General features: G+C 31.9%; 3 protein-coding genes across 3 annotated transcripts; all 3 read left to right on the top strand.

The window, feature by feature from the left end:
- Positions 1 to 6,869: 6,869 nt before the first annotated feature.
- LOC118180594 (uncharacterized) lies at positions 6,870 to 12,645 on the top strand. Its single transcript, XM_035349668.2, has 2 exons — positions 6,870 to 7,076; positions 9,250 to 12,645. Exons 1-2 carry the CDS (start codon positions 6,921 to 6,923, stop codon positions 11,926 to 11,928), a joined length of 2,835 nt encoding a protein of 944 aa, XP_035205559.2. The 5' UTR covers positions 6,870 to 6,920; the 3' UTR covers positions 11,929 to 12,645.
- Positions 12,646 to 36,289: 23,644 nt separating this feature from the next.
- Positions 36,290 to 87,198, top strand: LOC146999054 (transport and Golgi organization 2 homolog). Its single transcript, XM_085813401.1, has 8 exons — positions 36,290 to 36,350; positions 36,535 to 36,676; positions 54,823 to 54,948; positions 62,396 to 62,510; positions 62,587 to 62,657; positions 73,836 to 73,995; positions 81,770 to 81,880; positions 81,963 to 87,198. Exons 2-8 carry the CDS (start codon positions 36,535 to 36,537, stop codon positions 82,090 to 82,092), a joined length of 855 nt encoding a protein of 284 aa, XP_085669527.1. The 5' UTR covers positions 36,290 to 36,350; the 3' UTR covers positions 82,093 to 87,198.
- A 17,931-nt stretch (positions 87,199 to 105,129) lies between these two features.
- l(3)80Fj (lethal (3) 80Fj) lies at positions 105,130 to 265,389 on the top strand. The gene is made up of 54 exons (XM_085813394.1): positions 105,130 to 105,185; positions 105,299 to 105,389; positions 107,249 to 107,441; positions 109,441 to 109,546; positions 116,158 to 116,256; positions 119,764 to 119,898; positions 129,701 to 129,769; positions 129,918 to 130,026; positions 130,109 to 130,183; positions 130,293 to 130,421; positions 133,522 to 133,674; positions 134,658 to 134,755; positions 134,859 to 134,934; positions 136,656 to 136,808; positions 140,873 to 140,959; positions 141,081 to 141,147; positions 147,671 to 147,836; positions 150,942 to 151,110; positions 151,254 to 151,390; positions 153,526 to 153,704; positions 155,305 to 155,398; positions 155,487 to 155,609; positions 156,474 to 156,672; positions 166,169 to 166,500; positions 172,526 to 172,606; positions 179,349 to 179,492; positions 180,938 to 181,065; positions 186,022 to 186,211; positions 194,287 to 194,523; positions 197,822 to 198,016; positions 199,788 to 200,034; positions 207,132 to 207,253; positions 212,708 to 212,822; positions 222,126 to 222,305; positions 224,921 to 225,141; positions 225,971 to 226,039; positions 228,066 to 228,204; positions 231,751 to 231,947; positions 235,600 to 235,789; positions 238,241 to 238,311; positions 238,444 to 238,659; positions 242,473 to 242,675; positions 244,274 to 244,397; positions 244,476 to 244,568; positions 245,051 to 245,194; positions 245,343 to 245,612; positions 246,569 to 246,682; positions 246,800 to 247,030; positions 247,207 to 247,400; positions 255,384 to 255,595; positions 257,205 to 257,353; positions 260,322 to 260,426; positions 262,473 to 262,685; positions 265,141 to 265,389. The coding sequence occupies exons 1-54, from the start codon at positions 105,171 to 105,173 to the stop codon at positions 265,267 to 265,269; spliced, it is 7,977 nt and encodes a 2,658-aa protein (XP_085669520.1). The 5' UTR covers positions 105,130 to 105,170; the 3' UTR covers positions 265,270 to 265,389.
- Positions 265,390 to 266,511: the final 1,122 nt, after the last annotated feature.

Raw genomic sequence — 266,511 nt, 5'->3', positions numbered from 1 at the left:
TATTTCAACAACATAGGCCAAAAATTTATTTGATCTGCGCCCGTGAGTCCGTCGGCAGCGTCGTAAAGCGTAATTTGAGTAACAAAAAGATCATTCTTTTGTATTTGGTGGGATTGCCGTGGTATTAATCACAAATAGTATATGGAAAAAGGTAAAACCCTTGACAGTAAAGGATACAACGAGATGCTAGTGCATGTTGACGCTGCTATCAAGGAAAAGAGTCGAATTGAGTTCCGGCGCAGAAAGGTAACGTTCCATCAAGATAATACCATACGTGTCTGCATTCACCGGCTGGCCTCTGTACGGACTCGAAAGGGATTTTTCACCACACCCACCATATAACTCCGACATCGCACGTTCGGACTTCTACCTTTTTTTCACACTTGCAGCTACATCTTGCTGGTCCTATCTTCACTTCTGCACAAGACGTCCGAAATGAGGTTGACCTGTGTTTGGACTCGGGCCACCAAGTTTCCGGGCCGAAGGTTTTGAAAAACTACCAAAAAATTGGCAGAAAAGCATAGATTTTTGGTAGTGATTACTACCCGCACTAAAGGTACTGACTGCTTTTTTTTTTTTTTTTTTTTTTTCTTAACTTTATGAAGAACGCTTGTGCTTAAAATTTTCGTTACAACCATTAAATTCTGTAATTTATGAATTCCTTCCCACTTCTCATGTATTTATCAACTGTACTTTATGAACCTGATATTCCTACAATTATCAGCTGTACTTTATAAATCTGATATGTAGAAACGCAATTTGATTTTATACATTTCAGTATCAAGTGAAATTTTTAAACTAATCGTTCATTATAACACTTTATGTTGTTTTCATTCAAAGCTGAACTCAGATAATGTGCCGAGGTTGAACTACCAGTAATAGGCGACTTTAGCTCTCGCCCGCTAGAATTTAGAGAGGAACTGAGTGCTAGAATTGGGTTAGGCTCTTTGAATATAGCAAAGCCACGAGGTGGCAGATAGCAGATGCCTTCGTGGAGGAAGTTTCTGAAGGCTTAGTTTAGTTTATAGCAAAGCTCCCCATACACGTTACACACGGGAAAGATTATGAAAACGCCCAAGTAGCCAGCCCGTTCACCTTGATTCGAACCCAGGTCGGAACTACCAGTGTTCAGCGATTTAACCGCTCGGGCGCGGGTAAGCCTAATTGCTGAAGGAAACTGGCTCGTATTCATATTGCACAACAGGAAAACAAACCATGCAGCCAGCTGGTTCGCCTGGGATCGAACCGAAACCAGGTCTAACTTCCAGTAATCAATATTCTTAACCATTCAGCCACTGGCGGCGCGTGGCAGAAGTAAGAGCCACAGATATTGTATTGAGCAGCAAAAACCTCTAATACTGGCCCTGGTTACTAGAAGGATTATATATTAGTAATCATCCAATCTACAGCAATGAAATTTCGGAGCATAATTGTTAAATACGACACTCCGCTAAACGTTTTTCGTTTTTAGTAGCGCAGAATGATAAAGATTTAATGAGAATATAGCAAAGCATCTTTTTAGAAACGCTGTTATAATTTTGCTATTTTATTTTTTTATAGTAGATCAATGAAAAAGGCAGGCTGCTAAATACGGTAACAGCACATTGCTCTGTTTCATATATAGCGAATCCGCTTTGAAATGAGGCACGAAGCAGTAAAGTAGCTGAACACCAGTAGCTCGGTCCGACTGGCTGCGCTTTCGTGGTTTTACCCTGTGTAACGTGTATAGGAGTCAATTCCCCTTAGAAAATCTTCCACGAAGGCATCCTTTCCCTTAGGCAGATAGATCGTACCGGTGTTTATGTTATCAACAGTACTGGTTATTTTCAAAAATGATCATCCTAGAAAGGTGATTGCCAAAAAGTATTCACTTCGCTTATTTATACGTTATGCATGAATATACTCTTTTTAGTCAATCTAACATAAATTACTAATGCTCAAAACAAATTCAATTTTCAATATTCTGTTTCCTATTTGTTCCTGTTCAATGAAACAAATTCATACACAGCAAATCCAAATGCATCGCTACAGGTAGATGATAAACCAGCTCAGTACGTAATTACAGTTGCATCCGGAAAAGAGTACATATACATATAAATATATAATATATATATATATACGATATACAACGATATACAATATATATATATATAAATATTATCGTTTTTTAGGATGTATCTATAATATGTATCATTTTACTTTACTAAAATATAATATTCAATTTTGTAATTTAGGAATTTCTTCCCCCTTATCATGTATTATCAACTTGTACATTATCAGCTTCAATTATCAGCTGTATTTTATAAACCTGAAACATAGAAACGCAATTTGATTTTATGCATTTCAGTATCAAGTGAAATCTTGAAACTGATTGTTCATTATAAAACTTTATGTAGTTTTTATTCAAAGCGGATCTCAGATAATGTGCCGCAAATTTTTTCCACACTAAGTTTTTTGTGCAAATAATACGTCCTGCTAGTGTTTTTGTAATAAAATGCATGTTATTAATTGATTTCGAATTTTCGTTGCATCTTGATATTGCTGCAAAGCTATTCAATCAAGAATGGTATCTTTTACTACGTTTATGTGTATGGATACATAGACCATTTCTCCGTGTACTAGAAAAATTTCATAATGATTTATCCACTTTTGAAGTAAAAAAATAATAGTTAGGAGTGTTATACGATTTTATAATACAAGTAAAAAATATATATAAAGCTCTGGAAAGTGCTAACACATATTTATGGAATATTATGGATGGTAATTTATGAAATATTATGGATGGATGAGTAAATGAAATATTATGTGCATGCTATATATGTATACACATATCATCAAGTATAAAATCATTTATATATAATTTTTATGTCGCGATGAAATTACCGAAATGCTTAAAAATCTAGTATTTTTAAAAACTGTTTACTTCCGCAGAATAACGGCAAATTATGAAACATTACGCAACATTGAAAAGCGTGATGAACAAATTTTTCGAAAAGAAATAGCGACTGCTGCACGTATCTCACAGATATCTTTCATTCAACACAAAAGTGAAAAAGTTCTATTCCTGTTCAAAACATACCCTGCAGTCTGAGTCACAGACGGAAGAAATGACAGCAGGTCTTTTGTTCAACTGAGGGGAAGTGTTTTATGGCTTACTCACTTTCCCGCCAAACGAGTACAGTGGAAGGGAAGCTTCGTTGCCATAGTAACCAGGCTATAGGTAGTCTTACAGATTTGAGTCTTTATCGCTCAACGTTTGTAGCGCCATCTGTTATTAAAAATCGACATGAGAAAGGGGTATTAAACGCTCTTAAGCATTTTTGTTGTGATAATAATAAATTTTTGTTCATTTTTCATCGGACTTGTGTATTCATTTCGTAACGAACCCGTACGCACGCAACAATATGCTTTTACGGATATAATCTGAAATCCTATGATCAGGGTTCGATGTTTCTCTTCCTTCTCCTTCATTTATATTAGCTTTTACTGCCCCATCATGTATGATCTTAGTATGTTTTTTAACTTTTTGTGTGCGGAGTTCCTTTTTGCATAATGTCCGTACGCGCGCTGTTGGAGCTTTGTTTATATTTCCTCATGCCTTCCACTTGATAGAGACCACAGTTCATTGAACTTCAGTACTTTATGCAAGAAAGAGAACAGGAGAATTTATTTATCCTTGAAATTAGGAATGCGTACGAAGATGAAGTGAATTTTTCTGTTGCTTATTCATTTATTTTTGTTATAAATTTCAGTACATAGATTTAGAAATTTTATCTCCCACACAAAAATGATTGCTTGTTCTGTAAATATGAGTACCTTTCTAAAGCTTAACTTGAGTATTCAGGATTTTTTGCATACAAAAAGCTGGGATTTTGTTTACTTTTCTCCCTGCTGGGTAATTGTTGAAGTCTTACGAGGATGTGTTTCAGCTGGGGTTTCTTGGTTATTTCGAGAGTGGATCGTTGTGGTTAGAAAGATACCGTTATTTAGGTCTACATGATTATTTCGTAACGCTGGCGATTTACTCGAAATATTTAGTACTTTTATCTGCAGCTTCACTGTGCGTTGTAACTTACCGCTGTTTGCTTTTTAAGCAGTTGTGTATGGATATTTCTCTTACTCTCTTTTTTTTCCCCCCTGATGATGTCTCGAATTGTGTGTGGATATCTACTTTTGGCTGCTTCTGTGTTCCAAAATATGTATGAAAATCTATTTTTGTCTGATGTTCTTGTTGTGGAACAGTGTTTGATACACCTGGGTGCCTAGGCTGACGCTTTACCCCAAATCGAACATAGTTGAAAGTTTCGAAATATTTTAGAAAGTAACTTATTTGAGATATAATAAGTTTTTTTAATTTAAATTTTGAAGAGGTTCACGCCCCATAAATTCAAGCCTAAAAGCTGTCTAACTGAATCTATGTTATCAAGGTAATTTTGAATCAATAGGTCTCAAATGGTGAACAAATACCTACAATACGCACAAGATATAAATATAAATATGCATAAATAAAAACAAAAGAATACCGAATAATATTACAAAGTAAATATAAAAATCAGACTTCCAAGTGTTACGAATTTGGTATTTAAAAAGCTAATGTTAGTTCAATTATAAATTAAATGGTTTTATTTCCCGCGCAGTGCAGCGCGTGACGAATATTAAAAGAAAGCTAAGCCGGAAAATTGAAAATACAAGAGCGCGTGCATTAAAGCATTTAATAAATATCTCTTTTTGATTTCGAGAAAGTACTAGAAAATCCTTTTTTTGAAGCACTTGCACCACAGCAGAAGAATGATGTGTTATTTTTTAAACACTGAAAAAACAAATTTGATGATTCACTTCTTTCACATTATCTTGGATTTATCACAAAACGATGATTTGAAGAGCTGAATTAAATTTTCCATTGAGGTTTCAGGCTGCAGGAAACTATCCTGCCGGCTTAATTGTCATAATAAGAGCAAAACAAGGAAAAGCCGGAGCAGAACACTGTAGATGCGTGATTAGACCCATACTGAAGAAGAATTTGATTGCGTAGTATGCTAGTAATGCTAACTTGGTAATATCTAAAGAACTTGGCAGTCGAGGCAGTTTTAATTCCATTTTTATTTGCAACTGATATTTGTGGCCACAATCACTTGGCACTCTAGTCGTGCCTTTCCACAGAAGCAGTCCCTATATACAAAATTTCAACGTTCTAGAGCTACTCCTTTTTGAGTTATGCGAGATACATACGTACATACAGATACATACGAAAAAATCTCTTTTGAATCCATTTTTTACACATGGCACGCAAAAACACCTTTAAAATAGCGTTCGATAGCGGTCAAAATGTATATTTTCGTTGGAATATGATACCAGAAAATTTTCGCGATTACAATACCTCCTTTACTTCATACAAACAAGTAAAAATTGCTGAAAAAACAGTCTCATCCTTTTGGTCATCGAATGAACGACAAAGTACCATAGTTAACTTTTAAATAAAAGTTTGAATGTGAAGTTTTTCACTTCTCTCTCTCTCTTTTTTCCTCAACCTTAAGAAAATTCAGCTTCGTACAATAATTGTTAAAATAATAATATAGATATAACAGGATTTATATTTTTTTAAGTCGCATGCGCATTCGACTATAGGGACTCACTTAAGTTATTGATCCTGCTGCTCTTTATACTAGACACTAAATTGTCACTATACTATAGGTCTACCATAATTTCAATGAAAGAAATTGAAATTTTGCTAACAACTATAGGTAAATATTGTACTTATATAATGAAACGGAATATGTATACACGTCACCAAAAATATGGGATAGTTCTGTAATTTCAATTCTACCTATCCGATTAACGAAACTGGCGTTTTTCATGTCTCGAAAGCGCGACTTACGGTATACGGTATATTCCGGCGTATAATGTGCACTTATAATATAAAACTACACTTTTTAATTTTTAAGCATATTCGCCGTATCACGCGCCCCCCCCCTTTTCTTACCAAAGAAACCTGAAAGATGACATTGTGCAGTATTCTTATCTTTTAAAGTCATTCATTAGAAGATTTTTCCCAGGCTTTCGAAAAATGGTATACCGAAATGATAAGTGATATGGGGAATGCTTAACTCTTTCAGGACGAGCGTCCCATATACGCATTCCCTAAGAACGTCTCTTACAGCCGGGCGTGCCATCCACGCATCAGTAAAGATCGCATTCAGAGGACGGGTGATGCGTATACGCATTTTAAGGTGGAACGTTTTTCTGAAGGCCACTAGATGGCATCCTGTGTCATCTTTTGAAATGAACACAGTTTTAGGTTCCTGACCTTGAGTTTGATATATTCTGCTTGCCTTTGGTATTTTACTCATCAGCTGTTCGAGGGTGGAGGGGCGGATGGAAAGCGTAAACAGAGGTGGGCTCTTTAAATCGCTGCGTGCTAATAAAAACATTCTCGTATCTGATTTAGGCTTAATCCTAGTATCCGGTGCATATGGGATTTGGCTACTTTTGGCGACTTTATGATGAGCAGTAAAAACGAAACATATACGATGAGTAGTAAACGGGTCATTCAAAGAATGTATATAGTTATACATAGTTATATAGTATGTACTATGTAGTGATAGTGTATAATATATACATAGACGTTCTTTGGGTCATTTTTGGTGTTGGCGATAATTTTCAAAATCGCGCCAAGGCTGCACCGTTTACTAGGATTTTACCCTGATTTATATCCAATTCCTTTTTTTATTCTATTTTTTCCTCTGCTATGTCAGTACCTCCTATATACGAAGCCAAGCCTCTAGGGTTGCTTGAACGGTCTGACGTCATCTAAGTCGTCATTCCTACCATCTTCCTCGTGGCAAAGAATGAAAGAATATACTTCGGTGTAGTGTGCTCTAATAGAACATTTTTCATTTAAATTACTTTATTTATTTTTTATTATGCCACATAAATGCTGTGTTGCAACATGCAAAGGAAATTATAAGAATGGCCCGAAGGTGGCTGTATTTAGTTTTCCTACGGAAGAACAACTGAGAAAACAATGGATTTGGAACTGCAAACGAAAAGATGGATTCAAGCCTACGAAACATTCAAAGGTAAGCATGCATTTCATTTTTAAATTAGAAAATTCCTGAAAGATTAATGTCATTGAAAGAAACATGACTTGAAAATGCGAAAACAAAAAATTCTCAATGCAAGGGAAATAATTTACTAAAGTTCCATTGCATTCAACCATAGAAAATAAAACGAAGTTTTAATTACTTTCTATACAAGCATAGTTATATATTTATTTACTAGGCAGAAATTTCTCTTATCCCATTATGAATGAGTATTATTAATGAATTCTTTCAGTAATTTATATTTTCGGCGTCGGGATCTTTATAACACGCGCATTGATTTGGGATTGATTAATCTTTCAGGAATTTATGTTATACAGAGCTTATACTGAATTTTAAAGTGATTATAAAATGGACCCTTTTCTCAATAACTAGTCAATAGAAAATCCACCAACCTTATAAAGTTCATATTATAACTTTAAGTAGATAAATATAAAATGCTTCAAGTCGTAATTTTAAAGCCGTTAATTTAAAGTTGTTTTAGATATAAGTATTTAACTGTTTGGGTATACTATTTCTTTTGATTTAGATAAGTCTCGTTCCACCTATTTTATTTTTATTTTTTTTTTTTTCTTTTTAAAACTGAATGTATGCAATGCCCCTTTATTATATGCTAGGAGCATTTGAGAATGCATTTTGCTCGTAACTCATGTGAACAGGAAATTAATGCTAATTATGCAATGTTCTAAACTTTATTAATTCTAAAATCCTTAAAAAAATTATGAAATATATGTAAAAGAAAACAATCGTATAAATGGACTAGTTTTGACAGTAATTATTTTAATTTCTGGAATAAGTTACAAGGTGTTTAAATTAAACTGTCTTGTTCAAATAATATTGCCTAAGATTGTAAGCTTACTAGTTTTCATTACATGTAAGCATAAATCCTAATTAGCCTATTAAATTTTTTCATGCACACACACATCTATAAAAGTACGAGTTTCTTATGCCAATAACACCTACCTTGTTACAGTGGTTCACTTGCTACTGGCAGTAAGTTCTTGTGGGCTTGAAATTTACATTAATTTCTTATCTAAAAACACTTATATAAGGGGTTTTGTTTATTTATACTTGTTGCAGTGGAATATGAAAATGTTTCATTGTATTAATAAGTTATATAACTTTTAAAATTTTTGAAAAAGTTAAGAAAATTATATGGAAAATAAGCAATCTAGTGAGCCTTCCACAGTAATATAATGTCAAACACGATTGATGAATGTGAATATTTCACTCCAAAATTACATAAGAATAGCCTAAAATATTTAATTACTGCAAATAAACTGTTAAATATACAAATTCTTGTTTTTTTCTTTGTGTATCATATTTTAGCACTTATACATGTTTTCAATAATTCAAGAAAAATGAATTTTTTTAATGACTAATGATGTTTTATGCTCTTAAATGTAAACATTCATAGGCACACAAGTAAATTTGTACTTCTGGTTGTGAACATATCATTTGTAAAAATGTTTAGAAAAAGAGCCAGTAACTTTATATTTGAATGGTACGAATGAATGTGGTTAATCTTATTCTTATCCATCAACTGATGGTTAATCTTATTCTTTTTATAACTGTATTATCACCATTTTGAATGTAATTCCATAACCAAGTGTTGTTTTCAAATAACTGAAGAAAGAAATATTTAGGATGTAGCAATTATATATACATGAGCAATTGTATGTTACCTGAGGATGTATCAATTAAATATTACTTATGTTATATGCATTTGACATATGACAACAAACATGTGCTAATTATTTGCACTTTTCAAAACTTTATGACAGCATCCATGGCTCTTTTTAGCCCAAAAGAGTTAATAGTTTTGTTTTAAGATTTTGCATTATTCACTCTAAATGGCTGCATCACTTTTTTGCGTTGTGCACTTTAAATGGCTATATCTCTTCAAATTGTTACCATCCAAACATTATCGCCCTGTATTATTTTTAAAGAAATTAAATGATGAACGTTTTCCACAACGGTAACCCTTCCCTTAAGCAGATAGCTCTTGAGTGCTTTGCCATGATTAAATAAAAATACAATAAAACCCTTATTAGACTGTGCATGTATTTAAAGGATGGCGAATGCTTACGATTTTATAATTTTTTAACCTTTTGATACATGTTTATTTATTTGTTCTTTTTCATATTAAAAGGTGTGTGAACTTCACTTCAAGCAAGAGGATGTTCTGAGGCAAACTGAATTCTTTGATGAGAAAACTGGAAAGAAGATCATTATACCATTGTCATATCCTCGTTTAAAGAATGGTGCAATTCCAAGTCTGTTTCCTGATGGTCCGAGTCATCTTAGTTCCAGTGTTTCATCAAGGGAATCACCAGAGCATAAAAGACTCAAAAGAGAACAAGATGCACTCGAAAAAGCCTTAGCCTGTAGCTTAGCTGAAAAGGAAGAGTATGAACGAAAACAAATGTTTTATAATTTAGATGAACTAAAAATTTGTTTTAATACTGTGAATTTACCAGATAACTGGATAGTTATACACAGGCCTATACATACTATGATTCTTAATATTTCTAATGACAATCATCCAAGAATTCTAAAATCATTATTGATTGATTGTAATTTGAATATATCTGTAGCAATTAGAAATATACCTATTAAATCACTGAAGCAATATGTAATCCCATCAAAAATTAACAACCTTAAAGATCTTTTAAGTATTTTAGAGAAATTAGACCTATTTGCCTCAAATGATTCGTCTGAAGACAGTATTCAAAATTATTTACAAATTGTAAATGAATTAATGACAATTTTAAAAGAGAAAATTCCACATAAAAACAATGAAATAAATTTTCTCGTTGAGCAACTATCAAACTTGAATTCAGAAAAACAACAATATAGGTATTCTGCAGACTTTCTAATATTTTCCACTTTACTTCACACAATTTCACCACATGCATATAATTTTATTCGAAATTCAGAAAATATTATTATGCCTCATCCACGGACCATTCAGAAAATTTTTTCAGATTTTAATATATATCCAATAAATGAACAATACAACCAAAAGTTCCTAAGCTACATAAAATTTAAATTTCAAGAACTATCAGAAAAAGATCTGCTTGTTATTTTAATGATTGATGAAATTCATCTAAATCAAGCATTTGATTATAAAGGTGGTAATTTGTGTGGAATGGCATATAATTGCAAAAATGCTGCATCTAGTGCATATGTTTTCATGATTCACAGCCTATTATCTGTTTATAAGGATGTTGTACATATTTTGCCGGTGAAAACACTTAGTGCGGATAATTTGTATATTTATATTAAAAAAATTGTGGGATTAGAAAATATTGGGTTTAAAATTATTGCTATTGTCACTGACAATAATTCGATTAATAAAAAGGCTATGTCTCTGTTTTCCGAACCACCTAAAGTTAGTATTGTTTATCAAAACCCTGTTGACAAATCTAGGCCAATGTTTTTTATTATTGATACAGTGCATATTTTAAAATGCATTAGAAATAACTGGATAAATCAAAAAAATAATAATCAGAGTATGTTTTTCCCAAGTTTTGATGATGCTTCACATATTGAAACTGCATCTTTTTCTTGTATTAAAAAATTACATGAATCTGAAACTGGTAAGTTATTAAAGTATGCTTATGGTCTGACAATAAAAGCTCTATATCCAACTAACTTAGAAAAACAAAGTGTAAAGCTTGCATTGCAGATTTTTAATGATAATGTTGTTGAAGCATTATTTTCTTTTGGGCAGCAGAAAGAAATAATAAATTTCCAAGAAACTGGAAACTTTATTAAAATAATAAACACATGGTGGTCAATTGTAAATGTGAAATCTATTTTTAAAGGGGTTCATAAAAATAATGTATTTGAAACACCTTTCACTGTGGCAGAAAATGATGAAAAATATGTTTTTATGAATAACTTTTTGAATTGGCTAGATAGTTGGAAAAATTTGAATTTAACCTCTGGTTGCCTAACCAAAGAAACTCACTTTGCAGTATACCATACAACGTATGCTTTAATTGAGATATCAAGGTATTGTATAAATGAGTTGGGTTTTAAATACCTTTTACTTGGAAAAATACAAACAGATATGTTAGAGGCTAGATTTGGTAAGTACAGGCAACTGGCTGGAGCTCACCATAATATTTCTATCAGACAGGTTTATGAAATAGAGGGTAAATTAAGACTTCAGAGTACATTACCAACCCTAATAAATTCTTCAAAATTTGTAAATATTCCTCTTCATGTATCTGATTTTAAAGACACTGAAGAACAAACTTTTGATGACACTGATGTACAAACATTCATAGATGAAATAACAGTTGAAGATAGTGATATACACAACATAAAATTGGATGTACCTATTTTGACTTATATAGCTGGATATTGCTGTTATAGTATGCTAAAAAAGTTAAAATGTGATGTATGTAAATCCAATATTACTATTGATAAGGAGTTAGCTTTAGAAAACGATGAAAATATTCATTCATGGATTAAGGTTTTTGATAGAGGTCTTATGTATCCTCATCCTGATATTTTACATGCTGTTATATACAATTTTATTGTTGTTAAGAAACTTATTTCAGATGAATATGAGCAAAAATTTTTATTTTCGGCAAATCCACGAGTTACAGTGTGTAAAATTACTCTAAATTTACTTCATGAAAATTTTTTTTTAGAGTTGAATGACTGTCCTAAACTTCATGACCCTCAAATTATTTTGAAAAACATCATACAAGCATCAACGAATATTTTTCTAAATAATTTCTGCAAAAAGTTGAATGATAATCTTTTAAGTAACAATTTAAATAAGCAACGGAAATTGAAAACATTAAAAAAATAATTTATGCATACAGCAGAAATGACATATACTATGTTTATAAGTTAGTAAACTTTATAAAATAAGATAGTGACACTAATCTATTGTTTCTTATTATCTTCAGACTTAATTTGTAATTCATTTTATCTAAATGAATATTTTTTGCAGAATGTAGATAGTATGTTAAATAAAAAAATAGTGCTTTTTCTATTTGTGTTGTGAAATCTTTACCAACTCTTTCAAAATGCATGCACACACACACACAAAAAAAAAAGCATTTGTAATAGATAACTAATTATGACAGTAAAGTGCTAAAGTTGTTAAGTCTCTTATATAATATCATTTTGTGCAAAATAGGTGTATTTATTGTAAACTAGAGAAATATTGATTTTTGAAGATAAAATACTTTGCCAATTAATATTACTATTGTTTAGATTTTGAAATCAGTATCTTGCAATTTTTTAATATTATTTTAATTGAAGCAGACATGTTTATTACATTAATTTTACACTGTAAGAAGAAAATAAATACAATTTGTTTTTACCTACAATTCCATATGAGTCATTTTTATAGATATTCATGCATTTTTATGGAGGAAATTCACTGTATTCTTATACAATATTTTCATTGTAATACATGCTAAATTCTGTCAAAACTAAAATTAAATACTTTGGAATTAAAATTTCTAATGATGTGGTTGTACATATACAGGGGAAAACTTATCAAAAATAAATTGAGTAAAAAAATATTTTTAATCCTTCCCAGCTGTAAGGCAGTTATACTAAACTATTTTGATATTAAAAAGACTTAACTGTAATAAAAAATAAGTAGCATCAAGTTACATAAATAAATAGTCATCCCACCCTTTTTCCCACTGTAGTATGCAATGCCATTTCCTATTACTTCCAGTTATAAATTTACTGGTACAAAAAATTCAGGCCAAAAAAAATAAATAAATAAAATCCTTCTTATATGTTTTGCATCCTAATTGTGTTGCTTTCCTTTAATAAAAATCTGAATTATTTTGAAAATTTTAAATCTTACTTTACATCTTAACAATCAGGCTATATTTATTTTCATTTCTAATAGGAAAATACATAAAACTTGTTATTCTTTCAATTCTAAGAATTGAGGACATTTGATCTATTTAGATGTTTTAAAAGTTCCTACTGATTACCCTGATAAAAATTCCAGTAAATACATATATAAACTTCATATTTATCATTTGCTAAAAAATTCTCAAATAAGTTACAATGAAATGCTTTCAGGAACAAAAATTTACAAGTTACAAAAAAAATATATATGCACATAATTAGACAAAAGGGGTGTTACAAACATTTAACAATAAGAATGAAACATAAGAATTTTGAATTCCTAGCAAGTGTCAAGTTTGTTGAATTTTTACAATTTTTCTTTTTTTTATTATTGGGGAAGATGCAGTTATGTATTCTCAAATAATGATCTAATTTAAAATGCCTAAATATATGAAATGTTTTGCTACCGTATTTTAAAACTACCAATGAATAAATATTGATAGATGCTAAAAAATAGTATTTTTCAAATTATTCTCCAGGTTTCTCATCTGTTAAGAAATTCAGTCCCACACTGAAGTGAAAAAAAAGCGGAAAATGACTAAACAATTATGTGTAAATTTGTATTTATGAGAAACAGAAAATGCCGTTAAAAATTGATTAAAATTAATTTAAGGATTTTTAGTGTTAATCAATTGTAAACTTGCTTAATTATGCGTTATCCTCTTTGTTAAGGAAGAAAATATTTAATAAAATATATATTCTTCAGAAAGCAAACCAGCATCAGCCAGATATTCAGTATATATTTATTACTACTAATCTGAAGTATGTTGAATTAATTTCTTTACTATACTGTTATTATTTTAAGCATAAAAATATATAAGGAAAGTAAGGTTAGGTATTTGAAATTAGAAAATGCAGTCGATGAAATCAAATCGGAATATATATATTTGCACACACACACACATATATATATATATTTAAAACCAAACGATATAGTAAGCCTTATGCAAGGAAATAAAAACTACTTTTCATTTTCTCTCCTCTTAAAGGAATAACAGCGATAAGTGGTTTCATGTGGCAACCATGCTTTCTGTACATAAGGACGACTTTAGTGACGTAGTGTGCGGCGTGCCGTGGCTTCGTTTATAGGAGGTACTGGCTATGTACGGTGTTTTAGGGTTACTGTGCGGAGTTTTTTTTTTTTTTTTTTTTTTTACGTTTTGCATTGCGTTCAGATATATTTCTGTTCCTTCTTTTTTTTATTTAAGAAAGCCTCACCTCCAGTCTATTATGGCGGGAAGGCGCTATTTATCAGAGGAAGAATACCCTAGTATGGTTAGTGAACAATTTACTAACGCAAATGAGAGTACTGATTCATTTTCTAAAGAGTTAAAAAGTGATACTTTTTCTAAGAGTTACAAAGTGATACTTCTCTGTGCTTCGAGATTTACCACACTCGTTTTCATTTTAAATTTTGTTACTTCTTACTGTAAATAGTCTTTATTGTGTTCTTTTTATTAATTTTAAACTTTATTAATGGATTTTATCAATTAAAACTTTGGAATAATATGAATAGCGCTTCCGAAAATTATTTTAGAAGATAAGCAATTTTTTAAGTATATTTTTATGTAAAATAAAGAAAAAATGTTTTAAGGGCTAATTTTAACGTGTATAAGAGCTCAAGTAATAATCTAAAATGATACCAAAAATTACGATGCTAGAAGCGAAACTTTTGTTTTTCTGATTTTTGTTATAAAATTAGGCTTAGTGATGCAAAACCTCCGTCTTGGACGGTGACTGCCTTCGATTCTCTTCCGTCTGCACTAGGGTTTTAAACAAAGTTGCGCCGTCGCGAAAAGGTTAAGGAAGTAAATAAGTTATTCTAGGATTTCAAGAAAGGGGGTACATAATTTGGCATACGAATGTATACTTCCGAATGAATTAAGGGAATTAAGAACCAGATTTTTTTTCCTCTTACTGTATTCATTTGAAGCCATGATTTTGAAGTGAACATCGAAGGCTTTAGTAAAGAGCGGTATTTTAGCGGAAATACAATTAATTTAGTGTTCCTTTTACTAGTAAATATGGCTCCTGCCAAACGAAACAAACGTAGTGCTGGTATCAAATTCAGAGTCATTCAGTTTGGGAAAGAAAATGGAAATCGTGCGGCAACAAGGATGTTAGGGGTTGGTGAAAGTTCCATGCCTGCGTAGAAGAGAAATCAAATAAAGTTAATTAATACGCTAAAGAATAAATGCGCAAAGGAATAGTGAAATGGTCTATTCTAGAAAAAAGAATATTGCGGACTTGGTCCTAGAAACTCGGTAAAATCGCCAGAAACAGCATTTAGGTACATGCGGAAATCTAATTTTTGTATGCTCATCTTTTCCTTATTTTTAAATCTATCATTGTTTATTCTCCCATCAATAAAATTCCGGAATATAAATACCCCAGGGATTCCTTGCCAGTGTGGTTTAATTTACATTGGCCAAACTAAGAGAGCCTTAAAATTTCGCGTCAAGGAACATGAGGCATATGTTAGAAAAAAGGAAACACAGAAGTCTTCTGTTGCGCAACCTTGTTGGTCCGAAAATCACACTTTCAATTTTTCTGCTGCCAAAATTATTCAAAAAACATCTTCCATTGGAGAACTGGATTTTCTAGAGGCATTTCACATTCATAAAAATCTTTCTGTTCTAGCTAACGATCCTAATTCCAATTCAAATTTGCCTTCGGCCTTTAAAGAAATTATGTTTTAGTTCTGGTTTCACCAACAGAGGGTGCCACTTGCTTATTCTTGTCCAGGCTTTCTTATCTTATCTAATCATTTTTTCCTATCTTGTTCATTTGCGGCTTTGCAGCTGAGGATGGTGTTTCGGTAAAACCATCGAAACTAGTCCTGTGGAAATTTTATAAATATAACGCTGATTTTTGTTGTTTGTCTTCTGAATTAGTATTTATTCGGCGTGTTATTGTGTCTTAACTATCATTTTTATTTAAATTTTGATCTCACTTTTTGTACTAAAAGTGCGCGTTAGGTGCCGGAATATATGGTATATTAAATTTATGTATAGAGTTGTTCTAACAGGTATTTTGATATAAATCGGACTTTTTCTGAAATAACATATCGACTTTTCTCTATATTTTGATTCTATGACTCAAGTTATGCCAAAGGGCCAAGTTTTGTAAAAGTCGTATGAGTAGTTTTAAAAAAATTAGGCTCTCGAAATTTTAGCTCCTCAGTGTTAATTGAAATTGGTATTTATTTATTAATATCTCTTTTCTTATTAAACTTATTTGATTCCTTCTTTCACAATATGAAATTTAGTTCCAATCCAAAACCATTTGTAGATATTTTTTATTTATTTTCAAAATTTATATTTTCAGTCATTTTAATAAATTTTTCGAAAACCTTTTTGAATTATGACCTATAAAAGTTTACCATCACCTTAAAGCACATATATTTCTAGGCATACCTATAAAAAATTAGATTTTTACTTCCTTGTACGAAGTAAAAAGGAAGTATTGTAATCGCGAAAAGCTTCAGGCAGCATATTTCAACGAAAATATCCACTTTGACCGCTTTCGAATGCAATTTAACGATGTTTTTGCGTGATATCTGTACGTAAGCACAGATTAAAAGACTCTTTTCCTCCAAAAAAATCTAAAAAACTGCTTTAAAATGAATTCTGAAGAGAATTTTTCGTGGCGTCTGTACGAACGTATGTACGTACGTACGCACGTACGTACGTACGTATCTCGCATAACTCAAAAACGAGTAGCCTCAGAACGTTGAAATTTTGTATATAAGACTACTATAACATGCAGATGCGCACCTCGTAATTTGGTTTCAAGCGGCCGCGCCAAACGTATATAAATATTTTTATAAATATATCCACTCTGTTACTCGGCTCAGTAATCTCAGTTTCTTTACTCTTATATGTTTGTAAATTGTACATTTTTTTTTTAAATGATTGAATTATGTTGTTTTTATCTTCCGGTTAAGGATTTTATGCCTTTAGTAAATCTGTATGCAATATTTTTAGATTTATCAACAATTTTAAAATTGTTTAAGTGCCGCTAAGCCTAATTTGATGGCGGCCATTGCTCTTGTTTACATTTGAAACAGCTGAGTAGCGGATTTGTTGCCAATCTAGAGAAACTTAGCTTCGCAACAACAAAGATAACGCCTTCATTTATTATTTAAATCATGTTTAATCCTTTCTGGAATTTTTTCGAGGAAATAAGCGTTTAAGATTTACTTCGTAATTTTTAATACAGATATTTTGAGTTTTTATGTATTTTTGCCTTGTCGCGAAGTGAAAACTGAATTAATTGAATGAGAAATACTCAATCGTCTGTGAAAAACTGTTTCTTTTTTGTTTTGTTTGCTTAATTTCTTTTATACATAGTTCTAGCTTTATTATAGTATTTGAATAGAACATGTGGCAAGTATTAGATAATTCTTTAAATTATATAAATTTTGTGCATTCTGAGTTATAATATGAACGAAATATAATACTGTTAAGTAAACCTAGCGCCAGAGTGTCGTTATGGTAAACAAAGTGAATTTTAAAGAATGCATTTATTCTATTGTGGTTTATGCGCTGTCGGCGAAGTAGGTTTAATTCAACCTAACAAGTTTAAATGAAATGCAAGAAAAAATGGGTATAATTTAATTTTCCTTACAAGGAAGTCATGTGGTGTATACATCAGATTTTTTATTCATAATTTCCCAAAATATACATGAATTTATATATGGATACGTTTCGAAATTCGGCGTACGTATAAGCGGGAATAACGGCAATTGTCGTTTACTTACTTTGTTAAAATTATTTGAAAGAATAAACGAAACAGCTTTTTTCCCCGCTCAGGCAGAATGAGAAAAGAGGAAGGAAAATAGGTTACCATAAATTAAAAATTTTGCCAAGTGAATTATTCGTACCACGAACTGAAAAAAGTGCGCCGAGGTAAGTTTTTAAATTATCGCAAAGTTTCTCACCAAATTATATGAAATTTAATGTTTAGACATAATTTTAGTCGTAGAATTGAAATATGGAAAAAAATAGTGTTACATTTCAGGAAAAAAATTCCGGTTTAATGTCAAAATACCTGTCATGGTCAAACGGACTGTCAGTTCTCTACTTCAGAAGTTAACATGTCATTAAAAAATTTCAAAAAGAACAAATCACCTGGGCTACACTCTCTTTTCAATGAAATTGCAGTGGATAGCACTTTTTGATTTCTTTGTTTTGATTTCTGTCTTGCAGTATGGAAAGAAAATGAAGTTTACAACAGTTCTTATTTTTCTGGATTTCAAAGGGGCTTTTGATAATGCTTGGTGGCCATCTATCTTAAAAATTCTAAAAGCTGCTGGTATACCACATAATATCTATAACCTGCTTAAAAGCTTCTTGAATGGGAGGACCGCTGAGCTTCAGCTTGGGACAGAAACTAAGGTTTATTTTCTAGAAACAGGCTGTCCTCAAGGTTCTGTGTCCAGACCTATTCCTTGGAACATAATAATAAATGATCTTTTAAGTCATCTCAATGGTTGTTTAAAAATTGCTTTTTCAGACGACTTATTCTTAATTTTCTACTGAAAGACTTTGAATAACATTCTTTTGAGAGTACAAGAAGTGCTAGATTTTGTCTCGCTTTGGGCGATTTCTCATAAACTCACTTCCAATCCTTCAAAAAGCAAAGCTATGATTGTTCCTAGAAAGTTTAATGAACAAAATATTACTCCTTTGATTTTCAATGATTCTTCTTTGAAATTTATAGAAAATGTTAAGTATCTTGGTGGTTTTCTTGACCCAAAATTAACATCGAAAAAGGAACCTTAATTAATTTCTGCTAAATGTGAAAAAATTATTAATGGCTTTCACCGAATCGCCAAAACTACTTTTGGAGTAAGCTACGATGTTAAGAAACTGATGTATAAGCAGTGTATTGTACCTTTCATTTCGTACGGCTGTCTTACTTAGGGACATGTTCTTACAAAGAAGGTTAACAAAAGAAATTTCTCGTTCTTTATCAGAAGTCGAGTAAAAAGATGTTTCTACATCTTGACACTCGAGAATAAAATACGATCTGTGTGTGAGAAAGATTCAACGCAGAATTCTTCGTATTATTAGTGGTTATAGAACCTTAAGCTATGAGGCTACTTTTGTTCTTGCAGGAGTTCCGCCTATTGATTTTGAAACTGAATATAAGTATAATATTTTCGAGACACTGGCAACCGATTGCATAAATGGAATTGTCCCCTTCCCTGATCTTCCTCATCGAGCTCTTCCTCATATGGTTATCTTTACAATGGCAAAATGAACAAGGTTGGCCTTTCATTTATTCTTTTTGAAAGCCATTCCGAGGTTTGTTACCACACTGTATACGGAATAAATGCACAGTTCTTCAAGTAGCACAATTCTCCCGTCTGCTGTCGAGTGGAAAAAGAATCCCGACTGGTTTTCCGACATCGATCTCGACCGATGTTCAGACTAGACTCCTACAACAAAACGGGCGTTGCGATTTTTAAGCATTTTTCTCGATCTTTCATCGATTGTTAATCGAAACTGTGGTACTTATTAAAAAAAACGAAATATACAAAATATTTTGCTTGAAACGCTCTGCTATTTGAAAAAAAAAAAAAAAATTGTTCCCACCTAAATTAGAACCCAAGTTGCGTTTGGGTATCCCAAGCAATATTGAGGGTTTCTCTGCACCTTTTGAGACCTAGAATGCTTCTCAAAAAACGGTTTGCAACGTCAAGTTTCACGTAAAATCCACTATCATTTTAAAAACGGTCATGTTCTATTTATTTGCACGTGTGCTCTCGCTCGTAATGTTAAACGTATGCCAACTTTGATCGAAGATGTCTTCGGATCAGTTTCACCTAGAAATATTATTGAGTTGCTGAAATTATGGTCAGGAGGTGTCTTTATTATTTTTTTCCCTCGATCTTTGACCCAAATTACCTATCAACTATGATACTTATTAAAAATCGAAAATATATGAAATATTTGGCTTGAGGGGCACTATGATTCCATAAAAATCTTTTCATCCTGTGTTATATGCATCTGAGAAACCTCTCCTAGTGTAAAATCCATGTTAACTTTGATCGAACGTCTCTCGAGATCTGTTGCACCTACACTAAAATTTTCTACTCAGGAGAGCTTTCATTTGCCGCAAGAAGGATTTTCTTCACCCAGGTCTTTTTGAATTTTTTTATGTTTTCTATGTGAAGGTAGAGGGCCGTTTAATTGATGTGTTAACACCAGTAGAGTTGGTGTAGATTCGAAGTTGGTATATGTAAGATCAGTAAATTTTTAGACAGACAGAAAAAGTAGACAGATGTCTTGTTTTGCACCCGCTAAGTCTTTCTGCACCGATGGGCGAAAAGTCAAGCATAGGTGCGAAGGAAAGGTATATAGAAAGAGGGGCAATTTCGTATTTGAGGAGAGTAAAAAGGAACTTCGTACATCTTGTACGAGTTCAAAAGGCCAGAAAGAAAATATGGGACAAAATAAAATTTAAAATAAATGGCCCAAAAATAATAGAGGAAAAAAAAAAGGGCCTATAGAAAGAAAAGGAAAAGAAGTAGAAAATATCCTAAAATACGATTGTGTCCATGAGTGTAGTTAAAAGGAGAAGAAACTGTCTTCATTTACAATAAATAGTGTCTCACAGGTGTGTGTGTGTAGTGAGTATGTTTGGTAATGGTGAATAGATGTGTTACTGGGGAAAAAACAAATATTGACGGTGTTAAAATGCTTCGTATTAAGGTATTTAGCATGGAATATAAAGTAATATGTATGCTTGCATCCTGAGATATCAACAAAGGTCATCAAACAAAAGTATATATTAATTTAACCAAAGTAACTTATGCTACTTTCATTCTCATTATTTTCATGTACGAGGGCTATCCAGAAAGTAGATTACGTTTTGGAATAAAAAAATAAACAAAGTATAGGAAACAAATTTTATTATATACAGATGAAAGCCACACTCAAATACTACTTTTCTACATAGTCACCATACAAATTAAGGCATTTATCGTAGCGATGTACGAGCTTGGAAATTCCTTCGTCGAAAAATTCGGCCGCCTGCGCCTTCAACCACTTCGTTACCTCTTCTTGCAGCTGTGCGTCGTCATCAAAACGCTGCATAGCCAGCCACTTCTTCATTGCTGGGAATAGGTGGAAGTCGCTCGGTGCCAGGTCGGGACTGTACGGCGGATGAGGAAACAACTCCCACTTAAAAGATTCAAGAACTTTACGAGTGACATTTGCCGTGTGGGGCCGGGCGTTGTCGTGAATCAACAAGATCTTAGAGCTCAACATTCCTCTGCGCTTGTTTTGAATTGCTCTTCTGAGTTTTTGGAGAGTTTGGCAATACCTTTGAGAGTTTATTGTAGTGCCTCTTTCCAGGAAGTCCACCAAAATTACACCTTTTCTGTCCCAAAAAACAGTCGCCATCATCTTCCTTGCCGACATTGTTTGCATGCATTTCTTGGGTTCTTGGGGAGAACTTGTGTGCCCCCACTGCATTGATTGCAATTTCGTTTCACAGTTCACATGTTTCACCCATGTTTCGTCACCAGTAACGATGCGATCGAGTAAAGAGTCACCATCCTTATGGTAAGCGTCCAAAAAGTTCAACGCTGCAGCCATTCGCTGATTTTTGTGGTCCTCTGTCAAGATTTTTGGAATCCATCTTGCACAAAACTTGTGGTAACCAAGCTTTTCGCTGATGATTTCGTGCAACAAACTTCGCGAAATTTGTGGAAAACTCAAAGAAAGTTCCGTTATTGTGAAATTTCGATTTTCACGGACTTTAGCATCGACTTTTTCGAGAAGTTCGGCGGTCACTATGCTGGGTCTCCCACTTCGATCTTCGTCGTGAACATTGGTTCGGCCATTTTGAAATCTTATGACCCACTGACGCACTCCACCTTCAGTGATAATGTTGTCCCCATACACTTCACGAAGCTGCCGATAGATTTCTATCGGTTTACAGTTTTTTTGCAGTCAGAAACCTTATTACTGAGCGCACCTCGCGGGATTTTCAATTAACGCAGACATTTCAAACCGTCACAGTATCTGAACGGAGCACAGCACGAACCTCTCACTAGCACGGCTAGATGCAGACTGAGCTGCGCAACGCTCTGACCCCAAGATGGCCGCGCTAGCCCCGCCCCTAGCGGACACAGACGGAAACGTAATCTACTTCCTGGATGGCCCTCGTATTTTTCAAAAAACAGCAGCAGACTAACAACATAGAACCATATACAATACAAGACCACAACCGCACATACCAAATATATATATATATATATGTGTGTGTGTGTAAATTACTTAGTATATGTATTAAAAACACAAATTAAACAGTATTTATTAATTTAACTATCATAATTTATTACAAGATTAATTATTTTACTATCATAATTTATTACTAGTTAATTAATGTTAGTATAACACAATGAGGCACACTGTTATTTATATAAGCTCATAGTTCTAAGAATTCATTTAAGGCGGTGATGAATAAACCATCCCTTACATATGGACATTTAACAGATAGCAAAGAACAGTATGAGAAAAAATCGGTGAGGTATAATATTATTTAAAGGCGAAACTATATTCAAGCGATCTAAAAAGAAAACAGAATCCAGAAGATCCGAGAGGGAAATAGCGCGATGCCCAAATTTTCCCTCTCATTCCCAAATTTTCCCTCTCTCGAGATTCCTTAACCCATTAACGGTTTCACCCGGATTTTCTCGTTCTTTTATGCAGGTCTCTTAACGGTTCGTTACGGATTATTGTTAGTTTAAATGTACCCTCGAAAACGGACAGTCCCGTGTTTTTGTATTATCGAAAAAACACGTCAAAAAGGACTAGCCCGTATTTTTGTATGTCTTCCAACCCCCAATGCCTAAGGGGACAAGGGTCCATGCAATCCTGACGACAATGGGTAATGGCTGTCATTAGCGTGGGGAGAAATCTCCTTGATGTTTTGGGATAAAGGCCTTACACTGACTCTAAGGAAACAAATTTATTACCAGTTACAAAGTGGATGCATATATAAAGGGATTTAAGAATTTCCGTTTTAGAGCAGTTATTGAATAAAAAATAGAATTTTTTACAAAATGAACGTTTACCTATAAGAGCATTAATGAATTAAAACGAGAAAAATAAAAGTAATAAATGCAAACATAAAAATCTGAGAATGCAAATCTTTCAGATTTTACATTACGCCCAAAGGGCGTTTTTTAACGGTTTGTGGGTTACCTTTATTTTTAAATATCATGTTCTTCGCACTTAAACCATAAAACTTCAGTTAAACATCAATACCGCAAAATAAATTTTAAATGAGCATATCTTTAGAATTTACAATACACAGTCTCGCCCGTTGAAGATAATTTTTTATATTATTATTTTCATACAGTGTTGCCTTTGCTCGCTTTAAAATCGTTGAGTTTCTTAATAAAAAATTCATTGAAGTTTTACGAAATAGGAAACATATAATAAAACAAATTCCAAATCTCGGCTTCGAGATGCCCATATTCGGGTGGAAATGTATGTTATTTAAAATTGGATGGGTCTAGGTACCGTTGTTTTATCACAATGCGAGAAACATACATATATTTATGCAGATTATTCATTATTTAATTTCAAGGCAGATAGCCCTCGAGTGCTCTGCCGTAATCTAATAAACCAAAACCATTATTTAATTTCTTTAAATATAATACAGGGCTGTAATATGTGGTAGCAACAGTTTGAAAAGTGAACTGACATAGTTTTCAACGGAAAATGAAAAAATGAAGTTAATAGACCTTCTCGGCTAACGCCCTTTGTTTTAAAAATAATGTATCGTGTAATTTAATGGGAATACGAGATTAAATAATTCTCTTTAAAAAATTCTTCTACAAATTTATATCACGAATAATAAAAACGTGAGGCTGTCTTGATAAATTTATAAATATTATACATCTGACAATGCGATTCAATTATTTGATTTCGTAATTTATGAGCCTATGATTCTTCTTATAAAACTGTACAGGAATTTAGCAAAGAAGCTATTAAGTAATCTCTTATTACCATTAATCTATGCGATAAATTATTATTATTATTATTATTATTATTATTACTTTTGGTTCAGTCTTTTACTTCCAAGTATCCTTTTACCTCAAATAATCGAAAAAATATATAAATTTAAAACAAAATTCGCCCCCAAATCAGAAATTAGGTTACAAATTTCATGCAAATTTTATTTCAAAAGCTATTTTACGCTCTGTAAAATGATGCAAACTTAAAAATTTAAGATTTTTAGTTTATTCATAAATGGAAATATGCGCAAAAAATTTCTTCGACATTAAATTTTAAAAACTCTAAATCAAATTATTATCATCCGTAAACGTAATTGTACAAAATCTGAATTCAATAGCTTATCGATAAGCAGTTCAAAAATCGACGACGAGCTTTTGATTAAACACCGTGAATGAACTGAATACAATTTTTGGAACAGCTCTATTTTTAAGCACTTTGGAAAGATCGGTAAGTTGTTGATATAGCATAACCGTTATTTTTATAACATTCTTGGCATTATGAAACGTGTAAGTGACATTCATAAGCGATTCCCGACAGTTTTGTTCATTTGTCAAAGTGGCTGCTTTTGAAAATATTGTGAAGCTCACTCGATGTGCTCCACTATCTATGATACTCATTAAAGATATTTAATAATGTTTTATTTCTATACAGAAATAAAAATAAATTAAGAGGTCAAATATTTAATTATTTGAGTTATATAACTACTTATACTGTCTCAAGAAATTTTGAGTCATTTTGTAAAAATAATCTTTTCTTTAAAATTCCTTTTTCCCCCCTACCCACTATGCTTCATGACTTTATTACTATTCTGATGAATGGAAGGTTTTTAGAGACATTACATTTTTTTTAACAGCAAGAGACATGAAAAATGAGCAATGCCTTACCCGGGACGCGAACCACAGACTTCTCGAATGCGCGCCGAGCGTACTGAGACCACGAAGGCATGCTAAAAGGGCGGGAGAAAATACCGTATATACTCCCCCTTTTAAAGGGCGACTGGGGATTAGGGGACCGAATCGCCAAATCCTTGCGGCGGAGAATCATCATCCACCACCTTTTTTGGTTTGGGTGCCACTATAGAAACATTAGGTTATTTCGAAGCAGGACATGTGAAATAGGAGCAATGCCTTCGCCGGCACTCGAACCACCAACCTCTCGAATACACGCCGTGCTGCTGACCATTACACCACGAAGGTATGCTAAGAAAGCGGGAGAAAATACCTTATAGGTTACAAAAGTTGAGTACGTAGTCACAAATCTAACTAATAAATGCTCTACAAATACAACTTTTCATATTTTAGCAGAATTTTTTGGAAACGTATTTATATAGATTGTTTTAGAAATCGACACAGTTTGATGCCAGTTTAGAGGAGGGGTTGTTTATGAGCGTATTAAAAATGCTTTTCCCACTCAAAATGTTAACTACTTTAAAATAATAATTCATAATCGCACTGAATCTGATGTTTACAATTATTTCCCCTGAGATTTCTTTAAAAAGAAAGAATTACAATTGTGTTTAATGCAGAAAATTTAATGGAATTGGCATCTGCGCAAGAGGACGGAAACTATCAGGGAGGACTTTCTAAGGAAACTAGATTTCCTTCACATTGAACGTAGAAAACTTTCACCGAACAAGCGTGTTCACCAGGATTTGAACTTATGTAGGATTACCAGTACTCAGCGGTTTTAGCGCTTGGCCACCGCAGGCCGATTAAAAATCTTGTTTAGAAACCTTTAATCTTGATTTAGTGTGACAGGTGCCGTAGTTTGAAGGTAAGGATTACTTGTATACAGCAAAACACACGAGGACTATCTGCTTTTAAGGAAAGAGATGCCTTCGTAGAGGACTTTTTAACGAGAAAACTCTCATATTCATGTTATATATAGGGAAAAACATGGAAAAATACCATTTAACCATCGTATTCGTTCGTCAGGGTGTAAATCGAACTACCAGTATTTACCGGCCACTACTATGGCCGTAGTTGAATAGGGGAAATAACTGTTGGATTGTAAGGCATCTAAATTAAGAAATAAAAAAAAAAAAAAATCACTTCTGAGGTAATCTTAAACCCAAATTAAGTTTTTTATTATAATTATGAAAGAGTTCAACTCATTTGTTAATTTTCAGATCGTTAAAATTAGTGTGGCTTTAATGAATGATTATTTAGACCTGTTACAGGAAACAAATACATCAAAAGTTTCCTTTAAAATATCAGGAATTATTGAAAAATCTTCTGTAATTTATAAACGAGAAAACGTATTTATCCAGATTTTACATGTATGAAAAAATAATGAATTTTGATCTTCCCTAGTAGAGACATTTGTAATTATATTCCTAGTTCCAAATTCAAAGTGAGAAATCTAGGTGCCTGAAGCCAGAGAACACTCGATTCTTCTTGGCTTCTATTTTCAGCGACGAAATAGATCAACTGCATGGAATTTTTATGATTTTTCTCAACATGTAAACTAAATGCGTGTAAGTGTTTCTTAGAAAGCTCGTCGGAAGTAGAATACCTTTATCTTGGTAGATAGATATCGTGTGCTTTAGTAAATTTAGCAAATCTAAACACAGAGCCGACAGTACTATGTTTGAGGCCTTTCTCTAACATAGTCGAATAGTGTATCGAATAGTCGAACAATGAAATCACCCTACATCGCCCTCTTTTACTTACTTTTATACTTTTATCTCAATATTATATATTGCATCCACAAAAATGTCTCTAAATTAATGTTATTTGGATTCGAAAACCATTTTATGCTTAAATACATCTTTCCAGATGTTTCTCTTTTACTCACTGAGAGTCAATGCTTCTTGAAGATGTCAATTCATGAATGAAAAATTATTTCTTGCTTTTCCGGTTTCCCCTAACCGTTCCAACAAAGGCCGAACCTTTGGGCAAAAACAGCCCTCCTATGATGTTAATTCCTCAGTAAAAGAGAAAGCACTGAACGGGGTAAAGTAGTAGAAATCTTGACTTTCCTTTTCACTCAAAATTCAAGTATTCCCAAAATCTACTATAAAAGATATACTCCCTAAGGTATAAAATTTTTGTGTAATGAAATTATAAAATGCAATATATATATATATATATATATATGCATTATAATATATATATATGCTAAAATATGAATGCATATATATATATATATCATTGATTATATATATATATATATATATATATCATTGATGACATATATATATCAATTAAACCTTTAGACACACTCACACACATACATAATCAGATATATTACATATATAGAATCACATAGTATCAGTAGGTGAAAGAAGAAAATAAATCCTACTGGTGAAAGATTGCTGAAGAAATTCAAAGCATAATGAAAGTTTCTTTTATCTTGGAATCAAAGAACTTTTTTATCGCTTTAGTTTTTGGGAGACTATTAGATTAAAATGTAATAAATAAATAAGTATATGGAAGAAAAATAAATCTTTAAAGGAAGAAAAAGGAAAAATAGAACCAAACAATCAAATCATTTTCAGCATTAAAACCAATTTTAAGTGTGACAGTATATTTTCCTGCCGATACGAAAACTTAAGAAAATAGACAGAAATCTGCATTGTTTCACCTATCAATATACGACAAATGGAATAACGATACAAGAAAAAGTAAATTTGAAAAATTTGCGAAAGCGGAATAATTTCGAATGCTGCACAAATAGAAAGATACCATGCAGATACATTGGATTTTTTTCGAAGCAAGAAATGCGAAAATTCAGCAGTGCCCTCTTTGTGCTTCTAATAAGGAGGTCTTCCAAATTCTGGCTGGAAGGACTTCCATTTATAACAAGATAGTGAGAATGGCATAATTCCTTATTATTTGTTTTCATTTAAAGGGCGAGAGAGAAGAAGCACGAGGCACTGTCGGAATAATTCATGTGTTAACGAATTATCGTCTGACATGTTTTCGTTGGGGTGCCATTGAAGAGACATAGCGTTTTTATGAGAAAAAAAAAAAAAAAAAACACGAAAAATCCGTTATCCTATCAGCGGAATACGAACCACAGGCATTCCGACTGATAGTCCGATCTACTATCACTTACACCCCGAGTTAAAATTCTAGCTGGAAGAAGCTCCATTGAGCAATTTCCAGCTCAAAGAAGAATGAGATAATTTCTCATAATCAATACGGATATATAACTGATGATTCTAAAATTCTATTATCATTAAGACTGGAAAAAATACACGATTTAATTCATTTTCATACATTTTTAAAAGAAGTTAAATTTTTCAGAGAGATACTATAAAATATTTATTAGAATGTCAAATTTAAGCATTTCAATTATTTATATAATAAAGGATAAATTTTATATTTATATAATAAAGAAAAATCTTTAATAATATCACTCTGATTTTAGTGGAGATATTTTAAGAAATAAATAAGTGAAAGCTGGAGGAAGAAAAACTATTTCAAGTTATATGTTTATCTTAAAAGTAACGAGAGAAAAACTATGTTAAAAGAAAAGGCACGCATATCGAAATTGTTTCCTGTACTGCTGACAAATTGTTATATGGCATGCATACTATAATGTTCATGAATAATTGATTGCTACTAGATTAATACAGGCATAGCATATTTCTAGGGACTGATTTGCTGTAATTTCCAATTTGATTTTTGCATACTTTTATATTTAGGACACTAATTACATCACACTGAAGATTACTCAATGCAATAATTCCATTGCAGTTTTATAGAAAATTATAAAATTTTCAGTTTCAATAAACAAATATATAATATTTCGATGACTCAGCAGGTAACATAATTTATTATCTTTCAAGTTTTTTTCTAAAACACCTCGGCAGATATAGAATCAGCCGCAGACTGTACTAACTTTAAAAAGCGGCAGTATCTGAGTGTTCACATTTCTGTTTATAACTGCAATAAGAACAAGTATAAGTTTGAAAAGTTTACCAATGGCTATATGGATAAAAGAGATGATCATAAGTATTTTGACCTGGTTTTGGTTTCTGGTCAATACGCTGGCTGTAGGGAAGATTTCGTGATTTTTTCCATGTGAACTAGTTTTCTTTATAAATTCCTCGAAGTCTTTCGTTAAGTACATACAAAGTTGCTACATTAAACATTAGTAAGTGCTTACATAGGTAAACATTTTAAAAGCGACTAGCGTAAAGAAAGATTATTTAAATTATGTTTTTTAAAATGCAAATTCAGAACACTGAAAACCAAACAGTAAACATTATAAGACTAATTTAATAATCTTTGGTTTGGTTTACTTGAAAACTTTACTTAAAAAACGTTGAAATTTACAATGTTTACAACAAACTATTATTCTGCCATATTCATCGATTGCGTTAATCAAAATCTAAAATTATTTAACGTAAAATGTAATTATCCGAAAATTATGTAAAATGAGAATTTTTTCCCACTATATCTGTAGTTTACAATGGCTAGAAAAAAAGATAGCTCTAGATAATGAGTATTTCTAGAATGAAAAAACTCTATTGACTAGAAATAGTCTTTCGAGACCTTAGTGTCAGTTAGCCTGCGGAGGTCAGGTTCCCTTCCAAAAAAAAGTAAAACTGTTTAAAATGCATATAGTTTAACGCTTCCTGTTTTATTTGGAATAACATTTCAAAAATAAAACTCGTGTTGGTTACGAACCAAGCAATTCTTAACGGGATAAAAAGTCGTACTGTGATAATGCTAGGATCATGCATTCAGTTTTCGTCGTTTTAATAAAATCCATTATGATACTTATGCTGGTAATTATAAACTGCATTTACGGATACAGAAGTATGATTAATACACTAATATCACAGAATATAAGCTTTTTATGCTCTGACAAGTTTTGTCAAGATACCAATTTTTAGTTCATATACAAGTCGTAAATTCCCTAGCCAGATTCCTTTTTTATATAAATATATGCATAGAGGAGAAAATGGAACAGTTAATTATATTTTTTATTCTTTTTCAAAATTTAATTCTTTTAGATATAATTTTTAACGATAAACGATATTCTGCTAAGTTATAATACAAAAATTATTACTAATAATAATTTATATCCTAATATTTATATCCTAATTTAATAATATTTATATCACTCAAAACAGAATTGGAAAACTCATTCAAATCATATTTAATCAAAACATTTTACGAAGTTATGGGAAAAAGGAATTTTGGGGTTTGTTTGATTTTTAACGGTGAATTCAATCATTAAAACATTTTTACCGTGTTTCCTCATTCATAAAACATTAGCAAAATAATTTACTAAATAATTCTTAGATGTAATAGTATCCTTGTTTATCTTGTTATATGACTAAAAATAAATAAAAAAGCGGCTGGTATTCAATATTATTTTATTTAATTACAAATACTTGGCTATTGGTACTCAAGACATAGTCTTTCCATATTATCACTTTTCTATTAGGCCTTGAAATTATGTTAACGACCTAATAGAATTCGGAAAATCCTATGATTGCATAAAACTGCGGGAGGTGTTAATAATGACAAATTTTAAATGAAAATAGAAATTTATTTAAATAAATTTATTTAAATTCTATTTGTGAGTGTCTGCTTTATGCATTTAATGTATCAAATGCAGAAAAGTGAGAAAAATCCATCCAACACAGAGAAATAATTCTTTCTAGTCTGTGGTAAGATTGTATCAAATTCATTTAAACTTCCGTTTAAATTCGAAATGCGATCTCTCAAATCAACGAAGGAATACATTTTTGGCTTTAAATTCTACATTAGTAGCAACTGTATAATAGCTAAACTTACCAGAATATTTGTAGAAAACCGCCAAAATTCTAGAAATTGCTATAAAATCCCGAAAAATATTAGGAAGATTATGCTTGCCAATTCCACGCTGAAAAGACGAAGATGAGCTCGACAGTAAACGAACAACTTGTGGAAAAAATTCAACGCTAAAATATAAATGCATATGCGAAATTTTCCAAAAATTTCTGATAAATATTGTACTCTCATCGTAAATATGTATGGACTTATAATGGGATGAAAACTGAGTCGGTAAAAGAATGGATTAAAATTTAATTTCCCAAAATAAATTGGTTTACTAAAACTAAATAAAATAGATAAGTAAATAGTAAAAAAATTGTGTAACAAAATAAATAATGATCTTTCTTAAAATACTGCCCAATAAAACATGTCGAATAATTGAATGTTCACAAGCTTGGAAGCTAAAATTCTAAAAAGATTTCGGAAAATTCGGCAGTCACATGTTAAAAGAAACAAGTCTATTTGCTACTAGTACAAAGAAAGAGGAGGGAGACGAAACTAAACGGAACAACTAGTGCAGACTGCGGTGGAAGTACTCGGTTTCAAGATTCATAAGATATCACAACTAAAAAGATGGAAGACAAAAATGCCGATGCCTCTATTCTACGTCCAGATCTACAATAGCCTTAAAGCAGAAGAAATTTACAATATCACAGAGCTCCTTGGAACTGAAGTTGCCATGGAGCACTTTAAAGGACAGAAAGGCCCTTCACAGTGCTGGCGCTGTCAAGGGTTCTTTCACTCATCAGAAGTGTGTACTCTCCCTAGAAAATGTGTGAAGTGTGCAGGTCCACACCAAGCAAAAGACTGTCCGAAACCTTTTGAAGCACCCAACAAATGTGCAAACTGCGCAGGAAACCATGCAGCAAACTGGCGTTCCTGCCCAAGATTTCCAGGCTCCAAAAACAGATCAAATTCGAAACCGAGCACCAAACCCAGTCTGACCGCTGAAAAAACCAACGCAGACAAAATTAATATCCAAAACAACACACAATTCCCAACACTGTCGGCTGCACCTACACCCAGTGCGAATAATATTCGCCCTGGAGTTTCTTTCTCCGCAGCACTTACTGGTATGCAACAAGCTGCACCCCAAATTATTCCAAATTTATCGGTCCCCTTAGGAGCTAATTCGACGCTAAATTGCACCGAAATCCTTTTGGCAATCATTCAAATTTCAAACCAGCCTGGTATTGACCAGAGCAGACTTCTTTTGGCATTCAAAAACGCCTTACCGCAGCTCAGAGTGGCTCCATCTGGTGCTGACGCGGCTTACTACATCTTTGAGAGTTATATTACTCTCCAATTCTCTGATATCCCCAGACAGTAAAATTCAATACCTTGAAAGGATTGAAAAACTTAAAACTATGCACTTGGAATGCAAATGGCATTCTATCCAAATTCCATGAGTTTCGAGACTATGTGGAAGAGAAGGATTTTGACATTATTTTTGTCCAAGAGACCAAACTCCAGCCAGGGAGAGCTCCCAAGCTTGCAAATTATGCATTATATAAAAATGACAGACAAGCTTCTAATACTCGTGATGTCTATCATGGTGGCACATGTGTCTATATTAAAAATTCAATACCACACAAAAGAATTGACACTCCGAGTATGAGTAAACTCGAGGCAACAATCATCGAAATTTTCATTCAAAATTCGCCCTCCCTTGTAATGATCTCTGCCTATCTTCCACCAGGTGGAAATTTACCTGTGGTTGATTTTAACAAATTGCTCACCTTTTCCAACAATCTAATCATAGCTGGTGATTTAAATTGTCACCACCAGCATTGGCGTTGCCATAGATCAAACCCTGCTGGTCGTGGCCTTCTAAAATGGGCTCAGTGCGCCCAAGTTAAAATTATTGCGCCGGATTCCCCTACTAGATATGGTTCACGGGGTGCCCCTTCATTCATCGATTTGGCACTTTTTCGAAACATCCCCTTTGGATATCACGTGACTGTGGAAAACTGTTTATCCTCAGATCACAACCCCGTAATCATAGACCTTAACTGCACTATCTTTAATCAAAATTCTCCGGCACTCGTCTCTACAAACTGGGACAATTTTAGTTTCAAACTTAAAAGTAAAAGTTTGCCCTCCCTTGAAATTAAATCCAGCCATGATATAGACTCGGCAGTTGATCACTTAACGACCATTTTAACAGATACTTATAAGGAAGTATCAAAACCCACCCTCAGACCCAATTTTCGTAAATTACCTCAAGAAATTAAACTCAAAATTAAAGAAAAGAATAAAGTACGGAGACTTTGGCAAAGAAATAGAAATCCTGGATTAAAAATTCAACTCCGTGCTCTCCAAAATGAGATCAAGGCATCATGTGACCATTTCTTCCAATCACAGTACACGAATTACATTCAGTCCCTAACGACCAATGATAACAGTCTTTGGCGCGCATCAGCCCGCCTACGCAAACACAAATCTAACATTCCGTCCTTAGCTAAGGACGCAGTGGTGGCTCACACAGGCGCTGAGAAATCCGAATTAATTGCGGATTCTCTTCAAACTCAATTTACACCACATAATGAAGGAATTTTTGCGAACAGCGCAAGTTCTTTCCCACAAGATGTTGAACGTTTCCTCTCCTCGCCTTTTGCGAGAGAAATACAATACACATCCATGAGCGAGGTAAGTGAATACATTACCAAGCTCAAACCCAAAAAAGCCCCTGGTATGGACTCTATTTCTAATCGTATGATTAAAAATTTACCCACCCACTATCTATTTTTCTTAGTAATGCTTATAAATTTTATGATACAGCATTGCTATTTTCCTCAAAGCTGGAAACAAGCACTTATTGTGCCTATTCCAAAACCAGGCCAAAGCCTTTCTAACCCTCAAAATTATAGACCTATCAGCCTCCTATCCTCGTTATCCAAGATATACGAGTTTACTTAAACGCCTGAATGATTTTCTCCGAAATCACAACGTTCTGATTGATGAACAATTTGGATTTCGAGCAAAACACTGCACCACGCACCAGCTGCTGAGGACAGTGGAGTTCATTCACGAAGGGTTTCGTAACAAAATGCTTACTGGCGCTTTATTTCTTGACATAGCCAAAGCATTTGATAGGACTTGGCATATAGGAATTATTATCAAGCTCATACGACTTGACGTTTCGGCCCATTTAATTCATATAATTAATTCGTACCTCACTAATAGATCTTTTTCTGTACGAGTTAATTCTATCATTTCGACACCCCGTCCTATACTAAGCGGCGTCCCCCAAGGGTCACTTTTAGGCCCAATTTTGTTCAACATTTTCATAAATGACATACCAAAATCACCAAGTATCACTCTTGCACTTTATGCAGATGATACGGCCATCCTAGCTCAACACAAACGCCTGGAAAACTTAGTCCAAAACATTCAGAGTTATCTCTCTAGCCTTGAGCACTGGCTCATCACTTGGAAAATAAAAATTAATGTTGCCAAATGTGCTGCTATGATATTCAAACGTAGCCCCCTCCCGTACCCTTCCATTAATATTAAATTCTTTGACGACTATGTTCCCTGGTCAAACTCTTACAAGTACCTAGGAGTTGTACTTGATTCAAAATTAACCTGGCGCCTTCACATTGAAAATGTTCTCAACAAAGCAAAAGGTGCCAGAGCCCAACTTTACCCATTTTTAGCTCGAAAGAGCAATCTGTCAATTAAAAACAAAATCCTTCTCTATACTTCCATAATAAGACCTGTCTTTATGTATGCATGTACAATCTGGGGTACTGCTGCAAAAGCTCATGTGAAAAAACTTCAATCTTTTCAAAGTAAAACCTTACGTATGGCCCTAAACGCAGCTTGGTACGTCCGTACAGATGTGATTCATTCGGACCTTAACATTAAACCTGTTGATTACCTTATCAAAAAACATAGTCAAAATTTATTCCTCAAAATTGAACAGATTGATAACCGAGCACTTCAGCAGATGCCAGCCTACGATCCTGCTATTCGCAGCTCACAGAAGAGACCAAGAGCCGTGATTGGCCGAGAGTTCGGCATCTACCCTCCATCTAAAAGGGCAAGACACGCCCTCTCTACATCAGTACCAGCTCCCGCGCCATGAAGGAAGGAAGTCTCTTCAGCGAGCTGCCATATAATTGCTTATTACCATCTTTACCTGCAACCAAGATCTTCAAGCAAAGTTATCAATCTGTTCGCATAGAATCACATCTCCCGCAGATTTTTAAAATCTGCCCATGAATATTTTCAACGCGTTCATATTTATTATTTGCACTATCCTACACAAGCCACATGCCAATGAGCCTCTTAATCTTAAAATCTTTCCTCTCCGCTTTCTGCTTTAGTGTTGTATTGTGTACAAAAATTTATAAAAACCAAAAAAAAGTATAAAATATTAAATACAAAAAAATTATAAAACCTAAAAGCTTATAAAAAATATTATGATTATTAAGTTTTTATTATCTCATCTCTATCCCTAAACTTTCTTGAGCCAGTGGCTCCCTCTAGTGTGCATCAAGTAACTCACTTATGCAAAATTTTTTCCCATTTCTGCTCGCTTTTATTAATTCTGATGAGGAGGTAAATGGTTTTGAACCATAGGAACTCCGTAATTTTCAAATCATTGGCATTGGCACGGAACAACTACTTCTTGGCATTCAATAGCGGGGAGGCAATTTTATGGCTTATCCATCACACTAAGGGGAAGCAAACATACTGCCTTAGGCTGGGCCATCTTAGAGAGATTTCAGAAAACGAAAGCGATTTTTTTTGGAGGGGTTTGTTGTCTGACAACGCGACCGTTTTCGAAGCATTTCGTTCCGAGAGGCGGGCTCGTTGATGGGTTTAGGGCTTTGTAAGTGTTGACATACGTGAACTGATAACTTTGGCGTCTGTTTGGAGTTGATATTACAAAGGAAGCCACAAGCAATGGCAATTTCAAGTATTTTTTAATGCTTTAAACTCATGAAAAATTAAGATTTATTGATTTAAAGGCACTTATTTATAGAAATTTGATTTAGTTTAGATGAAAGAAAAGTACTTATCTTAAAATTCCAGGCTTTTGGAGTATATCTTTACATTGTCCGCTGTTTTATTCTCGTCAACATCGGAGTCGAAATTCATTGGAATGATATAGGTGTTGTAGAAAAAAAAAAAAAAAAAAAAAAAAAAAAAAACATTTTTCAAAGAAATTTAATTGATAATCACCAAGAGGAAAGGAAATTTTTGCACTTTTTTACGGAGAGCAGCGATCGTGCTACCGCTTGCCTCGGTGATCGCCAATCAGTGTCAAACGCCATCTACAATAACAAAATCGTTTGTCAGTAAATTTTTAGGATATTTTAGAAACCTTGAGATGTGTGCGGTTATTTCTTGCATTATTTGATTTCGAAATGGCAACCGATCTTGAACCTGATTTAAAAGCAGACCAGATTGCAGTTTGATGTGTTTATCGCTCATCACGTGACATTGGTCACACCCCCTGCATCTGCTATCCTGTCTCCACGAGATGAGTTTGATGTGTGCTTACGTTTCATCAAAAAGGAAATGTGAAGTGTCGATTTTTTTCATGTGTTAATAGTTTGGGTTTTGATATTACTAATATACTACTTATTGAATATTATACATGATGTTATGTTTTATCATTACACAAGATTTTATTGAATCTTGAAGTTACATTGAATCTTACATTTTTGTCGAAATCACTTCTTTATTCGAAATATTGTTTTGCAGATGTGTTTGCTGCTCTTTTCCATTAACCCTGATGCTAAAGATGATGAATTTTATTTAATATTGGTTAATGTGCGAGATGAAACATACAATCGCCCTACAAAACTTGCTGAATTTTGGACTGCATATCCAGATGTCATAGGTGGTATGTATAGGGATAAAATACGCGTTAATTGTATCACTCAAAATTGCTTACACATCAAGTAAGATAGTTTGTTTAATGTTAATTCTTAATATTTGTAATTTTAAAACTTAACCAAATAGGAGATGAGAGTTTATTAATTTTTCTAAAACTTGCTGACTATACTTTATCTGATAAATATGAAGATTATTCTCTATGATAAGTTATAATGAAACTATAATCTAATGAACTTTAATCTGTTTTCTATATTATATGCATCACAATGTTTTTTTTATTTTATTCTGTAATTAAAACTGAAGTAGAAGAATGTTTGAAAATGAAATGAGAATTTGATAATACTAAATGTAATTTAATCTAAAATGTGTAATACAGAGAATTTTTTTAGGTCGTTTAATTGATGTTTAAAGTATAAAGACTATTTGGTTGATCTTTACATTATGGTAACTTGGCGTTTTTTTGGCGAAAATTTGGCGACCAATTCTCCTACAGCAACCCTCTATTTTTTTTTCCCGCCGCCATTTTGTCTTCATGAAGTAAAGACATGTTTCTTTTCTTTTTATCTACTGAACACTTCTTCCAACAATCTACTAGCCGAATTACACTTATGCTAGAAATTTTATCTAACAAAACTGCTTAATCATGACAAATATTCACTGCAAAATTGGAAAAAGTGCACAATACCATACTCCTTACTCGTTTTTCAAAATAACACATACACATAAACCATGTACCCGCCGACTTATTTTTACTTAAAAAAAATCCCAGAATTGCACAAAAATGGCATTGCGCACACTCTTCACTATATCCATGTACACTGTTTTTTTCTCATAAATTAGAAAATTTCACGAAAATACATGACAATTTTCTCAATCTTTAAACCCGGTAAAAAGAACATATATGAAATTACCTGATCGCGAAAAAGTATTTACCCTTTCCAAATATGAACATTTCCTTATATAAAATAAATAAAATATCCAAAAACTTTTACCTCTAAATCATCTATTACATTATACACGTCACCAACGAATTCATACCGCAAGCATTACAAATACTTAGTATCAAATATTTAAATTATTTCCATGCACGTTTACTTCAACTTAAACGTGTACCAAATTCCTACAAACATAAAATTCACAAAATAACTATCATTTAATTAAAATATCACTAAACCATGTACACGCCGACTTATTTTTACTTAAAAAAACATCCCAGAATTGCACAAAAATGGCATTGCGCACACTCTTCACTATATCCATGTACACTGCTTTTTTCTCATATATTAGAAAAATTTCACGAAAATACATGACAATTTTCTCAATCTTTAAACCCGGTAAAAAGAACATATATGAAATTACCTGATCGCGAAAAAGTATTTACCCTTTCCAAATATGAACATTTCCTTATATAAAATAAATAAAATATCCAAAAACTTTTACCTCTAAATCATCTATTACATTATACACGTCACCAACGAATTCATACCGCAAGCATTACAAATACTTAGTATCAAATATTTAAATTATTTCCATGCACGTTTACTTCAACTTAAACGTGTACCAAATTCCTACAAACATAAAATTCACAAAATAACTATCATTTAATTAAAATATCACTAAACCATGTACACGCCGACTTATTTTTACTTAAAAAAACATCCCAGGATTGCACAAAAATGGCATTGCGCACACTCTTCACTATATCCATGTACACTGCTTTTTTCTCATATATTAGAAAAATTTCACGAAAATACATGACAATTTTCTCAATCTTTAAACCCGGTAAAAAGAACATATATGAAATTACCTGATCGCGAAAAAGTATTTACCCTTTCCAAATATGAACATTTCCTTATATAAAATAAATAAAATATCCAAAAACTTTTACCTCTAAATCATCTATTACATTATACACGTCACCAACGAATTCATACCGCAAGCATTACAAATACTTAGTATCAAATATTTAAATTATTTCCATGCACGTTTACTTCAACTTAAACGTGTACCAAATTCCTACAAACATAAAATTCACAAAATAACTATCATTTAATTAAAATATCACTAAACCATGTACACGCCGACTTATTTTTACTTAAAAAAACATCCCAGAATTGCACAAAAATGGCATTGCGCACACTCTTCACTATATCCATGTACACTGCTTTTTTCTCATATATTAGAAAAATTTCACGAAAATACATGACATTTTTCTCAATCTTTAAACCCGGTAAGAAGAACATATATGAAATTACCTGATCGCGAAAAAGTAATGAACATTTCCACATATAAAATAAATAAAATATCCAAAAACCTTTACCTCTAAATCATCTATTACATTATACACGTCACCAACGAATTCATACCGCAACCATTACAAATACTTAGTGTCAGATATTTAAATTATTTGCATGCACGGGTTGATCTTTACATTATGGTAAATTGGCGTTTTTTTGGCGAAAATTTGGCGACCAGCTCTCCTACAGCAACCCTCTATTTTTTTTTTCCCACCGCCATTGTGTCTTCACGAAGTAAAGACATGTTTCTTTTCTTTTTATCTACTGAACACTTCTTCCAACAATCTACTAGTCGAATTACACTTATGCTAGAAATTTTATCTAACAAAACTGCTAAATCATGACAAATATTCTCTGCAAAATTGGGAAAAGTTCACAATACCATACTCCTTACGCGTTTTTCAAAATAACACATACACATAAACCATGTACACGCAGACTTATTTTTACTTAAAAAAATCCCAGAATTACACAAAAATGGCATTGTGCACACTCTTCACTATATCCATGTACACTGCTTTTTTCTCATAAATTAGAAAAATTTCACGAAAATACATGACAATTTTCTGAATCTTTAAACCCGGTAAAAAGAACATATATGAAATTACCTGATCGCGAAAAAGTATATACCCTTTCCAAATTTGAACATTTCGACATATAAAATAAATAAAATATCCAAAAACTTTTACCTCTAAATCATCTATTATATTATACACGTCACCAACGAATTCATACCGCAAGCATTAGTAATACTTAGTGTCAAATATGTAAATTGTTTCCATGCACGTTTACTTCAACTTAAACGTATACCAAATTCCTGCAAACATAAAATTCACAAAATAACTATCATTTAATTAAAATATCACTAAACCATGTACACGCCGACTTATTTTTACTTAAAAAAACATCCCAGGATTGCACAAAAATGGCATTGCGCACACTCTTCACTATATCCATGTACACTGCTTTTTTCTCATATATTAGAAAAATTTCACGAAAATACATGACAATTTTCTGAATCTTTAAACCCGGTAAAAAGAACATATATGAAATTACCTGATCGCGAAAAAGTATATACCCTTTCCAAATTTGAACATTTCGACATATAAAATAAATAAAATATCCAAAAACTTTTACCTCTAAATCATCTATTATATTATACACGTCACCAACGAATTCATACCGCAAGCATTACAAATACTTAGTATCAAATATTTAAATTATTTCCATGCACGTTTACTTCAACTTAAACGTGTACCAAATTCCTACAAACATAAAATTCACAAAATAACTATCATTTAATTAAAATATCACTAAACCATGTACACGCCGACTTATTTTTACTTAAAAAAACATCCCAGAATTGCACAAAAATGGCATTGCGCACACTCTTCACTATATCCATGTACACTGCTTTTTTCTCATATATTAGAAAAATTTCACGAAAATACATGACATTTTTCTCAATCTTTAAACCCGGTAAGAAGAATATATATGAAATTACCTGATCGCGAAAAAGTAATGAACATTTCCACATATAAAATAAATAAAATATCCAAAAACCTTTACCTCTAAATCATCTATTACATTATACACGTCACCAACGAATTCATACCGCAACCATTACAAATACTTAGTGTCAGATATTTAAATTATTTGCATGCACGGGTTGATCTTTACATTATGGTAAATTGGCGTTTTTTTGGCGAAAATTTGGCGACCAGCTCTCCTACAGCAACCCTCTATTTTTTTTTTCCCACCGCCATTGTGTCTTCACGAAGTAAAGACATGTTTCTTTTCTTTTTATCTACTGAACACTTCTTCCAACAATCTACTAGTCGAATTACACTTATGCTAGAAATTTTATCTAACAAAACTGCTAAATCATGACAAATATTCTCTGCAAAATTGGGAAAAGTTCACAATACCATACTCCTTACGCGTTTTTCAAAATAACACATACACATAAACCATGTACACGCAGACTTATTTTTACTTAAAAAAATCCCAGAATTACACAAAAATGGCATTGCGCACACTCTTCACTATATCCATGTACACTGCTTTTTTCTCATAAATTAGAAACATTTCACGAAAATGCATAACAATTTTCTGAATCTTTAAACCCGGTAAAAAGAGCATATATGAAATTACCTGATCGCGAAAAAGTATATACCCTTTCCAAATATGAACATTTCCCCGTATAAAATAAATAAAATATCCAAAAACTTTTACCTCTACATTATCTATTATATTACAAACGTGTCTAACTAATTCATACCGTAAACATTACAAATGGTTACAAATACTCAGTGTCAAATATTTAAATTATTTCCATGCACGTTTACGCAAATTACTTTACTTCCACCTTACATTTAGAACAATGCATAAAAATAATATCCTCAAGTAATTAAAAATACTAACTTACCAATTCTTCTTCACAATCTTGATTACGTGTCTGATAAACTTTTCTTATTTCTGTTTCAGGATCTTTAAAATCATACTTATAGTTCACACCAAGGTACCAGTAAAATAGATAACTTAATAAAACATCTTTACTTCTATCTCGCACAACCTTAAGGGGACAGTACACCTTTAAAATTTTCAAAAATTCGATTTTTTAATTTTCTGATATTTTTATAGCCCAATCATTTCTGAGTAATTTGACGCAATTGTTTTTTTCATACGTTCATTAGTTTGCGAGATATTGAAAATAATGTAAATATCGAAGCAGCTGTTTTTCTTACACCCGCAATGATCGTGGCAGCTGCTGTAGTGTTTGTTTATAGTTTTAAAGGGCCTCAGTTTGGATTTCGTGTGCTGAAAGCCAGCCATTGCTATTTTTAAATAAAAATATGCCAGTGGAAGAAGACGAGATGAAACGTTACTTCTACTTTAATTTTGTTTTGATACGTTATCGCTTGCTTATCACGTTGTAGTAGAAAATGAGAGCTAAGTTTAAGAACTGTGATTTCGTTTGAAGTTTGTTGCCTTGTTTATAAGATTTTACCGTGGTTTATTGTGTGTATTTACTGATTATATTAACTAAATAGTACGCTTTAAATACTCTTTACAAGTACTTTATTAATTTAGTTATGAATATGGATTGTGAAACTCCTAAACGTTCTTCTGGCAAGCGTCAGAAGAAGCGAAAGTTTCATGGTAATCGTTTCACAACACCAGACAAGCAAAGCATTTTTGTGAGTGCTTCAGCAAGAAAACTTAATTCTAGTTGTTTTGAAAACGTAATTGTTGATTCTAAATTTAAAGGATATAGAATTTTGGATATAGAAATTTTATTCAGTAATATTTCCAAGTATCTGTGTTGTAAACAATGTGGATCAGATGTACAAGTGTGCGAAAACAACACTAATGGATTATCTTCAAAATTTTTTCTGCTTTGCGATACTTGTGGTGAACTGACTTCTTTTTATTCTTCGTCTATGATGGGTGACAAGAAAAACATTCCAGAAATTAATGAAAGATTTATGTATGGAATGAGATGTATTAGTCAAGGTCTTGCAGGTATGCGCACATTTTGTGGTGTAATGGACTTACCACCACCTATCCAAAAATCTGCATATTGTAGAAAATTAAGAAAAATGCTGTCGACAACTTCAAAAATTGCTGAAATGTCTATGTCGTATGCTGTGAAACAAGAAATTGAAGCAACTGGCTGCTCAGACCTCACAGTTAGTGGGGATGGATCATGGAAAACGCGCGGCCATTCATCACGCGTGGGATTTGTGAGTGTAATTGGTGCAGAAACTGGTAAAATTTTAGACATTGAGGTACTTTCATCATACTGTAAAGGTTGTGAATCTTGGAAAGGGCCAAAGTATGGAGCACAATATCTTTTATGGAAAGCAAATCATGAACAAAAATGTATAAAAAATCACGAAGGATCTGCAGGTAAGATGGAAGTTGATGGAATATGTAAAATATTCAATCGTTCAAAGCACAGTGTCCAATATGTCAGCTATATTGGGGATGGTGATACGAAAACATTTTCTGAATTGCAGAAAAATCATAACTATGGAAGTGATATTGTGTTGAAAAAAATCGAATGTGTTGGTCATGTACAGAAACGAATGGGTAATAGGTTGCGACAATTAAAAATCAATATGAGAGGAAAACAGTTGGCTGATCATAAGCCACTAAGTGGAAAAGGTCGATTAACAGATAAAGTTATAGATCAAATCACAACGTACTATGGTAATGCTATTAGGAGCAACAAGGGATCATGCATGGATATGCGTAAAGCTGTGTGGGCTATATTCTATCATAAACGTTCTACCGATGATGAACCTCTTCACGAATTTTGTCCACAAAGTGAGAATTCATGGTGTGCGTTCCAAAGAGCAAAAGCTGCTGGTTCTGAGAAAGGATTCCAACACAAGAACAGCATGCCAGCTGCAGTGATGGACTGTATAAAACCTATATTTAAAGATCTTTCAGATCCCAAACTTTTGAAACGTTGCCTTGGGGCAAAAACACAAAACTCCAATGAATCATTTAATTCCCTTGTGTGGAAACTATGCCCCAAAACAAGCGGATCGAGTAAACTTATCGCACAGCTTGCTGCATATGAAGCAATTATATCATTCAATGATGGGAGAATAGGTCGACTTGAATGTATAAAAAGAATGGGCTTTCGTGTAGGACAGTATGCAATTGAATCAGCAAAAAAAGCTGATAAAAGTCGAATTTTTGATGCAGAAATTAGTAGTTCAGCTATGAGTTTAGAAAGTCGCAGAGCAAAACGCATGGCAAACTCTGTAAAATTTGAAACTCAGAAAGAAATAGAGGGCATTCTATATGAAGCTGGAAAATTTTAAAGCTGCTTTATATTTTCTTTAATAAATTAAAATATTCTATAATACTTGTGTTATATAGATCTCTATTATATAGACTATGATCAACTTTTAACTATCACTTAAATTTTCTTCTTTTATTTAAGTGAATTTGCAAATTTTGTATTTTTTTAAAGAATTTAGCTTTTTTTCGAAGATATTTGTGCCACGTAAGTATACATAAGAAGTCATATTTTTGTCATTTTTTGATGTTTCATTCCAAAATTTATTAATACACTGGCAAATAGTCATAGTTACATGTATAAAATGTATTTTTTTATGAAAGTTCAAAATAGATTACTTTATTCATAAATTTATACTTTAATTGCATTTATCTCAAAACGCTGTTTTTACAACTTGCGCGCAGGATATTTCCAAAACTATTTAAGTAACTCTTTTGCAAATTTGTAAACACTTAACAACAATTATGATTACCCTTGTGTTCTACTGACATTGATATACATTGTAAATTAACACTTTTATGACCATCTTAAAAGCAAAAATTATGCAAAATTAATTTTTATATATATATTGTAATATTTAAGAATAAAAATTTTAAAATAATAAATATATAATAGAACAAAATTAGAAACTAAATCTTTTCTTTAATTTAGCATTAAATTTCTTACTAAAAAATAAATATAAAATTAAATATCTGGCGCGCAGTGAAAAGTTGAATTTTCGAAAAATGAAAACATAATTTTATTTAAGATAATTTTTAAGTATCTAAATATTAAATTTTCTTCATTAATTATTTTTTTATTTTATTATAAATAATGTATCTACATACTCTGAAAGTTTTATGCATATAACTGGAATAGTTGTTTTTTAAAAAAATGAGAAACATTGGTCAAATTTTGAACATTTTCGGATTGTTAAAGGTGTACTGTCCCCTTAAAGAAACACTTATTACTACCCCTTTTAATTCCACTAAATACCCATTTTGGATTCACTTTAGTTAGGGCCATGGAATCCAAAAATTAACGAACACTGTTTCACACAACACAGAATAAAGCCAAATACAAAATTTCCAGATTGTTTCCCGATTTCCCCCCTTTTCCGATTAAAGAACCGTAATTCGTCCATTAATATCACATGACATATCCCATGATCTCTCATTTCCCTCACACAAAATAATGCGTAATCGGAACTGAGTACTGCTCACATTATTACCAAAGTCCCATGCAGTAACATTTATCGCCTCCAAAATGTCGCCAAACTACCAGTTACCATATTCTAAAGATCAGCCGGAATTTCTTTGAAAAACTTTTTCTTGCTAGCACACAGAGTTAATATTTTTTCCTACTTTTCTTATTTTTAATTTCCCATTGTAGAAATTCCAGTGAGAATTACTATAAACATTCATCTACCTTCATCAAGGGCCACAATTCTGCACCGAGCCACATGCCTGAGCAAAAGCTGCTGAATATTAAGATTTTTGTTGTTGTTGCCTGTGCTCACTTGTCTGATGTAGTCAGCCCAAGCCCACAAAATTCCTCATGGCAATGAGCACCAGAATACACCTACTGTTGGCAATAGCCTTGAGCACCATTCAGGTGACAGTGTGATTTAGCTCAGTTCCGCCTCAAATCGGGCTTTGTTAGTGAAATTGTTTTAGCAAAACAGTAATTTCACAATAGTTGCTCTACTGAAATTTCACACCTTGAAGGGGACTCTAATGATTGTTAATAACCTTAGGAAAATGATAACGAAATTTGAAAAAAGAGGATTGTTTTCTGTTTGTCCTGGGTGAGGAAGAAAACCTGCTTCTGCAGAAGCAGTACAAGAGGTTGCACTTCAGGCCATAGAGGACACAGCTTGAAAATTTCAGTATAGCACAAGTGTCTGGCATGTAACAAAGGTGCTGGATAGATCACATTCTGTCTGTAAAATCTTGTGGAATATCCTCCGATATTACCCTTATAAACTTGACTAATGCAGCGGTTGCTTCCATGTCATTTTGACACTCGACTCTGGCTCTCACTTCAGTTTCTTGCTTGCTTTGAGGTTCATTCAGAATGGCTTTTGAATATCCTCTGGACAGACAAAGCACATTTTCATTTGGATGGTGCAATAAATACTCACAACTGCCGAATTTGGGAATCGGAAAATCCATGCCCTGTCTTAAAGGTTTTGTTTTGTATTCACAAAAGTGACAGTATGGTGTGGATTTTCTACGTCATTTATTCTCAGCCCATACTTCTTCGAGAAGTTAAGTTCTGCAGGCCCAGTGACATGCTCGATCATCGGGCAGCGATATGCATCGCTATTAGAGAGCGAAAGTATTCTGTCCCTGTAAGCACGTCAATGACTTGCACACATAATCTTTATGCAACGTGGAGTTCCTCCATACATTGCACAGTATGTTACAAATGTTCTTAAATGTCATTTTACAGAACAACGTGTCATTAGCCAGTATTTTTGTAGTATAAGGCCTCCCTGATCCCCAGACCTGAATCCATGCAATTTTTATATTTGATGATATTTGAAACATGTAGTAAATCGTGACAATCCAAGAACTTTACCTGATCTAAAAGTCAGTATTTGACACTACGTACTGAACATTTCCCAGCGCACACTTTGGTCAAACGTGGAACATGCCATTTTGTGATTTCAAATGGTAGCAAAAAATGATAGCCGTCATGTGGACCATGTTTTTTGTAACAAAATTTGTAAAATTATAAAACTATATTAAAGATGTGGCTAAATGTGTAATTTATTAATATAATGGCCTTTAGTGACGCTATTTGTAACTAATCTTTTTTTTTTTTTTTTTTTTTTTTCCTGAAAGAAATTTTTATCCCTTTGTTATGTCCACCATAAAATTTCACAATTTCCTGACCATTGGTTTCATTTGTAGGCAGCTTGAAATAGGACTTTTTAATTATAGACGTCCTGTATTATATATATGTACACTGCGAAAAAAAATGGGACAGTTGTATATGTCCCGTTCTACTGTGCCGATTGATGAAATTCAAATTGCGTTCTTCATGTCTCGAAAGCGTGACTTACGGTATATATTAGATTTATATATAGCATCATTCTAACATAGGTATTTATATACAAAATCGAACGTTTTTTTAAATAAGATGCCATTTTTTCCATATTTTGATTTTATTACTCAAATTATGCCAGACTACCAAGTTTTGTAAAATTCGCATGAGTAGTTTTTAAAAAATTAGCTCTCAAAATTTTAGCTCCTCAATATTAATTGAATTTGGGGTTAATCTTTGGATTATGGTAACTCGGCGAAAATTTGGCGACCAACCCTGCTACAGCAACCTGCTAGTTTTTGTTTGGATGCCATTTTGTTTTCACGAAGTAAAGGCTTTTTTTTTTTTTTTTTTTTTTTTTTAACTCAACATTTCCAACAATCTGCTAGCCGAATTACACTTATGCTAGAACTTTTATGGAATAAAAGTGCTTAATCATGATGAAGACTAGGTGGGAAATTGAGACAAAGTGCAGAATCGCCCACTGCTTGCCGCGTTTTTACGAATTGCACATACACGGTATCATCCATGTACACGTCGATCTATTTTCACTTAAAAAAACATCCCAGAATTGCATAAAAATGTCATTGCGCACACTCTTGACTATATCCATGTACACTGCTAAAGTCCTAGCCAGCAACCTTTATCGCCTTACCAAAATGTCTCCAAACTACCTGTTACCATATTCCAAAGATTAACCGAATTTGGTATATATTTATTAATATCTCATTTTTATTAAACTTTTTTTATTCTTCCATACACATTTCGAAATTTAGGTTCATTCCAAATAAAATTCACCCATTTTTTATGATTTAATTTTAAAATTTGTATTTTAAAATATTTTTTATAAATTTTTGAATTATAACCTATAAAATTTTGAGTAGAGTAGACTTTAAGGGTACCCCTTGTATTATGGCGAAGTTGTTGTTTGATTTATCGCCAAGTTGTTGTTTAATTTATGTTACCCTGAGTAGTTGAATGTTATGGAAACCCTATCGGGATGTAATCGGGTGCATGATTCTGGGAAATTTTCAATCATGGAATGTTTTGTAAGCGTTTTTGTGGTGTGTGTTGGTTTGATTCTTTAGACGGTAGAATGGCCGAATATAGTGAGATTAATTTGATGTTTGTGTATGATTTGGAGCGAAAGGGGAAAAGAGCTTTAATTGACTGGTGTGTAAATGAAGGTTTACTTAGTAGCCATTATAACTGTCCTATATGTAGGAAGTATATGCGTTTAGTCGAACGTAAAAACCGTTTAGATGGATTTGAATGGGTTTGTAGGAAGAAAGGTTCAGATGGTCACTATGCGAAGTGTTAGATCAGAAAGAGTACCTGGTTTGAATAAAGTAATTTGAATATGATTGATATTTTGATTTTTAAGTGGCTCTGGGTGTACGAAGCGAACTCGAAAATCATGGCAAGTGAATATTTGCTTTTGGTAGTGCTTAAATGTATAACATGTTTTTCCTTTTTTATGTTATTTTATTGTTTGGTTTAAAATTTATTTTATTGAGATTATGTATTTTTTGTTTGCCTATATTGTAGAATTTGGTGCTTCTTAGACTTTTTAAGTGAAAATATATCGATGTGTACATGGACAACGTAAAGGGACTGCGCAATGCAAGTTTGTGCAATTCTGGAATTTTTTTTTTTTAAGTGAAAATAGGTTGACGTGTACATGGATAAAGTGAAAGGAGTGCGCAATGCCATTTTTGTGCAATTCAGGAATTTTTTTTTTAAGTGAAAATAAGTCGATGTGTTACATAGATACTGAGTTTGTGCAATTGTTTGTCTTGTAATTTTGGCTTTGTGTAGCCGCTTCGCAAAGCCAAAATAACTAGTCAAAGAATTGCACAAAATCGGTATCTATGTACCGCCAAATTTTGCCAAGGGGTACCCTAAACTATACTTTTACCAAAATTTTTATCATCATCTTAAAGTAGGTGTACTTTTAAGCATACCTGCAAAAAATTTTTATTCAAAATTTTCTAAGATATACACGAATTTACATATTTGTGCGGTTTGAAATTTGGCATCTTTTTCTGAGCGATAATAACAGCAAATGTGGGTTATGTATTTTTTTATAGTGAATTGCCACTGCTATATTTAACCTTAAATTTCAAATAAATTTTTAGACAGAATTAATTATATGAATTTTTTAACCTTTCTAAATTTATGATGCGTAATAAATATTTATTAATACTATATGAAAAACTGTTTTTTAAATTACAGATGATATTATTGAAATTTTTAGCTTTTTTAAAATTTCCTTCTTTTTTCCTCTTTTTTTACTTCACTTCATTTAAATTGAATTGTCTGAAACTGACAAAAGTTTGTTTGATGTCTATTTTCACAAGGTTGTGTCTATTTTCACAAGCAAACAAGACGTTGACACTTTGATTCATGTCCTAGCTTTAAAAAAAAAAAAAAAAAAAAAAAAAAAAACATATATATAAACATAAATTTTTGCATTAATCCTCTTAGAAAGAATGTTTTAAGTAGTAATTTTCTCTCGTGTTGTAGATTATATAAAAAGCATCTTCTTTGATATAGAATTTTTAGGCTTAAAAACTCTAAGTAATATGATCAAGATTTTTTGCACCCGATATAAGAATCGGGTCACACGGTGATATAGGTTAGTGCTGCTGGAGAGGTTTATTTTTTTTTTTTTTTCATTTAACAAAAACCTTTTAATTCAAATATTTATCCTTTGAACATTGCTTTAAACTTTACTTATAGTTAAAATGTCTAGAAGCTGTCTTCAGCTGAAACTCATTTAATGCTACTGATATTTTTTAAAAAATTGACAAGAATGCAAACTTTATGGAAGTGTAACTATCTAAAAATCTTAATTTTCTTGTGTCAGCGCTGAAAACAAATGTAGAAGGAAATTAGGGAGAAACAAAAATTTAAAGGGGAATCCACTTCAGGGAAGTCGTGTGTTAAAGAGAAAACACTTGGACATGTACACCACCAAATAGCAGCAACTAATTTTGTGCTAACGAAAAAGACAAATATGATATCATTGCAGATTAAAGTGAAGAGCAACTGGTTTTCAACTATATGGTTGTTTAAATTTAAATTACTTCGTAGAACATAATATTGTGTCATAAACAGAACATCGCACATCACAGGATTTCTCAGTTGAATTATTTAAAGGTTATCCTGTGACATATATAGATATCAGCTAAAGACGTTTTCCTGATGAAACCAGTCTTTCCTTTCATCTGATGCCTTCAAAATGCTTAGCCTGTAAAGACTGATAAAGGCTCTGACTAAATACTGATGAAATGGATTGATTAAGATTATTAAGTTACGACAAAGTCGGGCTATCTACTTTAAAGGAGGGATGCATTCGTGAAGAACTTTCTAAGCAAAACCAGCTTGTATACACGTTACACATGAGAAAACCATGAAAACGCCCATGCAACCAGCCCGTTCTCCGGGATCCGAACCCCGGAGCGAACTACAGTATTCACCACTCGGCCAAATGTGGGGCCTTTTGAAATGGAAGGTGATAAATTTATTTCAAATTAATGTTAGAAATACCAAGATGTTTTGAAAAGTTGGATGCTTTTTAATATATTTGCAGAGTGCCTGAAAAAAAAAAAGAGCAAGCCATTAAGAAGAAAAAAAAAATTTTGCATAAAATTTAGTATTTTTTTAATTTTATGATATTTAATTCTTGCAATTTCAAAAATAAAATATTTGACTAAAATATGAATAACATTTTAAGAAATTAAATATAGGATGATAAAATTGTGTAAAACAATGGGCACACTGATCAAACTGTTTAAAGTTGTGTGTATGCAAGTCATTCTAAATTAAAATGTCGGATATATATCTCTCTTATTTATATATCTTTTCTGAAAAGGACATTGAAAGGTGTGTTAACTGTGCTTTATGGTATTTTCTCTTTTAATATATGCAGTTTTCAAACGCATCGTAGTCTGAGTCACAAAGTATTCTTTCGAAAGAAACGCAATTCAAATAAATAAAATAAAATTCTAGAAAATTTATATTAATAAATATATTTAAAATGCTCATTTCGAATGAATAAATGGAAAATTTTTAAATAATTATCTGAAAAGAATCAACACAAACAAATAAAAAATAAAAATAGTCTAAAAATTTAAAAATTACCTAAAATAATAATTACAAGGGCAATCCCAAAAAAAAAAGGTCTCCTATTTTTTCGGGACGTAGAGAAATTTTTAATACGGTTGTTGGCAACACTATTGTGAGTGGTGCCTTCTCCGCTACCACATAAGCACGCAGGCGCTTCGCTCGGATGCTCAGTCTTGGCTTGGCAGCCATTCGAAGTGGAGCTCCCGATAAACGTTACCGCCAAGTGCGAAATGCGCTCAGTTATTCGATTTTTGAACGCAAAAGGCGTTAAACCGGGTGAAATTCACCGCCTATTGACGGAAGTGTATGGACAGTCATGCATGGATGTCAAAAACGTTCACAAGTAGTGTAGAGAGTTTACAGCCGGTCGTACTGAAATTCATGACGAAGAAAGGAGCGGGAGGCCATCAATTGCCGACGAGACAGTCGCGAAAGTTGAGGAACTCATGCGTAAAGATCGGAGGATCACTCTGGATGCTCTCTGCATTTTAGTTCCTGAAGTTTCCAGAAGAAGGTTCAACGCTTCCTGAAGGGCATGGCAGCAAGCTGGTATGACATGGGAATTATAAAACTGCCACAGCGCCTACAAAAATGCATCGACCGAAATGGCGATTATGTTGAAAAATAAAGCATTCTTCAATCTTTAAAGTGATGTAGCAATTATAGAAAATAAACAGTTCTTTGTATATCTAAAAATATAGGAGACCTTTTTTTGGGGATTGCCCTCGTATGACCCAAAAAAATTATAAAGAAAATTTTTTGAAAAAAAAAATAAGGAACTACTCTGATATGCGTCCTCAAGTCGCCAACTCCACGCTGCCATATTATTATCTAAATTTTTTGTCTACATTTCGAACCTTATACCTAAAATGTCTCCAAAAATGCCGTTTTTGCACATGCAAAAACCATGTTTTGAACACACAATTTAAGCTACAAATCCGAAAGAAAAACAAAAAATTTAGATAGCAAAAACGTAAAGTTTCTAACCCAAAACATTTGACTAGAATTCATGTGCACAGCGATATGTTTTAACTTCAAAAAACATCTACGAATGGCACAATCTAGGCAACGAACGAATCTACGAACTACACACACCTCGCTTTAATAAATTAACATAACAACAATAAATTTCAAAGAATACCATGTACACAGCGATATGTTTTAACTTCAAAAAACAGCTACAAATTGCAAAATCTAGGCAACAAACGAATCTACAAGCTACACACACCTCGCTTTAATAAATTAACATAACAACAATAAATTGCAAAGAATACCATGTACACAGCATTCTGTTTCAACTTTAAAAAACATCTACCAATTGCACAATCTAGACACTACGCACTAATCAACAAAATAAACTAAAATAAATTTTAAATAATTTTAAAAAACAACAATAATGACAGAAATTCCTACTAAAAAAACAATGAACATAACATTCTACAAAATAAGAACAAGGATAAAATAAAATGCACTTACCATGAATTAATGCTTTTTCGAACAGCAGAAATACCAATTTCATACCGCCACGTAATCACGTATTTATATGACAGCCAGACACACTATCCAGAAAATTCATACTATGGTTTACAAATAAGTAAAATCACAAATCCCTATTTCTATCATGCACAGCCACTGAAAATAATCTACCAGACCCTCTTTCCACACCTTCAAATACCCACTGTCCCTCAACAGGATGACCACGATATTTCCTTTTGCCAAACTTCAATGAAACAACTTCCAACATTTTATCTTTTCCCCCTATCTTCTCAGACACAGAGCATGACGCAAACCAACGAGCTCCAGCAAAAAATTTTTCAACGTCGACAGGGTTGCCATGCAACACGCAATCGCGCCTAAAACCAGCGCAGAAGACATATCGCCACATTTGGTGAAATTAGGGCGTATATCGGAGTTGTACCAAAAATAAATGATGCACCTTTTATTTAAACTATGCAGTTTGAATGGGTAAATAAAAATTTTGAAAACAGTTATTGGAAAGAAACCATGTAACTTAAACAATTAAAATTTCAAAAAATATATATTTAAAATAATAACATAAAAATACAACATAAAGAACATTATTTGAAAGAAAGAACGTTGTAACTTTTTTTCCTCTCACGCACAATGTAAAAAGGAAAAGGAAAATAGGTTGCCATATATTAAAAAGTGAACTAATCTTGGTGCAAACCGAAAAAAAGCACCCATATAAAATTTTGAATCTATCCATAAATTTCTCACCAAGTTTTACAAAATTTAATATTTAGACATAATTTGAGTCATAGAACCGAAATATGTAAAAAAATTGGTATGTTATTTCAGAAAAAGTCGGATTTTGTGTCAAAATACCTATGTTAGAATAGTGCCATATATAAATCTAATATATATCCTAAGTTGCGCTTCCGAGTCATAAAAACGCAATTTGAATTTTGTCAATCGGCCCAGTAGAACGGGAGATATAGAACTGTCCCATTTTTTTTTTCGCAGTGTACATGTATACACTGACTACCAATAAGTATTTGGACACCTATGCAAATGACGATATCTGCGATCCTAAGGTACGTCACGGACTACGCCGGTATATATCGTGTAGGAAACAGCATCGGCTCTCCTCTCTGATTTCGAGAAAGGTATAATTATCGGGTATCACAAATGCGGCCGATCCTTAAGGGACATATCTAGCGATCTGAAGTACTCAAAATCGACAGTGGCCTACGTGATTAAGAAGTGAAAGGTGAACGGTGATTGTCGAAATGTGCCCCGAGTCGGCAGACCAACGAAAGTGGGAGATAGAGACTGACGAGTGCTGTCCAGAGAAATTCGGAAGAACCGCACCCAACCGATGGCCCCCATCTGCGAGAAGTTTCAACAGGCATCCGGGAGTATTGTTTCAATGAATACCATCTGTAAAGAAGCACATCTGCTTGGTTTTCATGGTCGTGCTGCTGCCCATAAGCCTTTGATCACAAAGTCCGACCGCGCTGCTCGTTTAATGTGGTGCAAAGCACATCAAAATTGGACCGTAGATCAGTAGAAACGGGTTCTTTGGAGTGACGAATCAAGGTTCACCCTTTACCGTTCAGATGGCAGGGTCTGGGTCTGGCATCTAGCTGGAGAACGTCTCCTGCCCGAATGCATTGTGCCAACAGTCAAGTTCGGCGGAGGTGGAATTATGGTCTGGAGGTGTTTCTCCTGGTATGGGCTAGGACCCTTGGTCCCTATTCATGGTAAGCTCAACTCCGATGCCTACTGCACTATTTTGGATGACAATGTGCTTCCTACGTTGTGGCAGTTTTACGGGTTGGACCCCTGTTACTTTCAGGACGACAATGCCAGTTGTCATGTTTCGACGTTAACCAAGGCTTGGTATGGTGCCAATGGAGTTCATCGAATGGACTGGTCTGCCCAGAGTCCATACCTGAACCCTATCGAGAACCTCTGGAACGAGTTGCATCGCCGAATTCAGGGGTGCACTACCCGTAGAAAATCGGTGAAGGAACTTCTCTGTCTTCTCCAAGCAGAGTGGAAGAAAATACCACTAGCTGTCATACAAAGACTTGTGTAAAGTATGCCCCTGAGGGTCTACGCTGTAATTACCTCTCGTGGAGGCTCTACCAACTATTGATTTTGAATAAAGTTAGTTTTTCTTTTCTATCACAGGTGTCCAAATACTTATTGGTAGTCAGTGTATGTGTGTATACTCGCACAAATTTATATATGCATATAAATGCATTTCTGAATATGTTTGATGTTTATATTTATTTTTGCATTATTCCTCCGTTCCCTTATCTATATCTTTGTGATTCTGTTTCCTTTTGCTTATTTTAAACAAATGATGCATGAAACGAAGTTTTTTAGAATTTTTCCCTTGATGTATTATAGGTATGGATGTAAAACCTGGAAAAGAAGGTGGTACATGGCTTGCTATGAAGAAAAATGGAAAGATTGGTGCATTATTGAATATCGTGCAGCCTGATAATGAAATACTCCCTGATAAGAAAGGCAAAGGTAAAATCAAAATATTTGTTCTGAATTCTCATTTCTTGAAATATCAAAGGAGAGAAAATTACAGTGTATTAATCTGTTTATTTCATCATAACTATTGTATTCTTTAATACCATAATAGTCAATTATGAATCCTGCTATTGTATTCCTTAATACCATAATAATCAATTATGAATCCTGCTGTAAGTTTTTAGTTATTAGAGAAAACAAATGCTTATGTAATTGAAACTAAGGAAATGTGCATTGCAAGTGAATGTGTGAAAGTACAATATTTTTTCCCCAGTAGTTTAGACTATCTAAAATTTAGTAACATTCTTCATATTTCAGTTTATTGAATGTATTTCTTAGTAAAATGTCAAAGTAAATGAATATTTAAAACTAAAGTTATAAAAAGTAAAATGAGTCATCTTGTAAATTAGTCTCTAAATCTGAACTGGCATTAGGACTTCATTGATGATCATGGCATTCACTTGTGTGTCTCTAAATTTCTGAAACATTTCTGCTGAAGCCACATGGGCTGAGAGTGACAACTGGTGAAGAGTGCGTCTCTTTATTTTAATAAATGTTTATGGGATGCCTTTGTTATTTTTGTTTCTTATTGAATGAAATTTTTGCACAGTATGAATGGCTAGCAATGTTTGCTATCTTATCTTAGGGCCTATGTTCTAGAAGACTGAATGTTTGTAAGTGTGTAGTTTCTTTGCAGTATGGAGGCATTTAAAATACATGGCAAATGAAAGTCCTCTAGAGTTTGGTGGTAAGGGATGGGAGGATCCTTGGATCCATCTCTCAGATTCTCCTTGAAAATTGGGATAAAACTAGGCAAAAGTTGACTGTTACCTATAAGGTGCCCAAAGCCTCTGCCACTGACAGATGCATACTGTGCTGCACTGTATTATAACTCTGTTTTATTCTCTTCCTATATCTTTTCCTTGATTTAATTCAGTGCTGTTATATATATTGTATGTTTATGAAATTTATTGAATAACCGGTTACTCAATAAATAATTGTAAGGTTGAGTTTTTATATCAATTTATGACATACAGCAGACAATCAATCTGAAATATTCAATTATCCACTCACTATGTAATGTGTTACTGAGCCTTGAATCAAGAAATCCCAAAATATTGTGGGTTTTTTTTTTTTTTTTTTTTTTTTTTTTTTCCACCACTGTCTTTCAGGGAATGTTTTTCTTCATCGACCACCTTACATTTTTCTCTGTAGTAAACAGCATACAGTGTCATTGTGATACAAATAACTGCATGTAATAACTTTGAGATAACAATTAGATTAAGAATATGAAGAAACGTTTTGATAAAAATGGTTTATTAACTTTATATTTAATTACTTTTTACATTATTAATGTTTTTAATTTACAAATTAGAACAGGTTTTCAGAAACAAAATTGAAAATTGTAATTGAGCAAAAGTTCAATTTTAATCAATCTGAAATAAACGGACATTCAATCTGAAATATTCAATGATCCACTCAGTATGTAATGTGTTACTGAGCCTTGAATCAAGGAATCCCATTTTTTTTTTTTTTTTTTTTTTTTTTTTTTTTGTTTTTGTTTTTGTTTTTCTCACCACTGCCTTTTAAAGGAATGTTTTTCTTCATCGACCACCTTACATTTTTCTCTGTAGTATACAGCTTACAGTGTCATTGTGATACAAATAACTGCATGTAATAACTTGGAGATAACAATTAGATTAAGAATATGAAGAAACGTTTTGATAAAAATGGTTTATTAACTTTATATGTAATTACTTTTTACGTTATTAATGTTTTTAATTTACAAATTAGAACAGGTTTTCAGAAACGAAATTGAAAATTGTAATTGAGCAAAAGTTCAATTTTAATCATTGTGATGGCTGTACTTGACATGTTGATACAATTCTTTTAATATTCAGCATAAAACTACTTGACTTAATTCTTAAATCTCTTTGTTCAAAAAATATTCAACCTGTTTCTTGTCTTCTGTAGTAAATTATTGATTTCTACTAGGGAAGAAGAGGGGAACGCCAGTAATGCTCTTTGGTAATAACTTATATTTTGGGATATTTCTTCTGGATGACTGAATTCCAAAAATTAGCATACACATATGTTTTGAATAGGATATCTTCCTTCAATGTAATCAGGTCTTTATACATCATAATTTCAAGATCAAATATAATGCAGTTAGCAGTTCTAGACATGCTGGCACATCCAAATTTTCAATGTCTTGGAAGCCAGCATTAAAATATTTTAAATTTTTCAAGCAACTTTATACATATTACAGTAAACCTTTGCTGAATGTGGATTTGTGGAAAGCAATTTCACTTATATGCATAATCTTAATTGTTTCTATTTAACTAGAACTTGGTAGACTTCATTCATTAATGAATGAAGTCTACCAAGTTCATTTTACCAAGTTCATGCAAATTAGCATTCCTTCATCAACACTGAATGCTTGCTTGTATGAGCTCTTGCAAGAAGTTATGAACAATTTTAAAGGATTTTCATCGATTGAAAGTAAAGCCAAGAAACATATGAATTTCAAATGCAGTTAGCAGTGAAGGAATTTTAAGATGAAGAATTTGATGATCTCATAAACAAGCCAAAAATGAAAGCAGTGATAATAAAGAAGATAAAGTGCCTCTCAGACTTAGAAAAAGTTAGATTAATTGTTTAAAAAAAAAAAGAAAAGAAAACAGGAATTTTCCAATTTTGCAATCATCATCTGCATAAATGAAAAAGCAAGAGGACATTTGAGCATTAGATAACTTTCTGTTACCATGAAACTTTGAGAGATGCTTTAATCACTCCCCGCCCCCACCCCCCCAAAAAGTCCTTTCAATAAACATATGTTTTATTTTTTTCTTTTAAATGCAAACATTATGCATATTTTCTTAATCTGAATTAGGGTTTAACACAATTTTTTTTCCATAGAAAATTTAACTTGCACACGGAACACGATTATGCCATACATGAAATGTGTTAATGACATAATCCTCACATTCGGCAAGGATTTACTATATACCTTCTGAGGACAACTGGTGAAGAAGTTTTGTATTCTTGTGTTTTATTTTTAATGCAGCATTTTTTACATAAAATATAATTATTTAGATGAGAGTATTATTGAATTAAAAAATAAATAATTTTTGCATTTTTTATCCCTTATATATATATTTTATATGATTTCTTCTTTACTACATGGTATAGCTTCATATCTGGAAGCAATTAATTATCAATTTTACAATATTAATTATTTTTTGTAATCAATGGAATATTTATTTTGCCAATGAATTGTCTATGCACATTTGGCTGTGGACCCCCAGTCAACCCGTTGGTCATCTTTGACCCCTAGAGGGTCCATAATGACTGTTGGGAGCCCTTGTGCTAAATGTTTGACTTGTGTTATAAGAACTGTCACACATTCTGATATAGAGCGAGATTCCGAATTCCAGCATATCTCGATCTGGCAGTCTGTGGGCCACAAGTGCTTGTTGAAGTCTGCCCTTGTGTCCTTGTAGATTTTCAAAGAGTTAAAAAACAAAAATTTAAATTAACGTCATATACTACACTATAACTGAAAATCTCATGGTTTGGAAATTAGACATGGAAATCATGTATCACATAATTAAGGTAAAATAACATGCCGAACAAATATTAATTTAGAAGTCAAACAACAAAAGAGTCTCATCTCAACACACCAAAAGACACACTCTTGTTTGAGGAGATTTTAAAAATTCTCTTGTCACTCCTTTCTTTCCATAAGTTAGCTATAAAATTGCATGCATTTTACAGAAATTAAACTTTAATGTCATTTATTCTCCTATTAATAAATTCTCAAGTTCCATACTTAAGGACCCCATTCCGGATAGGAATTCCTGGGGTATTTACATGATTCCTTGTCAGTGTGGTTTAATTAACTTGGTCAAACTAAGAGAGCCTTAAAATTTCACATTAAGGGACATGAGATATGTGTCTGGAAAAAGGAAACGCAGAAGTCCTCTGTTGGCCAGCATTGTTGGTCCAAAAATCACACTTTCCATTTTTCTGCAGCCTGAATTATTCAAAAAACATCTTCCATTGGTGAATTAGATCTTCTAGAGGCATTCACATAAAAAAAATAACTTTCTGTTCTAGTTAACGACTCTTAATTCCAATCCATCTTTACCTTCAGCCTTGAAGGAAATTATGTGTTAGTTTTATTGTTTCATCAATAGATGTTGCCAGTAGCTTACCTCCTGTCCAGCTATTTTTATTTTGTCTCTTTCATTTGCACTTTGGCAGCTGAGGATGTTGGTTCAGTAAAACCATTGAAACTAGTCCTGTGAAAATTTGCAAATATAACTCTGATTTTTGTTGTTTGTCTTCTAAATTAACATCTTTCACTTTTTCTCTCAAGAGTAATGGTTTATGAAATTATCGATTATCAAGCCCCTGTTGATTCTCACCATCCTTTCATTTTATATTTATCATCAAATGTTTTGCAACCAATCATCATTAACTCATAAGAAATTATATGTATAGTTAATTCATTATCTGTCTGTTAGTCCAATAGATGCATAAGAGTTTGAAATCCTTCCTATGTGATAGGCATTAATAGTCTCTGTAACACAGTACCCAATGTTCATAATGTAAAGCTGGCTTCAAATTGGATTCAATCAAACTGGATTGGATCTTAAAGGAACATAAAGATACCCTTCATTTAGGCAGTGCTAATAGCTCGTAACCTTTGTATGATTATGATATTAATATTTCTTTGTGATATTAACTAAATATTTAGCTAATATTTTAGTGATATTTGTGTGATTAACTAAATATTTAGCTGTTCAGAGGAAAAAATACTTTTCATAAACATGACGAGAGTTATTTGGAATTTGGATTTATTTGGTATGGCAATGAGAGATAACCCTCTGCATAATTTTTTTATTAAAATTGGTTCAAAAACTGTGTATTTTTAATTGCATATTTCAAATCTGAATATATTTTAGAGTTAAAATATATGAAATTTTCTTCTATAAGAGTTTTCTTTTTTCGATATAGAGTTAGACCATAAATAAATAAATTTTTTCGACAACCTTCAAATTGAGGAATAATCATATAAAAACAAAATTTTGGAAATTAATCTTGGTTAAATTATGGTTTATTTTATGAAATACAAAGGTAAAATTTATATACTGATGAAAATATGCAAAATACTTACAAAACATTTATTAGGAATGAAGTTTAGTATCATAAACCTCAAATGAAGGCTTGAGGCAACAAACAGTACACTGTCTACAAGGTTCTTGACGAGATTTGGGGGTATATATAACTAGCAAAATATTAAGCAGGTAGTCTCATGGGATTGAGAGTTGAACTACATGTGTCTTTTATCTTTGAAAAGAGCTCGCAAAATTTTTCAAAACATGCTTGTGTATTTTGCAGAAATATGGACAATTAATGCCATCTGTTAACCCAGACTTAAATAAATAATTAAATATCACAGAAAAGCCGAAATGAAACCACGAATGGGAAAGGAGCGGGTTGAACAGTTAAATAGATTGGAAAAATGCAGCTCTGTGGAAATTGCGGGTTGCGTAAATTTTGCTCCTTCTAGGTTGACAATTTGAAATTATGGATAAAATTTAACTGCTGAAGATTGTGTTTTAAAAATGTACCTACTAAATAAAAATATGATTTTAACACAAATTTAGTTCTAAAAGATAGATGTAATTACAGCTAATTGAAATCAGTGCATAGTTTTATGTTCTTCTTCCAGCAAAATAAAGTCATTTTGATGCACATTGCATTTAATAAAAGTTATATAATAACAAAGCAATACATTGTGTGATGGATATTAAAGGAAGTAATAACATGTACGGTGTAAAATTTATCAAGTTACTGTGCAAAAAAACTATTTAATATGATTTATTTCAAAATGTTGCTCATCTTAGTTTCTTCTAAATTGCACTAGCATCAGGATAATATGATTTTAATGGTATGTAGGATAATTTTGAACTGAAAGCACGAGGTAGTATAGTTTCTCAGTTGTGCTATCTTATATAACATACCAAATTCATGTTAAGCAAAGGTTTTCTGCAACCGCATTTGTTTTACCGTTCTTAAAAATTGGTAAATGATTAACTCGGTTTATGCATATTTAAGTGTTGTTGCAATTAATTATTAGTTCAAAATTAATCATTTATGAAAAAAATTGGATACATTTAACCATTATGATCACGAAACAGTTATGTGAGGTAAGTCTTGAAGGCTTTATCATTGTGTGGTTTTCTGTATTCGAGTAGCCTAGACTCACCCATACCCGTGCCAGATTCTTTTTTAAGTTCTGGACCCATACAATCTATAAGCTCATGCATTTCATAGTGACCATCCTTTCTGTTTAATATTCACCTTCATTTTTCTTTTTGGACTCTTTTACTGGCTTCTTTTTAGTTATTTCTTCAAGAATGTCTTTGCCTGGTAAAATCAAATGGCCTTCATTGTTCTTGTCTTTTTCCACCCATATATTTAAATTTTCTTCACTTGAGCTTTCAAACCTTGAACACCAGCAAAAATTTGATGAGGCCTAAAACTGTTACTTTAAAAACTGAGCTTACATTTTCCAAAAACTGAAATTCTGTTTCTTTACAATATCAAGGTTTTCTCAAGGGATAAATTAGCATTAAATGCTTAACTTCATTCCATGTTGTACTAGAGGATTTTTTAAAATTATTTATTATAATTTTCACTGTTTCATTGTTAGTAGTTTAATAACTTCAAGGTAAAACATTTTGCTTTTTATAATCCTTTGATGAATGAAGATATTTAAAGTATTCTCCTGTATAGTTTTATTTCATAATTCATTGTTTCTAGATTTAAAATAATGAGGTTACTTGTCTTTTATAATAAAATAAGCGTTTTCTTCTAAATAATAAGACACTAAAAAAACTGGCTTGAAAAAGTTAGAGATTAGTGATTTTTAGATTTAGTTTGTCATCACCATTTCAATTAAGTGATGTTTGAAGAAGCAGGATTTGGTTAGCATAGTGACTTTTAGACAGTTTTCATCACCATTTCAATAAAGTGTTGTTGGATGAAGCAGAATTTAGTTATCATAGCATAGATTTGCATAGCAGTTTCTTTTTTTTTTTTTTTTTTTTTTTTTTCTATGGGGGGATAGCTAAAGGTATCTGTGATGAATTAAATTGCTACACTTTCAAAAATATGCTGTTACAGACTTCCATATTTCTTAACATGAACTGTTTTGTAATTTATTTAAAATGTATATTTTGCAGTCACATGGCAGCATAGGATATTAACCTTTTTATTATTATTATTTCATTTTTAAGAACTTATTAAAGTAGAATACTTAAATATTTTAAAGTACATTTATTTTATTATAATGGTATGCTTTTGTCCTTATAAACAATTGTTTTTGTTAAAATGAAATCTGTAATTTAATTTGAAATTTACTTTGTAGGTTTTTTAGCTGTTGATTATGTAGTTGGTCAGAAAGAATGCTTTAGTTACTTACATGATATAAGTTTGGAGAAAGAAAACTATAATGGATTTTTATTAGTCTTAATGGATCTTAGGTAAATTAAAAAAGAAACTTTTTATTATTTGTATAAGTCATTTGACAAAATTTTGATTTGCTATTTATTTTTATAGTTGTTTCAAAACTCCACAAATAGCATATTTTACCAATGCATTGTCACAACCACCTGTTACTATCGGACCAGGTATCTATGATTGTGCATATATATATATAATTTATAAAAGATTTCTGTTATTAACTTGATTACTTAAGATTGTTCTGTCTGCTAGCACTGTATTCAGTTAACCAGATTTCTTTTATGAGAAATGAAATTAATGTATTGAATGTAGCTTATGTTAGGAAGTTTTGAAAGATTGCCTGAAAACACCTATTAGACTGAGAGAACTCAACTTTGTGAACTTGTGAAGTGTCAAAAATGTATTAATGAGCTTTTTATTCAACACTTATTGACTGCAAGTTCATTAACTGCTTTTGTTTCTATTATTTTTTCTTTTATTTTTAGCCGTTTAATTCTTTACCAGCTAATATTTCCAATCGGAAACGAGAAAAAAATATCTAAATTAATTATTCTTCGTATTTAAAACTCATTTATTTTTTTTAATTATTGTCTGCGTGAATAGAAGGAAATATAACATATTATTATTAAGTGTAAATAGATAGTTATTGATGTTTTTATTTCCTTTATTTTTTATTTTGAAACCACATAATTAATTAAGGTAATCAATTAAAAATTCAAAATAGTTATTTAGTAAAAACTTAAATTTTCTATCAATCATACTTATGATTGTACGATAGGAAAAAAATTATTAGTCATTAAATGTGTGTCAGCTGGATGCAAAGGCTCCCAAATGTAAATATAACAAAAAAATTTTTCTTCCTTATTAAAGCAGCCAATACTTAAGCATTTAATGATATTCAAAAGTTGCATATTGCAAATATGGTAAATAAATTTCCTAATTTTACAATTAGCTGCAGAAGCATCTTTAATAAAGAAGTATCCCAAAACATATATTAAGAAATTTTTATGATAGTTATATATATATTTTTTTGCTAGATGATAGTGCAACAAACAATGTAAAAGTATTTAAAAAAACCTAATTATAATCAAATTCTTCAGGCTTCCTGACTTTTTTTTTTTTCAATTAAGTGGCATGAATAAAAAAAATGTATTTTTGTTGCTTAAGAAAAATTTTAATAATGATATGCATATTTTTATAATCAAGAGTAAATCTTCTCTTTTAGTGAATAAAACTTAGTTGGCTATTTCTATTACTAACTCCTTTCTTCTAGTAATTTAGCTACTTTTGTAACTAGATTAGGTATTTAATTTAGCTTGACTAACTTTGACTTAATGAAAAGTCTAGAATGAAAAGTCTAGAATTTGCCTTTTTCTCATTTATTACTTGCATTATATTTTAATGAATGATATAGTAATATTTCTGGTATTTATTCTTTCGCTGATGACCTTTGATTGCATTTGTTTCTGTCATTGTGCTTGTAGATAATTTTCATGTTTATATTTATCCTTAACTTTTAATTTTGGATATTTTTTGCTGCAAATTGTTTCTTTTCAGTTCCAATACATTCATTTCCTTTGTCATTATAATACAGTGAATTCTCTGTAAGTTGTTTACCAGTGTTTCCAAAGTTTGTTTATCTGTGGAGATAATCATCTTAGAGAAGTGATATTTAATACTAATGTTTATATGTGTTTTCAGAAATATTGCTGAATTTCAGAGGGTTCACTGTGTATGTGTGTGTGTATCAGGTCATTAGAGAAGTTCTGTATTTTTTTTTTTTTTAATCAAAGCGCATTTTCGTATAATTATTTTGTTACTGCTGATACAGAGTGACCTTTATTGAAGTGGTTGTTTCAATACTGTTTTTTCTATCCCATTGTATAATTCAAGCATATGACAGTAAAAAGTCAATACCAGCCAGAAACAAGCCAGTAAATGGCTGAAATTTTGTTTCAGTGGAGTGCTAAGAATGGAGAATCCAAAAGTTGATTTTTGTCATATTATGTTCTGTAAAATTTGTGCTATATATATGGAACAAATGTTGTATTTGGACTTGTGGAATTGGTCTAAAAATTTCGGACCACTTTGGGGATAGAAACAACAACAAAAATGTTGCTTCTAATGAGGCAGTTTAAAGGTAGTTTAAAAAGTTTAAGCATGGAAATGTCAGCCTCAATGATGCTTGCTTTGGACAACCATCCTCTGTAAGTAAGGATATATTATAAGAAGCTCTCACTGAAAATCCAAGTTATGCAGTTCAGGAACTACAAGACAGAATAAATATTCCAAACAGTGTAGTACATGTTCAAACTTGAAGAAGATTGTTTATGCGAGCTGCTACGTTGTATGGATACCCCTTACTTTAACAGATCATTGATATACTTGTTCATGTTTTGGTATATGATTCTGTGCTGAAAAAAATTAGAAGTGGATACTAGACAATAATATTACAAAAAAAAAAAAAAAAGAGTATGATGTAAGCCAAAAGAATCTCAAATCAGACAATAAATTTGGAAAAATAATGTTTCCACATGGCAGTTTTAAATGCAGAAATTGAAGCTAAGCACCCTGAACTGAACAATCTTTGCGCTGTTGTTTTCTATCATGAGAGTGCTCGGCTCCATATTTTGATGAACATCAGACAAAAGCTTTTAAGGGAATCTTATGTTAATTAACCAGTTATTTTGATTCCAGCCTTTACTATAACTTCTTCTTTTCATATTCCTTGCCAGAATGCAAATTAGTAGTGAGCATTTAAGCTGAGGTTTTTTTAGATTTGAAATAGAAAGTGTTTCTGGCATTGTATGTGCATTACACGGTTAGCTTCCTTCCAGGGCTAATAGTTAAAATTATCTGACATTGCACCCTCTCGCTGCTGATATTATAATTCTGATACTCTGAAAGACTTTGGTGAACTAGCATATGTTAAAAATATATGTAAATGTGCCAGTCCCAATATTTACTTTATGAGAATTGGCAACAACAGTTTTTGTTACCATTCTATCCCTGTCTGGTGTGCATAGCTGTGGTTGCTTGTTCCCATGTAACCTGATATTCCCAATATATTTTTATTCGCTCGACCTGGACTATGTCATTTCTTTAACCCACGACTAATCTCGATTTTTATCACGTTATCAGCACGAAAAGCTCAAAAGGAAATGCCATTATGATCCAGGATTGAAGATCGCACGGAAGCCTAACCACGTTGTGAATCTGAAGTGAGCTGGATAACCATCCTTTAACGAAGTAAATAAAAATTGTTTTGGTTAATTTAGTTCGATATATTTACTTAAAAAATGACATCTGAAGATTATAAAATGCCGAAACTAAACGGCGATAATTATCACACATGGTGTATACGTTCGCGTGCCGTGCTGGTGCAGAAGAGATGTTGGGAAGCAGTGGAACCCGGATATGGAATTGAAATGAATGAAGCGGAGAGGAAAAAGAATGACGAAGCTCTTAGCCTATTATTCCTCATAGTTGAAGATACATTTCTAGATGATATCGGAGATTGTATTAGAGCCAGAGACGCCTGGAACTGTTTAAAAGAAATGCATACAAAATTCGGTTTGCTTCACGTACTGCAGCTTATGAGAGAATTTTTTAACATAAATATGAAGCCAAATGAGTCTGTCCAATCCTATCTAGCAAGATTAATGGACTTACATAGAAAATTAGCTAATGGTGGATATGCATTCACAGATAGAGAAGTGGCCCTAGTGATGCTGTTGGGACTGCCTAGAAGTTATGAATCGCTTATCCTAAGTTTGGAAAAAGATGAAGCAAATCTGACAACTACAATTGTGAAACCAAGGCTACTCGTAGAAGAGAAACGTATAGTCAGAAATGAGAGTTCAGCCAAAGTGTATCATGAAGAACAAGCTCTTCACACTAAAAGTTTTGCCACTAACCAGAAGAAGCCTGCATTTGGAAAACCCATGAAGAAGTATGCAGCTAAAAGGCCAAATGAAGAAGAAACTAACAGGGGAAGAAATACTAAATGCTTCAGCTGTGGCCAGTGGGGGCACATATCTAAAAATTGTGAAGAGGCCAAATATCAGAAACAAAACAGCGCCAAAACGGCAGTTGACCTCAAGATAAACATTGCACTTCTGGCAAATGAAGAAAAATCAAGAAAAAGTAATCTGTGGATTTTAGACAGCGGAGCTACAGAACACATGACCTCTGATAAAAGAAAATTCTCAGTCCTTAAGAAGTACACATCTGAAGTTGAAGTTGCTAATTCAGAAAGAATAAAGGTCACTGGAATTGGAAATATTTCATTTTCTGTTGGAGAAGAAGACGGAGAAAAAAACATCACTATTGAAAATGTCCTATATGTTCCAGAACTAGGAGGAAATCTATTATCCATTGGTAGAATTGAAGAAAGAGGCTTAAAAGTAGAATTTGCTGAAGGAAAAGCCAAAGTGATTGATAAGAATGGAGATACTCTTTTATCTGGTGAGAAAAAAGGAAGACTATACATAATCGAAGAAAAGATGGCAACTGCCTACGCTACGAAAACTGAAAGTGCCGACTTGCTGCATCGTAGACTTGGTCATCCACATTCTTGTACAACAAACAATATTGTCCCCATCGACAGAAACCTGAAAGCAACGGTATTAGCAAATGAACCTTGCCAAGTTTTGTATTCAGGGAAAAATGAAAAGGAAGAAATTTCCAAAAGCCGCTAGTACAAAAGCTAAAGACATCCTAGAAGTTATACATTCAGATGTTGTTGGCAAAATTTCTCCCCCTTCCTTTGGAGGCTCAAATTACTTTGTGACTTTCACGGATGAATTTTCTCACTATACCACGGCATTCCCTATGAAAGCCAAAAGTGACGTACTAGAAAAATTTGAGGAGTACCATTGCATGGTAGAAAATCTTCAAAACAGAAAAATCAAATTCTTGAGAAGTGACAATGGTGGGGAATATATAAGTGGAAAGTTTGACAAGTACCTTGCTGCGCATGGGATCCAAAGACAACTAACTGTACCTGACACGCCTCAACAAAATGGTCTGGCTGAAAGACTGAACCAAACATTGATAAACACGAGATGCTTGCTTATTGAGTCCGGAGCAGATCACAGGTTTTGGGCTGAAGCAATGGCCACTGCGGCCTATCTCCACAACAAGCGGCCATCTATGGCAATTGATGGCGATATTCCGGAGGAACGATGGTCAGGGTATGGAAGCAAAACAGACCACCTCAAGAGTTTTTGGATGCAGAGCCTGGAGCCTTCGCTCACACTCAAGAGGAAGCAAGCTTGATCCTAAAGCTACAGAATGTGTTTTTGTGGGATATCCTAAAGGAGTTAAAGGCTACAAATTGTATGATCTGAAGAAGAAACAATTTTTCGTCAGCAGAGATGTCATTTTTGAAGAAAATATTTTCCCTTTAAAACTGAGCAAGTGTGACAATCCTGAAGAAGAAGCTACCCTTAAAATTCAAGACTTTGAATCAGAATATCCTTTGGACCTACCTGAAACAGAAGCACGTGACTCATCTCTAGATTATATAACTCCTGATGTAAATAACTTGGATGAAACCGAATGTCCCAATACAGATCCAATTTACCGAAATTCCGAGAGATGTCCAGATATACAGCTTGAAAATACTCCAGATTACAAAGATGAAGGCCAATCAGTTGCTCAAATACAAGACGTTGCTAATAACCTAGACCCTGAAATCGAAGTAGCAGCCAGAAATCCTACCCGTGGAAGTGAGAGAGGTGAAAAAAGAAAAACCAAAATTCCTAAACGTTTCGAAGACTTCTATCTGTACGATGCCCAAGAGATACAACAATCTGAAGAAAAGGACCCAGTAACCCTAAAAGATGTCCTGAAATCACCCGAAGCTGACATGTGGTTAAAAGCCATGGAGGAAGAAATTCAGAACCTCACTCAAGGTCAAACCTGGGAACTAACTACAAAACCACCAGGAGCTAAGGTAATACCATCCAGATGGTTGTTTCGTAAGAAAAAAGACGAGATTGGGAACCGAGCAAAGTTCAAAGCCAGATTGGTAGCAAAAGGCTATCTGCAAATGCCTGGAGTGGACTTTCAAGACACCTTTTCACCAGTCATCAAACTCAAATCTGTAAGATTATTGCTTGCCGTAGCTGCAGAGAAAAACCTAGAAGTTCACCAAATGGATGTAACAGCTGCATACCTTAATGGAATCCTAGAAGAGGACATATATATGGCACAGCCAGAAGGCTGCATTGAGAAAGGGAAAGAACACCTTGTCTGCCACCTGAAGAAAAGCATCTATGGTCTTCGACAATCAGGACGTGCATAGAATACTTGCTTGAATGACTTCCTGATCCAGTATGGATTGAAAAGATCAAATGCAGAACCTTGTATTTACTTTTGTCATGAGAAGAACATCATAATTGGAGTTTATGTTGATGACCTCCTGATAGTTGGAAACATGCCAGAGATAAATAAATTCAAGGAAGGCATTAAGAAAAGGTTCAGTGTCAAGGACCTAGGTCCTGCAAGCCAGATCTTATCCATGCGAATACGCAAAGAAGATAATGGGTCATACACACTAGATCATATCGTTTATGCATCAGAAATCTTAGAAACATTTAAAATGACTGAAGCAAAATGTGCATCCACACCACTGGACCCCAGCATAAAATATAAAAATGTAGATGAACAGCAGTGGGAAGAAATCAAAGAAAACAGCAAGGGAATCCCTTATAGACAAGCTATAGGAAGTCTTCTATATTTGACTTGTGGTACTCGCCCAGACATGGCTTATTCTTCCACTTATATGAGCCAGTTCAATGAAAAACACACGGAAGAACATTGGAGAGGTGTGAAGCACATTCTAAGATACCTAAAGGGAACACGACACAGAAAGTTAAGATTCCAGAAGACAGGTGAGCCACTTCAAGTCTACTCAGATGCTGACTGGGGAGGTGACAGAACTGACCGTAAATCTTATAGTGGTTATATAATGCTACTCGCAGGTGCTCCAATCTCATGGTCGAGCAAGAAGCAATCCACAACAGCTTTATCGACGACAGAAGCAGAGTATGTGGCAATGTGTCACACTGCCAAGGAAATCCTATGGATTAAAAATTTGATCAAGGAAATCTGTAGTGAATTAGCTGCTTCACCTCAAAAAGTGCTAGTCGACAACCAGGGAGCAATCTTCTTAGCAAAGAACCATGCATGGAGGTAGGAAAGGGAGGAGGGGCCATTCCGCGCTAGAAGTGAAGCACTGCTTTGGAGCTTGGGTCACCAGACGGGGTGTTTTTTGTTTACATTCAGAAGCTCGCTTGACAAAATTCTGATAGTATTTCGACACACGACAGTTCCATAGAAATCGAAAAAGGGACACTTTCGCATGAAAGAAACATTCATAGTGGGATGGATAATAGCAATTTGTATAGTTTACTGACATTTACGCAAAAATCACATCTTGGTTATTTTTCGATAACTAACAACAGCGATTTTGATTATGAATTTGTTTTATAAAATTCTAAGCTGTTGCACTACAAAAATATAGATTTTAAGAAAATTGCTAAAAGAGATCTGCCAAAATTTATTTTCTAGAAGATTTGAAAAGTTTGAAACTTGATGGCTAAATGTAAATATAAAATTATGTATGTTAAAATATTTGTAATTAGGCACATAGGTCAGATTAAGTTTTTAAATAGAGTAACGCATGCAAGGGCTATCTGCCTAAAGAGAGAGATGCCATCGTGGGGGAATTTTGAAGAAAAACTGACCTTTGAGTGGGTATTAAAAATAATACTTATAATTTTCATTCAAATTATATTCATATATATTTTTTATGTAAAACTTTCAGGTGTATGCTAAATTAGTGTAAAGTACTTTACACGAAAAATATAGTGAATGCACAGAAATTAAAGATTTGCACATGCTGGAAATGATAAATAGAAAATATGTATGGGTATTTATGCATGTGCTTGCAAAAAGCATGTATCTGCCTTTGACAAAATACTTAAATATTCATTAAATTATTTATAAATGTATTTGAAATGAAGAATTTATTCATTTATAAACAACTGTGATAGTACTGTGAAGAAATCTAATGATTAAATGTATCTAATTTATAATGATTATAAATGTTATCTAAATATATAATAACCTTAATATTGAATTGTAAACATAAATTGAAATCCTGTTGACAAATAAGTTATAAAACTATTTAAGCAAGAATTGTTCGTATTGGAAAGCAATCTGTTAAAAGGTATTGTAAAGCAAATGCTATGAGATGCGCACTTAAGAACGTAATAAAGAGTTTTGGAATATGTATTGTTGAAATGAAGGGTAAAAAGAAAAAAATCTGATAAGTATAATTAAAAGAATTATTCCCTTTACATTTTATAATATCTCAGTTACAAGTTTTAAATAATACTTAAAAAAAAAAAAAAAAAACTTATTTTATTCCCTTTCAGAAATGTTCAGAGAAAGTCAAATACTATTTTCCTAATAATTCTCTAATTTAAAATGAACCGAATAGAGCATCAATTATAAATTGACTTACATTTTTCGATTTAAAAGAAGCCAAAAAATCATGTCATATTAAGGAAAGTATTTTAGGAAGAAGCTCTAAATAGAAAAGAAATAATGCATAATTTTAATATTAATAATACAATAAACTTTGATCTTAATTTTTGCACCTTAACCGAATAAAATCGAACTACCTTAACTTTTTTTTTCTAATGTAATTAACGAAAACTTGTGAAAATATTTCATTCAAATTAAACCATTCTGAGAAAAGTATAGCATTTAATTCCGTTCAGAATGAAATGTTGTTTAAAAATATGTTGTTTTCACATACTTAGGACTCTGAAGTGTTGTAGAAAAAGAAAATATATACATTTATATGTATATTTGCGACGTAATTACAAAATATTTACACCCGAACGCGTCAAATCCCATAGAACTCAATGGTAAATGACCCAATGTTTTGGTCACCACGTAGGGATCGCCGGTGCTTCAGAGCAGGGTACGGAGAAACTTGTTTAGGGTGACTCCTTCTTACTTCCTACCTCCATGGAACCATGTTACTTCTGAAAGAAGTAAGCACATTGATATTAAATTTCATTTGAGAGACCTAGTGAAGGAAAATGTGATTATATTTGATCATGTGCGATCCAGCGGCAATCTCGCTGATCTCCTAACTAAGCAGACCTCAAAAAAACTTTTACGTGACATGAACTATGCCGGGACTTGTACGTAAAAATGATCTCCTTTGAAGTTTACGACTGATAGTGTCTGTGTAGAGACTTGACTTAAAATTTCAGAAAGAAGCCTAGATACAAATTTTTCTTAATTGCTTTTATGTAAACATTGTGTTTCCTAGTATAACTTAATATGTGTTCATTTAATGATGTAATTCGTAAGTAGAAGTCAATAGTGTTTAAGCATGTAATAGCAGCTACATTGTTTTTCTGTAAATGTGTACAACCACAGCATGATAAATTTTTGTGGAAGTATATAAGTATCTTGCAAATAGTGTGACTGGCAAGGGGACGTGTTAAAAATATATGTAAATGTGCCAGTCCCAATATTTACTTTATGAGAATTGGCAACAACAGTTTTTGTTACCATTCTATCCCTGTCTGGTGTGCATAGCTGTGGTTGCTTGTTCCCATGTAACCTGATATTCCCAATATATTTTTATTCGCTCGACCTGGACTATGTCATTTCTTTAACCCACGACTAATCTCGATTTTTATCAGCATATAGTGTAATAATTAATTGTGTAGTCTTTGGCTACTGTTCAATGTTTAAGTTAAATTGAACCATTCCATTTATTTTGCATCACCACAAATTATGGTCATTATAGACAAGAGTGTGCACTTATGTTCCGAAAATAGCTCTACCAAATCAAGTGTAACCCATAACTTATTAAGTATAGCTCATATACCTTGTATCACCCCTTCTTATAGTAACTTTGCCCTCTCGTACTTCCATCTCTTCAGGTCGCTTCAATATTCTTCAAATGACTTAAAATTACTCTATGGAAACTGCCAAACAGCACGTTAATAACTTCTTTATGAATAAACTAATGATGTTTTTAAAAAAGGAATTTTTGAGCTGCTTGAGAGATGGCAAAATGTAATGGAATAAAATGGGCATATGTATATTCAAGGAAAGTATGTTATGTTTTTGTACAGCTTCATTTGTATTTATCATCAAAAACTTCAGAACTTTTCGGATGATTCTGTATATGTATGAGTTCAGACCAAACCTACTTTAATTATGTTTAGTTTAATTCTTATTTTCATTGGTTTTATCAGAGTGGATTTCTTTTATTTAATTGTAACATTTTATAAAAGTTAATGATTTCCAAAACCATAGAAATCTTTCAAAACTTGCTAAAATACATGCTGTTCTCCATTTTTATTATTTTGAACTTTTAATTATAAATCATACATTAATCATACTTATCCAGAATCATAATCATTTATTTATTATCAATTATATGTTTATAGAATTGTAAATTACAATTTAAAAGTTTAAATTGTCAAATTTAAAGTGTTGCAGAAATTTATGATGAGCTGGAAGCAGATTCAGAACTTTCAAAAGGAAAGATAAATTGGAGGATTAGATGTGAAATTCACTTCTGGTTAAGCAGATGAAGACTTGCAATGTATAAAAAATACTTGATGATGTTTGACATAGGGGAACTATTTATAATGCTTTCATTAATGCTTATAAATCAATGACCAGCACTACCATGAAATTTGCAATGAAAAAGGCTTTATTAATTTTTATAATTATATTTTTATTGCATGTTATATGCTTCAAATATAGGTCGGTGAGTTCAAACAAAATATTTATAGCAGGGATTCTTAATATTTCTTGTCCCATGTACCCTTTTCACCATTCCTAGGCGATCATTCCCCCGCCATTCTTTCGAGAACTTGAAAAATATGTATACTTTTTTTTATTTTAAATTATTTTTAAATCATTTTTAGTGTTTCATAAATTAAACAGGCAAAAGTATAAAATATGTTGGTAAATATCAAAACCTGGGAAAAGTAGTTTTTTTATTTGGAAACTAAAACTTAATATTAGCATGTAAAGGCTGACACCACATTTCCCTCTGAAACTATATGAAATTCTCCTTGGGGGGGGGGATTCTTCCCTGATTGAGAACTCCAGATTTATAGCATAACATATAACAAGTTTAAAACTAAATTAAAATGATTTCTGAACCAGTAATCCTAACTTAATGATAAATTTTAGTTGTATCTTCATTGTCATGAAACCAAAGTTCAACTGTGTATATACTAATGTGTGATTGAATATAAAGAATAAAATTTTGTGTTTGTGTATTAAAGGAATTCATGCATTTGGTAATAGTATTACTCCTGAAACACCTTGGCCTAAAGTGACTAAAGCAAAAGAAAAGTTCACAGAAGTTGTAAAGAAAAATCCGTCTGTTGCAACTAAGGATGTTCTAGTAGACGAACTATTTGCTTTGCTTCGCGATCGCTCATGGTAAGTATATAATTTCTACTGTTCTTCTTGCTTTGATTTAAAATGCTTGACATGAGTGTATTTAATGAAAAAAGAAATGTGATTGCTCTTTGATGTTAATGAAATAATCCTTTTAACATAATTTTTCAGGTCTTTTTATAAAACTTCTGAATAATTTAAAAGGCAATGCAAAAGTTTTAAGACAAGTTAAAAATTAATTATTTCACAAAATTATAGCTAATTTTATTTGCAATTGAGTTAGTTTACTGGCATTTTTATTTTGCCATACAATTAGCTGTAAATTTTAATGATTGAGGAAGATATAAACTATCTTATTAGTTAGATATAAATTAGCTTTATTAATTTTTAATAATCATTATTTTAGCTTTTTATCTTAATACGTCCCTGATTTAACAGTAGTAAATCAGTGTAAAGTGTGAAAGCATGTGTCTTTTTTTTTATTATTTAATTAGTACTTTATACAAGAATATAGCAAGCAATAAAGAGGAACTCGGTGTAATGTGATGGTTTATGTGTATTAATTTATTTTTTATGTCTATTTAATGTTTACTCTTTTTTTTTAACTAATGTAATTCTCATCATATTCTTACTTATGACAATCAAATGTCATATATCTTTCTAATATTTCCCTTACTAAATTCTCTTTGCCTCATGAAATCATATTTTTGTTTCAGTATAAATTATTTTAGGTAATATAAGTTACATTTCTAATGCTCAATAAGTTTATGGAACTCAAATAGTTTGAATTATGGTATACTTTAACTATTGGTAACCTAAATAGATGAAACAAATGAACTGGACATTTGTTTGCTTGTTATATAGGTTGCCATTATATTTCAATGTAAGGCCTGTAATGTAAACTATTGCCAAGTGTTGGCCAAGTATGCCAACTATTCAAAGAATTTTGGCTATTTTAATTCTGGCACCTTTCAATAAATTAGCCTAAATCATATTGTTTTGTGCTAGATATGTCGTTTTGTTTCCAATGTAAAACTCGGAATAGAAAATAGATATTGCATAGCAAATAAATGTTATGAAACTTTCTGTATTTAAATGCATTCTGCGTGTATGTGATGTACAACTATCAAAAAGTATCGCGCAGTATATAGAGGCATATCAAATTTGTATGTTTTTGGTGTGTTTTGTCTTGAGCCAGTAACACTAATAATGTGATATTTACGAAATATGCATATTGCACTACAAAAATGACATCTTCTATTATTTTGTTCTGGATTACTGTAAAACCTGTAAGAGTTCTTTCTTTTGCTGTGGGTATGGTAATATTAGCTTGTAACTCTGTTTGAAATTTGTGGCCTTATTATTGCAGACTTCCTGGTCTATGAAGGTGCGGGAAATTTATCCTAGATCATAAAGCAGTGCTGTTTCATACTTGCATTTGCAAGTGGAGGTTAAGGCGTAGCATAAAATTAGTTATTTAGCAGTTATAAGCTAATCCGTGCTTTTCTTTCTTTTTTATATTTTTATAAGGTGTTTGTTTACATTACAGGCCTATTGTCACCTTTTTAATTAATTGGCTATAATATTCCAATTTAAACTTATTAAATTAGTATAAAATACGAAGAAATGCCTTTTTATTAAATTAATATCTCACAAGATAAAATGTACCAATAAATAGGAATTCTTTAATAAACTTAATTTGCTAGAAATCTTGCTAAAATTAGAAAATATTGGCAAGTGGAAGGTTAGATATACTACATTAACATACTTCGGTTTTATATGAAAGATAGTATGCCTGCGTCAAATTTTTAAGTAAAAAAAAAGTCATATTTAGATTGATATTGATTTTATAGAAAAGCTATCGATTTTGGGGAAGACAGGAAAATATATTTTTGCTCCTTGAAAAGTGTCTCCGCCATTTCTGCCTTGAAACTGATGGAGATTTTCTGTAAAATCAACATGAATTGAATTTTGCCCAATTTTTATAATATTGTTTAATGTACCTTTTTCAAAGGGCTTTTGTATTTGTGTTTATATTTAGAAGATTAATGTAGCTGGACCTCCATTACATAGTTTCAATATGTTAAATTTATCTTAGTCATTATTATATATAGTCAAAAGTCGTTAATCCGGACTCGTCGGGACTTCGGTGATTCCGGATTATCGATTTTTCCGATTTATAGATCATCAGTTTAAATCTCGTAAGATAGCATGCAGAATGTTGTATCATAAATTATAATACGACGTTTAGCTTAAGAGAGCTTCTCCTGACGCATGCGCCGTTCGCGTTTATCCGCGCGGTGATGAATGATGACGTAACTGTTTATTATGTATGTATGTATATGTATACCATTCTTACTTCTTCGCCTTTTTTTTTTCTCTGCTGTACGCAACTATGTTTAAGTTAATTTCTGTCATTAAAAATGTTCATTGATATTACAATCTATTTAGGCTTATTTATTTCTTCAATGGTTATGGGCCCAGGAACGTTTCAACTGTGCCTAATTAGCAAAATACTTATTTTAAAATGAACATTTTGAAGTTTTCGAGCATTGAACTCTTAAGCCTAATTCAGTGCAAGAACTGTTACGTCTAAACAACGGTAAGAACTGATCAGCGTTCAGTTAAGCCTATTTTTATAGCGCTCAATCTTGTTTTCTTGGCTGTGAGAGACTGTATTACATTATGTCGCATTTGACTACTATAGAAAAGCTCGGAAAAGATAATTTTGACAGTTGGAAATTACAAATAGAAGCAGTATTGATTAAAAACGACCATTGGGATTATGTGACCGGTAAAGCGCTAAAACCTGCTGAAGGAACCCAGGACGAAAAGAAATGGCTCCAAGCTGATCAAAAAGCTCGCGCAGATATAATTCTTGCTATTAATCCTAGTGAACTGTGTCATATAAAGCATTGTGTGACATCAAATGCTGTGTGGAATAAACTCAAAGCCGTATATGAATCGAAAGGACCTGCGAAGAAGGCTACATTATTAAAACAGCTTTTATTTAGAAAAATGGTGAAAACCGAAACGATGTCTGAACATTTGAATAATTTCTTCGAAATAGTTGATAAGCTTAAACAAATGGAAATTGACATAGCTGATGATTTATTATCGATTCTTCTGCTCTATAGTATTCCAAAAAAATTTTGAAAATTTTAGATGCGCCATCGAATCAAGAGATCAGTTACCTAGTCTCGAATCTTTGAAAATCAAAATGTTAGAAGAATGGGAAGCAAGAAAAGGGAAAACGTCTCAAGATTCACAGAATGCATACTATACTGATTATAAAAGAAGAAATCAAGAACAGAAGAAAAATGAAAAATGGAAGGTAAATTCAAACAAAAATTTTCCAGCTGAAAGAAATTTTCAAAATTTGAAATGTAATTACTGCTCGAAAATTGGGCACAAGGCATCTAAATGCAGAAAGAAAATAGCTGATAGAAAATATGCACAATCAAGGTTCTATGATGGCTTCTAATTATGAAGAGCAGATTAATTTAGCAGTAAACAATGCTTATCAGAAGACCTCCTCATGGTGCTTAGATAGTGGCTGTACATCTCACATGTGCAATGACAGAAGGTTATTTTCAGAATTTCACCCTCGAACGAATTCAACCATAAAGTTAGCAGTTAACAAAACAGCAAAAATTACAGGAATTGGAACTGTCCTTATCCACAGTACCTAACGGAAATAAGACAAACTTACGCTCAAAAATGTTTTATGTGTTCCGGAATTAAAATGTAATTTGCTGTCAACATCTAAAGCTACTGCAAATAATCGTTCAGTAATTTTTACAGAACAACATGCTAGAATAATAGAACCAAATGGATCTATACTAGTGCAGGCTATTCGTCATGGTGATCTTTATTATATACATCCAAGCACTGACATAGCTGCAATAGCACAGGTAAGTGATTTTGTAAAGTGGCATCTTAAATTAGGTCATTTAAATGAGTCTGATTTGAAAAGACTTAAGTCTGATAACATGGTTAGAAATTTAAATTTTAATAACACTGAATCTCTAAAAGATTGCAAAGTCTGTATCCGAGGTAAACAAACTGTGCAACCTTTTCAAAAAGAATCAAAATTTCAAAGTGATGAATTACTGAACTTAATTCACTCAGATTTGTGTGGACCTATGAGAGTCCCATCCCATGCTGGTTCGCGTTATTTTGTTACTTTCATAGACGACAAATCGCGTTATGTCGAAGTCAGTTTTCTTAAAACTAAAGATGAAGTAAAAAATGCATTCATTAAATACAAAGCTGCGGTTGAAAATTGTCTAGGAAAGAAAATAAAAATCCTTCGGATTGATAACGGTCTCGAATATCTCGGAGAAGAATTTAATAAATATATTCAAGAATGCGAGATTAAACGAGAATTCTCTGCACCAATGACTCCTCAACAGAATTCGAGAGCTGAACGCATGAACCGCACTTTAACTGAAATGGCCAGATGTTTGTTACTACAAAGTAATCTTCCCCAATCCTTTTGGGCTGAAGCCTTGAACTGTGCTGTTTATATTCATAATCGCTGCCCAAATCGAAGCCTGGGAATAAACAAAACACCTTATGAGTTATTTTTTGGCATCAAGCCAACTGTATCTCACTTCAAAGTATTCGGACAAAAATGTTTTGTACTTAATAAAAGGTCTAAAGGGAAATTCGATCCTCGATCAGAAGAACATATATTTGTAGGATACTCAAATGAATCGAAAGCATACAGGCTGTGGAATAAAAATTCCAGAAAAATCGTTATAAGCCAAGATGTTAGATTCATTGATGAATTTGAAAACTGTACTAATTATGATAAAGATTTAGAAGTTTTATTTCTCGAAAATATTCCTGATAAAAAGAAGGAAGAACCTCTGAATGTAAATCAAATACCGGCTGATGAAATAACAGAAGACCCCTCAAATATGGCAGAAGCATCTGCTGAATCATCTGATAATGAAGATTCTGATTCCGAAGCACTACCTGAAATGCAGATTAAAAGGGGGGCAGGTCGTCCAAAGAAAGTCAAGACTGGGAAGCCAGGAAGACCAAAAAAGGAGTACCACAATATAAACATAGAAAAGGAAGAAGCACAAATTGCTGAAGAAGATACAAATCCGACATTAGAAGAAGCATTAAATGGAAGTTATGCTGAAGAATGGCATAAGGCTATGCAAAGTGAGTATGAAGCACTTGTTAAAAACAGAGCATGGAAATTAGTAAAGCGACCACACAACAAAAAGGTAATAGGATGTCGCTGGGTTCTTAGAACGAAATATAATGCAGATGGAACAGTTCAAAAGAGAAAAGCTCGATTGGTTGCTAGAGGATTTGCACAGGAACCTGGAATTGATTTTAATGAAACCTTTGCTCCAGTAGCCAGAGCAAGTTCTATAAAAACTGTGATTGCTTACAGTGCTGAACAAGACCTTATGTTATATCAACTAGATTTTGTTATGGCTTATGTTAACGGAGATTTAAAAGAAGAAATTTTCATGGAACAAGCTAAAGGTTTTGAAGACCAAAATAATCCTGATTATGTTTATGCTTTGCAAAAGTCTCTTTATGGTTTGAAACAAAGTGGAAGACAGTGGTATGAAAAATTAGACAAAAAACTCAAAAACTTTGGATTACAACCATTACAATCAGATAAGTGTGTATACAGGATGAAAACATCTCAAGGTGAGTTAATTCTAATTTTATATGTTGATGACTTAATAATAGCAAGAAATAGCTGTGATTTATATGCTGAACTTAAAGGTTATCTTTCTAAAGAATTTCATGTTAAAGATTTAGGCAAACTTCATTATTGTCTTGGAATAGAATTTAATCAAGATGTAAATAATAATTCTATTAGTTTATCTCAGCAGAAATATGTTGATAATATTCTACGAAGGTTTAATATGCAAGATGCAAAACCAGTAGCAACTCCTTTAGATCCTAGTGTAAAATTAAGTAAAGAAATGTGTCCTTCTGAAACTGAAAAGGAAGAAATGAACAATGTACCTTATCGCCGTCTAATTGGTTCGCTTATGTATCTTTCTGTGTTTACTAGGCCGGATATTACATATGCCGTCAGTCACCTGAGCCAATTTAATAACAATCCTGGAAAATTACACTGGTTGGCTGCAAAGCGCGTTCTTCGATACTTAAAAGGAACTAAAAATTATTGTTTAAAATTTCGAAAGACTGTTAAAGCACTTATTGGATATACCGATGCCGACTGCGCGTCTGATGTTAATACTAGAAAATCGTATACAGGTTACCTATTCAAGCTAGCTGGAAATCCGATAACATGGGAATCACGAAAGCAATAAACTGTTGCATTATCAAGTACTGAAGGAGAGTACATCAGTCTTTCAGAAAGTGCCAAAGAAGCAGTTTATTTACGTCGTTTTCTTAAAGAATTAAATTTTACTGCTGATTATCCAACCATTATATATTGTGATAATCAAGGTGCACAAAAGCTTATGAAAAATGCTGTTTATCACTCACGCACTAAACACATAGATATTAGACATCATTTCATTCGTGAAATTTATGAAAGAAATGAAATAGATGTTAAATATGTGCCAACAGAGAAAATGCCTGCTGATGTACTGACAAAAACATTGACTGCTTCGAAACATTCTAAGTGCTGTAAATTAATTGGAATAACTGTAAATGATTAATGTTTATTTTTTTTTTTAGCTGCCAAACGTCAAAAGGGGGATTGTTGTATCATAAATTAGAATACGACGTTTAGCTTAAGAGAGCTTCTCCTGACGCATGCGCCGTTCACGTTTATCCGTGCGGTGATGAATGATGACGTAACTGTTTATTACGTATGTATGTATATGTATACCATTCTTACTTCTTCGCCTTTTTTTTTTTCTCTGCTGTACGCAACTATGTTTAAGTTAATTTCTGTCATTAAAAATGTTCATTGATATTACAATCTATTTAGGCTTATTTATTTCTTCACAGAAATTCTAAAATTAAAAACATGAAACCGTAATTTATGAAATAAAGAACAAATATGATCTAAAGGGTATCAAAATTTACAAAAAAAAAAAGCTTAATATTTATTTGTTTACTTCATTAAACATTTCTTTCAATGTAAGTTATTTAATTTGCTTCGTTTTATACGATAATACTTTCTCTTTAATTCTATAAACAGGCATAATTTCTTGTTCAGGTACAAAGTTCCGCTGTTCAAGTCCCGCAATTGCTGTGCCGAGAATACCGACTAACTTGTCAATCGAAATTTTTTCGTTTTCACTAGCCTCTCTGTCACCTTCTTCATGTCTTTATCCATTTTTTGCAGCAATTCCACTTTTTGTTTGATGGACATCAATACATACTTTCGTTTTGTAGATCCTTTGGGAGCTCCAGCATCGAAAATTGTATTTGACATAATCGAAAGTTCAAGTTTACTTTTATAACATTGCTCTTACAGTCTGCAAAAAATAATAAGCCGCATCCAATTCGAAGATTAAGGAACAACGCAATCATCAACATTAACTGAAATAGATCATTTTAGCTTATACCGTCCGTTATACATTAAACGCGCACGCGAAAATGTATTCTGCACTTGTGCACACGCATCTGCGCAGTCGTAAAGGTCTTATGCGCACGCGTAAACGCCTATGCGCATGTGTCAACGCAGCACATGCACAGAAAGTTTTTAGCTTTGAGGTCCGGATTATAGATCATTCCGAATTACGGGTGTCCGAATTAATGACTTTTGACTGTAATAGTTTTTTATATTTACATTTAATTACTATCCATGTACTGTAATATGCAGTATTTATCTAATGGGTCTGATATTTATTAGCTGCGGCCTTGATGAAAATATGAAAAAGCAAGGAAAAGGTAAAACATCTATGTTTCTGGACAAACTTAGTGCTATATTTGTCAACATTCCTGAAACAAATTGTGGTAGTAGGTAAGTATATTTTGAAGTCTATTGTTTCGTGATTCACTTTTCTAAAGAAATGTCCTTTTAAAATTATTTATTTTCCTTTTAGAAGTCATACTGTGATCATAGTTGATGGATCCAAAAATGTTGATTATTTTGAACGCAGTCGAAATGAGAAGTTACCACCAGAAATTGATGAAGAATGGATTTTAAGTCATTATAATTTCAAATTATCGTAATCACATATACTTAATATACCACCTGTCAAGAGACATAGAATTAATTTTTCTACAGCTCGGCTTAGTTATAAAAGTGAGATTAAGTATGTGATAAAAAAATAATGAGTGATTTAAAAAAGTGAGTTTATGTGTGTGATAAAATAAGTGAGATTAAGTAAGTGATGGAAAAAAGGTGATTAAATAAGTGATAAAAGAAAGTGAGATTGAATAAGTCGTAAAAAAAGTGAGATTAAATGATGTATCCGAGTGAAAATTTAGTTTTCAAATTTTACTGAAAATATCTTTGTGCAAATATATTTATTCATTTATTTGTCACTGTTATTTAAATATTTTAATTTTTGATGTATTCTACATTTCTTGTAAGGATTTTTACCCTTGCATATTGCTAAGTTTTTATTAGTTTCTCTACAAATATGCACAAGGGTCAGAATTTGATGAAATATTCGGGTTTTCATCCGCAGAGAACCCGTTGTCGCTGTTCCATTTTTACTCGCCAAGCTCGCGTTTCATCGACACTGAGGCGAGCCGTAAACGTGATTTTTAGTGCATGTAAATTCTAGTTAGCAGACTAAACAATATATTAAGCATATGGTAGTAAAAATTCACAGATAATAAGCATGTAGATGTAAAACTAACAGGTTAAACGTGATATACGGAAATAAATTGGTATTAAATTTAAACAGAAATTAATTATTAAATTATTAACTTTTGTTATGAATTTTGCTGATTATGATACTTCTCATTTTAACCTATGCCATTTGACATAAAATCAACCTGCTACTTACTAAACCGCTAGCCTGACCAAGTATGTGACATTATGAGACATAAAAAAAAAAGTTACATAAAGTTAGTAAAATGTAAATGTCACTTCTTTCAAATATGCCCAACTATTATAAGTGTAAAATATTTAATGCTACTTGATCAATTACTTAAAGTTTATTTCATTTTCAAACTTATTAATAATTATGTTAATTCATGTTTAGTAGTAATACATACTACTTATGGATCTATTTTATTTTTAGGATGGTATTACAAATGTGAAATGCAGGCATCGCTAATATTTTTAATTGAATTTATTCAGTTCGCGTTTACTCATAGGTCCTGAATTTTTTTTCATTAATGGTCCTTAATTTCTGTGTGCAGAAATGTGTATGAACTCTGATTAACAGTTTTCAGTTTTTTTTTTTTTTTTTAAGTTACTTGCATGCAGGTTAAAGCAATTTACATTGAAACAAATACCCATCCTTTTCATAATTTATTTCACAATACTAATAACCTTCAACAGTAATCAAATTTTCTTCAGTAGCATTGTTAATAAAACTTGAACATTACACATTTCATTACTTTTCAAGAGTCATTTGAACTATATTCCTTACACCAGCAGTGGTTTGCTAATTTTGATGACCATGGGAATACATCAAACTATTCTGTCACAGATAATCAGTAATAAATAGTATTCATTATTAAAATTTAATAATCTATGTCACACCTGCCATCATCTGAAAGGTTATTGTAAGAAAAGCATTAACAATATATTGTTACAATTTTACGCCATAAAAATTGATTTATTATCATAATTTTAGGTGACAATAAACAATAATAAAAGTAAAAGCATTACTTAATTATTTAAAACGCACATTTTTGCGGAGTACGAAAACGAATTATTTGAGCGTTTCGAACCTCATGGTTCTGCGTGCGTACAGCTGTTAATAATTAAGAACACAACGTGAACAGCCGTGTTACAAATTAGCATTCACCCCTCCCGCTTTATTTTCTTCCTTTCATCCCGAACCGAGAACCGGGATCTACGAAAATATTTCTATCTATTCGTTGTTAAAAAATTAAGAAAAAAAGTAATAAATAAAAGAAGAATAATAGAAATCTGCAAATGCGAAGAACCACAGTGATAACGAAACAAAATGGACGCAAGATGAATGGTTGCAACAAGCGAATAGGTTGAATCCGCTGGGTTACCAGATTTTAACTATTATTGCCAAATTTGGCAATGTTTACATTCACCGGGTTCTCTCCGGAAGTGCTTCCAAATATTCAGATAGTTTTGTTTAAATCTGAAGTATTTACATTTTTATTATATTTTATTTGAATATGAACTTTTTTTCTTCAATAAGTACCCAGAGTGCAGTATTTGTTACATATGTAGCCTATTGCATTTATTCAGTAAGTAATTATCTCTTTAAAAATTAAATAGAATAATTGTTAATAATTTTATCTTAAGATACTGATAATTATGGCTTTTATTTAATTATCAGTAAATGGTTAATATTTACTTTCATTTAAATGTAATGTTTTTTATATTATAAAAAGCTCTTCAGGGTCTTTCAAATAAAACTGAATGTTTGTTATATTTAATGAGTCAGAAGCACAAAATATTCAAGTCTAAAGATTATTTCTGATCGTTTTGGAATAGGTTATAACTACAGTCATGCAGTGAAAATACCAAAAGTTCAAGGCAAAGCAGGATTCTGCTGCTGTGGTGCTTCTGTTGCTATAATCTACTAGCTGTCTTGATTGTCATAGCTTAGTTGGAAATCTTTAGTGGGAAGGATAGTTGTTATCTATCCCTTGTACTAAAGAAAGAAAATATGTGAGGAATAATTACTTATATACCCCCCCAAAATAAAAAAATTAGACTTTCCCTTATCCGTTTTGTATACAGCTTTACCTATTTGTCCTCGAAGGATTATTTTATTATCTTCATATATGCTCGTAACAAACACATTAGTAAACTTGTTTGCTCTCAAAACACAATGATTTGAATGAAGCTAAGCAATGCACAGAACTCCACCTAAATGAATTAGCTCATTCAAGTTGCTTGTTACGCTTTCGTTAGTCAATCTACCAGCTCAAAATAGAATATGCTTTCTCTTGTTTAAATTTCAGTTCAAATGAAAAGAGGGCAAAATTTTGATATTGCTTATCATACGAGTGAAATATATAAAAGAGTGCGATCACAGATTTACAAAAATCCAGAATCATTATTCTTTGCGTCTGCAGTCCACAGGTTAAACTTGTTTACAATACATGTAACTGAATGCTGCTCAGAAGGGATTACTAAATCTTTTGGATAATTTTACAAAAATTATTTAACTCACATAGTAACAGCCCATAACAATGAGAAGTATTAAAGAAAATCATTTAAATTTCTGAGTACTTGTCTGCAGGAGTGCGACATTTTTACAAAATATTCCTAGAATAATAGATAGAGATAATAGATCAAGATTACGTTTAAATTTGACTTGGAAAACATGTGAAGAATTAAACAGCTTTATATGGATGCATTCAAATGTATTTTGATACTGATTAAATAATGTTGACTAATATTAATTGCAGACTTTTACAACATGATACTATATATAACTCTTATACAAGTGTACTACTGCAACATTGCCAAGCTACTATTGATATAACATTCCATAGTCTGTGTGGTCTTACGCATACAAAAAATAAATTCCTGAGATTTGATAATTAGCAAACATTAACTGATTCTGAAAATTAGGACATAATTCCAGAATTTGCATCAAATGCATAAAAAAGACAAAGAAAATAAAAACTTTCAGGCAAATCAAGTAGCTATGATTCTTTTTAGAACTGAGAACCAAAAGGTATTCCATTGTAAAGTGTTTAATAATACATAGATATTATACTAGATGATACAGAAATACTATTTAGCACTGCAAAAGATAAGAATTTAAAATTTAATATTTGTTGGGCATTTATGAACAAATCTTACATAGTGATTAAAACTGAGATGAATAAATTGCTAGTGGAATATCAAAAAGATACTAATCTAAACATATAAAAAAAATGTCCATCGTGTAAAGTTACATACTTGGATAACATAGGCCAGTGGTCTCAAGCTCATTTCCCGGCCAAATGCACAATCTGAAAGAACTGATAGACCAAAATATTTTTCTTTTAAACAAAATGAAGAATTTTATAAGCAAAAGTAAAATATCTTAAATAAATTTTAAATTTCATTTACTAAATTCTTATTAAAATATATATTAGTTATAATAATATCGCAAAAAGAAAAATATTCAAATTTATATTTATTTTCTCTCTGAAATCTAAAATTAAAGTTAAAATAAAATAAGATATTTTTATTGGTTACATTGTGTAAGGTAAACATTAAATTCTTACACTTGTATTTCTTTCAAATGATTCTAATGTATTTAATTAGTCATTGAATAATTTAGTTTAAACTAAAAATAAGCAAATAAGGAAAACTTTTCAAGTTTTTAGAGAAAATTTACCAAATGGGATGAAACTTGAGGATAACTGATAACAGCATATTATCTTATTAAATTTTTCTTTGACGCATAATTTTTTTTTAAATAACCATCAACTTTTTTAACTTTAGATATGGAGGAGTTTCTACCCTTTCTTATTAATTTGTGGAAAAAAAACATTTATATGTAATATATATTCCCAAACAAAGAGATTATTCTTAGTGCAAAAATTTGTAAGAGCTTATTTATTTTTTGACAAGTGTGAATAAAAGTTAATAAAATCTGTATCTTCAAATCTTGCAGAAAAAAATTATGTCACATTGTAAATTAATTTGTGCCATTTTTGGTGCATTATTTATATTCGCTTTTAATGAAAGCATTTTTAAAAAATTTAAATAGGATAAATAAAAGTTTAAATAGTTCAAGTTTAATGAAAATAAAATTTGGACTTCAAATAACTAAAATCTTGAAACCTTTGAACTAGATTTATATCTCATTGTAAATTAATTAACAATGGCTGAAGAATGTTTGAAATTGTGAATTTATTTGTTAGTTCTAAAGCTTGGAAAATTTCTGTTTATTAAATGTGTATTGCATGTGTTATATTGTTTATTATGTTATTCTTAATGTTTATTTATAGAAGTGAATTTCAAAGCAAGAACCAATAACTGGGAATATTGCAGTATATAATATGTTCTAAGTTTTTCTTTCTAAACATTTTATTGTTGTCTATTTCAGGCAACACTTTTTTCTTAATTTGCTTTTGCAGTGATACATATATGTATGTACCCAGTTATGTAGCTTTGGGGCATCATTTTTTAAAATTTTAAATAAATATGCATTATTTTCTAATCAACTAATTACTTTTGAAACGCCTTGCTACTGTCACTACCAAGTCCTGTATTTTCTCATCACAGTTTTTAAAATATTATAACATTTGGGATAAAGTCATACCAAAATATGAACATATTTCATTATCCATACTTTTTTCTCAAGATTAATCCATGATCTACAGCTCTTTTATACATCTAATTTTATTCTCTATGAATTGAAAGCATTTAAAAAGATTAAATTGAGAGCCAACAAATTTAGAAGGAAGAAAAATGTTAATTTATTTGCGCATATTTTGCTTTATATTTCATTACAGATTGCACCATTGCTTTTTTATTCACTGTGTGCATTGGATTGAAATTAAGGTAGGGAATATCAGTTAGTCAGCACATATATATTTTTGAAATGTAAAGACAGAGATAACAATAGTGAAAAATGTAATTGCACACCATTTCAATGAAGACAGTCTCGAAAAAGGGATTCAAAAGCATCTTCTTGCTCCCCTTTTTATAATGATTCAGTTGATTATTCCATTAAGTAGCTTATTGCTATCATCAATTAAATTGTAATGTTCTAGATCAGATGATTTTAATTTTTTTCTGGCTGCAGTTTCATAAATGCAATATAATCACTACAGCTTGTAAATTTTGGGATAAATATTCTGTGCCTAGTAATGTTTTTGTTTTGTAAATATCAATATTTTCTTTTCATTTAATTTTGTATTTTTTTAATTTATGTAATAATGTACAAGAAAAGTTTAAACATACCTTAAAAATATTTAAGAAAAAACATTCTCTGTATTCTTTATTTCTCTAATATGAAGGCATTTGTGCCTGAGTAATACTGTACAGTAGCTCTGCTTCTATCTGAAATTGTTATTTTCAAACTGTTTCTTAAAAGATGTTGCAAGTAAACAATCTTTATGTATTAAAAAATAGGCCTTCAATAACCAAGTGGATGAGGCTGCTTAAGTATTATTATGTCAGTCTAATCTCAAATCTTTGAAAATATTCTGGCTGATGGGGCTTCCATGGACTTATATTTAATGTAAATATGAACCAGTTATCACTAGGAAGTGTTCCTTGGGGCTTTTCCGTAGGCAGATGATGTTAAGCCTTGATAAATTAGTCTGTATGTTCAGACAGAATAAAGAACTTTTTCCCCCTCCAAAACGGATTTTAAAATGGATTCAAAAAAGATTTTTTCATAACGTCTGTATGTACATATACGTGTATGTATCTCGCATTGCTCAAAAACAATTAGACATAGAACATTGAAATGTTGTGTATGGGACTGCTATGATATCTAGCTATGCATTTCTTTTTTGTACTGTAATTAGCAGTACCAAACATATATATATATATATATATATATATATATTTACACACTGCCTTACCCTGCTTAAAGGTCCTTATCACAGGCCTATTTTTTTGTAATCGTTGATCATAATACTTCTAATTACATATTTTAAATGATGAAAATATTCATGTTTTGGCAATGCCAAATTTAAAAAAAATTAATTTTCGAAAAATAACAAAACCTAACTATGTACTATATAATAACATTTCATATATATAGTTAGTCTAAAAATTAATATCTAATTTACTTGTAACATCAGATTATTATTTTAAATATCTAGCAATATTTAGTTTATTGTTGTTCTAAAAAGAATATTTAATATGCGGTACAAAGAAGTCGTGATGTTCACATCAGGTATTTTTACATTACAACACTGTATTCACTTTTTACCGGTCCTTTAGTTCACAAACGTTACTCTATAAGTGACATGCTGGATTATCGCCTTTATGATCAGTAAATGTCTGTGTCTCTTAGCTATGCTGTGTGCAGAGTTGAAAAATTTCAGCTAAGAAATTTCGCTATCAAAAAACTGCTTTTTTCCTCTAAACTAGGGTTTTCCAAATTTTTTCCCCAAGACCAGTAAAAATGTTTATGGCTTATTGATAAATTAAACAAGTTTTAATAATAGATGTAATGTTTCGTTAACTGTGAAAGTAAAAAAATACATTAAAAAAATATAGAAAAAAGTTTTAATGTGAAGTGTTATGCTTTTTCTTGTTAACTACTTTTACTCTGTCGAACTTTCAGGTCTACATTGCTCCCCCTCCCCCAAAAAAATTTATTCTTTAATCTAGATTGATTTCTGCATTTATTTCTTAGAAAAGCAAGTGTTAAAGAAGGCTGTTTCACATTTGTAAGTTGTAGCAGAAGGCATTAGAAAATTAGTTGCTTTTTGTGTCAAAAATGGGTGGTCAGGGTCTCCAGGTCTGAATCATTTAATATTCCAAAAAGGGTTTCTTCACATTCACCCTTCTTAATAAACAAATACGTGGTATCTACTATAGGAAAGCCAAAAAAACATAAAAACTCTGGAATTAGTACCTGTAAGTTGTAACAATAAATGCACAGCAATCTATTTCGCTACTAAATGTCACAGTTTTTGGATCGGTGAAAGTGAACATTTTCCCACGTAATACTTTAAATTTCTATAGAGGGGTAATATCAGAACCCAGCCTTTTCTTCGTAACAGAGGGTGAAATAGTCAATGAGGTAAAAGCTCAACCTATTTCCCGCGCGACAAGAATAATACTCAAGCAAGATGGGGAATTAATCGATACAAAGGGCTTCACTTGACATTCAGCACTTCAGATATGGCAAAAGTCAAAGCTAACTATCTGCATTGCCAGGTAAAAATGTATATGCCTAATCCATTGCGTTGTTTTTAAATTCAGAGATCTGGATATTCGAAAATCTGATGCCGTGGGACTCTCACGTGCGCAAAGTGCACCCAGGCTAGCCACGAGATCGATAATGGTAATAATCGATAAGTATTATCTGCAAAGATCATCCAACATGTTCAAAGTTATGTGCAAAATGGAAGGCAGAAAAAGAAATCCACTGTGTAAAAGCAACCAGAAATGTACCATATACAGAAGCTAAGAAAATAGTGATAAGCATTCAGCCATATCGAATGAGTATTACGCCGCTGCGTAAAGTCAATAGGCACACAAACAAGTGTTAGTGCATGTTAAAAAGAAACCAGACAAACGTCTGAAACTAAAAAGGGTACAGTAGCTCAGCAGAAAACCGAAATTAAAAGTATCTCTAAATCTGGGAAGATTATGAGGCAGACCTAGAGGTATCTGTCGAAGCTCCTTGAAGAGCATCGTCCTGCGAATTGGGTTATGAGCTCTTCAGTAATTTGAAGAAGGATTAGATTTACCCAAGAATCTCCTTCTTCCAACTACACAGTAGCATCAGCCAAACAAATACTAATAATGGATTTCTTATATCGTGGAATTGCCGTAGTTTCCGCCAAAGTCTCGATAATATTAAACATCTGATTGATTTCCACCATCCTGCTTGCTTAGCTATAGAAGAAACGTTTTTGAAACCTGATCAGCAAATTAAGCTTCAGAAGTATTCGTTGGTGAAAAATGATGGTATGAATAATATTGATCTTGCTATTGGTGGCATGGGGTCTGTTAGCTGCTCATGAAGATCCTTCAAATGTCTTACAGCTGACAACCTTCCTCCAGGCAGTTGCTCTTCAAGTAGACGTAAGCATGCTGATCACAACTTGTTCATTGGACTTGCCGCCAAATGAAAGCGTTACTGAAAGTGACTTCTTGCATCTTATCGAACATCTTTCACCTTTCATAATTCTTGGTGATTTTAATAGGCATAATCCTTTGTCGGGCATTAGAGACATAAACGCACGGGGAAAGATAAAAGAAAAACTTTTAGTTCAATGTCTCGTTTAACTAAATAATGTTGATTATACTTATTTTCACCAGAGTACAAGAAATTTTCATGCCATTGATCTGCTATTTTCCCTCTGACCCTGTGTAATTTTAGTGTGGGAACTTACTATATCCGAGTGATTACTTTCCACTCTTCATTTCTTTTGCAGAATACAGTGCATCAGCCTCCAGACCTCTGAGATCTCTAATGATTATACAGATTGGGATGTGTTTACTGTCCTCGTCTTGTTAACAGAAGGAGGAGTGAGCAACAACTTGATTGATTAAGCAGTCCCCCATATCATAGATACTATAATCTAGGCAGCAGATGCTGTGTTTCGAAGTCATTTAAAAGGTTACCTAAATAGCCGAAACTTTGGTGGTACCGCGAATGCAAGCGTACTCATAGACAGCAGAAAAGAGCATGGAATAAATTTCCACGTTACTTAACCATGACCATGACTAATCTGTTGGCCTTCAAAAAAGCTAAAGCAGAGACAAGGAGAATGCGGCGACCCAGCCAGAAGATTTCGTTAGTATCATATGTCTGTGCAAAAACATCATCTATATTCTATGCTAAACAAGCGAGTATGGGAGCGACTCAGGAAAGCAAAAGGGATATATAATGACTATCCATTTTCTGCCCCAAGAAAAAGACCGTAGAATAATTAGCAACATTAAGAGAAATTACTTGCAATGGAGAAGCTTTAACTGCTGTATCCAACACCAGAAACTACTCTCGGACATTCATTTCCATAAACATAAAGCTGAAAAGAGCCCAAATTTTTTTTACATTTCAAACTCCGAAAGTTAGAATATGGCTAGTTAAAAAGCATTCTGTCACATATAAGACTACTCCGCATCCTGATGATATTCACTATCTACTTATTAAGCATTTGGCTAGTAAGTCCTTGGCAGTTCTTCTCACCCTAACAGAGTGTGGAAGGAGTATATTTTCTCAACGGCCTGGAGAAAAGGCCTCGTTATCCCAATAATAGAACAATGTAAGGACTTAAAGAATCCCACCAGTTATCGCCCGTATTAGTTGCCTGTGCAAAGCCCTTGAAAAAGATGGTTTTCTCTTTCCCTGTCAAAGTGGATTCCTAAGATTTTGATCAACTGTCGATAACATCTTAGTTTTGGAGACAGCTATTGGGAATGCCTTTGTGAATTGGAACCTTGTAGTTTCCATTCTTGGAAGTATGGCATATTACAAGACTTATATGATACTCATCCGGCGCGACAGGCTTCCCATTTTTATAGAGAACTTTCAAAGTAAAGTTATATACTATTATGTTTGATAATTCATTTAAGAAGAGGATGTGTGCTGGGTGTTACACATTTTAGCCTCAAAATTAATTCCATTTTAAATAAACTCTCCTCAGCGTAAGTGGATCGTTATACGCTGACGATCTCCAGATAAGCTGCAAAGATGCGGATATGCATTGCATAAAAAAACATTTGCAGATCGCCTTTAACAGAATTGTTGACTGGATAAATAGAGGAAGATTTAATTTTTCTAACTAGGAGACCATTTTTGTCGAAAAAGAAGCCTACATCCTCCGCATGGTGAGATACCTGATCCTGGTGCTATCAGAAGTAAAACTTCTCAGACTTCACAGTATGAGACTTCAATCTCTCTCATACTGTCCACTTCCAACGTATGAACAGAGCGACTGATCAGCTCGAAGTGGTCAGGCCTATTAGCCGCAAATACAGAAACGTCACCGGCGTTCGAGAGAGGAATCACTTCTCACAAGACACATTAAATTGACGTTGTCTGATATTTCTGTTGTTTCATCGAGTTGAAAAAAAAAAACATTGCACTGTTTCAAGCGAAATACAATAGTTGGTGTATGTTCTCTGCTATTTTCTCGATTCTACGTTTCTCTGTGTTATTGACGAGAGACAACATATTTATCTGGTTTTGCTGTCTTTTGTGACATATACGAGATACCAACATTTTCATTTGTGGGAACTAACTGTCCCACAACTATATGAAGATATCCAATTGCAGCAATTAATTAGGATATTTCACAAAAAGCTATAAGTAGATTTTCAGACAAAGCCTCCTGAGGAAAATTAAGAAATTGTCTGCTTGCTGTCTATTAATCTTTCTTCTTATTTATGAAGAAATCTATCAACTTATACTGTATACTCCGAACTGTTTTTACAGTGCGGAGGTTTTAATTCTAAATGCGACTTCAGTTTTGGTTTCTCATGGATTCATTTGATAAGGCAGTACAGCAAATAACGCCCAACAATTTTTCGTCGGCATCTTTCTTGAAACCAAATTTTGTATATCGTCAGAATACTATAGAATCCAGAAGTTTTCCTTTTTGTATGTGTTATGGCCAACGTCATGCGGTCTTTTGTTAGTTTTGGAATAAATATTTCAGGCAAACAGCTTATTATTTCAAACTAGAAATATCGTCTGCTACTTTTTAATTCATAGTTCTTTTAAAATGTGACATGTAAACAAACTGGATTGAAGGATATGATTTTGCACATTCCGAAAAAGAAATTTTCCTATTCCATAAAACAAAAACATTGTGAAATACATGATCATTATTAATTGCAAAGTCATTATTTCTACATGGAAAGAAGATGCCAAACGAATATCCAGAAAATGGGTACGTACTGTTTCTTATGTTTTTAAAGTTAAATCACTGGTAACAAGAGAAAGTCTGGAGCAGGGGGGGAAAGCAGAAATCAGTTACAAAGTCTTTAAATACATGTGTAGTAACAATAAATATAATAATAAACCAAGATTTACAACTTGAAATTTAAAAAAAAAAAAAAAAAAAAAAAAGCTAAAAACATAAATACCCACCAGCTTTTGCCGAGGCATGTGACTGAACGCAGAGCATTTTCTAATAACCCTGTATGAAAACTATTTAGAAATAATACACTGTAACCCTTGATGAAGCATGGGTTTACCTAAATGCCTGTAGCAAAAAATATCTATTTATTATCCGAAAAAAAGAGAGAAAAAATATGAAAACTTGATTCTGTCAATGTAAATGAGAGTTTCAGTTAGGGGTTCAATCATTATCGCAGGATTCTCTTACAATGGGAAATTAAAAACAAGAAGAGTGAAAAAAAAATGTTAAAATCAACTTGAACACCATCAAGAGAAAGTTTTGCTTCCGGTATTTTCAGAAAAAAATTCCATTTCTTTATCCCAATGACTTTCAAAGAGTGGAAGTTCATCAAGGCAAGTCATACTTCGAAAAGTACATTTCCATTTCCTTGAAATGAAGCCTGATACGGGTATTCCTGTGAGGTACTCTAATGTTTTACCTGTGATCTCTTGAAAAGTTCTTTTTCTAAAGAGCAGACCCATCACGATTGATGGAATCTGGAAAGTAGTGGAAGAGGAATGGAAATCAGTACCTCTGGATATTTTTAAAACAGCTCTTCTTTCATGAAAATCACGATGAAGACTTATAGTCTGGAAAAAATGGCTGTCAAGTCGAACATTTAAAAACATTAATCCTCTTATAAAGAAAAAATGATTAAAAAATATTAATTAGCTGACTTTCCATAATTTTTGTTTTAAAACAGCTTCATTTTTACAAGCTTTTATTTAACTCACTCATTATTTGCCATATGGCTAAACTCTTGCCATCTATTTTTGAAACTATTGCCTTATAAGCTACATTTTGTACACGCACTGATTATGAATAACAGCGTAATGTGGTAAAGAAATTTTTCAAAATTTTGATTTGTGCTCAAAGGGCGTTAGCTCAGGAGAGTTCGTTTTAGCATTTTTGCGTTGGTTCACTATAAAAGGCGTTTCATTTTTCAAATTGTTGCCACCAAATATTACAGCCCTGCATTATATTGAAAGAAATGAATAATGAAGAATCTGTATGAATGTAGGTATGTTTCTTGCACTGTGAAAAAACAACGGTACCTAGAGACACCAAATTTTGAGTAGCGTAGTCCTCCATTCGAATATGGGCATCTGGAAATTTGAAATTTGTTTTATTATCTATTTCATATTTTTTAAACCTTTAACGAAATTATGATTAACAAACTCAACGATTTTAAAGCGAACAATGGGAACACTGAACGGAGGTGAAATATCTCCAGTGCGCGTGATAGCTTATCGAAATTCCAAAGTTATGCTCTTTTAAAATTATTTTGTGATATTGCTGTTGAATTGAATTTTTTGTTTTAAGTGCAAAGAACATGATATTTAGTAAATAAAGATAATACTCTAAACTTTAAAGCCTTCGTTTAATGAAGAAACTCTCAAGAATTTTATTGTTTTCACTATCGGATGGGCGGAAAAAAATCTTCATGAAGGTTATATGAGATGTTAATATAATTTATGATTTTTTAGCAAAATCGCTGAATCTTTTTCGATCATTTGACATAGCAAACTTGTAAAAAAATAAAACAATGGTTTTTCACTGTTCAAAATTGATCTTCCAGTTGAATAATCTTTATCTCTACATATAATAAAAGAAAGAGTCTGTGTGTCTTTCGTTCGTGCTGCGCGTAAGCTAATAGACCCAGGGCTACGAAATTTGGTATATAGGTGCATCTAGACAAGAGCCAGTGCCCCTCGAAGCGATTTTTTCAAAGTTCGAATCAGATTTTTTTTAATTTTATTTTTTCGATGTTATCCTATCATTTTGAATAGTTTCATTCTTTTAGAAATGTGGTTTTAGCAACAGTTTTTCATTCAACTGTATACTGGACTGCTGACTGTTGAAAATCAGAACTGTTGCCGTTTGGGAGAAGGAGGGTGATAATTTTGTGCAGTTTTTAAATTTAATGTTTCTCTTGGATACTGGACGTTTGTTGAGAGAAGGCAATGAGAAGTTGGTTAATTTATGTATTAGGATAATTAATATTTATATTAAGGGATATTGCTTATTTCATTATAATTTTGTTTGTAATAACTTTTTTTTCTTTTAATGAGGTTGTTCTGCAGAGTAAAATTCTGCGTAATTTTTAAATTTAACGTTTGGTGTTCCTTTCAGGCATTTTCCCGTTACATTTAAAAGCGTGACGAAGGCTGGTCGTGTAACTGCTAGTTAAATATATATTATTGAGACTAACAAGATGAAAATTTAAAAAAAAAAAAAAAAAAAAAAATGTAGTAAGCTTTTATTCAAAACTCATAAAACCATTAGTAAACTTAAAGGAGGAAAATAATTAATCATATAGTTTAATAGGAATATAAAATTAAATAATTCTGTATATTAAATTCATCTACAGTTTTAAAACACGAATAATTAAAATATCGAAAAATTGAATTGCATTGTCAAAAGTATAAGTCGTTACCTTTATAAATTTATCAAGGGCCGCCCTACGCTTTATCATTCGTGATATAGAATTGTAGATGAATTTTGTAAACACAGTTATTTGATCACTAGGTTTCATTAGACTATATGATAAATTGTTTTCTCATTCTAGTTCGTCATGATGTTATGATTTTTAAATAAAAGCTTCTTTTATAAAAATCTTCTTTTTATTATTTTTTTTAATTCAATCGTTAAACTATTTCTAACTAAAGGATAAGATTAATAAATAATTAGAACCTTTTAAGCATATGTTAATCTTTCTCTTCTTCTGTCTCCTCTAAAACAGGTGGTGTTAAAAGGAATTTCCATTTTTAAATATCTTAAAGTGTAATTCTTGACGCATTTTGTAAGAGTGCACTTGATTCTTAGTTTAAGTTGTGAAAAGCTTTGATTTATTAGATTCTGGTCGTTAGAATTCGTTTTTATTTTCTGCCATAAATAATGAATTTTGAGAACGAAGATTTAAGCCTAATCATTCTAAATATTAAACATTTTGCTATTTGTGTAAATAAAGTGCATGTATTTTTTATGTCAGCTAAAGAGTCTAGTAATTAGATTCCGAATTCCAGATATCTATCCTCTGCATTAAATGACTCACTTTCGTTTCAGAGAACTTTGAAATCGTAACACTGATAAAACGACACGGTCATGAAAGAGATAAATCACAGAGACTACCAAAGTATAGTTTCCTTCTTCTGTGATCTGATATGTAAGAATAATCTGCAGCTGTAACAACAGATATTTTGAAACGAACCAGTCGTTTATTATGTCCGTATTGCAAGTTGATAAGGAGATACTTTTTATCTTAGAAATGTTGATATTTATAGATAGAGATAAATAAAAATGAAAAAGAAAATTTTCTCTATTATGGCAGACTAGAGTTATCTGCTCAAAGGGAGGAATTCGTTGAAGGCTTTCAGAGGGAAACTGGCCCCTATTTACATTACATGTGGGGGGGAAAAATATAAAAATTCTGTTATACTGCCGGAAGTGGAATCAAAAGTTGCAAATGTTTCACGCCATAACCACGTGGCTTGTGGTATTTCAAATTAAAACAGAGATTAAAAATTTAAAAAAAAAATTTTAAAAAACGTTAAATTTGCCTACCTGCGTTTTTGTGGGTTCTTTGCGAGAGCCACTAAGCGATCTTTATCTTTAATTTAATCCTTCAAATAACGTCAGTCCAAATTATCAATATATCTTTTGCACAAAATACGTTTTAATGAATGAAACATACATTAATGTTAACGGTTGCATTAGTTATATAAGTATTAAGAATGCTTAAATGAATTTAACAGTAATCAAGCATTGCGCAGCGTACGAATCTCTACGTTCCATCAACGATCTCGAGCCATCTGCCACGTGAGATCGTAGTTGAAATGCATCACTTTGTTGCGAAAACGTCACAGATGAGACACTTTGAATCGCAACATCCTTCGGCAAGGGAAGGACAATTGCTGGAATTTTCCTTACAGCATTCTTGTTCCACTGGATACGATAGATGAATTGGTCTTTTAATCAGTTACCGTTAGACAGATGAGTAGCAAAGGTTCTCACCTTACCATCTCGTTTTGGAAAGATTTTCGTTATGATACATAACAGTTCCTTCCTTCAACGATGTCGGTTTTTACAAATTTGGAATGATGAGCAGATTTCAAATTCACCAAATAATCTTCCTCCGTTTTTTCCAGGTTCACACTGTCAGTATTTGTTGGTGTTTAAATCGACGTGTAAGACTCTTCTTTGTCGAAAGGCAACTTAGAACTCTCCTGTGGCAATGATAGTAACCGTCTTCGTATTAAAAACTGTCCAGGAATGAATAATTCTATCGGTGTATATAAATGTTAAAGTTCTATAAAACTGAATATAGCTTCCGCTTGTATTACTATTGTCTCTAATTCCCTGAATGTCAAGGATGATTTGGATTTTCTTCAAAAGAGTTTTTAGAAAATGAACCATATGCTTCCAGAATCCTCTCCAATAAGGTGCATTCTCAATAATAAATTTCCATTTGACTCCTTGTTTAGAGAATTTGTCTTGAATTTTATTATCCTTCATCCAACTGGACCGATAAATCTTATTTTTTCTGCGCTGTTTTAAAGGTTTTTGCATTGTCTGTACAGATTACTTTACGAAATCTCTTCTCGCTACGAATTGCCTAAGTGCAAGCAAGAATATTTCTGTTGGCAGATCTGCCGTCAGTTCTAAATGCGCTGCTTTAATTAGAGCACATGTAAACTGTAAAATGTATGCCTTGGATAATTCTCTTCCATCTTGATGTATTGTGGGCCGCCATAGTCTATCCCCGTATTTTTAAACGGGAAAACTACTCGGTATCTCTCTGGTGGGAAGGATGCCATATCTTGCATCATACGTTTCGTACGAAATAGTATTTTACAGACATTGCAATTGTACAAAACAGTTAGTTTTCCTACCAAACTTCAGTGGCCAAAATTTCTCCTTGATTTGATTTAAAGTGTCTGCGCCGGCTAACCGGTATAGAGGTTAACGTCACTGATTGCCGTGACGAAGGGCCCGGGTTGGAATCCGGGAGAAGGCGTGGATGTTTGTAAATATATAGTTAATATGCGGCGAGCCGAAAGTCCTCTCGTGTGGTTTGGTAGAAGGGGTGAAATATAAAACTCTTCTATGTTTCATAACATAATTTACTCATAAAATTTTAAATTGAATCTGTACATGTAAAATATCTGAGATGGATTCGGCAACAACTTTATTAATTTATTATTATTTTCCAAAAATATAAAAATACGGAGCCCTTAAACATTGCCTAATTTTGCCTATCTATATCCACTTCACAGGTCAGGGCCTTCAAAACGCGAGAAGTTAGCGCGCGCAGTGCAAAGTAACTTAAGAAAGGAAGGCGCATTTCCAAGCATTCTTCTGCAAGCGAGATTGTACTTGCCGTGTGGCTGCAAGAAAACATCAGGACACCTTTACACTTGGTAGAATGACTGGCAAGCTTGAAGAGAGACGTAGTTTGACATCTGTTGTCCAAAGCGTTTGGAATTGATAAAATTTTTGCTTGAATTGATAAAAGTTTAGAAAGCCTTTCAAACGATAAATAGAGCTGTAAGAAAGGTTAGGATTGGTCGCTCAAGTAAAACAAGGGTGGCTGATAGTCAATATCTCACTGCAGGTGTAAAGAGATCAAATCCAGACAGATGGCAACTTTGTTCAGCACTTGCTCACTGCAATCGGACGAGATGTATCCCAGGTTACTGTGGTCAGAGGACTGCATAAAGGGAGCCTAATTGCCCGCTGCATACTATTGACAGCAACCCCTACATGCCACTTTTTACAGTGGTGTAGAGAACACAAAGATTGGGCACTTCATCAAAGGAGGTCACGTCGTCTTTACCGATGATAGTCGTTTCAGTCTGACAAACCATTCTCAGCGTATCTTTATATGGAGAGAGTTACTCATGCTGTTGAGTAGGAAAATAAAGACATCCAGGCAATGGATTGGGCAACGTGCACCCCTGATTTAAATTCAATTGAATTTGTGTAGGATACTTTGGGGAGACGCCTGGCGACACGACCTCACCCTCTGGAGAACACCAGATAAAGGAAACAGTTTCTCCTTTATAAATGAGAATTCTTACCCCAACAGCTGTTACATAATTTGTTGTTGAATATTCACAGAAGGTGCAACTCAACCATTTCAATTAGGGATGTCATATCCTTTACTAAGGCTCTTTTGTTTGCTGTTCTTCCTCTTGGCCAGACAATTTTTGTACCATCGCCATTTTGTCAATGCCTTTTCCTATTCGTTCCGTATTGTACGCGTCATATTCATTTTTTTGCTATTCTACTTCCTTCTTCTTTACGTACTACATTGTACATTTGTAGTATGAATTTCATGTCTCCTGGTTGACTTTTTTACTGAATTATGGCCCAGATCAGAAAGGTTGTTTAAGTTTTGCACACTAATGTTGAATGAAATGATGGGAATTTTATCGAAGAAAAAAAAATTATCAGTTCCTATTTATCGAGGAAAACCACAAACCACAAAATGGTAGTTTGTGAGTTTCAAAAGACGGCGTTGTGCAATGTAAAATATTGGTATATACAAATGTCGTAACCATAGTAATCCTGTGCTCACACAGCAAACCTATAAAGATGCGAGAGGCGAATCGCAGTCATACTCGTTTCCAAGTCGAGGAAGATGATGTAGACTCTCCCGGAGCGTGCTTTACTGGTGAAATCGTTTTACCAAAACAGAGACTTTGCTACCAAAACCTTGCGGGAAAATTCGGTCTTTGAAGCGGTTACAAAAAAGTATACTCACAAATCAAGGACTAACAAACATGATTAGGAAATTTGAAGCAACAGGAACATTGGGGATTCAGCCAGGAAGGAGATCAAAGTTTGTTGCAACACAGGTAATGAATGATGTAGCGACGCAAGTCGAGGAAGACAGACCTCAAACCATCGGTAGCACTAGTGTTCGGCATATTGCAGCATTTGTTGACCGACCTCGTTCCACAGTTCATGAAATTCTTCATAAGGTTTTACGCTACTATACATATAAACGCTCGCTAGTGCAACAGCTCTTACCAGCTGATCTGGATAGTCGACAAAATTTTGCGTTGCGGTTTCTTGCGCGAGTTGAGCTCCAGGATGAATGGCTATAGAATATTTTGTGGACCGAAGAGGCCCACTTTATATGGAAGGTGCGGTTAACACGCATGTTTGCCGTATTTGGGCTACTACAAACCCACATCAATTTCTACAAATTCCATTACACTCTTCGCATGTAATGCTTTGGTGTGGCTTTACTGCAACGTTCATTGTCGGTCGGTTTTTTTTTCCGAAGAGCACAGCGCCGTAGGGCCTGTGACATGCACCGCTATTGATCAATTATGCGCTTCATTATTAGAGCAACCCGTTATTTCGGCTCTTCAGGCAAGGCGATGTGATACTACTACACTATTTATGCAGGGTGGTGCTCCTCCACATATCGCCCGTTGTGTGAAACAAGTGCCCCTACGCCATTTCGGTGACGACAGAATCATCAGCCGGCAATTTCCTACAGCTTGGCCTCCTAGATCCCCCGACATGAATCCTTCCCTCTTTTGGTTGTGGAGTTACTTCAAGGCTGGGGCCTTCTGTGATACTATTACATCTCTATCCGACCTTAAAGAAAGCATAGAATGTCATGTGCGTAACATTTTCCAGTTCACGTTGCTTTCAATAGTCGAACATGCAATTGTACGCTTCCAGACGGTAGTAGATAGTTGTGGATATCATATCGAGCCTGTTTTGTAAACATTTGTAGATTATTTATATGTTTTCAATAACGCTATAACACTCCACCTAGGGGTGGTTTTCGAAACTCTTGTTCCCCCGTCGATAAAATGCCCATCATTTCATTCTGCCATTATCCAATTTTCATGCAATTCCGCTGTATAGTTTTTGCTACAGACTGCTCCCAAATTTCAAGTTTGATTATGGACACCTTGTATATCTCTAACATCTTCCCTAGAAATCCAAATTTAAAGGGGTCCAACTGGTATTTTTTGCATTCATTCTCGAAACCAAAATAAAACATAACAGTTGGAAAACTAGTTTTGTCATCAAGTTCAGGTCTGTCGGTATAGACAACAAAATCTTTGTTATGATGTTTATGTCTGTCAAACGAAAGGAAGTTTACAGATATTATTGTGCAATTGTTTTCAATAGCTACTAATTCTAAAAAGTAAGTACTGCAAATATACTTAGTTAATTGGCATAACAAAGCACGCGAGGGCTATCAGTCCAGGGGAAGAAACCCCTTTGTGGAGGAACTGGCTTCCATTCGTGTTACAAATGGTGAAAAAACAAGAAAACACCTATTCAACTATCGTGTTCGCTAGCAGAATATAATGGTGGCAAAATGTGAAAGCTCTGATAGGCAGAATTTAAGAGAGGAAACACATCGTGGCAGATAAGTATGAATAAATCATTGGTATGTCAATCATCCTTTAAAATTTTACGGAAGAAAACTATGCATCAATTAACCCTGTAACATATAAGAGTTTTATGATTCAACCTCTTTTCTGTTAAACTGGAAACACGAGTTGCAACAGTAAAGGATTTTTACATTATAAAATGAATCTGTATTCGCTGATAAAGGAAGAAATTTGTAATCATTTGATTTTTTAATATTTAATTAAATAATGCTTTAGTATTTCTTCTTACCTCTACCAGGAAACGAGGATTTTAATCAGCATTTTAGTAGAAGCTGTCTGTTTGTTTGTGCCTGCTCAGGGGATAGGATAGCAATGTGTGCGGATGTGTTTTGGGGTGGTTTCTCAATTTGTCTATTAACGTTTTTATTCGGAAGTTAAGAAAGTTCGGAATTTTTATTTATTTAGTTAGTTGTTTTATAAACACTGATGAGCATTTTTTTCTCCGTTAGTTGCAGAAAAAGATAATCTTTCGTTCATGTCTTTGTTCCTACCAAGAATCTAAAATATGCTTTTACGGTTATAATCTGAAATCCTGTGATCAAGGTTCGATGCTTTTCTTCCTTCTCCTTCATTTATATTAGCTTTTACGGCCTATCATATATGATCTTAGTATGTTTTTTAACTTTTTGTGTGCGGAGTTTCTTTTTGCATAATGTCCGTACGCGCGCTGTTGGAGCTTTGTTTATATTTCCTCATGCCTTCCACTTGATAAGATACCGCAGTTCATTGAACTTTAGTACTTTATGCAAGAAAGAGAGCAGGAGAATTTATTTCTCCTTGAAATTAGGAATGCGTACGAAGATGAAGCGAATTTTTCTGTTGCTTATTCATTTATTTTTGTTATAAATTTCAGTACATAGATTTAGAAATTTTATCTCCCACACAAAAATGATTGCTTGTTCTGTAAATATTAGGCTGACGCTTTACCCCAAATCGAACATAGTTGAAAGTTTCGAAATATTTTAGAAAGTAACTTATTTGAGATATAATAAGTTTTTTTAATTTAAATTTTGAAGAGGTTCACGCCCTATAAATTCAAGCCTAAAAGCTGTCTAACTGAATCTATGTTATCAAGGTAATTTTGAATCAATAGGTCTCAAATGGTGAACAAATACCTACAATACGCACAAGATATAAATATAAATATGCATAAATAAAAACAAATGAATACCGAATAATATCACAAAGTAAATATAAAAATCAGACTTCCAAGTGTTACGAATTTGGTATTTAAAAAGCTAATGTTAGTTCAATCATAAATTAAATGGTTTTATTTCCCGCGCAGTGCAGCGCGTGACGAATATTAAAAGAAAGCTAAGCCAGAAAATTGAAAATGCAAGAGCGCGTGCATTAAACATTTAATAAATATCTCTTTTTGATTTCGAGAAAGTACTAGAAAATCCTCGCGCGTGATTTTAAAATCTTATAAAAGGAGGAAAACGTCTCAGTTCGTTGTAGAGTAATCACCAGCTTAGAAGCATTTGAGGGAATTTCTCTATGTTTACGATTTCTTTTCACTTTTTCAACACACAGGTTCCCCTGTTTACAGCAACAGAGCTCGGAGTCAGTACTTGGGTGGGTGACCACCCACGTGACTGGCCTCGACGTATCATCTTTCTTCAACTAGTGAAGATACATCACAGCTTGTACGGCGGCCAGATGCTTGAACCCTCCTTATCCAAAGTCTTACTTGACCAACTCACGTGCATTAGCACATGTTCCTGCTTCACCTTTGTCGGTGCGGTGTAAATCACCTTAATTTTTAATTCTTCCCAACGCCTTAGGGCATATCTCCAACAGAGACGGTTAAAGTAGCAGAGGCTACTAAGTGCCACCTAACCATTCACTCGATTTCGATTTCAGTTCGTTGTAGTTACTTAGTTTGTTTTTTAGAAAACTGCTCCTGTTGACTGTAGCGAATTCGCAGAATAGCTTTCTTTAGCTGTTTTGAACGTTTGAGTAGTTAGAAGATAACTACTGTGATATATTGTGATACTGCACGATTATTTGAGGACATTTAATCATATTTGTTGTGATAATAATAAATTTTTGTTCATTTTTCTTCGGACTTGTGCATTCATTTCGTAACGAACCCGTACGCACGCAACACATGATTACATTTGGATTGAGAATGGACATTGGCCTTTTTTTATTAGTATCCTTCTTATAATCGTAATTATAAATTGGGAGTTCAGAGTTACTTATAGTACGTAAACAAATATTGTGAACTCGCTAATTATACTATAGAAAGGATCCTATGAATATGTCTCATGATGGAGAACCAAGCATACTGTTTGTATTCTGTGTTTGGATTATGTTTCATGATAGAGAACCAAGCATAATGCAAGTATTCTGTTCCCTTTCATTTATTTATGTATTTATTTATGCTTTTCTGCCCTAGTTTAAAGTTAGCTTCCTAACTAGATTTTAAACTGGACTCCCAGTTCTCCCCTTTTTTCTCTTGGCTATGCCGGCGCTTTTAGCTAGCTCTTGCATACTTAAAAGAGTTTTTCAGAGCGCCACACTCCTTATCAGAGGTTCTTTTAGTTTCGTTTTTTATTCTGATAAGAAACAAATATTCAGGAATGCTCAGTTACTGGAATAAAACATGCTCTTTTCTTATTTGTTTCAGTTACTAAGCGTTTTCAGCACATCACTCAGCGTTTCCAGCACATTACTATATATTTACAGCATCACAATAGGGCTTTCATTATTAGGTGATAAGTCACATGAGATTTCCCAGTTTTTGACACATAGTTCACTAGACATTAAGATACATTCATGCTTAGGTTACTTCATGCATCTCTTTTATCTTCTTCCCTCTTTCTATTTGACTTTTCTTAGCATTTAAGCTTGATTTTAGCCCTACGGGCGTTACAGGCATGAAGACCCAGCAGATGCAAAACAAGACATCTGCCTGTCTGTCTGTTTGAGTTGGAAAGCATGGCGGAATCGCATGTGAGTAAATTTATTTACGTGGTCATTATATTTTTTTATTTGCTCTATTTTGTATGGATTTATTATTAATACCTAGCCCAAATATTTACCAATGTCTTTCTTTTAACCATTAGGCTCTGAAAGAGATACCTTTTGCTGTTCAGTCTGGAAAGCTAGGTATACGAAAACAAGTATTCCTGCAGCTTGAAGAAGTTACTAAAAAAAGTATTAAATTTTCTTCTTCATTTATAGTTTGGTTTCGAAATTCAAAATATGGAAAATAAGATTTGCTAATAACATATGATATTTTCCTAAGATTATAAATATATGATCTGTCGAAATCACGAGGTTGTTAAATAATATTTTAATTTGAAACTTTATTTCATAGATTTTTATGTATTATTTACGTCAGTAAAGTCTAAATAGTTTAAACTAAATCTGTAATAGAACGTTATGTTAAAATTGTATTCTGTTTATCATAAAAATGCTATTTTGGTTGTTTTATTTGATTAGTAGTAGAATATTTGGTGCTAGTTTTTAGTATTTTATAATTTTAAAATGTAATTGAATTCAAAGAAAACTGTTACGAAGAATTACATGTGAAATATAGGATTGTTTTATTTAAATTATAAAAAAGCCGGGTTTTTGGTATGAACTCTCATGCATTTTAAATAGTCTTGTTTAAAGGGTTTTTTACTGTTTGCATTATAATAAGGAGTCAGTGACTAAATTTTGTATAAGAATCCCATCCTTAATGCATGTAGATTTTACATATTTTAATGGAATAGCAATAGGGAATAGAAAACATTTTTCATAATGCAAATTTTTTCAAATTTCTTTTTTAACAAATCATCTACATTCTATTTCCATTTACAGTGCTTTGATTAACAGTTGCACTTTTGTAATAGGTTAGCAATTATGTGTAGGCAAAAGGTGAAATGATGAGCAAAAAAGGTCAGAATGGGAGCTGTGCATTTCAGAACGTACACAAGAAATGTTGATCTTTTATACTGTTATCAACTGGCAGTTATTGAAATTTCTTTATTTCAATTTTAAGAACTTTTTTTTTTTTTTTTTTTTTTTTGTTATTAAACAGTGAACAACCATAGTACTTAATCGAAGTAAATCCTAACAATGACGGAGAAATACAAAAATTTTGAGTATACTGAGATTTTTTGAAATATTGAGTATTTTTGTAGTATTATAGAAAGCTGTTTTATAATTTTAAAAAAGAAAAGTGCCAAAGGTTTTGAACATTGTATGTACTAGTGAACTTAATAACAAAGAAATGTGGTGAAAACTGGTATTAATCAGCGTATTAAAATCAAGGAAGTATTTCAAGGGAACGTTGACATTATATTTGAAGGAAACCTTATAGTAATATGATCCATAACATTTCAAGGAAAGATGCATTAAACTGGAAAAAGTTAACATTTTAGGTGCATTAAATTGAAAGAACTAAAAATTATTTAAAATTTGGTTGAAGACATGCTGATAGGACCCAGCTCCAGCAATGTTGGCATTCACAGTGATCAATGTAAATTAAAGGTATTAATGTTTTAAAGTGAAGTGAATCTTTATTAAATTGCCATTAGTGAAAACATCTAAGCTAATGGAGATAAATGTTTTACATCTTTTCAGATAATTAAATCGACATGAAAATATTTCAGTGCTTTTTCTGAATTTGTGCAGGTCTCTGATTTTTTTTAATCATAATAACATTTACTAAATTTACATAATTCTCTAATTTTTTCTAACTTAAATTTGGAGAGTTGATAGTGCTCATATTGCCATCTGCTATTTTTTTCTTACAGCTAATGAAGTAAAAATGTTTTTATATTTTAATTACTTGCTTCCAATTTGGATTATCCTTTAATAAGGAAATGAACTGTGATCTTATTACATTATCTGCTTATTGTGCAGAAGTTGCATTTAGCTTATTACAAAATGTACTATCTGTGCCTTTAGAATCGACATCCAGATATGTGAGAGATTGAAGGGAAAGTCTCTCAATCTGTAATAATTTTAATTTTGTAGTATATGAGTAGTGGATTTATATTGAATTGTTTAATTCTTTATTTCAGATGCTCAACCCCATGCAATTAAAGGTATTTGTAAATTGTTGCAAATCACATTGCCTCGTTATGCAGATCGAAAATCTACCCAAATTGTTGACAATTATGTCAAAACATTGGTTCAGAGCCAACCATCCAGTATATCCTACATGATCAAGACGATTGCTGATGTTGCTGAAACTTACAAAAATGTACACTCAACGTAAGTATTTTGATTTATTATCTTGTCGTATTACGGTTGTCTGAAATCATATTTCCTGGAAAAAACATATTTAATTGAATTCCACAATAATAACATTAACATTATTTTATAAAACTTACAAGGTTATTTGAGTAAAGACAGTATCCTGTAGCACCTTCTTTATTTTTTATCACTGTTGCAATACTGTTAGGCATGTTATAAATAAGAGACTAGCAGGAAGTTTGAGAAATCTGTACATCTGACAGGTTTTATTGCTTCAATAAGTGCCATAGCATCAGATTGGTACTTTTCTATAATTTTATTTTCTCCACTACACGACTAATTCCCGACAGAATTCAAATCTGGGCTATCTGGTTAATCAAGCAATCAAATTTTTTTATGGCGTCAGGTAGTTGTGCAATGTTTGGTTGATCTTTACATTATGGTAACGTGGCGTTTTTTGGCGAAAATTTGGCGACCAACTCTCCTACAGCAACTCTCTATTTTTTTTTTTTTTCCCGCCGCCATTTTCTCTTCACGAAGTAAAGACATGTTTCTTTTCTTTTTATCTACTGAACACTTCTTCCAACAATCTACTAGCCGAATTACACTTATGCTAGAAATTTTATCTAACAAAACTGCTTAATCATGACAAATATTCACTGCAAAATTGGGAAAAAGTGCACAATACCATACTCCTTACGCGTTTTTCAAAATAACACATACACATAAACCATGTACACGCCGACTTATTTTTACTTAAAAAACATCCCAGAATTGCACAAAAATGGCATTGCGCACACTCTTCACTATATCTATGTACACTGCTTTTTTCTCATAAATTAGAAAAATTTCACGAAAATACATGACAATTTTCTCAATCTTTAAACCCGGTAAAAAGAACATATATGAAATTACCTGATCGCGAAAAAGTATTTACCCTTTCCAAATATGAACATTTCCACATATAAAATAAATAAAATATCCAAAAACTTTTACCTCTCTAAATCATCTATTATATTATAAACGTCACCAACGAATTCATACCGCAACCATTACAAATACTTAGTGTCAGATATTTAAATTATTTCCATGCACGTTTACTTCAACTGAAACGTATACCAAATTCCTACAAACATAAAATTCACAAAATAACTATCATTTAATTAAAATATAATTAAATTCAAAAACACTACTTAAAATATAAATGAGCACATACATTAAATTAATAAAATTACCTTACAATCCTAATTACTTTAAACTAAATCATTGCTAATAACAATTTTCCCAATAATACCAAATTCCTTTACTTCCACCTTACATTTAGAACAATGCATAAAAATAATATCCTCAAATAATTAAAAATACTAACTTACCTCATCTTCTTCAGAATCTTGATTACGTGTCCGATAAACTTTTCTTTAGTTATGGCCATGGGATCTAAAAATTCACGAACACTGTTTCACATGACACAGAATAAACCAAATACAAAATTTCCAGATTTTTTCCCGTTTTTCCCCCTTTTCCGATTAAAGAACCATAATTCGTCCATTAATATCACATGACATATCCCATGATCTCTCATTTCCCTCACACAAAATAATGCGTAATCGGAACTGAGTACTGCTCACATTATTACCAAAGTCCCAGGTAGTAACCTTTATCGCCTCCAAAATGTCGCCAAACTACCAGTTACCATATTGTAAAGATCAACCCAATGTTTAATGTGTGCCCTATTTCACTATTGTGCACATTAAATATTATATATATTACATGATATATTATTATTACAAGTTCATTTTTTCCCATAGAACTGATATTGTTAGGATTGCTGCCATATAGTTCTATTTCGTACCAACTGTTATATTTGGCACTAAGTGACAACCTGTTAATAGAAAAGTACCTACACTAATGATTTTGAGAAATATAACATTTTTCAGGATGTTTTATTTTTGTATGAGCATATTAGGGCATAATTAAAAATTTTATATTGAACTTATATAAAATTTTACTTTTACAGAAAGGCGGTTGCACATATTTGTTATGCTGCACTAAGTTGGTCTTGCCACGTAGCTGAAGCTATTTTTGGTGGAACTGAAAGTGGTACTCAGGAGACTCAACTATTAGTAACTATTACATTCTTTTTCTTTTTGAAGTTTTTTGCATTAATTAAAAACTATTTGATGATAATTAAATGTAATTCTAGTCATTAAGTTTAATAATTAATGAAAAATAATTTAAAATTGAGTTGTATTTAAAATGTAAAATGGTCTCTATGTATGTATATAAAAGTAATCTTCAACCTTATTGATGTATCCTTGTTGTTGTCATATATCAGAATGTCACACTTCCAAGTTTTTTTATTAGTTTGTATTTTATTTGATCTAAGTGGTATATTTTGTATGTTAGGCAAAACTGAAAACAGAAATTTTTTATTTTAATATGTAATGGTAGATAAGATTTATATATTTACTAAATGAATTATTTATATATTTATCAATGTATGAATACTTATTGTATTTAACAAGTATAATTAAAAACATTTCTAATAATTTCTTTTCACTTGCATGATGCCCAACTTTTTTAGTCCTTTTGTAATTGTTTTTTTAGTTGTTTGTAATGAGCATTTGATACAATTTGAGATTCTCAACTTGAGGTCGAACCATTCCTCTCCTAAGATTGTGAATACCTATCAGGTTTAATTATATTAAAAATAAGTTGTTAAACATTCTTCATCATATTCCACCAATTTTAAGACAATTTTCCAGTGTAAGAATCTTTAAAAATTGGGTGCATTTTGGAATTAAGAGAATCATAGAATAACTTTTTAATTTATACCTTTACCATCCACCATTAATTATATTAAAAAGTTAGGAAATGTTATTTATCATATTTTATTGATTCTAAAACAATTTTACATTATAAACATATTTAAAAATATGGTACACCTTAGAATCATTGGTATCATAAAAATATCTTTATATATTATGCCTTAGTAAGTCAGGTGCAATATTTGTTATAATGATATTTCATGAATCTGACTCCAATACCTTAGTAAAGCTAAGAAATACCTTTATTTTCACTGTTGAATAGCCATTTCTTGAATACTGACATTACCCTCATAGTGAATCAGTCAGTGCAAATGAATGCAGTCATGAATGGAAATAACACATTATGAAATGGAACTTTAAAAGTAGTAAAATGAATCATTTTAAATAGCACGAACATCTGTTGTGTTGAATTGGTGATGCTATTTGTATCAATATTTTATTACTTCCTTCCCCTGGATGAAGTTCATCAGAAATAAAAGGTTTAGTCATATGTAAAGTAAAAGACAATCTCCAACTAGCCTTTTTTTTTTTTTTTTTTTTTTCTGCCTGGGAAGTAAATTCATGAGGTGAATACTCCACTTGCCTTTTTAATACTCTTCAGTGTTCCTTCTCCAGCAAAGATTTCTGACCTGGCCACTGCTTATGTTTTTGTTCTGATCAGGGGAACTGTACAGTCAACAAGCCCCACAGTGAGCTAAACTGCTTCCACTTTTCTTTTCCTTACATTCAAAATGACAAACATATTCTCAGTCTCTCTGTCTGTGTAACTTTTGAAGAAAAGTTAATTAAAAACACCCCTATTAAATGTTTGGTTTCTTAGAAAATTAAAATTCCACCCAATCCAAGGTTTAATTTATTTAATTCCCTTTAATCAGTTCACCATTCTGAAAATCACAAACATTTCATGCCATTTTACTCCTCTAAAGATAAGGGGCCCACTAGTGGCCAAGCGGTAACATCGCTGAACGCTGGTAGTTCGGTCTGAGGTTCAAATACCGCGAACGGGCTCGCTGCGTGGGCGTTTATGTGGTTTTCCTCATGTGTAACGTGTATATGAGCCAGTTTTCCTTAGAAAGTCCTCCACGATGGCATCCCTTCCCTTAGGCAGATAGCCTTAGTGTGCTTTGCCGCATTCTCAATACACCAAACACCTCTAAAGATAAACTTTTTCTGTCCAAAATTGGCCTCAGAGTATTCTTTCCCCCCTTTTACCAGCTGTGAAAACCTATTTAAAAGTTCTATTCAACTCAGATTGAACTGCATACGTGTCAGACTGAAGGATGCTGAATAATGACCTCCTAACGAGAGTCGTAAAACACAGTCTGGTGTATCCTTTAGAGCAGATATTTTCCTCTTTAAACTAACTTCTTGAACCTAATCCCAAATCTATTGCAATCTACTAGTGTAAATGTAATTTTTAATTGTAAAGTAAAAATAAGTACATTAGCTAGTATAGCCTATTTCAAATATCCTTGAATTTTGTTTTATTTTCTTGATGCACTGTAACAAAAATAGTGATCTAATTATTTTCAGTACATTTTTATATAGTTAAATAAAAGATTTATTTTCGTTCTGTGAAAAAATCTTTCTTTAGCTGGGGTTTGTAACGTCCTTAAGAGTCTTTAAAAGTCCTTAGATTTTTTTTAATCAATTTTTGGTCTTTACAATTTCTTAATTTTTGCCAAAATCAGCAGAAGGTCCTTAATTTTAATCATCTGAAATTTGTCTGTTTTTACGACTGCCATTTTGAGTGTGAATTAGCATTTTGGAGGAATATTTTTGGCGATTCACTGCCGTATATATGGTTATCTTTTGAATGGGTTCATGAGTTATAATTTGTTTCTATTTCTAATATAAATGATGGGATACTCGAGTTTCTAAGCAAGAAGTGAAACATAAGCATTTCAAAATTAATTTTTTCTATAAAGAGCTCTTAAACAACTTTTGGGGATGTGAATTCTTTTATTAAACGGTTCTAAATTTCGCGACTTATCAACATTTTGTTGATTTTAAGATTAGTTTCTATAGAAACTTTTTAATTCCGAGATCTGAGAATTTTTCGATGATTTTTTTTTAAAACATCATAACATTGATAAATTTCATTAAAATAATGGTAATACAGTACAAAGTCTGTAATCCAGACATCCATAATCCGGATCTGTAATCCGGACCTCAAAGCTACAAACTTTATGCGCATGCGCATAATGCGTTTATGCATGCATGTTTAATGTATAACAGATGATATAAGCTAGGCTAAAATTATCTAAGGCATTTCAGTTAATGTTGCAGATTGTGCTGTTCTTTAATCTTCTAATTGGATGTGGCTTATTATTTTTTTCCAGACTGTTAGAACAATTTTATAAAAATTAAGTTTGAACTTTCGATTATGTCAAAAAGAGTTTCCAATTCTGGAGCTGCCAAAGGATCTACAAAGGGAAAGCATGTTTTGATGTCCATTAAACAAAAAGTGGAATTACTGCAAAAAATGGATAAAGGCCTATCCGTCTCAAAATTATGCGAGAAGTATGGCATTGGAAAGTCCACTATATATGACACAAGGAAAAGGAACTTTTTGAATTTTTTGTGGAAGCATCTTAAACAACTTACATTGAAAAAAATGTTTAATAAAGTAAACAAACAAATATTAAGCTTTTTTTTTTTTTTTGATACCCTTTAGATCATAATTGTTCTTTATTTCATATTTTTAATTGTATCATTTCTGCATGCCATCTTACCAGATTTAAATTGATCTATAATCCGGAAAAACCCCTAATCCGGAATCGCCCAAGTCCGGATTATGGACTTTGTATTGTATATTGAAATAATATGTAAAAAATAACATTAAAATAAAACATTTTTATTTTTCACGCTCATATTTCAAAGTTTAAGTTTGGCAACTTATTATACAATATTTTGAATCTGAAAAATAAACAAGGTATTATGCTGTAAAGCATAATTTATGAAACAGCTCTTAGCAAAAGCAAAGTTAGCTATGTAATTAACTAAAAAATCTTGTTTTTAATTTTTCATAGTAAGAGTTATACCCATGTAATTGTTTTGGAATATTCAAAATTCTCAGAATATGTATCAGTTTTCTCTATAAAATTAATTTAATACTTTTTCCCAAAATATTTCTGGCTTTTTGCTGTTACAGCAATGGTAGGGATATTTATTTTTATTTTAAATTTTTTTTTTATGATTTTATACATTGTAGCTGGGGAAGTTTAGAAGGATTTGAAGGCAAGATTTATAGACCCATGATTCTAGAAGATTTGAGAAATATGTGACAAAATGAAAAATGTCTCCATGGTATCAACACATAATGTATGCATTTTACAGAAAGTTTGTAATGAATTTCTTACTTTTTGGAGAACGACTGGAAGAACAATGAAAAGATAATACTTGAATGTTTCTGATATTAGAATCTTTATCTTAACATGTTTATCTTCCCTTCATTTTCTCTACTTTTTGCTAGACACAGGCATGGAAAATATCAAAAATGCTTCTAATCTTATCACATGGGCAGGCATTATAGAAAGGAATTTTTTTATTAATAAAGAAATAGAAAACTTAAAATTTAAAAGATTCATCTAATATTTCTTAATGCATCATACACATAGCTGGCAATAGGCATTTTCCCACTTGATGCAGTCTCTGTGGATCCTAAATTCTGCTGCATAGTGCCTTTCTAAATTCTGCTTCCAATGCCTGCTCTAAATTCTAAAAGTTTTGCCATTTTTAGATTTTGTTGTTTGGTGTGTCACTAAATTTTAGAAATTCAGCCACATCAGCTCTGTAACCGGCCTTTACTATATATTTTTCATATTTCTTCTGAATGTTCGAAATATTACTAAAGAAATAAAATTAGCTGCTTTTTCTGTACATTTTAAATGCATTTAGTGTTTTTTAGAATAACAGAAATCCTTAATTAAATCCAAAAATTCTAAAATGAAAAGGAAAAGTGTTGAAGGAAGAAAATTATTCCTCAAAGATATGTGCAGTTATTATTATGCAAATTACCCAATTGTTTATGATTTCAGCCTTTACTATAATTTCCCATTTCTATTTCCTCATATGATAGAGTTATTGAGCCAGATTAAATTAAACTGTATAACCTTTGACCACTAATCCACATTATTAGTTTGAGTTTGGCTGTTCTTGTTTAATTATGTCACCGTGAGCTGCAACTGATTTTGTTAGCATCAGAACATGGCTTTATGTTCTATGTTATTTTTAAATAAGAGGTTTATTTAAACCTTTGTCTGATATTGTAGTTAATTTCAGACATAGCGATAATATGCTTCATGTCTATCGGGGGTTTTGGACTATTTAACTTTTACCTGACCCATTAAACCCTCAAATGATATTGTGGAGAGGTTGACATGTTAGTAGATAAAGCAGGCAGAAGCTAGCGAGAGCATTGGTTTGCATATTGAGACAAATCTCTAATTGTTAGAAAAGATGCTTAAAGAGAAGGAATTTTTTTAAAAAGTATTTTAGTTTCTGCCTTATGTATGAAGTAATTACTGTTACATTTAAGGTTTTAGTTACCTTAAATGTAACAATAATTACTTCAATTAGTCATTCATATTTTAATGAACAGCCACTATCTAAAGGTTTATTTTATAAGGTAACAATGAGTTAAAGTAACTGCATTTTATATAATACTTCTTTTTCTGCGTTAAAAATTAAATTCCACGATTAGCAAATTTGCTAATGCTCATGCAAAGGTTTTTTAAATTAACGAAAAATTATCAAGATTAAACCTGTCGAAAAGTGGTCATGCATGTTAAGAAAAACAAACATGAAGCCATTAAAATGCATAGAAATATTACATGAAATCAGATACATACTAGCGAGCTTCTTTTCTGTATAAATAACAGTTTTCTTAAATTTTTTAAACAAATGGTTTACTCGTCACCACTCGTTTAACATTCAGAACTCGCTAAATTTTTTAATTCGATGAAACAGCAACTTTATACTAAAACCAGTATCGCCTTTTTCTAGTTTCGTGTCAACCGAAATAGAATCAGATCATAGTAGTCATATCTTATGAATTATACCAAAGGCTCGTTGTCAAAAGAAGGATAATGCACACAATGCCAAGCGAAAATTAGGTTTGTATGAATGATGAATGAAACGAAAAATAAATGCAAATGTCTTCTTTCTGCCTGACCATAATTCATATTTTGAGAACCCACCAAAACTGTAGGATTAAAGATTTAACAAGGCTATACTTTTAACTTCCAAAATATTACTCATATGCCTATTTAAACCTAACATTTCCACTTAATTTAAATTCCTTAATGCTATTGTTTTCAACTCTGTATACAAGATCCTCATCATGTAACATTTTCTATGCATTCGCATTATGACAGTTTTTTACTGGCTGAATCCCTACCAATTTATTTATAGGAGAACTTATTATTTTAGTTAGCCCTACCAAAAAGTTCTGCGAGTAGTGCTATGCAGTATCGTAGTTCTTATTTCTGAATGCAAATCCTAAATTGCAAATTTTAATTTAAAATTTTTAATCTATTAGTATGTAAAGTATATCATTTCAGAAACACCAAATCAATGTTAATAAATAATTTAGAGCACTATTATGTATAACCTGATAGATATTGAAATGTTACTTAGTATATAAGGTTGGGCGGGTAATTTGTAGTTTAAAATGTCAGGTAGTTTATGTTAAAGGTAAGATATACTGCTGTCCCTTTTCTTTTCTTAAGATGCTTGAGAGTGGAAGTAAGATGAAATGATATTGTGGAAGTAAATTGAAAATAGATATAATTTTTTAAACTGAAATATTATAAATTTATTTACAAGCAGTCATGTAATTTTAGATATATGATTATCATATTTGTCAATCTTTCTTTCATTGACCCGCCTTTTTTTTTCTGAAGTTATCCAGCCAAGCTGTTTTGATGTATTCCATCACAGGAGCTCAGAGTAATTTTCTGAATCGAAAAGCTTTTAAATGTCTGACAAATTTATGGAAAAAGGTAATTATCTGTTCTTAAATAATAAATGTAAATTGAATATTGTTCTGAAAATACAAAAATACAAGTAGCGTACTTTAATTGTTGACTAAATATATATTTTAAAGTTACAGGTAATTTTTAGCAATAATTTGACATCAAAATATTATTCCATCTAATGACAAATTCCAGAATTATATTTAAGAAATAAATTTAAAATGTATGTAAGAAAATTTCAAATACATTTGTGAAACATTTATAATTATGTGAAACACTGTAGCATTTATAAATTGGTGCAGTGGTATTTGTACGTTATCAGAGGTGGTGTGTGTATCAGTTTAAGCAGAAGATGCCTAATTTTCAACCATAATCCGGCTAAGCTGTTTTAAAACATAATTGTTCTTTCTCTTATTTCTGAAATAGCTAATAATTTTTATATAGCGTGCCTTAATATTTCATTGTTTGCATAGACTTGATGTCTTATATTGCCTGCACTTTTTCTAAATTACCTGCCGAAAGGGAAAAAAAAAAGGTAATTGGGATTAACCCATTCAAGACCAAAGTTGCATAGGCGCAACGCAACATTTCCACACTTACCAGCCCGGTGGCACATATATGCAGAGCTGCAATCAATCTTTTCAGCCCAGCACCATGCATGCATAACTTGAAAACAGAACGATTTTTTAAAATTTTTAAATGAAGACTACTTTGAACACACCTAAAATTTTGTAAGTATAACTTTTAAAACCTATGTGTATGTCAAAACTTTCAGAGTGACTCTCGTGTGCTAAAAATATTTTCATGTATCATATAAATTATGGCAACTCATTGCTTATCAATGTAATAAAATAGGCTATTTAAAACAGTTTACTTTTTAATGATATTGTGATGTTTGGGGCAATCATTTTTATTAACATTCATACCATTAATAAATTGAATAAAATTTGTGTAATGCTCTATGTTTTTAGCAAAAGTTATTGATTAATAAACTTCTGTGTCAGTGTATAGCTTAGAATCAACTGTATACTTCTTTTCTGTAATATTACTGTAGTGGTAGATTGTTTTTGTTTGATGTTGAACTTTAAAAGCAAATTAATTGGAACATAAACATAAGGTTTTTTTATTAATAATTGAGTATTATTCAAAATATATTTATGGGTGTCTGGTGATTTTGGGGGTTATATGTATACTTTTATTTTGGCATTTTCTTGCGGCGATTTTTGCTGCACAAACTTGGTATCCATGTACACATCGACCTGTTTTCACTTAGAAAAATCAGAAAATTGCACTGTGCGCTCCCGTGACTTTGTCCATGTACACATCCATCTATTTTCGCTGAACAATTCAAAGAAGCATCCAATTCTACACTAGAGCTAAACAAAAAAATATATAATCTCAATAATCTCAATAAACTACATTTTAAATCAAACCATGAAATAACAAAAAAGGAAATTCATTTTAGCATTACACAAAAGAAATATCCATTTACCTTATTAAGAAATTTATGTGTCTTCAGTCAAACAAAATTCCTTAATAGCATCCAAAAACTTCCTAAAATTATCTGAACTAGAATCTGTATACTACATAAATTAACAAAAATAAGAGTAAGACTTATCCTCCGACATTTGACCATACACATTTCCTTTGTACAAACAGGACACTTATAATGGCTACTAAGTAAACCTTTCATTTACACAGCAGTCAGTTGATGCTTTTTATCCCCTTTTGTTCCAAATCATACTGAAACTTCAAATTAATCTTACCACATTTAGCCATTTTACTGTGTAAACCACAAAATAACCACCATACTTCCTAACACATAAACAAGCCCTTAATCATTTCCCATCATTCAAATTCACTGCAATCACGCAACCAACTACTTCATAATAGGATTTCCATGACATTCAACTACTCAAGTTACCATAAATTAAACAACTTGGTGATAAATAAAACAACAACTTAGTGATAATTGAAGGGGCACCCTTAAATATACTATAACCAAATAGAGATAATGCTAATTAATAAAAAAAAAGCTGGTTTAAAAATTTATTTTCACACAGCTAGCTTGGCTGTAAAAGTAAAACTTGTGTAATTTGTATAATAAACTATTTAAATATGTTGCATATATTAGCCTTATTTGTATGTGTGTTCTGTACAGTAATATACAGGGGTTGGACAAAAATATGGAAACACCTATAAAAACATGTTTCTTTGCTTAATATGGTGTAGGAAACCAGTTGGCATCCAAAACAGCTTGAAGTCTTCTCGGAATGGATAAATACAGTTCATGTATGTTTGCCAAGGGAATATTATACCATTCTTCCTGCAAAACGGTGGCAAGTTCAGATAACGATGTTGGCGGTGGATAACGAGAACACACTTTCCGTTCCAATGTAGACCACAAAGGTTCGATAATATTCAGGTCTGGTGACTGTTGTGGCCAGGGGAGATGGGACAACTCATCCTCGTGCTCAGAAAACCAATCCTGGACAATGTGAGCTGTGTGAACTGGGGCTTTGTCGTCTTGGAAGACACCACCACCATCGGGGAACAAAGTTTGTGCCATGGGATGAACTTGATCGGCCAAAATGTTCACATAAGTCTTGGCAGTCATGTGCCCTGACACAGTTATCATGGGGCTAGCAGAGAACCACGATATGGCTGCCCAAACCATAACAGAACTGCCGCCATGTTTCACTCTTGGCAACAAGCAGTCTGTATTATAGGCTTGAGATGGCGTTCTCCAGACGTAAACTCGGCCAGAAGTGGGAAACAATGTGAAAGAAGACTCGTCAGACCATATTACTCGCTTCCACTGCTCTATAGTCCAGGCTTTATGACTTAAAAACCACCTTTTCCTGTTACGGGCATTAGCATCACTGATGAGTGGCTTCTCAATTGCAGCACGGCCAGGAATTCCCTGTTTATGAAGCTCCCTTCTAATTGTTTTGGTACTCACAGGGTTCGGTAACACAACATTCATTTCAGCAGAAACTTTTGCAGCTGTGGTCTTCTTATTTTTCGTCACAATTGCCCTTAATGATCGTCTGTCACGATCACTCAGGACACACTTTCGTCCACGCTGTGATTTAGCAGATGATGTTTTTCCGCTTTTCAAATATGCGGAATAAATCTTCGATACAGTACCTCTTGAAACACTAAACACCTCGGCTACCTTGCTTACGGAAGCACCTACCATACGTGCTCCAACAATTTGCCCACGTTCGAAGTCTGTTAACTCTGACATAATGCAATGACAACCTCACATAACAGTACTCCGACAAACAACTGAACTGTTTAGCACATTTACGAAGTTGTATAGGTGGTGTCAGTAGTCAAAACTGCTAGTGCCACCTACATATTTCATTAAAATCAATCTCTCTTTTCAAACATGCATTTCACAAGGTGTTTCCATATTTTTGTCCATCCACTGTATTTTTAAAATCTTATGAGCAAAATGTTAAAATGTGTAAGGGTATTTGTATTTTGTTTACATATGTAACATTTAACTGATTTTTCCTTTTCTTTTAGAATTCAAAAACTGTGGAAGAGTATATTGCATGTTTAAAGAATTTACCAGAAAATTTATCATCTGTAGTCTTTGTTGGATTTTTTGGAAAATATTTGGTAGAAGCAAAGTTGAAACAGAGTTTACTTAATATGAAGGTTAGATTTCTGTTTTCTAGCCTTTTTTTTTTTTTTTTTTTTTTTCAAGTTTCTCTGTTTATAAGAAGTTGAACATGCATATGAAAGTATACTTGAACTGTAAATAGGACTTGTGATTTTTTGCCAAACTAGTTAAAATCACCTGTTAAATTAGTTAAAATTGGCATGACAGAATCTCTGAAAACTGATTGAAATGCAATAAGTATTTTAGTACTTACAGCTCTGCAGTCAGTTTTCATTTGTATTATTATATTATGTGGTGGATAATTTTAAAGCAAAACAATCATTGCAAACTACATTGTTTTTATGTAGCAAACTACATAGTTTTTAATATTTATTTAGAAGACATAACAGAGATGAAAGTTACGCATTCAAATTCAACCTGATCTTTTCTGGGATGTAGTATACAACAGCTTTCAAAATCCTAGGACTTTCTTGATTATTTAGAATAAATAAAAAGTTGGAGAATATTCTTTCAAGCTCAACATAGGCAGGGAAAACAAAAATTTTTTGAAAGAATTCAGGGAAAATCGGAACTTTTTCTCCAAAAAGTCAGGAAATTACAGATTAGTCCTCCCAAATAATACAAATTTTGTGATTACCAATTACAATAATACCCCTCTTAAAACAAAAGCAAATAAACTATTAGTTATATTACTAGTTATCTTGGTTTTCCTGAATAAAAATAACTGTTACTTTAATCAGTATGCAATAATAAAAAAAAGAAAATTGTCCTACCAAATAAGCCAGTAAAAGCTAGACTATCTGACATTCAACTATTTGGTAAGCTCAAATAACCAGAATATTTTAAAATTTTAGGGGTTCCCCCCCCCCTTCAAAAAATTAGGCAGAGATTTGTGATGCCATTATAGAGCTTATTATACTATTAACACATATATAATGCTTCCAAACAGTGTGATTCAGCACTTGTAATGGATCAGCCTGAAATCACTACACAATCATAAGAACCTCACCTTAGTTTTATGTAAAACTGCTTCTTGTTAGCTTTTGTAAAGAAGGATATAAGTTCTGCTTTTTATGGCATTATATATATAAAAAAAATATTTATATTTGTGATACAGGGCAGCATGCGGTAGAGTATTTCAAAATTATAAGATACTTAATAAAGGCACAGTATTGTGACTTTATTTGAAATTATTTGGAAATGTATAAATGGTGGTGATTTAAAGTGAAAAATTAAATTCTTTTTATGTACTGTATCTGTAATTTACATTATTTTGTTAAATAAATTTATTAAATTATTTAACTAAATAAAAATGATTATTATTTAACTAAATAAAATTATTTTAAATTCATTTTATTATTATTTAACTAAATAAAAAATTATTCATCCCTTCTGTCGGAATGATTGGCTCAAGTTTGGCAATATCTCCACAAACTTTCCTATTTGACAGGATTTTGTAATCGGATAAGTTTTTTTTAATTTCATGCTTTGCATTATGCAATGTCGACTTTTAAGTTTAAAATGCATTTTTGTTTTTGAAATTTTATATAATTTTAAGTGTAAGCTTTTTTATATTCAAGTTAGTAACAAATAAGATAACTGTTTTATGATTTTAGACTAGAAATTTCTTCCATTCACATGGTTTTTTTAACATGAATTACATTTTTTATACACCCAACTATCCAGATTTTCACATATCCAGCACTCAGCATTTCCCAAGCTTTCTGGATAATCGAAATTTTATTGTACTTATTAAAGTTAATGTAATTTAAATTAAAATCAAGTGTTTTATCCATTTTATATCTGATACAATTTTATTAATCCATAGCTCTAGTGTTCATTTGTTAGAGAGCTATTATTCACCTTTCTTTCTTGAAATACAATTATTCTACCAATTCTCTCTTTGGAAGTGTAATAACCATTCAAAAATAAATTATGTGATTTGACAGTAGGAATTTGTAACATACACTCATGTCCATAAATTAAGGATAATGCAAAATCAGGCAAAGGAAGAGTTCGAAGCAAAACAAATTTGACTTATTTGTAAAGCTTATTTATTAAAAAAAAGGTAAAGAGCAAAAAAAGATGCTATTTGTTTGATATTATTAAAAAAATTAGCAATTTTTTCTCCCTGGAGCAAATTACAAAAATAAACCTATTTACCAAAAACCAATATTACATGGTTGGTATGATTGTTAATACATTGTATGTCTCCCTGATGATGCAATACAGTCCGTACAACGCCTAGGCATACTGAGTATCAAATTATCGATCTGATCTTGGGGGATATTACACCACTCAAAAGACAATGCTCTCCGAAGTTCCGGTAGACATGTAGGAGGAGGTTGACGGGCTGCAACTCATCGGCCAAGCATGTCTCACACGTGCTCTACTGGATTCAAGTCCAGTGAGAATGCTGGCCAGTCCATACAGGTGATATCCTCCGATTGAAGGCATTCGTTTACGATGTTTGCACGGTGAAGACGGGCATCATAATGCATAAACACAAATTGTACGCCCATGGCACACCCGAAACAAACGTACATGTTGTTCCAGAATGACGTCCCGATAGATTTGGCTTGTCATGGTTCCAATTTGAACATGCAGGTCAGTTCTGAAACCCAGAATAAATCCACTCCAAACGAGCACTCCTGCACCACCGTAACGGTGTCGTTCACTGATGTTTTCTTGGTGGTAACGGGTACCTGGAGCTCTCCATGTGAAAGTCCGGCGAGAATCAGACTGCAAGCTAAACCTGGACTCGTCGGAAAACACCACACAAGCCCACTGTTGCGGTGTCTACAATGCATGCTCTCTACTTCAGGCTACCCGCAGGCGACAGTGAGTTGCAGTAAGTGGAACGCATCTGACACGAAGCAGGTCGTTTCAACGCATGGGCAGTTCAATGCCATATTTTTTTCATATTTTTATTTATTATTAGAATAAATATGAAGTAAAATAAATAAGTAATATGACTGATTTTTATTTATTAAAATAGCGATTGTTTGCATGCATATTTGAAATAAATATATGTGTGTTTATGTGTGAAAATGTTCTAGATTTTTGTTTGTGTCCCAGATTAGTGAGAAGCCCCCTCGCCAACATCAAGGCCCCAGGACATGAGGGAGGGTTTTTTTAAATTTATTTATTTCACAAAACAGCATCAAAAAGGCAAAATACACAAATGGTAAATAAACATGTGGTTACAAAGTAGTTGTATTATATTGCAGACAAATATAATTACAGATAAATAAAATTACATATAAATAAGATTAGAGATAAATAAGATTACATCACAGAACTGTTATTATACTAATCCATTGCAAAATTATGCGTGGAGATGGGTTCATCTCCACGTACAAATTGTTTATAACGTTGATCAATTGATTTTTGAACACGCCTGAGACCATCTATGAATTCTCATAATTTTGGGGTGTGAAATACCAAATGATGATGACACCAATTTTATTTGAATGATGATGCAAACTTATTCTAAAAATAAATAAAAATACGAAAAGTATGACGTCAAGCAAAAGCAAAAAAGTATGGCGTCGAACCGTTGCCATCGAACTGACCTGTACCGCATCTGACAGGTCTACGAGCATATAGACCAATCTACCCTAAGCATCTGTACACGGTCTGCCTTGAAATTGTCGTACCAGTGGATGAAGAGAGCTGACGAGACAGGTCTGAGGCTGTGCTCTGCCTGTTTCTTTTGGCAGTAACTGCCAAATACCGGTTCTCATTCGGAGTTGTAACTCTGGGGCGACCTGTGCTATAACGTCTACTCACATTACCATCATCTTGGAATCGTTGCCAAAGCCTGGAGATGACACTCTGGGCAATTCCAAGTTCGTCTGATACTTCCAGTTGGGTACGCCCACATTCCAGAAGGCCGATAATACTACCACATAAAAAATCATCCAAATGCGTCCTTTGTGTACTGAAATGCTTATAAAGCACCTGCGAACAATTTTACTTCTTTGCCTGTATTCCTCATATATCACTCTCTTACGCTCTCGTCATTGTGACGTACCATTGGTGTCATCTGGTTACTTCCTGAAATTTGCATATGATTCTTGAAGATGTGTGTAGTGATTTTACAAGTGATATATTTATTTTAGTGTTCGATTTCCACGTGACTTCGAATTATTCTTAATTTATGGACATGAGCATATTTTAAATTGCCACCCTGTGAACAATTTTATTACCTTTACTTTTATTCAAATAAAAATAGAATATCATAGATCCTTCTTTATTAACAAAATTTGGCAATTTTAAGAAAGCTGAATCTAATTTGAAAATAATTTAGTATCCAGTTTCAAAAGGTACTGATAATGCACTGATTGAGCTGCAACTTAAGATTTTAGGTCTGCAGTGTGATACAAGTTTAACAAAATTCCACAGTCATGAAGAAATCTGCAAATTAAACTTGGATATTGATTATGTTTGGTTAGAGATTTAAATATATAGATATAAATTATACTTCTATCAAACCACATATTTAAATAAACATTTCTTTTCATGAATCTCGATTAAAATGTTGTGTGATTGAGCTTTGCTAATGATTATTAGTTTGCAGTTTTAAGAATCTCCATTACAAAGTTCATGAAAAAAAAAAAAAAGAAAATATCTGTGGGCATTCAGCCAAAAAATTTGCTTAGGTCCAATTTAGATTCATATTTTCTAGATATACTTTCTTTTTCTTTATTTAAATGTATGTAATGTATTATGCTAATGTTCTTCATGTATGCATGTGTAAGATGAGTTAGATTTTTATGTTTTTTTGTTTATTCATTATATTTTATTATAATGTTACGTATTTCATTATATTTTGCAGTAAATCATAAAATTATTCAGTTACTCATACTTACTGTATTTCCCTTCCCTTTTTTTATATATTAATTTTATCTTCTAAAAACTGTGCGGGGGGGGGGGGGGGTGGAATCGTGCAAATAATTTAATTTTCAAAGGATGCATTTACAGTAAGAACTTAAAAAATGAAAAGTAGTTATAGGTAAACTACATGTAACTATCACAATATTATGTCTTTAAAAGAAACCTTCAATTCCTATAAGATTACACAGTAATAATAAGATATTTTCATTTATTATCTAATAAGATATCTAGTAAGATTAATAAGAATATCTAATAAGATATTTTTATTTTTACTTCCCTATAACTTTTGTCATGCCTGTTCTTATTGTTGTCTCTCAACAAAAATGGCCTTCTATAAGAATTCTGTAATCCTTAAATCATCTGTAAATAATTAAAAAAAGTGAATGTGTGACCAACTGGCTTGATGAAATCATATGCTAGATGTTAGTTCACGTTTGCTTCGCTGTGATTGTTGATTCTTGTATTAGGCTGGCATATATTTCAACTCTTAGAAGAGTATGATTTGGTGTGAACTTTGCAGGAAATCTGTGGGGTTTTTATCCTAATTAGTAAGGCAAAAACGATCGCTACGTTGAGGAATCTATTTTAAAATTTAGGGGAACTTACACTCACAATAATGGTTCTGTTTTAGTTCGTGATCAATTTTTTTTTAAAATAAATTGTATTTTAGAATAGTTTAAAGTTTGTATGTTACAAACTGGGTGATGGCTTCCAAAACTAAAGAAATTGCAGCTGACGAGGGAAGAATTATCCTGAAATGTAAAAGAAGGCAAAAAAATACCATAAAATTAGCCAGTTCTTTGGAAGGACTTGTTCTTCTGTCCACTGGTTCACCACAATCATTCAATTCCACTGGTTCTATTTTATCAAAACCATGCTGTGGGTGCCCTAGTAAATTGACCATATGTGAAAAATGAACTATTTAGGAATCTGTGAAAAAGAACTGTAGAGAAAAGGTTTCCGAAATAAGTGAAGATATCAAAAACTCGTTTGGCAAGCATGTCCATGAAGGTACTACAGTCAAATACCAAAAATCCGCCGACCTGAAATCCACGTTGCCTCTCAGAATATAAACATTCAGTTTATAGGTTCCAGAAACCGCAACATTGAGTACGAAATATCGAAGAAAAAAAAACGTGCCGAATAAATCGCGTCATAATTACCGAATAATAATGAGTCAAAACAGAAATACCAAAATTATTAACATAAAAAAGTTTAAAAAAATAAGATAAAATAATTAAGATAAGTTTTTTTCTTTCTAATCTGCATCGAGGTGTAAAAGCAGATGATTCACTCGACTCTTTGTTCAAGTTCATGATTCACGTTGTTGTATTTTCTGAGCTTTGTTATTTCATTTCACGAGATTTTTTAGTGCTGCCTTTTTTTTATCCAGATATTTTGTGGATAAATTAAGAATATTTTAAATGTTACTCTTTTTTAATGTAATGACAGATAAGAAACGCACTCGTGATTTTACTGCTTGCAACGTTGAAAAACGTAAACACGTTGCATTGACGGTAACACAAAAAGTGCAAATTCTGCAAGAAATGAAAGCAAGTGCTGCTCCTCAATTTATAGCAGAATGGTATGGAATTGCGACACAATTGTGTATGATATACGGAAAAATAAAGAAAGATGTTGAAATTTTACAGCAACATTCTAACACCGGAATCTGTAACCGGAAATCTTTGCATGAGGTGAAATCGGGAAACCTCGATGCTGTGTACATATAATAATACAATGAATAATATAATCAATTTATATATGTAATAATAATTTAATGCATATAATAAATTATGGCAATAATGTATATACGTAGGTAAGTTGAAAAATAAGTTGCCCCTGTCGACTGTGGTCAGAGTTGTGTATGAAAGTCAAAAAATAGAATGAGACATTAAAGATATGACATACCTTTATTTTTCCACATAGGTACCAAGTACATTGAGACATTTGTCATATCGCTTGATAAGCTTCAAAAAGCCCTCCAGGAAAAAATCAGGGCTTTGCATATGGAAGAAGCGTTGGCTTGTTTCACTTCAGTATTGCTTCCTAAGTGCCTTTCCCCAAGATTTTTCTTCAAAGCCGGAAACAGATGGAAGTCGCTCGGTGCGAGATCAGGACTGTATGGCGGATGGTGTAGGCGCTCCCAACCAAGAGTTGCAATATGGTTTTGCATTGCCGTCACCGAATGTGGCCTGGCATTGTCATCCAACAGCAGAACGCCAGATGTGAGAAGGCCAGGCCGCTTTTTCCAAATTGCCTCTTTCAATTTCGACAGGGTGTCACAGTAGCGCGTAGCATTGATGGTTCCAACCTCCAAAAAGTCCAGCAACAAAACTCCTTGGGCGTCCCAGAAAACTGTGAGGAGCACTTTACCTGCAGAGGGAGTTGTCTTGAACTTCTTTCGGACAGGTGATGACGGATGGGGGTCAGCCTGGAACATCTCGTGCGTTACCATGAAGATGGCAATGACTTTCTGTTTCGGATTGTGACGGGGGATGAAACGTGGCATCTGTTTCCGGCTTTGAAGAAAAATCTCTGGGGAAGGCGCTTTGGAAACAATACTGAAGTGAAACAAGCCGTTCAACGCTTCTTCCATATGCAAAGCCCTGATTTTTTCCTGGAGGGCTTTTTGAAGCTTATCAAGCGATATGACAAATGTCTCAATGTACTTGGTACCTATGTGGAAAAATAAAGGTATGTCATATCTTTAATGTTTCATTCTATTTTTTGACTTTCATACACAACTCTGACCACAGTCGACAGGGGAAACTTATTTTTCAACTTACTCTCGTAATAATTTAATTAAATGTATCTAATACGCCTTATTCATTTTGCACTTTTAGTCCGAATGTTATGCTTTATCTTTTCTGTCCTGAAATCCGCAAAATCCTAAAATCCACACAACCTCTGGTCCCAAGCTTTGTGAATTTCTGGAATTCTACTGTATTCACAAAATTGTAAAGAAAAAGGGGTATGGTGCCTATGTCGCGTGTAAAAAGCCATATATTATATGTATATTGGATGTCAACAGGAAGAAACGAATGGATTTCGCTAATGAATATATACAATAAAGATCAGGTATTTTAACAAAGTGTCCTATTCTCAGACGAAAGCAAATTCTGCATATTTTTCAATCAAGGGAAAGAAGCTAGTAATGGATAAGAGTGATGCTACATTTAATAAAGAAAATCTTGTACCAAATACGGCAGAGATGGTATCATGGTCTGTGGATGTACTGCAGTAAACAGAGTTGGCAAACTCATTTTTATAAAGTCCATGATGGTTATTTAAACATTTTTAAAAGCAATATGAAGCAAAGTGGTTAGCGATTGGAACTTGGTGAGGATTTCTGGTTTCAGAAATATAACGATCCAAAGCATGTGGCACAAAATGTGAAGCTGTGGTTGTTTTAGAATACGAAACACCAATTGCGTACATTGCCTCAAATTGCAGACCTAAATCCCATTGAGCATTTGTAGGATTTACTCAAGTATAGGTTCCGTCAGTTTTAAATAAAGATTATCTGTGAAATCTGTGAGTAACCCCTAAAGAAATACTCAGAAAACATTGTCATGAATTAGTGGAACAAAATAGCAAGTAGGATACAATGAAGGTGGTTCAATCTATTCCAAATTGACTTACAGAGGTTCTCAAGCGGCAAAGTTTACCCTACAAGTCAGTGAAACCACCTATATTTTAAACTAATATTGTAATGTACGGATACTTTTTCTGTTTCGTTTCGGAGATTTTTTTTCCCTGAAAAAACATTTTGTAAACTTACATGTAAAAAAAAAAAAAAAAAAATGTTTTCAAAAGTTAGTAAAATGACTAATAAATAATTGATAAAAAAAAAAATTTGAAGGTCACAGCTTAAGTATTGAGTTTCTCAAAATTTTAAAGTTTTGCACCTTGTGTATGGATATTTTTTCTGTATATGTAAAGGAGTTTAAGAAAGAATTTCCTTTAATTTTCAAAATGATTTTTGCTATTCTAAATCAAATTTTATACCATCCCTAAATGAGTCACTAAGGAGCCTTCCTGTTGTGGGTTGAAATTATGAAAATATCCCACAAGTCTTCGTTAGCAATTTCTCGGGTGGGGAAAATTTTGAACAACCGTGTTCTTTAAAGGAGAAGGCTGAATAGTTCCAATTTTTATGCTGTATCCTAAAAATTCAATTTGCTTCATCAGGGTTTGTGTGGTTCTTAAAAGTCTTTAATTTCTACCAAAATCAGTAAAAGGTTTTTAATTTTACTCAACTGCCACTTCTGTTTGTTTTTACAATTACCACATTGAGTAAGAATTAACAATTCAGAGGAATATTTGTAGGTGATTCATTTGCAAATAAGCATTTAATGGGTTATCTTTTGAATTTTTTTCCTCTTTCTGTTATAAAAGATGTGATACTTGAATTTCTGGGCAGGAGGTGCTACCTCGATCAAAGCATTATTTCTTTTTTGGAAATGAAGAGTTCATTAAATAGTGCATCGAAAACAACTTAAGACCACAGTGCTTAATTCACTCGCTGATAAAAACTTTGTGAATTTACAAACTTAGCTTTGACCTCTTGACTTTACCAAAATAGCAGCGTTTCCTGCGGGTGTAGTGTGTGATTGCACCATAATTAAAAAAAAAAAAAAAAAAATGTCGAATAGCCTTACTGCAGTAAACTAAATTGACTAGTAAAAACTCACAGTAGTTGAAGCTAGTAGCAAAGTGATGATCCACAGCAGGTTCAATGTTGCCACTCCCACATTTAATCATCAAGCCAGGGAAATTATTTAGCTTGTTTCATGCAAATCAAAGAGATGGAAAGTTGAAATTCAGTAGGAACCGTGCTATATGTATAGATTTTAAAATTTTGTTTAATGAAGGATTTGTTTTAATTTGTTATTATATTAAAATGATTCATTTGAATATTTTATCCATTTCCAGGAACTTGCCGTACAAATGATTTGTAAAGTTGTTATTGGTAGTAAAATTAAACCACCTCAATATGTTATGGTAAGTTGCTTTAAAATTAATAATTTTAATTTGCTGTGATAACATTTCAAAATTCCAAAAAGTAATACTATAACTTTTAATACTAATTAATTACTATAGAATGCTGTTTTATTTAAATAGTTAAATTTAAGTTGCACCTTTTTTTTAGGAAGCTTGCAATAGCATTTTAAGACAGATTACCCATGATGAATTTAAAACTGCTGTTTTGCCATCTATTCAGAAAGCATTATTACGGAACCCAGAAATCATATTTGAAAGTAATTCTTCCCTTTAATTTTTATATCAAAATGTCAGAGTCTTTAAAATGTTATATTCTAATTGGGTATTTCTTTATTTTAGCTGTGTCAACTATCATATCAAGTATTTCCCTAGATCTGAGTCAGTATGCACTAGATTTGGGCAAAAGTATAGGAGGTAAGTGACTACAGCTATTTTATTTAAAAAATTTTGTACATATAGATTTGAATTAGATTGTATTCCGATTGTATTGTTGTTACTTATATTATTATTATTATATTGATAGCTCATCTGCATTCAAAAGAAGACCAGTGCAGAGATGATGCTGTTGTAGCCTCAAAATGTCTTGCTCAGCAGTGTAGTAGTTCACAAGCTGTTAAAGACCTTCTTGAACACTTTTTTGGCATATTGAATGGTATAATTATTTTATAATTAATGTAGGATTCTGTCTCATAAAAAGATTCCCCCCCCCATTTTACTGTTTTCTTTATCATTACCCATAAACAATATTACAAGCTGTTTTTTGTAGAAAAGCATCAGTGTAATTTTTTTTAAATTTAAATTTAGTATTTCATATGAACACTCAATTATGTTCACTAAGCATCTTTCTAAGTTTTAGACTAGGACTGTGAGCAGTTTTATCATTGTTTAGCCTTCTGTTTGCTTTTGTCAATTGTTAAAATATTCTATGTCATTTCTCCCTTTTCTGGGGGGGGGGAGATTTTTTTTCCTTAGGAATCTTGGATTATGTTCAGATTTTTAGCCTTATCAGCTTTTACCTGCGATTAGTGAAATAAATATCTTTGCAGATAGTGGTAGTTTAAGTAAAATAATATGCGATGCCGAAATCAGCAAAAATTTTAATCGAAATCAGCAAGAAGTATATGTTTTTGAGGCAAAAAATGTTGAAAATGCTGTTTAAGTGATGGGTGCAAAAATGCATGAATAAAATACTGGACATGGGTTAATTTTCATGCATTAAAAATATCTGTTATATTTTTAGTAAATATAATGCTGTAGATTGGGAGGCAAATAACTGATATATTTTGGATTTAAAATTATATACTATGTAATATTTGTCTTTTCGGTCTCTTTGAAATCTTTCTGATAAATGCAATTATTCCTATATATATTTTAAAATTTACAGTTTTCCCCCTAACGAATACATTCTTCTGCCATTTATGAAACCATCCTTTAAGTATTTTGAAAAGCACGTGTATTTCCATCTATAGGAATTTTTTTCAAAATGGGACTTGTTTAATTCTTTAAAGAGGTTACCCCCTTATTTAAAGGGTATTGTTCCTCTTTTTTAAATAATGCAATGCATCTCCTTTGTAGTTTTACAACATTAATAAAATGTTTAAAATAATTATGCTTAAAATGCTTACTAATGCATTAGTTCAGATTTCTTTGATATGTAGTCAGAAATGTACTTATGCATATATTAGATATAAATTAAGCATTTAAAATTTTGAAAATAATCATGTTTTAGAATAATTTTTTGCCTTTTGGGGGGATACAAATTTTTTTAAGAACCATTAGAAAGAGTTTTTGCACTTTTTAAGGAATAAAACAAAAGGTTCCATATGATGGTCAGGATGACCACTGCTGCCATTCTACGTAAAAAAGGCTTTTTATGTGCCTGGTATTAGAAGTAATTGTTTTTCAGAAATTTAAGTATTCTCTTGAATTTAATGTTCTAGCTTTTTATGTTGTAAAGATTACCAAGTTTTAATCCTAATCGCTTTAAAAATTAAAATTATCTGTGACTTTTATCTTTGTAAATAAAATTGCTGTATATCCTGATTATATTATCTGTTACACTGCCAGGAATTCGTATCATGCCTCATATAAGCATGGCTGAGAACTTGATTATGGGAGAATCATAGCTGACTGAAACTGAAGGTTTTATACTAACTAATTGCTGCTGGCTTGGATTGAGATTCAATCCCTGTTGTGAGAATTTGCAGTCGGTGGGTCCAGGAGGACCATATAAAATGACATGCTAGATCTCAGTACCCATCCATTTACCAATATTTGATCATAGACATCTCGTCCACATGGCTGTTAAAGATTAGACATGCATGCAGTTATAGATTAGACATGCATACAGTTAAAGATTAGACATGCATACAGCTAAAGATTAGACATGCTATGTCAGGAAATTGTTTATGTTGCAACATTGGGTATGTTGTTAAAGATTAGACAAAATATATACAGAAAACTGGGTATGTTGCATAGTGCCAAGTATCTCCATGTTTGGTGTGACAATATGTACAACGCCACAGATTTTTAGCAAAGCTACTATGCTTTGGTTTCTGTTGATATTACAGCATAGAAATTGGTGCTTATTGTGTTGGAAATTGTCTTTTCTGATGATTTCAGTTTTTGCTTCCAGTATCATGATGGCCTTATCCTTGTATGAAGGCAGCTAGTATAAATATAATATAAAATTGGAAGACTGCATTCTTCATTGTTATATTGATCCAGCACATACATTGATGGTATGGCTGTAATTTAGGTTCACATCCTTTTTACCTCTAGTACAGATATCCTGAACTGCTTTTATTACCTACTCTGATCTTTCAGCATGTCAGAGCATATGGCATCCGCAATATCGTAAATTTCATCAGTTTGAAGGGTGGTCAACTCCTGCATTGATCAACACATTCTCCAACTTTTCAGCAATTAGAAGTTGCTAACTGCAGAGAGACTGGCATGATAACATTTGCCAACCAGTGTGACAGATAAACTCTGGTGCATGATGTAGAAATTTTAATGGCCAGAGTGTAAAAGGTTGTAACAAATTTTAAATTATATATGTATCCTAAAAATGGTTTTAAAAACAGTTATTTTATTCGTGATACATATGTTTATAGATATATCTGATTCTGCTAGAACAAGTATTATTTGAACTGCTTATTTTGAAAACTGAAGCAAGAGAGAGGGGCATTTACATATTTCTTTCATTTAACAAGGCTAATTAAATGTCTGTAATATAATGCACTAAATGAGATAGTGTTAATCAAATATAAAATATAGTAAGTCATCCAATTATTTGTCAAATCAAACAATGAACTTGACGAATATTTAACCCCTTAACTGCCGTGGGCATATATATACGCCTTGCTCAGCCGATGCATTAACTGCCCCGGGCGTGCACATTTTTTTTCTTTTACTGTTTATTTTGTGAAAGTAAACAATTTTTAGAAAGTAAAACTTGCTCTTACTTTCCCCCTAATAAATCGCATAACTACGTGCGTATATGTGAAAAACCGTGGCACTGGGGAATGAATCTTGTACGTTTTCTGCGGCAGTTAAGGGGTTAAATAAAATAATTTTAAATCTGTAATCAGTTACTAATAAGAATATTTTGTAATACATGAAAATGTGCTAAAATATTCTGAAGTACTCACATCAACATGACATGCATAAAAAATATATATCCTTGCAATAGAAAATAATCTCCATTTCCATTTATTGGAATTCTTTTAAATGTGTGTCTGTTTTATTAGGTTCTGAAGGAAAATTAACTGTAATCACGCAACGACTTGGTGTTTTAAGTGGCATTGGAAACCTGAGTTATAATATTGTCACAGGCTCTTCATCAGTACAGTCTTTATGTGAATGTGCCTGTGATAATTTTATTGCAGTTTTGAAACATGAAGGTAATTTAAATTTGAACTTATGTATTTAATAAAGATATTTTTATTCGTACATGCTTTTATATTGAAATGATATTTATTTTTGCATAAAGTGTTTCTTGTATGTAGCTCAAATGAAATGCTCTAGTTAACTTTTATTTTGGCTTTTAAATTCTGCAATGAAACCTCTTGCAGAAATCAAATGTGAAAATGTCCAATGTTTTTGAGAACACAGTTAATGGTATGACATCAACAACATTCATGTTTCATGTATGACACATAAAACCAAAATAATTCGGAATCAAATAGTTTAATGAGGTTTCACTATATTTATTGAGAAATCTAACAAGCTGTTCCTGAATTCATATTTTTTAGTTTAATTGTATTATTATGGTAAATTTTTTTGTTTATTTTATAAGATTATAGGAGCTATTTATACATATCTTAAAAAAAAAAAAAAAAAAAAAATTGTTCCGTAGTTAATAGAAATGAAATGAATCTTAAATTTTTCCATATCTTTTTTCAAAATTAAGGCAAAATTTCTAGTCTACATATAATAAATAAATAAATAAATAAAAGTGCAATTTAAGGAAGATACAAATGAAATTTAATAAATGAAGAACATAATTAAAATTCTTGAATCTGCAACATTTGTTGAGTTAGACTCTTACAAATTTTAATATATGTTAATGCAAGTAGAAAACTGAGTCGGGTTTGGTGACCTTCTATTCAATACATGTTTTCTCGCTTTAATTCGGTATTTAATTTTAAAAAAAAAATTTCTAAGTTATTTTTGTGTAATTTTTAATATATTAAATTTTTTATAATTATGATAGCTCTGTGAGTTTAGATAATAGAGATTCTCATTGCAGCATAAATGGTCAGTAGGATTGTAATGCAACATGGTTATACATTTGTAAGCCAGTATGAGCACTGTGTAATATTAGTGAACTTCCTTTTTCTAATCTAATCTGTGTAAAATATATATATATATATGTATTTTTTAGTTCATGAAGGAATCATAGCACACACCTTGTCTATGATGTCATTATGGTGTTCTAAATTTACATTGAGTGTTCCAGTAAGCCTGATGGAGCTGTTTAAAGTAAGTCATGTACTATGTTTGCTTATTGTAAATTGATTAAAATATTTTATAATTTATTTGTGGAAATTTTATTGTCTCTAAAAATTATTTATATACTTTTTAGAATGGACTAACACAAAAAAATTCCACTTTTGTAATTCGAAATAGCTACATATCATGTATGAATGCCGCATTCCATGGTAAGGAACGGTTTATGTAATTTATGTAGTTAATTTCTTATATAATCAATTTTTATTAAATAGAAATATATTTCCTTATACAGTCAAAAGTCTTTAATCCTAACTCGTCGGGACTTTGGCAATTCCAGATTATCGGTTTTTCCGGATTGTAGATCATCATTTTAAATCTGGTAAGGTGGCATGCAGAAATTATAAAATTAAAAATATGAAACCGTAATTTATGAAATAAAGAGCAATTGTGATCTAAAGCGTATCAAAATTTACCAAAAAAAAAAAGGCTTAATATTTATTTGTTTACTTTATTAAACATTTCTTTTAATGGGCGCATGCGTAAGGCATACATTACACATAGTCGAAATTGGAAAATTGCAACCAGAAAACTATTTGATGTGTGTTCATTATATTTATAATGATGAGGAAATTGATTTAAATCATGTCAAAGATGGAGTACATCAAGATGAAATACTACATTTTGTAAGGAATTATAAGCCGAATAAAATAAAAACATCTGCCCTGAAGATAAGGATAGTGCTGACAGATCAACTTCCAGTTCATTGCATGCAGCGACATCCACCCTTCGCAGAGCAAACTGAAATTCATAAACAGATTTTGGAATGGTTAGAGAAACAAAGGATATGCCTTTATCCATTTTTTGCAGCAATTCCACTTTTTGTTTGATGGACATCAAAACGTGCTTTCGCTTTCTAGATCCTTCTGCAGCTCCAGAATAGGAAATTCTTTTTGACAAAATCAAAAATTCAATCTTACTTTTACAAAATTGCTCTAACAGTCTGCAAAAAATAATACACCGGATCCAATTAGAAGATAAAGGAACAACGCAATCTGCAACATTAACTGAAATAGATAATTTTAGCATAGCTTATACTGTCCGTTATACATTAAATGTGCATGCGTAAACGTATTATGCACATGCGTAAACGCATATGCGCATGCTTAAAGGTATTAAGTGCATGCGTAGACGCATTATGTGTTTATGCATGCGCAGAAAGTTTAAAGCTTTGAGGTCCGGATTAAAGACTTTTGGCTGTATTCTGTTTGTTATATAATTTCATACACACATGTGCACACACACACACGCATTGTATTCTGAAAGCATTCTAAAGTTATTCAATTTGTAGCACAAGTTTTATTTAAACATAACATAAATCTAGTTAGCATGGATTTTTGCAATCAACGATAGGAAACATTTTTGCTGTATTTCAAATTACCTTTGAAAAGAAATAAAATCAACTAGTATCAACTAGTTTGATTTTGCAGCATAAAATCTTCAGAAATGGAAAAGTGAAGAAAAAAATGTAATGATTCGGTAACTCAAACAAAATCTGCTGTATTGTTGTCAGCTTCTGCTTAACCACTAATATGATTTTATTTTTGCCAGTGTTTTCAAGCCCATAATGAAATATTTTAAATGATTTCAGCTGTTTTTGTTTTACAGAAGAAAATTTATAAGTAATTTTTAATGTGCTTTTAAATTGTGAATGAATTTTCAGAGATTTTGTATGAAATATTTACAGATTTGCATAATTCATTACTTGCATAATTTACAATGTTCTTATAAGAGTGTTCATTTTTAATTTTATGTTTTTGTGTAATTACATGTGAATTCAGTGTATAGAATTTTGCATTCCAGGAAATGTAGTGAAAAGGTAAAAACTTTAAAAGTAATCTTTAAAAATTATAGTAATATTTAATTCTTTTAGGCAATACTTTACCTCAAGCTTTGGAGATGATACCTTTATTAGAAAAAACATACAATAAAGCAATATCTCAACCATCTCAAACATCTGCAGTGGTTGAAGGTCTTTCTGCTTTCTGCTTGTTTTTGAAGCTATATACATTTGACCCTGAAGCTGGTAATTTTATATATATATATACATAAGTATTATTATTTTTAAGTATTAATTTAATATTTTAAGTATTATATTTAAGCATTTTTTATTAAGTATCTGAATCTTGGGCCTGTATAAGGCTGTTGCCTAGCAATTGTAAAAGGTTCTTATCTCTTTAATCTAGGCTGTAATACAAGAAAAGTGATGACAGTGTCATAACTTTCATTACTCATACAAATTCATTAAGAATAAAATCCTAATAAAATGAACTGCTATCTCAAATAAGCAGAAGGAAAATTCAAATGAAGAACTGTGACTGTATTAAATCAGTCACAGTTCTTCATTTTAATTTTCCTTTTCCTTCATTTGAAAATTGTTTGTGTAATATTGTATGGGCAATTTAAGAACTTTTTCTCATATCTTACTGGATTTATTGTTACATGGGAAAACAAAGAAAAATGTGCAATCCCACCTTTTAATATTTATTTATTTATTTTACTTATTCTACGGCTGATATATTTATTTTAGAATAAAAATATTTTCTTTTCATTTTGATGTGAATTAGTTTCATATTTAAAATAAAGTAATAAAACAAATCACTTTGCACTGCATATTATTATTTTGAAATTTCTTAGGATATCCTCAAAAGTTTTTGTTGTGTAATTGTGTATTATTTCTCCTGCAATGTTTCATATTCACTTTGGATTAAAAAAATATTGGCTGTATATCTCAAAACATTTGCTGTATGCAAACATTTCCATCAACATAAACTATATTTAACTTTAAAAAGTACAGTTATACAAATTATATAGCTGTATGCATATCCTCTACTACTTTGTATGTAAGAGTGCTGTCCAATATTTGGCTTTCTGTATGAGAAGTGCAATAGGCACCAATATGATTGCTTTTAATTTTATCAAATCATTGAATCAAATCATTGAATAATGAAAGGACATTATCACTTTGAAATCAGTGTCCTTTTATAACACAGATGCAAATGAAGTAGCTTTTTGATGTGCTGCATTTGCTGAACTTGAACCAAAAATCACATTTAAGAAAAGGCAATAAAAATCTGTTTTTAGCATGCTAGTCTTCCATTTGTATACGAAAATATGGCAAATGCATTGCATACTGTGATCAACAAGTTGGTTAATGTTATCAAAATATTACGGAAGGGACTTTTTTTAAAACTGAAGTAAAGACGCCAAATAAAAATCATCATATATGGTCCAAATAGAGTATAGAAATTGCCAAATGACAGAGACATGTCTCTAAATAAGGGATTAAGTTGCCAAGTGGCTTGATTTTGATTTAAGGCAATTGTGTGCAAAGGAGCTTGTTCTTTGGGAGAGAATAACTGGACTAACCAATTTAACAGAACATCTTTGTAGATGACTTTGTTTCTTCTCACCAAAATATCATTTCACTTGTTTTTTAGCTTTGCACTTTTATGAGTATTCTTTCTAGGAAATGCTCGTTTCTTATTCTGTTTTTATCATGGAGTCTAGCAATGACTTGTTAAACCACTATTACCCATTTCCAAAACCAAGCAAGTAAAATGCCGTTATTAAGTTAAATATCTTTCAACTGTTTTGCAAGATTTCAAAGAGCCATAAAAGTATTTGCAAATCAAAACAAAATTGACGTGAAAACATGAAATGGATGAATGGTGGGAAAGATTACAGTATTTAGAAAATATCAAAGATTTGGTTTACATATGTTCGTGAGAAAGATATGGTAGTGAACAGTCGATTGATGAAGCAGAAAGGGGAAGAATTATCAATAAAAATGGAAAAAAGATTGGTTTTGTAGCAAGAGATGGCTGGTTTAGCTGATGGAAGAAAAGAGAATTGTTTACGGACACCATCATGGTGGAAAAAAGATGCTGATTTACATGCAGTAGGAACATGATTGTCAAATGAATGGACTAAACTGTGTGCATCGCATTAACAAACATGGAAGTAAAATTGCTTGAAATTGTGTAAATATTTTATTCTGTGCCAGTATATGTAGTAGAAAAAGGAAGCTATTACACTGTGAGTAATTTTTAAGAAATAGCTTTTGAACAGTGCTATCCTTCACAGAAAAAGGAAGCTATTATAATATGGATAATTTTTAAGGAATATCTTTTGTATTGAACAACTCTATCCTTCATCTTATTGAATTTGCACAACACATATTGAAAATGTCATTCTTAAACACATTGAAGTTACATAGTTGCTGGCAAGTACCACAGACATTTTTTATTGGTGTGATCAATGGATTATTAGAAGAATAAAAGGACATTATCACTTTGAAATCAGTGTCCTTTTATAACACAGATGCTAATGAAGTAGCTTTTCGATGTGCTGCATTTGCTGAACATGAACCAAAAACCACATTTAAGAAAAGGCAATAAAAATCTGTTTTCAGCATGCTAGTCTTTTAATAAATGATAAATAAAGGAAGTTGAAGAATTAAAAACAATATCCCCATCTAACATTGGTGAGGGATCAATGCTTGGATGGATATTGATGGAAAAACTCTTGCAGCATCAATGACAGAATATATTGACCAGTTGTTTTCTAAAACAAATTCGAACACATCATGTGATAAAGTAAAAAATGATGAAATTGATGAATTTCCTATATATGCTGAAATAAGGGATGTTTTAATAGTATTAAAATTATCAATATAATGTTAGCCCAATAATTTCCAGATGAATATGAGCAGTTCATAAATGATTTTTTGGCAACAATTGTAGACAATAAATTATGAATGACTTTTCCTAATTAAATTGCTGTGGATGTAAGTATTTATATTTTTTAATTATGTTTGTATTAAAACATTAAACTACATTGATATTTTGAAGGATATTTTTCTCCATACTATTTAATTGTTAATGGAGTGTTCATGTAAAAGAGTAATGTATTTCATTAGCAAGTGTGACTTTCACCTGGCATTAGGTTTAGGTTTTGTACCACTGTCTCCCAAATCGCTCCACATATTTTAAGCTAAATAACTAAGAAAGGGTCTTGGTGTTTCTTTTTGTTTTCTTTATAAATATTTTACTTGCATGTGGAATATGTCTCATATATTATTTTATTTAAAAACATATTTGATCATTCATATGTTGAGCTCACCCAAAGTGACATAATCTAATTTTTGGAACTTGAAGTTTATCATTAAATAGCAGTATTTGAAGGATGTATAAATACTTCTTCTTTCCTTAATATGTTGGTGTGGTGTATTTTAATTATGGCAAAGCACACTAGGGCTATCTGCCTAAAGGGAGGGATGCCTTTCGTGGAGGACTTTCTAAGGGAAACTGGCTCGTATACACGTTACACATGGGGAAAACCACGAAAACACCCATGCAGCCAGCCCGTTCGCGGGATTCGAACCTCGGACCGAACTACCAGTGTTCAGCGACTTTACCGCTCGGCCGCTGGTGGGCCCCTTAATATGTTGGTGCAGCAAATTGTAAATTTAGCATGCATAAGTTATAGCTACCAATCTCAGTTACATCAATTTTTCTCCCTTAAAATATAATTTATTACATAAACTTTCTTAGTTGTAATAGTTGAAGGAGGGAATAATTTAGGTTTTTGATGTTGAAGATATGAAACTAAAAAAAAAGTATTTTAGACCTGAATATATCCTATTTCTACTTGTGATAAAATGACTATGATATTCTCATTCAACATTATCATCTGAAAAAGTGAAAATTGTTCCTAATATGTTGTATATTATGCCTTTTATTTGTTTTATTTTTTAATAATTTACCCAGTTTGAACTGGTATATAGTGTATATATATATATGCTATTTGTAAAATGAGATAGTGCTTTATATATATATATATATATATATATATATAAAGTGAAAAAGTGAAAATTGTTCCTAATATGTTGTATATTATGCCTTTTATTTGTTTTATTTTTTAATAATTTACCCAGTTTGAACTGGTATATAGTATATATATATATATATATATATGCTATTTGTAAAATGAGACTCATTTTACAAATAGCATAGATGTGTTGATGAAAGATTATGTTATTTGAAAGGTTCCAAAACCATTTAATCTGATTTTCTTCTTCTGTTTCAGAATCCAAGTTAAAAAATGTGTTGAATATTGATTATAGCAAACTTCCATTTCTGTCTGAAAAATTCCTTTATTGTTGCTCTAATGAAGGTAATTTATAAAATATTTGCTCATTAATGATCTTGTAAATTTCCTTAAATACCTGTCCTCAGACTTTATGTATTAATATTTATGCTAAATTAAAGATTAAATAAACTTGTTCTAATTACAGCATTATTTTCTGTGATGTATATGATTGAGAAGTTAGTGTTAGAACATGGACATAACAATGATTTAAGGTATTATCCTCTATGTGAATTTATTTTTCTTTTGGTAACTGTATGTACATAACTCAATTTTGTTTGAAAAACAAAAATTTGGCTAAAGATATTTATAGTTGTTCCTAATTTTGCTGCTTTGTATCAGATTTGGTGTTGCTTGCTTTGGTTGTCAATAAACTTGCTTGCTTTTTGGTTTTTATTATATTGGTCAGTTTTGAAATAAAGTAAATTTGCAGCAATTTCTTTTAACAAATTATATGACTTATTAAATATTTATTTAGACATCCTTCTTTTTATGGTTAAAATCCATGACAACTAAAGCATTCAAGGCACTTTCCAACATCTGAGTGAGCAAAGTTGCTGAATGAGTAGTTCTTCATGGGTTTTTTTCTTAATGAATGAGCTGACTACATGTTGTTTTTATGGTTTCTTATATGTGTAACACTTGCCCCATCATAAAGAGTTCTGTACAAAGACATAACTGTATTGTAAGATTGGTCTTCTTTGTTTTGTTTTCATTAAAATCAGCCAACCACCCTAGAAAGTTCAAGGAATAAAAAATCATACAAAATTTATCAAAATCAGTGAAATTAAAATAGCATTTTTCTGGTGATGAATTATATGACAAATGAAATGAAGAAATGTACAAAAATGAAGATCATCAACTCAAAAAGTACATAGAATTGTAGTGTTTTAGAAAATCTGTTCATTTGAGAGGGGGATGGGAAATCTGGAAAGGTCTTCCTTTTTTTAAGTGAGCTTTACCCCTTTACCAAAACTGCTTTATTATCAGTTGGTGATAGTTGCAATTTGTGTCAGATGTGTTAGTTGTGATATGCTCATATCTAATTAATTATATGAAAGGGTGAATTTTGCTCAATTTTAAAACATTTTTCAATCTTTCTGATCTGAAAATAATTTTGAAATTTTTTCAAGCATGAAAATTGTTCACTAGTTAATTGGTTGATGTTGGAAAAGTCATTTATATTATAAAAAAATGGAATCTTTATTTCATAATTAGATTACTTCTTAAGTATATAACTTAAGTATGCTAATTAGTTAAAATAACAAAAGCTGTATGTATTTTTTAATCTTTCAGTTATTATCATGTAATTTAAAGTAGGATCAAACTGATTATTTAAGAAATTTAAATCCTCTTATCCACTTTCCTATAAAAAAAGTGGAATGTGATTTCAAAAATTAAACAAAATTGTATTATTAAGGTGATTTAATTTATCTTTCAAAGTTTACAGTTAATATTAAAATAAATATTTTTATCTGTATGTCAAGCCTTTCCTTTTCTTTTTACATACTTGAAATAAAGACATTTTGTCTTTCAGATGATATAAAAATGAAACTAAAAGATTGTAAAGAAATTGATTGACAAATTACATCTAATGTTTAGGGGTGTTTGACACTAAGTAAAATTTTTTCAGCTAGAAGAGAACTCTGTTTGTAATAGAATTTTGCATTTTCAGGGAGAAATTGCTCAGCTTCTTATTGGTAAGGTTAAATTGTAGTAGAAAGCCTACGGCAAATTTTGGCTACAACATGGTTTTAATCATGTGTCCCAAAAAGGCTGAAAGAAAGTTGAACATAGCTTCATGAAATTAATAGAAATATTTCTTTATTTAAAAATTATTTATTAAAGATTTAAATTTTATTAGAAATTATTTATTAAATATTTTTATAAAAATATATATTAAATATTTCTTTATTATTCCTTCACAAGAATATAGTAAAATTAAATTTAAGTACTTCTCTTGTGCTATTGCTGCAAGGAAGGAAATTTGAATTTAACAAATATTCTCTATTCGTATAAAGCTAATCTAAATTAAAAATTTAATTAAGAAACTTTAATTGCAAAAATAAAAAGTAAATTATTGCTGCAAAATAATTTACAATATATTTAAATTACAAGAGCATGTGTAAATAAAGTGCGCGTATCTTTGTTAAATAAAGTGCGCATATCATGAAAAAATAATCCAAAAAATTTTCAAGGAATTTTTAAGACCAATTTAATTTGCATAAGTGAATAATTGTTGAGCAGGCAGGAGACGTACTTATCAAGGGGAAGTTGCCTCCAAACCTAACTCCTCAATTACTCAATTCGTGTTTCGTCATCCATAGAGGCAAGTATATAGTAAAATTCAAAACCAAAAGTAAAATCAAATGTTGTGAATTAATAAAAAAGAAATTTAAACTAAGAGGAATTTTTAGAAATTTAGCAAATAAAATGTCTAGGAATTAAAATAGCATTATGTTATTTTCTTACTTCACGCTCGTACAGTGTTCGTGTGGATTTGGAGTGAATAACGACGAAACTTGATGAAGTTTCAAGACACTTTATTTACCAATATTAATCAGGACAGCACTTTTACAGTCATCGAAGATCTACTATAAACATGCTGGAACAATCAGCAACACAGTCTTCACACTATCAGGCAATAATGGTGGAGATAGCTTCACTGCAAAGCGCCAAAGTACGGCTCCTGACTCTGCTCAGTCGTTCTCGGAACTCCACGTACTCTCGAGACTCGCAATGCAGTCGACGACACACAGAGCACAGCTTCCAACTCTTCTGTTCAGTCGTTATCAGAGCTTAACACACTCTTTCGACGATGCACTAACCGCGATGCACTAAGAGACTCACTCGACTAAGAGACTGCGCTCGACGACCATTCAGCACTCGCTGCCCGGCTGTCAACTCCATCGACTCCTCACAGACTGACTAACTCGAGACTGCCTTGCACTCTTTGGACGAGGCACTCACTGACTGCGGATCAGCAGAGTTTATATAGCTTTCTTATCTTGTGTTCGAGAACATTATGGGCTAAACCAGTAAGAATTCATTCCAGAAGGTTTTCCATCCGTCCATGGAATATCGCCAATTTTGTCGCCAAATGGGCAATTTCTTGCTGAATATGGTAATCCTGCCTTCTTTTTGCCATTTTATGGCAACCCTAAACCTGCTTTGCAGGGAAAGCTATCTTACCACACCTGTACATTTCATAACACTGCCTCCTTCCAAGGACTGCACGTCCCAGGCAGTACAAGCATTGGTCAGAAGCCAAATTCAATGCAAACAAAACATAATAAAGCAAACAAATAACATAACTAAAGAAACAATAATTTACACTATGTACAAGTTATATATACAAATTAAACACATAACAATTTTAAATTATACAAATTAAAGTTCTGAATGAATTTCAGTCTCAGTCCTTTCATTAAGTTATACCCGGGTCAAATACTCTTCCACTGCAGTTCTCAGATATATTTATGTTTTGCATATCACAGTCTGAAGATTCAGTCCTTTCAGACTTCATCCACGGGAAGATCTGAAACGGTTTGTTCGCATCATGTGTACGGTTCTCCTTGGTATTTTCAGCAGCTGGTACATGTTCATTTTCCTCCGTTTCCTGGGAACCAGCTCCAAATTGTGCATCAGAATCATGAATGGAGTCCGATACTTTACAAACGGAAGTATCCTGGTTTAGAATCAAGTTCATGTCTGCATAACCTGCACTATGAGGCTCACACCCAGTTTGTGAAGTGGATGAATTTTCCTGCAATACTGGAGTGTACTACTTAAGCTGCACATCAGCTTCTCCCATCACGTGCACTTTCAAATGGTTCAACACTTACTGCCTGCGACTTTGTAACTTCACTATCAGTTTTGACGAACTTAACAGTCTCATTTTCATTTTCTTCCACTTCAGGCACTTGAGAATCAAAAGTTTCTTTCCTATCTTTTATTTCTTCATGTTTTCTTTCTTTTCCTTTAATCCTGTTAGATGTTTCATCCATCATTTCTTTATCTTTCTCAGGCAGTTCATTAGCTACTTCTTTCATTTCTTCATCCTTTGTTTCTTCAGACGCCACTCCTTTCATTTCCACATGATCTTTTATGGTTCCAGTTTCTTCTGTAAGCTCCACTTTCATCTGTTGGAGTTGCTCTCGCACCTTTTCTTGGCCAACATTTATTTCTTCTCATCAGGCTTTCTTCTCTTCCAGTCTGGCTTTGATCTCAGCTGTCATCTCTTTATATCCAGCTATTATCTCATCATATCCGGCTTTTATCTCAGCCAGTCCGGCTTTCATTTCAGCTTTCATCTCTTCCTGTTTGGCTTTCATTTCAGCCCTCATCTCGGCTAAGAAGTCCACCAAAGTCTTCGGTTCTTCCACCATGGCTTTCCTCTGCAGTCAGGTCATTGGCATTCACTCGCAAATCCTACTTCTGACACCAGTTGTTACATTGTTTTCTTCCTTCACCTTCGTACGGGGTTTGTGTGGACTTGGAGTGAATAACGATGACACTTGATGAAGTATCGAATCACACTTTATTTACCAATATTAATTAGGACAGCTCCGAAACATGTTTTTATAGTCGTCGAAGAACTACTATACACATGCTGTAACAATCAACGACACAGCCTCCAAGTTATCAGGCTATAACGGTGAACACAGCCTCACTGCAAAGCACCAGAGTACAACTCCTGACTCGGCTTGGTCATTCTCGGAATTCCGCATACTCTCGAGACTCTCCACACTACAACTCACGATGCGCTCAACGACACACAGAGCACAGCTCCCGACTCTTCGGTTGAGCTGTTCCCAGAGCTTAACACACTCTCTCGACGATGTGCTAACAGCGATACACTAAGAGACTCTTTCGGTGCACTCGACGACGACTCGGCACTCGCTGCCCAGCTGTCAACTCGATCGACTCCTCACAGACTGACTAACTCGACACAGACTGACTATCTTGCACTCTTTGGATGAGGTACTCACTGACTGCGGACCAGCAGGGTTTATATAATTTTCGTCTTGTGTTCGAGAACATTATGAGCTAAACTGGTAAGAATTCGTTCCAGAAGGTTCTCCATCTCTCCATGGCATATTGCCAATTTTGTCGCCAAATGTGGCAAGCCTTCTCTTGCCATTTTACAGCAACCTTAAACCTGCTTTGCGGGGAAGCTATCTTACCGTACCTGTACATTTTGTAACAATATTAATTAAATGTCAATATAATTAATAGTAGAAAACCAAATTTTTGAGAAAACCAAAGTAATTTTAGAGTCTCGTGCCTATTGAAAACTTCCCCTACACGAATTATGCACAGTAAACCTAAAATAAACTATATATAATCTATCAAAATATAAAAATATTACTAAAATGCCTAGTAAATGGCAAGTTTTAATTTAACTTACCTAGAACTACACATTTGAATTCCGAGAGTGGATTAGCATTTGTTAAACTAAGTGAGGTTGAGTAATTTTTTATTGCTAACTGTATAAATAGAGAGCGCTAGTGCAATGTAAAGTTGAATGTTAAGCTGCTACCTGCGAGAGCTATTGTAAAAACCTATGCTGTAAACTTAAGTAATGTAAAATGCTTGCTTTGTGTGCGAAAATGTTGCTAGTTTTGAGGCATCGTAAAAATGTGTAAAAATTGTTAACTGCTACTGTTTGGGAAAATAGATGTTGCAAACTACTGAGGATGTAAAAATTCGAAAAAGTTGTTTTTGAAGTAAAATTAAAAATTTTGAATAAACATTTAAATTTAAGTTAAAAATTATTTTAAAATTAAAAAATTTTAAATCACAAATATAAAGAATAGAGAATTATTGTAATTATTTAAAACTGAAGTTCTATGAGTTTAATTAAAACTTTAACTAAATGCTGGTCAAAGGTAAGGAAAATTAGAAAAATTAGATACAAATCTTCACTCAATTCGGGCTATAATTGAGACCTTTGAAAAGAGTTGGCCCTTCATTACTAAAAGGAAAGAATCCAGTATAGATTAAATATGCATTTTTACAAATACTTAATTAATAATTAATTAATATTTACAAATATTATCCTTCAACTCTTCAAAATCCTCCATTTATATTGTAAATTAGTTCACAGCAATAACTCATTTTTTATTTTTTCAATTAAAATTTCTTAATTTAATTTTTAATTTATATTAGTTTTATACGAATAGAGAATATTCATTAAATTCTTTTTTATTCATTTATATTTTTTAAGTATAATTGGTATAATTGTAATGTGTGTTGTAAAAATTATATAAGTAATTTATATTTATTAAATTTAATAACTTAAATCATATTACTTCGTAATGAACAAAATTTTAATGTTTTAAGCTGCCATTTTCACATATTGTTTATTTAAGTATTGGTTGTTTCTTCTAACATGTGTTGATAATAAAGCATTAAAGTTAAGAGCTATAAGTTTTAAATGCTTAAGAACCAAACCAATAAATAAAAAATTCAGATATATAACCACAAGAGGAGAAGAAATGTTTTGAAATCCGTTTAGAGAAATAATCGAATATCTTATGTAATTGTGTGAAATTTGTTGTGAAGAGTGTAAACAAATAAATAATGTGTTGTTTTATAATGATGTTTAAATAATTATGTATTATTTTAAATGTTATGTATTTTATACATGCAAGTTAGTTTTTTTTTTTTTTTTTTTTTTTCCAAATTCTGTTTAGCTTTTTACATGCAGACTTATTTTTTTTTAATATATTTTAGTTCCTTGAGAAAAGCAATTCTTTTCCTCTTGACAAGACCAGCATTTAAAATCAGGATGCAAGCCACAGCACATTTGAAAAAAATGTTATCTGCTTTAGGTGGTATAGATTTAGCATGTGGCCTTTTAAAAGAATTTCCATCTTTTTTGAACAGTATTAAAATAAAGGTAAGTTATATAATATATTATATATGGATATATTAATATATATATATATATATGTAGAGGGACATTGTGTATGTATTAATTTTCTGATTCTGTATTTCTTACTCAGCTCTTTTATCAAAGATACCATATTACTTAAGTTTAAAGTTTTAAATCATTTATGTCATGTATTAAAAATTTTTATTTTTCACATAAATAAGTAATTTTTAAAAAAGTGATAAATTACTGCATATTTCATAAATAGTGAAAATGATGTGAAATAGGTGATATGAAATAAACTATTTCATCTATTGCATAAAGATATGATGCTATCATAGTAATTTCCTTTTGGTTGGGAAATGTATATAAAATCTTAGTTGGTATTAAAAAATAACTTCAGAGCACTAAAGTACATATAATCAAACTATTATTTAATGGTATTTTGAATTTAATAATTGTTTTCATTGTTCTGGTCTAAAATGTGTAAAATTAGGTAAACTTATCCTTCAGTAAAGGAAAATTTAGGTTTATTTTATTATTTTAAATAACATTTTTACTGTGGGTAGGCTTAAAATATAAGAGAGCAGGGCAAAATATTTTTCATATGTATTATGTTTAAATTGAATTCAAATGATTCTTTGGTTTAAGAATAATTTTAAATTGTCTCTTAATGTTTATTATTTTGATCTTGTTTATAGCTTTAATATGTTATAATCTTTAAATTTTATGGAAAGTAAATTTCATGTTTTATACAAATAAAACAAAATGTTAGGAGATGAGCCTTTTAGCAACTATAAATAAATATCAAACATAAAAAAAAAATTCCAATAAAGGAATATAAAGCTGGTTTTTTCTCATCAGAATTACCTTCAGTTTCAGCAGCTTCTTACTGTCAATATATTTTGGCAGTGTTCTGAAAGCAGAAAGTTTAGAATGTTGATGACAGTATCTTTGCACAAATTATGTGATTGATGTTTTAAGAACCAGGATTTTATTACATGAACTAATAAACTAGGCTTATCAACTGCCAAGCAGTAGGAGTGCCAAACACTGGCAATTTTATCTAGGTTAAAATCTTGATAAACAGGTTGATTGCATGGGAATGTTTATGGTTTTTTCCATATTGAACATGAATATGAGCCAATTTTCCTTTTAAAAAAAGTACTCCGTGAAGGCATTCCAACTCACATTATACATGGTTTGTCGTAATGCAATCCTTAATAAATTAATCAAAAAGTCATGTTGAAATCCTGCTTGCATAAAGGCACTTTTCTGCTAAAAAAGATTTTACTTTGTATATATCGCTAAGACTATTAAGTAATATTTACATTGGTTATATATCTAGCACTAATTTTATAGCAACTGAATGGCATCTCTGCAGGGGGTCTTCCATAGTTTGTAGTGTTAACATGAATTAGTTTTCTTCAGAAAATTTCCAGTTTCTTCTAAGGCAAATAGATCTTGAGTGCTTAGCTATATGAATAACCAAACGTGACCTACAGCCACTGGGACTATGAAACAGACGAGTAAAATCTAAGTAATTTCCATTATCTGAAACATTTGTTGATATTTAACATTTGAATCAAGCTCTCTTTTAGAGTACTTTTAGACCAAGACTAAGCTTAAGTACAAGGGTTGAGGCAAAAGTCATGGCAACTATTTTTTTTCTTTTAGATATGTGAACAAATCACAAAACATATATGTGTCATGTTGAAGTTCTGCAGGCATAGTGTGTATGCAGAACAACAGATGGCTGTGTGGTAGCGAGGGCTCTGAAATCAGTCAGTTGGCTAGTGTCATGCAAGATGGAAATAACCAGTGTTGAGCAGCGCGCTTACATCAAAATAGCCGTTCTCCGAGGGAGAAATGTGATGGAATGTCACAGTGAATTAGTAGAAGCCCTTGGGAATAATGCCCTACCATATCGTACAGTAGCACGGTGGGTAAGAAAGTTTCAGCAAGGACGTGTGTAAACCAGTGATGAGCAACGTTCGCGATGACTGGTGAGTGTGCCGTCATTGAGCAAGCACCTCATGGATGAAGACAGACGATGGATGTTACTGAAGTTAGAGAGGGCAAGTGGCATCGAGAAACGCACCACCCACAGGATATTGCGTAATGAGCTACAGCTACGTAAAATCGCTTCGCAGTGGGTACTGCATGCACTGACGGAAGTTCAAAGTTGGGTGTGCTATGTAATATGCTCCAACCACTTTGCACGCTGGCAAGAGGACGACAATCAATTCTTTTCACGAATAATTGCCATTGATTAATTTTGGGCCAGGCCATACAAACCAGAACTGAAATGTCAGTCTGTGGAGTGGCGACATCCTGGATCACCAAGGCAGCAGAAGGTCCGTCAGAATCATTTCCCAGTGAAATTGATGGTGATCGTTGCATATGACGTCAGGGTTGTCATTGTTTGCCATTTTGTTCCTCATGGCAGAACAGTGACCGCACGGTACTACAGGGACTCATGTTAACTTTATGTGTATTGTGTTATCATTCTTTTGCACGGTGAAGGCCATATTGCCCTACATACTACTGTAATAAATTTGTGTGTTACGATATTTTAGTGCTATTCATTGTCCACACATGTAGTTAAGACCTTGTCCTTTCATCTGTATATATCTCATTTTCCAACCAGACTGGTATCTTCAAGAAAAAAAATAGTTGCCATGACTTTTGCCCCAACCTACGTATATTGTATGAATTCCAGGCCTTGATTAATGTTATTACATTAAAACTGGGCTGCTACTGTTTATTTGCATCAACCATGTGATCTTATCATTATCTAAATGAAAAGTATTTTTAATATTTGATATGTCTGGGAAAGAGATAATGTTGTGAAGCCTCTTAATGGGATCATTTATGGTTTACAGGCAATTTCATTCTTGTCTGGAGGCAATCATCTTAGAAAGGTGATATTTAATAATATTATTTATTTATGCTTTTAAAAATACTGGTCATTTTCAGAAGTTTTATCTTGAAAAAGTAGTTGCTCTGCTACAGAATTCATTGCATTTGATTGCTTTTAAAAGGTTAACTTGCATGACGATTAAATACCTGTTCATCTTTTTTGACATTTCTGTATATTAATTATTTTCACTTTATATGAATACGTTCCAGAGTCATGACAAGCGAGAAGAAAATGAAAATGAAGCTGATAATAATGAAATAAGTGTTCAGATCCTTCAGAGTTGCATCTTTGCATTATGTTCTGGATCCAATTGGGATGAAAGTGATGTTCAACAAATATGCTTTGAGGCTTTGATACCGGCTCACTTAGGAGATTTATGTATGTATTCTAACTTGTTTCCTTGAAATTTGATTAAGCTTATTTATTTTTTATTAATTTTAGAAGAACCCAACTGTTAGTCACTGACTTAAATGTATTCATTCAAAAAAAATTTAACTTCAATAAAACTTTTATATTTCTAGATAATTATAATTCATCTTTGTGGCCAAAAGTGGTTTGCAAGCTGAAGTTAAATCCAGTAAATTTTGTAAAAGAAATGGAAGATGAAATTATTTCCATAATAATTCATGATAATGAAGAGCTTGAATTCATCAAGCAGGTAAATCAGTAATTGATTTTCTTATTTTTTATGGAAACTCTTACTGCAATCGGTTGAAAATATTCAGCAATTAATTGAGGCTCATATAAGTAATAACATTGTGTATGTGTGTGTGTGCTGAAAATAAAATCTATTACTTATCTTTTTTGGGGGGCGCTCTTGCAATTTTTACCATTCTGGCCGTTGGGGTAATTAGTAGAGGCCAGTTATTAAATTGATGAACTTGGTTTCAAATCTTGGATAAGATATGGATGCTTTTGGCTGTATAATGTTGAGAATAGAGGGGCATTTGAAATCAATCAGTTTGAAATTCTGCCTAGAAGTTGGTAATAGGGGAAGGTAAGTGCATGTCTGTCGCATTCTATCCTTTGGGATGTGGTCATTGAGAACTGGTTTCAAGCTGCACAAAAGTTATACTGTCACTACTGGTACTCAAAGCCTATGGCCAATAGTATTGTTTTTTATGATTCCTTTTTGATTATTCGTAAGATTATTTGTAGCCTGAGTATAAAAAAAAAAAAAAAAATGCACACTAATGCATTTTAATTGATTTAGAGCAGAAATCTGTAGATTAAAATATTTCTCTTTGTATTTTTGATATTTAAGAAAAAACTTTTAAAATTGGTTTTTGTCTATTTTATGCAGCTAAATATATCAAAAAGGGTTACATATGAGTATCTTTCACTTTTTTAATTTGAAGGTGTTTTCTGGTGTCCGTTATTTTCGAAATTTAAAATTTATATGCTGAAGGCAGCATTTGATCTTTGCACTGCAGTTACATAGTTTATTATTATTATTTATTTATTTTCTTAGCTTTGGGGGTTACAGGAGAGATATTCATTTGATTGTATAGATGTTGCTACAAAAATGTTAATGCCCATAAAAATATAGCTGAATTTATGTTTTCTTTGGTTTGTATAACATCATTATATTCCAAGTAAGCAGAAATGGCAAGTTTAAGTTTTACTTGAAAGCAGGTTTATTTCAAATATTGGCTATGACTTTTTGTTCTTGCTTTCCAAATATCTATATGCATTTCGTATGATACTTGTTTTGTTCTGTAATCATAGTCTGCCAAATTCTGGTTACAGCTTTCATTTATACATTCTTCTGAATTCAGTCTGTTTTAAAATGAAGATTGCTGCATGATTTAGAAACACCTTTCTCTTCCATTGAATTAAATTTTAGATTGAAGTTTTTGATGATTGAGAACTAATACATGACTTACAAATGCATTTTATTGTTTTGACCTCATTCATATGCATATAGCAAACATAAAATTATGGTCAAATATAGTGCATCTCTGATAAAGCTAAGTAAATACATTTTAGAAATATTTCTTTTGTACCTTTTCACATGTGGTGGTAAAATTTATTATTTATTTTGTGATTTTAAATTTTTTTTTTTTTTTTCCCTAAATCATTTAGACAAACTCAGTATTGTATTTGTTTTACCAGAAGCTACAAGTTCTGCTGATGAATGTATGCTGCAGAAAGCTGAAATATTTTCATTTTTGTACTAGACCTAAAGCAGATCCTCCGTGTGTTTCAGTTCTTCACCAAAGCAGAGAAACCCTGTTAATAAATTTTTCTTATTAACATACAAAAATATTCTCTGTAATAAAACCTGAAATACTTTTAACTATTCTCTGTAATAAAACCTGAAATACTTTTAACTATTCTATGTTTCATAATCAGAATTAATATTTTTATGTTTGCTTTTCTACATATTTGTTGATACTCATTTATAGAACAAAAACTTGAATTTAAATACTCAGATCTTTAAATATGTGTCTTGAGATTATTTTGATTCTCTTCGTATGTTACTCTGAGGCACTAGAATTTTTAAAGTGCTACTGTTTTAAAATATCCTGCTGCAAATTTATGTATTTCTTTCCATTAAGGTGGACCAAGTGTGTTATTTGTGAGAAATGTTTAATTAAATTGCTATTTAGATTTATAATTATTGCACTTAAAATGCATTTTAAAATTTTACTTCAGCCTTTTCTTTAAATTTCATTGTGATGTATTCTACATGAAAAATATATTTTGCTTTTAAATTTGGATTAATTTGTTGGAAATTTGAATCCATTAATGTGTTAAAAATCTCTGAAATGAAATTTTTTTACACTTCAGGCTAAACTGAATTCATTGAAAACTGTTGTTCAGCTTCAACCCAGTGAATTTGTTCCTTCTGTGGTATCTCACTGTACAGCTGTTCTACGAGATCCAGCTTTTGTCCAGGTTACCAAGGAGGAATATAATATATTCCTTACTCCTGAAGGTCAACTGTATGATACATCCGTCATAGAAAAGTATGCTTCTCTGTTTAAAACTGATATAAAGTTTCTAGTTATAATAAAGGAAATTATTTTTTTGAAAAAGTGTTTTTAAAAATGTTCATGTATAATACAGTAGAACTCCAATTATCCGAATCAATTGGGACCGGACCCTATTCGAATTATAAAAAAATCGGATAATTGGATTTTTCTGAAGAAAGGGTCTACGTACACTTTAATTAATTTTTGTAAGTACTGTATGTTGAAAATGGAAGAAGAAACTATTTTTAAAGAAAAAAAGTTTTTAATTAATTAAAATGAAAAGACAACACTTTTACGTGCATCTTGTATAGCCTACTGTACAGTACTTACAAGTGCTGAAAGTCACCGCTTGCAGAGCATCTCAATCAAAGTAAGCTGTCTGACTGTCTTCATCCATTTTTGGACAGCCAAGTTGCATGTCCGCTTGACAATGAGAAGTTGCATGTGGTCACACTCGGGCTGACACTGCATCCACTTCAGCGCAATTTCAAGGGGGGTAAAATGTGTCAGTAGCTTATGGTCCAGTGTCTGCTTCAACAACTAAAGTCATCTTTTTCCTCGACACTTTCTTCTCTCGCACTTTTAATAAGTTCATCATTTAGAATTTGAAACCCAGGGTCTGACGCAGAGGCATAGCTAGAGTTTCCAGCGCCCGTGGACAATTGAAGAGTTTGTGCCCCTTTCTTTGTGCCAAGAATGGAAAACATTTTATTAAAAAATTTTGTAGCCCCTTGGATTTTGATGCCCCTTGTATGCTGCACTCGGGGACAGATGTCCCCCCTTGCCCCACCCTAGCTATGCCACTTGTCTGACGAATCACACACCATCCATTTTGCTGTGTCCTCAGCATTAACTTCTGAACATCAAGGAATTTGCAAAATAATGTTTCTTAATTCCTTAAGTAACACATTATCCCCATCGTCTCCTCTCGCTCTTCCCTTTTCTTGAGCTTCTTTTTCTCATTTTCAGTCGATTCTGAAAGCGGTTCAGATAATTGTAGTTGTACTGTAAGTAAAAAAATAAGCTAACCAGTAGGATAACTGAAACTTTCTTCTAATGATATTTTTTTCTGTTATTTTCTACAAAAGGAAATAAAGTATGTAATATATTATAATTAAATTATATTCAAATATAGTTAAATAAATATAATTTAAAAGGAACCATACTGTAAAGAAATGGATTAATGACATCTGATGTCTATCTTCAAAAAACGTATGAAAGAAAATGCTATGGCAGTTAAATATTGAAAGTATCCATTTTTTAAAATTTTTCTTTAAATAAAAGAAATTTGTATTTTACTTGAGCAAATATTGTTTTATTAAATTCCAAATACCAATTTTTTTTTTTTTTTTTTTTTTTTTTTTTTTTTTTTACAAAAAAGCAGATTGAAGAGTTACTTATTTGGTTTAATTTGTCCAATGTTTAATATGAGTATAAATTGAATGTAAAGAATTCTTAAACAAAATCATACATCAATAACATATTCAGTATTTTTATTATAAATATGTCAGGTTTCGCATATATTGTTCATTTCAATGTGACAGTTTTTCCTGCTGAAATAATTAAAAATTGAATAAAACATTTTTATTTTCAGCTTGAAAGAACAGATAAATACAAATAAAAATATCAAAAGAGAGAGTAAGCTGTATTCCTATAAAGAACAAATGGAGGAAATAGAACTTAAAAAAGTAACTCTTATTTTTGGTATATTTTTTATTACTTTTGATAATTTTTCTTGTTCTTTTTTATTTAATATGTATTTTGAATTTGTGTTAGGAAATTGAAGCTAAAAAAAGGGCCAAAGGTTTAATCAAGGAGCCAGAGTTAACCAAGAAACAACTAGAAGCAAAAAATGCTCAATTAGAAAAAGAATCTGTTATTCGAAATAATATAAAACAAGTAATTATGTTTGAAATTTTCCAGTTTACCATGTAATGCATATATAAATCATTTGCTAAATGTCCTTTTTATCAAGTTGTATAATCTCGTACTGCATTATTATAAAATTATCATGTATTTAGTTTGATTTAAAAAAAAAGTAGTTTTAAATGCTTTAACTTTTTATAGATGCGAATAAAATAAGTTCTAATTTTTTAAATATAGAATTTTATTTCATTCATTATTAAATATATTGATTTCTTATACACTCAGTTTCTTTTCATGAGATTTTAGGACTGAATTCATAAAAAGTTAGTGTTTAAAAGATAACAGTTTCATTGCTCTTAGGCAAATGCTCTTGTTAATATTTTATTTGTCTTGTCATTTTGCTATAATTTCTGAAATGCTTTTGATACCCTTTAAAGTGAAATTTAATTCGTAGGTGACAAAGTAGTAACTGATATGTTGAATGGGAGAGAAAAGCATTAACCTCTCCCACCCAAAAAAAATTCCTAGGTTATGGTTGCCTAATGGGAAGGAAATGGTTTTCTTTTTTGATTTGACTTTAAAGCAGCAGGTTATCAACTGCATTAATTCCACTTCTTTCCATGAGATGGCGACATTCTGTAAAAAGGAATTTGAGATATGTCTATAATTTTTAGTTGTGATAATCATTTATGAGCAATTAATTGAAATCATTTATTGCAATTTGTTGAAAAAATTCAGTCTTAAAATTTTATCGAAGTGCATTTTGAATTTATTTCATTTTATCTTTTAAAAAATTCTAAAACAGATGTTAATTTTGTACCTCTGATTATTTTAGAGATGTGTTTATTATTAATTAAATGAAGTGGTAAAATTGGTTTTCTCCCTTTTCATTTTTAGCTTAATAGCCGGTTCCAGAATGCGTTAGACAAACTTCAGGCTGTTGTTGATGCTAATGCTAAAGCTCTTGGTTTTCATATGAAGGATTTAACTTCTGCTTTAATTATGCTTTTTCCATCTCCACTATGTTCATATCGAGCTACCAGAATGTATGTTAATCTGTCGTCTGTTATATCAGCTGGTGTTTTACTCTCATGGGGTAAAGTATATTTTAATTGAATGAAAAAATTGTTTTTAAATCAAGTTTGCATTCTCTATAAGCTGCTTTAATGCATTCTAATGATTTTTAACATCGAGAAATGGCATTATTGCTTAATATGCCATGGTGTAGTTGCAGAATTATATTTATAACAAAGATAACAAAATCATAAGGTTATGTAAAGTATCTGAAATTAAGTTGCTAAAACATCTATAATCTGGATTTGGTAACCTTTTTATATGCACCACATTTTTAAATTACACAATTGATTATCAACATATTACATCAGTTGAAGCTGGTAATTAGTTTTTTCTTCATATTAGAGTTAAGGTATTTTATTTTGCATTTCTTTTTAATAGTAAAAGTATCTAGAGAATGTGACTTAATTTACAAGTGTAACATGGAAGAGAGTTTCCTCCCATTGTAATGACTTGAAAAGTAACTTTAAAATATTTACTTAAGAAATTTATCCTACTGCTAAAATATTTATCCCAAATATTAAACTCGGTACAATTTTGGAAGTCTTTAAACATGGTGTATATGAGCCAGTTTCCCTTAGAAAGTTCTCCACTAGGGCATCCCTCCCCTTAGGCAGATAGCCCTCGAGTGCTTTGTCGTAATCAAATAAACTAAACCAATTTTTAAACATAATTCAGTATTTACTCTAAATACTTAAGAACCATAACAATGAAGCATAAATAATATTTTATATGAAATCGAAATAATGTTATGTGTAAAATCAAATTATGTATCAAATTAATAACTTCTTAACCTGAAAAATCAAAGTAAACATAAAACAGAACACTTGCATATTTATTCCCATTAAATTTACTGCTATAATTTTTATCTCTGATTACTGTACTACTATCAGGTAATGATATTAAAGTTATTATAACAATATATATTTTTCACTTATATTTATTTTCTTTAACAGAATAGGGTGTTTTTTCAAACATAATAACTACAGATCTTTTTAAATAGATTGGTTATTGCAAAATAAAATGTTTAGCATTAACCAATTAGTCTGAGCCAGGATTGACTTTTTTTACATTAACATAGATAATTATTATAACACAGATTTTCTTACATCATACATAATAAATCAAAAGCACTTATCTGTTGAATCAGAGCTATGTTTCAAACCAGACTTTTAAATCTTGATGTTTAACGTGAGTCGCAATTTTCGACATGTAATTGAATCTGGAAAGAAACTTGCCAATCATCAGAGAACAGTATAAACAGCATAAGGTCGGGCACCACTTTTGTAACATGGAAGAGAATTTTCTCTTGTAATACTTAAAAATATTTGTTGTAGAAACTTAACATAAAACAGTTACAAAGAATTATAACATTATAGCATTTATAGCATGGGAGGGATTACTCATCTTTATGCCATAGTGGCTCCAAAGTCATTATCTATTTAGTTATCCCTTTCTGTTTATCACCAGTGGTAGCAGAGTTCAAAGGACGTAGAGAGAGGTAAGAAAAGTCTATTCAATCAGTTCAACCTCAAAATGAGGGGAGAAAATTAAATAGCTTTTTTGATTTGTTAGAAAATTTAATCACGTAATTAAAGTCATATCTTAAAGATAACAGTTGTACTGTCTTCTGATCAGTAAAGTGCCTATAATGTCTATGATTTGAATATTTGGATTAATCATTTTGTGTAGGTTTTCTGTTTAAATTTAGTTCCATCTGGAAAAGCAAACAGTCTTGTTTTACATTAATGATATTGTAATAAATTCATAGATATATTATTATCTTGGAATGTAAATAATTACACTAGAACTGAAGAATGTTCTGTTTTATACTTTCGAAAAATAGAGCCAAATTGATCTAATGACTTTTAAAAGTTTTATTAGCCAGAAAATCTAATCATTCTATCTAAAAGGAAATATTAAAATTCTTTGTTTCATCCCTCCTCATTACCCTAAATATAGGAAATGTGGGTGAAAATAGTGATTGTGTTTTCTAAAAATTCCTTTATTGAGTCTTTCAGAAATTCTTGATACTTTTCAAAATTTCTTGATTGGAAAATTGATAATAGTAAGCCAAAAAAATTATGCCAAATGGAAATATAAAATATTAATTTGTTTAATACTTAGTATTTATTCATTTAAACTGTACTGGAGTGTTTTACTTTTTTGTTAAAATAGCTTTTCATTACAAACAGATAGCCTATAGATACAACTTCATCGGTATTAAATGTAATCGATAGTGACTAAGAGTTGATTTTATAAAATAACATAGATTAAATGCAGTAACTTAGCTGTCACTTCTCTCAGTTTCACCATGAGACTCATTTCCATCATATCTCCCAATAGATCACCATATTTTCCACTTTCTAATTTTGGGATGCTTGCAACTTAATGCTTAAATTGGGAATATCCAATACCCATGAGTTATTTAGCCATCTCATCACTGAGAATGTTCTTTAAGGTGCATCCAGTTTTAAAGCCACAAGGGGGAAGCTCTATCCCAGTTTCGATGGAAAACATCCCAAAGGATGGATCCGAGGGTCTCCTACCCCTCCTTCCCTGTCACCCTGGGATAATGGTTAGAAACACTAGCTCCCTTACTGATGGTCCAGGTGTGACTCTCGAAAAAGGCATTAATATTATATCAGTGTATCATAGGTCTTCTTAAAATACCAGCAAGTTGAAAGTCAGCTTCGCGTTATTTGGTTGTAGGGAAAGAGAGGTGGAGGATCTTTAGATTGTTTAGGTGCTCACCATCAAAATTGGGGTGGAGCTGCACACTGAGTGAGGTAGAAATGTACAATCAGTAGCGACATTCATATATTCTGCCCACTTGTACCTGTACACTTCTTTCTCTATCATCAAGTTTCTCAGGAGGACTTTAGCTTGCCAGTATTTAAAATATACCCATGAAGCACAGGCACTATGCACCTGTAAACGTCCGAACATACTCCATGAATTCGAACCCGGGCCTAATGATAGAACAGCCTCAAAGATCATAAAAATTAAATATAGGGTTAAGTATTAATATAATTTACATCAAAATTGTATTGTGAATAGTTCAGTAATCTGAATCATAATTATAAAGTGAATTTACATCAATTTAGAATTATTTTGAAATGGCAAAATTCCTGGAAACTCCTTTTTTTTTTTTTTTTTTTTTTTTTTTTTTTCATATTTTGTGGTTGGCAGCTATGTAATAAGAAAATAAAGATTATGATATAATTACAAAAGGCATAATATATTTCTGTTGCATAACTTTCCTATCCTTATACTATCATCTGTGTCAGAAATAAAACTCATGGTCTTGATATTCCATAGCAATATTGAAAGATATACACCATACTACTTCAAATTCAGGTCTCCCCCTTTTTTTTCAAATTTTTTAGATTTAAAATTAGGAGGTAGCTTAAAGTCAAAATGAATATTTTAATGACTAATTTCAACTGATCTTCCACTTCCTAAAGATTAGATCTTAAATAATTATGGTCTTAAAAATCTAAATGATTTTGAAATAAGCATTCTTCAGTACATGATATAAAACCATTTGATTTATTATTTTTTGATTTCCCAATCGTAACATCGTGTTGGGATTAAATATGAGGATCGCTGCTTTATATATACATTGCCCCCCAATTATTAAATTCACTTCTGTTCCAATTATACTTTATTATATATATTTATTAAGCATCTGAGTTTAAAAGAAATTTTATAATTACATATTAGATGGAATTAAATTTTTTTACTCAGATCTACTCCAACCATATTTGTTTAGCATTGTTCGTCAACAGTCTTTCAGTTGTATTTTCAAGTTCATAAAACTGTTGGTAGCTTTTCCGCTGTTCACCTTTCAATTCAAAAGTTCTTCTTAGAGTGTGCAGTGCTCTTTTCATTTCAGCTGAGGTTGGAATGTAGTCATTTTTTTCCACATCACTTTCACTGTCAGTATTAATTTCTGGAGCTCTTTTAACACTTTCTATAATATTATAGCCGGTGTTTTCACGTGCAGTCTCAATATTATTATCAGTAGCAATGTTACACAAAACAAATTTTTGTGTAATTTCCCTCACTGATGTCCAACGTATTAGAATTAGTTTGCAATTCCTCTGTAACATTTTCTAAATAAAGACCACATTTTTTTTTAAAGCGATTTCTAAGTGTGTTGTGGGAGACTGCTTTCCATGCATTGACTGTAATATGCATAGCTAGTAACAAAGATATCAACTGGTTATCTTCTTCGAAGCGCTTACCTTTTCACAAGATTCAGTTTTGTTTATCTTTTATTGAATGATACCTTTTCTGTAATTACATTTGAAAGCTTTTATAATGTCTTCATCTAATGGCTGAATGATAGAACTCGTATTTGCAGAACGAAGAAACGCTAATTTGATGTTTTTCAGAGCGATATCAGAGGGTTGTGAGCTCAGTTATCTAACAGTAAAGCTATTTTTTGATTTTTCAGTTCACTGTACCATTTCAAAAGGAAATCAGTAAAAATACGGCTTGTCATCCATGAGTTCTTGTTATTATGGTAAGTTAAAGGTAAATTCTTAACTCCTTTTAAGCACCGAGATTTTCTACTTTTTCTAATAACCAGTGGCATCTTCTTAGTTGTTGCATCCATATTGCACGTTAATAACATAGGAACTTGTTCTTTTAATTTCTTAAAACCAGCTGCTGTTTCACATTTAAACATTAATGTGTGCTCTGGTAATGCTCTGTAAAACAGACCAGTTCCATCTGTGTTAATAAATTTTGTGTCGCTTGTCTTCTTTTAGAAACCCGGGTGAAACATGCTTTATCCAGTTTTCAGTGTTATAGTAAATTCTACAGTTTCTGCAAACAAAAGAGCCCTAGGAATTGGAACCTTTTTTAAGCTTATAGCTTGAAACTATTCAAGAAGAGCAGTATCAATATTTCTTAATTTTCTGTCTCTTTTGTGCTTCCTTCAGGCATTTGCATTTTTTGTTAGATCTATATCAGTTTTATTCCTTTGTTTCAGTAAATTGCACACTGCTGTTTGGGGAATTCTCATTTTAAATGCTAGTACTCTCAAGCGGAATTTACCTAACATATCATAATTTTTCAGTAAGTTATCTCTCATTTTGTTTAACATTTTTGGCATGTAACAAATCACACCCACAGCAAATAAAAAATGCTTCTTCCAGTGATTTGTTCAAAGTTTCTAGCTAGCGGAAAGATTCCACTTTGCCTGTCAAGTTTACCTGTCACTTTATGGTTATTATAGGTGTAATTAGTGCTTTCACTTCTTTCTTCTTCCACCTACATAGATCACTCCCCTTTTCCAATCAAAGATTTATAATTTACGATAATGCAAGGAAATATTTTGTGATGTTTTCTGAGAATACTTTGCAAACTGAATGTGTATGCACTTCCATCCCCTGTCAGCTGTTGTTAAAAAAAAGGGGATCCAGTATTCACTTAAGCACCACCTTTTCTTTAATCCTGAGAAGCATTCATTCATTTACAACATGTGGCTCTCGACTCTAGTTCGTACAAAGATTTATGAACAGTGTCTGATATTCTCTAGGGAAGGGTACCCAAGAACCCGAGGTACTAACTATACCCTGAGGGTCTTGATACTAATTGCACATGCTAAAAAACCTATTTTATTGAAGCAGTGCATGACTGAAAGGTAAATGAATGAACTATAAACAGCTTTTATCAGCCCCAAACGATTTATTCTGAATCTGAAAAACAGTCTTATGCCACTTTGAGTGTAGTGTCTGAGATGAGTTTAATAAGTACCAGTCTTTCGAAATAAATATGAATAAAGTTTAATAAATGGCAGGATATCTTTATTTTTGTGCCTGGAAATCTGAACATAATAAGTGGCTGAGTTTATTAACCCGGCATTACTCATGTGAGAAAAATGAACGGGATTGCTCGCTCTGGGTATTACATACCCAGGGCGGTTTCTTCCTCTCTTTTACCATTAAATTTGCACAAAATATAAAACAACAGAAACAGAGAAAATAAAACATATCTTTAAACGTATATTAAAAACTTTACCTTTAATTTGCACATTTCTGGCAAATGCATGCCATATGTTCTATGCATACATACCTAATTCCCCCCCCCACCTACAGCACATCTTTTATATGTCATCTTTACCTTCTTAGCAGGGGTTGTACCTGTTGGCAGTGGTGATAAAGACAAAGCATATTTTTCTTCCCATAAATAAAGTTGACTAATCTAAATAAAATTCATGCTTTATTCTGTAAATTAAAATAAAATAAGCTAACACTGAAGCCTTTACATTTAAAATCATTTGAGTGAAAGCATACTAGCATTATGCTAACTCATAATAACACACGTTTGCCGATACGGGCGTACATATATATAATAATCGGCCAACCCGCGGATCTTGACGTCATCGACCAATCAGCAGCAACCATGTTAGCTTACTGCCGATTGACCTCCAATCAAAATTTGCTTAAGGAAAAACTAAAGCCAACAGTACCAGCCTCATTGTTGCCCAGTTTTACTTTTAGACTTTGTGAGAGCATTGCTTGTTGACTTCTTACAATCTCCTATCAGTTGAAATGACGATGTTTTCAGTTTTCAGAAATGAACGTCAGGTTTGATACCCAGTAGGTGGTTTCTTTGTTGATACCAAAATTATCCATGCATTTATTGCAGCTACATTCAACATGTTATAAGAAATAGCCATAGGTGAATGACTTGTTCTTTAGCTGTTGAATATTTTGCAGCCATTTCATACACAACATCGACAACACCTTTAGCACATTTCTATTTTTTGGGGTGTATAAGAAACAATAGTTGTTTCTTTCTGAAACCCAGCTGCTCCCCTTTAATCGAGCCAGTAAAAATATTAGTACCTTGTACTAGTTTCTTTATCAAATCAGAAGATAAAAGTAAGTTCCAAGCTTCCAAGGGAGAAACGACATTTTTGAAATGCGTGTGTTTCCAGGGAGTTTCAAAATTATATTTCTGGCAGAAATTCCTACATTTCCAGAGAATTTCATTTTTACTCTATTTTGTTATATTATCCTTTCCCATAAAGTAGACATTTTCATTTGAATCAGAAAGATTGCTCTGTAAATCAGATTCAATTTCAGTTGAGTGTGTGTGTATTTTTGTTGTAAATTTCTTCAGCATCCAGCACTTCATTATCGGAAAAATTCAGTACCTTCCTCAAGACTTTCTTCAACCAAAGAAACAGTATCAAGTAAATTTCTTAAATGTCGCATTTCTTCATCAAACTTCGAAAACGCACCATAATCAGAGAACGATTTCAGTGCGTCAGAATCATAACAGAAATGTTCACGCTGGGTGTGACATACCCTGTAGTGGCGATTTGAAGATACTTATTTTTAGAACTCTTTTCCCTATTCTTCCTTTCCAAGGTTATGGACCTTGGGGGCAGCTACAAGAAGAATCACCCATTTTTTAAAAAGTTTGGAAGGAAACAGAGAAAAATATGGAGGGGGTGGGGATGAACATGTCCAGTGCGATCTAACCCGGGTTAACTGGCGAGTTTAGTAAGTGGTGGGTACTGTATATGTATAAATATTTTTCGATTTTCTGGTTTTGAAATCCTGCTGTGAGTTTATATGATAATTTGAAAATTGGTAGGGTGAAATTTTATTCTATAGTTTAAGAATATTTTCTTCAATTTTCTTTGATAGCAAACATCAGATCGCTTTAGGTTGCATCTTCTTATAAGATTTATGCTTTTTTAAAACAATTACTGCTCATATTTAATTTCACTTCTTTCTATGAATCTCGATCAAAACCTGTTGTATCAAAAACATTGAGCTTTTATCTCATAATTGAAGATTTTATTTTAAATTCGTATGGTATTTCATCTTAATCAAATTGTTTCTATATTTTTTACGATACGGCAATACATATATACACACGCACACATATATGTGTATATATAGATAAATCTTCATTTATATAAATAAGGTTTAGTGATAATTTATTGTCATAATAAGTCATAATTTGTTTGTTGAGATGAAATTCCCTCCTTTCCAATCCCAAATTCCTAAATCCCTAAAGTGTGAATTTTGTACTGCATGATATTAAAAGCTAACTCGTATTTTTTAAATATATGGAAAGTTTTATTTTCACATATGTATTAAAACATTCATTCTAAACTATCCTCTACATGTGTAAATTTCTACCGATGCACATTTTTTGCAGTTTAGCTAGTACGTAGGTGTAAAATACCTGTATTTATAATCGATGTCTTCAGAGCCTTATAAAACTTAATAATATTTTTGATATATATACTGAAGAGCTGTTACATTATGACCACCTTGTTAATAACGTGTAGAACCACCTTTAGCCTTAAAAACTGCCAGCACCAGACAGGGCACTAACTCCACAAGATGCTTTTATGTAGTTTGAGGTATCTGGTAACAAGCACTCACCAACTGGTCCTGCAATTCCCTCACATTACGAGGGGGTAGCATGGTAGGATAAATTTGGTTTTCCTGGTGAGATCACAAATGCTGTATTGAATTAATGTCAGATGAATTTAGAGACTGAGATATGACTTGAATGTCCCTCGAACCACTGCATAATGGTTCGACTGTTATGACATGGTGCATTATTCTGTTGGTAAACACCCGGAAATACTGTTGTCATGAATGCGTGAACCTGATATGCAACGATGTTCACATAGCGCACAGACACACATCATAATACCCCTGCCACCTGCTTGCCTCCGTCCAACTGTGTGTCTGAGAGCCAGGATTGTGTTTGTAAATCGCCGTATTAACACACTCCCGTCGATGAGCTGGCCCAGAAAATGTGATTCTTCAGACCATGCAACTTTCTTCCGTTCTTCTAATGTCCAGTTCCGATGTTTTTGCCCATTGCAGATGCAGCTGGCGATGACGTGCTGTCAGTGCAGGGACATGCTTTGGACTGTGTAGGTCCACACGCAGCAATGTACGCTGCACAGTGTGTTGAGAAACACTGTCTGGGTCACCATTGTTGTAGTTGGTGATGATGATTTCGGCTGTTGTAGCTCTTTGGCCATGGTGGACAATGCATAGCAATCTCCGCCCTCCTCTGAAATCAATACGCCATCGATGACACACTGCTGGCCAGCGACTTGTCATTTCACCATCCATACACCACTTTTGATGTATGCTCACAACAACTGCACTGCACATGAACAGCCCACTAAACATGCCATTTTTGATACTGATGTTTTCTTAGCCATAATGATTTGACCTTTATCAAAGTCTGAAAAATCAGCTGCTTTTCCCATTATGTCACTAATTGTGCTATTTTTTTAAAGACAATACATAGTCACTTTATATACTCCACACACGCGCAGTAGTTTCGTTCCTGGATGAGCCCATTGTTATAGATGGAGGGTGGTCATAATGTAATGGCTTTTCGGTGTATATCAGTTGTTAAAAAGTTTATTTTTTTTATTGGTTACTGGGTTTTCAACTGATTTTATTTTTTTAAATACTTACACAATTCATTTATAATAGTATTTTCTTTTTAAGGTAAACCTGTTGCTTATGCCACATTACGGCTATTGAAATCTGCTTGTGAGCTTGAACCAGCCTGGACAGATATTGATCTTAATGAAGTGGTATCAAAAATAATTAAATTTCTTTATTTCAACACATGCCAAGTTGCTGTTGGTAGTTATGATGAGCACCTACTCTCTCAGACTGCAAAAAATCACTTGAGTGCACCTGGTTTCACTTATTGCTTTCCTCTCATGCAGCATTTATTATTGACACAGTCTTCAAATTTGATGTTACTTGAACAGATATTATGTATTATATTAGAACATTCGGAAATCAGAACTGTAGATGAAACAACAAACAAGGTATAGAATGAATTATGTATTTCTATATCTTATATGAATAATTATATTGCCATAAGCTATACAGTCAAAAGTCTTTAATCCGGACTCGTCGGGACTTCGATTACGGATTATCGATTTTTCCGGATTATAGATCATCAGTTTAAATCTGGTAAGATGGCATGCAGAAATTATAAAACTAAAAATATGAAACCGTAATTTATAAAATAATGAGCAATTATGATCTAAAGGGTATCCAAATTTACCAAAAAAGAAGCCTAATATTTATTTGTTTACTTTATTAAACATTTCTTTTAACGCGCGGATGCGTAAAGCATACCTTACTCGTAGCCGAAATTACAAAATTGCAACCAGAAAACTATGTGATTTGTATTCGTGATATTTATAATGACGAGGAATTTGATTTAAATCATATCAAAGACGGAGTACATCGAAATTAAATACTACATTTAGTAAGGAATTATAAGCCGACTAAAATAAAAACATCTGCCCTGAAGATAACGATAGTGTTGACAGATCAACTTCCAGTTCATTGCGCGTCGCGACGTGCCCCCCCCCCCCCGCGCAGAGCAACGTGAAATTGATAAACAGGAATGGTTAGATAAACAAAGGATATGCTTTTATCCATTTTTTGTAGCAATTCGTTTTTTGTTTGATGGACATCGAAACATACTTTCGTTTTCTAGATCCTTTGGGAGCTCCAGCATCGGAAATTCTATTTGACATAATCGAAAGTTCAAGCTTACTTTTAGAAAATTGCTCTTACAGTCTGCAAAAAATAATAAGCCGGATCCAATTTGAAGATTAAGGAACAACGCAATTATCAACATTAACTGAAATAGATAATTAGATAATTTTAGCTTATACCGTCCGTTATACATTAAACGCGCACGCGAAAACGTATTCTGCACTTGCGCAGATGCATATGCGCAGTCGTAAATGTCTTGCGCGCACGAGTAAAACGCCTATGCGCATGCGTCAATGCGGCGCATGCGCAGAAAGATTTTAGCTTTGAGGTCCGGATTATAGATCATTCCGGATTACGGGTGTCCGAATTAACAACTTTTGACTGTAGTTAATTTATATTTAGTGTGTATCTACATAGAATTTCTGGCAGCATACATTTAACATTTATGGAATGTAGTTTTTTTTTAATTAATAAATATAAAATGAAAAGAAATTTCTATCTGTTACTCTTTTTTTTAATGATTCAAATAACTATTTCCTAAAGTGCTTACTCTATATGTATGTCAGATGCACTGTGTTGTTTCAAATGTTTGTCTTCTTTTTTTTAAGTTAATTTTTAATTAATTTTGTTAATTACTGTAGAAAAGCTATTGTACTATGATTCTAAACTAATAAGTGGACTGTATAGCAAAAGAACTAACTAATTTATTTACAGTAATTAACTATTCAGATCTAATACTTGCTCTGGCATGTTGCTTAGCCGAATCCAGATGGCCAAGTGAGAGTTTCTCTACTTATCCAACAGGTGGCGCTGTATTCTAACTTAACATACCGCCGCCCGTTGAAATTACAAATTTCAACATGTAAATTAGAAACAAACATACAATTTAACAATTCAAGAAAAACTAATTCTAGAATACAATATGAAAGCTAATAGATAATTTTTCATCATTGAAAATAATATAAAATAATTTTAAGAACATAAGCATTCACTATGCTACAATCGAACTTATTCTTTAAACAGTTCCATTTTAATGTAAAGCACAATTTTCAATAAGAATATAATGTAAACTAAGCATTATTATCCTGGATAGGTAATAAACAAATTTTACTAATACATCGAATATACACACCATTTGATGTTTTCACTTTAACAACTCTGGCCTTATTATCTTAAATGACTTAATACCTGCTTCCCATAAACCACCAAATTTCGGTTCTCTAAGTGAAATTAGTTTCCAATTTATGCCTTCAGATGTTAAGAAATCTGCTATGTCAGAATTAGATTTAAGGACTAAATTATGCAATTTTTTTCAGTTCTGATTTTGCACCAACCATATTAGTACCGTTATCTGACATTATAGTATTACATTTTCCACGTCTAGCAATAAATCTTTTAATAGTAGCAAGTAATGAATCTGTGGTTAAATCAGTTACTACCTCTAAATGTACTGCTTTAATAGCTAAACATATGAATATAGCAATGTACACTTTTGCATAATTACCCTTTCTCTGATTCTTATACTTGATGAGGAATGGACCAGAAAAATTGAGTCCATATATTAAATACAAACCCTGGGTTAACTCTTTCACCAGATAAATTTCCCATAAGTTGTTCACATACAAATGGTTTAACCTTAAAACATGTTACACTTTCATATACAACTTTTCGAGCTATATCTCGACCATTAATAACCCAAAATTTACTACGAACCTGATGCAATAGTGCTTGAGCACCAAGATGTAAATATTTAACATGGTAATACTGAAAAATTAATCTATTGAATACATGATCTTTTGGCATTACATAAGGAAACTTTTGGTTGTAATTAAGATTACTATTGGCAAGTCTGCCTCCTACTCTCAAAAGAGAATCATTATCTAGAAATGGACATAAAAATTTTAACTTACTTTTGGAAGAAACACAATTCTTATTTTTTAAAGATAGAATATCCTTGCTAAAATTTTGTAACTGTACATACCTGATCATGATTTTCTCAGCGTCATCCAATTCTTCAACAGTTAGAGAACCTATTAAATGTTTTCCCCAACAATTGGCTATAAATCTACAAACAAAACTTAATATACGAATAATATGAATGTAGTTATTACTAATGTTAAGAATATGATCTAAAACAAGGGAATTAGAGTTCACATTTAGATAACTAAGTCATTATCCTTAAGTTTGAGTTGTTTGACGTATTCCACATTATCCATATCAGATGAAATTAATTCACAAGGATTAGTCAAAAACCTCTCCTAAGTCAAGAGAGTTGGTCCATACCACCATAAATCATTATGAAGAAGATCTTTAGGTTCAGCTCCACATGATATCAAATCAGCTGGATTACTGTGAGTGCTAACATTGCAGTCATGCTTCGAATAACAGATACTCTATTAGCAACAAATGTCTTTAGTTGATAAGGTTCCTTCTTAATCCATGCCAACACTATTGACGAATCAGTGAAGTAATACACCTTGACTATAGGCAGCTGAATAGCCTCTAATATTGTTTTCATTAGTTTTACCAACAGAACTGCACCACAAAGTTCCAAACGAGGAATGGTAATTGACTTCAGAGGTGACACATGAGATTTGCTGCACAGAAGTCTTGATGAACATTCATTTGAAGATGACATACATTTCACATAAATTGCAGCACCATAGGCTTTCTGACTAGCATCACAGAATCCTATAATTTCTACTTGCTGTAATCCATTGGTTAGAACAAATCTAGGGATGCGATAATCGTTGACTATTTTGAGACTATGCAGAAATGCCTTCCATTCTTCAAAGTAATTTTTAGGAAGAGGTGTATTCCAATTTAATTTTAGAAGCCAAAGGTTTTGTAGAAATATTTTAGCTTTTGTCGTAACAGATCCAATTAAACCTAATGGATCACAGAGGCGACCTATCGTTGATAAGACATCTCTTTTCGTGCCTGTTTCTTCAAAGTCAGGTATCTTTAAATCGTAAGAAAAGCAGTCTGTAGACGTATTCCATGACATTCCTAAGGCCTTTGTAATTTGAGGCTTATCCGTAACTTGAAAGGAGTAATCCTGAGTAGCACTTTCTTTATTCTTCAATAATTCTGGATTGTTTGAACACCATTTGTGTAACTGCATTCCACCACATTCTAGAAGACAGGTTAACTGTGTCTGCAACTCCTTGGCTTCTTGCATCATATTAGCTCCAGTGATAATGTTGTCCATGTAACAGTCCTTCAGTATGGCTCTTGAGGCATGAGGAAAGTCTGTCGCTTCATCCATTGCTAACTGCTTCAACTATAATAGCTATAGGACAGTATAATATAATAACTATAGGACCCTTGTTGCAAGGAATGGTGCATTTGCTGTTCCATATGTTACAGTCCTTAGACGGTAAGTCTGCACAGGACTACCAACTGATTCCTTCCACAAGATCAACTGCAGGTTTCGTTGAGATGGTTCAATAAGTATTTGTCTGTACATCTTCTGAACATCAGCTCCTAATGCATAGTTCTACTTTCGAAATTTAATAATAATAGAAAATAAATCTTCTTGAGGTATTATCCCTTTCATTGAGTTCAGTGACTTTCCGTTGCTAGTAGCCGCGGATGCATTAAACACAACATGAAGCTTGGTAGAGGCTTTCTCTGGCCGATAAACTCCATGATGACTAAGATAATTGCAAGTCGATGTTTGAATTTCTTGAACTTCTTCCATGTGTTTTAGATCCGTATATTCCTTAATAAAATTCTTATATAATGTTTTCATATTCGAATTACTTTCTAGTCGATTTCACACTTGATGCAATCTTTTCTCAGCCAGCGTTTTCGATTCTCCTAATTCTACGCCTTCCTTTATGGGTAACTGAACTACATATCTTCCATCATTTTGTCTATAGTGAGTACGCTTGAAATGTTCTTCACAGTATTTTTCTTCTTCACTCAAAGCATCCTGGATATTCTCAATGGATTCAACTTCCCAAAATCTTTTCAAAATTTCTTCAACTCTTTCTTCACTATTTAGAACTAAACCACAATAATTTACTTCTGAGTTACTCTTGCATGCACCAGACGCGATATATCCAAAAACTGTTTCTTGGAATATCAACGGTTGATTTTCTATTTGAAACTGTCCTTGTTTTAAAATCTCAAAGAACAATTCGGCCCCTAATAACATATCTATTTTGTTAGGTGTTCCAAATTGCGGATTCGCTAATTCAATATTAATGGGAATATTTAATGACTGCACATCTAAAGTCCTTGATGGAGTTACATTGGTTATTTTAGAAATAACTAAACAATTAACTGATCTTACATATGTTAAATCCTTATTCGAAATCTGTACATTTAGTTGATAATTAATATTTATAACGTTCTCATTAATTCCGGATACAGACCCTATATGTTATGGTACTGACTGTTTACACGTTTTCAACAGAAGTTGTGGTCATACTGCCTGTAGCAGGAGTATGGAGTTGTAGGACCCAAATTATTGACATTTGATTTTTTTTTTTGTGTGTCATAGTTTCTAATGGCAGTACTAATTGCATATTATAATTGTTTATAATTGGTCACATAGCTAAAATTCATAATGTACTACAATGTTGACAGTTCATCACATAGAAATCAGCACCTTTTGTTGGTGTACACATTGTGTTGTAATATTTCTTTTGTTGGTTGCTTGTGATTAAGCCACCACACATTTTGCTTTCTGTGTGTCTTTCAAAATTTTGTATCTGCTATCTGGACCATGTTTTTTGTGGAACTGAGTATCCAGATTTTTTTATCTTGTCTATAGCTGTTATATATCTAAAAGTCGCTGCTGGTATGACATATTGGCTTTTAAACGTATGTACTGTGATTTTTAAACTTTTTAATGCTTCTGCGTTAACTACTGTATCGCAGATGATTAATTTCAAGCTTATGGCCAACATTACTAGCATGGAACTTTGGGATCGGTCTGTTCATAGTACCTTTACTTGGTTCATAGTACCTTTACTTGGCATGCTGGCAGTGTGTGCTTTATTCACATCAGCAGTTTCAAACATGTTATATGCAAGTTTGAACTTATGCAAAATAACTAATTTCATATTTTTTTGCTCCATTGTGTTACAACATGCTTGTGATTGGCATTTAGTAATTTCTATTATAAAACATGTCTTTTACTTATTTTTGTGATTTGGTTTTGTTATAATTGGCCTGTTGTTATAAAACAATGCAATATTTGTGCTAGGTTTTTCACCAGTTAATTTTTGCTCATTTTTTTTGCAGCGTTTACATAATGTAAATTTTATGTCTTTGGAGTTTGTGTATATTTTCTGCATTTTATTAATATATATTAATTTGTTTTAATAGATATATCAAGAATGTCTGCCAACATTACAAATATTTGATGTCCTCATAAAAGTTATTTGCAATACAATTGGTCAGATTCAGGTAATTATTGTGTGTATGTGATTCTTCATTAATGTACAGGTCATTCCAATATGAATTTCAGTTTTCTAGTGTGATTATTTTCTATTTAGGCTTATATATGTTGTTGATTGAAGCTTAACTATAGAGCAAGCACATTGTAATATGGAGCCATCATAAATGGCTGTATGGGCCAAAAATATTCATGAGTTAGTGGTATTTATTTATAGCAGTAAAAAAAGTGTCTATTCATGATTGCACTATTGGACCTTCCCCCTCTCTCCATGAGAAGGTGATTATGATATACTTGAATATGCTAAAGAATATTGTTTCTACAGATAGAACAATGTGAAGAGGTTCATTCAATAGAATGAAACCATAATACATTATGCAACAATTGTGTGAACTTAAATCGTCAATTGATTTCATGGAAAATAATCAGAAGAGATTCCCTTGATAGATCACTGCAGTGTCCTAGTATCTTTCCCGGGGGTTTTATTTTGGGAGATAATGTAACTGTAAAAAACAGTATATGTGTCCTGTTCCTCTTTTTTCCCCTTCTGTAACTTCTGTCTTTGAATCATTAAAAAAATATATTAATCTTGATCTGGCTAGTTATTTATCAGATAATCCATAGTATAAAAAATTCTTTAATTTTTCAAATATTTATAATTAGCTTATAATTTATATACATTTAAGTGAATGTTATTTTGTATATATCCATGTTCATTCTGTATGTATTCATTATAAAGCAATTTATGCAAGGAGGTTATTTACTTTTATATTGTAAACTAATAGGAGGACTATCTGTTTAGAGTAATTTCATTGTCCTTTTATAAGTTCATGAACTTTACACGTTTTTTTTTTTTTTTCCCTTTACTCCACATCATTAGTTATGTCACTTGTGAACATAATCAGGCTAACAGTAGAGAGAAGGACAACCTTGATCCAGACCACTGACCAGCCCAAACACGATAGTACATCCAACTCTCCAGATTTTATCTAAATATTAGGTTAAATAGTATGCAATTTTAGACAATATAGAATTTTAACTTTAAACTTAAAAGGGTTAAATGCATTTTAAAAGTATCTAGAAAGTTCCCTTCATCAATGGTAAAAATAATGCATCTTTGAATTTTATGAGGTAAACTACTGAGCATTTTAAGAATGCATTTAGCCATAACTGTATTCATATTTGCATATCTTTTTGTCAAGGCAGAGTCAAACAGAAAACTTCTGATTCTTTTTTTGTTAAGCATTTTTTCAGTTACCTATATTTCAGTGTGTTTTGAGTTTTGCATTCAAACACCTTTCTTAAGTTATCACCATACTGCAGTCCTAAAGTATCACCGTACAATCAGACTTTGATAAAGTTCAAGTTTGAAAATTCAGCTTATTGCAGAAAGTTTTAATTTTGAATTCTACAGTATTCATTTTAGTTTTTAAAAAATTATGATTTGTGGTCATTATACAACTATAGTTGGATTATTTATAATAATGATCCAGTTCTCAACAAATTTAAAAGTTTAGAAATCAAGAACATTAACAGCTATGACTTTGAAAACCTTTATACTTCTCTACCACTAGATGGAATTTTTACTAGTTTAATGCAACTCCCACAATTTTTTCCTGACATGCTTAACATCCTTTAAATTGATAGATGAAAAACTTGAATTGTGCATTATTTAATAACTACATTAAATTCAACAATAAGATCTTTCAGCAGGTGAGAGGAATACCAGTGGGAGCAAACAGTTCAGCACAAATATGTAATCTATTTCTTTTTGCTTATGAATATAAATTGCAACTAAGTTTGAATAAGAATGAATTAAAGTTATTTGCATATACATTTAGATACATTGATGATATTATAACTTTCAATAATAATTCTGCTTTTGAGCAATTCAAAATTTACCCAAATAGGCTAACACTTAATAAAACTATTACTAATCAAGATACCATTGAATACCTAGACCTACTTATAATTAAACACAGCAAAATTAAATTATATGATAAAAGGAGGAATTCCCAGTATAATACTATTAAACTAATTAATTGGGACTCTAATATGTCTAGAAAAGTAATAGGTAACACTTTTTATAGCCAAATAATCAGAATAAAAAATATATGTACTGAAATAGAAGATTTATAGGAAGAAATAATAAAGTTAATTAATGTTCAAGTTAATAACCAAGTCCGAACACAATTTATTAATTTATATATTAAAAAGGCAGGCATTAACTTTTCTTTATAATTTTTGACATTATCTTAAACCTTAACTGGAGGGTAATGGAGGATTTTGAAGAGTTAAGGGATTATCTTGTAAATATTTGTAAAAAATGTATATAATTAAAACTAAATTATTTTCTTTTACTATTGAAGGGCCAACTCTTTTCAAAAGTCTCAACTATAGCCCAAATTGAGTGAAGATTTTTATCTTTTTCTAATTTTCCTTACTTTTTGGCCAGTATTTAGTAAGTTTTGATTAAACCTGTTGAAATTCAATTTTAATAAATTAAGACCATTACAATAAATTTCTTACTTTAATTTAAAACATTTAAAATTTTTTTTTTCAAAATTAAAATTAGTTTTACTTCAAATAAATTTTGTGTACATTTTTTTCAAAAACATTTTCGATTTTTTACAATCCTTAATAATTTGCAACCATTTTTTCACATTGTTACAGTTAGCATTTTCACAATTTTTTACACATTTTTACAAAAAAAAAAAAAAAAAAAAATTGCGACAGTACACACATTTTACACTATTTAAAAGTTTACAGAATAGGTTTTTAAAATAGATCTAACAGATAGCAGCTTAACACTCAACCTTTTATTAGCGCCCTCTATTTATGAAGTTAGAAGAAACACACTATTTAACATCACTTAGTTTGGCATGCTGCTCTACTCTCCAAATACAAATATAGTTGGTAAGTTAAATTAAAACTAACTATTTACTTGCCTTTTTAGTATTATTTGTGTATTTTTCATAAATGGTATCTAGTTTCTTTTTGATTTACTATATGCATAATTCGTGTCGGGGAAGTTTTTGTAGACAAGAGTTTCTAAATTACTTTGGTTTTCTACCCTTAATTGACTTTATAATAATTTTAAGAATTCTAGTTTTTATTTGCTAATTTCTCAAAATTCCACTTGTTTAAATTTCTTTTTTGTAATTCACAACATTTGGTTTTACTTTTGGTTTTGAATTTTCCTTTTACCCTTGCCTATATGGATGACAAAACACGAATTAAATAATTGAAGATCTAGGTTTAAAGACAACTTCCCCTTGATAAGTCTGTCTCCTGCCTGCTCAACAAGTATTCACTTATGCATTTTTATAAATTTTTAGGATTAAAAAGTTTATTGGAATTCTATATTTATTCATAGATTTTGATACTTGCACTTGATTTGCATATCCTCTCAGAATTTAAATGATATTATAGATTAGTTTGCAGCAATAATTAATCATTTATTTGTAATTCAATTTCATTTAAAATTTAATTAACTTTAAATTTGCTTTTTACAAAAAGAATGTTTGCTACATTCAAATTTCATTCCTTACAGCAATGGCACAAGAAAATTATTTTAATTTATAAATTAAAAGAAAAATTCTTAAAATTGAATTAAAAAAATGGAACTATTAAATTTTATAACAAATTAAGCTATAAATTGAAAAAGAATTTTAACATTTTTTTATAAATTCCAAGAAATATTATGAAGAACTTTAAAAAAATACTTTAAAGTGAATACAGAAACCATTTATTGATATCTCATTGCTTCAATTGACTCTTAAAGGGGTAATAGTTTAAAACATTAAAACCCGAATATTTAAAGAGTACTGAATTCACAATTCGATCCATTTGACTTTTTTGAGCAAAAATAAAGGCAAAAAGAATAAAAAACAATAATTACATTTGCACCCACTTTCAAAGAGTCAAGCAGTTACCCTGATGTGATTTCAGTCTCTACAACAAAATAGTACAATATATTTTAAACAAATTAAAATAAAAGACAATGATAAATGTAAAATACAAATCTGGTTTTCAACATGTCAGTCTACAGAGGAATTAAAATGATCAATTTAACCATAAAATATAAAATTATTAAAATTTTTTGTGCAACAAATTTTGCCAAATGGCAAAGAGAATATTAAAAAATTTAGTAGCAAAATATCAAAAGCTTCCACTCAAACCTATATAATAAAAGTGGGAAATTTCTATTTAAATAAAATAATAAGAAAAGCTTACTAGAATTTCTAAACAAGACAAAAGTGATGAAAAACTTGCGATCAAAGTTAAAATGGTGTTAAATTTCAGCTTTCAAACGTGTAGCATGGAAAGTATGGAGCAAGTTTGCCATTTCTTGTGAAAATCATTCATGTACTATAATAGTCAAACTAGACAATGTAATTTAAACAAAAGCAATGCCAAGGCTGTCAAAGAGAAATTTGGCAGCCGAAAGCAAGAAGGAAGATTAACAAATTTATTGTACAAGTAGCAAAATATATTATCAAGATGTAAAAATTAAATCAAAATTTTGGTGGTTAACAGTCAAACAGGAAGATCCTGCATCAAAATTCAAGCAAAAACAATTTACCGGAAAACTTAGAACCAAAATTTAAATAAAATGGTAATTACCTGGTTATGATATAACTGAGAATTAAATTTAAAAAATTGAATGTAGCAAATGCGTAGAAAGCTGCAAACCTGTTTGTTAAAATGAAGAAGTGTTGAGAAATTTAAATTAAGATTATAAATTATTGAAGTCATGTAGTATGCTGCAAAATTAATCATATAATCAAGATATACTAATTAAATAAAGAAATCAAAATTTTGGTGGTTAACCATGTAACAGGAAGAACTTGCATCAAAACTAGAATAAAAACAAAGCAATTTATTAAAAATCATAGAATCAGAATGCAGATTAGAAAGTTAACTATGTTTATAGATATAATTGAGAATTAAAATAATAAATAAATTGAATAGTTGTGCTAAAAGCTACAAATCTGTCTGTTAAAATAAACAGAGTTAAGAAATTTGTTGTTTATTATATAAATGTATTCCTTATATTATGTATACAATTCCATAAACACTGAAATAGCTTTTGAATGCAGAACTGGAGTTGGGAATATTATGACTGACCTGTAATATAGGACAATCTGTTGTGCATATAGAGGCAGATTTGTAAAGTTATCTCCTATTACAGAATCTATGAGCAACAGCTAAGCAGTCGGTTGCAAATGTCTCTGCATGTACCAATAACTTAAGAAGAAACTCTGAAATGCAGATCCATTGGTATCTGATCATCAGTATAAGTACACTCTTTTGAAAAAAAAATCGAAGCACCCAGAAGGACTTTTGCGATTGTGATGAAATTTGGTATGGAAAAACATCTTGATCAAACATACAAATGATCAAAGTTTCAAGGCAAATGAACAGGAATTGTATCATACAATTCGCAAAGTATAAAACCAGTAACAGAGGCAGAAAATTTATTTTTGTTGCTGCCATTGCAATACCCTAAAGAAGCAACTAAAGATGCCACTGCAACAATATCGAAGACCGTACAGACAACTAAACCACTTCGAATGTGGTTGCGTGAAGCTGGGTGGTCATACCGAACAATAGGCCGCCCGCCACCTGCAGTGTTCAGACACTGCCATGCAGAGATGTTGGCAGCAATGGTTGGTACAAGGAAATTGCCGATGAAATGAAAGGCTCTGGAAGGCCAAGGAACACAAATGCAAAGCTAGATAGAATGGTTGTTTGCCTGGCCCAAACCTACCCAACGGTATCATTGTCGACTATTCAACGCACTACAGCCACGTCTATATCTCCTATGGTACCGTCCACCATCTCACAGCACTTGTGAGGAGGGGTTACATTCACAGAGGCCTTTAAGACTTTTGCCTTTGACCCCACAAGATTGTGTAGTCGTCTGGAGTGCTCTCGCAGCCTATCATCATGGCTGCCATCAGACTGGCATCGCATAGTGTTCAGCGAAGAATTCCGCTCCACTCTTAAAGCAGATGACCACCATGTTCTTGTTTTTGGAGAGGACAGGGCCAGTGGTCCCAATCAGCCTTTCTAAAACATGTGGACTTTGTAAAACTTGTTTGTGATGTTGTGGAGTGCTATTTCTTATGACAGCATGTCATCTTTAGTCATCCTTCGTACATCTTTCACAGCTCAACGATATATTGATATCATCCTGCGGCTGGTTGCATTACCCTTCATGGCACAACATCCTGGAGCCATTTTGTAACAAGATAATGCCAGGCCACATACCCCTTGCATATCTCTGGACTGTCTCTGTGCGGTTGATAGACCTTGCTGGCCAAGGAAGATTGCTGGCCTGGAAGATCACCAGAAATGGAAATTCATTTGAATAGTCAATGAGAATGTGATAATATTTAAAATAAGGATTCTTCTTCAAGCAAAGCAAATTAAAAAAGATTTAATGTAAGATCAGAATTTATCAAAAAGATGGCAAACAAGTGAATATGAAATAATCAAAAATAATGTGCCAGGATTTTATTAAGGAGTGTGGCATGGTATTTTAGTATCTGCTATTACACAGTATCTGTACTTATTGAATGATGCAAAAAATTTATCTCACTTAATATAATTTTATTTATTGTACAACTGCTTTATGCTTACATTTTAATTTAATTTATTTATTTTAATATTTCTTTCTTTCTTTCTTTTTTTTTTTTTTTTTTTTTTTTTTTTTTTGTGTGTGTGTGTGTGTGTGTGTATGTGTAGACTCTGGCTATGGAAACTTTGGTGAAAGCATGTGAAGCAGCATCCGGGGGTGAATATTGCTCTTTTGCTGGTATGCCAGAAATAAATGTGCTGTTGTTTGCCCTCTTGCTAAGCGAAGAAAAAGCAAGATTAGCAGCATTACAAGTAAGTAATTTGTAATTTTTCAATAATTAAAATTTTTAATTTATAACGTAGTTCCTTAGCTTTGCAATAAATTTTTAAAGATGTACTATTTGCAAAGCATTATATTTATTTATTATCATTGCTTCAGCACTTGTTTCAAAGTAAACCTTATAAAATAGATTATATTTGATTCTATGAAAAAAGAAAGAAAAATATGAGACATTCTGTACATTTATAAACATTTAGGATTTAATTTATAAAAGTTGAAAACTGAAGAAGCAGTGCAACCTTTTATCACTGTAGGCTTATGCATGCTTTCATCGTGTTAATTTTGTATGCTACTTTGCATGTTCATAGAACTTCTAGATTCCTTTGTAAAAGTCAGTTTGTTATCTTTTATGGGCAGCAGCTCTCTCTCAGATGAGAAAACATGCTGTGCACCAATGGCTGAGTTATAAAATCATGCAAGTTTGTTACTCTCATACCCTTGGTGACTTTATCCGTGGTCACCATGTCCCACAGTGCCTAGAAGACTATTGTTAGATGCAATAGCCTTTCATGAAAATAGCTAAACCAATAGATATGAATGCAGCTAATTTTTTTTTTTTTTTAAATTCAATGATTTGACAATTTATTCTAGAAAAAAACAAAATTTACAGAACTACCCTTAAATTAATTTTGGATAAGTTTGTTTGAAGAATATTCAAACTATCAAAACACTATTCATATTTTATTTCCTTTAATGACTGTGTATTTGTGCAAGTTTGGTTTTTCAAATTGCTCTGCTACAAAATCCAAATACGGAAACAAACTTGATGATGCATCTGATTTCAGAGTTCAGGTTTCTAACAATTTGCCTGACATTAAAAGAATTTGTAATAAGTGTGGCATAAAAATTGGATTTATTTATCTAATATACTTGTGTTGTTATTTATTATAATTAAAAACCCAGATTTACTCTAATGTTCTTTAAAATTTTTAGAAGTTAAAAGTGTTCCGCTGTGAGTTAAGTTTGGTAAACACTGCCTTAGTTAGTGTAGTGTAACTAAAATGCATTTTTAATTCAGATTTCATTTAAATTGTTCTCTTGTGTAATGATTTATTTCATAATTCTTAGAATCTTATTTCATTAATAAATATTGTTTAGAACACACATTTTGAGAAAATATTGCAAGATTTAAAATTAATATATATTAAACATACAATTGTTTTAAAACATTTTAATTTTTGTACATAATATAAAAGTGACTATATGTTTTACATTTCATATTTAAAGTTGTAATATTCTTGTTTTCAATTTTGCATTTTTATAAATGCCGTAATCAGTCTTCATGGTGAAACTAGACTTCTAAACAAATAGCTGCATAAGTGTTGTTGTAGGCACATTAACCAAATTCTTTATATAAATTCCAGATTTAGTAATGATTATTATTTTAAAAAATATTTCAATTTCTTTTTCTTTGTAGGGCTTAATGACATTACAAATAGTGTTGCCAGATCCTCAATCTAATCATGAAAATGGCATGCGTGTTGTACAGCGTATTTTTGTTTCTTGTTTTGATCCTGTTGAACAGAACCATAATACTGCTGAAAAGTAAGTTATACTTACATGATTTTAAGTATGCACATCTTGATTTCGGAATATTTAACATTATTTTTAATTTTGATCAGTATATTTTTTCACCCCCCCCCCTCTTAAACTAAAGAATTATCCAAAAGAAAATGTTTAGATATGCTAAATTTTTAATTCATATAAATATTTATTTATTTATTTATAAATATTTTAATTTATATAAATGAAATTTTTAATTTCATTTAGACTTGTTCTTAATGACAAAGGAATCATGTTCATTGAATAGGGGAAGACTTACTTGAATGAAGCTCTGAAGTGAAAGAAGGATATATTTTTATTTTACAAATGCCAAACATTATAGCACTTAAGCCATTAGTTCATAGACTCTCCAGTACTTTTTAACAATGTCCTCATATCGAGAAAGTGCAATACAGTTATTTAAATGTTCAAAAATCATCGGCTGATTGGAGTCACACAAAATAGTTTGGGAAATCCACCACTCCAACTGGTCGGCCTTCTGTTGTCACCGATGATTTGGTAAGGAAAGTTGATGAAGCAATTCATGAGAACAGACGCTTCACAATGACAACTCTTTCAGAGGCATACCCATGAATTTCACGTACTGTTTTGTTCGAAATTGTGTCTGACTGCTTGAATTATCGCAAACTGTATTCCCGATGGGTTCCAAAAATGCTCACTGATGTTCACAAAACAAAGCGACTTGGTAGTGCCCTGACATTTCTCACGCGGTACAGTGATGAGGGAGAAAACATTTTAGACCAAGTTGTGACAGGTGATGAAACTTGGGAGTGCCATTTCACACCAGAATCGAAACAACAATCGATGGAGTGGAGACACACTCATTCTCCGAAAAAACAAAAGTTCAAAGTGACAATGTCATCACAAAAAATCATGTGCACTGTCTTCTGGGATAGGAAAGGTGTTTTGCTTACTGAATTTCTTCCCAGAGGTGAAACCATTAATGTGGCACGATATTGTGAGACTTTAGCAAAACTAAGGCGTGCCATTCAAAACAAACGAAGAGGAATGCTCAGTAAAGGAATTGTGTTGCTCCATTACTATGCTCGGCCCCATACTGCTGGTGTCACTCAATCGTTAATTCGACAGTTTCATTGGGAGCAGTTCGATCACCCGCCGTACAGCCCGGACTTGGCGCCGTCCAACCATCACTTGTTTCTGCACAAGAAGCGCGAGCTTGGTGGCAAGCACTTTGTTTCTGACGATGACACGAAAAATGCTGTGGAGTCGTTATCGAAACTGGCGGAAAGTTTCTTTGATGATGGTATACAAAAACTGGTCACCCGCTATGACAAGTGTTTGATCATTGGCGCAAACTATGTTGAAAAATAGTTTAAGACATGTATTTTCATGTAAAAATAAAATTGGATTCGAAAAAATTGTTTTACTTACTTTTTTTTTTTTTTTTTTTTTTTTTTTTTTTTCAAAATGGTACTTAGTTTCCGAATACGCCTCGTATAAGTACCTGTAACTTAGATATGAGTGGTAAGCATGATGTAAACTAAAGCAATTCAAAGATAGCATCCTAAGGCATGACATGCCAGAAACAATTCAGCTGACTTCCCATTTCATTAGTACTCTGGTATGAATACTGCAGTGTAACATCATTATCCTAAACATATTTGATTTGCCAGAGCTTTAATGATCCAGTTTGCATATAAAATGGTGTTAGTACTATAAAAGACTGTCTTAGGAGATTACAGTGTTTAACTGGGCATATTTTTATTTAAAAATGGCATGTAAATTCTGGCATGAGAATAGTAAAACAAGTTGCAAAATGTCGCAGATCTACTGAATGTCTGGTAATGAATGTCTTGAGATCTGCCAAAGCTGCCCAGCTGTTAAAGAAATCATTTCCCAGATACTTGCTTCTAGCCTGAGGGCTGCTTTGATGATTATGATCATCAAGACTCACTATGTGTTGTGACTTCTGATTGAAGACCTCACAACTCTAGAACTCTGTCCCTCACTGATTTGGTCAGGTTGTTGTAAATAGTATGGGTGATCCTTACTACTCAGTAGAAGGGGACAGAAGAGAAACTTTATGAACTTCTATCCTTATTCCAGAAGCTATTTTAAGAATGGTGCAGAAGGGGATTTAACAGTGCATAAGTCAAGATAAAATGAGCCAGAATATATGAGAAATGAACCTAGAACTATATCTGTGACCCATAATTTTCAGCCAAATAAAGTGTAAAGGAAAAGTATAGCCTATCTGGGATATGTAAAATCATCTTTATTAAAAGCATGAAATTGCAACTGGATTAAGAATAAAACAAATGTGCATTTCAACCATCATTATATCTGTTTTCAAATGAATGGCTTTGGTTTGGCTGGATATAACAATTAACGACAACTGATCAGTCTATGAAATTTTCTAGTTTATTATCACATTAACACGAGGACATTGTTCATTAAACACAACACTCAACAATTGAACTTTGAAACAATAAAACTTTGAAAAGTGGCTAATAAAAGCTTAAGGCTTAGCTGAATTTCTTCTAAGCATGTTTTGCAATCTTCTGAATCCATTTCAGCTGCAGTAATATCTTAAGCATCATTAGGTCATATATCACATTTTCGCAAGGATATTAATTTTTCACTAAACACTCAGCAATAAACATTTATAATTCTAAAAATATGGGGTGATTTTCCTGCTTCAAAAAGGATATGTTCACTCCTTAGAAGTTTTTCAAACAGTTGACAATTTCCGTCCTATCACAGAAATACAGTACAAAAAATTAAAAGTATATTTTCTTTTTAAAAAATGATGCCCCCTTTTTTTTTCCTATGAATATTATGGTCATGTGCTATTACTACTTATACAAATTATTACAATAAGGTTTTTTTATGCCACATGAGAATTAGTGATAAACCATCATTATTTGTAAGTCTTATCATGGAAATGAAAAAACTGTTATCCTGATGTCAATAATCTGGTATTTCCGTTATGACTCATTATTATTCGGTAATTATGACGTCATTATTTGGTAAGTATTTTTTCTTCAATATTTCATACTTAGTGGGACAGTTTCCGGAGCCTATAAACTGAATGTTTATATTTTGAGAGGCAACGCGAATTTCAGGAGTTGGCGGATTTCAGGTCGTCAGATTTTCGGTATTTGACTGTATAAATACAAATAGTGAAGCTGTACCCATTTCACTGCAGAGCTCTGCAGGATCTGTATAGATTACTCTCAGTGATGCAGGAGCTTTTGTGATTAGCTATTGCAACAGTATAAAGCTGATAATTCTTTCACTGTACATCTCTTGCTGATGAATGAAGTATGTTTCATATGTGATAGGATGCTCAACTGTCTCAACAGTCATCAGTGGTCACAGTCCATTTCTCATGTGCAGTCTTCTCACAAAGACATAAAATCACCTGGCTGTGTGAATGTATACTGGGTAATTACATTATTGATTATATCTGCCACTTCCATATATCACTTAACATTCATATTTTCTATTTCTCCATGATGTTTCTTGATTTCATACCCTTATTGGTACTACATGATCTTTGGTTCCAGCATGATGAAACTCTGTCATATTTTAACTCTGCTATGTGCGATTGTTTTGTTACAGAATAGGTAAATTGCTAGATTGAGCATGAAGATCTGGTTATGTGGCTACCAAAATAACCTGTCCTGCCAACTTTGAATTTCTTTCTCTAATGTCATTTGAAGGGGATTTGTATTTCAGACTTCGCTTATTGCAGAAAGAAATTTATTGGTTCATCTTCATATGCTATATTTGCTGTTATGTCCACTGTGCTGATAGATTGTGTTCAATCAACTATTCAACACAAGCATGCATTAGTGTATGCAGCAGTCATTTTGAGTATCTTATATAAATATAAGGCCATGCATACTAATATTTGTTTCCAACAAAGCTTGCTTTACATCTAACGAATGTGTTGTCTTATCTTTCATGTTTTTCTCAAACAAAAATTTCTTTTTAAAAAAAATACTGTATTCTGTCTGTGGAAACAAACCTTGTTTGTGTGGAAACAAATCACAAGTACAAGTTTATGTAGTCTCGATGGGACATCCTGTAATATATAAGTACTGTTACGTGGTTAGATATAATGAAAAGCAACTTTATCAGTGCTGTTAGTGAATTTTTCACTAGCAGATTGTCTTGGTATTCCTTTTGTATTCTCCACTGTTTTCATGCAGTTAAGTCTATATGAGCTTATACTGTTTAGGTATCTACTTTTATCCAAAAAAGGGGAAAAAAAAAAAAACTTGTATTTGTGGCAATTTTTAAACAATATTGTTGATTGATTTCGAGGGCAGTCAAATATGGGTTCATCATAACAGGAGGGGGGGAGAGAGAAAGAATTTTATTTTGCTCATTTTCTATAATTATCTAAAATTGCTTTATTGTTCATTTTTAATGTTACATTAGTGTTCCCCACCCCCCAGTCACCAATCTGCTATCTTAATTATTCTGGCATTTGAGCTCTGATTTTGTTATTTTGAGTATAGTGTTTTTGTTTTTTGGTGAACTTTCATGTTGGTTATTGTTATGATTTCTTAAATGTTTGCCTGTTTGGGTTAAAAAATTTAGATGTAGTAAATGCAAGAAAAACTATGGATCTAAAAGTTAAAAGTACTTATTATTTTAAATGGAAGATTGTACCTTAAGTGCATCCATTTGCAGAATGCTCTTTTATGGTGCAAATCAAAAGATGTATAAATATTGTAAAATTTATATTTAAATTTGCTATTAATTATTAAAATATGGTCTACAGGATTGTTAAACACTTTCTTAATTAATATCATCTAATCTTTTTAGTTCAAATCATGTAATTTCTGATCTCTTTATTATGTTTTAAAAACTTTTTGAAGAAAACTTAGAAAATAATTATACTAATGCATATACAATGCTTTTTATATCTGGAAAACTTTGTAAAGAATTTATATTCCTCTACAGATTGTGGAATGATTTAGAATTCACAAAATGTGCTGAACTCTGCACTCTCATCCTAAATGACTTGATTAATCCAGAAGCCTTGGTGAGGCAAGCGGCAGCTGATGCTCTTGCTGCATTATTTCCTGATTTCCCTGAATATATAGCACCTACTATAGAAAAACTTCTAGAAATTTATCATGAAAAGCTATATGTAAGTTAATGCATGTTTCTTTGGCTAATAATGATTTTCGATCTGAATTCAGTCTTGAAGTTGTTAACAATGTTATTGAAAACAGGGTCTTTCTAAATGAATAATACCTTATACAGTCAAAGTCCGTAATCCAGACTCTTCCGGATTAGGAGTTTTTCCGGATTATAGATCATCAATTTAAATCTGTTAAGATGGCATGCAGAAATTATACAATTAAAAATATGAAACCGCAATTTATGAAATAAAGAGCAATTATGATCTAAAGGGTATCAAAATTTACAAAAAAAGCTTAATATTTATTTGTTTACTTTATTAAACATTTCTTTCAATGTAAGTTGTTTAAGTTGCTTCATTTTGTGTGCTAATACTTTCTCTTTAATTCTATAAACAGACATAATTTCTTGTTCAGTTACAGAGTTCTGTCCTGTAATTGCTGTGTCGAGAATACCGATTAACTTGTCAATTGAAATTTTTTTGTTTTCAATAACTAACAGTTTCTTCACTATCGGAAACATGCATGGATAAACGCTTTACGCGCATTAAACATGCATGCGTAAATTTGTGGCTTTGAGGTCTGGATTATAGATCATTCCAGATAATTAACGTCTGGATTACGGACTTTGTGCTGTAGTATTTATTACATAAAACTTAAAATTATAATTAATACATGAAATGAAAAAGCAACTTAAACAGTTATACCTATAAAATTACAAGTGTCCAATGTGAGCAGCAACTTAAACAGTTATACCTATAAAATTACAAGTGTCCAAGCATTGATTATTGTTTGTGGTGTAATTGTAGCAACAGCTGCTTCAGTCCTATTTCTTAGGTTGGGTAGGTCAGCTGGTAGTGGAGGCACATAAACGCAATCCTTTATGAACCCCCACAGGTAGAAATGACATCAATCTCTCACTCGTTCAGCACTCTCTTCACCAACCCTTGATCGTCCTGTGCTCTTTCCTTTTCAAAGGCATTTGGGATTTTCACACTGATGATACCATCTACGGATGTTATTATCACTTGGGGGATGACATCCGAACTTAATCCGGAATGCACGCTGTACAATAACTACAGATTCAATCTTTGCAAACTGCAGAACACAAAAAGCTTTCTGTTCACTAGTTGCCATTTCTGCTACTAGCGCTTTCTGCCGCATGCATGTACCAACAAACAGAACTATTTGAGTTTCTCTTTCATTTCATGTATAAATTATGATTTTAAGTTTTATACTACAAAGCATTAAAACACCAATATTCATTTAGAAACACCCTGTATTATAGTTTATTTTACTTCTAGCACAATTTTTTTTTTTTTTTTCTTTGTGAATTTTCAATTAATAAATTTTCTTTAAATCTTCCAAATCGATGGAATTTAGAGCAGATTTTCGGCAATAAAAATAAATGAAATTTAATTTTAAAATACATTAGAAGAATAATTGTTATTGACTTTATCATTTCAAATTGTTTATCTAGTTCGTTTTCTTACTTATGTACTCTTTTATATATGCTTAATATGCTTAAGCCAAATCAGCAAACATTTGACATGACTATTTTATTACACGATACAATAATTTTGTAAAGCTTATTAAACAAATGTAGTAAACTGCTTGTATTGAATATGTATTAAGTCTTATGGGCTAAATATTTTAGAATTGAAACAATGTAAAGTATCTTTATTTATTAATTTTTCATCAGTTTCAATTGATGAATTTCTTGACTAGTAATAAAATTTATTAAATTAATATTGTATATTAAATCACAAGCAAAAAAAATATGTACTTATCTCTACATATCTTATGAATATCCTATGTACTCCCTCTGTCCGAAAGTAGGACATTTGAAAAAGTTATAAAGATTGATGATATAGTTAAAGAATTATAATCAAATTTCCTAGTGTGTAAATTCACATGCTAATCAAGCAAATGAAACAGTTGCTGGGTGTTTGATTTTGTCTATATCAGGAACATCAGCAAAGCTACGTGATGCGATTAGAAAGTTGTAATGTAGGACCCACAATTGCTAAAAAGAAAGGGGGTAGGTTTGCCTTCTGCTGTAGAAAGGAAATTTTGATGATGCTAGAAGAAACTGACCTCGCCGAACATGCAAAAGCAAATACAGTCAAAAGTCGTTAATTCGGACACCCATAATTCGGAATGATCTATAATCCGGACATCAAAACTAAAAACTTTCTGCGCATGCGCCGCGTTGACACATGCGCAGAGGCGTTCACACGTGCACGTAAGACCTTTTACGACTGCGCATATGAGTGTGCGCAAGTGCAGAATACGTTTTAGCGTGCGCATTTTATGTATAATGGACGTATAAGCTAAAATTATCTAATTATCTATTTCAGTTAATGTTGATGATTACGTTGTTCCTTAATTTTCGAATTGCATCCGGCTTATTATTTTTTGCAGACTGTAAGAGCAATTTTATAAAGGTAAGCTTAAACTTTCGATTATATCAAATAGAATTTCCGATATATATTTGTTAATATGTAAAGGATCTAAAGCGAAAGTATGTTTTGAAATCCGAAATCTGTTTATCAATTTCACGCTGCTCGGCGGCGGGCGCGTAATGAATTGGAAGTTGATTTGTCAGCACTATCCTTATCTTCAGCGCAGATGTTTTTATTTTATTTGGCTTATAATTCCTTACCAAATGTAGTATTTCATCTCGATATGCTCCGTCTTTGATATGATTTAAAACAAGTTCCTCGTCATTATAATTCGCTTCCGATAGCGAAGAAACGTGACAGAGGTTATTGAAAACAAAAAAATTTCGATTGACAAATTAGTCGGTGTTCTTGACACAGCAATTATAGGACTTGAACGGCGGAACTTTGTAACTGAACAAGAAATTATGTCTGTTTAATAGAATTAAAGAGAAAGTATTATCACATGAAACGAAGCAAAACTTAAACAACTTACATTGAAAGAAATGTTTAATAAAGTAAACAAATAAATATTAAGCTTTTTCTTTTTGCAAATTTAGATACCCTTTAGATCATAATTGTTCTTTATTTCATAAATTACGGTTTCATATTTTTAATTTTAGAATTTCTGTATGCCATCTTACGAGATTTAAACTGATCATCTATAATCCGGAATCGCCGAAGTCCCGACGAGTCCGGATTAACGACTTTTGACTGTATTTCATTGCCAAAGTGATGTTTATGGATGTTGTCACTTGATTACAATCCACATTATAAACAGTTTTTTGATAAAAAAATTAGGATATGACTGTTTATTTATCTAGAACCAGCTAGGCAAAATTTGAGAAATAATCCTAAAGGAACCTTAACAACAAACAATGGGGAATTTGTGGAGAAAATTCTTACGACAATCCTCTCATTAATAAGGCCAGGCTACGTCATGAGGGATGGTTAACAATTACTTTAGTTTGTGTGCAAGAGGGGAACAAACTAAAACATGTTTAGCTTGAAAAAGTATATCTCATATAGTTAAACTCCATTTATTAATTTAAGGCTGCTATCACATGTCAGTTTGTTTCGGAAGAACAACTGTTTGGAACAATTTTTCTGCTTTGTCACCACAGCCAGTCACCATAGATCGCTTTGGGGTCAACACAGGGGAAACTGATTCCCCAAGACAAAGAAACTGACAGCCGATTGGTTGAAAACGAACAACTTGCAATTTTTTCGGAAAGTAAGGAAAAAGTCTCACATCTTTCTTTCAATAGTAAACCAGGCAGAAAAATTGCCCGAAACAATTGTTCATGTGAAACAAACGCCATGTGATATGGGCCTAAGGCTTAACTCAGCATGAATTACAATTGTAAAATGTGGGTCATAATTGTGAACAAAAAAAATTCTAAATCTTTACCTTATTTTCAGACAGAGATAGTCTTTATTTATAGTTCACCACTTTATTAAAGTACAGTGATAGAATTCAAAAACTAAACAGTAGGATATATGGCAGTAGAAACACCTATTAGCGATTGTATTGTGTCTTTAAATGTCTCAAAAGTTATTGCATATATTATAAATGTATTTACAATTGTGTCAAATGGTATATTTTTTGAAGAATTAAGTAAAGCTTTTAGATTATTTAAAAAATATTTATTTTTTGAATCAATATGTTCACTATTTGTGAATTTTGCATGTATTATATTTGTGTTAGTACCTTTGGCAAAGCATAAGCTCTTATACTTTCTTAAATGAGAACTCTCGCAGAATTAGTTGTGTGTGAAGATGCATAAATGATAAATTAAAAATCTAATATTTCTTTCGTTGATAACCCAAGTGTGTGAATGAATTTAATGCTTAGTAGGTAGTTTATATATATATATAAACTAAACTCAGTGGCGCAAACAGCCCTAATGGGCCAAGGCCTGCAGTGCCCAGAAATCTGCTTTCTTGACCGCGGGTCCCAAGGTGCGTAAGCATATATCCTGAACAAGTGGACATCTTATTGCAGGACCCCCAGTGTTTAGTCCCCAAATGAACTTAGTACTAATTTTATTGACCCAAGGGATGAAAGGCTGAGTCGACCTTGCCCAGCCCAGGTTTCGAATCCCGGACTTGTGGTGCTGCTGCACAATGCGTTTAGTATTAACAGGGTGTCCTGCCACTTAAAAATAAATCTAACTAGGAAAAAGAATGGTAGTATTAATAGTAGTAATACAATTTCATGAGAAGAATGACTATCTAATTCAATCCAAAATAAATATCAAAATTTGAAAATAAAAAATATAAATTGGATTTTAGAACATTAATTTCATATTACACTGGAAGCATAAAGCTACTTTACATTTATTATTGTTGAAAACATTTGCATCATTTCATGCAGTAAATGGCACGTGCATTCAAATAAGTAAAAATGTAGATCCTTTGTTCTCACTTTATGAGGAATATTAAATTATAGGTTTTTTTTTTTTTTTTTTTTTTTCTGCATGGAACACATACAATAAAACATAAATTTTAAAGCAGGGGTGGACAAATTTTTTGAATTCAAGACTACAATAAAAAGAAAGGAATTTTTTGCAAAATTAACTCCATTACTGAAGAGGGGGCAGGAAACATAATTATGAGCACGGGTTTGGTGGCCCTTGCTTTAGAGTATTATTTTTATAAAAGAACAAAATACTGATATTGATTGATGGGAACATATTTATATAAAAATATTAAAAATTACAATTCTTAAAAAATTCTTAGTTTAACACCATACATGAGCTTGGTGAACTGTGCAGATTAAGTTTTAGAACACAGATAAGGCAATGATAAGGCCAGTTGTAGTTATGTTCTAAATTTGCCATGCTTTCTTGTTTCTTTGTTTTAGTATTAATTATCACTGAAAATTCTACCTCACAGAGATATAATATGGAAATTAATAATAATGCATTTAATGCCTCCTTCCCCAGACCTGGATATTTATCTTGAAAAGAGATTCAAAATTTTTTAAGCATTTTTGCACTGAAATTTAGTTTTAATTCACGATATGGAGACACTGACATCAGTTTTTATTAATTTAGAATAAAACTAAAGAAGTCGAGCAAAACAAAATGATTTCTTATGCATTCCAGTTGTTCCATGTATAATAATGAAAAATATATTTCAAAATTTCCTATTGTTGTTAAATGTCTGACTATTAAAGAAATGATTGCATCATTTTTATCTCGTACTGAAGGAAACATTTCTGTGTTTCTTTCCCTTATATATCTCCTTCACGGTAATTTCTTTCATAGCACTAAATTTGTCAGTCAGTGTAAGAATTTTTTTTTTTTTTTCCCTTGCACACTTACATTGGCAGTATTAAAGTAAGCAAGAATTCCGCCAACTACGTGAAATTAATACACCAACTATCATTTAAAATATTTTCCAAATGTTTTGTATTTTTCTATTTCCAGTAAATAAATGAATAAAATGGTAATTTGTTTCTTAATTGCAACATACAATTTAAAACCTTTCTACATGACATTTGCCTCACTTTTGTGGAGAAGTCATCTGTAATCTGCTTTCATAGGTAAACAGAGTTGTCAGAAAATTTTAGAAATGCAGCTTTTCAGTGGTCTTATTTTAATAAAATTAACCATGAAAATTACTTGATCCAGTACTTTCTGTATTTTTTTAGGTACTGTCTTAATGATAAGTATTTCTCAATGCAAGAAACGGTAATGAAGTACTATGTTTGGATTTATCGTTTTCACTAAAGTCACAAACTTTTTGACTGATCCCATCATAGAGTGCTGCTCCATAGGTACAATATCATTGATCCCATGATAATCTTAAAGTATTTAAGTGTAATGTTATCACATCAATTAAGTCCTAGCCAGTTGTCCACAAAATTTCTTTGCAATGAAGATTTATTTATTATCTTCTTTTCATAAGTTGTACAAAGCTTGAGAGAGAGTAATTTAAGAAATGCACCGTGCATTTTAATCAGTTGATTCATCTATTTGTAATGCAAAAAGCATGCTAAGTTCACTTGTTACTGTTCTTTCAATGCTTCAAGACATGTCATTAATTCTTTTGGAAATGATATAATCAGATACCAAGTATGTGATATCAGATTTCATGGTAATTAAGTGTATATAAAGTTTACAGTACTGCGTGTATAACTAAAAAGTTTGTTTGTTCATATCTGCTGAGTACAGTCCCATACAAAAAGTATTTTACATTGATTTTTCTTTTTCAGCAGTTTTTAATTGTGTATCTGATTTTTTTTTGGCTGACCATTTGAACTGCCTTCATGGAATACTAGTGTTTCACAGACACAGATATACAGATACACAAATGAAAATCTTGATGGAAGGGGAATTATTGGATGAGTGTTCATGATTATTATCTTGGTTACAATGATATAATACAGTCAAAAGTCGTTAATTCGGACACCCATAATCCGGACCTCAAAGCTAAAAACTTTCTGCGCATGCGCCGTGTCGGCACATGCGCACAGGCGTTTTACGCGTGCGCGTAAGACCTTGACTACTGCGCATATGCGTGTGCACAAGTGCAAAATACGTTTTCGCCTGCGCGTTTAATGTATAACGTACGGTGTAAGCTAAAATTATCTAATTATCTATTTCAGTTAATGTTAATGATTACGTTGTTCCTTAATCTTCGAATTGGATCCCGCTTATTATTTTTTGCAGACTGTAAGAGCAATTTTATAAAAGTAAACTTGAACTTTCGATTATGTCAAATAGAATTTCCGATGCTGGAACTTGCAAAGGATCTGCAAAACGAAAGTATGTTTCGATGTCCAACAAACAAAAAGTGGAATTGCTGCAAAAAATGGACAAAGACATGAAGAATGTGACAGAGAGGTTAGTGAAAACGAAAAAATTTCGATTGACAAGTTAGTCGGTATTCTCGGCACAGCAATTAACGGGACTTGAACAGCGAAACTTTGTAACTGAACAAGAAATTATGTCATTTTATAGAATTAAAGAGAAAGTATTATCACATAAAATGAAGCAACTTAAACAACTTACATTGAGAGAAATGTTTAATAAAGTAAACAAATAAATATTAAGCTTTTTTTTTTTTTTTTTTTTTTTTTTTTGTAAATTTTGATACCCTTTAGATGATTTTGCTCTTTATTTCATAAATTACGGTTTCATATTTTTAATTTTAGAATTTCTGCATGCCATCTTACGAGATTTAAACTGATGATCTATAATCCGGAAAAATCGATAATCCGGAATCGCCGAAGTCCCAACGAGTCCGAATTAACGACTTTTGACTGTAGTTCATGTTTCATAGCTGCTGTTTGTTGCAAATTTTACAAGTGACTACATTTAGTTCTTAGTTGCATAATTATGACTGGCACCCATTGAATGAAAGGTACTAGAAATTTTGAAAAAAGTGTTTCTAACGTTAAAAATGCATTTTTCGTTAAAAAATTTGTTTCAAAGCTTCAAATTTCTTTGTCAGTTTTTGAAAAGTGTTATATATCCAGTTTTATACTTCATAATTTCATAGGAATTTTAGTCATAAGAGTTTCCATGACCAACAATTATGAAATCAGCAACAAAACACACTGTTTTTGAAACTTGAGTTATTTTTTTTAATTAATTTATTATTTTTTAAATGATCTTGTTATTTATTTTCAGTTGCCGCCTCCAGTCCTGGACAGTCTACATCGTGTTGTTTCTGAATCACCACCTGATATGTGGGAGGCAAGAAGTGGAATAGCATTAGCTCTTGGGAAAATGGCACCATTTCTAAATGTAGATCAAATCATAAATTTGATGTCTTTCTTTGTGCCAGAAGGACTAGGCGATAGACATCAAACTGTACGAAAACATATGCTAGATGCTGCTGTAGCTATAATTGATGTTCATGGTAAGGTACGTATGGATTTATTATTGGTTAATTAATCCTTTCTTTGTGATTATGATGAACATACACAGGATAATTTTAAAATAAGGATCATCTGGCAATGCATTTTTAAGGTATTTAAATTCATAATTTTCAGGTATAGTGTGTCCCTATGTCCACTGCATACAAGCGTATGCTATTTTGAGTCATATGTATTTAATAATAATAATTTGCAGATAGCTTAGAAAGCAAGAATATTTTTTAATCCAAACAGCTGTACTATTATTTTCAATTTCTAGAGCATCACAAACATTATAAAATAAATAATGCTTTCTGCTGAGAATTAGTAAATGCAGATCAGTAACTCTTGATATAAAATTATGGAGGACTATTAATGAAGAAATGGCATTATACATGATTACATTGTATTATTATGCATGAGGAAAACCACTTTTACAAATATGAAGTTGGGACTTGAAACAGCAGATGAAAGAATGAGGTGGAAAACGCAATGTTAGTTGAGTTTTGAATATGTTTGAATTTCCATTTCATGACAAATAAGTCTTGTTAGATTTCCCAACACCCCTTTTTTCTGGTCACGTGTGTAGGTAGAAAGGTCTTACAATTGTTAATACATTAAAAAATACACGGAAAATTTTTTTTATTAAATATACATTTTCAAAGATTAAAAATTTTTGCATTTAGATGAGAAGTAAAAATAATGCATCTGCATTCATTCCAGATTAGTTTTATATGCTGTGTCACACACATATTGTAAATTTAAAGACATAAAAAAAAAATCTGTATAGCACCTAAATTTTAATGTGTCCCTTGCTACTTTTTGCAGATATTCTAGTATAGTACTGCTGACATCAGATTTAATATTAGCTAAATTTGTTAAAATAACTTTCTGCAAGATCAACTAGTTCTCTTGTTTTATTTCTCTGTAGTAATACCATTTCTTCTTTTGTGGATTTCAACCTTAATTATATTTTCTTTTGTTGGAAAAGTTTGCAGTTCTTTCAAGTTAATTTCTTCATTCCTTATTATTCCTGGGATCTTCTTGGTAATTATGGAATGTCTACTGTTTTGATTAATTTCCTTCTTTTATTGTATTTGGATGTGATTCTGCCAGTTTATTTTCCTTAAAAGTCCATTGTATTTCTTCAGCTTAATTGTTTATTTGATGAGATTCTTCCAGCTGGATTGCTTATTTAATAAGATTCTTCCTCTCCTTTTTTTTTTTTTTTTTTTATTAAATTGAATATTATGCCTCTGTGATAACATTGTTTGTAAATAGTATGTAAGTTCTGTATCCTTTAGAATGATTACTATATCCAATTAAAATTTCTTCTACTTTTGTTCTTTTCTGCTTTAGAATCAGGCAAGAAGCTTTGCTGCTGAAAACACTGATATGGCTTAAATTTGGCTTTTTTTCATTTCAAAGCTCATGGGGTGGTTTTTTTTTTTTTTTTTTTTTTTTTTTTTTTTTTTTTAAATTATTAATCTCGATGGTAGATAAGTGGCTGTCATTACAGCTTCACCCCAGAATTGAGTAGTAAGCATGATTTCCATTATGAATCATTTTGTTTTTCTTATATGACCATTCTGTTGTGTAAATATGCTGCTGTGCTTTGATGTTCAAATCCTTCTTTTTTATATAGTCTGTAATATCTCTGTTTGTTTATTTTCCTGCATTATCTGCCCGTAGAATTATTTGCTTTTTTTTCCAAATTTGTTCTTTGGCATTGACATTGTTACTAATAACTTCATCTTTTATGGCTAGCAAGTATCCATTAGTGTATCTCGAAAATCATTGATAAATTTTATGAAGTTTTTCTTTCCTCCTACTAATATTATGCCAATCAGTCCACAGATGTCCGCATGTATTAAATCCAGAATTGATTTTGCTCTGCATTTGTTTCGCTTGAGGTACTTTGTGGCATTTATGTTTGTTTTATTACGAAATATAATTTAATTTACTTCTTTTTTTTCCGCCTCTGTTTGCCAAAAAGTTCGTTGATTTGAGAATTTATGTAAATTTGATTGGCAAGCAGTTTTACTATAAAGTTTAGAAATTTTCAAATAAGAGAGAGCTTGGTCTGTAGTCTACTGCCTAGGCAAACAAAGTCTGTTAGAGGTGCTGATGCAGGTCTTGCTATGCATTTTGTAGATTGAGTTTAAACCAGTGGCAGATCTACAGCTGTCGAGATCCAGGCTGAAATATTCCTGGGCTGCCCCCTTATTTGGAATGATCACTATACAAAATGTTGTCACAAATGTATAATTAACGTTTCTTTGATTAAAATAGTTAAAACGATTTGGAAAGCAATCTTAAGGCTAAAGAAAAACAACTTACATCTAAAAGGCAAACATACATTTAAAAAAGCTTATTTATCTGTCATTTTTGATGATTTTAAACATGTTCAACTTTTCTGACAATAAAAAAAGCTGAAACTGTTCTTTTGTGAGCTTTGATTTCTGTAAAAATTTTGAAACTTCATCAAAATTAATGTTTTCAACTACTCCATTTCCACTGGAAAGGATTGCCAAACCTTTGTCTTACTTGGCCCATTGTTGATCAAAGGTAGCTTTTATCAACATTGAAAAATTTCTAAGAAGATATCTGATACACCCACTGTTAAAAAAGTTTTTAGGACCAAATGTAAGTTAAGAACTGATTCTTGAAGATAGTAACTATAACATTTTTAATACAAACCACTTGTTTCATCCTTTTTTATATTCCTACTTGTAGGTATGTATACTAAAAAACTTAAAAGTTTTTTTTGGAAGCATCTCCCCTCAGTGCACCCCTGAGTTAGATCCTGTTTTGGTAAGTGTGTATTCGAATTTCTGTCGTGGTCTAGGTAAAACTTTTATTCTTATAGATACTGTATGCATTAGCATCCTGCTAGACAAAACTGTCAGAAAAGGCATTTTAAAATGTGAAGAACAAATAAAAGGAATCAAAAATAACAAGGTAATCAATTAGCTATTGATTAGAGTAAATCTTTTGTGCTTCACATTTACTGTGTTTTAGTAGTTGTACTATATTTTGAATCTTATTTAACTGAAGTTTATATAAGTCAATGGTGAGGAAAAGGAAATATCTCAATCATTTTAACTACTGAAAAAAACTATCTTGTTTCATTTTAGTAAATAAATATTATATTTTTTAATGTATTAGTGACTTCAAAGGATCCAGCTAGCATAAATCTTTTTTTCCCTTCTATTTAACCGTTTTTGTAATTATTTTTAAAAAGCCTATATGCATAAGATAATTATAAAATTTTAAATGTGTATAATTTTTCATTTGATCTTTTTCAGAATGCTCTTGCTGATTTGCTGCCAGTGTTTGATAATTTCATGGATAAAGCTCCAGACAACTCAAGTTATGATGCTGTTAGACAGAGTGTAGTTATTTTGATGGGGACACTTGCTAGGCATTTGGATAAAGATGATCCTCGAGTCAAACCTATTATAATAAAACTTATTGAAGCTTTATCAACTCCATCTCAACAGGTTTCTATTGCATTTTTTTAGCTACTTCTAATATAATATAATTTGTTTCTGAATTCTGGCAAATAAATTCTTCTGCCAAGAATAAATGAATAAAGTAAACAAGTTTGGAGTATTTATTTTTTGTTTATGGTGATTACATATCATATCGATTTTAGATAACTATATTTTTTTATTCCTTGTACAGAAGTCTTGTACTAAAATCTTATAGTATTTTTGTTTTATTATCCTGTTATGCCATTTTTCTTTGCTTCTCTCTGGAAAATTAAGTTTTCTAGAATTTACATAGAATATAGAAATAGTTATTTTAATACACCAGCCAGTCAAAATATGTATAAAATACATTCAATATATGTTCTAATACCCATTAACAAGTACATTTACATACATCTTGAAATGTGCCCAAATTATTAGGACATTATACAGTCAAAAATCGTTAATCCAGACTCGTCGGGACTTCGGCTTTTCCGGATTATAGATCATCAGTTTAAATCTGGTAAGATGGCATGCAGAAATTATAAACTAAAAAATATGAAACCGTAATTTATGAATTAAAGAACAATTATGATCTAAAGGGTATCAAAATTTACAAAAAAAGCTTATTATTTATTTGTTTACTTTATTAAACATTTCTTTCAATATAAGTTGTTTAAGTAGCTTCATTTTTTATGTGATAATACTTTCTCTTTAATTCTATAAACAGACATAATTTCTTGTTCAGTTACAAAGTTCCGCTGTTCAAGTCCTATAATTGCTGTGTCGAGAATACCGACTAATTTGTCAATCGAAATTTTTTCGTTTTCAATAACCTCTCTTACTTTCTTCGCTATCGGAAGCGAATTATAATGACGAGGAATTTGATTTAAATCATATCAAAGACGGAGTACATCAAGATGAAATACTACATTTAGTAAGGAATTATAAGCCAAATAAAATAAAAACATCTGCCCTGAAGATAAGGATAGTGCTGACAGATCAACTTCCAATTCATTGCGCGCCCCAGGCGTTAAAGATAAACAAAGTTTAGATAAACAAAGCATATGTCTTTATCCATTTTTTGCAGCAATTCCACTTTCTGTTTAATGGACTTCGAAACATACTTTTGCTTTGTAGATCCTTTACATATTAGTAAATATATATCAGAAATTCTATTTGACATAATCGAAAGTTCAAGCTTACTTTTATAAAATTGCTCTAACAGTCTGCAAAAAATAATAAGCCGAATCCAATTCGGAGATTAAGGAACAACGCAATCTGCAACATTAACTGAATTAGATAATTTTAGCTTAGCTTATACCGTCCATTATACATTAAACGCGCATTCATAAACGTATTTTGCGCACGCGTATTCGCAGCCGTAAAGGCGCCAACGCGACGCATGCGCAGAAAGTTTGTAGCTTTGATGTCCGGATTATGGGTGTCCGAATTAACGACTTTTGACTGTATTGGATGAAAAAGAATCCAGGTATAAAGTGTTGAGAACATTTTGTAATATCAATCAAGGAATTACTTTTTTCTCATTGCCATTTTGGAATCAGACTTTTGCTTGCTTTGAGAGATAAAACAGTGTTAAATTAGTATTTTCTGCTTTCAGTTACAAAACTTTGCTCTGAAATATTTCTCTCTTGGATGAAAGATATTCAGTATAATTGTGTAGAAACCGTCTACATGATAAAGAATTGTCTACATAATTATCATTAATTAAATTTTAAATGCAATGTATGTTGTATTTTTTTAATAAGTCAAATAATTTAAGTTCAAATGTGTGTAACAGGTTCAGGAAGCTGTAGCAAACTGTTTGCCACCCCTGGTACCAGCCATAAAGGATGAAGCTCCATCTCTAGTCAATACTCTATTGCAACTATTATTAGAATCAAGTAGTTATGGTGAAAGGAAAGGTGCAGCATATGGATTGGCAGGCCTTGTTAAAGGTCTTGGAATTTTGTCTTTGAAACAGCTGAATATAATGAATACTTTAACTACAGCTATTCAAAATAAGAAGAATTTTAAACATAGAGAAGGTACCGTTTCATTTTTAATTATTTATTGCACTTTAGTAAGAAGTATGAGTTTTATATTTATTTTAGTGCTGTGTAATTTTTCTGCTTTAAAATGATGTATATTTACAAATTTTTCATCTATTTTCTTAGGCAATATTTTGTCTTTGTTTAAATTCAACAGTAAATCTTGAGACTTCTCAACTTCATCTTTATAGATAACACCTAATAATAGATTAAAATTAAAATAATTGAAAGATTACCTTAAATAAATAAAATAATTAATAAAATTTAAAAATAAACTTCCAGTTTTATTCTTTCAAATTTCAGCTTAACATCCTGTGAGATATGTAGTCTTCCTTTGTTATAACTTGTGACCAGAACCTCAGTAAGAATGTAAGTGACTCATCACTAAGCCTTAAAAGTACTACAGAGACTTAAAAAGGGTGTAATGACCCTTTATTTTAAACTAAAATAGATAAACAAAAGACAAGACTGGTGCTTACAAATTGGCCAGCATTTATGGCGAGATCTCAAGCAGAAATTCCAAACTAAAACTAGATATCTAATAGCTTAAGGCTGCACAGAGTAAATTAATCGCGAAGTTGTCTCTAATGTTTTCACTGGCATGAATTACTATTGGCAAGTATAATGCATAGCCAAAGACAGAAACTTCCATCTTATAACAATCCAAGTAACATGGCCATTGATTGGCACAACATGCTCTGATTTACAGTCACAAGCCTTTCAGTTACATGCGAATTAATTTGTTTTCTGGTGTGGAAACAGAGAAAGAGAGGTGATAGTGACGATTCTAAACATAAACTGGTTAAACAAGCTAATTAAATCCTACAACGCAAAAGGTGTAATAACTTGATATCATTGCTACTTGTTAAAAAAAATAATAAATAAATAAAGAGTAATATTTGGTCAAAAGTAAAATTTATAATATAGATTTTTTTTTTTTTTTTTTTTTTTTTAGTATGTCTGTGATATATATAAACTCAGATATAAAGATCCCAATTCTGTGAAACGAACTTTGCTGAAATACAAACCATCAGAAAGTTGTGCAAATATTTATCTTCCCATTTTAGTCTTTAGTCAATGTAGTAATTTTGCTGATCGTATACTACCATAGCTTTTTGCAATGGTATGTGAATGGAGAAATGGAATGGTTATGTACTTGCAAAGCATGTCATTATTCGAAATATTTCTGATCATTCTGGACTTGTTCAGGCCTTTCTTTGAAAAAGCTAACAGCTGTGAATGCTGTAATGGTAGAGGATGCCTTAGTTATTAGAATTAGTGTGACGAACCTGCATTTTTCCATGGCGGCCCGTAGAGCAATCACAAAACATCCGGTAGTTCAGTTTTTCTAATACTATTTATTATTTGTTATATTTACATATTTACAACTGTCCTATTGTTAGGTGGACTACCTTCACAGAAATCATGTTGCCTAATCAAACGACATTTCGTTTCTACTTACGTGCATTGCGCTACTGCCAAGCAGCGCCCTCTACTTCTCTCTTTACAACACTCCCCACCTGTGAACTCTTTAAGTTCACAGAAATCGAATACAAAATAAACCATAATTTCTAAATCAAACACAACATTTGAATACTATATAAACTACATCAAATTACAAATAACAATTAAGTAATGTTTAAACACATTAAATCAACTTATAAAGTAATTACTAAATAAGAAACATTATACTAAATCAAAATTCACAAGAATTATATAAACTAAACTACATTTAGCAAAAATCAATAAAGATACTCAGAAGATGATATATGTGCAAACAACAAATTAGATTATTACACTGTAATTCTTTACTACTAATTATGCACTTCAAGGTTGTACAGCAATTGTACTGGTCTCTTTAGATTACCTGTTTGAGTTTTAATGAGACACGAGCGAACCTGACCATCTCTGCCAGGATAAGTTTCTATTATCTTACCTAGTGTCCACAAATTCCTAGGTAAACGGTCGTCATGTACAAGGACTACGTCATTAACATTAAAGTGACCAGACACTTTAGTAGGTGGACATAAATTCACAGATCTTAAAGAAAGCAAGTAATCCTTTCTTCACCTATTCCAAAAGTGGTTTAACAAGGTTTGTTGATGTTTATACCTTTTGATCAAGGAATGTCTAGACCCAATCAAGTCTTCTCTGCACACTCTTGTAACTGGAAGAAAAAGTAAACGTTTACCAATTAAAAAATGAGCAGGAGTTAGCGGTGAGGGTTCTGAAGGGTCATTGTAGACATACGTTATGGGTCTTGAATTAATTATGGCTTCGATTTCTACGAAGACTGTTTCTAGCTCATTCAAACAGAGACTAGAACGCCCAACTATTTTCCTTAAACAAGTTTTGATCGTTCTAAAATGCCTTTCCCAGAACCCTCCCCACCATGCTCCTTTTTCCACAATAAACTTCCATGTTATACCGTGGGAAGAAAACAAATTTTGTACAGATGGATGTTGAATACACTTCCAAATTTTTCACAACTCTAGATCAGCACATTTGAATGTCTTGGCATTGTCCGAATATATCGTTCAGCACAATCCACGACGAGAAATTAACCTGCGAAACACAAGCATGAAATTCTCCACGCTCATAGAAGGGACAAGTTCTAGATGTAAAGCTCGAGTTGTAGCACATGTAAACAAAAGCAGATAATGTTTATTCTTGCTGTCCTTTGTAAAAAAGGGACCAGCATAATCCAGCCCTGTTACAGAAAATGGAGATGATTGAAGAACACGATCAGGTGGTAAAGGAGCGGTTTCCTGTGTACCGGCACGCACCTTGTATCGTTTACACAAAAAGCACTTACTTAACGTGGACTTGACGAATTGGCGTCCTTTTATGATCCAAAACTTTTCTCTAATATCGGCCAAGGTAGCTTCGACTCCAGCATGAAACAATTTGTTATGAGACTCAAAAATTACTAGTTCACTGTATCTATCTTTATAAGGTAACAGCCATGGGTGTTTTTCTTCGAAAGCAAAGTCTGAGAATTGAAGTCTGCCCTTTAAACGCAGAAGACCATGGGTATCCAATTCTGGGTTAAGTGAATAAATCGACGATGTCTTTTCTAAGCATTTTCCACTTGATAGATCTAGAATCTCTTTCGCAAAGTATTTTCGCTGTGTAACGTTTACCCAATAGAGCTCAGCTCGTGAAATCTCAACAGAGCTTAATGGACCTTTGAATTTCACTGAATTTCGTTTTATATTGTTGGCAAACCGCATAACATAAGCCGTAATTTGATACACCTTCAGCAGCCTGCTGAATCGCGTTAACTGTAGTAATGCCGAAGATTCTACGTCTTGAACAGAAACATGAAGAGATGTTTGCACCCTTGCTTCGTTCTGAACGCTCTCCTTGTCGATGTTGGTCTGTTGATTTACTGGCCAAACACTTTCAGGTTGAGACAGCCAGCTAGGTCCCTGTAACCAAAGGGAACTTCTCACAAGATTAAAGGCATTTTCTCCTCGAGATAAAAGGTCAGCAGGGTTTTCACTCCCACTGCAGTGAAACCAGCATTCAGGATCCGTGAGTGACTGAATATCAGAAACTCGGTTTGATACAAAGGGTTTCCAATTTCTTGCACATCCCTTTATCCAGTAGATAGTTATTTGGCTATCACTCCAAAGAAACTTTTGATGACACAGTTCAGGAAACAGCTTTGTAAAATACATAGACAATTTGGCGGCTACTAAAGCAGCCATCAACTCCAAACGAGGTAAAGTCATAGTCTTGAGTGGAGCTACGCGACCCTTTGCGGTAATGAAACTGGTGCAAATAATGTTTTCTGAATCAAGGTATCTAAAGTATGCTACTGCGCCGTACGCTTTAGGGCTAGCGTCAGCAAATACATGAAGACTAACATTAGATTTTTCACTACTACCAAAATATTTTCTCGGAAGAGAAAAATCCTCCAACACCTGTAATTCAGCTTGCCAGCGACTCCAGTCTTTAACTATTTCTAATGGAAGCGTATCATCCCAGTCCACACCTAATGTCCAAATTTTTTGTAACAGAATTTTCATTTTCATCACAAAGGGTTGAAACACACCAATTGGATCGTAAACTTTGGCCACCATTTGGAGAATAGTCCTTTTTGTGGCCTCAGCACTGTCATGGGATAAATTTCCTAAAAATTCGCAATTCAGCTTGATCTTATCTGCTTCAGAGTTCCAGATCATGCCCAAAAAATTTGACTCTAGCTGGTTCTATTTTATAACCTTTTCCAATCCACCAGGAATTAAGTTCCTTGGAATTTGACCTTAATTTTCTCAAATTCATCTCAGCGTCTTTAAAAATCTTAACCGCGTCTGAGGATAATCGACATGCATCTTCAATAGTGTCTGCACCGTAGTATAAATCGTCTACATATAACGAGGAATCTAACATTTCATAACTTTCTGGATTTGTGCTTTTATATTTTTTAATGTGGAATTTTATAGTCATCGCTAAAATTGCTGGACTACAGCAAAGTCCGAATGGAAGACGTTTAAACCTTAAAACTTTATATTTTTCCTCACTATTCCCGAACCAAAGAAATTTTAAATATTCCCTATCCTCTTCTAAGATTCCTATCATTAAAAAGGCCTTAGCTAAATCTCCGCTGAAAGCAATTTCATATTTCCGAAATTTCAAAATTATGTCCAAAACCACGGGGATCAAACTAGGTCCAATGTCTAAAAAATCATTTAAGGACTTTACACCTTTAGTTCTAGAAGAGCTCACGTCGTAAACAATCCTACAACTTGTGGTTTCCTTAGGTTTTATTATTTCCCTGTGCGGCATAAAATACGATGCCTCTGTTATTTCCTGTGAACACTTCTCAACTATACCCTCCTTCATTTGCTCTTCAATTACGGATTTATACTGCTGATAAATCTCAGGATTTCTAATGAGTCTATTTTTAAGACTTTCAAATCGTCTTAATGCTACTCCGAAATTATTTTCTAATTGCCCTGCTTCCGATTTCCATAATAAACTGACATTGTATCTATTACCTTCTACCCGTATTTCCTTTTCAAAGCTGTGAACCATTTCTCTCACCTCGTTAGAAATCGCTGAGTCATCGGTAAGGCCCATCAAATCTAAAGTCCACAACGATCTCAATGAATCAGTTACGCAAGAAGAAAGGTTTACTATTGCCGTGTTTTGAGATACTATTTCGCTCTCTTTATCTTGAAGACCAACTGGGACCCATCCAAACATAGTAGAAATCGCATAAATTTCCTTTCCTAATTGAATCTTTTCCCCCCTTACCATCTTCCAGTAATAATCCACACCTATTAGAATTCCAACGCTTCCTTTACATAAACAAGCGATTCGCAATCCGCACTCATACATCATTTTTAGTGTTTGTTTTGACGGCGTGGTCATATGCGCAGCCGTTATGGCGTCAGTGACGAGACAGCTGATTTTTATTTTGTTCTTTTGCTTCGCATCCGAAACACAGAATTCGACAACCTTATATGTTTTAGGTACTGCGTATTTCATTCCGAAAGAATAAATAGACAATGTTTCTTCTCCAACAAATTTTAAGTTTAATTTCTTAACTACACTAATATGAACAAAACTTCGTGTAGTACCACAATCGAAAATTAAATTAGTTAACTCTGACTTTCCGTCACAATGGTGCATCGTACGGCAATGTTTGGATTTGTTAAAGTGAACTTCACGAGGAAGGATGTGTCCAGACCATGCCCTAGGTAAGAGCATAATTATTATTAAATTTTGAACTGCCACGCGGGCGGCCCGGGTTCGATTCCCGGCCGATGCACCATTGTGACGAACCTGCATTTTTCCATGGCGGCCCGTAGAGCAATCACAAAACATCCGGTAGTTCAGTTTTTCTAATACTATTTATTATTCGTTATATTTACATATTTACAACTGTCCTATTGTTAGGTGGACTACCTTCACAGAAATCATGTTGCCTAATCAAACGACATTTCGTTTCTACTTACATGCATTGCGCTACTGCCAAGCAGCGTCCTCTACTTCTCTCTTTACAACAATCAATTAGAGATGCAACAGCAGATCTCACTCACATATACAACTCATATAACTCGGATCCCAATTCTGTGAAACGAACTTTGCTGAAATACAAACCATCAGAAAGTTGTGCAAATATTTATCTTCCCATTGTAGTCTTTAGTCAATGTAGTAATTTTGCTGATCATATACTACCATAGCTTCTTGCAGTGGTATGTGAGTGGAGAAATGGAATGGTTATGTACTTGCAAAGCATGTCATTATTCGAAATACTTCTTATCAATCTGGACATTTTCAGGCCTTTCTTTGAAAAAGCTAACAGCTGTGAATGCTGTAATGGTAGAGGATGCCTTAGTTATTAGAATTAGTTAGAGATGCAACAGCAGATCTCACTCACATATACATGACAGACATTTTTTCTGTAATGCCTGTGAAGCTTGATCAAATTTAGCAATTTCAAGATATTTTCCCTAACTAAAAAACCTAATGAAAATACTTTGTTCATTGAACCGAAGCTCTTTCTGCTTACTCATATTTTTTTGCAGATATCACAGTGACTGATAAGGTTGACACAGTACTGTAGGTAACGCTGGAATATCCAAAGTCCTTTATATTGCAGAATTAGTCATGCATTAGAACTTACTAAGCATTTTTTACTAATTTAACTCATTTTATCATATAATCCTTATTTTGTGCTATCATTTTTATATCCACTTATCAAAAAACAAATATGTATTAAATGAACAAGAATTTAAAAGAAAAAAATCTAAAGGAACAAGCTACATATTAATACAGGACAGGATCATTAAATTTAACTTTCCATGCAAATTACAAAAGTTCCATAATTAAAGTACATGAGAATGGTATTAGAAATGTCTTTTATTACAGTAATATAAAAATTATTGATTGCTGTGAAAAAGTGAAAGACATCTATACATATTGTTTTTAAATGCCTCAATGTGTATAATGATTTTTGAGTTAAAATAAGGTTTGGATTAGCAGTAGTTTCTGTTTATTGAATTTATAATAATATAGTTGTTTCTTTGATAATAATTTAGTAAAATATAGTCATAAATTATTTTCATACTTCCTTTTAGGTGCGCTATTTGCTTTTGAAATGTTGTGCAATATGCTGGGTAGGTTATTTGAACCATATGTTGTTAATTTTTTGCCACACCTTTTAAGTTGCTTTGGAGATGGAAATCAATATGTTCGAGAGGTAAGTTCTTCTTTCTTTAGATTGGGTGATATTTGCTTTGCTTATTGAAGGGGACTTGGTACCCCCAAACCAAAGAAATTACCGATTTTTCAATTTTTTGCTAGAAAAATACCTTAATACCCTTACTGAAGAGAAATTTTGAAATGAGATGAAGAAAATAAATGGTATAAAAAGATTTTTAAAAATTTTGACACCTTTTTAAATGCAACACCCCCTCAATGTTTATTTTTATTTATTAGTCCAAAGGAACTTGAGTCCCGAAGGACTATTACTTTCGTTTTGGCATTTTGCGTGGGACTCATAAATGTCGGTTCACTTTTCAAACTGTTGCCATAAAATGTTAGATTCCTGCATTATATTTGAAGAAATTAAATAATGAAAATCTGCATAAATGTATGTATATTTCTCACATTATCATAAAATAACGGTACATAGAGTCATCGAATTTTGAATAACGTAATCCTCCAACGAATATGAGCATGTGGAAGACCAAATTTGAAATTTGTTTTATGATCGATTTCCTATTTTTTAAAACTTTGACGAATTTTTGATTAACAAACTCAAGGATTTCAAAGCAAGCAATGGCAACGTTGTGCAGAAAAAACATTTTTATCTCCAGCGCGTGAGTCTCTGTATCGGAAATTCTAAAGATATGCTCGTTTTAAAACTATTTTGCGATATTGCTGTTGCACTGGATCTTATGGTTTAAGTGCAAGGAACATGATATTTAATAAAGAAAGGTAACACACAAAATGTTAAAAAACGCCCCTTTGGACGTAATTTAAAATCTGAAACATTTCAGTTTTTTTTTTTTTTTTTTTTTTATTTATTTATTTTTACTTCTTAATTTTTTCAGTAACTTAAAAATCAGTAAAGGAGTGTAATTAAATATGACTGCAACTATCAGCAAACTCTGTTTATGTGTATAACTGATTTATTTAAATACAAAGTGAAGTTGGGGAAAAAATTTTTCACCTTTAAACTGGCAAGTTTATATATATATATGTGTGTGTGTGTGTTGTGTGATAAAATCAAACTCAAAAGTAATGACCAGCAGGAATTTTGATGGTGTAGAAGTGTTGATCCATAAAGAATAGGAAATTGGAGGCGAAGGCAGATTAAATCTTCATTTTTTTATTTCAGCAAACATGTTGCGGCCACAAAAAAGTTGGCACATTAAATGTGCTTATTCCAAAAAGCTTACCTTTTAGATAAATTTGCAGTAAGATAGAAGGAGTGAGCGGACAGATAGCAGTCCAGCTAGGCCAAAGTATTGAAAGCAAGTGCATTATGTTCAGGGTGAAATCTTAGTTCACACTGAGTTAATTTTGGTTCTCAATGTATTTTGATTGAATAGTTAGTACTTCTGTAAAATTATTATTGGCTGCTTTAGTTGTACATCTTCCATTTTCATCATCAGAATTACGTAAGAATCATATGATATAGATTAGTCTCGAAATGACGCAGTGCCAATAGAGGTTACTATTTTTAGATTTGAGAAGGGTTGCTACCTTAATCTTTATTTTTCTTACATATTAAAAATTTTAAAATCTTCTATTCGAAACTTGCTATGGAACCATCTTCATTGAAAAACGTGCATGACATTTGTGGACTTACTGGCATTGAGAGACTTTTAAAAACATTTCATTCGACTTCAACTATTTTTGTGAAAGGACTCTAAAACAAAAATTTCAATTTTCAATGGACATTTTGAAGAAAATTGAGGACTTTTATGATTCTAATTTATTAGTTGGCATTATTCTTATATATATTATTGTCTTATTGTTCTAAATTAGATGTTAGTTATAAATTATATGCTTATATATAAATCATAGATTCCATTATAAAATTATATAATTAAGCATTTTCTAATTATATGAGGAAGAACATGAGTTATGATAGGGCATAGTTAAAGCCTGTAGGCTATGTCCTGGAGGTTTTTCTTCGTGTCTTTCCTCATATTCTAAATTTTTTCTTGCTTCACTAATGTACTAATGCTTTGCTATCCTGGCCTTTCGTTTTGGCTTGGAGGGGGGGGGGGAATGTAAAATATAAAAAGTACGATGGCTTTGCTCTGTGCAAACAGGCAACCTATAATTAACTTTCCTCAAGTTTAGGATTTTCCCCTAGACCAGTACTTTCGAGAACATTCTGGCATGTTATAACCGCTAGTATAAATACCAAGTGCACTCCATTTTTCATCAGACTGCTTTCTTCTCCTGCTGCTGCTCTTCCCATCTGTCTTCCCTTTGTTAGAACAGTTATGGTGTAGAAAGTCTAAATTTAATCTTACTTAGTTTAAATCACTATTGAATATGTAATTTGGAGAATTTCATCCAAAGGAAAAATGATCTGCGATGATAATTGAATAAAGATGTGAAATCTAAAAAGCTGAAGCCTCCTTTGTCATCATTTTGCAGCCTTCCACTCAGCCACAACAATGTCCGGACTCTGATGTAGTTATATCATCAAGCTTTGTCATTCCGGTGCCTGCCTGCCAAAATATTATATATATATATTGAGCTCAACAAATATTTCTATATCTATTACCAGTCAACTTTGCTATGCTTCTTTAAAAATTGGCGTTATTTCGGATAAGAACAGAAAGAAGTAGTGTAATGAAAGTGATCAAGTTCCTGACTGTAGCATTATTGAAATAGTGCTGGAACAAACATTAAACTCTTTAGTTAATTAAAATACACCTAAATTAAATTAAGATGTAATTTATATATGAGAGCAAATGGCTAAAAGAAAAGAAATCACATATGCTGCTGAGTGGTTTTAAATAAATATTTTGTGTCTGTTCATATTTTGCTTTAAAAAAAAATTTAATAAATTGACAAATTAGTATTACTAATATTGATTATAAGTGTTTAAGAAAATATAATTAATTCATGTATTAAAATTGTTTGAACATGTTTTAAAAAACAAAAACAGATAAAGAAAATTTCTACTTTCATTGTATGATTCTTTTATAATATTTCTAGCCAGATAAGGTTTTAAACAAAAGCTTGTAATTTATGTTTATATTAACCAATTGAACAATGCTAGGTTTTATTATATATGTATTGAAATATTAAAATTCACAATAAAATGTTTAAGAAATTTGATATGACCATTCAGACAGTTTACATTCTTTAAACTGCATTTTCTCAGTTTACATTTTTTCATTTTATTCTTTTACTTAAAAGTCCTAAAACTTGTACAGGTATGGACTAAATTATTCAATATTTTTACTGCTCATTTAAAATTATATACTTAATAGAGACAAGGATGGGTTTTGCAAAAAAATAAAAATTATTGGAAGTGAAAATATGATTGAGATCATTTTTTTTTTTTTTTTTTTTTTTTTTTTTTTTTTAAGTTTAGCATAAAAATGTCCTTTTTATATTTTTTCTCAGAAACTAATTCATTAATTTCAAAATCGATCCTTAAAGTTATTAAGAACACTCACATAAATAGAATAAAAAAATTGGGGGCAAAAACATTTAAAATTGTAGGAGAGGAAAGAATTTTAAATTGTTAAATTTTTCTTCAAAAATTTTTTCAACTTAAAATCATTTTTTCTAATAAAACCACTTAATATTATTCATAAAAAGTAGATGAATGTTCTTAAATAATAATAAAAAAAATCATTCAAAGGTTACCAAGTCTTCTGAAGTGTTATCTCAATTTCACATTTGCGATAATTCCCTATTGTAGCATCTCTAAATTGTTTTAGTAAAGGAAACCCTTTTTCATGTCCACTTTTATTATGGAATGAACCTTGCTTTGCACATATATGTAGCTACAATTGGTAAAAGTGACAACTGTTCCTTTCCATCTTGCAGCAAAATATCGAAAATGATTTTAACACAAAAATATAGTGACAGCTGCCTTTTAAGGTCAAATAAAGTTTAAATGGTTATTTATATTGCAGTGGTTATTTATTGTTGGCAGTGGAATATAGAACACAAAATATTAGTTTTTAAAACTTCAGAGATAGAATATAACATGTGTTCTCCATCTGCTTTAACCCTCTGAATGGCCAGGGATTTCGCTAAGAAAGCACAAATTTTCCAAAACTATTATGAGAACAAATTATTTTTTGGATTTTAATGTAAAACCTCTCCTGTTATTTCATACCTGAATTTGTTTTCTTCCATTTAATATATTGGCTTAATTTCTTTGACATAATTTAATATGCACATATATATACGTTCTTACAGATATCGCAAAAAATATTCTAGGCCATATATATATGGCCTTGCCGCTTAGAGGGTTAAATCACATGGTACTTAAAAGTAATGATAATACACCAAGTAAACTTTTAACATCAGCTTCGAATCACGTGGTAGGATAATATTTCAGTTGGAAGGTATGCATAATAGAATGTAGCTGTATTTTATTTCTTGTGTGCGAGACTGTGTATCAGAAATTTAAATGCTTGTTTAAATATTTTATGATATTGCTGTTGAATTGAATTTTATGGTTTAAGTACAAAGATAATGATATATAATAAATAAAGGTAACACACAAAATGTTTAGAAAAACGCCCCTTTGGGCATAATATAAAATCTGAAAGCCTTCAGATTTTTATATTTATTTATCTTTTCCTCCCTTCCCGTAGAAGCATGAAGTTTTATTGCTTTTTTTTTTTTTTTTTTTTTTTTTTTTTTTTTTTTTAAAGTTACTTTCTTGATTATTATGGAAAAAAAGGACATAAGTTTCATGGAACCCTTGAGTGATCTCCACTGAACTTAAAGGTTCCATGAAACACAGTTTACAAAATGCTGCTCTATATTTTTAGCCCAAAGGGACAATTTACACAGAAAGGCTATTAATTTTGTTTTGGCATTTTGCATTGGTTCACTATAAACGGCATTTCACTTTTCAAATTGTTGCCATTAAATATTAGATCCCAGAGTTACAAGAAAAGAAATTAAATAATGAAGAATCTACAGGAATGTATGTGCGTTCCTTGCACTGTGAAAAAAATATGGTACCTAGAGAACATGAATAACATAGTCCTCCACTTGAATATGGGCATTTGGAAGCCCAAATTTGAATTTGGAATTTGTTTTATTATCTATTTCATATTTTATAAAGCGTTAACAAATTTTTGATTAACAAACTCATTTATTTCAAAGCGAGCAATGGCAACACTGTACGGAGGGGAGGTGTAATCTCTTAACATGCGAGATTGTCTGCGGGAAATTCTAAAGATATACTCTTTTTAAATTATTTTGTGATATTTCTGTTGATTAAATTTTGTGTTTTAAGTGCGAAGAACATTTAATAAATAAAGATATTCCAAACATTAAAAAAGGTGCCGCTTTGGTCATAGTATCAAATCTAATTCTTTTAATATTATCTTTTAGTTTAAAAGAAAACTTGTTTTTTATTCTTTCTTTCTTTTTTTTTTTTTTTTTTTATTATTATTATTATTATTATTATTATTATTATTATTAACAGGCTACTGATGATACTGCAAAAGCAGTTATGAGTCGTCTTAGTGCACATGGAGTGAAATTAGTTTTGCCATCATTAATTAATGCCCTGGAAGAAGATTCCTGGAGAACTAAAACTGGTGAGTAATTGATTTTCTGACATTGCATATTAATGTCATTAAATAACAATGCTGCAATTTATATTCATTCAAAATTAACAAAATATAATTAAGGAAGATGAAAATCCAAAACATAATTTCCTTTTCTCTGATTTATGTTATAACAGTAAAGCTAAAATAAATACTGAAAAAGAAACTGTCAATAAATCCATTTTTCTTCTAATCTCTGTTTTAAAAAACGGAGAATTTTGAATATATAATTCCTGTAGGTTTATGCAGTGATGCGTGAGTGGTTTTACTGGGAAGAAGGAAAAGTAGTCTTTGATTATTCCAAAGTTCATACTATGCTCAAAGTATTCAAGAGAACTGGTTTCCAGGAGGGGGGATTTAAAACAACTTTCCCAACTTCTTCAGTATAAAATTATTGTTGTATCATAAATTATATTACGACGTTTAGCTTAAGAGAGCTTCTCCTGGCGCATGCGCTGTTAGCGTTTATCCGCGCAGTGAATGATGACGTAACTGTTTATTACGTATGTACAGGGTGATTATAATTAAAGTTTAAGTTTCAAAACGCTATAAAAAAAGAACCACTGATGAAAATGATGTGAAATTTGAAAGGAATGTTATTGAAGAAGGCGGAAAGCGTATGGCAGAAGAAAAAATTTAGTTTCAAAAGTTAGCAACAGATGGCGCTGTAAGCGGCAGTATCCCGACGAGAAAAGAGAAATGATTCGTAAAACAACGGCTAAGATGGAAGTTACACATAAAAACGCATTGACAAATTAGAATTGTTGAATAATTTTATTTGCATGACTGTACATATCACATCGAAAGGGACGAATCGGTTTCAAGAGTTTTGTGGCGACATACCGCATAAGAACCATTCATCAAAGAAGTTCGGAACTGTAGCGAGACTGGCGCAAAACATGTTCAATATGGTGTCCACCGTTGTGTGCAACAAGTTGAAAGCGACAAACAGCATGTTCCACAACGGATCGCAGTGTCTCCGGGGTGTTGTTAAGAAAGTGTTGCGAAATGCGTGCCTTTAATTCCGCTAAATTTGCAATTGGAGCACGGAACACAACATCCTTCAGATATCCCTACAGCCAGAAATCACACGGAGTAAGATCAGGCGATCGGGACGGCCAGGCTGTAGGGAAATGACGGCTGATAATTCGAGCATTTCCGAAATGGCGCCTCAGCAGCTGCTTCACGGGATGTGCAATGTGCGGAGGAGCGCCATCTTGCATAAAAATGATTTCATCCACACATCCACGCTGTTGCAGAGCTGGAATCGCGTGGTTGCGCAAAAGAGACGGATACCTCTGACCAGTGACGGTTGCGGTAACAAGACCGGAAGCACTCGTCTGCTTGAAAAAATATGGTTGTAGGATGAATGATTCCGTAAAGCCACAACATACCGTGACCTTTTCAGGATGAAGTGGTACGGGGTGCGTTGCCAGTGGATTTTCTGTTGCCCATATTTGACAATTCTGGGTATTCACGTATTCTGCCAGATGGAAATGGGCTTCATCTGTCCATAAAATTTTCCACGGCCATTCATTATCCACTTCCATGCGAGCCAGGAATTCTAACGCAAACGTCTCCCTAGCTGTCAGGTCAGACGGAAGAAACTCCTGCACATGGCCAATTTTGTACGGATAGCATTGCAGGATGTTTCGTACAATTTTCAGCACCGTGCTCGTAGGCCTGTCCAATGTTCGGGCAATTCCTCGTGCACTACACGGTTGCACACCACCATCCGACCCTTCCTGTAATGCTGTGGCCACTTCTTCAACTACCGTCGAATGCACTCGCTTTCTCCCTCTTCCAGACTGCACATCAAACGAACCTGTCGTTTCGAATTTTTGCATCATTTTCTTTAGACCTATGACACTCATTGGACCAACGCCTTCTTTTATACCCTTCAGTGTCCTGAATTTTTGCAGAGCTACTCTTGCACAATCATCATTCTTGTAATACAGCTTTACCAGCAGAGCGCGGTCCTGCAGTGAAACACCCATGGCGAACGTCTGAGACGCGAAATGAGGAACAACCTGGTACCTGGCGGCTTTATAACACTGAAATTTAACTAACATTTTAATTTACGTCGTCTTCCGCTTGCAGCGCCATCTGTTGCTAACTTTTGAAACTAATTTTTTTCTTCTGCCATACGCTTTCCGCTTTCTTCAATAACATTCCTTTCAAATTTGGCATCATTTTCATGAGTGGTTCTTTTTTTATAGCGTTTTGAAACTTAAACTTTAATTATAATCACCCTGTATGTATATGTATACCATTCTTACTTCTTCGCCTTTTTTCCTCTGTACGCAACTATGTTTTTAAGTTAATTTCTGTCATTAAAAATGTTCATTGATATTACAGTCTATTTAGGCTTATTTATTTCTTCAATGGTTATGGGCCCAGGAGCGTTTCAACTGTGCCTAATTAGCAAAATACTTATTTTAAAATGAACATTTTGAAGTTTTCAAGCATTGAACTCTTAAGCCTAATTCAGTGCAAGAACTGTTACGTCTAATCAACGGTAAGAACTGATCAGCGTTCAGTTAAGCCTATTTTTATAGCGCTCAATCTTGTTTTTTTGGCTGTGAGAGACTGTATTACATTATGTCGCATTTGACTACAATAGAAAAGCTCGGAAAAGATAATTTTGACAGTTGGAAATTACAAATAGAAGCAGTATTGATTAAAAACGACCACTGGGATTATGTAACCGGTAAAGTGCTAAAACCTGCTGAAGGAACCGAAGACGAAAAGAAATGGCTCCAAGCTGATCAAAAAGCTCGCGCAGATATAATTCTTGCAATTAATCCTAGTGAACTGTGTCATATAAAGCATTGTGTGACATCAAATGCTGTGTGGAATAAACTCAAAGCTGTATATGAATTGAAAGGACCTGCGAAGAAGGCTACATTATTAAAACAGCTTTTATTTAGAAAAATGGCGGAAAGCGAAACGATGTCTGAACATTTGAATAATTTCTTCAAAATAGTTGATAAGCTTAAAGAAATGGAAATTGACATAGCTGATGATTTATTATCGATTCTTCTGCTCTATAGTATTCCAGAAAATTTTGAAAATTTTACATGCGCCATCGAATCAAGTTACCTAGTTACCTAGTCCCGAATCTTTGAAAATCAAAATGTTAGAAGAATGGGAAGCAAGAAAAGGGAAAACATCTCAAGATTCACAGAATGCATACTATACTGATTATAAAAGAACAGAAGAAAAATGAAAAATGGAAGGTAAATTCAAACAAAAATTTTCCAGCTGAAAGAAATTTTCGAAACTTGAAGTGTAATTACTGTTCGAAAATTGTGCACAAGGCATCTGAATGCAGAAAGAAAATAGCTGACAGAAAATATGCGCAATTAAATAAGGGAAATCAAGGTTCTATGATGGCTTCTAATTATGAAGAGCAGATTAGTTTAGCTGTAAACAATGCTTATCAGAAGACCTCCTCATGGTGCTTAGATAGTGGCTGTACATCTCACATGTGCAATGACAGAAGGTTATTTTCAGAATTTCACCCTCGAACGAATTCAACCATAAAGTTAGCAGTTAACAAAACAGCAAAAATTACAGGAATTGGAACTGTCCTTATAACAGAACCTAACGGAAATAAGACAATTAAACTTACGCTCAAAAATGTGTTATGTGTTCCGGAATTAAAATGTAATTTGCTGTCAACATCTAAAGCTACTGCAAATAATCGTTCAGTGATTTTTACAGAACGACATGCTAGAATAATAGAACCAAATGGATCTATACTAGTGCAGGATATTCGTCATGGTGATCTTTATTATATACATCCAAGCACTGAAACAGCTGCAATAGCACAGGTAAGTGATTTTTTAAAGTGGCATCTTAAATTAGGTCATTTAAATGAGTCTGATTTGAAAAGACTTAAGTCTGATAACATGGTTAGAAATTTAAATTTTAATAACACTAAATCTTTAAAAGACTGCAAAGTCTGTATCAGAGGTAAACAAACTGTGCAACCTTTTCAAAAAGAATCAAAATTTCAAAGTGATGAATTACTGTACTTGATTCACTCAGATTTGTGTGAACCTATGAGAGTCCCATCCCATGCTGGTTCGCGTTATTTTGTTACTTTCATAGACGACAAATCGCGTTATGTCGAAGTCAGTTTTCTTAAAACTAAAGATGAAGTGAAAAATGCATTCATTAAATACAAAGCTGCTGTCGAAAATCGTCTAGGAGAGAAAATAAAAATCCTTCGGACTGATAACGGTCTCGAATATCGCGGAGAAGAATTTAATAAATATATTCAAGAATGCGGGATTAAACGAGAATTCTCTGCACCAATGACTCCTCAACAGAATTCGAGAGCTGAACGCATGAACCGCACTTTAACTGAAATGGCCAGATGTTTGTTACTACAAAGTAATCTTCCCCAATTCTTTTGGGCTGAAGCCTTGAACTGTGCTGTTTATATCCGTAATCGTTGCCCAAATCGAAGCCTGGGAGTAAACAAAACACCTTATGAGTTATTTTTTGGCATCAAGCCAACTGTATCTCACTTCAGAGTATTCGGACAGAAATGTTTTGTCCTTAATAAAAGGTCTAAAGGGAAATTCGATCCTCGATCAGAAGAACATATATTTGTAGGATACTCAAATGAATCGAAAGCATACAGGCTGTGGAATAAAAATTCCAGAAAAATCGTTATAACCCGAGATGTTAGATTCATTGATGAATTTGAAAACTGTACTAATTATGATAAAGATTTAGAAGTTTTATTTCTCGAAAATATTCCTGATAAAAAGAAGGAAAAACCTCTGAATGTAAATCAAATATCGGCTGATGAAATAACAGAAGACCCCTCAAATATGGCAGAAGCATCTGCTGAATCATCTGATAATGAAGATTCTGATTCCGAAGCACTACCTGAAATGCAGATTAAAAGGGGGGCAGGTCGTCCAAAGAAAGTCAAGACTGGGAAGCCAGGAAGACCAAAAAAGGAGTACCACAATATAAATATAGAAAAGGAAGAAGCACAAATTGCTGAAGAAGATACAAATCCGACATTAGAAGAAGCATTAAATGGAAGTTATGCTGAAGAATGGCGTAAGGCTATGCAAAGTGAGTATGAAGCACTTGTTAAAAATGGTGCATGGAAATTAGTAAAGCGACCACACAACAAAAAGGTAATAGGATGTCGCTGGGTTCTTAGAACGAAATATAATGCAGATGGAACAGTTCAAAAGAGAAAAGCTCGATTGGTTGCTAGAGGATTTGCACAGGAACCTGGAATTGATTTTAATGAAACCTTTGCTCCAGTAGCCAGAGCAAGTTCTATAAGAACTGTGATTGCATATAGTGCTGAACAAGACCTTATGTTATATCAACTAGATTTTGTTATGGCTTATGTTAACGGAGATTTAAAAGAAGAAATTTTCATGGAACAAGCTAAAGGTTTTGAAGACCAAAATAATCCTGATTATGTTTATGCTTTGCAAAGTCTCTTTATGGTTTGAAACAAAGTGGACGACAGTGGTATGAAAAATTAGACAAAAAACTCAAAAACTTTGGATTACAACTATTACGATCAGATAAGTGTGTATACAGGATGAAAACATCTCAAGGTGAGTTAATTCTAATTTTATATGTTGATGACTTAATAATAGCAACAAATAGCTGTGATTTATATGCTGAACTTAAAGGTTATCTTTCTAAAGAATTTCATGTTAAAGATTTAGGCAAACTTCATTATTGTCTTGGAACAGAATTTAATCAAGATGTAAATAATAATTCTATTAGTTTATCTCAGCAGAAATATGTTGATAATATTCTACGAAGGTTTAATATGCAAAATGCAAAACCAGCATCAACTCCTTTAGATCCTAGTGTAAAGTTAAATAAAGAAATGTGTCCTTCTGAAACTGAAAAGGAAGAAATGAACAATGTACCTTATCACCGTCTAATTGGTTCGCTTATGTATCTTTCTGTGTTTACTAGGCCGGATATTACATATGCCGTCAGTCACCTAAGCCAGTTTAATAACAATCCTGGAAAATTACACTGGTTGGCTGCAAAGCGCGTTAAAGGGAACTAAAAATTATTGTTTAAAATTTCGAAAGACTGGAAAAGCACTTATTGGATATACTGATGCCGACTGGGCGTCTGATGTTAATACTAGAAAATCGTATATAGGTTACCTATTCAAGCTAGCTGGAAATCCGATAACATGGGAATCACGAAAGCAACAAACTGTTGCATTATCAAGTACTGAAGCAGAGTACATCAGTCTTTCAGAAAGTGCCAAAGAAGCAGTTTATTTACGTCGTTTTCTTAAAGAATAAAATTTTACTGCTGATTATCCAACCATTATATATTGTGATAATCAAGGTGCACAAAAGCTTATGAAAAATGCTGTTTATCACTCACGTACTAAACACATAGATATTAGACATCATTTCATTCGTGAAATTTATGAAAGAAATGAAATAGACGTTAAATATGTACCAACAAAGAAAATGCCTGCTGATGTACTGACAAAAACATTGACTGCTTCGAAACATTCTAAGTGCTGTAAATTAATTGGAATGACTGTAAGTGATTAATGTTTATTTTTTTTTCAGCCGCCAAACGTCGAAAGGGGGATTGTTGTATCATAAATTATAATACGACATTTAGCTTAAGAGAGCTTCTCCTGGCGCATGCGCTGTTTGCGTTTACCCGCGCGGTGAATGATGACGTAACTGTTTATTACGTATGTATGTATATGTATACCATTCTTATTTCTTCGCCTTTTTTCTCTGCTGTACGCAACTATGTTTAAGTTAATTTCTGTCATTAAAAATGTTCATTGATATTACAATCTATTTAGGCTTATTTATTTCTTCAATTATTAATAATAATTTGTTGCATATTTCATAAAAATGCATTATCACCGAATTCAAAAATTGGTATGGAAATCTTACTAGCCTTACTCTAGTGTAAAATTATGTTATAAGAAAATATTATTAATATACATTTTATACTTTTTTCAGTCACTTAATTTTCAGTTATTGTATTAGCTTACAGACTGAGTCTCCTTCAACTGTAATATGTTACTTTAGAATAGGAACTTCCGTCTAATTTTCTGCTGCCTAGTTTATATAGAATTACCATGGTTTAAGTTGTTTAAGCTGTTTACTGTGTTTCACTTTATAAAAGGCAATACCTTGAACTACATTACCAAATGAGATGGAGAAAATGAATGTTAAGTAGTAATGATGGCATGCATTATGTTCGCAAATGGGATTTGGATAGCAACATCCTTGAAGTGCCTATTTTAAAGGAACACTATAGAATTATAGGGTTACTATTAAACTGGAAGCTAAAGTTCTGCAGACCCTACTTGACAGATACTGAGTTATTGCTATGTTTTAAATACTTACAAAGCACTGAAGAAGGTTTAAAATAACTTTTTAATTTTGGTCTTTAGATTGAGCACAACTTGTTGCTGTAGATAAAAACCACCACTTGTGGCTATTTAAATTAAGCAATAATAGACAAATAAATTCAAACAATTGAATAGAATAAACTGGTTCAAGATATATTTTGCCAGCGCACAGTTTAATTCATCAACTATTGAGAATGATAATGCTGGAATATTAGTTTTATGCAGAACTGGCAAGAAATTCTAACAGCAAAACATGATTACCAAAAGCTCTCCTTAAGATTTAAAACCTTTAGTTTTAAATACACTCAAAGCTAATTTTAATTTGCATTCTGGTGAGGAATATGGAAGGGAGAAATCCAAAATCTTAATAATTGGTTAATTGACAGAAGATTATATGTAGTATCGAATCACGTTGTTTAAGAGATGAAAAATTTTCTTCATTATAATTTCTCTTTTTTTAATGCAAAGTTGATTGTTGCAAAATTTGTTACAAACCTGTGTGTTTGATGACACATTTTTAATCAGTTTTATGGGACCTTCTGATTTTTAATTTATATGCTTTATTGTTTGTTTGTTTTCCCCATGTTTGAGATAATTTCTTTATTCCTGAACTCTTCATTTATTCTCTGCATTAGTTCTCACTGGAATGCTATATTTAGAGTGAATTCAGATTAATCAGTAAATTATATGCATGCATGTATTCATAGTTAAAGTAGCATGGAGGCATTTCAAATTAAGTGAAATGGAATTGATTTTTGTTTTAAAGCAAGAAAATGTCTCACATTTATTTCTGTATATCTGATAAATTATGTTTTTGTATTTTTATCATAAAGTTACATCTGCAGATAAACAAATAGCAAAAAATGCATAGTACTAATAGTTTGATTTTAACACTGTGACTTTTAAAGGGTGGTATTTTCGTGACTTTCCATTCGATTAATATAATACTGATATTTTTATGATTTTCTGTATGATTAATATAAACATAGTTTCTTTTAGAAATTCAATATTTTATGTCCTTTTGTACAAACATAAGAAGTCATAACATGAAAACTGTTTTAATGTCTAGTGATTTACAATATTTTATACATTTTGCAGGTCTAAGAAAATTTTACATTTTAAAATACAAAAAATGAATGATTTATGTGAAGATAATACATCTAATATATATGGAGATCTTTTTTATTATTCTATCATAAATTTTAAGCTCTTTTAAAGTAATAAATGTTTACACATTTTTGTAACATATTTTTTTAGGACTTACATTGGTTCTGCAGTTCACTTTAAAAAGTATTCATGTGTATTTCATTATTGTTTATATAAATTATGGTGACTGAAAAAGCTTATGAATTTTAAGACTGAAAAAAAAATTTTTTTTTTCTTCATACAAACATTCTTCTGTTCCTTTTTTATTATGTATGTAACATTCATGAAAATGTCATTTGACTGCTTAAAAGTATGGCTGCTGACTGCTTTAAAGTATTTAATGTCATTTGACTGCCAAAAATGAAATAAAAATTTCTAAATTAAACACAATGAGAACTCCTCATGTATTTATAAATGACTGAGAATTTGTATTATTTTAATTACTGTATTATATATTTATATATTTTATGCTTTCCCTTTTATGTGGACATGGGATTTACCAAGACCTAGATTTTTAATAAATGATTTGCTGCCAAATAGGCATTTTTTGCTTCATGTTTGATTCTCTGCAGAATAATTTTCCTGTTAAATATTTTTATTTCATTTTGTACACTTTGCTCTGTGTTTGTATGCTTAAATATTTGTTCTAGTTGTATGATTAAAAAAGAGAGAAAAAGGACACTATATACCATTTATAATTATATATATATATATATATATATATATATATATATATATATTAGGCTCTATTGAATTACTGGGTGCTATGGCATTTTGTGCTCCAAAGCAGTTATCATCTTGTTTACCAAGTATTGTGCCAAAGTTAATCGAAGTGTTGTCAGATTCTCACATGAATGTTCAGAAAGCTGGTGCTCAAGCTTTGAAACAAATTGGATCTGTTATAAGAAATCCGGAAATCCAAGGTTAGTAATTTAAAATATGTTTTGTCTTAGTTTCAAATAACCTATCTAAAATTTTCTGTTAAGTTTTTTAAATATCAGGTATATAAAAAGAATAGTTTGCTAATTTTATGAGAAATAAAATTTGTATGTCATATGAGTGCAGTTAATTCATAAAAACTGAGATTAGGAAAAGAAAACTTTGGTGCTCCTCAGTATCTTCTTTACTTTTTTTTTACCATGCATATACCTTCTTTCTGTGATTTGTATATTACTTGCTATATTTGTAGAGCTTTTATATGCCTTCATTTAATTCTGATGTTCCTTTGGCTTGTATGTTATTGCAAAATCAGAATTGGCAAATTTCTTTTGCAGCCAAAAATAGGGGGGTCTGTGGAAATACGTTTCTTCCGCCAAATTGGAAGAAATGGAAATGTGGTTTGATTTACTTGTTGCTGGCAAAGCTCGCTAAGGCTATTTGTCTAAAGGAAGGTATGCATTCATGAAGAACTTTCTAATGAAAAATTGGCTCGTATCCACATCACACATGGGGCAAACTGGCCTTACAGCCACCCCGTTGACCTGGAATCGAACTCAGGTCGAACTACTGGTGTTCAGTGACTTTACCACTTGTCTGATGTTAGTGGTCCTGGAAGAAAACAACTTTTAAATGTATTTCAGGTGTACATTATTGTATCTGTGTTTATTCATAATTTGTGTTACTACTTTAAGTGGTAATATAAATTAGGAATAAACACAGATACAATAATGTACACCTGAAATACATTAAATACATTACCATTTTCGATATAATTTAAGAAGCTTCAGTATTCTAACCTGTCCCCTTATTTTATTATTATTACTGCGTGTATTTATTTTTGTCCACTCACTCTGAAATCTCTTTTCACGTCTGCGAATATAGACGAAATCTGAAACTGAATTTCTGTTCATATGAATAACAAAAATAGCGAAGTTATTAAGAAAGAATAGAAAACAAAAGAATGCAAAGTGAAATAAAAAAATAAAGGAACTTAAATTACAAAACTGAATCTACATCATCATAAAAACTATTTAAAAAAAGTCCCCCCTCCTTCTTTTATTACATGCGATAACCTATTTTTAAGTTTTGGTATTAAAAAAAAAAAAAAAAAGTTTCCTGTTTCGAATGTTGTTAAAAGTGTACTCTTTTGAGTTTAGGGTTAGATTTAATTTTTTTGGGGGGGGGGGGTTCCAGAAAGTAGGCTCAGTTACCCACTCTAGAAAGTGTGAAGGAGGATATATATTTAAATATGCAGTTGCACAATAAGAAATAGGTTTTATGTATATTTTAATATACAATTCATATGAGGTACTTGCTTTTGCATTGATCATTTCAATATTTTGAATTATCTAGGCAAAAAATTATTTCAAAATAGCTTATTATTAAATATGAGAACTGAGCAAATATAAGTTTGACAAGTAGTACTTGTATAGTATTTTTTTCTGCTCACTAAATAATAAACAAAAGGAAGTTTCTTGAATTTGTAAATTAGACATCAATTGAAATTAAATGCAAATATTATTCCATACATTCCAGGAAGATTATATCATTTTCAAAGTACTATTTTATTGAGAAAAAAAAAATGTTTTATAACTTCTGATACCTATAAAAATTCTAAAAATTTAGATTTAACCTCTCTATGTTTATAATGAATACTGCGAGTTTAATTATGAAAGGAAAAAATTTAGGAGAAATAAATCCTGATTGCTGTTATCTCTAATTTTGGAAATTATACAATTTCAAAGGACCTAAATACCAAATTACTTACTTTTACTTTAGATGAAGTTTAAAATACTTCATCTGACTTTTACTTTTGGGAATACCTCATGGGGCTGTGTAAATAACTCAAAGACTTAAAATAGCTAAAAGAAAATATCAAAACTGAAATTAACTGCACTCATGATATGCTTTTCAAGAAACATCATGGAGTAAGGTGCCTTGAAAGTAAAGTAAAAGGTAGTTTTGACTATGGATATAGATGATGGAATGTTTACGATGTTTATCTTATAAATATAGAGGTTTAAATCTAAATTTCCCCTAGTATTTATCGACTTTAGAAAGTACAAAATGTTTTTCTTAGTTACACGTGTATTGTCTTGATGGTTTGATTCAAATATCCCATTAAAGTGGAACATGAATTCCTCAAAGAGAATCATGCAATAGCTCATTGACATGTTTTGTATCTTAAAATCTAAAGTAAATAATGTGTTGTATAATTTTCAAAAAAGGGCAAATTAAATGAGACATTAAGTGCCATCCATAATGAATGGAGGGATTATAAATTATATTTCAACAGTAATAGGTATTGCATTAAACTGCAACAAAAAATTGAAATCTCCTGTTTAACAAATTGTTATTAATCTTAAAATTCACAAATTTATAATGTTTAATATATTTTATTTTTGTTCACTTTAAATTACTTCATTCCTTGTATCATCCAAAAGAATTGTCTCTATGATCCACTTCTTTTTTAATTCAAAATTAATTTTAATTTTAGAAAATGTTATGAAATTTTAGTTCTTAAGTTTTATAATAAAAGTTAATAAAAATAATAATGATAGTAAATAAATTATTTTGAACCCGTTTTCCCTATTTTTAGCAATTGTGCCAACTCTATTGGATGCGCTCCAAGATCCATCAAAGAAAACATCTCCATGTTTGGCTGCTTTACTCGATACTCGATTTGTACATTTTATTGATGCACCATCACTCGCTTTAATCATGCCTGTTGTACAGCGAGCATTTCTTGACAGGTCAACTGAAACTCGAAAAATGTCAGCTCAGATCATTGGAAATATGTATTCATTAACAGATCAAAAAGTAATGTAACTTTTTCCCTCTTTGTATATTGTCACAAGCAAAATTTTTATATTGTTAGATTATTATCTTTAATTTATAATTAATCTTTGTAGTTCTTAAAATAATTTTTAGATTAAAATTTGTTCTGTGTTCATATTATTGTATAAGATTTTGAAATTAAAAGTTAATATTCCAATCTGTGCATCAGTAAACTGCATTTCAATAAAGTAATACATGTTATTATTTGCAAAAATTAATTCTTAATTTAAATTATATATGCATATATATAGTTACTGAGAACTATTGCATCTTCAAGTTGCTCTCGTGTTCCATTTATTTTAGTGTTAAACATATAACTCTTTATATTGTTGAATTTGGACAGGGTAAATAGCTAAATTCTGAATATTACATTCATATAGAAATCAAAATTTTATAATTACTGTTTAAGATGATAAAAAAGTATTAATTATGTTTTTGCATGTGTCATATTTATAGTATATGTAAAATCTTCTTACATCATTTTAAAAATTAAAGTTTTCATAATGGAATTCGTTGATGCAGTTGAGGAAAAGCTCTAAGTTTTAATGGTTTAATATTCAGTATCTGAAATGAACTCTGTTGCATACAAATAATTTCAATGTGTTTTTAGATGATCCTCTATAAGTATACCAAAGATCATTTATTATTATCTAAACTAGAGTTATGTGTATTATTCATTGGTATTCATTTCACTTCATACACTATATTCTGTTTAATTTCTTTTAAAAAAATTTTAAATATGCTTTTAGAAAATTGCAATCTCTTAAAATATTTCCAACTGTACTAAATCTATTTTTCAATTTATTTTCAGGACTTAGCACCTTATTTGCCAAACATAATACCAGGATTGAAACAGTCTCTTCTTGATCCTGTGCCAGAAGTTAGTATGCATTTAATATATATTTTGCACTGTGTAATGTGATTTATATGCATGTTCTATTGATTAAAGCATGAAATTTTCCATCTTTTCTGATTGGATTATGAATAGTGTTGCAGTAGCTTTATGCATGTAATACATTCTGAAAGAATTGGTGTGATTACATATTTATTTAAAAAAATTAATTTCTTGTTACAAATGGATATGCAAACAAATATATTCATCCAGATTCTTACAAAAGTAATGCTGTAACTTAGGAAAGTAAATACAGAGATTACTTAGTTATTTGAAATGCCTGTGAATAGGAGTAGACTGTAATATTAAAATTTAATGTTACTAAGAGTAATAAGATTTTTCATTATATGGTATCAGTTTATTGTACTGGGAATAGCCATTTGTTTAATAATATATTGAAACAAATAAAAATTTATAAAAAAAAAAAAAAAAAGAATTACAAAGGCAATAAAAAGAAGTTGGGTGGGTGAGATTGCAGTAAACTCTCCTGTCTAAATTGAAAATGTATCTAACGACATATTCAAATAGCTTATTGACCAGATAAAGATATATTTTAAATAATACAGAATAAGAGGTAGAGAAAAAACGCATTGAATTTTATATTAATACACTTCATGATTGAGTAGCATTAGTTACTTGGAGACTATCAAGTCTATTCACATTTTCCCTCCAGACATTATTAAGCAATTGTGGGGTCACAGTTGCCATTTCTGTGGTAATTTGATTTTTTAATTCTTCAATGCTGCAAATCTCTTTAAAAAAAAAAAGAAGAAGAAGAAGAAGAAGTGGTGTGACATTCAGAGAGCAGAGTGACCATGAAATTGATCCATCTCTACCAATCCAGTAGTCTGGAAATGTTTCATCAAAGAAATCAAGTAGCCCAATGACAGGCATCCCCATTCTGTTGAGGAAAAAAATGTTTGGCTGCATTTCTTCAAATTGTTGTATAGCAGACAGACCCAGCATATCAAAGTAAATGTCCAAATTAATTGGTGATACAGAAAAAAAAGAAAGAATCAGTCACTTCGTTGTGAGTTAATAAGCACCAAATATTAATTTTTATGCTACCTCGCTCAATTTCCCTTACACTATGCAGGTTTTTTTACATCAAAATGCTACAGCTATGTTGATTAACCTCTCCTGTAGAATAAAATGATGCTTCATAACTAAATATGATTTTTTTTAAATTGATCATCATTACTGATCTGGTCAAGAATGTCCATAGAAAATTCAATACCAATGACTCGATCATTAGGTTTGAATTATTGACAAATATGCAATTTATACATAGTCGGTTAGTTTCAACAGTTTATGAATAGTCAACCTAGGAATTCCAGTTTGCACAACGAATGAATTTGCTGGATCTTCACAGAAAAACATCTGAAGTGATGAAAACATTTTCATCACTGATACTTGGCTTACTTGCAGCTCCTGTATGCAAAACATGTACGTTTCTCATAACTATTTTAACCACATTTTAATAGATTATTCCATCGGTGGAGGTTTATTAAATTCCTGCCGAAATCACCTCTGAACTGTTTTCTGATATTTTGTTTCCCATAATCAGAGAATGTACATTGCTTTTTTACTGAATGATGCCATTTTGTCTGTAAACAAAAAGTTCCCTGTTCCGTTCCCAAAAATTAGAATAAATGAAATTCCTGGAAGTAAAGAAAATTATATCCGGTTACTTCATAAAATTAAGTTTCAATTTGATTTGTTTTCCGATGATGTGTAGTGGCTAAAAATATTTTCTAAATTAAAAATCAACAAACAGTTTACTTATTTAGAAAAGTATCTTTATTTAGGAAAAATTTTGTCACTTTCTTTAAAGTCATAAAAATAATATTTTATGCATCATTCTTGAAACTTGCTTGGCATTGTATTTTTGAAATAAATCACCAAAATTTAAAATTACTTTTGATTTACTTCAGAATTATGTGTTTTTAATGAATACTAGAAATCTACGAAATTAATTATTCATTTAAAACTACTTATACTTTTGCTTCCATAGGTTCGAAGTGTGTCAGCACGAGCATTGGGTGCCATGGTAAAAGGAATGGGAGAAAGCAGCTTTGATGACCTATTACCTTGGCTCATGCAAACCCTTACATCGGAGGCTAGTTCTGTTGACAGGTCTGGTGCAGCTCAAGGTAAGATTATGAATTAAATAAAATCTCTAAAAGATGGAAATACTTGCCTGATTAAGAATTTCTAAATTATTTCTTAGTGTGGTGAGACAGAATGATTTTTTTACCCATCTGTTTCAAACAATTTATACGAAAGCATTTAACTTAAATTAGTACATGTATCAGTTAATTAATCGTATTGTTGAATTTAAAGTTTTTTTTTTTTTTTTTTTTTTTTTTTAATTTTAAATGATTGGAAAAATACTCTGCTATAGTAATACAGTCAAAAGTTTGCTATAGTAATACTCTGCTATAGTAATACAGTCAAAAGTCGTTAATCCGGACTTGTCGGGACTTCGGCGATTCTGGATTATCAATTTTTCCGGATTATAGATCATTAGTTTAAATCTGGTAAGATGGCATGCAGAAATTATAAAATTAAAAATATGAAACTGTAATTTATGAAATAAAGAACAATTATGATCTAAAGGGTATCAAAATTTACAAAAAAAAGCTTAATATTTATTTGTTTACTTTATTAAACATTTCTTTTAATGTAAGTTGTTTAAGTTGCTTCGTTTTTTATGTGATAATACTTTCTCTTTAATTCTATAAACAGACATCATTTCTTGTTCAGTTACAAAGTTTCGCTGTTCAAGTCCTATAATTGCTGTGTCGAGAATACCGACTAATTTGTCAATCGAAATTTTTTCGTTTTCAATAACCTCTGTGTCACTTTCTTTGCTATCAGAAGGGAATTATAATGAGGAGGAATTTGATTTAAATCGAATCAAAGACGGAGTACATCGAGATAAAATACTACATTTAGTAAGGAATTATAAGCCATGTAAAATAAAAACATCTGCCCTGAAGATAAGGATAGTGCTGACAGATCAATTTCCAATTCATTGCGCACCGCGTCGTTCCCCCCAGCTCATCAGTAAACATTACAGAATTCCTTTAGGCTTTGTTGAAAATGACCCAATTTTATGGGCCTCTAAGATTTCTCAAATAAAATTCATGCAATGGTAAAGCAACTGATTTGAGTTGCTGTGACAGCTTAAAGGTCTAAAACCACACTTCTTAGTTCACTTCATAGTTTCTTCAGGCAAAAAATGACAGAAAACTGTCTCCAGTTGCTGTTGGGTGCCCTTACCAGGCTGTCTATAAAATGATTTGCTGCTTAAAAACCAATTTCAAGTTCTTCATAGGGAAATTTGAGATGTATTTTATTCTTGAGCAACCTTGATTTCCCCCCTTCTAATTCTTCCAATTAACCATTACTTTGGCCCTTCACTTGGTGCCTTTGAGTCATAATTAATGGTCCCTCACAGAAATCCCATTTATTTTGAACGATAGCGCAACCCCAAATTCCAACATGTGTCCTTTGTGCAGTTTATTGTTGGTTATCTAATTTGCATATTTTATATGCTAATAGAAATTAGTCTTCTAATTACAGAATTCCAATTTTGCATTCAATTTCTGTTAATTAAAATAATTAAACGTTTGGGTATCGATGGAAAACTTTGACCTGTGAGCATATTTTTTTCAGCTTATCCTTTCATTTTAATGAGCAGTGTAGTCTAAAAATACATGAAACATTTTGCTGTTGTTATTTAACTGTAGAGTTTATTCAAAAGCTTGTTCAGTTGTATCATAATTAAAGAATGCTTTTATTGTATTAATATAAATTATCAATAATTTATTTTAATATGTTCTGTAATCAGCTGCTAAAATTTTATCACCCTTTTTCCCTCACTATTTCAACATTTTGGCTGTGTTTTTTAAAATATGAACTTAATTTCGTTCTTATGAGATTGCTTGCATACATTTTTAAATTTTAATATTTATGAAAGCTTATTTATATTTGATCCATCAAATAAAACTGTTGTGCATTATGTATGTGGTGTACTTTATCATTAAAATACTAGAATTTAATTTTTTCACTGATGTAACTGTTTTAACACGTTTGAACCGAGTTCACAAAGAATCTTGAATTGAATTCATCTGTAAGCAGTTCTGCTTCATCCAAATTTGCACTGGAGTTCATTCTGACTAAGTTTTCTCTTTTGCATGTTGAAAAATATCAGTGGGATACATTAAAAAAGAAAGAAAAATTGTTTTTAAATCTGAAGGCTTTCAGATTTTAAATTACATTTAAACGGGGTTTTTTAAACATTTTGTGTGTTACCTTTATTTATTAAATATCGTGTTCTTTGCACTTAAACCATAAAATTCAGTTCAATGTCACAAAATAATTTCAAAATGAGCATATCTTTAGAATTTCTGATACACAGTTCCGTACGCTGGAGATAAAAAGGGGTGTTCCCCCCCCCCCACCATAGAGTATTACCATTGCTCGCTTTTAAATCGCTCAATTTGTTACTAAAAAATTTGTTAAAATTTTACAAAATGTGAAATCGATAAAAAAACAAATTTGGTCTTCATGCCCATATTTGTAGGAGGATTATGTCATTCAGAATTTGATGGCTCTATGTCCTGTAGTTTTATCACAATGCGAGAAGTAGACATACATTTATGCAGATTTTTCATTATTTAATTTCTTCAAATATAATACAGGACTCTAACATTTGATGGCAACAGTTTGAAAAGTGATTCACAAACGAAACAAATCGTAAAAGGAAAATAATCGTCCTTCAGAGACAAAGCCCATTTGGTCTAAAAACCCAAACCCACATGTCCCTTAAGTACAATATACTTAAACATTTATACTTTTGCTTGTTACAATAGTAATTTTATATTATTTCTTTCAATAAATCAGTTTATCACCGTAATAAATGTAAATATTTACCATTTAGAAGAAACAGTTTTCAATTTAATTTAGAAGTTAAACAACAAAAATCAGCATTATATTTTCACAGGACAAGTTTCGACGATTTTTACCAAACCGTCATCCTCAGCTGCCAAAGCGCAAATGAACGAGATAAGATAAGAATGGCTGGACAGGAGTTAAGCTATTGGTGCCATCTGTTGATGAAACAAGAACTAAAACACAATTTCCTTAAAGGCTGAAGGCAAAGATGGATTGGAATTAGGGTTGTTAACTAGAACATAAAGATTTGGTTTTTTTTTTTTTTTACTTCTAATTAATACTTGTTCAGCATGTTATTCTATCTTAATCTTCAGTTTCTTCTAATGCAGTAATGCTAGAACTACACACATGTAACAATGGAAATTTAGGTTATGAGATACAGTAATGAACACAAAGTTAGTCAAGTATATAAAAACTATTCTTGAAACACCTACATGTAAAAATATAACATAAAAGGGAACTTATTTGTAAAATTGAAATAAGAATATCTGTGGCTGGAATTTATATGTCCCATTAAGCCCGATGAGTTAAAAGAACATCTTAATAGTTTTATTTCTGTATTGCAATAATTATGTAACTTACTAATCTATACTAACTATACTTGTATCTATATTAACTTCTTTTTTGCTAAATATCCTGGATCAGTTTAACATTTCTTTTGAAAATTATTTTTAGTTAAAATATACCCATATCATGATAGTATTTAATTAATTAATTTTTATTGGATCCATCCTTAGGATTAAGTGAAGTTATTGGAGGATTAGGTGTAGAAAAACTTAAATCCTTTATGCCTGAAATTATCAGCACAGCAGAGAGAATGGACATTGCTCCACATGTTAAAGATGGCTATATTATGATGTTTATATATCTTCCAATGGTTTTCAAGAAGGAATTTACTCCATATATAGGGCAAATTATTAATCCAATTTTAAAGGTAAGTTATGGTTTAAATTGATTTAATGTATGGTATTACCTCTATATCCTGATGACAACTTTTAAGACATTGTTAATTATTATTTAACTGCAGTGTGAATATATACACACATTTGTAATAACAGCTTGTCATCTAAATTAATAAAAAGTTATGTACTTTAGTAAACTGATATTTTTAAATGGTCACCATAGATAGTGTTTTGAAAATATATATATACTGTTCCCCTCATTGTTTTACCATTTAAAGAATATTTTTTTCTGCTTGATGCTTATGAATTAACATTGTATGTTACATAAGAAAAATGTGCTTCAGTATTATTTAATATTATATAAATATCCCTTTTCATTCTTTCATATATTTATTTACGTATTAATTTTTTAAAAAAAAGTTGTGGTAATTCCCACACCCACCCCATTGTTGTTCCTTTTACCCCTATTTATTTCTAATTTTAACTTTTTTAAATGCATGATATAAATATCATGAACAGGTTTGATAAGTACTCATTCACACTCATGTCCATAAATTAAGGATATTTCGAAGTCACGTGGAAATCGAACTCTAAAATAAATATGTCACCTGTAAAATCACTTCACACATCTTCAAGACTCGTATGCAAATTTCAGGAAGTAACCAGATGACACCGATGGTACGTCACAATGACGAGAGTGTAAGAGAGTGATATAAAAGGAATACAGGCAAAGACGTAAAATTGTTCGCAGGAGCTTTATAAGCATTTCAGTGCAATAACCGAATAATTAGGACACAAAGGACGCATTTGGATGATTTTTTACGTGGTAGAATTATCGGCCATCCGGAATGTGGGCGTACCCAACTGGTAGTATCAGATGAACTTGGAATTGCCCAGAGTGTCATCTCCAGGCTTTGGCAATGATTCCAAGATGATGGTAATGTGAGTAGATGTTACAGCACTGGTCGCCCCAGAGTTACAATGCCGAATAAGGACTGGTATTTGGCAGTTACTGCCTAAAGTAACAGGCGGAGCACAGCCTCAGACCTGTCCCGTCAGCTCTCTTCAACCACTGTTATGACAATTTCAAGGCAGACCATGTACAGACGCTTAGGACAGATTGGTATATATGCTCGTAGACCTGTCAGATGCGTTCCACTTACTGCAACTCACTGTCGCCTGCGGTTATCCTGGAGTAGAGAGCATGCATTATGGACACTGCAGTGGGCTTGTGTGATGTTTTCCGACGAGTCCAGGTTTAGCTTGCAGTCTGATTCTCGCTGGACTTTCATATGGAGAGCTCCAGGTACCCGTTACCACCAAGAAAACATCATTGAAAGACACCGTTACGGTGGTGCAGGAGTGCTCGTTTGGGATGGAATTATTCTGGGTTCCAGAACTGACCTGCATGTTCAAATTGGAACCATGACAAGCCAAATCTATCGGGACGTCATTCTGGAACAACATGTACATTTGTTTAGGGGTGCCATAGGCGCACAATTTGTGTTTATGGATGACAACGCCCGTCCTCACCGTGGGAACATCGTAAGCGAATGCCTTCAATCAGAGGATATCACTCGTATGGACTGGCCAGCATTCTCACCGGACTTGAATCCAGTAGAGCACGTGTGGGACATGCTTGGCCGACGTGTTGCAGCCCGTCAACCTCCTCCTACATGTCTACCGGAACTTCGGAGAGTATTGCTTTTTGAGTGGTGTGATATCCCCCAAGATCAGATCGATAATTTGATACTCAGCATGCCTAGGCGTTGTACGGACTGTATTGCATCATCTGGGAGACATACAATGTATTAACAATCATACCAACCATGTAATATTGTTTTTTTGTAAATAGGTATTTTTTGTAATTTGCTCCAGGGAGAAAAAATGGCTAATATTTTTAATAATATCAAACATATAGCACCTTTTGTTTAATAAATAAGCTTTACAAATAAGTCAAATTTGTTTTGCTTCTAACTCTTCCTTTGCCTGATTTTGCATTATCCTTAATTTATGGAGATGAGTGTAAATATCTATATCGTAGCTACTAACTGTCCTAGCTTTACTATGAGACTTCCATTTTTTCACCGCAATAACTAGTCTCGTGGGAGATACTGAATCACCTGATTTTTAATTTTTAGTGTGAGGAAAATGTTTCCCACTAATAAATTAAAGAAACTTAAATTATGCAAATTATATCACCTAACAGCTTGAGATTTTCAGCATTATTTTTCTTATTAAGTTTTATTTCATCTGAACTATCCTAACCCACTGTAGACATTTACAGAACATTTTATGAAGATTTAACAAAGTTCAGGTAACCGAGAGTAAAAATTGGGAGTAGTTAATTGCTTTAATTTATTCATTTCCCATTTACTGATAGGTCCTTAAAAGTACTTAATTTCTGTGTGCAGAAATGTGTATGAACCCTGTATAGCCTCTTCATTTATTACCACTTCTCCACATTTCATCACAGCTTCCATTAATTGGTAAATTTCACCTTTTGTTTGCGATATCTGAAAATCTTCAAAACCACGGCTATCATTATAAAGTTTAGCTAGTGTTTGCTGTTGACAATCTATTCTGAGTTTAGTGACTAAAGATGTTGTTCTGCTAAATTTTGTCTTGCTTCTATCGCATGTTGACAAAGTTAGGCCTGAATTACATTAATTTAGTTATTTATTATACTCCTGCACAAGCTCAAGTGTTATCTGAGTTCAAAATGACTAAACAGATGCTTAAAATGTATACTTAAAACTTGTTCAAGGCCAGCACTACACATTTTATGGCCCAGTGTAGTCTCTGCTGCTGCCAAGTGCCTTCCTAAATTCTAAAAATATTTTCACCCCTAATTTTGCATCCTTTGCTAAATTCTAAAGATTTTGCCATCTCTTAATTTTGTTGCTCAGTGCATCTCTAAATTCTAAAAATTTTGCTGCCTGGTATGGCCACATCAGCTGTGGCACCAGTCCTAGGCTTAACTGAATAACAAATCAGGTATTCTTATTTCAAACTGCCTTAATTGTAATCTTTTAGCCTATGAATATATTTATGAAATTATTTTTATTTATCAAGTATATGGTGTAATATTTTATTATTTAACAAATAAGTATATTTATTATTAACAACGCCATATTTGTATCTTTTAACCGTTGCTCAGTATCATAAGAAATTGTTATTCTGAAAGTTTTATCAGCTAGTAGATGTATGAAAAATTTGTAACTAAAAGACTGTATTCAAATTATGTATCTCTGTAAGCTAAAAATAAAGTTTATGTTTTACTAAGAAGATAATCTGTTGTTTTGTCAAATACTGCAAAATATGTTACAAGGGAAAGAATTTTCTATTGAATTTCTCCTGGTCAACATACTCAACACTTAGCAGCAGTTAGCTATATCTGTAATCGTCCACAAGCATTAAATACCAAACAGCATGCCATAGTATATGTAGAACACTCAATGGCATGATGTTTGATATTTAATTATTAATATGATGGCATGCTGATACATAAAGATGGCATACTGTATGGCATTTAATTACTGATATTAAAAATAATAATAATAAATGTATTTAAACTTTACAATATCCATATATTAAAAAAAATTTGACATTAAACAATTCATTCATATGTGTACATAGTTCTCAGTTTTATTCCATATTTATCATTATCCTTTTTCTGTTCAGGCTTTAGCAGATGAAAATGAATATGTTAGGGACACTGCCTTGCGGGCTGGCCAGAGAATTGTGAACATGTATGCAGATACAGCCATTACACTTCTATTACCTGAACTTGAAAGGGGTCTATTTGATGATAACTGGCGAATAAGATACAGTTCTGTTCAACTTTTAGGAGATCTATTGTACAAAATATCAGGTAGGTGGTATATTAATTATTTAGGCGTATTTAGTTTTCAATTTATTTTTGTTATAGAATAAACGATGGACAGGTAATTTTTTCTTTTGAAAAATCGGAGCATGAGAAAAATTATGAAAGCTCTTTAATTTTTTAAGTAAGTGTTTCTGAAATTCCTTGAATTGTCATAACTTATATATTACCATAGAATTAGTTGTCAAGGGCCTTAATGTGCATTAAGTGTTTTTTTTTTTTTTTTTTTTTTTTTTTTTTTTGTTAAAAATGTAGCTTTCCTCTGCTCGTTTTATATAATTAACAGTTACATTATTTTATTTTTTTAAGTTTGAGAAAGATAAATGTTATCTCTATCAAATCCATTTGAAAGGATTCTATTGCATCGTAATTTGGAATGTTTTTGCATTTTATATTACTTTCGAAGCTTGAAAATTTACTTTAAAATAATTGCTAAAAGTACCACAGAATTAAAACAACAGTAGTTTTACTTTCCTCATTGTAGAAACACATTAGCAGTTTTCAACTTATCTTATTTTTCAACCTCCTCCATAATTTTTTTTCTTTCTTTCTTTTTAAATATTCTGAAAATAATATTAAAGTTTTATGCTTTTCTGACAATCTGCTGAAAAGTATGAGTGTTCAAGTTAACACTTTCAAATTAAGAAAACCAGGAATGACTCGGGAAAATTTGGGAGTTAAACATGTGTTAAGAACTGCTTATGTGTCTGTTTTCTCACAAATGCCAAAGGCACATGAAGTTGTTGGTTGGGAGAGAGGGACTGGCAATGCTCTGTATGCTTTCTTTTTTGAAAGTTAAAATGATTTTTACCTCTAAACTGGAAAAAAAAAAAAATTTTTTTTTTTTTTTTTTTTTTTTTTTTTGCATCTAAAAACTGACAGTTTAAATGGATATGATAGTTTATCAGATTTCTTTTTATTGTTATTTTCTTATTCATTTTGTTAGTATTTTGCAAAACTGATAGTTTAACAAGAGTTGACTGTATTTAATCTCAAAATTTGGGGTATTTTGGCATCATTTCCATTTTTTGAAGGTTCAGTTAATAAATAAAATTAGAATAACTAATGGGCTTTTCTCCTTAAACGCTAGTCAATGATATTTTGCAAAACTGATAGTTTAACAAGAGTTGACTGTATTTAATCTCAAAATTTGGGGTATTTTGGCATCATTTCCCTTTTTTGAAGGTTCAGTTAATAAATAAAATTAGAGTAACTAATGGGCTTTTCTCCTTAAACGCTAGTCAATGATATTTTTTTTTTGTGATTTAGTAATGTGTAACATTGTATAATTTTGTTACACATGCTGAAAGAGTAACGCAAATAATTTATAAGTTATTAAATGCTGAAAATAAATTGTTCTTTTTCTCATGAAGTTTTATTATTTTAGAATCATATTCCAATTATCATATGAAAAATATTCATTAAACTAGAAATAGCTTTATTAATTGGCTAATTGCCATTATTGAAACCTCTCGGTGTTTCTTAGAATAATAATTCTTTATGATTCTGCCAATAAAATCTCTTTTTTGAAAAGATTTTCATTAGCCAATACTTTTTATGACAATCCATGCATAAATGCTTTTTATTTATTCTATTAATACCAGAGATTTGTTTTAATCTGATATTTTATGTTACATAAAAAAGCAAATGTTTCACTCTTCAATTTGGTGCATGGCTCCTGAATGATCTCCAGATTGAATATGAAATATCACGGTCAATTTTTATCCTACAGAAGTCACACTTCTTTTATTTTTCATAATAATTATAAAACATTTTTAAATAACAAGTATTACAGAAAGCAGGTTATAAGGTATTTCTCCCACTTTCTTAGCGAGCCTTCGTGGTGTAGTTGTCTGCACGCTCAGTGTGTAATTGAGAGGTCTGCGGTTCGATTCCTGTCAAAGGCATTGCTAATTTTTCATCTCTGTGGCTTTTTCAATCAACCTAATATCTCTATAAAGTGAATATGTAGGGAAAATATATATATATATATATTTTTTTATGCTGAAACCTGTATGTATGGAAGTATATGTCTGTGACCAAAGGTTGTGAAAAAAAGGCCAGGTAAAAACTTCTGTGGACATGGTGTATATATGTATAGTATACAAAAGAGAAGTATCTCAAAACCCATTCTAACAGATCTTGATAAGTGTTGTGTCTGTTGGCCACCTGTAAATTAACTCTGTTATTCTTATGTCTTTTTACAGTGTTCTTGAATATTAAATCTGTCCTTATAACAGTTTTTTTATAACAGAGGCCTTATTTTTAGAGCAAGTTTTATCAGTAAAATTTTTAAACATTTCTTATTGTGTTTTATTTCTATATTTAACTAACTTAAGAGACATATTTTTTTAGAAAATTGTGCTATCATGCTGTTCTTTTAAGATGAGGAATGTCTTTTGTTTCTCAATTAAATCATTGTTTTAATTGATTAATTAGGTGTGTCTGGTAAAATGACAACAGAAACAGCTGATGAAGATGATAATTTTGGAACTGAGCAATCCCACAAAGTAAGTTTTCCCTTCCGTACAATCAAGTAAAGAAAGTATACAGTTACTGCAAATTAATTCTTTTTAATTAAAAATCTAAAGAATATTGTATTGCTTCTATGATTTGTGTTTAAAATTTGTTTGTTTTAATAGGCTATCCTCGGATCTCTTGGTTATGAGAGGCGTAACAGAGTTTTGGCAGGTCTATATATGGGAAGATCAGATGTCGCTCTTATGGTGAGGCAAGCAGCATTACATGTATGGAAAGTAGTTGTGACAAATACGCCACGAACTTTGCGGGAAATTCTACCTACCCTGTTCTCATTACTCTTAGGTTGCTTAGCTAGCAATAGCTATGATAAGCGTCAGGTATAGTTTATGAACTTTTCTGAAATCATATATATTTAAAAATATTTTACTGTACTAGATTTCCTCCCTTTCTTTTTGAATGTTTATTTTTATGTTATATATATCCATGTTGTTTAATTTATGCTGTATAAATAATGATCATGTAAATGTTTGCAAATTCAAAAAAAAAATTAGTTTTGTGATTATTAAATTTTAACATTTTAGCAGTAGCGTGTTATACATTTCAGATCTCTCTCTCTCTCTCTCTTTTTTCCATAGATATAAAATTTAGCAAATTGTAATGTTCTTGAATTAAAAATTTATTATTTTTAAAAAGTGGCTGAAAGCAGGTGCAGAAAAAAAGTTCTTTCATTAGGGGACTTGAATAAATTTGCTATCCTTTGAAATTGATTATAGTTTATTTTATTGATGATTCTGTAAGCAAAATTTTCCTGTAAAGACTATAAAATTCAAAAAGATGTAAATTTAACAATTAGGAATTTTCTTTAACATAAGCAAGCATACAATACTGTAGTTTCTTCTTAAGCTGCAAGATCAGAAACAATGTACTGAGTAAATGCAGAAATCAACTAGGATATTTTCATATAGTACTAGAAATAAAAATCATAATGTTGACCGCTTAAAAAAAATTAAAAAATGGGATTCCTGTGTCCACAGTGAGTAACAGTGGATGATTTATGAATTTCTTTTTCCTGTGTCCATGTTTCATGCTCCTTGATGCAAAATTTCAAGACTCGCCTTTCTTGATCAATAAATTTTGAGTTGCATTGGCAAGATCTGCTAGTGGAGAAAAGTAAATGAGAAGTATTTATGGAATTAAATTCTTAAAAAGTAAAGGGTTAGAATTTGGATTGTTAATTGGGACAAAGATCTTTTTGGATGTAAAAAGTTTACAGTGAATCTAATTTGGAAACAAAAACAAAATTCCTAAGTGAAGGAATTGGAAGTGGGAGAAAATTAGAAAGTGGGATTTTTTACAGTGGTGCATAATAAATGATTTAAAAGTTTTTCATTTGTCTAAATTTTAGGCTGCTTGATACAAAATTTCAAGACTAACTAACCAGTATAGTTTATGTTTTACTGGCAGGGTCTTCTTTGATATCTCTGATGTTCATAAGTGAAGTAAAGTTTGAAGTATAAATTGTATTAGTAGTGAAAAGAAAAATATAAGTTAAACATGTATAAAATGTAGGGCTCGTCCCTTTCTTCCTATTAAAATATTGAACTATTTATATTGTATTTATTTTATTATTGGGATTTTTCCTGCAAAGTTTCCTCATTCACTTTTGTAATTATTTGCGCTTATCACTAACAGAATGGCTAAAGTCATGGAACTGTTTTTTAAACCAAATGAGTTAGCTGCATGTTTTTCTCTTGATTGTGTAGCACACGTCTAAACCAGTTTGCTTTCAAAAGGTTCTCCATTAAGGTATCCTTTTTCCGTATACGGGATGAATCTGAACAAGTGGGCAAAACTTTGGGGAATGATAGAAGTCAGCTATACGAGCGATATTGGTCATAGAATGATGCATGGTCAGAACGCAAGTGGTGAGAGGTTAAAAGGCTCCACTGGCAGATTTAAAGAATTAACTCAAGAATGAGAAGAGATAATTCAGAAAACATTTTATTATCAGACATGCTCATAGAAATTGCTCAAAAAACCTTCCACCAGCTGTAATGCAGTCTTCACACCTGCAGGATAGGGATTGACGCACATTTGCAAAAACACCAGGCATATCTCGAATATCGCCAACAACAACAGCGATCCTGGCGACTAGATCCATATTGGTTTCAATGGGGCAGTCATATATTAGGCTTTTCATGTGGCCCCACAGGAAAAAGTCCAAACACGAGAGATTTGGTGATCTTGGTGGCCAAACTGGGAGCAATCCATCATCAATCCATCATCCTGGAAATTTCGTGGTTCATATAACCTGCAATACAGGGTCGAAAAAGCCATTGGATGCGAGGACTGACCGTTTTTATATCATTTATTTGCTTTGCCACCTAGCAGCTCTCAGTTTGCATTCTGATCATGTATTCCATGACGAATATTGCTCGTATAGCTGCCTTCTATAACCCTCTAAAGTTTTACTTACTTGTTCAGATTCACCCTGTATTTCTTAAATACTTTGCTATAATTAATTACCTTATTCAGTCTTAACTGCAATCGCTTGCAAGAAAAAGTGTACAAAAATTGGTGAGTTTCAGTGAAGTCTTCAAGATGCTTCCAGTTATCTCACAGAACAGAAAAACTGTGTGGAACAGGGATGGCCAACCTTTTGGGGAAGAGCGCCACTATCTGTTGGAAAAAAGAAAAATATTATGCCTGCCACTTCCAACACTCTAAAAAATATTAAAAGCCCAAAGTATTTTATTTGTAAGCTGATTATAGGATTTTTTTCCTGAAATAGCACATTTTTTTTTAATGTAAGCCTGAGTAATGGACATTTAAAAAATAATATAATAAATAAAACAAATGTACAAACTAGAGTTTTATTGTTAATAAACATTTTTAAATGTTCAGTCAGTTATGTATAAAATAAATGAATAATTTGGAATATTTAATTCTACATGGCTATTAAACAATGAGTACCTAAATGTAGTTTTGGATTATGTAGTTTTTTTTACCGAGTCATCTATATTAGGATTAGTTCTTGAAGATGCTAACAAAATTAGGTCTTTTAGGTACATATCAGTCAATCTTGAACAATATTTTATGTTCATAATCTACAACAATATCTGACAGCCAAATTATGTAAATTCGGGAACTTGCTTGTTGGTACAAATTTCGAAAATTCAATATGGTTTGGATCACTTTCAGTTCAAGTAAATTCCTTGTATTTGCTTTTAAGTGTAGTATACTGCTGTAGGTCAATAATTTCAATTTGGATTTCAGTTGGGTAACAATTAAAATCTGTCATAGAAATTATTATATTTATTCTAATCTGTTTGTGTACCTATTGATGAAGTTGATACAGACATTATTATTTTTTAAATCTTTTAATTTTTCAATGAGTCTTCACGTGCTGCTTTTAAAAGTTCACCATGACACCCGTGCCAGAGGTTGTTACTATAGCAAGGACTAAATTTAGATCCAATATTAGTAATGACACATTAGAAAAAATTTTATTCGCAATTGTAGGCCTACATGCTAGGAACAAAATTAAGAAATTTCTTAATCAAAATCTGCCACTCTTCTGAGCATTTGTATGAAAACTGATTAAAACATTTTTCTGTTAAAAGGGGCAAATAATAAAACTACTTTTTTTACATGTCGGTGTTTTTGTACTGTTTGCATTTAAGAATTAGTAACTGAACATTCAGATATTAATTAGTTACTTTTTAAAGTTAATTTTTAATTCATTATTAAAAATAAAATATAAGATAAAAGGCATATTTTTGTCATTTCAAAAGTCTTTTTGTCATTGATAAAATTCTCCTGATTTTTTAATATCATTGGTTGGCAAGTATGGTCCGAGTCATAGTTGAACACCCGTATTTAAAAACTACTTGTCAAGATAATAGTGGATGGAATATTCAATGGAAAGAAATTTATTTTCACAGTGTATGAAAATATTTATAATTGTTGTTCTCTAATTATTGATTTTCTTTTATCATAATATTTATATTTTTAATTCCTATTATAATATAACATTTTTGTAATCAATTCAATATTTGAAGGTATTAAATCACATGAAAACATCTTTCTCTAATCTTAAGAGCAGGTTACTGTTAAGAAATATGTAGTCTAATTCACACATTCAAAATAACATTAGCATATAATTATTCCTGTATATATTTTTTTTAAAGGTTGCTGCTCGAACTTTAGGTGATCTAGTTCGTAAACTTGGGGAGCGTGTCTTGCCTGAAATTATACCAATACTTGAGAAAGGTCTGGATTCAGATCGTCCAGATCAAAGGCAAGGAGTATGCATTGGTCTGAGTGAGATAATGGCATCTACTAGTAGAGAAATGGTTCTTACCTTTGTTGATAGTTTGGTGCCAACTGTGAGGTGAGTTGTCCAAATTCATAAACAAGTTTTTAACTCACTAGTAAATTAATACTAATCATTACTAAAATCTATTACTATTATCAGTAAATTAATACTAATCATTGTATGTATATTGATGTTTATTTATGGGTGAACTTTAAAAAAGTTTAGTTAAAAAATATAATGAAAAAAATGCTGTTCAGCATTTTTTTATACATAATTTATTGGATTCTTAATAACACTTGCATTGATTTACTTTTGTATAGCCTTTTAAAAACCTGAAATTGCTATTCAGATTTAAGAACTACTTGTATTTTATGCTTTAAATACAGTTTAAAAAATATTGATGAGTCTGAGATACAAATGGTTGGACTAATGCAATTAAGGACAGCAGCACAAGAGTAACATGGGTAACTGATTCATAATGGGTTATTGAAAATGATAGCTATGATCTGGGATATGAGGTGTTTAGTTTGCTGTTCCTAGAATTGTAATTCATTTTAAAGGAATATATATATTTAAAAAAATTCTTGATTATAATATATCATATTAGTAATAATAACAATAATAAATTTATAGTATGAATTGGTTTCCATGGTATGAAAAGTAAATAGGAATATCAGATAATTAGAAATCTAATCTATGATTTTTGTTTATTAAGCAAGAATATTTTAAGTATTTAGTTTTTTTATATAAATATCTGAATACGTGGAAATGTGACAGTATGTAATGCTCATGTAACACTACTGTTTTTGGATTCTCTTTTCATGCAGGATAACAGTTTTCTGCAAAACTTTATCTCTGATTTTTACTGAAAAAAATTTTATGATGGCCACTATTGCTGGGATTGAGTTGTTTGTAAACCAAAACATTCTGTATTAGTATTTTCTTCTGTAAAATTTAAGTATGTACCAGCATGTTGCTCTTAAGGGAGGGAGAGAGAGTATTTGTCCATAAAGCATCTAGCTACTGATTTTTCTTTAGACCTTTATAATAATTAATCTTTAAAAACATTATTACAAATGTTGATTTATTTAAAGATATTAAAACCCTACTTTGGAATTTACCATATTTGCTGGCATATAAGACGCACCCCCTTTATTATACTCATTTTCGAAGAATAAAACTTTATTACTGATCATTATAATGAATTTACAGTATTTTAAATATAAAGTAATACAAATACAAAGTAATACTTTCTGCAAATGCCCAATCTACCTTGGAAAGAACAACTTTTAATCTTCTTCGTCAAAACCCAGACACTCATCTCCAGAGCTAAATGAAACCTCTTCTAAATCAGCATCTGAATCCTCATACCACGAATTGTCCTCTGTACCATCCAGTGCATTACTAATGCCACATTTCTTAAATGATTATCCACTGTCTCTATTTTCACAACATCCCATGAATATTGCATAACTCCGAATGGAGGAAATTTCCAGAAATGTATGCAATAAAAAAACCAAGTGTCGACATATAAGACGCTGTATCGATGTATGAGATGCATCCCTTTTTTCAGACCTATTTTCAAAGAAAAAACGTGCGTCTTATACGCTGCCAAATACGGTAATTTACTTCAAAATATAGTAATTTTTTATTTATATTTCTGTTTTCTTTAGACGTGCTTTAAGTGATCCCTTACCTGAAGTACGTATTGCTGCAGCTACAACATTTGATAGTTTACATTCAACAGTTGGTGTCAGAGCTCTTGATGATATTCTTCCTCCTTTGCTTAGGCAATTGGTAAATATTCTGTATTATAAAGTATTATCAATTTTTGTATAGTTAAGATTTTATTTTAATGTCTAACAATTATTTCAGAGTGATCCTGGTCAATCCGAATATACTCTAGATGGATTAAGACAAGTTATGGCCATAAAAAGCAAAGTAGTTCTACCTTATCTTGTTCCTCAAGTAAGTACTTCATAACTAGTAATAATTTAATTTTGCATGTTTCCTGCTTATATTTAGATGTACAGTCTTGTGATAAGGTAGACATTTAATCAAAATTCTATATATATCTAATAAGAAATCAGTCTACCTTTAAGCTGCTGTAATATTTTCTACTTGCCATAAAAAACTTTCCTTAAGTAACTGAAAAGTTGCATTCCGAAATTTGGTGCTATTCTCCTTTGAAAGGTAGCTAGCAAGTTAGGCACTGAATATTGGTGCAGGCTTGTTACAACTTTTTCTCTTAATAAACAGGTGTTACTGTCTCATTGATGGCTGAATAGTTAAAATATCATCCCTTAAAATCCTTTATTTCTTAAAATTCTTTAATTCTTATTTATTATGATGGGGCTTCTAATGCTTTTTGCCAAATAATTTATGTATGTTCACATTTGTATTAAATAAATTTGTAGATTGATAATTAGAATTACACTTTACTTTGACAGCTAACTGCTCCACCGGTGAATACAAAGGCTTTATCATTTTTATCTGCTGTGGCTGGTGAAGCTCTTACCAAGCACTTATCAAAAATTCTTCCTGCCCTGTTATCTGCATTAAGTTCTGCTGTTAATACACCTCAAGAAGCTCAGGTAAAAACAAAATTACATGTTGTAAACATCATCTCTTAATTTTTAATTTCATGACGTTGTTTTAATACTTAATTTCTCTGTGCAAAATAAAAGTGTTTGTATTATTTGTGTAAATGTTATAGCTTTACCACTAACTCTATTTATGTAGACATTGGAGTATTGCCAGACTGTAGTTCTTGCTGCTACAGATGATTTAGGTGTCCGTACCATTGTGGATCATCTGTTGGAGGCTACACGTAGTGAAGATTCGCTTCGTAGACATGCAGCAGTTGCTTTATTGTGCTGTTACTGTTGTCAGAGGAAAGTTGACATTTCTCAGCATGTTCCTCAATTGATCCGTGGGCTTATTCGCCTGTTTACAGAAAAGGATCAAAAAGTACTTCAACTCAGTTGGGAAGCTTTGAATGCTGTAACAAAGGTAACCTTTTTTTGATTATGTTACTGCAATAGAATCTACACTGTTATGCTAGAGCAATCAATGAAAAGAATTTGAGAATCATAGAATCTACACTGTTATGCTAGAGCAATCAATGAAAAGAATTTGAGAATCTTCTCTCATATACTTTCAAATTGCAAGACTGTTTATGTAAGTGGTATTAATTTCCGTATAAAGCGCAGTGTAAGTAATATTTAAAAAATTAGAAATAAAAATTTAAAAAAAAAAAAATTAAGCAAGAAAATTGTTCATTACCTGAAATTGCTACTTTTGCTTTCTAGATCTCAGCTCAGATTGGTTTGCTGACCACTGCACTGATAACAGGAAACAAGGATTTTATGTTATAGGGATGGTTAAAAATTCCCATACTGTGCAAAACATCATTGCAAGTGTCATCATTTGTTTAAATAAAATCATGCATATTATTAAGTGACTGTAATGATCAAAAAGTTTTTTTAAAAAAATCAAAAAGTTATATACAATGAAAGCTCAGAAAGTGCCAAAAGCGAGGTACATGAAAATTCCAGATAGTTGCGTGTATAAAAAATACAATTCATATTAGAAACGCCAAATTCAAAGCAGAAGAAAATTACTACTCCAAAATTATAAAAACATTCATCTTTTTTTATGAAGCTGACATTTAAAATATATACGAGATTTTTTGGTGGGGAAAGGCATTTCAAACATAAAAGCTGACATATTTCATAGATCTCACCAATTCCTGATGAACATGAAAGTTGTCAGAGATGTTGCCAAGCTTTCACTAATAATTCCGGAAGAAGTCTAGAGAAATAGATCATTTTTTATTTAGTTAGATAGTAAACAGATATAGCATGTAAAAAACTTATATTGCTTTAGATTGATGGCAATCAAATGATTTTAACTTCATTCAAATGTGTAAAATACTTTGTGATCTAATTATTGATTTTATTTTCTAGAATCTGAATACTTCAGAACAGCTAAAATTAGTTTCAGATGTTCGGCAGGCTGTTCGATTTGCCGCGAGTGATTTAAAGCCTGGTGAATTACTTCCTGGTTTCTGTCTTCAAAAGGTATTGTGTTATTTTAATTTTATCTAATGTAATTGCAACAATTTTAGTGCATATTGTTCTGAATTTTTTTTTTTTTTTTTTTTTTTTTTTTTTTTTTTTTTTTATATGCATATTTAGGGTATTACACCAATATTACCCATCTTCAGAGAAGCCATCTTAAATGGAGTTGCAGAAGATAAAGAACAAGCAGCCCAAGGACTTGGAGAGGTTATAAAATTAACAAGTGCTGATGCTCTTAAACCATCTGTAGTGCACATAACTGGACCGCTTATTCGAATTTTAGGTGATCGCTATAACTGGCCAATCAAAGTGGCCTTTTTAGAGACTCTTGCTCTCCTTCTTGCAAAGGTAATTCATGCTAATTTAAAATGAAATATTATGTATATTTAGCAATTAAAATTACAATGGGAACATTTATGTCTTATTTTGTAAAATTTAATGTTGTTGAATTAAGTGCAATGTATATAAACTAAAATGTGTATATATTAAAAAATATCTATTGCTTGTATATTTTTCAAATTTAGGTTGGAATGATGCTGAAACCATTTCTGCCTCAATTGCAAACAACTTTCCTTCGTTCTCTCAGTGATGGGAATCGTACCGTGAGATTAAGATCTGCCTCTGCTTTAAGTTACTTGATTCTAGTTCATAATAGAGCTGATACTTTATTCACAGAGCTGCATAATGCTGTAAAAAATGCTGAAGATAATTCCTTAAAGTAATGTTTTTAAATTTTGCCAATTTTTTTCTCTTGAATCTTATTTTATTTCATTTATGCTTACCTTTTATGTACAATAAACCATAATACTATGTTATTCTGTTGTATTCCATTACTGAAACAAAATTATCAGTAATTAAGGCTTACTAGATTAAAAATTAGTCACCCCTAGTAAAATCTTTGTATAAGAATAATTGTCCATAAAAAAATTACTTCATAAGATTAAAGAATTGCTGTAGTTCTGTCGGGCTTGGAATTTCACTAATTTATAAATGTAACCAACATCAGCTCTCATCTGCGTTTGCTGTAGTAAATCCAATAACTCAAGCAAATTGTTCAGATTCCTCTGCCAGTGTTTGATTCTTTGCTGTGATTAGTTTGGCAGATTTTCTGCAAGATTTAAGCTGTTATTCGGGTCAGTCAAAGTTTTAAAATGCTTAAATGCTTGTTATGTCTATAAAATGCTATGTGTTCTGTCTTCAAGTTTTGTTTGAAAGGTAATCCTGGTCATACAGAAGCTTAATCCTATATCTCTGTTTTAAATGCATAAGCACCTAGAGCAGAGAACTGATTTCTTTCTAATTGGAATACCAGCAAAACTTCAGAGAGTCACTTCTAACTTAAACTTTCATCAAAATGCACTTCTTGTAAAAAAAAATTCATCCAGTTTTCAATCAATATACCTGTTGCCATTTAGCTATGAGCACAAATAGAAACACAACTAATTGAACAAGATAATTTGTGTTAGGGCATTCAAAACCATGTATTTGGTGTTCAGTGCATATTATAAGTGTACTACTATGTTTATAGTTGTATAGGTGTGGGCAGTACCTCATTGAAGCTGCAGTGCTTCAAATAAATTCACTGAATGGCCAAAATATTTGTCTCTCACATTTTTAACAAAGAGGTAACAACCAAGAATTAGTTATATAATGCATGCTCATCTTGAGAAGGAATAATTATCTTTACAATTAGCATGAAAGTGGGTAAGTTGGAAGATCTAAGTAACTTTAAATAGGGCTTGATCATTGGTGCAGGAAGACTTGGTTTGAAATGGGTGATGTCTTAGGCTTTTTCTTATGCAACAATATTTTGGATATTTAGATAGCATAAAATTAGGCAAAGTAACATCCTTGTGTTTGACATAGACAGGGTTCGTAGCGGTCCTTACAAGTGCTTATAAGTCCTTGTATTTGAAAATAAAATATAAAGGCCCTTATAGGTGCTTACTTTTTCTTTAAAGCCTTTATTTTTTTGTTTTTAGTGCTTATTTTTTGCTTTTAGTGCTTTTTTTTAATCCTTTGTTTTTAATGAATGCGCATTTTTTTCCCCGTACCAAAGCCGAAACTAAACAAACAACTTTTTTTCCTTATATGCAATGTCAGATGGTGAATCATACTCCCGAAAATTGCTTTTCCCCCCTTCCTCTGCATTAATGTAACCTATGGTGTGCGTGAGAGTACAGACAGGTGCAAGTCGTTTTATTGGCCAAAGAATTGCGAAAACGTAGAAAATTCTGCTACATTCGGTATTCTTTTCGTCCCACCCAAATACTACACACGTTTGAATTTCTATCAAGATTTTAATAAATTTGCATTCTCGTTCCGCGATGTCAGTTCATATTCGTGTTTATTATGATCCTTATGCTTATATTATGAGCATATTTATAAATATTTATAATAATATAATTGCAGTAACTGCTGAAGTATAGATAAACTTCCAAAAAATGGGTGTGTTTTTACACAGATTAGCTTTCTAAGGAATAATATTCGGAATGGCTTAAATAAAAGAAAAGTAATCGAATAGTCAAAATAATTTCATTTTCTTTGCCAATACATTATACAGTACGGAGGTTGGGAGTTTCTCCGCAAAATCTCTAATATTAAAGCAGCGGTCTTTTTTTTTTTTTTTTTGGTCACTGTCCAATCTGGATTGAATAGGACTAAAAGTTTTTGCGGTCTACCGAACCCAAGCGAAGATTGATTCTATTCCGGAAATTTAATACAGTCTGTTGAAAATTAGAATCAGAAATACCCCAGATCTTTCTTTTCCTTTATTTAGTTCTTCTTTCTCCGAATACTGACAGGTGTTGATTCCAATTGCGTAATATCACATATGGAAGAATTACACCACACGTATTGCGCAATAACGTTTGCAGTATTTTGCATTGACAATTAATTTTGATGTTCAGTCTGAGATTTGTTTATGAACACTTAAAAGAGTTTTACTGTGCTTTCTAAGCAGAATATTTCTCAGTTCCATTGGTTTTTATATGATGCACATATCGAAATGTCAAAATCATTTATTTAGCCTAAATTTAAATCTAAAGAACGGCTACAATCTCCCCCACTCCTCTTTTTCCAGTTACTATCCGGAAAATTCGGGAATTTCCGAGTATGCTGGCTAGTTAAGCTTTTACTGTTAAAGGATGACTGAATGAAGCAATTTCCCATCTTTTGATTTCAGAAATGTGCCTCTTTTTTACTTAAATTACTTTGCTTGGGATATATGTTAAGGGAAAACTGTTATGCAATGAAAATTTAGAAAATGTTCAGAATTTTGATTTAAGTTAAATTATTTAAATATTAATATGAATGGAAAAATAAATTGTATTTATTATTAAGTGCCAAACGAATACAATTAATATGGCTTATTATTATTTATTTTCTATATTTTCAACTGAAATATCATCATTAAATTTTGTAATATAGTTTAGTTCTGCATAGTTTTTTTTTTTCCTCTCATTGTAAACTAATTCTGTAAATTGAACTGTCATTTAAAATTTAAAAAAAAAAACAATAATTGTTTTCCATTGTTGAGGTAATGCTCATTCTCTTAATAAATATTGCATTGCTCATATTTTAAATTACAAGTCTAATTTTTCTTTTAAGGTTATGCAGTTGTGTATAATGTAATTAGACAGGTGCTTATTTTTTCCTTAAAATGTGCTTGAAAAGTGCTTATAGGTGCTTATTTTTATAACTAAAATGTGGCTATGAACCCTGATAGATTTTGGTCAAGACTATTGATTTCGAGGGCAAACAGGTACAAGCCCCTCTTCATCAGAAGCAAAGAAAACAACACATTGCTGTAGCTCTCCTCTTCTTTGCTTTACTCCTTTTGGGTTTAAATACAATTATGCCTTTCCCTTCATTATAGATTTCTTTGCTACTGATGAAAAGTGACCTTACCTGTTTGCCTTCAAAACTGATAGTCTTGACTAAAACCTGTGCAAGGTTGCTTTTCATGGTTTTGGGTTTTACTTTGGCATGTTTCTCTTCTATCTTGATTTAGAGAGCAGCAATTGAGCAAGAAAAACTTCAGATGGTAAACACAATTCTAATCAGAGGAGAAAGGCAGATGGCATGATATGTACATTATAAAAGAAGCGCAATTGCATGACAAATTGGATTTGTCATGCAATTGTGCTTCTGTTATAATGTTATAAGGTCACAAACAGGTTGCTTCTGTTATAAGGTCACAATAGGTGACTCAGTGCAATTCAGATGCTTCAGAAATCTTACCTGAAAGCTCAGCTTGATGGACTTTGCAGGAGACATTTTAACACGTTTGCTGTCGAGTACACTGTGGTGCATGTTGTGACATTATTGCTGAAGAGCCAGTCTTAAGTGGCATATGGTTTGATCTGTCTGGTGTCAATCACATGCTGGCATGGAGTAAAAGTTAGAAAGTAATTGTATATGGTTTTGAATTTAGCCAAAATTTTGTTTCATGCAAAGATTATACACAAATAATATTCTGAAATATATAGTTTGTAATAACATCATTATAACTACCTTGTCATAAATTCATTTGTAATACATATGTTTATTTTTGATAATTTCATACAAAAATAATTCATTTTGATTCTTATTTTTCGTATTTTAATTTGTTTTTAAGTGGTACACTCCAGGACATGATATGGCAGTGAAGAAATAATTTTCTATCTTGTTCCAGTCACACACTGGCATGTATGTAGTCATAAAATGTTAAGAGCTTAGCAATTGGTGTGATACACGTGATCATCTTTTATTACCTCTTTTAAATATTATTTCTTATAATAATTCGGCAAATGAATGCAATCTATGTCATGGCAATAACTATCAATACAACCTCACATGGTCAGCAACAAAAGCGATAACAGCATGAGACAGTTAAAGATGCCAATACTGTCCTCATAAGTAGGCTATAAATATTTTTATTTGCCCGGCAGCACCAAAACCAGACACCTGATAATTAGAAAAACGTTTTTTGGTCTTTTGAAATTTGTTTCCAATTCCATTATACAGGTGCTGGTATCAAAATTTGGCACAAAGGGAATCCATGGATCCCTCTCACTTAAAACAGCAGCTTTTCAAGCTGGTAATGGGAAGAGGAATACTTCCTGGTATACAACAAGTCCCTGGTTTGTCTGAAAACATCTGTAAGCAGCACAGCTTACCTCAGACAAGCATGATCCAGTGTTTAAAGTAAAGTGCATTCATGGATTGTGTTTTTTGACCTCGGTTTTATTCAGCATTTGTAGTACAAAGTTGAAATATCACACTACAGCTTGGAAATACTGTGATCCGATCTGAACAAAATTAGAGCTGCTATTATGTCACCATGATCTAATGTTTCTTGGGAATAATATCTGAGTCTTGTTAAGTCTATGCCTGGTAGAAAAATGATTGTGATCAAAGTTGAAGATGTCTTTCAACTATATTTTGGCCTTTTAGTGTACAGATCTTGTAGTTTTTCTGAGTATTTATTTCAAAATGGCTTATTTGAGGCCTGCTCTGACCATATGCAGCAGCTTCACATGGTTGCAAAGCGATATGATCTCATAATTTCTGGTAGTTGAAGTGCCAGTAATTTCCTTCATTGTATATTCATATTTGAAGATGCAGAACAGTATACTTAACAGCATAAGAAAGGAAATGTGAAATTACATATTCTTTATGTACTTTGATATCATCAAATATAACCTCATTTTGACCATCATTAATTTCTCTCGTACAACTTATTTTTCACCATGTGAACAAAGCACATGTGGCACACAATTTTAATATTCATTCTAGAGCTCTTACTATTGATATCTTCTAATTATTAATTTTCCATTCAATAAACTCAACACAACTGAATATTAATGAAAGTGTGTGTATCATATCTTGTAATTATAAAATGTTTGGTTTAGATTTAACTCAAAGAGACACAGAAATTCATCCACTAAATATTCGCTGCTTGTGACATTTGTAGCTATCCATGTATAAACTATAATGCATTCAATGCACTGAAATGCAAGAAATATAAATATTAGTGCTGTTTATAAAATTTTTAATTCTTTATATATATATGGATTATTACAGTCAAAAGTCGTTAATTCTGACACCCGTAATCCGGAATGATCTATAACCCGAACCTCAAAGCTACAAACTTTCTGTGCACCGACGCATGCGCTTAAGACCTTTACGGCTGCAAATATGCGCGTGCGCAAAATACGTTTACGAATGCGCGTTTAATGTATAACGGACGGTATAAGCTAAGCTAAAATTATCTAATTCACTTAATGTTGCAGATTGCGTTGTTCCTTAATCTTCGAATTGGATTCGGTTTATTATTTTTTGCAGACTGTTAGAGCAATTTTATAAAAGTAAGCATGAACTTTCGATTATATCAAAAAGAATTTCTGATATATATTTACTAATATGTAAAGGATCTACAAAGTAAAAGTATGTTTCGAAGTCCATTAAAAAAATGTGGAATTGCTGCAAAAAATGGATAAAGGCATATCCTTTGTTTATCTAAACTTTGTTTATCTTTAACGCTGCGGCGCGCAATGAATTGGAAGTTGATCTGTCAGCACTATCCTTATCTTCAGGGCAGATGTTTTATTTTATTTGGCTTATAATTTCTTACTAAATGTAGTATTTCATCTCGATGTACTCCGCATTTGATATGATTTAAATCAAATTCCTCGTCATTATAATTCGCTTTCGATAGCAAAGAAAGTGACAGAGGTTATAGAAAACGAAAAAATTTTGATTGACAAATTAGTAGGTATTCTCGACACAGCAATTATAGGACTTGAACAGCGGAACTTTGTAACTGAACAAGAAATTATGTCTGTTTATAGAATTAAAGAGAATGTATTATCACATAAAAAACTAAGCAACTTAAACAACTTACATTGAAAGAAATGTTTAATAAAGTAAACAAATAAATATTAAGCTTTTTTTTTTTTTTTTTTTTTTTTTTTTTTTTTGTAAATTTTGATACCCTTTAGATCATAATTCTTCTTTATTTCATAAATTACGGTTTCATATTTTTAATTTTATCTGCATGCCATCTTACCAGATTTAAACTGATGATCTATAATCCGAAATCGCCTGACAAGTCCGGATTAACGACTTTTGACTGTATGTACGCTCTTTTGCCAAAAAATCGAAGCACCATGAAGGAAGTGATTGTTTTTGATGAAATTGAATATGTGTATAGTTCATGCACAGATAATAAAATGATAAAAAAATCACAGTCATTGTACCTGTTCACAGCTCACAATCACTCATTGAATGTTCAAATTAGTAGTTGGTCGAACCGCCCCTGGCGGCAATGCATACTTGACTTCGTTGAGGCAAGGAGTGGTAGAGCTTCCTAATGTCATCCTGCGACACATTCTACCAGGCACTCATCAGTTGTTGCTCCAGATCTGCGATATTTTGTGGTGCCTGAATCTGATGGCACATTATTTCCTAGACATGCTCGATTGGGGAAAGGTCTGGTGACCTTGCTGGCCAAGGAAGAGTATCAACCACACAGAGGCAGTCCAGAGATATGCAAGTGGTATGTGGCCTGGCATTATCTTGTTGGAAAATGCCCCCAGGATGACGTGCCGTGCAGTCGGCTGCAGGATGGTATCAACATATCATTGAGCTGCTAAAGATGTACGAAGGATGACTAAAGATGACCTGCTGTCATAAGAAATAGCACCTCACACCAGGGGTTATGGCTGTATGCCTTTGTAAAACAAAGGCTGATTGGGACTGCTGGCCCGTCCTCACCAGACACGAACACAGTGTCATCTGCTTCAAGAGTGAAGCGGGATTCACTGCTGAACACTATACGATGGCAGCTATGATGATCAGCTGGGACATCACTCCAGATGACTCTGCCGATGTTATGGAGTCAAAGGCAAATGTCTTAAAGGCATCTCTGAGTGTAACCCCACCTCAGACAAGCAGCATGAGATGGTGGACGATACTACTGAAGGTATAAACTTGGCTGTAGTGCCTTGAATAGTTGACAATGATACCATTGGGCCTGGCAAACAATCATCCTATCTTTCCTCGCATTTGTGATCCTTGGCCTTCCAGAGCCTTCATTCCGTCGGCAATTTCCTTGTAGCAACCATTGCTGCCAACATCTTTGCACAGCAGTGCCTGTACACTGCAGATCAGTATGACCACGCAGCTTCACGCAACCCTACAATGCAACCACGTTCGAAGTCGTTTAGTTGTCTGTAAGGTTTTTGATAGTGTCATATTGGCATCTTTAGTTGCTTCTTTACAGAATTACAATGGCAGCAACAAAAAAAGATAAATTTTCCACCTCTGTTACTGATTTTATACTTTGAGAATTGTGCACTATGATCGCAATTCCTGTTCATTTGCCTTGAAACTTTGGTCATTTGCATGTTTGATCAAGATATTTTTGCATACCAAATTTTGTCACAATCACAAAAGTCCTTCTTGGTGCTTCGATTTTTGTGCAAAAGAGTGTATATTAAGAAGTAAGTAAGTAAAAAGGAGCAGGTTTTAATCCAATATTTAAAATGTACTGTTGAATGAAAATAAAGGCTTGATTGGGTATAAAATAAAACAGTGCTTAAAAGATTTTAATAAACACTGTTTTGTAAGGAGATATTATGTAAAGTAATGTGCAGTTTATTCAAATATATATATATACATATATATATATATATATATATATATATATTTCTTTCAGAGAAACAATGTTACATGCTTTACGTTGTATCATAAAACCAGCTGGTGATAAAATGTCAGATCAAGTTAGGCGAAGTATTACATGTACTGTGACTAGCATGTTAGGACATCCAGATGATTCTTGTCGTGTTGTTGCTGCTGCCTGTCTCGGAACTTTATGTGAATTTCTGCCTAATGATGAATTTGAAGATATAGTCAGAGAGAACTTGTTAGGTTAGTTACTTTTTGACTTCCTACTTACTAATTTAATTTTAAATAATTATTACCATTGTTAAATTACTAGTGTAAGTTTAACCCTCTGAGCATTACGGGTTTAGCCCTGAAATTTCAAAGTTCCTAAAAATGTCATGAATAAGTGATATTTCTTGATTTTAATTAAAAAATTACTCTTTCATTTTGTACCTTGATTCCTTTTCTTCCAATATACATGCAAATTGAAATCAGATACATTAAAAGCTAGGAGAAATTTTCATGTATAATGAATGTGGAAGGCAACCTTCTGTACGGAATTTTCCGGCCGTAACGCTGAGAGGGTTAAAGAAGATAATGATTGAATAGTAACATGCTTTGCTTGGTGTAGAGCAGTGGGAGAGGATTACAGATAGAAAGAAAATTTTAAAAAGATTCCTAATACATTGTTTTAGTGTTTGGCTGATTTTTTTCAACCAATTTCAGCAAAATTATTTTTAATACAATTTACTTTCGTTAAAATATCATATACTTGCCTAAAGAAGTTAAGCAAAAATATTTTGTTTGCTTTAACATGACTGATATTGGCTGCTATGAATTCAAAGACTGAACAACAGAATGCAATCAAAGTTATTTTCAAAGAATTGAACTGCTGTCCTATATTTGTTGTTAATTGTACTCAATCATCGCTCTGATTTATGGCCTATTCTATCAGCTAAAATAAATTTTTTTACTAGTTCCATTTTGAAAGCATTTCAAAACATAATGCTGGAAATCCAAGAAATTTCAGCATTTGATTTCTCTTTTTCTCGTTATTTTTCTTCTCATTTCTGTGTCATCAATAATCTAAATCATTTCATCTCAATAATCTAAATTACCTTGATATCTCTATCTCTAGTTTGTGGAAATTTTTATTTGACCAAGGTACGTGTCTAAAATTTCTAGTGCTTTCCATCTCTCCAAAAATTGAATCTGAAAAGAAACTGTTTTCTCCCTATTGGAACTCTAGATACATCAGAATACTTTGAATTATATGGACAAGATTATTTGCTTAAAAGAATCCAAAAGTGTGATTTGTGTATGACTTTGGAAGGGAAACCAGCCTTTATTCACATTACATGTGGGGAAAAAGGCAAACACATGAACTAATAGTGTTCAAATGTCTTAACCATTTGACCACTGGTGTATGATATATGATTACTTTTCATTACATAATGAATATTTGGTGTTGTAAATGAATATTAAATTTTGTTTGATTAAAAATGAAAAGAATTTGGATTATTCTTCCTGCAGTATTTTTACTAGTTATTTCTTTTCCTTCATTACGACTGTGAAAGAAAAGCAGTAACTAATAAAAATACAGCAGAAAGAACAATCTGAATTATTTCCATTTCTTAATTTTCAAATAAACATAATTTTTAATAAGATCTTATTAAAATATATGATAAGGGAAAAACTGTTCTATTACTGGAGATAGAACAGCTATTATTTTTTATATTTCTATAGATGTTATACATATTGTAGTATTAATTTAATGTTAAAAGTAGGGTCTTTTTTCTTACTTGCGAGAAGTTGCAAAACTGTATTTCTTAAATTGTTTTTTGCCTTATTTATTTTTTATTCCTTTTCACAGAGGATGATCCATCTGTGGATTGGGTGCTAAGGCATGGGAGAAGTGTTGCTCTTATGGTAGCTTTAAAAGAAACACCTTCAAGAATGTTGAATGAAGATTGGACAGACCGAATTGTTAAAGTTCTTTTGGTGTATTTGACTGCTGACAGAGTAATATAATTTTTTAAGCATTTGATAAAAGATTTTTTTTTCCCCTTAGAAGAGTTAACCCTTGAAAGTTGTAATAATTTTTTATGGCTATGGTTATTTAGATAGTATCCCTGACAAATCAGTCTTCAGAATGTAGTATAAATGGGTTCATGATCTGACTTTTTTCATTTGAAATGTTTTAAGATACTTGCTATTCCATTATTAAATGTGTTAGATTTTATAATAATTTAATATTATGTAACAATTTTTTGCAACTGTACTTTTATATGTTTTATACCATTTAGTAACTCCCCCCCCTTTATAAATGTCTAGCATGCTCAGATTCATCTCTATGCTGATTCTGAGTATTTATTTCTTCTTTCAAATCAGTTATTTTTTCACAGTTCTCATAATTGGCAACATTTTTTATTAGCCGGGCCCATGTTACTTGACCAGGTGACAAAAGTAAACTATATTGAAAACATTGGAGATTTGTAGGCTATTGTGCTTGAATAGGAATCTAAAAATGCTGCAAATACCAAAATAGTGTAATAAAAAGTAATTAATTCATTAAAAAGTTTAAAATTATTTATGGCAAAAAATGCAAAAGTGAAAAGATTTAAAATAAAAAATAGCGGCCGAGTATTTTGTCTCCAGAATGTAGTTATTGATTGTTATATGCAGGTGCCAACCTTTTTGACTCATGAACCACTTTTTTAATTCAGTTTTTGCAACAAACATCTTTTAGGCCTACTCTTTGTCTCACAAATTAATGGTATTTAGGAATAGTGTTACAAGAATGGGGGAAGAGATAGGAAATGAAGTAACAAGATATCTACAGGATTTAGCAGTGTCCATGGAATGAAATTAGGCTTTCAAAACTTTGAACTTTAACATAATATCTCAATTTATTTTCTGTACCACTTATACACATGATATTTTTAAGACTGCCATCAATCAAAAATTTTTCCGAAATTCAGTAAATCAAGCCATTTATGTAACAACCAATTATACATTATCAATTTACATTATAGTTATATATGCTTCAATGGTATGTGCGTGCATACAGGTTCGTAATGAATTGAATGCACAAGTCCTTTAAAAAGTGAATGCAATTTATTATCACCACAACAAATAAAACAAAATACTTAAATTTCCGCAGATATGCATGCAATATTGCAATATCTCACAGTAGTTATCTTTTAAAGTACTCAAATGTTCAAAAGAACTTAATTCAAAACATAGAAAGCTAATCCGATTTCACCGTGAATTTGGTACAGTAAACAACAACAGTTTTCTAAACAAACTGAGCTGAGATGTTCTCTCTTTCACTTTTATAGCTTTTTAAATCAGCCGCACGAGATTGTTCTAGCAAATTCTCGAAAGCAAAAAGAGTAGAATTACAGTTATGGCTATTCAATAATTATTTATTTGAATTAAATATAAATTGAAAGATTATTTATTTATTAAATGTTAAATGCACGTGCTCTTGTATTTTTAATTTTCCGCCTGAGCTTTTTCTTAAAATAAGTCTCATGTTGCATTACACGGTAGTATAAACTATTGTTAATTAATTCTATTTAAAAATAACTAAATCAATACAAAAACCATAACAATATATTAAACTCAGTTCCTTTAATGTAATCATTACCTCTAGTTCAATTCAAATATATATTCATTCATTGCTTGTGTGAAATTTTTATTAATAGAAAGCAATTCCAATTTAGCTTTACTAAATATAGTGCAACTAGAGTACACGTCTGTACAAAAGTAGGCCTCAATTAAGATGTAATGTGTATTAAAGTGTAACCATTTAATAAGATACTTTCTTTCACAGTTTTCTTATTTTGGGTTCAACTGATGATAATCACTGGTTATTGGTTATTGTGGTTATGCATTTAAGCGACTTCTCTCTCTCTATATATATATAGAGAGAGAGAGAGAGAGAGATATTATATATATATATATATATATATATATAGGAACCTGTACAGGCAGAGAGTCGTGCTTCACAGAGGCATTCAGTTGAGAAAAGCACCAGTGCTCATTTTTTTCCCTCAGACAAGAGTTTTGAATTCATATTGTAAATATAGCCAAAAATCCAAATATACTTTTATTTTGGAGTATGAATTTTAGTTTATTGTGCCACCCAGATGGTATAGTGGTCAGGGGAGCCTGACTGCGATACCGAAGGGCCTGGGTTCGAATTCCTGAGAAGGCATGGTTGTGACTGTCCGTCCCTTCATAGGAGGCAATGGTGGTCCACCTCTTAGGTGCCTCCATAATAAAGAGGCCACATCTGACCTTAGTATAGATTAATGGACTCTGTTACAAAATTGTAACTGTTCACAATCTGCCATTGGGTAAAAAAAAATTTTTTTTAGTCCGTTCTGACCTCATATTCTGCTGGGTTTGGGCTAACTTAAGTAACGCTACTTAACTGACATGTATGCTTTGGGTCAGATTTATTTCTGATGTGAATTTGTATTAATTATTAACTACTAGTTTAAAAACGATTTGGGGAATTTAAGTTCATAAATCAAAATATTCATCCAAAAACGAATAAAGTGGTAATTTATATCAAAATTGCAATTTACTCCCTGATGAAGATCTGAAATTATTCATAATTACACCATCCTTTTTCTTGATATTACATGTCGCATTGACTTGAATGGGATTTTCTTTTTGTACTTTGCCACCATCTGCACATGCTAAGCATAAATTTATTTTTTGTCTCTTCTTTCTCTTGTTAAATGTTTCCTGTTTTCTCACTTGCTAAATCTTTAGCTGCTTTATGCATGTGTGTGTACTCATGCAAATAAAATAAATCGATTTAAAACCGCTGCACAGTATGATGTCTAAAGTAAGTTTTCTGCTTAAATATTTAATTATATGCATTTTTCTGCTTCTTAGTCAGTCATTTTTGTGCAATAATTTGTGTGTAACCATATAGTAATTTATTCATTCATGTTTTTAAACTTTGTTATAGTTAGCAATTGTTCTAAGTGGGGTTCGTGCAACTGGATACTATATTGTTCATAAATTACAAGAAGGGGAACAACTTCCACAACCCTTACTAACTACATTCTCAAAGGTAAGTTATTCTGTTAAAATGTAATGTATAAACTGATAAAAATTTACATGATTTAGAAGTTAACTATTATTGTTTCATTCATTGAGCAGTTTTACTGACACTATTATTTATTTTTGTGAATTTATAAGTCAGTGTATACTGTCTTGTAATTGTATATTTGGTATTAATTGTACTCTATATCATTTTGAACTGAGAGTGAACTGTTTTGTGAAGATAAAATTTTCTTCCTTTACGTAGCATCACATATGAATGCTTCTTCTTTGTATGTAATGTAAGAGCAATTTTGTTCTCCTCATACATCAATAAAAGTATTTTCCCTTAAAGCAGGTACCTTTCCATGCTTTGTTATGTAATCATCCAACCAAATTAATATTTTAATGCTGCTTATCATTAATGGGAACAAGCTATTTGACTTTTATTAATATTTATATAAAGTAATTAAAAATCTTCTGACAGATGAAAAGTTTTGTTGAATACATTAACTAAAATTAATTTTAGTAGATCCTGATGTACCTTTTTTTTCTTTGTAATCAACTCTTTTGCAATAACTGAAACTGTGTCCAAGAACTGCATTTCAGACTTTTCGTAAATCTGAACATTGTTCCAAAAAATTCCTTGTAATAGTTTATTTTCCAAATTCTGCCTGAACTATGAGATAAAATATTTTAATTCTTTAAAATGCTGACATGTATTTAAAGCAGTCAGTAATTAATAAGATTAAAATAATATTATAATTTTGCTGGTGAAATTAAAATGTTACAGATTGATAATTGCAGTTTTATCTATGCCATGTGTATAACTTTTATCCTGCAGTTTTTTTGGGAGGGGCTAAACATTCCAGTAATCCGGGTCCTTCTAGCCTGTTTTCCATATATCATGAATAAGTATTCTTTTAAGGGATTAATGTATTTTTAAAACTGGGTCAGGATTCAATTATACAGAAGGTCACACCGTTCAAGGAGTTGGTCTTTCTAGATTGATTTGGTTTATGTACTTACGGCATAGCCTCAGGGGCTATCTACCTAAGGGAATGGATGCCTTTGTGGAGAACTTTCTAAGATAAACTGGTACATATACATGTTATACATGGAGAAAACCATGAAACACCCATCCTGCTTGCAAGGACCGAACTACCTGTGTTTGGCGACTTTACCGCTCTGCCCCTGCTGGCCATGGTCTTTCTAGAATCATTACACAATATATACATTATATAGTATTTTTACTTGTTCTTCAGTGGTGGAATAATATCACTATACAGCAGGACCAGACCAGCGGAAACTCTGGTGGAGGTCCATAGCGGTTCTGACGTGCAAATCACTGTACTACAAAATCACTATGTGATAATGAAGTGTTTCAATAAATGTGGCTAAATCTGCAATTCAGGACATCAAATTTTGGAATGTTTTATATTTTCAGATGAGGGGTCAGGAATAAATCAAAAGAATTTTTAACATTAAGTATAAAAATGTCAGTTAGACCTTTGATATTTGTACTGGATGTTTAGGAAAAATTTGTTTTTGTTAAAGATAAAAGGGGGGTTATTTTTATGACTGTAATGGATACAGTTGACTATAATGGTTGTTCATGTTATTATTGGTTAATTGTAGGTTGTATGTGAAGAATATTCTTATAAGTCATAGGTACATATTTAAACACTAATAATCTTCTGACTCAGAAGTTTTGGTTAAAATTGGCTGCTTATTAGCATTCATATTTTAATATTTTATTCAGATGGCTACCAATGTTGTGCTAATGTTACCTATATGATAGAATCAAACTTTTTCTAGAAGGGGAGGGGAAGATATTGTTCTAGTCATGAAGTCATGGCTTTATCTTATTTATCTTTGTTTAAACTGTGACTAATACTAATATATGTGTTTGGTATGTAGTTATTAGTGCTATTCAATAGATCACTAAACCTGTATTCAGAAATGCACAAAGTATAATTTCCACTAATTTTTTTCTTATTGAATAGTAGAATGAAAGTAGTGATTTTATGTTCTGTAATTTAAATGTTCAGTAATTTGTATTTTTGTTTCTTGACAGAGTATGAACCACAACACAAATGAAGTGAAACAAGCTGTAGCTCTGACCATAAATTTCCTGGCTAGAAAGCAAAACCTTCCACTTCATGTGATGAAAACCTTTGTACCTCATCTTGTCAATGGCACTAAAGAAAAGAACACCATTGTGAAATCAAATAGTGAATTTGCCCTCGTTGCTGTTCTTAATTTGCGAAAAGGGGATGAAACTGCACAGGTTTGTAGTATTGAAAATTTTTGTGAAATTTTTTTAGATATTTAAATCCGAACCCCCGACCACCTTCTTCTTCTTCTTCTTCTTCTTCTTTTTTTTTTTTTTTTTTTTTTTTTTTTTTTTTTTGAGGAGGAGGGGGTAGAACTTTTTAGGGGGTAGAAAGGTAGAAAGAGTCCGAGAGTAGCATATGCTTAATGTTTTGTGCGTGGGCAGCAAACATTTTCAAAATAAAGCATGTGAAGGGGTTCTGGTTCTAATTTCACTTCAGCATGTCCCCGTGTTATGAAGCAGAATCATTTATTAATGTAAATCTAGCTGCCTTATTACTTGGTATACGTCTCAAACCAAAGCATTTTATCAAAGCTTATTGCTGATTTTATGCCTACTGAATATCATATAACTTTTTTGCCAACCTGATGAATCTTTATTTTATTTTGCTTTTTATCACCCCAGGACCATGAACTAGCTTTGTGAAACAACTCACATAAAGATATCTAAAACATTTTTTGTTTCAAATATCAGTAATTGAATACCAAATAGCATGGTAACCTTTTATGCTGACAGTACATTAGGGAATGATTACAATTTAAGCCAACTGCTTTGGAAAAGGTTGCATTGACACAGGGAGAAATTTAACAGAAATTTCTAAAAATATATTTTATAAATGATGTTCATAGTCCATTTAGTGCTTTTGAATTAAAACCAACGGATTTGTTGTTCCAATAAGCTTTAAGGGTATTTTCTCTTTATGTTAAATGCAAGTGATGATGTATTGGTCATTGCCTGCCACACAGCATGTGTGTGTTTTTGCCATCTATAAACTATTCTTGTAACTAGAAGTTGTTTACTGGTAAAAAACCAGACAAAATGCATGGCAGATACATAATGGAAAAGTACCACCTTAAGTATATGGGAGAGTTTATTTCATCTGGGCTCAGATAAGTCTTAAGCACATGTGGGAATAACAAAACAGGCTTATTATCTTCAGTGGGCTGAATAATTCACGTTTAATTTCTTCAGTGGGTGATAGAAGCAATATAATTTTTAGCCGAAAAATATGTCTTCAGTTGCCAATGTCGTGCTACATCACTAATATTGTAAAGTGGGTGCGCATATAAGCTCTATGGCGATAGCTAGGAATTTTTGGATATGGTGAAATCTGTAGTATGTTTCTAAATCCAGAAAATATCGCTACCAATAGAGAAGAAAATGACAGACAGGTTGTTTAGAACAAAAAAAGTTTGATTGAGAATTTAGTGGGAATTCTCGATACACCAATTACAAGACTTGAACAATGAAACTTTTTATGTGAACAAGAAATGTGAACAAGAAATTCAAAATGGAAATATCAGCGCAAGAAAAAACAAAGCAACTTATGTTTAAAAAAAATGTTTAATGAAACAAATAAATAAATGTTGAGTTTATATTTTATTTTGATTTGAGTTCATAAATGCTTCATTATTTCATAAACAACTATTTTGAACATTTATAATTCGTACCCGTCATCTTACTAGTTTTAAACTGATAATCTAGAATGCCAAGTTTGGAAGTGCGGAAGTCCCGAAAAGTACAGATCTTGGACTTTGCACTGTAGTATTTATTTATTTTTAAAATATAAGGCCTAATGCCCTCAAAGCATGTTTTGCATTGGAATTAAATTTTAAAAACTGTGTTTTTCCTAATTTCTTAAATTATACATTAAGGTAGGTAAAATGATTATATTAAATTGTCTTCAAAATATATATGAAAATAGTAAATCTGCTGCTACCTGTAGGAGTCTTAGTGTGCAAATTTAAAGTGAAATAGAGTGTTTTTGGTACAATTTAAAATTTAGTGTCCCCTTTATTGCTTCAGTTAGCATGGTTATTTTTCTCCATTTGATTTAATATAGAAAAATGTATTTCTTTCCAAAAATTCAAGATGCGATAGTAGCGTCCATTTTAAATCTCGGAATCAGCATTGTATGATTAACTTTTGGATTGGAAAGTATTGTCCTACAGATATATCATTCTGATTGAAGTGTTAATGTAATTAAGATTTAAAGTTAAAACCAAAACCTGTAATTTTCAAATTTAATGCTTGTTTCATATTTTGTGTTATTGTCTGTTTGAATATTATAAGTTTCCGAAAAAAAGTCTGGATATTTTGTTATACTTAAGAAGACAAAATATCAGCCCTTTCTGTTAATTTAATTATTATTAATAAAGAACATATATGAAATATATTCTGTCTTTTAGTCTAAACAACCATAGATTGACATAGATTTTATGTGTAACTCTTAAGGTTTTGAAGATGTTCAGTAAAGGTGTCATTTCCTCTCGGATCCTCCCTCCATATAATAGTAAAGATGAAATCATTTTAGTTAAATGCTAAGTTTGTCACAAAAGAACAATGTTGAATTATTGACTATTGCTGATTTAACTGCTGAATGTTTTGTTTACTTTTCCCTTTTATCCAGGTTTGTTTAAATGCCCTTGATGCTGGTGCTCGTGAAGCATTACAAGATGTTATCACAAAAGTTTTGAAAAAAGTGGCAAGTCAACCAGAGCCCAAGGAAGAAGAGTTAGATGATACTTTATTAACTTGACGAGAGTTGATGTATTTAGGTTTAATTTTTTCTTTAAAAAACATAAATGCAGAAGGAAGGCATTTGTGCTATATTCTGTAAATTACTATGAATTTCAATCAATAAAATTTTGGACTTTTATTTCTGTGTTCAACCATTAAAGATATATGAGAATAGAATATTTTAATATTATATTAATAAAGACGTTTGTGGTATTTGTTTAAAAACAAATAATGCCATGATCTTTTTTAAATTTTAGGTTATAATTTAATTTTTATACTTTGCATTACATATTTAAATATATGAATGTTCCTACAATGTGTTTGCTTTATTAAAAGTGTCTTTAAAATGTGAAAATACTTGATAAAAATTTGCTTTCAAATTTTATGTATTTTTTCATATATTAAAGAATCCTGTTTGTTGGAATTTAGCCGGGGCAGAGCCATTTTGAGATAAAATACTTTTAGGATAATACATTTTCATTTTTTATTTTTTTTTTTTTTTTTTTTTTTTTTTTAAAGGAAAGGGATTATTTTTGCATACTTTTTTTTTAAACGGGGCATTTTGCATGGAACAAAAATTACCTTTCAGGTTTTTCATTTTAATTTGAATCATGTAAATAAATAAATTCATATGTAATTATAAAAATGATTTAATCTTATTTTTGTAACAATTGCTGTAATTTCTAGAATGGCAACATCAGCATTAACTCTGTAATTGAGGAAAATGGCACAACAAAAAATTAAAACTGCAAAAACGTTGCATTAAACCAAATTATGTGGGACATCACTGTGAGCATTACAGGCACAAAATCTCAACTATCTCATGATATATGGTATATCAGTTAAGAAAAATGTTTGAAATGAAACCATAACTTGAAAATAAACTATAGGTAAGAAATGTTGAGCCCACTAAAGTATGTAATACTTCTACTGTGTTATAAAATATATATGTAACACTTATATTGTGTTATAAAAAAATATCACAAAAACAAGATGTTAAATTTAATGAGAGAAGAAAATTTACTTCCTAACAAAAAGAATTACGGTAAACTGTTTATCATATAAAGCCATCAAAATCTGATTCTTCATTATGTGAATAAAAAAAATTTAGCAAATCCTGATCCAAATTGAGATCTAATTAGTCCAAGTCTACCAGATCATCATATTCATCCTTCTGGTTCAGTCTCTTTATCTGTAGATATAATTTCAGCATCTTTGAGTCCTGAAATTATTGATGATATTTTCACTGATTTATATGTAC

The sequence above is a fragment of the Stegodyphus dumicola genome, chromosome 1 (genome assembly GCF_044657685.1).
Source record: "Stegodyphus dumicola isolate Sdum_Otavi_A_Nest chromosome 1, ASM4465768v1".
Classification (NCBI taxonomy): domain Eukaryota; kingdom Metazoa; phylum Arthropoda; class Arachnida; order Araneae; family Eresidae; genus Stegodyphus; species Stegodyphus dumicola.
This window is presented reverse-complemented; position numbering and strand designations above follow the sequence as displayed.

Bases quoted from the DNA above. Each gene is read 5' to 3' on its own strand.
- LOC146999054 (XM_085813401.1), top strand. From the start codon at position 36,535: ATGTGTTTGCTGCTCTTTTCCATTAACCCTGATGCTAAAGATGATGAA. The intron at 54,949-62,395 runs GTAAAATCAAAA...TTTACTTTGTAG, and splicing joins CCCTGATAAGAAAGGCAAAG to GTTTTTTAGCTGTTGATTAT. The intron at 62,658-73,835 runs GTATCTATGATT...TGTGTATTAAAG, and splicing joins ACCTGTTACTATCGGACCAG to GAATTCATGCATTTGGTAAT.
- LOC118180594 (XM_035349668.2), top strand. From the start codon at position 6,921: ATGCCACATAAATGCTGTGTTGCAACATGCAAAGGAAATTATAAGAAT. The intron at 7,077-9,249 runs GTAAGCATGCAT...TCATATTAAAAG, and splicing joins AGCCTACGAAACATTCAAAG to GTGTGTGAACTTCACTTCAA.